Here is a 288,358-nt window from a genome sequence, read left to right as displayed (position 1 = left end):
TCAAATTGGACATAGATAGCGATTTGGGTGGACTTAGCGTGTATGGATTTAGGTTGAACACTAAACAGACCGACGGAGTTTTGAGCGAAGTTGGGTGTAGGCAGGATAATTTGCTGGTACATAGTGCTCCGTGCACTTAGTCTTCAACAGTACGCCGGTTTGAATGTAAAAGGCCTCGACATTACGCCAAAGAATTTAAAGGATGCGCATCATTAGTGCTCAGGCATAAGGATTAGAACTGTGATATGATATTAGCGTTAAGATTTTGCTGTGATATTTTTCTAGTTATATTTTACCAGTTGTTGTAGACGCCGGCTTTACAATGAACACACCAAAAGAATAAGGGGTTACCTTCTAGTTATTGTTTACGTGTCGTTGCAAATACAGGCATTACGAGAGTGTAGCTTCTCGTCCAATATGTCATTACACATCATAGATGCCAGTACCGCTACCCTAGTTCATCCTTGTTTGGATAGAGCAGCGGAGGATGTATTAGGGATTGTGGGCGACCTGTTGTCTGTGGAAAAGTTGGATTTTTGGTCGTAATATCAGTGGCTGCATATAGTCGCCTTACACCTGGTTGGAGATTCGAAAACATGTATAATGTATTATGAGGAGTCAAGAAGTGCTCAGACATTTGAAGTTCTAAAAAAAAAGGCTTGTTACAACGTTATAGGAGAAAGAATAGTTCTAAGAATTACAGGGAACAATTAAGCAGTGTTTGACAAGGACAGGGTTAGTCTATCGAGAGATTTGTGGACAAAGTTACAAGGCTTAAACTGAATACATATGGCTTGCCAGAAAGTGATGAGACTAATGAGATTATTCTCTAGGACGCAGAACAAAGGGCGTTAAATTCATTTTGGTGGAGCTACCCCCTAATGTATTGATAAAGCTGGTTGTTATTGTTGTGGTCTTCAGTCCTGAGACTGGTTTGAAGCAGCTCTCCATGCTACTCTATCCTGTGCAAGCTGCTTCATCTTCCAGTAACTACTCCAACCTAAATCCTTCTGAATCTGCTTAGTGTATTCATCTCTTGGTCTCCCTCTACGATTTTTACCCTCCACGCTGCCCTCCAATACTAAATTGGTGATCCCTTGATGCCTCAGAACATGTCCTACCAACCGATCCCTTCTACTAGTCAAGTTGTGCCACAAATTTCTCTTCTCTCCAATCCTGTTCAATACCTCCTCATTAGTTATGTGATCTACCCATCTAATCTTCAGCATTCTTCTGTAGCACCACATTTCAAAAGCTTCTATTCTCTTCTTGTCCAAACTATTTATCGTCCATGTTTGACTTCCATACATGGCTACACTCTATACAAATACTTTCAGAAACGACTTCTTGACATTTAAATCTATACTCGATGTTAACAAATTTCTCTTCTTCAGAAATGCTTTCCTTGCCATTGCCAGTCTACATTTTATATCCTCTCTACTTCGACCACCACCAGTTATTTTGCTCCCCAAATAGCAAAACTCCATTACTACTTTAAGTGTCTCATTTTCTAATCTAATTCCCTCAGCATCACCCGACTTAATTCGACTACATTCCATTTTCCTCGTTTTACTTTTGTTGATGTTCATCTTATATCCTCCCTTCAAGACACTATCCTTTCCGTTCAACTGCCCTCCCAAGTCCTTTGCTGTCTCTGACAGAATTACAATGTCATCGGCAAACCTCGAAGTTTTTATTTCTTCTCCATGGATTTTAATACCTACTCCGAATTTTTCTTTTGTTTCCTTTACTGCTTGCTCAATATACAGATTGAATAACATTGGGGAGAGGCTACAACCCTGTCTCACTCCCTTCCCAATCACTGCTTCCTTTTCATGTCCCTCGACTCTTGTAACTGCCATCTGGTTTCTGTACAAGTTGTAAATAGCCTTTTGCTCCCTGTATTTTACCCCTGCCACCTTCAGAATTTGAAAGAGAGTATTCCAGTCAACATTGTCAAAAGCTTTCTCTAAGTCCACAAATGCTAGAAACGTAGGTTTGCCTTTCCTTAATCTAGCTTCTAAGAAAAGTCGTAGGGTCATTATTGCCTCACGTGTTCCTATATTTCTACGGAATCCAAACTGATCTTCCCCGAGGTCGGCTTCTACTAGTTTTTCCATTGGTCTGTAAAGAATTCGTGTTAGTATTTTACAGCCGTGACTTATTAAACTGATAGTTCGGTAATTTTCACATCTGTCAACACCTGCTTTCTTTGAGTTTGGAATTATTATATTCTTCTTGAAGTCTGAGGGTATTTCACCTGTCTTATATATCTTGCTCACCAGATGGTAGAGTTTTGTCAGGACTGGCTCTCCCAAGGCTGTCAGTAGTTCTAATGGAATGTTGTCTACTCCCGGGGCCTTGTTTCGACTCAGGTCTCTCAGTGCTCTCTCAAACTCTTCACGCAGTATCGTATCTCCCAGTTCAGCTACTAGCCCTCGTCTTTTTACCTACTTTATCCTCTGCTGCCGTCACTACTTCATCCCTCAAAGCTACCCATTCTTCTTCTACTGTATTTCTTTCCCCCATTCCTGTCAATTGTTCCCTTATGCTCTCCTTGAAACTCTGTACAACTTCTGGTTTAGTCAGTTTATCCAGGTCCCATCTCCTTAAATTCCCACCTTTTTGCAGTTTCTTCAGTTTTAATCTACAGTTCATAACCAATAGATTGTGGTCAGAGTCCACATCTGCCCCTGGAAACGTCATACAATTTAAAACCTGGTTCCTAAATCTCTGTCTTACCATTATATAATCTATCTGAAACCTGTCACTATCTCCAGGCTTCTTCCACGTATACAACCTTCTTTTATGATTCTTGAACAAAGTGTTAGCTATCATTAAGTTATGCTCCGTGCAAAATTCTACCAGACGGCTTCCTCTTTCATTTCTTCCCCCCAATTCATATTCACCTACTACGTTTCCTTCTCTTCCTTTTCCTACTACGGAATTCCAGTCACCCATGACTATTAAATTTTCGTCTCCCTTCACTATCTGAATAATTTCTTTTATTTCATCATACATTTCTTCAATTTCTTCGTCATCTGCAGAGCTAGTTGGCATATAAACTTGTACTACTGTGGTAGGCTTGGGCTTCGTTTCTATCTTGGCCACAATAATGCGTTCACTATGCTGTTTGTAGTAGCTTACCCGCACTCCTATTTTTTTGTTCGTTATTAAACTAACTCCTGCATTCCCCCGTTTTGATTTTGTATTTATAACCCTGTATTCGCCTGACCAAAAGTCTTGTTCCTTCTGCAACCGCACTTCACTAATTCTCACTATATCTAACTTTAACCTATCCATTTCCCTTTTTAAATTTTCTAACCTACCTGCCCGATTAAGGGATCTGACATTCCACGCTCCGATCCGTAGAACGCCAGTTTTCTTTCTCCTGATAACGACGTCCTCCTGAGTAGTCCCCGCCCGGAGATCCGAATGGGGGACTATTTTACCTCCGGAATATTTTACCCAAGAGGACGCCATCATGATTTAACCATACAGTAAAGCTGCATGCCCTTCGGGAAAAATTACGGCTGTAGTTTCCCCTTGCTTTCAGCCGTTCGCAGTACCAGCACAGCAAGGCTGTTTTGGTTAGTGTTACAAGGCCAGATCAGTCAATCATCCAGACTGTTGCCCCTGCAACTACTGAAAAGGCTGCTGCCCCTCTTCAGGAACCACACGTTTGTCTGGCCTCTGAACAGATACCCCTCCGTTGTGGTTGCACCTACGGTACGGCTATCTGTATCGCTGAGGCACGCAAGCCTCCCCACCAACGGCAAGGTCCATGGTTCATGGGGGGGTTGATAAAAGTATGGGCAGAATTTCCAGTGGATTGGGAGCCATATCAACAGCGATAGCATTAGAGGAGATAGACGCAGTGACCCGAATCCACGTTACCATCGTGGGTGATAAGGCCACACAAGGCGAAACTGCTGGCAGCCATAGTGGTCAGTGTATAAGAAAAGGATAATGCGAAAAGAATTGTATGTACAATAAGTGGTATAATGGGAAGCCACGGAACGAGAATGATAACAGCAGTTGGAGCTCTAGAGCCACCGAGTGGCGATCCCAGTATATTTTGACGCAACTGAAACGTGTGCAAGGGCGGAATTTTGCTTAACTGGCTTAGTGGTTGGAAGGAAACATGCATTTTTATTGGACGCAGGTATGCACATGTTTGTGGCAATTTAGGACATCACAGGAAAGAGGCAGTTAGGTCGCCATGATATGAGTTGTGTGAAGTGGGTAGTAGTGACATGCGTTCGCTGTGGTCGGCAATACCGAGTCTTGAGGTGGGAGCAAAACATTTATATGAGATATATGGAAATTTTGCTTCGTACAGGCGGTGGCTATTGCACAATATTAGGGTTACATTTCCTATGTAAGTATCACACCTGGAAGTGTTGGACTTGAAGAGTGTATAGTAGAACTTGATGGGATATTGTTTCATCTGGGGAAAACTGCTCCTAGTCCACTCCGCCGCTAAGTTCATCTTCAGCGAAATGGGAGCCAGTTAGACTGTGTGCAATGTTCTACAGATCAATTCAAATGATGAAGTGCAGGGAAACTGCTATAGGTGAGCATCGCAACTGCTTTACCAGTAAGTGTGTTATGTGTGGTTGAGCTGATATGAAAGAATGATGAACCAGGTAAAGCGCAGCGTTACGTATGCAGGAGTATTCTGTGGATACGGGAGACATATGCCGTACACGTAATGACTGTCGGAATACATAACTTTGAGATCAAAGAGATAGACTTATCTGAAGGTATTTTGGTCGCTAGTTTGGAAGTTCTGGAGGAGGATACTACGGATAGGATAAACACAGATCCTTAGCACAACCAAGCCAACAGTTTAATTGCATTGCGGGAGAAAATTAAACAGAAGGAATGGAAAAACTGGCAATGGTGGACTTGTTAGAATTTGAGGACCTGATTAATACTTGTGTATGTTTACCAGATATCCCAGTATTACAGCACATATAACTCACTGGGAATGAACCACTTGGATATCGTCAACCATGTGTTTCATCATCTACAACTGTACTATGTTCATCATAAGAAAAAACCTGATGTAAACAAAAACAAGCGCTATGATTGGTCAGAAGCCGTAGCACACGTACACTGGGATTGTTAGTCTATTGGAAGTAGCTCCTACGTACGTATTAGATATATTAGTACTAAGTTATGTTAAACGAAACTTTAAGATATTCAAATGTATTAAAAGCCACCAACGTTTTTCTTATTCATGCGTTAGCTATGTAGTTTTTATTTCAAAAATCGTGTACAGTCACTGCGTCTGCACTGTTGTGTTCTGGTTGTCGCGCTGTTAATACGCAGCATGAAAATTTCTTAGGCTGCTTCCTGTTCCGTAGTGAAACGTGATTGTGGAACACGGTTAAAATGTGCCGAGAAATAGGTTGCTCTTAATTTTTTGCGTAAATTTACAGAGATAATCGGCTTAATGTTTTCCGAGGGTCACATTGGATGTATAACGTCGGTAGTGTAGTAGACTGGTAACTTACTGCAGTAAATGGTTCGCTGGTTCAAGTCTTGCCTCACTCATTTTTTTCCCTTTCAATTTGAAATACCTACATCTCGTAATTGCAAAATTCATCATCAGTTTTTATGAATAAGGCATGTATTCTTGTTTACAAATATATATTGCACGCGAAATTGCTGTTTTCATTTCAAATGTAAATTCTTAACTATCGGTATTTTGTGAAAGGCTGTTGAGAAAGGCTGCTTAAATTAAGGAAACAATTCAATTTTTAAGACAAAAATGAAAAACGAACTACTCTCTATTTGGACTATGTCCATTGCTTTATACAACAGATGTGAATAAGTATAATAGAAACACGAAAACAATCGTTTTCACGGCATCGAGCGCACCATACAAATCCTGTATTTTTACATTTGCCACTGTACCATTATAATATGAACCTAACAGAAGTGATGTCGAGCCAACTTAAGGGATTTGGCCCGAGATATAACTAGACTGTTAAGTTTCGAGATGTACTGGAACTAACGCGCGCTGCTTTTTCACAGAACAGCACGTCATTAAAGAAGAGGAGAAAATGCGGCGCCTGGTTAGACTCATTATCAGTGTAGCAGATGTCAGTTCCAGAACTCAAATGTATTTCTTGGATTCGGGTAAGGAAGGAGCTAAGAGATCACCAGACGACTGACCGTAATTAATACCAGTGGCTTCAGTATTCAACAGATGCTTTTGCATCACACATAGCTCGCTCAGAGAACTTATCCGCTGTTTAAGAATTTTCATTACTCTTGTTTGTAATTAGAATACTATGTCAGGTGGTTCGATGAACCCTCTGCGAGGCACCCAAGTGTGCTTTGTTGAGTATCCCTGTAGATGTAGAATAGAGGGGTAACAGCAGCGGAGCCAACCAGAAACATTTGCGCTGTGAATGGCTATGACGTCAGTGGACAGAGCACGGCACGAAAAATGTTTTCTCGTTTTAAGAAGGATCGTTTTGACGTTAGTGACCCTCCGTGTTCAGGAATACCTTCGGGGTTTGATGGAAATGGAAATGCCGTGTGGCTAGGGTCTCCCGTCGTGTAGACCGTTCGCCTGGTCTTTCGAGATGACGCCACTTCGGCGACTTGTGTCAATGGGGATCAAACGATGATGATAAGGACAACACCCATCCCCTGAGCGGAGAAAATCTCCGACTCATCCAGGAATCGAGCCCTGGCCGTTAGGTATGACATTCCGTCGCGCTGACCACTCATCTACCATGGGCGGACTCGGGGTTTGATGAAGGTCGTTGAAACGCATTAATCCACAATGATCCACGTCAGTGGACTAGAGAACTGTGATCATTCCACTGTAGTGCGACATTTACATGCAGTGGGGAAGGTTCAAAAACAGGATGTATGGGTACCAAATGCTCTAAGCCAAAATCACAAAAATCAGTGAGTGGCCATATGTGCATCTGTGTTTGTTCGTGAACAACACCGATCATTCCTGCGCTGTACCGCTGCTGGTGACGAGAAATGGTGTCTATATGCTAATATAAGGAAAAGAAAGAAACGGTTTAGTCCAAACAGAGCAGTAACTCCCCGTACTAGATCCGCGCTCGACCACAAAGATAATGTTATGCATTTGGCGGTACAACGATCGTTTAGTGTACTGTGAATTGCTTCACCGAGGTGTAACCATCACTGCGGGCATTTGTTGTCAACAAGTGAGACGTCTTGCAGACACAAACCAAGAACAGGAATCAGGAAGACTGCTTGAAGCAATGCTACTCCACGATAACGACCGCGAGCATTCTATTAGGATAACAAAAACACTCTACAGGTGTTGGGGAATCATTCCACACCAACCTTATCCACCTGATCTTGCGCCCCCAGTTTTTCACGTTTTCCGCTCTCTGCCGAACAACCATGAAGAAACTTCCTTTCCTGATGAAAATGCGCTCCGAACATGGCTCTACGAGTTCTTCGCCTAAAAACCACGTGATTTCTACAGGCGTGCAATTGAAAAGATACCCCAGCGTTGGCAGATTGTTGTAAATAGTGAAGGACAATATATTATTGATGACTCAAGTCTCTGTTATGCGTATCTCTCGTGTTTATTAAACTTGTGCACCAACCCAATAGTTGCCCAGAAAGTGATTTTTGGGACTGGTACTGCAAGAGTGGCAAAGAATTCGTTGCATCCAAAAAGCAACAGATGCGCTCAATATGGACAGTTGCAGTCCAGGTAGGAAGTTGTGGGTTTATGTTCAGTGGTGAGGTCGTTTCAGTCACTTGATGTGAACCGAGATAGGGAATGATAAATTTTTTTCTCTTTCCTTTGGCGTTTATAGACTGGTTCTCCAGTATAATTGATAACAGCCATTCAACAGATCCACAGTGAAAAAGTATCTGTACTGTCCTAAACCGTAAAAGGCCCCTGTTATAAGTCGGATCAGGTTGCAACACCTGCTACCGATATATAATTTTTTTCTGAATTGTATGTAAATATTTTGTAATTTAAATTCTTTCTTTTAATAAGTAAGGACATTGCTTCACTGTGTGTGTAAATTTACGTAGGAGTCTGTTGACGTTTCATTGTATTTATCTGTGTCTTACTGTGAAACTTATAAGCACTGGGAAAAAGCCAAAGGAATCGTTATTTGCATCGACTAGGAACGATAATAGCAGTGCTTGTGCGTTGTAAAATCTTTGGGTAGGGACTTGTTGCATGGAGAGCGCGCAGATAGAGGGTTCCAGCGCTTGTAGTGTGCGGAAGTGTGGTGTTAACGCTCTCGCAGTAGAGAGTACCATTTTCGGCGGCATAATGTTCGCGCGACGGCCAGATGTCTTGTAGTAGGAGGAAGAACAGCGGACGGGCGGAAGAGGCTGCATTAATTACGACTGTACGTTCCTGTAATTAGCCGTGGCTCCACAAGATGCTACCGTCTTCAACAACAGCAACAATTCCAGCAACACAGGTTCGTCGTGGTCTCCGAGCTTCGTCGTATGCACAGCACTGAAATCATTACTCGACTGCCCTTTTCAAAATTTAGTGCCAAACATGAGTGATGAGCCGTGGCACTCGTTGCGCGCCAGTCTCTGGGATGTCCACTGATATGTATAGCTAGAGAAGGCCGAAATGCACGCTATAAACTCACGCAGGCTGGCGTGAGGTCTGAAACAGGATACGTAATGAATGCTATAAAGAAAAGTACGTAGCTGCTGGAATACTTAACTTTAATCCATCATTGGTGTACATCGCTCTTGACGATACAAGTTATACTTTTTAGATAAATGCACTATACTGTAATGGCGCCTTGCTAGGTCGTAGCCATTGACTTAGCTGAAGGCTATTCTAACTATCTTCTCTGCAAATAAGCGAGGCTTCGTCAGTGTTGCATCGCTAGCTAAGTCGCCCGTACAACTGGGGCGAGTGCTAGTAAGTCTCTCTAGACCTGCCGTATGGTGGCGCTCGGTCTGCAATCACTGATAGTGGCGACACGCGGGTCCGACGTATACTAATGGACCGCGGCCGATTTAAAAGCTACCACCTAGCAAGTGTGGTGTCTGGCGGTGACACCACATCCACTATCGATCCTTCGATGTTTCTTATCTTTGCTCGCCTTGTTGTTTTCCGCATTCGCGGGGCGAGTGGCAGTTGACGCTTGCTCGGGCTACCTGCTGAGACGCCGCGAGGCACGAGGTGGGAAGCAACCACGTATATGTGGAGTTGGTTGTACGCGGTCTGCCGGTTCAGGATGGAGGATATGTGTTGGCTGCCTGCCTGTCTGCTCTCCTGATTTTGCTCGCCGTGCCTTGCGACCGCCTAGCTTGGGTTGCTGCCTGGTGTATCCTACAAGAGCCATACCGGATGTCCAGCCAAAGCCAGCAGAAGTTAAGCAGCCTTGTGTTTCTTTTAAGGAAAAGTATGAGACTTTTTGTAACCAATTTTGGCAGCCTCTTACGTGTGGCCTTAGCGTTTACACTGTCTTTGGGGAGAGCTAATTCTTTTGAATTTAAGTAGTTGGGGTTCCCTGTCCTGTATAAGCTTTTGGGGGCTTTATTTGATTTTTCTCTTTGGGGTTCCTTCCTTCTGCTTGGTTAAATGTTTACCTGCGTAGCGGGAAGTGACTCCTGGATAAAACTCGGAGAAGGTGTTTGATGTTACTGCCGCCTCCGGCATTCGTCTTTTCAATTAAGTGTTGTCATCCCTTCGAGCGACCTGGTGTCACTCCTCGTTAATTAATGCTGGTTTAGGTGTACTTAATTTTGAATTGAACATTTGAATTAATATTTTGGAGAGCAATATAGCACTAAAGCAACCTCATTGTATACCACCTTGTGCCCCGGTCTAGTACCTTATTTTTCAGTGGCATGAGTTAGCCGCACTACCGGTTTTACTGATGTGCTCCCTTCAAAATCTTGTCTTGTGTAAGTTTGCCCCATGTGTGTCTGGGAACACAGATATGAGATTTTGTGTGACTTCAGTGTTAGTCAGTCAATGGAATCTTCATTTTGGCTTGGCTTCCACTGAAGAGTTTGAGTGGAGCGTAGTGTGTTTGATTTGTTATTCACTTAATTACTGTAAATTTGTTTATTTAATGGGGAGCAAGACATTTAAAGACTGTTGGTATTAACTCCCCTAGTTGCTGGGTGTTGCTAATTGGTTCCAAGTGGCCTACTACTTATTCAATGCCAAGGCTGTTGATTAGTTAGTTACTGTGACTACAAATTCACGCTATTTATTTGATGCCGAAGTTGTTAAAGTGTCTGTGTCGTGATTCAATCACTAGCTACGTGTTTGAGCTAAATTGATATAAACCTTACATTGTCTCCTTAAAATTTGTGGCCAGCAGAAACCCTTAAGAGAACTAAGTTTTGTCACTGCTTATGTTAACCTTTACTGGGAGCAATATTTCACGTAGTTAAATTTTGTCTTACAATTTGTATTTCTCTGATGTAATAAACGAGTAATAAATGAAACAATCAAAGTGGCCTGGTCCTTCCTATTGAGTCCGGTTTGTAACACGTCAATGTTTAATAATACATGTTTTTTCCCATCATCTTGTACAGGATTTTGGATGTAAATTGCCCTATTGGGCTGGCGACCGTTAATTATTTCCTTTCCGTTCATTAGTGTAACTTTTGGATTCATGATCAGTGGTACCCCTCTTCTGTCCAGTGTTGTTCGTGAGTGAATGCACAAAATAACTTTTATTTTCCAAATTATAGCCCTGTTTGGTTTAATTACTTTTTATATTTAGTAGACTTTCCATCAGAAGAGTCGGTTGTACACCTTTCTCTTACCTATCGGTATTACTTCTTCAGGAAAGATAGCCTTATCCGATAAGAAAAAATCCATTAGGCATACACATGATCCATCGTCATGTTTTATATCGCAAGCAAGATAGGCCGATTGGTAGGAGGGAGGTTACAAGGTAAGTGTCTGTTTTCATACAATTAAGTCATAGAAGAAACGATAAGCTTTGGTTCCGTCTGCCCTTTCCTTTGGCAGAATCACTACTGGTGTGCTCAGTAACACCATTCTGTAATTGTCCGTTAATGGACTTGTCCATTAGTACACTCTGTTCATCATGAGACTAAACTTAGCCGGCCACGGTGGACGAGCGGTTCTAGGCGCTTCAGTTCGGAACCGCGCGACTGCTATGGTCGCAGGTTCGAATTCTGCCTCGGGCATGGATGTGTTTGATGTCCTTAGGTTAGTTCGGTTTAAGTAGTTCTAAGTTCTAGGGGACTGATGACCTCAGAAGTTAAGTCCCATAGTGCTCAGAGTCATTTGAACCAATAAACTTAAGGTAAACATTACACCATGTTTCTTTCCGCGGTTGCTTGAATCTCATTGGATTTCGTTTCACGTGGAGCATAACTCAAGCTGTGACCAATACAGTCAAGTACGATCATAAGGATACGTTTTATGCTGTTACATGCATATAGACCGAGCAATAATGCGGGTCAGTAGCTTTACCAGCGCATTCATCAGCGGTCCAACCAACCTGCAATGATGTGAGCAGTTGCAATTCAGACGTAAAGAAGAGAGGAGCAAAGAAACAGTACAGCTTCGAACTGTGGTATCTCTGACAGGAAATCACGAATCCTGTCGCATAAGCGAGACGATATTGCAGAACCACGCAATTTGATTAGAAGCCGCCTGTGAGGTACAGTGTCAAAAGCTTTCTGGAAATCTAGAAATACCGAATCACTTTGACAGCTCTTGTCACTAGCGCTCAACAGTTCGTTTGAGTAAAGAGATAGTTGTGATTCACAACAACGATGTTTTCTAAATCCATGTTAACTGTGTGTCAGTAGACCGTTCTCTTCGAGGTAATTCATAATGTTCGAACATAATAAAAGTTCCAAAATCCTGCTACAAATCGACGTTAACGATATGAGCCTGTAATTTACTCCTACTACCTGTCTTGAGTATTGGTGTGATCTGTGCAACTTTCCAGTCTTTGAGTGCGGATCTTTCGTCTAGCGAGCTGTTGTATATGATTGTTGAGTATGGAGCTATTGCATAAGCATACTCTGAAACGAACGTAATTGGTATACAGTCTGGTCCGGACGACTTACTTTTATTAAGTGATTTAAGTTGCTTCACTACTCCGAGGATATTTACTTCTACGTCACTCATGTTGGCAGCTGTTCTCGATTCGAATTCTGCAATATTTACATCGTCTTCTTTTGTGAAGGCATTTCAGAAGGTTGTGTTTAGTATTTCTGCTTTTGCAGCACTGTCTTCCATAGTATCTCCATTGCTATCGCGCAGAGAAGCTATTGATTGTGTCTTGCCGCTAGCATACTTTACATACCATCAGAATCTCTTTGGATTTTCTGCCAGGCTTCGAAACAAAGTTTCCATGTGGAAACTATTATAAGCATCTCGCATTGAAAATCGCGCTAAATTTCGAACTTCTGTAAAAGATTTTTTTGGGGATTTTGCTTTCGTCTAAATTTGGCATGCTTGTTTCGTTGTTTCCGCAACAGTGTTCTGACCCGTTTTGTGTACCAAGGTTATTCAGCTCCTTCGTTTGTTAATTTATTTGGTATAAATCTCTCAGTTACTGTCGATACTGTTTCTTTGAATTCAAGCCACATGTGGTCTACATTTACGCTATTCATTTGGAAGGAGTGGAGATTATCTCTCTGAAAGGCGTCAAGCGAATTTTTATCTGCTTTTTTTCAATAGGTATATTTTTACTTTATTTTTGGAGGACTTGCAGTTACAATATTCAGTTTCGCTGCGACAACACTTTGCTTACTAATCCCTGTATCCGTTTTGATGCTCAGGATTATTTGTTGCTAAAGGTCAAGTGTGTTTTCACAACCGTTTACTACTCGAGTGGGCTAACTGCTCGAAATAATTTTCAGAGAATGCGTTTAGCACAACCTAACACATTTTATACAGTTTTTGATCTGCTGGCATCATATTCAGATCTGGTGCTGCAAAGCGTAATTTCTCCAAAACAACGACAAGCATGAGAGTATAACATTTATAACACGTCTAAGTGTGCTTATAGTGCTGAGCTCATGGCACTTATTATTCTGTAAACCTTATAACCAGCCTCTGGAGAAAGAACGAGTCAGTTTATTTGTTTCACATGTATGAGTCCATTTCTTTACTCATTTACCCCAAAAATGATCACGAATAAACGAATATATAAGTACATTACAGATGTATCTGGGGGTACCAGACTTTTGGATGAGCGAATGCTGAAATGTAATGCCTCTGATTTTTTTATGTGAAAACTACAAAACTTGTTAAATAATACAAACGTTGTTTACATTCTGTATCGTTATTCTTCATGTGAATACATTTATTTCTCAGCATAGTCACCCTGGTGACACACATACTCGTATTTCTCCCAACAGAGGCCAGTTTGATAATACCGTCAATGTAGAATCTTTGACATTTTTCGTGGAGCCAGAACCTTGTCTGAGCTTCCACTGCTTCATCAATATCAAAGTGAAGTCCTCAAAGAAGTTCTTTCAGTTTTGGAAGCAGATGAAAATCGGATGGGAGCTATATGGAGGATGATCGATGACAGTGAAACCAAGGTTTCAGATTGTGGCACATGTTGTAGCACTCGTGTGTGGTCTGGTATTATCATGCTGAAGGTAAGAGAGGTTACTCCATATTTGGACGAACTCATCAAATTCGAAACCCAATTACATCATGCTGTTTGTCATTCACTGACACAGTAGTGTTACACACTGCCACTTGAAACAAAATAAGTTTCAGGTAAACAGACGTGCTGTCATAAAAAAAAAAAAACCTAATACGACCTCCATTATGGTGACTTCTACCAATGCTTACTTGAGCATAAATTATCTTTTGTGCAAAATCATTTATTATCTTGTTTGTTGGGTTGTATCAAAGTGCCTCAAGTCATTCTTTAGCACAAGCATGAAAGGTAATGAATGTAACACATGCAGAAGTGAATAATAACCACCAATTTATGAACAAAGGCATGATGGATGTAATGTGTAAGGACAAAAAAGTTTATTCAACAACTACCTTTTATCTGGAGTTCCAGCTGAGGATATTTTTGTATCATGCTCTGTAGAAACACTAACATCTTTTACCTGGCGACCCAATCAGGACTTTTTTTGCCATAGTAGAGATAAAATTTATCAAACAAAATACTATTTATTTGGCGATCGTGGCAGGACGTTAATTCATAATAAAGCGACATCTTTTAAGAATGTGACTCATTTCGCCAAAGACTTCGACAGTACACAGATCATCCCATCTTCCTCAGCGGCTGAACAACCGATACATGCACAAAATGAAACTACCGACCTCTCAGAGAGATGGGCTTACCGTCGAAGGAAACTTCACTTCTCTTTTGTTACTACATTTTTGGCATTACTGAAGCAGAAAGTTAACGATAGTCTGTGGAAAAGTTTCGTTGGCATGGCATTTTGATGCAGTCTTGTTGCATTTATTCTGTTCAAATTAACAAACTACGAGGGTCAATCCAAAAGAAATGCACACTATTTTTTTTTAAATCCATCTTTTATTCTACATGTTTGAAAGTTTTACAGTGTATAGATACATCCTTTAGGAACAATATTTTCATTTCTCCACATAATTTCCATCCCTCTCAACTGCCTTTCGCCATCTTGGAACCAGCGCCTGTACACCCGCGCGGTAAAACTCTGGACCAACCTGTTGGAGCCACTGTTTGGCAGCGTGCAGAAGGGAGTCATCATCTTCAAACCTAGTTCCACGAAGAGAGTCTTTCAGCTTCGCAAAGAGATGATAGTCACATGGAGTCAGGTCAGGACTGTAAAGTGGGTATTTCAGTGTTGTCCATCCTAGTTCTGTGATCGCTTCCATGGTTTTTTGTCTGACATGTGGCCGTGAATTGTCGAGCAACAGCAAAGCATCCTGCTTTTGCCGATGTGACCGAACACGACTCAACCGAGCTTGAAGTTTCTTCAGTGTCGTCACATATGCATCAGAATTTGTGCTGGTTCCACTTGGCTTGGTGTCCAAAAGTAAGAGTCCTTCAGAATCGAGAAACACTGTAGCGAGGACAATCCTCAATATTGCCATGCCCTTTTTCATCACGTAACTTGCTTGCCCACCGACTAACTGTGGATCGACAGCAGCATCCCCATAAACCTTTTTCAACCTCTTGTGGATGTTTCCCAATGTCTCATTTTCACAGCACACGAATTCTATGACAGCACGTTGCTTCTGACGAACGTCAAGCGTAACAGCCATCTTGAAGGCATGCTGTGACGGCGCCACTCACGGGAACAGGTTGAACTAAGTTTGAAAACAAGCGAGAAAGATGTATCTACACACTGTAAGACCTTTCACACACGCAGAATGAAAATTGTATTTTTACAAAAATAGTGTGCATTTCTTGGAGTGACCCTCGTATAACTGTATTTCATTATTATCTTTTTCTTTGTTATTTGGAGATGGTTTGTTGGAAATGATAATCCTTACAAATTTTGTGAAGATGTTCAAGAGGAATAATCCTTCATTTTTACCACTTCGGAAATGGCCTAGTGAATTCAAGTTTTGCCGGAACTCTCTTGAAGATAATCTGCATGAAGAACTTCCTTTACCAGCATTCATGAATGGTATCACCAAGGCCATTCAGAATTTGATATTGGAATAGATGATGATGCAGAAATTTCAAGAGTAAGGAATTGACTGCTTCTAAATGAATAATTAAGTATTTCAAAGTGTGTGCCAGGTCTTTACCGTATGCATTGATTGTTGATCGCGTGAAAATGTAAAAACGAATTTCTCAGCAATACTATAACCCTTTTGAAAACAAAATTATTTTTTGCTCCGATTTCCTATTGCGGATTGAAAGGTCTACAATTTCACGTCAGAAGGGAAACAATAATAAAAACAGTGAGTTATACTGAGTGCCCAAAACCGTGTAAGTCAGCATCAACAGCCTAGAAGATTATATGACATGCGTTTTGTTATGTAAAAGAAACTCTCAGTGGTTACTTCGCATGCAGAAACAAATAAAGGGAAGTAGACACCGAAAGGTTTCAGACTGACAGATTTCTAAGGCAGATTTTAAACTGCAAATCATTTCCACTGCCACATGTGAGCTAGATTATAATACGTTTGACGGAAACAGGGGAAAAGCAATACGAAAAAAATAATAGAAAACGAACGGATAGGATTCAGAGATTAAACAGTGAAGGCAGCAGAGATTCAGACTGGCGAAAACATGAAACTCAGTAGCTATCCTTGGATAATACACAAGCTATTGAGTTTAGTTGATGAGAAAAAAAATACAAAAGGACAGCAAATCAAGCAAGTAAAAGGGAATTCATTTGTTTAAAAAAAAATGAAGAGGCGCGAAGTGGACAATAGCTGAGCAGGAATGGCTGGATGACAAACGCAAGGCTGTTGCCCGACCAGAGACAGGTAAATGTTGCCTATAGGAAAATTGGAGAGACCTTTGAAGAAAATTAGTTGTATGAATATCGAAGGGTTCAGGTACAGGCCAGTACTAAACAAAGAAGGGATGTATAAAAGGCGGAAGGAATGCAAAAAGAGTGGACAAAATAAAATTCCAGAAAACATTTCTTGCACCTTAAAACAGATTATCTTACGATGTGACCCCGGAAGTAAAAATCAGAAACATCTGCGCTCGCACAGCGACTTGCGAATAACCATTCTCACCCCGGAACATTCTGAAGTGGATCAGGAAAAGATGAAAATAGCAAAGGCACACAAGGTACCCTCCGCCACACACCAGACAATAAATAAAGTTAATACCGCATAGTCATGCAGTTCTGAGATTTGGTGAAAGTTTCAAGTCTCTAGCTCATCGGGAAGATAGTTTAAAGTCAGTTGCAACATGTGCACTGAACAAACACACAGGAAAGCGACCTAATAAAAACTTGTCGATGAAGACGAAATCGGAGATCTGATAAAGCGAGAAGAATTTGAGAGAAATCTAAAAAATAAGGCGACATTTCCTTGAAATTACTGAACTCGTTGGGAGAACCAGCCATAACAAAACTATTCCACATGGCGCGCAAGATACATGAGGCAGGGGAAATACGACCAGAATTCGAGAATAATACAATGACTCCCTTTCGACTGAAAGCTGGTGCTGATGGGTGTGAATATTATTGAATTATAAATTTCACGAATGATAGTTGCAAAATAATGACACGATAGATTTACAGGAAAAAGTCTGTTACAAGCTGACCTCGTAGAAAATCAGTTTGGGATCTGGAGAAATGTAAGAACACGTAAGATCCTGTGACTTACCTTAGAATATAGGTTGAAGTAAGGCAAGTCAGGATTACAGAATTCGTAGATTTGGAGAGAGCTTTCGACAATGTTGACTGGAATACACTCTTTGGTGGAAGGGTAGAGAAACCGACCTCCAGTTACAAAGGTAAATGGAAATACCGTGTGGCTAGGGCCTCTCGTCGGGTAGACCATTCGCCTGGTGCAAGTCTGGCGAGTTGACGCGATTTCGGGGACTTGCGATTCGATAAGGATGAAATAATGATGATTAGGACAACACAACACCCAGCCCCTGAGCCAAGGAAATCTCTTACCCAGCCGAAAATCGAACCCGGGCCGTGAGGTATGACATTCCGCCACACTGATCACTCAGCTACCAGGGGCGGTCAGTTACAAAGGTCGAAGGGCATGAAAGGTAAAGAGGCTGAGAACGGGTTGAGACAGACTTGTAATCTCTCCCTAATTTTGACCAATTTGTACATGGAGCAAGCAGGAAAGGAAACCAAGAAGAAAGTTTAAGGAGAATTAAGGTTCAGGGAAAAGGAACAAAAATTTTGAAGTTTTCGAACGACATTGTCATCCTGTCCAAGAACTTCCAAGAGCAGTTGAAAGGAGTCGTAATGTCTTGAAAATATATTATAAAATTAATGCCGACTAAAGTAAGGCAAAAGTAATGGAACGCAATCGAAATAAACCAGGTGGAGCTGACGGAAATAGGTTGGGAAATGAGGCATTAAAAGTAGTACATGAGTTTTACTAATTGGGCAGCAAAGCAACGAATGATGGCGGAGGTCTATAGAATGTAAACTGCAGACTAGCAACAGAAAAGCATTCTTGAGAAATCTAATGTTGTTTACATCGAATACAAACTTGAGTATGTGGTGTATGACTTCGTACACAAAGGTAAGGAGAGGTGGGCTGCAGAGTCGGGCGGCAACTGTCATCGTAGTAAAGTTGGACAGGAGCAGAAATGATTAGCGAACAAGTTAACACATCAAACAGAACATGCACTTGACCTGTATTTCTCCAAGTGTACGAAGGTTCATTACAAATAATACAACAAGAAATAGAGTGCAGTTGGCACAGTAGCAACAAGGATGAGACTCTCCAAACTAAGCCAGGAAAGATGGTGTCAGAGGTGCGACTATGTGGCGTCTGTTTAGTTTCACGTAGAAAAGTGGTTCCAAGTGTGAGTGGGCAGAGTGGCTGCCGCCGGCCGTGCTCCTGGTACACAGCTGCTGGGGGCGTGGCTCAGCAGGCGCGCACCACTGGCTCCGCCGGTTTCTGCACGACCGCTATCGGCGTCTGACAGAAACTTGCATTTCCATTGCCGACTGTGACACCCGTGGGGTGGTATCAATACGTGATTCTACAAAGTGTTAACCAGAATTTCATGAAGGGACTTGTCTGGAGAGTAGCCTCGTTCGCCAGTGAAACATGGATGACGAACAGTTCAGACAAGAAGAGAACAGAAACTTTTGAAATATGGAGCTGTAGAGGAATGCTAAAGATTATCTGGACAGAGTGGATATCTAATTATGAAGTACTGAAACAGAATGGGGAAAAGAAATGTCTGCCATAAATTGGATATATGGACGAACTGGTTGATGGGACAGATCCTGATGCATTACAGAATTTTCAGTTTGGTAGCTGATGGAATGTATGCGTGTATGTATGTATGGTATTCTGCCTTACGGCAGGTCTTGACATGGGTTAAGCCTCTTCCACTTTTGTCTGTCCATTTCTGAATATTTGCCTCCTTTGATATTGTCCAGTATTTGATATCTTCTTCGCCTTTTTCCCTCCACCATTCCTTCTATTCCTTCGTTCAATAAACAGTCTCTCCTCAAACAATCTCCAATCCAGTTCCGTTTTCTCTTTCTGATGACTTTCAGCATGTTTCTTTCTTCTCCAACTCTTCTTAATACTCCTTCATTCCTTACTAGGTCTTCCCACTTCACTTTTTCCATTCGTTTCCATATCCACCTCTCTAGTGCCTCCAATCTTCTTTCATCTTCCTTCCTCAATGTCCAGGTCTCCGCACCATATACTGCAACGCTCCAGATGTAGCATTTGGCAAGTCTTTTCCCCAGGTCTTTGTTTAGTGGTCCACAAAATAATTTCTGTTTCCTCTTGAATCCTTCTTTTGCCATTGCAATTCTTTTCCTAACTTCTCTTGAGCAATACATATCATCCATTATTACATTTCCCAAGTAATTGAAGTTATTCACTTGCTCTATTTCCTCTCCCCCTATTTTCATGCGGCATTTTCTCCCGGAGGGAGGGAATAGTGTGAGGTAAAAATGATGGATGCAGACTAAGGCTTGACGAAAGTAAGCAGTTTCAATTGGATGCAGTGATTATTCGGAGATGAAGAGGCTTGCACGGCACAGGCTGGCGCGGAGAACTGCATCAGACTAGTTTTGGGCTTGAAAACCACAACAACAGAAATACTATTCAAGTTTTATGGAGCAATCGGACGATAAAAAACGTTAGATGAGATATGATTTGAAAAAGAAAAATCGTAGGTTATAAAGACTTTAGAAGCATGACCTGGTGGAGTATTTACACTACCAATCACAAATAGAATTTACTCCGGGAAAGCAGGTTGGTTTTATTCAGGATTCCACTACGCCATATTATTCGGCTACAAAATGTCCGTTCATTGTGATGGCAATACACCACCTTACTGAGTGGGCCTCTATGCGCGCATGGTACCACTCCTCTTGTTGGAGTAGGTGGCAAGATATCGCTGCATCAATAACCTCCCCGACTGCCACGCATTTTGGTGGCAAGATCTCGCCGCATCAATAATCTCCACAACAGCCACGCACTGCTTCCTTCATTGAGCTAAACAGATGGAAGTCGGAAAGTGCGAGATGGATGAGGGAGAACAGTCCATTGCAGCTTCGTGAGCTCTTCTGGGGTGCGCAGACTTGTGTGTGGCCTTGCGTTGTCATGGAGAACGAAAGTTCGTTTTCACTTATGTGGCGACGAACAGTTCCATCACTGCAGGAGTCTCAGTTGTGTGCAGCAACCCAGCACGCGGTGATTGGACAGGTTTGCGCCACCTTATTGCGATGATGACAGACACGTCGCCAAAGATCTTGCGTGTTTTTGGTCGCTGCCGGGTCTCACAATACATTCTGCGAGTGCCTACGAATATCTGCGATGTCCTAGTGTTACGCCAAATGAAACTCGGTGACAGCTCTCTGGCTGGAGCGCGCCTCCGTTGCGGAAGCCATTTTCAAGGCTACGTATAGCGGCGCCAGCTATCGGAACGACATGAAACTCTAGCGGCTGATGCGGAAATATTCCACAATGTCCCACGACAAACTCTACCTTTTTTCAACCGAAAGTGGGCGAGAAAAATATGTGTTGCAGTACTTACTGAACCACCTAGTATTTACCGTAAAAAGTGTACAACGTGCATTGACATAGGTGATGCTGCAGAGGAAGCACAAGTTGAATAAAGTTGTCAAACCAGCAGTATTGACGGCACCAACAATATTCTCATTATTGTCAGTACATAGTAAGCGTGTGACATCGAATATTGACGGTTTGACAATATTCGTGTTTCAGATATTGATATAGTTTCAAGAACCAGCTACACAGCAATTGTGTATACTGTTTATGTTTGCAGTCCGGCTATGTGCATATCATCCCTCAAAGCATTTTCTCCAGTAGCCTTGTAACACAAGACATTTGTAATAGGTCTACGCAGAGGTGGTCTTTGTATTTACCACATTACGATGGTCACTGTAGTATTCAGTAAGACATTGCTTTTAGCACTCCGTCTTCAGGCCACGAGTGGCCAACTGGGACCATCCGACAGCCGTGTCATCCTCAGTGGAGGATGCGGATAGAAGGGGCGTGAGTCAGCACACCGCTCTCACGGTCGTTATGATGGTATTCTTGACCGAAGCCGCTACTATTCGGTCGAGTAGCTCCTCAGTTGGCATCACGAGACTTGAGTGCACCCCGAAAAATGGCAACAGCGCATGGCGGCCTGGATGGTCACCCATCCAAGTGCCGACCGCGCCCGACATAGCTTAACTTCGATGATCTCACGGAAACAGGTGTATCCACTGCAGCAAGGCCGTAAGACATTGCTTACGGTATTAATTTTGAAACATAATGTTAGCTTATAGAGTTACAAAGAAGTATGGAAAAACTCTTGTACTTCGAACAGTATGTCATATACAAAGGCTAGTTTATCACCAAATATTATCAACAAAGGAAACAAATCATATCAATTACTTTGATTATATTCTTTCAGGGCAGATATAATTGCTTCATAGATTTTCATAACAATTTTGCTAATTGTTCTTGCTATATTACTACACGAAACTTCAAAGACTCGATTGTCATTCCTGTCACGAAAACTCTCAACGCTACTTCCAATCTCTAGTTGACAGCCATCGCCTCTCAGATTAACGTAATATACTTCTTCGTTTTATGCCGTATCGACTTTAATAAATTCTTCTGCAATGCAAGACCGATACGAAAGTAGTTTATGAAACCTTTCGGGTCCGTAGCTTTTATTTCAATCGGTAAGTTAATGTGCGAGAAGTAGCCTATTTCTTCAGCCGTTCTCGAACCGATTCCGTCCTTTCCGTTGTGACCTGCTGTTTCTTGCTACCTACAGCTAATATACACTGAAGCGCGAAAGAAACTGCTACAGCCAAGCGTACTGAAATGCAGAGATATGTAAACAGGTAGAATACGACGCTGCGGTCAGCAAGACCTTTATAAGACAACAAGTGTCTAGCGCTGTTGTTAGATCGGTTACTGCTGCTACAATGACAGGTTATCAAGACTTAGGTGAGTTTGAAAGTGGTGTTATAGTCGGTGCACGAGGTAGCAAGTGTCAGCGTGCGAACCATTCAACGAAACATCACCGATAAGGGCTTTCGGAGCCGAAGGCACACTCGAGTACCCTTGATGACTGCACGACACAGAGCCTTACGCCTTGCCTGGACTCGTCAACACCGACATTCGACTGTTGGTGATTGGAAACACGTTACCTGGTAGGACGAGGGTGGTTCCAAATTTTATCGAGCGGATGGACCCGGGTATGGAGACAACCTCATGAATCCATGGACGCTGCATGTCAGCAGGGAAATGTTCAAGCTGGTGGAGGCTCTGTAATGGTGTGGAGCGTGTGCAGTTGGAGTGATATGGGACCCTGGTACATATAGATACGGCTCTGGCAGGTGACAGCTACGTAAGCATTCTGTCTGATCACCTGCGTCCATTCATGTCCATTATGCATCCCGACAGACTTGGGCAATTCCAGCAGGACAGTGCAACACCCCACACGTCCAGAATTGCTACAGGGTGGCTCCTGTGACACTCTTCTGAGTTTAAGCACTTCCGATGGCCACCAAATTCAGCAGACACGAATATTATTGAGGATATATGGGGCGCCTTGCAACTTGCTGTTCAGAAGAGATCCCCACCCCCTCGTACTCTTATTGACTTATGGATAGCCCTGCAGGAATCACGGTGTGAGTCCCCTCCAGCACTACTTCAGTCGAGTCCATGTCACGTCGTGTTGCGGCACTTCAGCGGGCTACACGATATTAGGCAGGCATACCAGTTTCAATGACTTCTCAGTGTTAATTGCGGCACGCACTTTTTTGTTTGCTGTTCGTAATCTTAGCGTTGTGGAACTCTTGTTGCCGACGGGTACTGTTACTGATGATGTAAGGGTCGATACTGCATGCGCAGTGTTTGACAATCGTGTATCGACAGCAAGTATGGACCGCGCGCCGGTCGGTGAAGACGCCCCGCCGTCGGAGGCCGGGTGTTTTCTCGTGAGGAGCGCGGCTCTGGCTAGACACTGGCTGGAGGCGAGCCGCCGTGACTCAGCAGCGCTGCAGGCGCGGGTGGAAAGCGGCGCAGGGTTTCCCGTGCCGGGCCGTGTGTCGCCGATTTCGCGTGGTTGGCCAACGCTGCCGCCGCCCCCTACTGCCGCCGACACGTGCGCGCGGCCGCTCTGGCCCATCCGTCACCCGAGCCGCCTCTCGCTGTCTCTAGGTGAGCTGCTCTCCGCACCCGATGCGAGCGTACGTCCAGCAAGAGGCGAGGCTTTCGTATCAAACGGGATGTCCCCGCTTGGGAAATAAACACCGTCACCTCGACATAGCAGAGGACAGCATTTGGTCATAATTCATCAGAATTTCATTTGGTACCATTCTTTTATTTTCTGTCTCTGGTCTTCTAACTGGTTTATGAGACCCACCGTAATTTACTTTCCAGTGCTATCTCCATTACAGCAGAGAAGCACTAACTCCCAATGTCTTCTGTTATTTGTTGAATATATCTCAATGGCGGCTGGTCCCAGAGGAGGTTCGAGTCCTCCCTCGGGCATGGGTGTGTGTGTTTGTCCTTAGGATGGTTTAGGTTAAATAGGGTGTAGGCTCTGATGACCTTAGCAGTTAAGTCCCATAAGATTTCACACACATTTGAACAACATCCCAATCTCGGTCGCCCCAAACACTTTTTCTCTGCAACTTCCCCTAGGACAGTAGTTCGCAACCTTAGACCATTGCCCCTGAGTGCAATCAGACATTAGCTAGTACCCTTCCCCTCCCCCCTCACTCTGCCATTTGCCACACTCCCCCCACCCCGCCCCCACATTATCACCAACTTTAGCACCTACCTAAACTGTTGAATGAAGGATTTTTCTTGCAACAGTTTTATTTTTAAAATGATGAAAGATGAAATATATTTTTTGTGGTTGTGTGTGTCAGAATGAATGACGAAGCAGTTCGGGGTGCACCGCGAGTGCTGTTCTCAACTCCTTCGGAGATAAGAAAACTAGTTGTCCACGGTGAGTGTAGACACTAGTTAGAAAACAAACTTTCCGTCCATTACTCCTCTCCAGTGCGGCACTTGCTTGACCTGCGCGCTGCAACCCCATTTAAAATCAAACAAGTTCAGATCTGTGCACTATACTCACTTCATTCCTGCAGTACTTACTTCTGAACTGTCAGAAACTGGAAGACTTCAGGATGTTAATGCTTTGTGTCTAACCACAGCCACTAACAGAAATAGTAATAGTAATATTAATAATAATAATACCAATACTGTGTACAACACTATAGTATCACTTATGTAGTTATTGTTGTGTCGTTGTGTCAATTAATTAATTTATTTGTTTCGAAGCGAGTAATGAAGCGATTTCTGGACTGCTGAAGCTACTATCTACAAATTGGAGAAGATATTTTCTTGAGATATTTAGCGTTTGTTACCTATATATCTCACTTTTATGATCAGCGATGTACGGGACAAAGTGTGTAGTCGGTGGACTATGTGAGGAATCTGTAACCTCCATTAATGCTACTAACTGAGAAAGACTAGCTTTTGGTAACTTACATAATCAGTATTAAAGTCTTACAAATCTGTGATAATATTAATGATCTTTTGAAAATAATTTAATCTCGTGACTGAAACAGAATGAAATCGTTTACTTTTTACCCTTTATAAAATTTCATTTTACCTTGTAAGTAGGCTGTTTAGGTTTTTATGATGGTAACGCCACGTAGCGCTCTATATGAAAATCAGTGACTGTGCTGTGTGCTGTCTGTGGCTGGTGGGCATTGTTGGAATATTCGCTATTGTAGTGTTGGGCAGTTAGATGTTAACAGAGCGTAGCGTTTCGCAGTTGAAGGTGAGCCGCCAGCAGTGGTGGATGTTGGGAGATAAATGGCGGAGTTTTGAGAGCGGATGATCTGGACGTGTGTCCATCAGAGACAGTAAATTTGTAAGACTGGATGTCATGAACTGCTATATATATTATGACTTTTGAACACTATTAATCTAAATACATTATTTGTTCTCTATCAAAATCTTTCTTTTGCTAACTATACCTATCAGTAGTTAGTGCATTCAGTAGTTTGAATCTTTTATTTAGCTGGCAGTAGTGGCGCTCGCTGTATTGCAGTAGTTCGAGTAACAAAGATTTTTGTGAGGTAAGTGATTTGTGAAAAGTATAGGTTAAAGTTAGTCAGGGCCATTCTTTTGTAGGGATTATTGAAAGTCAGATTGCGTTGCGCAAAAAATATTGTGTGCCAGTTTAGTGTTGATCAGAATAGGTAGAGAGTGAAATGTCTGAGTACGTTCAATTCTGCTCAGCTGTTTGAAAATCAAATAATGTAAGAGGTTTATCAGCACAGTAATTCATTAATTTTTCTAAGGGGACGTTTCAACCTCTCAGGGCGTAATTACCCCCAGGTTGGGAAGCAATGCCCTAGGACCATCGAAATATTTGTCGCTGTTCTGTTACCTTGGCCCTTTTTCTCAGAGTTTTCCCCACACGCCTATCCTTGTCGACTGTACGGAGAACACTTCCTCATTTCGTATCAGTCCACCTAATTTTCAACATTCTTCAGTAACACTTCACCTCACACTCGGCAACTACCTTCTTTCCCGCTATTCCGAAACTTCATATTACTATTCTATCGAACGCTGAGCCCCAGACGTAAATTCTCAGAAATTTTGGTAAAATTAACGACAATGTTTGACACGTCTTTTGGCCAGGAATGCCCTCTTTACATGTCCAAGTCTATTTTTGTGTCATACTTTCTTCGTTTATCATATATTAAACTGTTGTTGTTGTTGTGGTCTTCAGTCCTGAGACTGGTTTGACGTAGCTCTCCATGCTACTCTATCTTGTACAAGCTTCTTCATCTCCCAGTACCTACTGCAGCCTAAATCCTTCTGAATCTGCTTAGTGTATTACCTCCGGAATATTTTATCCAAGAGGACGCCATCATCATTTAATCATACAGTAAAGCTGCATGCCCTCGGGAAAAATTACGGCTGTAGTTCCCCCTTGCTTTCAGCCGTTCGCAGTACCAGCACAGCAAGGCCGTTTGGTTAATGTTACAAGGCCAGGTCAGTCAATCATCCACACTGTTTCCCCTGCAACTACTCTTCAGGAACCAAACGTTTGTCTGGCCTCTCAACAGATACCCCTCCGTTGTAGTTGCACCTATGGTACGGCTATCTGTATCGTTGAGGCACGCAAGCCTCCCCACCAACGGCAAGGTCCATGGTTCATGGGGGGAACACAAAAATATAACGCGCCACAAAGGAATTATCTGAACGGGTCCCGTAATAGCGGGAAAGAAGGTAGTTGAAGAGTGTGAGATGGTTACTGAAGAGTGTTGAAAATTAGGTGGACAGATACGAAATGAGGAAGTTCTCCGTAGAGTTCACAAGGATAGGTGTATGGGGAAAAGGGCAAGGGCCAAGATGACAGAACATGTACAGATAAACAAATGATTCCAGTTTCAGAAAAGTTGATTTATTGAAGAGAAGGAGCTTCATAAATTGAACAAGTCAGTAACAAGTTGGTCCACATATGGCCCCTGTGCAAGTAATTATCCACTTTGTCATCGATATACAAAGTTATCGGATGTCGTCCCGAGGGACACCGTGAGAAATTCTCTCCAACTGGAGTATTAAATCGTCAAAATCCCGAGCTCGTTGGAGGGCCCCGCCCGTAATGCTCGAGACGTCCTCAATTGGGGAGAGGTCCGTCGACTTTGCTGGTGAGGTAGAGTTTGGCAAGCAGGAAGACAAGCAACTGAAACTCTTGCCGTTTGCAGGCGGACAATATCTTGCTGAAATGTAAGCCCAGCATGGCTTGCCAAGAAGGGCAACAAAACACGACGTAAAGTATCGACGACGTACCGCTGTGTCGTAAGTGTGCCGCGCGTGACGATCAAACCGGTCCTGCTGTCAAATGAACCGGCACCCCGGAAAATCAGTCCTGGTGGTTCTCTCGCCATATGGCGGGCTACAGTCTGGTTGATATGTCACTGCTGTCCAGAGCGTCTCCAAAAACGTCTTCGGCTTGGACTCTCACTGACTGGAGTAGAATTACCTTCAGTAATGAGTCTTGCTTCGAAGTGAGCCCCAATGGCCAGCAAAGACGCATCTGGGGAGGCCCCAGTCACCAGTTGATACCAACCTGACTGTCGGTCACCATACAGCCAGACAACCAGGAACGATGGTCTGGGGTGCCATTTGTTTTCATTTTGGAGTCCCTCCGGTTGTCGTCTTTGGCACACATAAAGCACTGCCGTACGTCGACGATATTCTTTCTATACTGATGCCCTTCTTAACAAGCCATGCTGGGCTTACATTTCAGCAAGGTTTTACCCGCTCGCTTACGACAAGCGTTTGCACTCCTTGTCTTCGTGCGTGCCAAACCTTGTCCAGCAAGGTCGCCGGATCTCTGCCCAACCGAGGGCGCTCCGAACAGCTCGGTATTTTGGCGATGTAAGGTGTCCAGTGGACCGTATTCGGCATGATATCCCTCAAGAGGATATCCAACAACTTTTTCTATCGATAACAAACCGAACAATTGCTTGCTTAAGGAACGTAGGTGAAACAATATGTTATTGACGTGTTCAGTTTCTGAAGCTCCTTTTCATGAATAAATCATGAAATTTTTCTGAAACTGTTATCATTTATTTGTCTGTACATTTACATCATGTCAGCAGATAACGGTCTCACTCGGATAATTCCTTCGTGGTGCAGTATTTTTTTTTTTCTTTTCTTACCGTAGCAGTGGTTGGGAAGGCAGTGAGACAGGGTTGTAGCCTACCCCCGATGTTATTGAGCAATCAGTAAAGGAAACAAAAGAAAAATTCGGAGTAGGTATTAAAATCCATGGAGAAGAAATAAAAGCTTTGAGGTTCGCCGATGACATTGTAATTCTGTCAGAGACAGAAAAGGACGTGGAAGAGCAGCTGAACGGAATGGACAGTGTATTGAAAGGAGGATATAAGATGAACATCAACAAAAGCAAAACGAGGATAATGGAACGTAGTCGAATTAAATCGGGTGATGCTGAGGGAATTAGATTAGAAAATGAGACACTTAAAGTAGTAAATGGGTTTTGCTATTTGGGGAGCAACATAACTGATGATGGTCGAAGTAGAGGGGATATAAAATGTAGAGTAGAGTGGCAATGGCAAGGAAAGCGTTTCTGAAGAAGAGAAATTTGTTAACATCGAGTATAAGTGTCAGCAAGCCGTTACTGAAAGTATTGGTATGGAGTGTGAAACGTGGACGATAAACACTTTAGTCAAGAAGAGAATAGAAGCTTTCGAAATGTGGTGCTACAGAAGAATGGTGAAGATTAGATGGGTAGATCACATAACTAATGAGGAGGTATTGAATAGAATTGGGGAAAAGAGGAGCTTGTGGCACAACTTCAGGGGCTTAAATATTGAAGCATGTAGCTGATAACGCATTCATAGGGATGCAACGCTCTCTCCTTCAGAGTTGGCACACAGACACACGGAGATTGACTCAAAAGAATGGGAAGTTGCAGTTATCCGCGCACTACATAGGAAAGCGTCACAAGAATGATGTTATTGATTACAGAGGGAACTCTCTCTTGCCAGTAATCTGCAAAATTCACTAAAATGTCCTGCAAACAGATATATAAGACGCAACTCAGAACACAAGAGGTGAATGCCCAGTAGGGTTCCAGTCGGGAGGTTCAACTCCGGAGCAAATTCTGAGCTTGAAACTTCTACTCAAGCGCAGATAAACTACTTTAAACCATGGGGGTACACATTCGTGGTCTTCAGAAAAGCCTTTGATTTAGTCGATCGCACCACACTTTTTAACGTGCTGTATGAATTTCGTTTCGATACTAAGAGCATCAACTCCATCAAGCAAAGACTCACAGACACTCAGTCCCAGGTAAAATACATGTAATAGACTTCAGAAACTTTTTATACCAAGGGAACAGCCTATCTTCTATGTTATTTAAGTTCGTTCCCAACATGTGTTATTACACCCTGGTGGCTAAAATGAATCTTTTTGAGGTATAAAAACAAAAATGGTCCAATGAAAATTATCTATTTAGAAAATAATAGCTGTTACGGTAGACTCTAATATATGACAGATCATCGTTAGCCGTGTGACAGTCACTAGTGGATTAAAGCATCCTCTGCATTTTTCTACACATTTAGATCTCCAGCAATATGAATTCCTGTTGCTCTCGCTTACCTTCTATTGGCATCTGCCTATCTTTCGTCTATCTTCTCAGTCTTTTGTTATTTATTGTAATATAGGAAAGAAATTCCCTTGGCCACCTACTATCCACCTTGCTGGCTACTGTCCAGCCCGTCACCTTAGTTTTTCCATCACTGTCATAGATACATCTTCATTCTAACGTGTCCCATAATCAGTTTATTTGGATTCCTCTCTCTACCAGTAATTTGCAACATGCATCGCACTTTTGGTCGCTGGGCCACCCTCAAAATTTGAATCGTCTTCGTGACTAAAGACTTCCTGAGAAAAAAAATTGTTATTATAATGGGTTGTAAACGTTCAGTTTCATATACAATTAAAACTTTACTTTGAAAACGTCTTTTGTCTACCAGAAACGTTGTATGCCTTTATATTCTTCTTATTATTTCTTTTTCTGTTTATCCAGAGGCACTAGTTTTCACTCATCATCGGTAATAAATTCAAATACAAACTCTTTTATAATGAGAAAAATTGTCAAATAAATACATGGGTTCTAAGACCAGTTTCTGTGATTGAAGAAATGATTTCAGATGGTGAAATTCAAGCGGAAGTACAGTTTTTGGACCACCAGAAGGCAACAAATTATAAACTGACTATCATTAAACGGAATTTGCATTATTTTAGAGAAAGATCTGCTTTTACTATTGAAAAAACTTTAAAGAATACCGTAGCAACGGCCTTGCCGCAGTGGTGATACCGGTTCCCGTCAAATCACCGAAGTTAAGAGCTGTCGGACTTCGCTACCTGACTGAGAAGTAGCGGCTCCAATCACGTAAACTGACATACGGCAGGGAGAGCAGTGTGCTGACCACAAGCCCCTTCATGTCTGCATCCAGTGACGCCAATATGCTGCTGTTGACACGGCAGTCGGTCGGTACCGTTGGGCCTTTCGAGAGCGGTTTGGACGGAGGGAGTAAAGAACACCGATTCCATCCGCCGTAACTTACAGGCGTGAAAGTAGACATTCGACTACAGTAGCAATGGAGACAAAAGTGAAGAACTGAATGAACTTGGAGAGTGACTTGCATTGTGCAATGGAGGACACCAAATCAAATATATAAAAAAAAACTTTAGAAATAAACAGAACCAGGTAACTGGGCTACAGGACTGTAGAACATTTGTCGAATCATTTGGGAGAACATTATAGAAAAAGAGGCAAGTGAGATTCGCATTCTTAAATGGGAAACAGCACACAAGACTATTACTGAACTGCCCTGCAATAAAAGAAATATTAGCAGAAATGCGAAACTCCGTCACTACACTACGTCATTAGGCCACACGTAGTTTGTGAAGCAGACACACTCACTTTAGATCAGAATTGATCCACTCAACACACTAGAGCTCAGAGAAGGCAAATTTAAAAAAATGGTTCAAATGGCTCTGAGCACTATGGGACTCAACTGCTGAGGTCATTAGTCCCCTATAACTTAGAACTAGTTAAACCTAACTAACCTAAGGACATCACAAACAGCCATGCCCGAGGCAGGATTCGAACCTGCGACCGTAGCGGTCTTGCGGTTCCAGACTGCAGCGCCTTTAACCGCACGGCCACTTCGGCCGGCAAGGCAAATTTATCTGGAAGATATTAGGACCTAAGAAGAACCACGATGGAGAGTGGAAGATCATTATCAATACTGAACACCTAAGAGACGTCTTTCTAAGAGACGCTGTACGCTCCTTACGATCTGACAGTGTAAGTGTAGTCTGAATTCAGAGAAATTGTGTCGACGACAACTGAGACGTGTATACCAAATAAACTGATAAAAAGAGATAGCACTGATTCCCAATAGTACACGAAACGGGTGAGACCACTGTTGCTGAAGTAACGAAAAAAGCATTCCAAACTAACAGAACTCAAAATTCCTAAGTTTGGTGAAGATTTAAACAAGCTCGAAATTTAGAGTGAACCTCAACACGAGATGCTTTTAATAGCTTCTACAACGGAACTCTGTCTCGAAATCTGGGAGAAAACTCGAAGAGATTATGGACATATGTAAAGTATACCAGTGGAAAGGCACCATAAACACCATCACTAAGCGATAAAAATGGCGATTTAGTGATGACAGTGCCATTAAACTATAGTTACTAAACACAGTTTTCCGCTACACCTTCACCAAAGAAAACGAAGTAAGTATTCCAGAATTAGAATCTATAAAAACTGCGACTATGGGGCACTTAGGTAGATATCCTCGTTGTGGCCAAGTAGCTTAAATCACTTAATAAATGTGAGGCTTATGGTCCAGATTGTATACCAGGTTCGTTTCAGAGTATGCTGATGCAACAGCTCTATACTTAGCAATCATGTACAACCGCTCGCTCGTCGAAAGAACCTTATCTAGAGACGGGAAATTTGCCGAGTCACAGCAATACCCAAGAAAGCAAACAGGAGTAATCTGCTGAATTATAGGCCCGTATCACTAACGTCGATTGTACTAGATTTTGGAACATATACGTGATCGAACGTTATGAGTTACCTAAGAAAACGAAGAGACTGTATACATCATGCTTGTCCACCCTCTTATGGAGTGTTGCTGTGCACTGTGGGACCCGCATCAGACGGGACATATGGAGGACATCGAAAAAGTTCAGAGAAAGACAGCTCGTTTTGTGTTATTGATGGAGAGAGTGCCATGGGTATGATATGCAAACTGGGGTGGCAATCATTAAAAGGGAGGCGTTGTTGCTGGGATAGGATCTTCTCGTCAAGTGTCAATCACCAACTTTCTCCTGAGTTTGAAAATATTCTGTTGGCGCCCACGTACCTACTGATAAATGATCATCATAATAAAATAAGAGAAATCAGAGCTCGCACGCAAAGATTTAAGTGTTCGCGGAACGGTAGAGAAATAGCTTGAAGGTGGTTAGATGAACTTTCTGCCAGGGCCTTAATTATGAACTTCAGAGTAATGTAGATGTAGATGTGGGTGTAGATGTCATACGAGAATGACGCCTGAAGTTCTACGGCCATATAAAATCCATAACTCAAGCAGACAAGCAAGAAGGACGCTATGTGCTATGAGAAAGTCCGCTCTAAACGTGCATATGACAGATACACCGACAATATCAGAGACCTAACGCAGTTCTGCAATACACAGGACACATCGGAAAATGGGTGATAGAGGGAGTAAGCCAGTGACATAACAGAAGAGGAAATTCTCCGAAGAACAGAGACAGCAGATAAGCCAACGCAGGAAAAATTACTGGCAAAAGTAAAGGGAGGAGAGCGTAAGTCTGGTCCTAAGGAGGCTTTTTCAAAATGGTTCAAATGGCTCTGAGCACTATGGGACTTAACATCTGAGGTCATCAGACCCCTACAACATATAACTACTTTAACCTAACTAACCTAAGGACATCACACACATCCATGCCCGAGGCAGGATTCGAGCCTGCGACAGTAGCGGTCGCACTGTTCCAGACTGAAGCGCCTAGAGCCGCTCGGCCACAGCGGCCGGCAGTAGGCTTTTTACTAAAAATAATAAGAACTAACCAGGTTTGAGTGGGACCCGCGCTATGAGGGTTCAGTACAAACTTAATAATTTATATACATAATTCATCGAGAATCATGACTATTTTTGTCTCTTACCGATGTTGATACTGGCAAAATATCGCTCCCTACAATTCCAAGACGTTTGAGAATGTTTTAATTTTAAGTCTGATGTCGGATTACAAATGACAAAACAAATACTTTTTTGTGTTATGTAATTATAAATTAACTACCTGAGTCTTTCCTTTTACGTGTACATAAAACCTTGATTCTTGCCAAATTTAATAATTCTACGTCAACGGGAAGTACCGCATAGAATGACGGCTTGCACGACTGGATGACATTGCTGTTCATAAACCTTTCGGCGTATGAGGTCGTGGTCCACGAAACTCTTCTGTTTATAAAGTTTCGTCCAGAACTGCGCTGGACATCTTCAGAGGCGTTGCTCCTCCTTGCTCACTGGCGGGTCGGACGTCTGACAGCGACACGTATACTGTCTAACAGTGAGGCTCGCCGGAGTTACACGTAATAAGCAGAGATCATCTTTGTCAAAGATAAACTTTACTATCGACTGTCGTCTTGTCAAAGACAAAAAATATTTAGCGACTCTGTAGAGCTAGGGTCCATATGTCACTATGTTTCATGGTCTCTTCTTTTCCATTATAAGTATTCCTATGTTTATATATTTCAGTGGCTTTTCTGTATAGCCGTACGTAACAGTTCTTCGTCGTGAATAAAATGTTTGTTTCACAAAACTTCACTTCGTGGCTTCCTGACTGAAGAGCATGCTCTGCTACAGCCGACTTGTCTATTTTCCCTAGTCAGCAAAGACGCTTGTGTTCCTTTAGCCATGTATTCGCGCTTTTCTTGTTCCAATATACACTTTACTACAGTACACTGAATTTTATGTACGTCACATACTGACAGAGGAGGGCGCTTCTCCTTTACAGATCGAAGTGCTTGATCTTTGTTGTTCAAAAAGCGGTCTAATGTCATGAGTCTGTAGAATCTTTCCGATTTGATCTGTTACTTTTTTAATTATAGGGACAGAAACCGTACTCTTTCATCGTTTTTTATGCTTGTCCTTCGGCCTTCCGTTATTTGGGTGTAGAATTCCGTTTGCTTCTTTCCAAAAGGAGCCATTTTTCTCGAAAGCCTGTCTTGAATGTTATAATTCGGCGTGCAGGCATTCCAGAGTGCAAATCCTTTTGGCTCTATCGGCAAGAATTTAAAGACACCTCTCTCTTGCAGTCGATTGTGATTATAGTTCTTATGGAAGTATCTGTCCGTGAAGCTAATTTTCGGAAAACCTTACGTACTAAATTTCCAACGCTCTCTCTCATAACTAAAACATCCTAGAAACGTTTCTTTTAGTCATTTTCTACTTCCATGGTGAACTAGGGTTTTGGATTTATATCTAGAAAACCAAATTATTCGTTGTCAGATGTCCGACCGGTCAGTCGGCAAGACTCAGTGGAGGAGCAAAGCCTCTGAAGATGTCCAGCGCAATTCTGGACGAAACATTAGGAACAGAAGAAATTCGTGAAAAATTACATTATACGATTACCCCGAAATTACAAGCAGAAGTGCCCTATAGGTTTTAATGAATGGTTTTGCAAGTATCAAAATATGTGACATAAATGGCTGTATCTTTTGACTGCATTAAGTTATAACCTTACCTACTTTATGCGACAAAGAGACCATAGACCTTAGCATGTGACGTAAATTTCAAATTGGATGGTCGGATAATATATCAAAATTTTTTATCATGTGATGTAATTACAAATTAACAATTTTCATATTTTTCCTTTAGCTATACGGTGAAACCCTGATTCTTGCAAAATTTCATGATCTTAGGTCAACCGAAAGTACCCTATAGTTCTTGATGAGTGTTTTTGCGAGTATCAAAATATGAGACATAAATGACTGTATCTTTCGTTTTCTTTGACTTAGAAGTTTCAATTTTTTGCACCGTCAGTGTGATATAAATTTCAACTTCACATGTCCACCCATTCAAGAGATAGACGGTTCTTAGCAGTCCGACAGACAGACAAAAAGGCAGACAACCGGACGGAGTACCAAGTGATCCTATAAGGGTTCCAGTCCGTTTTTACCGATTGAGGTATGGAACCATAAAAATAATAATTTTAATAACAGAAAAATATTTATTCTACGTATACTAATGAAATACACTACTGGCCATTAAAATTGCTACACCACGAAGATGACGTGCTACAGACGCGAAATTAAACCGACAGGAAGAAGATGCTGTGATATGCAAATGATTAGCTTTTCAGAGCATTCACACACAAGGTTGGCGCCGGTGGCGACACCTACAACGTGCTGACATGAGGAAAGTTTCCAACCGATTTATCATACACAAACAGCAGTTGACCGGCGTCGCCTGGTGAATCGTTGTTGTGATGCCACGTGTAAGGAGGAGAAATGCGTACCATCACGTTTCCGACTTTGACAAAGGTCGGATTGTAGCCTATCGCGATTGCGGTTTATCGTATCACGACATTGCTGCTCGCGTTTGTCGAGATCCAATGACTGTTAGCAGAATACGAAATCGGTGGGTTCAGGAGGGTAATACGGAACGCCGTGTTGTATCCCAACGGCCTCGTATCACTAGCAGTCGAGATAACAGGCCTCTTTCCGCATGGCTGTAACGGATCGTGCAGCCACGTCTCGATCCCTGAGTCAACAGATGGGGACAAGACAACAACCATCTGCACGAACAGTCCGACGACGTTTGCAGCAGCATGGACTATCAGCTCGGAGACCATGGCTGCGATTACTCTTGACGCTGCATCACAGACAGGAGCGCCTGCGATGGTGTACTCAACGGCGAACCTGGGTGCACGAATGGCAAAACGTCATTTTTTTGGATGAATCGAGGTTCTGTTTACAGCATCATGATGGTCGCATCCATGTTTGGTGACATCGCGGCGAACGCACATTGGAAGCGTGTATTCGGCATCGCCATACTGGCGTATCACCCGGCGTGATGGTTTGGGGTGCCATTGGTTACACGTCTCTGTCACCTCTCGTTCGCATTGGCGACACTTTGAACAGTGGATGTTACATTTCAGATGTGTTACGACCCGTGGCTCTACCCTTCATTCGAAACCTGCGAAACCCTTCACTTCAGCAGGATAATGCACAACCGCATGTCGCAGGTCCTGTACGGGCCTTTATGGATACAGAAAATGTTCGACAGCTGCCCTGGCCAGCACATTCTCCAGATCTCTCACCAACTGAAAACGTCTGGTCAATGGTGGCCGAGCAACTGGCTCGTCACAATACGCCAGTCACTACTCTTGATGAACTGTGGTATCGTGTTGAAGCTGCATGGGCAGATGTACCTGTACACGCCATCCGAGCTCTGACTCAATGCCCAGGCGTATCAAGGCCGTTATTCCGGCCAGAGGTGGTTGTTCTGGGTACTGATTTCTCAGGATCTATGCACCCAAATTGCGTGAAAATGTAATCACATGCAGTTCTACTGTAATATATTTGTCAAATGAATACCCGTTTATCATCTGCATGTCTTCTTGGTGTAGCAATTTTAATGGCCAGTAGTGTAACTTTATCTTTTTGTCATGCGATTATTTTACCTTCAAATATAAATTGAGAGGATAAGTAAGAGTTGATTCTAACACAAGAAGATTAGCGTACTTCCTGAAAACATTGTCTCTTGGAGCACAGAAAAGCTTTAAATGCAACAGGAAAATTATGAAATGTTATCTCCTTATGTATAAATTTCTCCGGACGCCCATGAAAAATACATGATGAACATTAATAAAACCGTCATACGGTAGGGACGGATTCCTGACTGGAAATGGAGGAAAAAAAGTCCGACAAACAAATGTCTGAAGCCGCATCGCTGACACTGCAGATGCCATCCACGAGTGACAGTAGCACTGAGCACGTTCCGTGTGTTCTTTGTGTGTTTCAGGCTGTGTGATTGACGCAACGTACTGTAAGCACCAGAATGGTTCGGCATTCATGTCGGGAACAAGCCGAGATGGTATTTATGCACGGCCAAGCAGTTGGAAACGGTCGACAGGGACCACGGATACACCGAAGCAAGTATCCACACCGACACCAACCACGTAACACAACATTTCGAGCCCTTTTTGGACGTTTTTGTGATCGTGGGTCCTTTCAGACAGACGAACGTACGGTGGACTTTGCGTACAGCAGATCTGGAGGACAAGGTTCTACAGGATATTTAGAAGAATCCTTGTACAAGCTAACATGTCGATTTATTGTGAGGAGGATGCGATGCAGCTCCGTACTGTGTTCCTGGACCATTTGTTGTCGTTTCACGGGCACTTGTTCATTCCTGTCAGGAATCCGTCCCGGCAATTTGTCCGTTTTATTGATGTTCACACTGTGCAGTATGAACTGTGAAACGATTTTGAGTAGTATGTGGGAGGGGAGAAATTGCTTTGTATCTAGTGGACGAGAAAAAATGACATTCCTTTTTAAGTTTCAGAACAGACCGTTAGATAACACAGGCTAACGATGGAATTTTTTTTGCTGAAAATAGCTTATTCTTATGTCTTTTGGTATGGTAAATCCAAATATGATACTTAAAAAACTGTATCACGCACCATTTTTCCACATTTTACAGTTAAATTTATTAAATTGAGCGATTTAAAGAATTTACCAGCTTTTATATAGTTAAAATAATTTAAAAAGGCAGATATAATGAATGTAGGTGACGCTGGTAGCACTGCTGAAAAACGTTTGCAGACAAAAAAAGTTCGATTCTATTTTTGCGTTAACAGATGGTGTTTTATTTACTGTCAACCTAACCTTACTTTCTCGTTTCCTGTACATGTGCTCCATACAATGTCTAATCGTGGTTGTAAAAACTCTACTGACAGTTATATGTGTGGTGAATTTATGATTAAAAAATACCAAAGAAACATTACAGACTTTGTGAAAAAGGTTTATCTATCATACTTTGGACCTAAACTTGGTGATCAAGATAAATCTTGGGCGCCGCATAAGGTATGTTATATGTGTGTTGAAGATCTGAGAAAAGGGTCCAAAAAGGAGGAAAAAGCCTTTACATTTGCTGTTACTGTGATTTGGAGGGAACCAAGAAATCATTCTGATGACTGCTACTTTTTGCAGTGTTGATATTACTAGTGATAATTCGAAAAACGAGAAGGTAATAAGCTACCGTAACCTTCCGTCCGCCATCCGACCAGTGGGCATGGTGTAGATATGCCAGTTCCTGAACCACCAGATGATTTAAATTCTACTCCAGCAGAAGTATTTTCTGATGTACAATCTGATTTAGATGAACCAGATAATAATGAATTCCATTGTAATACAGAAAGTCTAGAGCCCAAATTGTTTACTCAGTCCGTGCTTAACGATTTGGTTAGGGATCTGGGATTAACGAAAGAAAAAACTGTATTGCTTGGCTCTAGATTAAAAGAAAAGAACTTATTGGCAGTTGGAAGAGAGAGCAGCAATTTTCCAACTTTTTTCAACAAGAAGGTGATTTAGTGTACTGCTCGGACATTCCCGGTCTGATGAATGAGTTTGATATTGAATACAAAAAGGAAGACTGGAGGCTGTTTATTGATTCATCCAAAACTAAAGGCTATTTTGTTACACAAATATGTATGCATCTATACCTGTTGGGAATTCTGTACATATGAAATCAAGCTATGAAAACCTAGAAATAGTGCTAAATAAAATAGGCCATTCTGCCCATGGTTGCATGATATGAGGCGATCTAAATGTAACATGCATGTTCCTTGGTCAACAAGGTGGCTTTACCAAATTTCCATGTTTCTTGTGCGAATGGGACAGTAGGGCTAGGGATCAACATCAAAAAAACGTATTCTAACACCTCTACATATAAAGTTAGGCCTAATGAAACAGTTTGTAAAGGCTTTGCCTAAAGATGGACCATGTTTTAAGTTTCTCTGCCAAAAGTTTCCACACCTTTCAGAAGCTAAACTAAAAGAAGGCGTCGTTGTGGGACCTCACATTAGAAAATTGATGTTTGATGTTAACTCTGAATCCACAATGACCTTCAATGAGAAAGAAGGATGGGTATCATTCAAGCAAGTCGTTACAAAGTTTCATTAATTTCCCTGTTTAAGGTATAGCACAGGATTTTTATACTGTATAATAAAAAGCGTATTGCTCGAAATCTATGGGTGATACGAAAAAACTGAGGCTAGATTTGGATTCAGCTCATAAAAATATATGAAGATAAGCTATCAAAGTAAAAAAAAATAATTTCAAAAAAATTTTCATTGGCCTGTGTAACTGGTGGTTATAATTAAATCGCAGCTATTCACAAAGGACCAGTGTAGGCTATAGTTACTGTATGGCAATGAAACTTCCTAGATACGCTGTTGTGTTAATGCGGAACTAGATTATAGGGGAAAAAATTAGTTCCAGTTGTAGCGAGCAGGCTGCAAATCTGGTGCTGTGAATGCAAGAAAGGCGTACAGAAGTGTTCCCGTACATCATGGACTAAGAACGGGCTGTGGGCAGAAAATGTTCAACAAGTGAGACAGGTGTGATGTTAATTTTGTTATTAACCGCCTCTTACAGAATTTGTTCAATATGAGAATCGGAGACGTCGACGAAATGCTGCAGCAACCTTAAAACGACGTGATCAACAGCACCGGGTTTGCATCTGGTGGCTAAAAATGAAACTATTTTTCAGCGTCAATCGGTTTCGCATTAATGCATTAGCGTATCTACCAAGTTTCGTTACCAGACGGTTAGTACTGCCAACACTGGACCTGCGTGAGTAGCTGCAGTTTAACTATGATCACCGGTAAAATAGAAGCAAATATTGTTCCGAAAGTGTGTTACTTTGAGAAAAAACTGTTGTACAGAGGCGACAAAGCGTTTCAAAAAGTAACGAAAGTAGAGAAACTTAATTTATCGACACCATCAACATCTCTACAGACGAACCAGTTAGACGGACTGCGAGATATGGAAGAAGTTTCTGTATTTTTAAAGGAACCGCTGCGGCAGTCGTTTAGGGAGAAATGGTCATCATAATAAAATAAGACGGATCTGGGATCGAACGGAAAGATGTAGGTGTTCCTTTTTCCCATGCGCCATAAGAGAGTGGAATGGTGGAGAAGTAGTTCGAAAATGGTTCGATGAACCCTCTGCTAGGCACATAAGTGTGAATTGCAGAATAGATGTAGATTTAGATGTAGAGGTGGTACTAGCAACAGCGGTAGCAGTACACCTAGTAGTATCTGTTTTTTCTCTGATCATTTTGCATCAAAGGATCAGACAAAATGAGAAAAGGACACTGCAAAAGTAATTACAGAACAGCTAATTTACTGTGAAAACACATACAGATGTATTGGTAGCCTTTCATACATGGAATTTCAGTCAAACAGTAATTGTTCACTATCTTACTAAGTGAGGCTGGCTTCAGTGATTTAAGAAGACCAAGGAAAATTAAAAAGTGCGTTAACGTGTTAGGGACCTGGACCCACCAACTTGCGAATGTACATAAATGTCCGATTAAGAGAGAGGTGTGAGATTTAGGTGTAGAATTACTCAAAAAGTCTGAAGCATTACTAACACAGACAAAAAACCTAAGTTATATCGTATGACCGACTGGGAGATCCCCAAACACAGGTTCAGCCGCCTAATTGGAAATATTTCTGCTATCCTCTGTGCACACTGGCACCTTTCCTCGCTAAAGTGTGAGACTTGTGTGTTAAGTGTATCTGATGCGTGTAGATGGCTAATGGCTGCGTGTGTGTAGCGTGCTGTTACTTTTGCGTTGAACGGTGGCAGAAGGGAGAGGGTAGAACCTGTTGCCGTCACATAGCCTATTTCTCTACAACAACACAGCCGCCGAGCTTAGCTTCCCCATCATCAGCCTGCCCTCAGCCCGCAAGACACGGCGGACAGGTTTGGAATTTAATCCAAGTCATTAGCGCAAAGTACGGCTATCAGGAACTTTACGCCACCACGCCTCCTCCCCTTTGCGAGAAATGCAAAGAGAAAATTGCCAACAGCTCGTGGGGTATCCGGGCGGTCATTCATTCAAGTACCGGCCACGCCTGGAGTAATTTAACTGCGTTGTTCTGACTGGAAACAGTGTATTCAAAGAGGCAATGCCGTTTAATACAGATGATGAATTAAAAGTAACACGAGACACCTCTACAACATCAAGATTACTACCTAATTACAATTAAAAATGAAAAAAATTTCTTTAAATACTTCCAGTTTTAAAATGACGAGCTCTTAATAATATTTAATTCTTTGTTGGTGTTTGTTAAACCACCAAGCGAGACTATAGGTACGGCTTATTTCGAATAACCTTTTTGTATAGAACGATAGAGCAATCGTCAGTGGACTGCGGGTGTTACCTACAACTACTCCTCAAAAAATGAAGCTAACTATCGACATTGAAGTAAATACTTGTTAGAAAACACGGTTCCTTTGCACCAGTCCTCCGGCTAGGGACACTTGCTTCATCCACCTCCTGCACCTCCATCTAAAATCTACCGCAATTATTAGGCCTATTGTTTTTAGCTCACTTTACTGCCGGACTCCTTATTTCTGAACTGGCTGTTAATGCTTCATGCATAGACACTGGTACTGAAACGTCCCCTTTGAACAATTATACAAGACTGTGCTTAACCTGACACACAATATTTTTAGCACAACGCAATCTGACTTTCAAAATTCCCTACAAAAGAATGGCCCTGACTAACATTAAACTATACGCTTCACAAATCACTTACCTCACAAAAATCTTCGCTGCTCAAGCTACTGCAATACAGCGAGCGCCACTACTGCCAGCTAAATAAAAGATTCAAACTATGGAAGGCACTAACTACTGATAGGGATAGTTAGCAAATGAAAGATATTAGTAGAGAACGAACAATGTATTTACCTTGATATCATCATGTATAAATATAGCAGTTCATGACAAATTACAAACCTCCGCCATCTCTCTCGCCACATCCACCACTGCTGGCGGCTCACCTCCAACTGCGCAACGCTACGCGCTGTTCACAGCCAGCTGCCTAACACTACAATGGCGAGTATTACAACAATGCAAAGCAGCCACAGACTGCACACAGCACAGCCAGTGATTTTTATATTGAGCGCTACGTAACATTGCCAATAAGAAAACATAAACAGCCTACTTACATAGAGAAAACATAAACAGCCTACTTACATAGCCCCCATGCTCCCCACAAAAATTTTACAAAATTTTTTTGGGCAGTGGCCAATAATGATTTGATAAAATTTTTCATAATTACAATAACAAAGAAATCAAATGCACACACTTATTGATACAATGTTGGTCAAAAGCTAAAATTTTCTCACAGTCCATAAAGACAGTCCAGATTGTTCATCACAATAGTAGTTACAGTTTTTTTTCACAAAGTCTCATTAGTAAAAAAAATTGCACACAGAAGTAGTGGATTTCCATTCAGTCTTGAAGAAGTAGTGTTGTCCTTCCAACGGAAAGACAGTGTTGACTCTTGACATGCTGACAGGTAATGGACCACAACAGAGTAAACCCACAGCAGAGTCAGTCGACGTTTTGAAGAATATTGGTAGTTAGGTCATCACAGAGCAGACCCACTGTAGTCCTGGTAGAGATTACGGTATTGGTGGGCCACCAGAGGTGCAGACCCACTGCAGTCCTTGTAGAAATAATGACATGGTGGGTCATCATAGATGCAGACCCACTGTAGTCCTTGTAGAGATAATGGTACTGGTGGGTCATCAAAGATGCAGACCCACTGTAGTCCTTGGAGAGATAGCCAGCAGCCATCTGTTGTGACTGTGCAGGTGCACAATCACCGTTGAAGAGTCTTGCGGATAATATAGCAAGTCCATAAACCACCACTTGTGCACTCACAAAGTTTTTGAAATTGTCCTTAGAACCAGCAATGCTGTTATCCAGTCCCTTGCTGAATCATTAACACACGTGCAAACACTATCAGTCCCTACTTCTCACATATTGTCCATATACTATGACCAACAGAAACGTGTGCAGTGAAATGTAACTAACAAGTCAGAAGATTCCAGGTTCGAATCCTGGCAGGGTCGCCATATGAAACGTCCCCTTTGAACAATTATACAAGACTGTGCTTAACCTGACACACAATATTTTTAGCACAACGCAATCTGACTTTCAAAATTCCCTACAAAAGAATGGCCCTGACTAACATTAAACTATACGTTTCACAAATCACTTACCTCACAAAAATCTTCGCTGCTCAAGCTACTGCAATACAGCGAGCGCCACTACTGCCAGCTAAATAAAAGATTCAAACTATGGAAGGCACTAACTACTGATAGGGATAGTTAGCAAATGAAAGATATTAGTAGAGAACGAACAATGTATTTACCTTGATATCATCATGTATAAATATAGCAGTTCATGACAAATTACAAACCTCCGCCATCTCTCTCGCCACATCCACCACTGCTGGCGGCTCACCTCCAACTGCGCAACGCTACGCGCTGTTCACAGCCAGCTGCCTAACACTACAATGGCGAGTATTACAACAATGCAAAGCAGCCACAGACTGCACACAGCACAGCCAGTGATTTTCATATTGAGCGCTACGTAACATTGCCAATAAGAAAACATAAACAGCCTACTTACATAGAGAAAACATAAACAGCCTACTTACAGTACTACTACTACTACTAATAATAATAGTTGGCTTATTGTTGGAAAGTGAATAACTAAGCGATCTCTGATCTACTGTACGAACGACCTACAATTCGGACAAGACATTTTCATGAGACATTTAAGCATATATGACGTATATGTCTCAATTTTTCTGTCACAGATGCAGGGTATTAAGTACAATGAATGTGTGTAGTGGCTGATTTGTTTGAGAAAGACGATGTTCATACATACGTTCCACAAGCAGTAACCTCCACAACCATGTGTCATGTGTTACAAATAATTTGGTTTCGTGACCGAAACACAGTTGAATCCTTTTGTTTTTACGCTTCAGGCAATTGCACTTTACCCCTGAGGGGGTAATAACCCCCAGATTGGTCACCACTGCGTTACTGGGACAACGTGTACAGCTGCTGTACGTATGAATGGCTGAAAAGTAATACGCGACTTTAAAGAAATGAGAATAAAACGTAAATAAAAAATTCTGCGGGTATTTAGTGAAAAATCGAAAATTGCAGAAAAGTTTTTTTTCACGTACGGGCAGTGGCGAAGAAACTAACGCTGCTTACGGTGTTGTGGAATGTAAACGTTAATGGCTGTACTGGTAGCAGTCAAATTCGACAAAGCCTTAAGCGATCATATGCTGTGTGGAAAATCGTGCCATCAGGTTTTGGTGCCAAAATCGTTGTGCTCTTGATGTATTTCGATGAGTCTTGAGTTGCGAACCTCAGATATGCCATTTGCAACCGACTTGATTATCATTATTTCTGTAACCGAAATCTGAAAGAAGTAAGAAACAGCTATTAGCTCGGTATCATATCTTCTGGAGCAAAACTCAGGCATGTCCGTTTTGCTCCATAACACCAAAAGGTACTACTGAATTACATAAGAATAATGTTGAGTCTTATCATCTGGCAATGAGAATATTCGAAGAGATACCTCGGAATATTTGTCAAAGCCACTTCTCATTTTGAGTTACATGCAAACCTATGTTGCCGGCCGGTGTGGCAGTGCGGTTCTAGGCGCTTCAGTCTGGAACCGCGTGACCGCTACGGTCGCAGGTTCGAATCCTGCCTCGGACATGGATGTTTGTGATGTCCTTAGGTTAGTTAGGTTTAAGTAGTTCTAAGTTCTAGGGGACTGATGACCACAGATGTTAAGTCCCACAGTGCTCAGAGCCATTTGAACCATTTTGAACCAAACCTATGTTCATGCGTACAGTGGAATCCCACACGTTCCTCGAATAATCAAGATCTGCTTCTTATACGTATTTTTAAATAATACGAACACAGGAGCATCATGTCTAGTAAATTTCGTGCTATTCTATCGCCCCTTAACATTCATTCCATGAACATGAGGTGATTTATATCTACACTCCTGGAAATGGAAAAAAGAACACATTGACACCGGTGTGTCAGACCCACCATACTTGCTCCGGACACTGCGAGAGGGCTGTACAAGCAATGATCACACGCACGGCACAGCGGACACACCAGGAACCGCGGTGTTGGCCGTCGAATGGCGCTAGCTGCGCAGCATTTGTGCACCGCCGCCGTCAGTGTCAGCCAGTTTGCCGTGGCATACGGAGCTCCATCGCAGTCTTTAACACTGGTAGCATGCCGCGACAGCGTGGACGTGAACCGTATGTGCAGTTGACGGACTTTGAGCGAGGGCGTATAGTGGGCATGCGGGAGGCCGGGTGGACGTACCGCCGAATTGCTCAACACGTGGGGCGTGAGGTCTCCACAGTACATCGATGTTGTCGCCAGTGGTCGACGGAAGGTGCACGTGCCCGTCGACCTGGGACCGGACCGCAGCGACGCACGGATGCACGCCAAGACCGTAGGATCCTACGCAGTGCCGTAGGGGACCGCACCGCCACTTCCCAGCAAATTAGGGACGCTGTTGCTCCTGGGGTATCGGCGAGGACCATTCGCAACCGTCTCCATGAAGCTGGGCTACGGTCCCGCACACCGTTAGGCCGTCTTCCGCTCACGCCCCAACATCGTGCAGCCCGCCTCCAGTGGTGTCGCGACAGGCGTGAATGGAGGGACGAATGGAGACGTGTCGTCTTCAGCGATGAGAGTCGCTTCTGCCTTGGTGCCAATGATGGTCGTAGGCGCGTTTGGCGCCGTGCGGGTGAGCGCCACAATCAGGACTGCATACGACCGAGGCACACAGGGCCAACACCCGGCATCATGGTGTGAGGAGCGATCTCCTACACTGGCCGTACACCACTGGTGATCGTCGAGGGGACACTGAATAGTGCACGGTACATCCAAACCGTCATCGAACCCATCGTTCTACCATTCCTAGACCGGCAAGGGAACTTACTGTTCCAACAGGACAATGCACGTCCGCATGTATCCCGTGCCACCCAACGTGCTCTAGAAGGTGTAAGTCAACTACCCTGGCCAGCAAGATCTCCGGATCTGTCCCCCATTGAGCATGTTTGGGACTGGATGAAGCGTCGTCTCACGCGGTCTGCACGTCCAGCACGAACGCTGGTCCAACTGAGGCGCCAGGTGGAAATGGCATGGCAAGCCGTTCCACAGGACTACATCCAGCATCTCTACGATCGTCTCCATGGGAGAATAGCAGCCTGCATTGCTGCGAAAGGTGGATATACACTGTACTAGTGCCGACATTGTACATGCTCTGTTGCCTGTGTCTATGTGCCTGTGGTTCTGTCAGTGTGATCATGTGATGTATCTGACCCCAGGAATGTGTCAATAAAGTTTCCCCTTCCTGGAACAATGAATTCACGGTGTTCTTATTTCAATTTCCAGGAGTGTATTAATTGACGAGAAAAACGGCGTTAATAGTGAATTATCATATTTCTGAGACACTTCAACTCATTGTGGTGACGATGAAGAGAATTTATTCTCAGGCATACGATTGAATCTGGGTCTCCAGCACGAACAATATTTCGCTGAATGACTGCAAAAAAATTAAAAATATGAAAATTAATGTTTCCTGCAATTCATGCTTCAGTTCCCACTAATTTGGTGTCGAGAAAAACGAATATGACAATGAAAAATTTTTCTTAACTCTGGTTTCAGTAATACACACGAGGTGGCAGTATTTCATATTAACGGATTAAGAGAAAAAGATACATTTTAATTACATCTGCTAACAACACTGAAAGTGTATTTTAATTTCTTAAAATTATAATTACATTTTAAGAGCTCTAACTTTCTGGAAGAATACCTCGCAGACGGTTAGGTCTGAAAAGAATCATGTGGTGACTGCATGCCTCTTGTCCTGGCCACCGCTACGGTCACAGGTTCGAATCCTGCCTCGGGCATGGATGTGTGTGATGTCCTTAGGTTAGTTACGTTTAAGTAGTTCTAAGTTCTAGGGGACTGATGACCATAGATGTTAAGTCTCATAGTGCTCAGAGCCATTTGAACCATCTGAACCAAATATATCTCCATGTTTATCATTGACTGCTCCTCAACTGGGAGGGAGAAAATCTAGGTGGGAATAGAGAAAATGGCTTTTATGGGGCATGTTGCACTCAAGGTTACGGTATCTTTGTAGGAGCACTGTCACCAAGACAGTGTAGTTACCATACCTTTTGTTGCTTAAAAATCCACGAACAACTCCCTTGAAGGCCTCCCAAGCTTCCCTTTCTTTCCCCTCCAAAACTTGGTCAAATGCAGGCTCCTTTACAAGGTCCCGAATTCCGATAAAAATACCTTCCTTAATTTTTGCATCACTTAATTTCGGAAATTTTGCTCTTATGTACTTAAAGGCTCTCCCTTCTTCGTTCACGCCTTTGACAAAAAGGTTCAAATGGGTCTGAGCACTACGGGACTGAACAGCTGTGGTCATCAGTCCCCTAGAACTTAGAACTACTTAAACCTAACTAACCTAAGGACATCACACACATCCATGCCCGAGGCAGGATTCGAACCTGCGACCGTAGCAGTCGCACGGTTCCGGACTGCGCGCCTAGGCCTTTGACAAAATTTTTCATCAAACCCAGCTTGATATGCAGGGGTGGAAGATGCTCGGCACCGACATTTTTCTCGCTAGGGTTAAGATTTCTTGCAGGCCAGTCTACCATGATGAATTTCCCATCCCTACTGTCCCACATTCAAAATAAGCAGCAATGTTTTGTGTACCCCAGTTGAATTCCTAAGAGTATGGCAATGAGTTTTAGATAACCACAGATTTTCCATTTGTGTTCATGATATTTGACTGAGTCGAAGACGGCTGTCATATTTACATATGTCTCCTTCATATGAACGGCATGACAAACAGGAATAGAAGGAAGACGGTTGCCGTTGTGAAGTAACTCAGTGCCGGCCGCGGTGGCCGTGCGGTTCTAGGCACTGCAGTCCGGAACCGTGGGAGTGCTACGGTCGTAGGTTCGAATCCTGCCTCGGGCATGGATGTGTGTGTAGGTTAGTTAGGTTTAAGTAGTTCTAAGTTCTAGGGGACTGATGATCTAAGATGTTAAGTCCCATAGTGCTCAGAGTCATTTGAACCATTTTTGAAGTAACACAGCTTTCATACTAAGATTGGAGCAGTCTATGAACAGCCTTCGTTCAGAAGGATCATGGTTCAGATTCAAAGATTTCATCAACTCAATGTCGCAGCAAAAAGCAAGACTGCTTTTCTTATCCCAAAAGGAAAGCAGTTCCATGTGACCTTTCCTGTACTGTGAGACTGTGACATCACTCTGTTGAAGATATCAGTGCTGTAGTCGAGACCCAAGAATTTCTGCTTTCTCCTTTGACAGGCCAAGGTCTCTAATGAGATCACTCAATTCCACAGCTCATCATGTTTTCCCTCAAAATCAGGGACACGGGATGTGGATTGCTTATTTGGTTCTTCTTCTTTCTTGTTCCACGCTGTCTTTACTTTCTACTTCAAACACGCAATTTTCGGTTGGAGTAGGAACTGGTAAACTGTCTGAATGCGGAATGGGTCGATTAGCAGATCAAAGATTCGGGTACTGAACTATTCTTCTTTCCTTCGTAGACATTTCTGCCTTTATAAGTGGAGTCAAGCAGAAATAGCTGTCATCTGTATGGTTTATAAGCTCCCGCCAAAAGACGGCACAGCAAGAGCCATAGATCATTTCCTATTTTCAGCCATTCTCGCAGCGTAACTGAACATCCATTGCAACATATAAGTGGAGCCAAAGAAAATGGTTCAAATCGTTCTGAGCACTGTGGGACTTAATATCTGAGGTCATCAGTCCCCTCGAACATAGAACTATTAAACCTAACTAACCTAAGGACATCAAACACACCCACGCCCGAGGCAGGATTCGAACCTGCGACCGTAGCGGTCTCGCGGTTCCAGATTGAAGCGCCTAGAAGCGCTCGGCCACACCGGCCGGCGAGCCCAAGACTTACCCTGGTTCTCTACTTTCTTAGCGAAATAATAGTGATAGGTAGTTTTCACAACAGGCGTAAGATTGCGTTTCTGTGACGAAAATTTTATTTCATCACAAATTTAACAAAACTTATTCACTTTTTTTACGAATTTCGCTCTACAAAAGCATTCTCAAACCAGAAATTCTGCTGTAATTACAATAGAAATTACATGCAACTCACAGCTACAGCAACGGCATCCATGTTTATGTCTTACAAACAGCTTAAGAGCATTTGTGTTTTGTTATTGGACAGGTGTGCCAACTCCGTAAACAAAATTTCCTCCAAACTGAAAATGTTGACTGTAAAAATGAAATGTCGCTTTATCTCCAAATCAAGAGCTAATCTGTGATTTTTACGGTGATTTTTTAATTCAGCAGATGAAAATACATAAAAATTAACCATTTTTATGCCCGAGACATTTTCATTCTTGGCCAGTGTGATCAGTGCATGACGAAATACTGCAAAGCGGCGGCAATTATTCTGTTGTATTTATAATTTGCTAACTGATGATGTCTTCAGGTCATTGGAAAGATCAAAAAGTGACACAGGGAAGACTTAGATACAACGCGGGAGGAACTGCGTCCTGCGTAAACATGTGAGAGCGTTGCTCGCCACTCGGGCTTTACTGCAGTTCCGCATTGCACACAGAAAGTACGACCTGATAGAGAAATTCAGACGGCTTACAAGATTTACGTGAAGCAACACTAGATGGAGAGATCCGCGTAGGTAATTCTTCCTTGAATTTGCGCTGACAGGAACTGCAAGAGCCGTCGGTTGCTGCAGTGGACAAAATGCGGTACGTTTCCAGTGGACCCGAGTACAGACAGCCGTATTTTCTGCCGCTTTCGACTCTTTCTTCGCCGAATTAGTCGGAGTTAGCACAGCGCCGTCGTGAACTTGTAGGAAAAAGAGCTTTCCAAACCTTTCGGGGAAGTCGACTCTCTGCTGGCAACTCTTCGTCCGTTTGCATTACACAAGGGCTGAAGACATGGACCCTTGTAACATTATATAAAGCACTGATACCGGCGAGACAATAGATAATACATATCCGACCAATAACGCTAAGAGTTTTATGCTCTAAAATAGGCACTGGAGATTTCCACAAAAATAAATAACTATTGCTTGATTTTTGTGCAACTGGTTATCAATTTTCCTTTTTTAGAAAACTGATAATGTCCACATTTTTTCACCCTCCTGTGCGTTCACAAAAAATTATCAAAAATATAGTAATTTTATGCCAATCGTCTGGGCTCTGCTATCAGTAACGTGTTATGTCATTTGGAACTGGATCCCTTCGGCTGAAATAAAAATTTAAAGGTTCGTTTGTTCGTAATATTATATCTCCGAAAGTTTAAAGGTTCGTTTGTTCGTAATATTATATCTCCGAAAGTATTTAACCGATTGCTTTGGAATTTTGATACAACGTTGCATTCGAAAACTCGCGTATTTTTATGTACCTGCATCTAATATACAAATACATATTTAACGTAGAAAGGGGAAAATTTGCTAACAAAAATCTCGAAAATTGCTTTACCGATTTACTTCAAATTTTTGCTGGACGCACGAACAAACATTCATATGGACATAGCCCATATAATTGTTTAAACAATAGTGTACAGTTTTTCTGTCCAAACCATTCGCGACAAAGAAAGTGGTGCGTTTTGTTCTGCTGTGAATATATGGGGTTTTGTTTTCTTTCCCGCAATCAATTTTATCTACGATAGTAGAATATTCAAACCATTTCAAAAACTGATTATCCCATGTATATTGTTTCTCATTATATCTGTTTTTCAATAATAATGGTATACACAACAATGTGCTGTTTTGTTTTCTTCCTCGCAGACAGTTTTTGCAGAAAACAGAAAAGATGTTTTACAGCTTATCGCTTATAATTTTAATAATGCTCCGGAATCTGAATTTGGAAAAGTAGTAAACAAAGCTCAAGATCAGAGAGAAGAGGAAGATTATGTCTGCAGAGAAGGAGGGAAGAAATGGACAGAGAGAGGGAGAAGGAGTTGAGGGACACAGAGAGGGAGAGGAAGAGGAAATGGATGGAGAAAAAAAGAGGAGGAGGAGAGATGCAGAGAGAGGACAGAGAGAGAGAGAGGGAGAAGAATAGGAGATGGAGGAGGAGGAGGAGGAGGGGGAAGAGGACGGAGAGGGGGTGGAGGATGAGGAGATGGACAGAGAAAGGGGGCAGGAGGAGATTAGGAGGAGTTTCCAATTCCTATACACATTTAGTAACTGCGAAGCATTGCCGAGTTTGCTGCTGTGTGTATAAGGAGATATTTTGTTGTTTTGAGACAGACAAGAAATAAACAATATGCTGTGGTTTTCGTCGGAGCAAGACATTTACAAAATTAATTTTATAAACTTGAAATATTCCCAATTTTTTATTGTATCACTTACGACACTTATAAATACATGTCTAGAATAAATTAATCTTTCATATACAGATTCTTGTTTTATAGTTACAATAGTAAATTTCTTTATGATATCCTGAAAATACGCGACAACATTGCAAAATATGCAAATCGAATGTGAACTACAAAACAATAATGAAGTTTATTTCCATTCCACGCTCTCTGAGGCACGAAGAAATTTTTTTTTTCAGAAATCTGAGTGATTTCTTAGCCATGCGCCTTGTACAGAAACACACATGTTGATAGGAACTGACAGTACAGTGAAGTGACGTTAGGCCTATGTAGCTAAAAGCGAACGTCATCTTGGAGACTTGGCATGTCCACCCAACTAAATAAAACGCTGTTTGCTTTGTTTTTTCGCTACTTTTTACTTTCGAAGCGTCCCCAGGGCTGTATAACACAGGGTGGGGCAAATAAAGGTGGATACGATTGGACGTGAATGTATGCACATAATCACACCTACACTTATTTCCAGCGGGCTGGAGAATCTGCCCATACTGTCGGCCGAACGTTGGAGCACATGTACACAATCTTCACTTCTGACTTGCTAGCAAAGGTCAGTCTGGTCGCGGCCCTAGTTGGCCACCCAGGTCACCTGATCTGTCAGTAAGCGATTGCTTTGTGTTGGGAGACTTCAAGTCAAAGGGGTATCGCAACAAGCCTCATAGTATTCAAGAAATGTAGCAGGCCATTTCGGATGAGACTGCAGGAATTCCAGAAGTCAGCCCTCGAGCTGCCTTCAGCAACAGGGCCTAAAAGTGCCAAGAGATGAGTGGTGGTCACTTTCAACATCGCCTATAGTCAGGTTAGTGCTGTATTTCCTGTCCTCTGCTGTGTTTCTTTGAACACTGGAACTCTGTTCTGCAGGCCATTTTTATTTGATCCACCACACACATGTTTGATTCTATGCACGTAATAAATGTATTTCCAGATTGAGTACTATATTACACTTTATTTTTATTCTCCTGTCGTTAGGTAAGGAAAAACTCTTTGGAGCGCAAATTTCGTAAGGCAAATTGCTGTTTCGTTCTACTTACACGGTACTATGGAACTTGTTATCTCAAGTGCATCGCCCTGAAATTGCATATAATTGTCTATGGCGGCACATGTATGATACCAATATATATACACTACTGCCCATTAAAATTGCTACACCAAGAAGAAATGCGGATGGTAAACGGGTATTCATTGGACAAATCTACTATACTGGAACTGACATGTGATTACATTTTCACGCAATTTGGGTGCATAGATTCTGAGGAATCAGTACCCAGAACAACCACCTCTGGCCGTAATAACGGCCTTGATACGCCTGGACATTGAGTCAAACAGAGCTTGGATGGCGTGTACAGGTACAGCTGCCCATGCAGCTTCAACACGATACCACAGTTCATCAAGAGTAGTGACTGGCGTATTGTGACGGGCCAGTTGCTCTGCCACCATCGACCAGACGTTTTCAATTGGTGAGAGACCTGGAGAATGTGCTGGCCAGGGCAGCTGTCGAACATTTTCTGTATCCAAAAAGGCCCGTAAAGGACCTGCGACATGCGGTCGTGCATTATCCTGCTGAAATGTAGGGTTTCGTAGGGATCGAATGAAGGGTAGAGCCACGGGACGTAACACATCTGAAATGTAACAACATCCACTGTTCAAAGTGCCGTCAATGCGAGCAAGAGGTGACCTAGACGTGTAACCAATGGCACCCACCCCATACCATCACGCTGGGTGATGCGCCAGTATGGCGATGACGAATACACGCTTCCAATGTGCGTTCACCGCACTGTCGCCCAACATGGATACGACCATCGTGATGGTATGTAAACAGAACCTCGATTCATCCGAAAAAATGACGTTTTGCCATTCGTTACCCCAGGTTCGTCGTTGAGTACACCATCGCAGGCGCTCCTGTCTGTGATGCAGCGTCAAGGGTAACCGCAGCCACGGTCTCCGAGCTGATAGTCCATGCTGCTGCAAACGTCGTCGAAGTGTTCGTGCAGATGGTTGTTGTCTTGCGAAGGTGTCCATCTGTTGACTCAGGGATCGAGACGTGGCTGCACGAACCGTTACAGCCATGCGGATGCCTGTCATCTCGACTGCTAGTGATACGAGGCCGTTGGGATCCAGCACGGCGTTTCGTATTACCCTCCTGAACCCACCGATTCCATATTCTTCCAACAGTCATTGGATCTCGACCAACGCGAGCAGCAGTATCGCGATACGATAAACCGCAATCGCGATAGGCTACAATCCGACCTTTACCAAAGTTGGAAACGTGATGGTACGCATTTCTCCTTCTTACACGAGACATCACAACAACGTTTCACCAGGCAACGCCGGCCAACTGCTGTTTGTGTATGAGAAATCGGTTGGAAACTTTTCTCATGTCAGCAGGTTGTAGGGGTCGCCACCGGCGCCAATCTTGTGTGAATGCTCTGAAAAGCTAATCATTTACATATCACAGCGTCTTTTACCTTCCGGTTAAATTTCGCGTCTGTAGCACGTCATCTTCGTTGTGTAGCAATTTTAATGGCCAGTAGTGTACTATCGAGATGTTCTGAAGGGCTATACTCAAAGCCTTGCAGCATTTCAACTGTCTCATACAACTAGCGCCCGAGAGGACGGCCGTACTGTTTGCTAGGTTGTGCTGGATATCGGGTAGCCATGTCTCGCACTTTGAGTCAGGAAATGAGCTTGTATGCTGTAAGGTGAGTGTCAACACTGCCAGTGAGATGGCGTCTCGAGCACAGCGAACTGTCACTACGGCCACCGGCCTGGTATCTTCCGTGGATGCGCGAGTGGAGACGGAGGCGCGCTGACCTTGTGGTTCGGCCGCCGACAGCACCGCACAAAGGGCTGTCACCAAGCCTTTTCTAGAGCAGTTTCTGTGTACAGAAACGACGAACTTCTCCGTGTCAGGAGGCCCTGAGGAACAACGAACGAAGACAGACTGAGCACATCACGTTCATAAGGAACCTGCACTTGTCCTGTTGATGTGGTATCCAATTGCCTACACAATACGGCCACCGCTGGTTTAATTTTGACAGAAGCCGCTATGTTTCTGTCGTGTTAAGACTGGTGGCTGTACCTTGTCTTCGAGATCTTTGTAACCTTATCTTTCCGCAAGATGAGATAAGACCAGAAGCTGCCAGTGCTGTCCTCGCCTATCTCGGTACAGAAGGTGTTCGAATGTCGACCTGGCCAGCACGCTCTCGATATCCCCACTGAAAGGAAATGGTCACAGGTTGCGCAGCAGTCACATCCAACACAGGTCACCCACTATGACTAATGACCTCAGGAATCGAGCTTAAGCAGCGTGTCAATCGCGGGTTGCCAATAAACACGAAGAACAACTTTGCGGATGATTAACTGCAACTCTGCTAGACCACAATCTTGCGGCGGTCCAGTTCCTATAAGTGTCGTGTCTCTTACACGAGACACAGCATGATCTCATAGAACACAAGCACTCACGTGAGATTTCCCAATAAGGAACACCCTATTGCCGGCCGGGGTGGCCGTGCGGTTCTAGGCGCCACAGTCTCGAAACGCGCGACCGCTACGGTCGCAGGTTCGAATCCTGCCTCGGGCATGGATGTGTGTGATGTCCTTAGGTTAGTTAGGTTTAAGTAGTTCTAAGTTCTAGGGGACTGATGACCTTAGAAGTTAAGTCCCATAGTGCTCAGAGCCATTTGAACCATTTTGAACACGCTCCTACATTACTGCTATCTACGGTGGACCGCCAATCATTTGCATATCCAAACATTTAATAGACTTAATGCTTATTTGACGTTTGTTGCATGCCACTTTCGTGGAGCGGCGTTTTTAACAGTCAGCCGTGTATTTTGAATGAACTTATGGATTGGAATAAATTCGGCTACAGTACTTTCATACCAAACTTAATGTACAAAAGCAAAATTACGAACTGCCAAGAAAGAAATATCTTTAAAGATAGAACATTCCCGCGTTACTCCATGTCAGCCCTTTTCTTCGCGAGCAGTCTACTTTCGAAATAGCCTCTCGCGCCTGTGGAGAAACTCATTTTGTGCATGTCTCAAGGCCCGCCGGGTTGCGGAAATGGCCCACTGAAATCGAAAGCCCTGATCTGCCTACAGGTGCAACCTTTCTTTTTTTTCCTCGCTGTGCTGTCATACACAACTAGCAGTTACGAAAAAGTATGACTGGCACTATTATTATGGGACACTGAGCTCGAAAGCTTCTGAAACATATGACAGTCTTACGCTTCATAACTGTCGCTCACACATTTTACGTTAGCTTGCTCGTGGAAATAAGTTGTCTCGTTAGCTCATGGATCACTGTGTCTGACTGCCATGGCGAGGTCCCAGCTTCAGTTCTGGGTTCTACCAGAGATTATTCTTTGGTTGGTTGGTTGTTTCGGGGAAGGAGACCAGACAGCGAGGTCATCGGTCGATTATTCTTTGCCGGGAAGACTGGAGCGGGGTTGGTTCAGTTTTGTGGCGTCAGCTGAGGAGGTACTTGAACGAGAAGTTGCGGCTTCAAAGGCCAGACACTTGGAAGCGACAGCTGAGCGGGTTCGGAGTTCCGTATCTCGCAAGCGATACAGCAAGAACTAAAAGTGAACGGAGTGCTGTTCGTTATGAACACCTGCACCACAAAAAAAGAAAGAAAAAAGAAAACAACAACAGAAAACAGTCTGCTCCGCCTCACAATTACCATTCACTGTAAATTTTGACAGTTTTGCAACCAAGTAATTAAAAATTAAAAGAGAGACCTACTCATAAAGCGAATATAATCTATTACGAAACATGCAATTGTAAAAGAAATGATCAGAATAATATCCAGGAGCCTATCAAGTCGTGCGAAAAATGTCATTTATTAATAATGGCTTTATCCTAGTAGTAACGAACTGGAGCAAACACTTCAATGACACCTTGCCTCTGTTGTTATTGACCAAGGGAGAACAGTGATTTGCAAGGTGCTACGGAACTGTCGTAAATACAAATGTGAACGGCTGAGTCAATTAAGACACAAAAGCATTGATGTCCGTCTCTTAGGGAAAATAAAACAAGTTATAGTTACACTATATTACTGCCGAAATTTTACCGTATTTTCCAAGAATATTTTTGTACTAATTCCTTTTTTTTTTTGTAGTTTGATGATTGCGCCAACTTTTACTCTGATCACAAACTGCCGGTACTTTGGTATACTCGTCACGGATTAAATTTTGATTGTGGCAGACTATACCGAGCCTCCGTATACCGAAACACAAGTCTCATTCCAAATATACATTCTTACGAGGGGCGATCAGTAAGTAACGCGACACATTTTTTCCCTTTGCCAATTTCCGTTGAAAATGCGGAATTTGTTGTGAGACATGGTTAATATTTCAAGATTTTGAACATGGCTGAAACAGCAGCTGCTGAAATTCTTCACGGTAAATGATAACAGCCATACAGTTGCAGGCTACAGATTTATTAAAATCCTTGACCACGGTCTCGGTATATCTAAATATACCTTCATCAGAAGTAAAATACACTAAAATCGCATCCTGCAGTGGGCGTACATAAAACAATCGTGCCAAAGGCGTCGTCAGTAGTTAAAACATCATCTCCATTTATACAACATAATTATGAACAGACGGCTTTGGCACAATTGTTTTATGTATCTCCAATGCAGGATATGATTTTAGTGTGTTTTACTTCTGATGAAGGTATATTTAGATATACCGAAACCGTGGTCAAGGATTTTAATAAATCTGTAGCCTGCAACTGTATGGCTGTTATCATTTACCGTGATGGTTAATATTCTTTCTTCAGCCCCTATAACTACAAGAGGTTCCTATAGGTGGCAACGCTATACGTAGCCTTCGAAATAGCGGAGGTGTGTTGCAAGAATGGAGCTGTTATTAAGTTTCCTTTGGCGGAAGAAAAGAGCATCGCATACATACACAGTCGCTTGCGGAATGTCTGCCGAGACCTGACTGTGAACAAAAGCACGGTGAGTCGTTCGGAGAGCCGACTGTTATCGTTGCAAAGAGGTCGCGCAAACCAGTCCGATCTTCCGCGTGCTGTGCGGGAGCACACAGCTGTGACGAGTGCGATGTTGGAACGTGCGGACACTCTCATTCGAGGTGATGGACGGATCACAATCAAACACCTGGACGTCGCTGTTCGTAGTGCTGACACACTCGTCTGTCAGTTACGGTAGTGAAAGGTGTGCGGCCGCTGAGTTCCTCGGTACCTAAGAAAAGAACATAGAGAGCTATGAAGAAGCAAGTGCGTGGAGTTGCTGCGCGTTACGAGGCGATCGTGAAAATTTTTTGTTCAACATCTTCGCAAGCGATGAAAATGGCCTCATCACTTCTAACCGGAAACATAACGGCAACCCACGGAATGGCGCCACACAACCTCTCCCTCGGAGAAAAAGTTCAAAGTCGTACCTTCAGCCGGTAAAATCCTGGCGACTGTCTTCTGGCACTCTGAAAGTGTTATCAATTTTGATGACGATCTCCATGGCTCAGCTATCAACTCGGAAGTGTACTGTGCTACCAGCAGGAAACTCAAGAAACAACTTGATAGTGGTCATCGCCAGAAAAACAAACGAATGTCTCCTTGTCCATGACACCGCAAGGCCTCGCACGGCCTTGCGCACCCGAGAGGAGTTCAACAAAACTTCACTGGACTGTCCCTCCTCATCCAGCCAACAGCCCGGATCTTCCACCTTTCGACTTTTATCTGTTTGGACCAATGAAAGATGCATTACGCGGGAAGCGGTACGTGGATGACGGGGAGGTTACTGTAGCAACAAGACTTTGGGGCCGACGTCGACCAGTGGAGGGGTATACAGGCCGTCCCTGTACAGTGGTGTAGGACCGTCGCATTGGACGAAGATGAAAAAGAGGGTTTGGTAGCCAAAAGATTGGTAATAATATGGCGTATTGAGTTAAATAAGCCACGGCTGCAAAATACTAACACGAATTCTTTACAGACGAATGGAAAAACGGGTAGAGGCCGACCTCGGGCAAGATCAGTTTGGATCCCGTAGAAATGTTGGAACACGTGAGGCGATACAGAGCCTACGACTTATCTTAGAAAATAGATTAAGGAAGGGTAAACCTACGTTTCTAGCATTTGTAGACTTAGAGAAAGCTTTTGACAATGTTGACTGGAATATTCTCTTTCCATTCTGAAGGTGGCAGGGGTAAAATACAGGGAGCGAAAGGCTATTTGCAATTTGTACAGAAACCAGATGGCAGTTATGAGAGTCGAGGAGCATGAAAGGGAAGCAGTGGTCGGGAAGGGAGTGAGACAGTTGTAGCCTATCCCCGGTGTTATTCAATCTGTGTATTGAGCAAGCAATAAAGGAAACAAAAGAAAAGTTCGGAGTAGGTATTAAAATTCATGGAGAAGAAATAAAAACTTCGTAGTTCCCGATGACATTGTAATTCTGTCAGAGACAGCAAAGGACCTGGAAGAGCAGCTGAACGGAATGAACAGTGTCTTGAAAGGAGGATATAAGATGAACATCAACAAAAGCAAAACGAGGATAATGGAATGTAGTCGAATTAAGTCGGTGATGCTGCGGGAATTAGATTAGGAAATGAGACGCTTAAAGTAGTAAATGAGTTTTGCTATTTGGGGAGCAAAATAACTGATCATGGTCGAAGTAGAGAGGATATAAATTGTAGACTGGCAATGGCAAGGAAAGCGTTTCTGAAGAAGACAAATTTGTTAACATTGAGTATAGATTTAAGTGGCAGGAAGTCGTCTCGGAAAGTATTTGTATGGAGTGTAGCCATGTGTGGAAGTGAAACATGGACGATAAATGGTTTGGACAAGAAGATCACATAACTACTGAGGAGGTATTGAATAGAATTGGAGAGAAGAGAAATTTGTGGTACAACTTGAGTAGAAAAAGGGATCGGTTGATAGGGCATATTCTGAGACATCAAGGGATCACCAATTTAGTGTTGGAGGCCAGCGTGGAAGGTAAAAATAGTAGAGGGAGGCCAAGAAATGAATACACTACGCAGATTCAGAAGGATGTAGGTTGCAGTAGGTACTGGGACATGAAGAAGCTTGGACAGGAGACAGTAGCATGGAGAGCTGCATCAAACCAGTCTCTGGACTGAAGACCACAATACCAACACATGGTGTATTGAACTTCTGAATAAAAGCAACCCGTTTTCAGAAAAGAAATGTGTTACATTACTTATGGAACGATCCTCGCAATTCACAAGAAATAATCTCTGGCGCAGGAGATACGTAAGTTTCAATCACTGACAGCGACGCAGTTCTACTTATCTGTTATACTAGGACACCCCAATGAAGAAAGTGAAGAATTGGAGAGATAAAGTAAAAAAATGCTGCTCTGCGTCAGACATATGGGCTTTTAATAATCATAGAGAATATATGTGTTTAGGTCTGTAATTTCAGTGCAATATAATGCAGGCAACAAATATTCGAAGCCGAGAACAGTGCTCTAAAATGATGTTTACAAGGCAAGAGCTTAATCCTCAGACTACCCATGAAGGAGATTGTTGATACCAGTGGGACAAAAGTTAATCCATAAACAACAGGCTGCCGTCCCGCTCGTTCAGAACTCAACTCACGATGTTTAGTTTGAAAACGTATTGTTAGATGGAAGGATTAGCGTTGTTATGAGGCGGGAAAGAGCTTTTTACACTATTGTATCTTTCTTGTCTCACAGATTTTCGTACGTTTTGAACTATTTTGTGTTTATTTGTTTATTCTAGAGCTTCACACATCATCACATAGTACAACTATAATCCGGCAAGAAAGTACATCATATATCGTAGGATTTCTCTGATGCTGATTGTGGTGTCACCGCCAGACACCACACTTGCTAGGTGGTAGCCTTTAAATCGGCCGCGGTCCGTTAGTATACGTCGGACCCGCGTGTCGCCACTGTCAGTGATTGCAGACCGAGCGCCGCCACACGGCAGGTCTAGAGAGACGTCCTAGCACTCGCCCCAGTTGTACAGCCGACTTTGCTAGCGATGGTTCACTGACAAATTACGCTCTCGTTTGCCGAGACGATAGTTAGCATAGCCTTCAGCTACGTCATTTGCTACGACCTATCAAGGCGCCATTATCATTTGCTATTTATCTTGTGATGCATGTACCCTCAGACCGATGTTCACCAATTATGGATTAAAGTTAAGTATTCCAGAAGCTCCGTACTTTTTTTACTAGACTCACTCCTTTAACTGTTCCAGACCTCACGCCAGCCTCCGTGAGCTTAAACGCGTGCCTTTCGGCTATCTCCTAGTGGCTTGGCTGTCTTGCCAAGTCACAACACTGATTATATACAATTATCAACAAAAGTTTTGCATCACCCCATTATTTCCAAATTCATGGCACAGGAAACAAAAATTGGCTGTGATGCCTGCGTGTATATTCATTTGCAGTGTATCCAGATCACCAAATAAAAACCATTTTTAACGACAAAGTCGTCTTTTTTCGGTGCGGCCTTTTTCACAGTTCCCCTGAGAAAAGTCATCACGAGATGGAACGTCCCATTGCTTTTACCTAGCTTCAATCCGTCGTGGCATACCATCGCTTAGGTCATCTCGTGAGCCCTGGTCCAGATTCCAGTAGTGCTAGTTCTGCAAGGTTCGCAGGGGAGCTTCTGTAAAGTTTGGAAGGTAGGAGACGAGGTACTGGCAGAAGTAAAGCTGTGAGGACGGGTCGTGAGTCGTGCTTGGGTAGCTCAGATGGTAGAGCACTTGCCCGCGAAAGGCAAAGGTTCCGAGTTCGAGTCCCGGTCCGGCACACAGTTTTAATCTGCCAGGAAGTTTCTGGTCCAGATTGTCCCACTCTTCAATGGCGATTCTGCGTGAGCTGAGCACAGTACGTGGTCGTTGTCGACGACCATAAACAACTCGTTTCAGTTGCTACGACACAAGTTCTGTTGGGTTCATGTCCAGAGATCAGGCAGGCCACAACATTCTGGGGATTCTATCACGATGACTGAACGTGTTCACGAGAACTGCACGACAGGCAGCAAAATTTTGGCGATCTGGAGCCACTATTAGTTTCAGAATGCTGTCCCTGTGCCGTAAATCACTGACAGGCCCCCTAACGACCACGTGAGGTGTACAGTACCACTATGTGATACTACCACCGCCTTATTGCACATACGGAACACAGCGTTGAAGGAGTTCGCTATTGCAAGGTTGTCACCAGACACGTTTCCTGCGATTGTCATGATTGAAAAAGATCCCCTTTCATTCTCAAACTACACCGACTGCAGTCCTGAGGTGTCCGTCTGCATGATTTCTTGCCCTTCTGTAACGCAGTCATGGTGTTGTAGTGTACGACGTGGTGCCTTCGATTGTCGTCGAGAATGGGGATTCGCATCATGACACTGTGTCCTAACAGTTTTATGTGACAGAAGGCGTTCTGAGCCTTCTACAAACGCCGAATTGAATACTGGAGCACTCAGCCCGCGGTTCCTCTGCTCAACGATCGTACAAATAGATCATCCTATGCACGTGTCGAATGTTGATGCCCTGTGCATTGCAGCTCCTCAGTACTACCTGCCAAATGGAACCGATTCCATGTCCACATCGCATCACTTTGTCTGCAGAGCAAACGTCGATCAACTTGCTTGGTCGACGAGCCTTCAGGACCCGATCGTTAGTCGCGATCGTCTTTTGTATCTTGATGGACGTTCACCCTGCTCTTCCCCAGACGTCTCTAATTCATCCCCACTGATACGTCACTCGTACTTTCAATTAAAATGTTCCAACCCATTCGAATGCGGCGCTCTACCTGCAGGTAACGCTCATAGTTACTGTGTGTACGTTTGCAAACAACGCCAGGGTTACTCTTCCGATCGGCAGAGGAACAGTCACAGCACCAACACATTTGCACGACATATCTGGGTGATGCAACACTGGTGTGTGTATGTCCTAGTGGTACTGGAAACACGACTTTCTTCAGGTTGATTCTTACAGCTGTTCTTCTTTTTAAATTTCAGGTATTTGAAATGAATAATAAAATTAAATTAACGTATGAAGTCATAAGGCATCGAAGGCAGAAGGAATCTGACGATGACTTCTGTGAATTCTCTGACTTTTCTGCAGATAGCTCAGGTGAAGAATACAATCCTGGGCAGTGATGAACAGAATCAAGATGAAAAAAAAAATTGAACAAGTTCAAGTAAAGGACGTGAGGTGAGTTCAGAAGAACGTTCCAGTTCTGCACCACTACCACTCCAAAACTGCGTTGAGTCCACACCAAACCGCGTGCTGGCTGCATCGACACACCACCCCTCAAGCTCAAAAACACAATCATTATGACCAATACATAGATCTTCTGATTAAATCTACTATTTTCTACAGTTCTCGTTGCTCTATAAACATTCATTACTCATTGTACCAACAAACGTTTAGATATATTACGCAGAAATAAAAAGAAGGCGATAGAGGTCACTGATTCAGGTGAAATAATTTTATTGCTTGGTTGCATTCTTTAATGAGTTATAACACACTACCCACTGTTTCTGATTATTGGTCACACAGTAAATCTGTGGGTAATGGGGCAATAAAATCATCAACTGCGCGTAACCGTTATGTTGTCAACGATACCCAACGACCTGGAGGCTCTTCAGAAACATGTGAGGTTATTCCTTGTGTCAAACACACCTTTTCTAAGCGAGGAGAAGAAATCAGTGTTCAGATGAATTTACGGCTAACTTCTAAAGGAGAGCTGTTCTGAAGCAACACCCGCCACCCAAACCCATAAAGCCAGGTTACAAAATTTGGAAACGAGGTGATGCTGTAACTGGGTAGCCATGTGATCCCACTCTTCACGCGCGTAAACATTCAGGACAAAGCCTTATAGAGCAGAACGCACCTGTTGAGAGAGTTGTCCAGACACTGTCAAATACAGTCACAAATCAACATGTCACACTTGTTTTTCACAGATATTTCACAAGTGTCAGTTTGCTAAATACTATCAGTTTACCTGCAATGTTGTACTGTCATCACGTCAAGAAAAAACATCGCGAGGTTCCAATGACAATTGAAAAGAGGGGAGTCTGAATTTCTTGCGAAACCACAACAAACGTCAGCACCAAAATGGCAATTGTCATGCTGCTACTGTAGGCAAAGCTACTCGTTAGCAAAAGGAAGGAAGTAAGGTGGACATAATTTGTCGAAACCGAATGTGTTTCTATAAAAAGGACATGGGGAGAGTTGATACAGATGACCAGAAAGTTTCCGGTCGGAGTGGCCGTGCGGTTCTAGGCGCTACAGTCTGGAACCGCGAGACCGCTGCGGTCGCAGGTTCGAATCCTGCTTCGGGCATGTATGTGTGTGGTGTCCTTAGGTTTAAGTAGTTCTAAGTTCTAGGGGACTAATGACCTCAGAAGTTAAGTCCCATAGTGCTCAGAGCCATTTGACCAGAAAGTTGCTGTGTATGGCTTTGATCGACGCTTCAACAAATGACGGAAGAAAACCTTCCACCAATTGCTGATGGTGTCTCTTATCTGTGCTTGGATTCTGTTTACTGAGATCACCAGGAAGAACGTGAAATCGATGCACTTTTTCGTCCCACTAGCTGGAAAAATGATGGCAACTGGGAAAGAAAATACCCATGTAAAGCGAAAGAAGAGCAGACATAGGGCATTAAAGGTAGCAAAACGTATGCCTAATGTAGGTGACCGCTTGCCCATCGTAGACACTACTAGAAGACGGTGTGCAAGATGTGCAACAAATAAGATCGGAAAAAAGAACCTGAACACCTTGTACACTGTCCCAAATACCAATGTGCAAACATTATTTTACGTCTTATCACATATAAACAGGATGAAGTTTATATCTGCATACGCTGTTTGTGTTCATCTTTGAAAATAATGTATTTTATATGCTACTAGTTGTTTTCTTTCATCCACCAGCTATAATGTCAATGGAGCATATGGTGCCTCTCAACGAGACCAGTGGGTGACATGCAGGTATGTCACATCTCGAAAATGCCATTGTTCGTATGGCTATATCAATGAATGAGCTCTACGAAGACTACCCAACGTGAACGCAATGAAATGAACTCTACATCTACATCTACATACATACTCCGCAATCCACCATACGGTGCGTGGCGGAGGGTACCTCGTACCACAACTAGTATCTTCTCTCCCAGTTCCACTCCCAAACGGAACGAGGGAAAAATTACTGCGTATATATCTCTGTACGGGCCCTAATCTCTCTTATCTTATTTTTGTGGTCTTTCCGCGAAATGTAAGTTGGCGGCAGTAAAACTGTACTGCATTCAGCCTCAAATGATCGTTCTCTAAATTTCCTCAGTAGCGATTCACGAAAAGAACGCCTCCTTTCCTCTAGAGACTCCCACCCGAGTTCCTGAAGCATTTTCGTAACACTCGCGTGATGATCAAACCTACCAGTAACAAATCTAGTAGCCTTCCTCTGAATTGCTTCTATGTCCTCCCTCAATACGACCTGATAGGGATCCCAAACGCTCGAGCAGTACTCAAGGATAGGTCGTATTAGTGTTTAATAAGCGGTCTCCTTTACAGATGAACCACATCTTCCCAAAATTCTACTAATGAACCGAAGACGACTATCCGCCTTCCCCATAACTGCCATTACATGCTTGTCCCACTTCATATCGCTCTGCAATGTTACGCCCAAACATTTAATCGACATGACTGTGCCAAGCGCTACACTACTAATTGAGTATTCAAACATTACAGTATTCTTTTTCCTATTCGTCTGCATTAATTTATATTTATCTATATTTAGAGGTAGCTGTCAGTCTTTACACCAATCACAAATCCTGTCCAAGTCATCTTGTATTCTCCTACAGTCACTCAACGACGACACCTTCCCGTACCCCACAGCATCATCAGCAAACAGCCGCACATTGCTATCCACCCTATCCAAAAGATCATTTATGTAGATAGAAAACAACAGCGGACCTACCACATTTCCCTGGGGCACTCCAGATGATACCCTCACCTCCGATGAACACTCACCATCGAGGACAACGTACTGGGTTCTATTACTTAAGAAGTCTTCGAGCCACTCAAATATTTGGGAACTAATCCCATATGCTCGTACCTTAGTTAGGAGTCTTGCAGTGGGGCACCGAGTCAAACGCTTTCCGGGAGTCAAGGAATATGGCATCCGTCTGATACCCTTTATCCATGGTTGATAAGATATCATGTAAAAAAAGGGGGAGTTGCGTTTCGCAGGAGCGATGCTTTCTAAAGCCGTGCTGATGCATGGAAAGCAACCTCTCTGTCTCAAGAAAATTCAATATATTCGAACTGAGAATATGTTCGAGATCCTGCAACAAACCGATGTTAAGGATATTGGTTTGTAATTTTGAGGATCCGCCCTTCTACACTTTTTATATACGGGTGTCACCTGGGTTTTTCCAGTCGCTCGGGACTTTACGTTGGGCAAGAGATTCGCGATAAATGCAAGCTAAGTAAGGAGCCAATGCAGTAGAGGACTCTCCGTAAAACCGAATTGAAATCCCATCAGGACCTGGCGATATATTTATTTTCAACCCATTCAGCTGCTTCACAACCCCAGGGACATCTATCACTATGTCCCCAATAAGGGAATCACCGCAATACGGAATACGAGACTCTAACGGCGGTATGTTTGTACGATCCTCCTGCGTGAAAGATTTCTCAAATGCTAAATTTAAAATTTCATCATTCGTTTTGCTGTCTTCCGTTGCCAGGCCAGACTGATCAGTGAGTGACTGGATGGAAGCCTTCGACCCGCTTACCGATTTTACGTAAGACCAGAATTTCCTTAATTAAAAGCTTAAAAGATGGTAATCTAAGGGCTAAAGCGGAATCTGCGATTAAAAACGTTTTCCCGAAGAATGTAACGCTACAGGTGCGTCGGGATGGATGTTACCTTTGGTCATACTCTACTGGAAAAAGACGATGACAGATGACGAAGCCTCTTGTGAATGCGAACAACATGACGACGTGCCAGCCTGTAGCTCCCGCCTTTGCGATGCACGCCACGCGCGTGTTACTGTCTTCCGAGCAGACAGCGGTGGCGTGCGGCGGAATTGCAGTGTGACACCGCTGCGCGACACGCATCCTGCAGTGCGGTCCCGTCCCGGGAAGCATGCTGATTCCCCATGTTTGCATTCAATACAAAAACCTTTGAGGCTGCCCAGACAAGTGAGCCAAGTTCACGTACCAGGGTCGCCCACAGCAGATGCCAGTTCGACACCTCTTTAATATGCCACCGACTACTGACGGCTGTTACGTGCGCAGCCCCATCAAATTGCTGTTACGAAGGATTCATGCAGTTCAGTTTTCAAGACCCGATATCGAATCAGGAACCATACTGGAACTATCAGGAGACATATTAGAACTAGGTATAATATTTTTTAAGAAAACATTAGGATAAAATAAACATAACCCATACAAAGATAGGCAAAATGATTACATGAAAAGCAACGAATCAAAATATCTCACTAAAACTCAGTCACAGGGAGTAAAACAGCTAAATTTTGGAATGCATACATAGCGAATGCATTCTGATTCGAAAAAGCTTTAAGTCGACAGCATCACTCTCAATTTGTTGGTTTTTCTGTGGAAAGTTCGGGGAACCATAATTTAAAGAGAAATTTTGAATGATTTTTTATCGTAGTTGGCTTTACCAGTTTATAACTTATGTTTCTTTATTTTAACGAGTAAGAATATTTTTGTCTCTTGTTTGCGTTGCTTAAGACTGCCCACGATCCTAGTATCTTGAAGTTTTATCAATTCAGAATTCATACGCTATGAATCTATTCTAAATTTCGCTGTTTTACTCCCTGTCGCGGAGTTTCAATGACATATTTTGATTAGTTATGTTTCATGTAATCATTTTACCTATTCTTCATGTGGGAGTGCTTTTATTTTATTTTATTTTTGCGTATGCTTATATGAATCTTAATTGCCAGCTTAGGCACATTTGTTTTTCGAGAATGCGCCTTGAAGCGGCCGTGCGCGCCACCTGGGTACTTCTCGCCGCACTATACGCGGCACCTGTGTCTCTGTTTGTCATAGTCAAATTTGTGTGCTGTGTTCGCCAATACAGACATTGTGCCGTGTGCGAGTCTTGCGGCGGTTTTCTAAGCGTGACCCTATCTTGCACTTGCTGTGCTCGAGGTAACGTACAACACGTGCTGGAAAGTATCCGGACACCCCCAAAAAACATAAGTTTTTAATATTAGGTGCATTGTGCTGCCATCTGCTGCCAGGTATTCCATATCAGCGACCTCAGTAGTCATTAGACATCGTGAAAGTGCAGAATGGGGCGCTCCGCGGAATTCACGGACTTCGAATGTGGTCAGGTGATTAGGTGTCACTTGCGTGATTCGTCTGCACGCGAGATTTCCACACTCCTAAATATCTCTAGGTCCACTGTTCCCGATGTGATAGTGAAGTGGAAACGTGAAGGGACACGCAAAGCACGAAAGCGTACAGGCCGACCTCGTCTATTGACTGACAGAGACCGCTGACAGTTGAAGATTGCCGTAATGTGTAATATGCAGACATCTGTCCAGACGATCACACAGGAATTCGAAACTGCATCAGGATCCACTGAAAGTACTATGACAGTTGGGCGGGAGGTGAGAAAACTTGGATTTCATGGTCGAGCAGCTGTTCATGGAGGGGGCTTGCACCAGTTGCTGCGTGGCACTATCATTGCACATGCCTACATTGATGTTTTAAGGACCTTCTTGCCTCCTTCTGTTGAAGAGCAATTCGGGGACGGCGAGTGCATCTTTCAACACGATCGAGAACCCGTTCATAATGCACGGCCTGTGGCGGAGTGGTTACACGACAATAACAGCCCTGTAATGGACTGGACTGCACAGAGTCCTGATCTACAGAACACCTTTGCGATGTTTTGGGACGCCGACTTCGTGCCAGGCCTCACCGACCGACATCGATACCTCTCCTCAGTGCAGCACTCCGTGAAGATTGGGTTGCCATTCCCCAAGAAAACTTCCAGCACCTGATTGAAACTCATGTCTACGAGAGTGGAAGCCTTGATGAAGGCTAAGGGTGGGCCAACACCATATTGATTCCAGAATTACCGATGGAGGGCGCCACGAACTTGTAAGTCATTTTCAGCCAAGTGTCCGGATAATTTTGATCAGGTAGTGTAGGACAGACGTGAAAATTTTTCCCACCACCTATTTGTACTTTCTCGGTGCTATTGTCGCTGTTTCTCTCCTTTCACTTGGGCCACTTCATGTTTAAGATGTTTCATGACGCATGGATTATGTATCCGGTTACCATGGTCGTTATTTTACATTATATGTGGTTTCGTGACTAGTGGGTCACATGTCCAGCTACTTTTACGTAAGTATTATTACTTTTAGTTCACGTTGTCTGCATAGCAGCGCAAGGTAGGACCACGCCCTTTTCCTCCATTTGTATGTAATTGATTGATTTCTTCTTTCTGTAGACAATGTCCCAAAATGGTGAAACGCGTCATTGACGCTAAATAATTTCGCAGCCGAGACTATTTTTTTTTTCTCAAACACTTTTAAACCGGTTGCTGTAACAGCCTGCCACGATAGAGTGGGATAATTTTTATTTCTGCGCCGTTACACTGTGGAATAGCATGTGAGAAAAACAAATACTTAAAGCTTTCCATGCGAACTCTGATTTTTATTACTTTATTACCATGGACATTTATCGCTATGTACAGGGTTTCATAGTGTTGTGGGAAGAGAACCACTGCTCCGGATAACGTCATACTTCAACAGGATATTGCTATCGTTGGTGGAAATACTACGGAACAAATAAATAATGAAATAGAAAACTAAAAATAACATAAATATAAAAACGGAAATTTTATCAATAGATGGCGCTGCAAGTGTGTTTACATAAATGATATCAGCTACAAATCACAGCTGAATCACAGTATGATGTCTATAGTTGGGTTAAACATTACATCATCCGTATTGTTCAATGCGCCTGGCTGGACGAGTTCAGCTATCAACAGTTGTGGCACTGTTCGGTAGGTAGGCCCATCCACCACGGCAAGGTCGTATCACATCGCATGGGGAAAATCTGTTTTTAATCGTCCTGAGGCGAAAAAAACCGAATACAAAGGAAAAATAAAAATAATATCGTTTCTCAATTGTTTGCGGCCAACACCCGCGTAAAAAGCTAACTGATATCGGGTTTTAGCTAACCTGGGGCCAAAAACCGCATAAAAAGCAAAATGACACCGGTTTTTAATTGTCCTGGGGATAAAAAACTTCATAAAAAGCAAAATTACATCGGTTTACAATTGTTGCGAGACTGGCGCAAGACATATTCAATATGCTGTACTTTTCCACAAGCTGAAATCGACAAATAGCTTGTTGCACAACAGATCGGTGCGTCTCGGGCTTCACGTTCAGAAAGCGTTGCGCAATGCGCGCCTTCAATTCAGCACTGAACATGACATCGTTCAGATAAACCCACAGTCCGGAGTCAAACGGACTAAAATCGTGTGATCGGAACGGCCGGACTGTAGGGAAATGACGGCTGATAAATCTAGCATTTCTGAAATGCCTTTGCAGCAGCGGCTTCACTGGATGGCAATGTGGGGAGGAGCGCCTTCTTGCAAAAAAATTATCCTACCCACACATCCACGTTGTACAAGGGCTGGAATGGCGTTGGTGCACAGAGGACATTTACATCGTTTAACAACGACGGTACAGGTAACAGGACTCGCAGGACTCATCTCCTGGAATAAATACGGTCCAACAATAAACGATGCTGTCAGCCCGCACCGTAAGGTCTACCTTTGCAGAATGAAGAGGTACCGGATTTTCCGCTGCCCATATTCTGCAATTCTGCGTATTGACATGTTCTTGGAGATGGAAATGGGCTTCGTTTGTCCACAGAATGTTCCACTACCATTCATTCTCCACTTCCACGAGAGCAACAAATTCCGTAGCGAACCTTTATCTTGTTGGCAGGTCAGCAGGAAACAACTTGTGAACATGGATGATTTTGTATGAACAGTAGTGCAGATTTTACGCACTGTGCTCGCAGGCATGTCTAACAATCAGGCAATTCCCCGTGCAATGCATGTCTGCACACCACTACTCGACTCTTCCGGCAATTCTGGGACCACATCTTCGACAGACTTTGGATCAACTGTTTTCTCTCTCACTGCCATAATGTACTACAAAAGAGACTGTGTTTTTGAATTGTTTACGAACTTCCAGCATGCTAGAGTAACTTCGGTTAGCAACTTCTGTTGACCAATAGATCGAAAAATCAGTCCAGGTTGCAGATATTTTTATTTCTCATTCCATGTCTAGCTTCGGGCCGAGACCCATTTTCAAATCAACATAACAAAGTCGAAAATGGCATTTTCGAAGACGTCAAAAAGTGCGTAATGAACATTTGCAGTGCATACAGGTAATTATGCCCGAAACTGGTCATCGAGTGAAAAGTAAATTATTTGCAATTTGGACTGGTTTTTCGTTGCATTGGTTTTCAAATTGTATCATCATTTTTTCCTGACCCTTGCTACAGTACTGGCCATTGTTGTTGTTGTTGTGGTCTTCAGTCCTGAGACTGATTTGATGCAGCTCTCCATGCTACTGGCCATTAAAATTGCTAAACCAAGAAGAAATGCAGATGATGAACGGGTATTCATTAGACACATATATTATACTAGAACTGACATTTTATTATATTTTCACGCAATGTGGGTGCATAGATCCTGAGAAATCAGTACCCAGAACAACCATATCTGGCCGTAATAACGGCCTTGATACGCCTGGGCATTCAGCTAAACAGAGCTTGGATGGCGTGTACAGGTACATCTGCCCATGCAGCTTCAACACGATACCACAGTTCATCAAGAGTAGTGACTGGCGTATTGTGACGAGCCAGTTTCTCGGCCACCATTGAGCAGACGTTTTCAGTTGGTGAGAGATCTGGAGAATGTGCTGGCCAGGGAAGCAGTCGAACATTTTCCGTATCCAGAAAGGTCCGTACAGGACCTGCAACATCCGGTCGTGCATTATCCTACTGAAATGTAGGGTTTCGCAGGGATCGATTGCAGGGTAGAGCCACGGGTCGTAACACATCTGAAATGTAACGTCCACTGTTCAAAGTGCTGTCAATGCGAACAAAAGTTCAGCGAGACGTGTAACCAATGGCACCCCATACCATCACGCCGGGTGATATGCCAGTATGACGAATACACGCTTCCAATATGCGTTTACCGCGATGTCACCAAACACGGCTGCGACCATCATGATGCTGTAAACAGAAACTGGATTCATCGAAAAAAGTGACGATTTGCCATTCGTGCACCCAGGTTCGTCGTTGAGTACACCATCGCAGGCGCTCCTGTCTGTGATGCAGCGTCAAGGGTAACCGCAGCCATGGTCTCCGAGCTGATAGTCCATGCTGCTGCAGACGTCGTCGAACTGTTCGTGCAGATGGTTGTTGTCTTGCAAACGTCCCCATCTGTTGACTCAGGGATCGAGACGTGGCTGCACGATCCGTTACAGCCATGCGGATAAGATGCCTGTCATCTCGACTGCTAGTGATACGAGGCCGTTGGGATCCAGCACTGCGTTCCGTATTACCGTCCTGAACCCACCGATTCCATATTCTGCTAACAGTCATTGGATCTCGACCAACGCAATCGCGATAGGCTACAATCCCACCTTTATCAAAGTCTGAACCGCGATGGTACGCATTTCTCCTCCTTACACGAGGCATCTCAACAACGTTTCACCAGGCAACGCCGGTCAACTGCTGTTTGTGTCTGAGAAATCGGTTGGAAACGTTCGTCATGTCAGCACGTTGTAGGTGTCGCCACCGGCGCCAACCTTGTGTGAATGCTCTGGAAAGCTAATCATTTGCATATCACAGCATTTTTTCCTGTAGGTTAAATTTCGCGTGTGTAGCACGTCATCTTCGTGGTGAAGCAATTTTAATGGCCGGTAGTGTACATACTTGATCAATGCCTCTCCTCATTCCCTTGAGTACCCTCAACTGCTACAGGGTAACTGGAACACAGTCACCGTTTTTGTGAAAGAGTTTGAGCAGCAGCACTGGATTCTCCATGGACACAGCCATGTTGGGCTTCTCGGAAGCAATCAGAGGAACAGCCGCGCGCCATGAGTCTGGTGGTGTGTACATTCTGACGCCAACACCGCCATCTCTTGGTCAAATTTTCGTTGAAACTTTTTTGTTCCATAACGCTTCACTCTACGTCAATAATATGCAGTGCATTCTGAGCAGTGGTTCTTTTTCTAGAGCGTTTTGAAACTGAAACTTTAATTACGGACAACTTATAAGTGGGAATGGAAAAAATATTTTCGCATACGGAGGAGGGAGCTGGTGATCGAAATTTCGTGAAAGGATCTCACTGCAGCGAGAAACGCCTTTGTCTCAATGGTTGCCACATAAGCTCACGTATGACATCGGTGGAATTCCCTAACAACCTTAGTAAGGCCAACCACTTTGCCTCCTACCTCTCCAATGTCTTCTCCATCCCCGACGATTCCCAGTTCGATTACTCCCTCTTCCTTTCCAGTACTTGGACAACATTGCACACACGGCACTCAATGCACCTATCACTACACAGGATCTCATTGCTACACTCCGCACAAAACGCAACACCGCTCCTGGTCACGATCGAGTCACCTACCGTCACCTTTGTAGAGCTCCTGTCTCTTTCCTCTCCACCCTGGCCAGGCTCTACGATGTAGTCCCGTCCACCGGTTACTACCCCGACCTGTGGAAAACCTCCCGTATCCTAATGTTCCTTAAACCTGGCAAACCGCCGTCCGCCGTCTCCTTCTACTGTCCCATCAACCTTACCTCGGTCTTCAGCAAGGTCCTGGAATCTATCCTCACCCGACGCACCCATCAGCATCTCCGCCAGCACCACCTCCTTCCCGTTACCCAGTGTGGCTTTCGGCCGTCCTTCTCTTCCGATGACCTTCTCCTCCACCTCACTCATTTCCTTTCCGAACAGCTTAATTCCGGTCGCTCCGCAATCTTCCTCTCCCTGGACCTCGAACGTGCCTATGACCACGTATGGCATTCCGGTCTCCTCTTCAAGCTAGAAACCTTTGCCCCTCCCCATTAACTACGTCCGTCTGATCGGCTCCTTTCTCTCCCACCGTCCTTCCTACATCACCATCCATAACATGGATTCCTACACCTTTTTCCCCTCCGCCAGTGTGCCCCAAGGCTCCGTCCTCTCCCCCCTTCTGTACCTTTTGTATACGGCGGACAAGCCGCCGCCGTCACCCCCTGTCCACCTTCTCCAGTTTGCCGATGACACCGCCTTCCTTGCCCTTGCCCTCACCCTGCAGCGTTCCCAACACCTTCTCCAATCCCATCTTGACCAGTTCACTGCTTGGTGCAAACAGTGGTTGCTCAAGGTCAATCCCTCCAAAACCCAGGCGATCATTGTAGGAAAACCACCCCTTCCTTCCGCCTCCTCGATTTCTATCTAACCATCTAAGTCCGTCCTATCGCCCTCACCCCCACCCTTAAGTACCTTGGCATCATCCTCGACCGTCACCTCTCCTGGACCCCCCATCTCTGGACAATCCAAGCCAAGGCACGCTCCCAACTCCGTCTCCTCAAGCTCCTTTCCGGCCATACGTTGGGTCTGGACCCCTCCGCCATACTCCACACCTGTAAATCCCTCATCCACCTTATCCTCTGTTACGCCCATCTGGCCTGGATCTCCACCCCCCCTACCTTTTATAAATCCCTTCAGATCCTTGAATGCCATGCTCCCCACCTCGCATATCGCATCCGTCTCCCCTCCTCCACGCAGATCCTGCACGACCTAATTCCGTTCCCCCACCTCCTCGTTTTCCTCGAACGGATGCGGATCCTCTACACTTCCCGTGAACTCGATCCTCCTCACCCGCTTGTCTCACCCATCCTCTCCCACCCCCACCCGCTGCCGTGCCTGTATTCCCACATCCCACCCGGTCTCCATCTCTCCACCCTCTTTACCCTCTCCCAAGGTGACTTCCGCCAGCTCCCCCTCCCTGATGATGCCCTCCTCCCCTCCATCTACACCTCCTATCAACTTTGATCCTCCCCTCCCACTTCCTGTGTTTTCCCCTTTGGGCACCCTCCCTCCCTTCTCTCTCCTTTTCCCCCATCCCCCCTTCCCCCACCCCTCTTCCCCCGGGCTTCCCCACCCCTTCTTCCCTTCTCCCTCTCTCCCCTGCCTGTGGCATCTCTGCTCTCCCCACTCCCTCTCCCACCCCCCCTCCTCCTCTCTTGGCAAGTCCCCGGACTCGTACACGCACAGTGGACATTCGCGCGCTGGAGATCATCGCCATCAGTGTCTCGTGCGTGTGCCTTCGTGTTTGTGTTTAGTGTTCTTTCGCCGTCACGCCACCACCGTTCACCTGTGCCGTCGCAGTCATCCGTGTTTTGTGCGCCGTGTCAACAGGTTTTAGTGTTTTTTCTTGTCCAGCGTGAACGGCTACATGTATATTGTTTTCTCGTGTCTACAGTTTTTTTACCCGCCATTTGTATTGTATCATCTGTACCTCCATTATGTTTTATATTGTATCACTCGCGGCTGAAGATCAGCGTATTGTGCTGCTGACAGCCCACCTTTGTACAAGGTGTTCAAAATAACAATAAAGAGAAAAAAAAATCCGTGGAACAATCTCCCCTATTTCGCGACAGTGGTGAATGAGCTGCCGTTTCTTTTTTTTAACTTTTTCGATATACTACATCAATCCAATCTGGAAAGCATTCCATACAGTACTGTAGCACTCCAGAAGAGGACAGAGAAGCGCAGTGTAGGCAGCCTCTTTCGCAGATTTGTTGTATCTTCTAAAAGTGTTCTGCCAATAAAAAGCGGTCTTTGGTTAGCCTTCTCCGCAATATTTTCTGTGGCATGATACCAGTTTAAGTCGTTCGTAATTGTAATCGCTAAGTACTTAGCTGAATCGACAATCTTCTAGTTTTTATGATTTATCGTGTAACCGAAATTTATCGGAGTGCTTTTAGTACTCATGTAGAGAACCTCACACTTTCCGTTCTTTAGTGTCGTCACCGATCAACCTTTACACGATAATTTCACTCTTTGCTTCTTCATTAATTGAATACACAGATACACGATGTATTTGTATTAGCAAGTACAGATATATAAAAGCACTAGATATATTTATTTCTGATTCTTATTTCGAAATATGTAAATGAAGCTTTATGTAAATAGCAAATCAAATCTTCATCGGGAGTTACACTTGAGGAGAGCCGGAACAAAAACGGATAAATCCACATTTGCTGTTAATACAGAAAGTAACAAATAGTGGTCTCTGACTGGTTGCACAAGTTATGAAAAGAAGAAACACACCATGTTGCAGTAATAGGAAACACAATTCAGATTGTCCAATCGATTACCAGATTTCTCTTTCTATTACCCAGACATTAAACGCAACAAAAGATAGATATCTGGTTGCGAAGATATACGATTCGGTTCCTCCGCATTTGCAAATCAAGAAGTCTATATTCCACGTGGTCACCTTCCTCTGATGCTTGCAGCACATGCATTGTACTACCACAAAAAATAAAGGATGCAACTTATCCTCATAGGATGAGAGTCTTAATGACGGAGAAAGGAGTACATACCTTACGTGCAAAGGCATTTTATAACTTGTGTAAAACCAATGATCCTGATTCAGTGACATTCTGTTTTGACTTACAAGTTCAACTCCCGCCACGAACACCTATCCAAGAATCATTTTATGCACGACAAATCAATTTATATATTCTTTGTTTCGTCGGAATGGACTCAAGGAACCCAACGTCTTATCAATGGACCGAGGACGTAGGCGGTAGAGGGACTACGGATGTTGGTTCAGCACTCCTGCATTACTTGCATTCCTTGGCATTGGACGGAACAAAAATGTTGAGATTATTCTGTGATGGTTGTGGGGTCAAAACAAAAATTCTCACATCATACACACCATCATGTTTTGGAGTGTCAACAAATCACCTGCACAATTAGAGGAAATAAATTCGACATTTCCAGTAAGAGGCCATAGCTCTCTCTTGGCAGACTGTGTATTAGTTCGAGTTGAGAAGCACTTTAGGACAACACCGGTTATTACACAAATTGACGAATATCAAACAATACACAAGGAGCATGGCACCGTACTAACCTTAGGACAGGACTATGTCTTGTTGTTGTTGTTGTGGTCTTCAGTCCTGAGACTGGTTTGATGCAGCTCTCCATGCTACTCTATCCTGTGCAAGCTTTTTCATCTCCCAGTACCTACTGCAACCTACATCCTTCTGAATCTGCTTAGTGTATTCATTTCTTGGTCTCCCTCTACGATTTTTACCCTCCACGCGGCCCTCCAATACTAAATTGGTGATCCCTTGATGCCTCAGAACATGTCCTACCAACCGATCCCTTCTTCTGGTCAAGTTGTGCCACAAACTTCTCTCCTCCCCAATCCTATTCAATACCTCCTCATTAGTTATGTGATCTACCCATCTAATCTTCAGCATTCTTCTGTAGCACCACATTTCGAAAGCTTCTATTCTCTTCTTGTCCAAACTATTTATCGTCCACGTTTCACTTCCATACATGGCTACACTCCATACGAATACTTTCAGAAATGACTTCCTGACACTTAAATCAATACTGGATGTTAACAAATTTCTCTTCTTCAGAAACGCTTTCCTTGCCATTGCCAGCCTACATTTTATATCCTCTCTACTTCGACCATCATCAGTTATTTTGCTCCCCAAATAGCAAAACTCCTTTACTACTTTAAGTGCCTCATTTCCTAATCTAATTCCCTCAGCATCACCGGACTTAATTAGACTACATTCCATTATCCTTGTTTTGCTTTTGTTGATGTTCATCTTATATCCTCCTTTCAAGACACTGTCCATTCCATTCAACTGCTCTTCCAAGTCCTTTGCTGTCTCTGACAGAATTACAATGTCATCGGCGAACCTCAAAGTTTTTATTTCTTCTCCATGAATTTTAATACCTACCCCGAATTTTTCTTTTGTTTCCTTTACTGCTTGCTCAATATACAGATTGAACAACATCGGGGAGAGGCTACAACCCTGTCTTACTCCCTTCCCAACCACTGCTTCCCTTTCATGTCTCTCGACTCTTATAACTGCCATCTGGTTTCTGTACAAATTGTAAATAGCCTTTCGCTCCCTGTATTTTACCCCTGCCACCTTTAGAATTTGAAAGAGAGTATTCCAGTCAACATTGTCAAAAGCTTTCTCTAAGTCGACAAATGCTAGAAACGTAGGTTTGCCTTTCCTTAATCTTTCTTCTAAGATAAGTCGTAAGGTCAGTATTGCCTCACGTGTTCCAGTGTTTCTACGGAATCCAAACTGATCTTCCCCGAGGTTGGCTTCTACTAGTTTTTCCATTCGTCTGTAAAGAATTCGTGTTAGTATTTTGCAGCTGTGACTTATTAAGCTGATAGTTCGGTAATTTTCACATCTGTCAACACCTGATTTCTTTGGGATTGGAATTATTATATTCTTCTTGAAGTCTGAGGGTATTTCGCCTGTTTCATACATCTTGCTCACCAGATGGTAGAGTTTTGTCAGGACTGGCTCTCCCACGGCCGTCAGTAGTTCCAATGGAATATTGTCTACTCCGGGGGCCTTGTTTCGACTCAGGTCTTTCAGTGCTCTGTCAAACTCTTCACGCAGTATCGTATCTCCCATTTCATCTTCATCTAAATCTTCCTCCATTTCCATAATATTGTCCTCAAGTACATCGCCCTTGTATAGACCCTCTATATACTCCTTCCACCTTTCTGCTTTCCCTTCTTTGCTTAGAACTGGGTTGCCATCTGAGCTCTTGATATTCATACAAGTCGTTCTCTTATCTCCAAAGGTCTCTTTAATTTTCCTGTAGGCGGTATCTATCTTACCCCTAGTGAGATAGGCCTCTACATCCTTACATTTGTCCTCTAGCCATCCCTGCTTAGCCATTTTGCACTTCCTGTCGATCTCATTTTTGAGACGTTTGTATTCCTTTTTGCCTGTTTCACTTACTGCATTTTTATATTTTCTCCTTTCATCAATTAAATTCAATATTTCTTCTGTTACCCAAGGATTTCTACTAGCCCTCGTCTTTTTACCTACTTGATCCTCTGCTGCCTATGTCTTACAAAATATTAAATCCCTTGGAGAATCGTACAAAAAGGTCCCTGGGTTAAGGGACATAAAACGATACAACTTCAAGAAATACATCATCATTCAGGAAAAAGCGCAGAACAGACAGGCATAAACATCATTCCAGTTCAAATGGATCAGGAATTACAAGCATGAAACTGTTGCGGAAAGGAAGCGGTTCTGTATTTTGAAGGGCCGCAAAAACCATCCACAGACATTGGAGACTGTACATGTACGGCGTAGTCTGACAGCGGTCAAGGAACATGATCAGCGAGGTTTGCTGGTCAAGCAATCTGGAAGGTACTGGGCAATGGATGCTCGTTTCCTGTGGTACAAGAACCTGCTTAACGACAGCGAAATCGACGAACAAGATGCAGATGAAGAAACAGTATCCGCAAATGAGCAGTGTGATTATTTGGAAGAGGAACTGAAATGGATGATATAATAGGTATATTGAATTATGTAATTTTAAAATGTGTTTGTTGCCAATAAAACCTGCATTGTGGTCTCAATAGTGTATTCCTCGCTGGGCTAATCCAGGGCGGGCGAATCAAAGTCCGATGATTCCGAGCGGTTGGACCAAAACCAGACGTCTCCATATGTTTTCACTGAATGCCCTGCGTGTTGCATAAACATCTGTTGAAGGGACTATATTTAGGTATTATACCACATTAAGCACTTGTGCAACCGCAGAGTTAAGCGTTGTTTTCTGAGCGTCAAGTGCTTCCCGGGAGTTATCGGATTTTGATTCAGTTGAGTTTTTCATCGTTGACGATATAAACACTTGATGTCGCGTTGTGCTGAAAATTATTTTGTGGCAACATGTATTACCCCCGTATCTCCATCCCAGCAGCTCAAACACGCGAATACAGCAATAGTGGATTTATTGGGTTTCGTTCTGGCGCTCCTCACTTGAATTGGACTGAAAACAGGTCATTGGCGACTTGAAACGTTGGATGATATAAAGTAACAGAAAAAGTGAAAAAGAAATAGTTTCAAACAGATTAATAGTTACGCGAACAAACTTCACAAACGTTACCTAACTCCAAAATACTTTTGCAGTGATTACATACTTTTAAAACTTCAAATAGTTTCAGAAAGCATGGACCAGACAAGATTCATCACATTAATTACTTACATTTTGTTATTATGGCAGCGTTGCTCGTTCTCATTCTCGTTTCACTCTGCAGCAGGAATATCTGTATCAAAGGCAGGTTTACTTAACCACACACCCAGTGACGTACGCGCTGCCTTCTGTTAGTAGTGTGTTATCAGAGGCAGTAATAACTGGTGAAAGAGCAAACCTATTGACAAACAGAAATTGGGTGTGATGTTACGATAGCAGTCTTTCAGAAATTATCGACGTCAATCAGGGGTGCTGCATAGCTATTATTATCTGTACATCATAGAAGCACTTCATCTTCGAGTGGAGGACGGCAGGTTTCCCCGTAAAAATGAGAGCAGTCAGCTGGAGCAGTTGACTCGTACGAATACTTTAGAGACAGTTCAGACTCAAGCATAAATTATCAGATGACCAAATGCGTATTATTGAGTTGTTCATTCACTGCGGAAACAATCTCTAAGCAAAGTGTCTGCGACGGAAAGCCGGCCGGTGTGGCCGTGGGGTTCTAGGCGCTACAGTCTGGAACCGCGAGACCGCTAAGGTCGCCGGTTCGAATCCTGCCTCGGGCACGGACGTGTGTGATGTCCTTAGGTTAGTCCAGCGGCTAAGTCCCGTTCAAGGTCACCCGCCTAGCGTGCAACCAAGAGCGGCACGGCCACCAAAACAAAAAGTGAATTTTTCGATGTCTCTAGACTCCATAAATTACCTAGAAGAAATCTGTGACGTGAATTTCATATCTACGATTCAGAATGTGAGTGGTAAAATATACTATCATGGTACAGCCACACGACAATACACATCTTTCAGGTACATGTATATTTGATGCAGCGGTTCACCGACCAGGATACCTTGAAAGTCGAACCACCAGTTTTGCTAGTGGTATGATTATTGTGAGTAACGAAACAACTTTCTCAAACAACAGCCGACGGCAGAGCTACACCCTGGAAAGGCGAACTGTCAATTTTGTTAAAGAACACGAATGAAGAAACACAATTACAAAAAGCGTAACAAAGAAATCTCTGGTCGGCTACATCCGTCTTTTTCTACCGTTGTTATTGTTCGGTATTTCTGCATTACTACAGGAACGGCGTCTCACTACTCCTCAGTATAGAACGGAAGGAAATTTAGAGTTTAGCACCTAGGTGATATGGAGACAATACAGAAGGGTACCCCTCACTAGGATTGTAAATACAATTCCCGTACTGTTTCTCATCAATTGTAAGTCAATAATTTTATGGTGTCTATTACTAAAAGCATTCATACGACATAGCGTCTGTGGTTCGAAAAATAATAAGTTTTGGTCTGGAATGAAATATTAACACGAAGTACCCGCTGATGGATGTTACGACTCCTCGCGTCTCGTAACTGGGTAATCAACGCCAGGAAAAGGAAAACGCGAAATGTGGTTTGCGGATAGAGATACCGCGAAGGATGAGAAACTGTGACGGGAAGCTCCGCTGTTAAGCATCTTACGCGGCAGGAGACACGGCATGTCCTAGGTACCAAGATGTTTATACTCAGCGCAAGTGCCGGTAAAGTCTGGAACCTTAACCTTCGTCGCGTAACAGTCTCAAAACAGCAGAAAATGCGTTATTCCTCACAGGAACAGAAAAACAGTCTCCTGTTATGGATACATTCTTGTGTACGCATTGGCAGCTAACATATCTCCATTGTGATCCAAAACTATTTACTTTTTCATTTAATCAAATTAGATTCCGTTTGCTTTTGTGATACGTGTGACCAACCATCAGCTTCATTAATTACCTGGCGGAAACACTGTGGTTGATATTTGGACAGACGCGTAAAGCATAGGTCTTGAATGAGCATAAAAGAACAGGCTAAGTAATGCAGTACATGGATGGGAGACCTGACTCCAGTGTCAAGAAGGAAGAGGTTTCACTGTGACTGGAGGAATGATAAGTACAGGGTGCCACATTGTTGTGTTCTGGGCTCGTTGCTCTTCTTGGTGTCTATTAATGATTTGGAGTCAAACGTCATAGACGAGTCACATTTTTTTTTCTTTTTCAAGTGACACAAGTAGTACTGTGAAAGGCGTGTAACGCATATACAAGGTGATTCTTACTAACGTATAAAAACCCCCGATGCGACGTAGATGACGCTGAGACAAGTAATTTAATATAAGACACGTGGGACCACAGATGTCGGGAAATACCCCAAAAGTGGATGGCAAATTAATGGTGAACGTATGACATCATCAGGTGAAGTACGTCGCCGCACGTGCAGGGGTGGAGCCTATCGGTCCGTCACACCTGGTCATCCCAACCCGAGTCAAATACACACGTGGCTTTTTCTTTTCATTGCGGTATACAGTTACGTACTTACATTGAGGTAATTGATATTCATTATTTTGTTTGCAGGTGTTGTGGTCTCCGCTGGTTAACTGCTAATTACAGTACTATAAAGACCTAACAAACTGCGTCACAAGTGTAGGCCTTTGTTCAGGTGTCTGAAAATTCTCTCTCTGTTATCCCTGTAGGTATATTTTATCATGGGGTTTGATACTGATTCATGCAGAAGAAACTGAAACATGCATTCAGTCAACGCTGGAGGGCAAAACGATATACACTAGGAGGCATTGTATAGAAACGAGTGCACTTTTTAGCAGATATTATTTTACAAGAGGATTTCAGCAGACGCAGAAACAAGAGTGATGAACTCGAAGTGTTCAGATCCAGAATGAAGTGTTTCCTGTAGTGTGTTATTTATTCGTATACTCTGTCTACTTTTTTAAAGTCATTAATTCTATTATTTACGTATTTTCTAATCAGCGTACTGTTATACTGCCTGACCCTTCTGGATACATCAGCGCGTTAAGGCGTCTGCTTCTGGGACACGGGGAAGCACACCGGCCTGGGACCGAATCCTCCCGACGGATTAGCGACGAGGGCCAGTGTTCCGGCCAGCCTGCATATGGTTTTTAGGCGGTTTGCCACATCCCGCTAGGTGAATGCTGGGCTGCTACCTACGACCCAGCTAGGTTTTACACAATCTGCAAACATTCAGAAAAGGCTGTCACATTTGTACTTGCCATAACATCACACGAAGACACGTGATGTACGCAAATTGCGTCCGGATGGTCGGGGATGGAGGGGGGAGGGGGGGAGGAGTGGTGGGCTCTGGAAGGGCATCCGGCCACCCTCTACCTCTAACAATGTCAAATCTGAAACAATATGGCGACCACTTGGAAGAAGAAGTATCTTGTGTGAACTGTGACTGGTTAACACCATGATCAAGTAGTTTTCGCACGCAAAGCCCCACGGAATCTCGTAAATAAATAAACAAATAGTTAATTAGACGTCTGAGTAGGAAAAACAGTGCTGGAAAAAAAAGTTTATACTAAGAACAAACAAAGAGGACGTGCAACTAAAAAATAATTCAAAATCCGCAGTGGAAAAATGAGATGGCAGGCAGGTGATTTTCAGGGAACGTAGAAACACATTAAATCTGAGTACTATTGCAGTTAGTTAGCACATTGAAACAGTAGAAGGTAGCCGACATGACGCTGTGCGTGGTCTTGTAGTAATGATCCAAGCATTAAGGAAGCAGAATAAATCTGTTTAGTGAATTACAAATTAAAAAATTATTTCGATATCACTTTCAACAGAGGCGGATCCTGAGTCAAAATTTGGACACACAGCTGAGGATATTACCGTTCCTATGAGTGTAAATATTTAATGAGGATTACAGACGCTGTATATCCATGTTGACATTAAATCTATTGCTTCAGAAATTAAAAGAAACTGCTGCTGAAATGTGGAGCATAAGATGCATACGTGTAATATATTGATGATGAAGCGAATAAAGAAAAAAAAATATGGTTTGGGGGGAGGGGGGGAAGCATGATGCATGATTTGGATCAGTATGCAGATCAAATAAGATCAGATTTAGATAAGAAATACATCCTAAACGAATGATTACGACGTAAATATTAACAATTATGTGCTTCATACAGGAAGGCAAATGTTAATCCTACAAAAAGAAAGTAAGATGTGCAGAGAAAATAAATGCAGCGAATATAAAGACAGTAGCATTGCCCAGGTATGTTTTTATTCCAGTCTTCTGTTAGTCCAAATCTTCCTTCCACTTCTCTGTGTCCACCTCCTGCCCCCCCCGCCCTTCTCCCTGCCCATCTTCTCTCCCCATGTGTCCCCTACTTCTACCCCCTCAACTCCCTGCCCATCTGCCCATCATCTCTTGGCCCTCTGTCATTCCATCTGCTCCATCCCCTCTCTGTCCATCTGCTCCTCCCCCTCTGTCCACCTCCTGCTCCAACTCATTTAGTCCATCACATCCCCTCCCTCATTCTCCATCTTCTCCTCCCCTCTCCCTGTACTTCTCTTCCTTCCCCCTATCTATGTCTATTTCCTCCTTGCCCTCCTCCTGTCTGTCAATCTCCTCCCCAGCAGTATTTCTGTCCGGGTAGAAATTAATACGTACCGTTTTATCAGCGGCTTCGCCCGCGAACGCACAGTTACCGTATACACTGCCGCAAAAAAATCGGAATGCCCAAAGGAGTTGTGCGACATAAACGACCGCAAACCACCACCATTTGCGTCTTCAGCTGCGTCATGCGTGTGCTCCTTGGAGGGCGGGGTGGAGGTCTGTTGTTTTCTACGAGGGCAGTTCAATAAGTAATGCAACACATTTTTTTTCTCGGCCAATTTTGGTTGAAAAAACCGGAAATTTCTTGTGGAATATTTTCAAACATTCCCGCTTCGTCTCGTATAGTTTCACTGACTTCCGACAGGTGGCAGCGCTGTACGGAGCTGTTAAAATGGCGTCTGTAACGGATGTGCGTTGCAAACAACGGGCAGTGATCGAGTTTCTTTTGGCGGAAAACCAGGGCATCTCAGATATTCATAGGCGCTTGCAGAATGTCTACGGTGATCTGGCAGTGGACAAAAGCACGGTGAGTCGTTGGGCAAAGCGTGTGTCATCATCGCCGCAAGGTCAAGCAAGACTGTCTGATCTCCCGCGTGCGGGCCGGCCGTGCACAGCTGTGACTCCTGCAATGGCGGAGCGTGCGAACACACTCGTTCGAGATGATCGACGGATCACCATCAAACAACTCAGTGCTCAACTTGACATCTCTGTTGGTAGTGCTGTCACAATTGTTCACCAGTTGGGATATTCAAAGGTTTGTTCCCGCTGTGTCCCTCGTTGCCTAACCGAACACCATAAAGAGCAAAGGAGAACCATCTGTGCGGAATTGCTTGCTCGTCATGTGGCTGAGGGTGACAATTTCTTGTCAAAGATTGTTACAGGCGATGAAACATGGGTTCATCACTTCGAACCTGAAACAAAACGGCAATCAATGGAGTGGCGCCACACCCACTCCCCTACCAAGAAAAAGTTTAAAGACATATCCTCAGCCGATAAAGTCATGGTTACAGTCTTCTGGGACGCTGAAGGGGTTATTCTGTTCGATGTCCTTCCCCATGGTCAAACGATCAACTCTGAAGTGTATTGTGCTACTCTTCAGAAATTGAAGAAACGACTTCAGCGTGTTCGTAGGCACAAAAATCTGAACGAACTTCTCCTTCTTCATGACAACGCAAGACCTCACACAAGTCTTTGCACCCGAGAGGAGCTCACAAAACTTCAGTGGACTGTTCTTCCTCATGCACCCTACAGCCCCGATCTCACACCGTCGGATTTCCGTATGTTTGGCCCAATGAAGGACGCAATCCGTGGGAGGCACTACTCGGATGATGAAGAAGTTATTGATGCAGTACGACGTTGGCTCCGACATCGACCTGTGGAATGGTACCGTGCAGGCATACAGGCCCTCATTTCAAGGTGGCGTAAGGCCTTAGCATTGAATGGAGATTACGTTGAAAAATAGTGTTGTGTAGCTAAAAGATTGGGGAATAACCTGGTGTATTTCAATGCTGAATAAAACAGCCCCTGTTTCAGAAAAAAATGTGTTGCATTAGTTATTGATCTGCCCTCGTAATTAAAGCCGGTTCTGCCTCGGTGTCATGGCCGTGTGTTGGATAGGAGGAGGCCAGTTGAGGGCCTGCAACCGACCTACCTGTGTGCTGTACACACCTGGAGTTATGGTCTGTGGTGCGATTTAGTATGACAGCAGGAGCACTCTCGTGGTTATCCCACGCACCCTGACTGCAAAGTTGTACGTCATTTTGGTGATTCTACCTGTTTTGCTGCCATTCATGGACAGCATATAGGGTTTGTTTTCCAACAGGATACCTTACGTCCACATACCGCTGTTGTATTCCCACAAGCTGTACAGAGTGCTGACGTGTTCCCTTGGCCTTCTGAACCACCAGATCTGTCTCCAATCGAGCACATATGAGACATAATCGGATGAAATCTCCAGCCTCATTCACAAACAGCATTAACTGTCCTTGTAACCAAGTGCAGCAGGCGTGCAACTGCATCTCACAAACTGACATCCAACACCTGTACAACACAATGTATGCACGTTTGCATGGTTGCATTCAACGTTCTGGGGGCTACACCGGTTATTATTGTACCAGCGTCACACATTTGCAATGGCCTGTCTCGCACTTACATTAACCCGTGTTCTTGGAATGTTAATCACTGAAATCTCTTACCTAGACAAATGTACTCCCAAAATTTACACACATAATTCATGCGTTGTTGTTGTGGTCTTCAGTCCTGAGACTGGTTTGATCCAGCTCCCCATGCTGCTCTGTCCTGTGCAAGCTTCTTCATCTCCCAGTACCTACTTCAACCTACATCCTTCTGAAACTGCTTAGTGTATTCATTTCTTGGTGTCCCTCTACGATTTTTACCCTCCACGTTGCCCTCCAATACTAAATTGGTGATCCCTTGATGCCTCAGAACATGTCCTACCAACCGATCCCATCTTCTAGTCGAGTTGTGCCACAAACTCCTCTTCTCCCCAATCCTATTCAATACTTCCTCATTAGTTATGTGATCTACCCATCTAATCTTCAGCATTCTTATGTAGCACCACATTTCGAAAGCTTCTATTCTCTTCTTGTCCAAACTATTTATCGTCCGTGTTTCACTTCTATACATGGCTACACTCCATACAAATACTTTCAGAAACGACTTCCTGACACATAAATCTATACTCAACGTTAACAAGCTTCTCTTCTTCAGAAACGTTTTCCTTGCCATTGCCAGTCTACATTTTATATCCTCTCTACTTCGACCATCAACAGTTATTTTTCTCCCCAAATAGCAAAACTCCTTTACTACTTTAAGTGTCTCATTTGCTAATGTAATTCCCGCAGCATCACCCAATTTAATTCGACTACATTCCATTATCCTCGTTTCGCTTTTGTTGATGTTCATCTTATATCCTCCTTTCAAGACACTGTCCATTCCGTTCAACTGCTCTTCCAAGTCCTTTGCTGTCTCTGACAGAACTAGAATGTCATCGGCGAACCTCAAAGTTTTTATTTCTTCTCCATGGATTTTAATACCTACTCCGAATTTTTCTTTTGTTTCCTTTTCTGCTTGCTCAACATACAGCGCATCTTCGCGAATTTCGTCGTGCAGTTCCTTTTTAACGCAACTCAATGTTTATGACGTCATATATCCTGATCTATGTGCCGTACAATGATATATTTTGTAGGTGAGTGAGTGGTAAATGTGTGTACTGTCTACAAAATATTTTGCAAATCAAAGTACTAAAGGTGTACTAAGTTAAAACGTCATGCTTTATGCGGCAGTTTTACTACAAAAAAATATTAATAAGCGATGAACCTTTCATTATTTTGTGGGCGTGTCAGCAAGATAGTCTCTGAATGCTTTGAAATTATATGTAAGGTGCTCTCATTCTCAAATACTGGACTAATATATAATGGCTACTTCTTCGGAGTGGGATACGCTCCTTTTCCACTTACACGCCCACCCATTTCAGAGGTAGGTGGTTTTTACAGTGGTTCTTTCCAGGCAGTAAGCGATGTGTGCACCATGTTTGGTTAAAATCAGACCAGTGGTTTGGGAGGAGCGTGGAATTTACATGCATACAGTTTAAAAATACGTATAGATTTTAAAGAGATTAGTAATTAGGTTTATGGTGTTTATGGAAAAGTTGATTTCTTAGATAATGGACGATTTTGAGCAGGTAAGGAGTTTGGATTTGCGGGCTGAGCGCACCCTACAGTGTTTACTGATAAATGGTAAAAGATTTCGCCGATAGAGTTGCTAAAATAGATAAAATTTGAGTTGTAAAACACTTATTGCTGCCGAAAATTGAAGAGGGATGCTTAATGCATCGCTTCAAAACTAAAAATCCTTTTTCACACCTATGGAAGGCGAGAACATTTTGTCTGAAGGCCTGGAAAACCTATTTAGGGCAGTAGCTAAAGGACTTTCATGGATTGGTAAAAAAGATGTCTTGCACAAGAGGGCGAGAAAAGAAAATTATTGACTTCGCGATAGATGGCGACAGGTCCACAGATGAAAGTGATACATCGTACAGGCAGAGGGCACTTCTCGAAGCTGAGGTGCGGGCCTTACAAGAGAGATAAATCAGTGAAAATGTCATACTGATCGAGGCTCTGTGAAAGAAGAGAACACATTGTTTGTTGTACCTAACCCATGCTTGGGAATATGTTGGAATTTAATTGGATGGATAAAGTGAAGGGATTAACGACTGGTGAAGTTTCATAACATTGATAGTGCAGACTGTTTTGCGTGTAACTAACGTTTTATGAAGTGAGGAAGAACAGCAAAACTGAATTATGCAGTATAGATGACGGAACTGAAGTTATTACAGATGAACAATACGAAAATGGGTTCCAGATTCTGATGAGTAATTGAGAGTTGCCTCCAAATGAGTTGGAAAATGATAGCTTTCGAGACTTAATGGATTACTGAGTCCTTCTAAACTCGCTAGCAGAAAAAGAATTCAGTGGTCGCAGAGATACGTAGGACGGGAGAACGCGGACATATTGACGGCCACAATAGCTGCAAAGATATACATGACGAACCCTAATTCCACCGACAAAATTTCTGTGGTTGCTCAGGGATGTTTTCTGAGTATTTCACTACAAGGGCCCTTCGCTCTTTGGCAGGTCGTTGCAGAACAGTAATATAATTACTGTCAACTCGGTTTGCTGCCCCGGTTAGCTATGTCTCTGCAAAAATACTAACAGTGTCAAAGCTTGGATATGCAATCAACACAATGTACAGCACAGAAGACAAAGTAATGCAACAACGGTCAGATGCGAGAGTGCTGTGATGTGGTTGCCGTCGCTGCGGAAACAGCTCAGTGTAATTCCACTGTGCCAGTCTTCCATTACAGTCAGTGAACCTATGAACCCACACATGAGGTGCATATCGGCCAACTCTTCATTCGTAAATCTAGCCATACAGCTGTTTATCACCGTGAATGTACATTGAACACTATTGGAGAAACAAAGCCGAGTCAGAACTGAGCAGTACTGAATGCAAGCTTCAGGACGAAGAGTAGAGTTAGCAATACTGTTGTCAACAGTAAGCAGCGATTTGTATCTAAAGAAGGCACACAGTGCCTGCCATGGACATTTGCACTGTTGTGCAAATATTTTCAGTGCGATACAAGAACAAATATACATGAGGGTTAATAGTTCAAACAAAATGCAATTACTCTGTTCGGAGCCATCGTTTACCTTAGACCAATGCACTCGGTAAACAAGCTCTGAAATCTGTAAACGGACTCCAGATTCAACGGACTTCAGAACCACCCTTTGAAATGAAGGTGTTAGAGTGGTATTTTACATCATAATCTTGAATTCTATTGTATAGTGAGTGACTGATTGCAGAGATAAATTATAAAACATTATTAAAAAACGGTTTGCAGTCAACTTTACGTCCAGTCTAGACTTTACTGCAGAACACTGTCAAGTGCTGCCACAACAGTGCACTCTTTGAATGTGTCACAGATAATCTCGTCTGTTACAGACTATGCCAGTAGATTTATTGATCGGATCAGAATGTACATGCAGTGTAATAAAGATTGTTCACAGCAGGTAAGATATAATATGATGTATCATTTTAACATATTACATTTGTAACCACGTTAGTTAACCGCTAAGAGTCATTTGGTCTTAAAGTAAGCTTCTGTTAATAAGAACAGTGGCTATTGGCAGATTCTTGCACATTAAAACGCCACATCCGTGATCGGAAGGTGCGTCTTCCCTGAATTGAAACCGCCTACCGGATTACGACTAGAGTCAGTGTGCCAACCAGGCTGGATGTGGTTTTTAGGTGGTTTCCCAACCCTTCCCTCTCCCCCCCCCCCCCCCAGATGAATACCAGACTCGTACCCAAGTCCCATGTTCTTTACACGATTTACATATACATGGAAAACTTTGACTCACTTTTACGTGAGTACACATATTCTGACCTGCGGGTAAAAGGGTTGTGAAAATGGCCTCCAGTCGCCCTTATATTATCCATGCCGAATCTGTTGATAACTATGTTGATCCATTACTGAAGTGGGACAAATGCAGAAAAGAAAGATGACAGAAAAAGACCCCCTATTTATAAAGAGACATTTTCAACTTCATGGGCTCTGAAGATGTATGTGGTATGTTCAGTTTTGGGCTGTACGTGTCCCATCGAGTTTAGACTTCTTTAAAATTTGAAGACTTCAGAGGAATAAGGTGTATATATAGACATTTATGCTTTACTCATGCAATTTCGCCAATTTATATTACAGTGAACAAATATTTGAAGGATGAAACTAGTTATTAACAGAAAAATTTACTCTCTTAATACATATGTACAGGGGTAAAATAGGGCTAGCGCTGCCTGCTAGGGGAAGAAACTGGCGCGTTCGTAAATGTCAGACTGTGTCACGCCAACAATGGAAACGTTTGATTTGAACGTGGCTAATTTGCACCTGGTAAAACAGAGAGCTGTTTTCATCTGTGTTCCTGTAATAATCTCTAAATGAGCCGGCCGATGTGGCTGAGCGGCTCTAGGCGCTTGAGTGTGGAACCGCGCGACCGCTACGTCGCAGGTTCGAATCCTGCCTCGGGCATGGATGTGTGTGATGTTCTTAGGTTAGTTAGGTTTAAGTAGTTCTAAGTTCTAGGGGACTGATGACCTCAGATGTTAAGCCCGATAGTGCTCAGAGCCATTTGAGCCATTTGAACCATTTGAACTAAATGTTGTGATTCATTATGTGTACAATTTTGCCATTTAATGTGACTCATACAATGTAATATGCACTGTTTCCCTAAAGACGACAATAAAATATGGTATCGGGAAGAAATGGCAGCAATGCGGAAATATTTTGTTGACTCCGACCTACATAGGGAGGAACCATCATCTTATTATGGAAGAGCAGAGCTCGCACGAGAAGACAGAGGTTTTCGGTTCTTTCCGCAAGCTGTTCGAGACTGGAATAATTGAGAATGATTGTGAAGGTGGTTCGATGAACCCTGTGACAGGCACTTAAGGGACATTTGCAGAGTATCCATGTAGGTGTAGATGTAGGACACATTAGGAGTAAGAATTTCTGCCTCATCAAAGTGCAGCAAAAGGTACGGCTGTAATGTTTTACAACCGTCGCTGCCATTTTTAACCCCTATAAAGAGTGATACGATTTCAGATTTCCTACCAGTATCTCGGAAGAATTTCACAGAGTAACTGTAATTTATTTTGCTCTCCCGAAGTCAAATGCCACTGTTTTGCACTACGCCATGAGGTATTCCCTTCACTACCAAAAAAATGTTCAAATGTGTGTGAATTCCTAAGGGACCAAACTGCTTAGGCCGTCGGTCCCCAGACTTGCACACAACTTAAACTATCTTGTGCTACGAACAACACACACACCCATGCTCGAGCAGGACTCGAACCTCCGGCGGGAGGGACAGCGTCACTTCACAACCACATGAGAAATTTATTATTACTTTTGAAACATTAAATAGTGTAAAGCCGTTTACAATATGGAAGAAAATGAATTCTCTTAATGTTTTTGTAAATATGTCAAACTCTGGAATGATAAAAATCTTTATGTGAATGTCGTTTGGTATTACTCATTTTGCATTTGAGCACGATCATGTTACACCCGCTGGTAATTTGTTTTACATTTATTAAAAATATTTAATAACAAATAAAAAGATGTACAATTACCCCCATAAGTGAGCTCGTATAAAAAAGGACAAAAATTCAGGAATTGGCTATTGGTGTTTGAATTATTGTGTTTTACTTTCTTTAAAATTGATCTCCCCCCTTTTTACTCTGTGGTGATCACCTGAATTGTGGTTATGATGGATAAGAGTGCTGTTACTGGACGTTACAATATGATATGGGCCAACGAGTTTACTGTTGTTATTGTGGTTGTGGTCTTCAGTCCAAAGACAGGTTTGATGCAGCTCTCCATGCTACTCTATCCTGTGCAAGCATCTCCATCTCCAAGTAACTACTGCAGCCTACATTTTTCTGAATCTGCTTACTGTATTCATCTCCTGGCCTCCCTCCACGAGTTTTACCCCAGACGCTTCTCTCCAGTACTAAATGGTTCATCCCTTGATGCCTCGGAATGTGTCCTGCCAACCGATCGCTTCTTCTAGTCAAGTTGTACCACAAGTTCGTTTTTACTCTTCTATTCTATTCAGTACCTTTTATTAGTAATGTGCTCTACCCATCTAACCTTCAGCATTCTTCTGTAGCACCACATTTCAGAAGCTTCTATTCTCTTCGTTTACTAAAGTGTCTGTCGCCCATGTTTCACTTCCATACATGGCTACACTCCATACAAATACTTTCAGAAAAGACTTCCTGACACTTAAATCTATACTCGATGTTAGTAAATTTCTCTTCTTCAGAAACACTACCATCTGGTGAGCAAGATGTATGAAACAGGCGAAATACCCTCAGACTTCAAGAAGAATACAATAATTCCAATCCCAAAGAAAGCAGGTGTTGACAGATGTGAAAATTACCGAACAATCAGTTTAATAAGCCACAGCTGCAAAATACTAACGCGAATTCTTTACAGACGAATGGAAAAACTGGTAGAAGCCGACCTCGGGGCAGATCAGTTTGGATTCCGTAGAAATGTTCGAACACGTGAGGCAATACTGACCCTACGACTTATCTTAGAAGAAAGATTAAGGAAAGGCAAACCTACGTTTCTAGCATTTGTAGACTTAGAGAAAGCTTTTGACAATGTTGACTGGAATACTCTCTTTCAAATTCTGAAGGTGGCAGCAGTAAAATAGAGGGAGCGAAAGGCTATTTACAATTTGTACAGAAACCAGATGGCCGTTATAAGAGTCGGGGGGCATGAAATGGAAGTTGGGAGTAGGTATTAAAATCCATGGAGAAGAAATACAAAGTTGGAGGTTCGCCGATGACATTGTAATTCTGTCAGAGACAGCAAAGGACTTGGAAGAGCACTTGAACGGAATGGACAGTGTCTTGAAAGGAGGATATAAGATGAACATCAACAAAAGCAAAACGAGGATAATGGAATGTAGTCGAATTAAATCGGGTGATGCTGCGGGAATTACATTAGCAAACGAGACACTTAAAGTAGTGAAGGAGTTTTGCTATTTGGGAAGAAAAATAACTGATGATGGTCGAAGTAGAGAAGATATAAAATGTAGACTGGCAATGGCAAGGAAAACGTTTCTGAAGAAGATAAATTTGTTAACGTGGAGTATAGATTTAAGTGTCAGGAAGTCGTTTCTGAAAGTATTTGTATGAAGTGTAGCCATGTATGGAAGTGAAACATGAACGATAAATAGTTTAGACAAGAAGAGAATAGAAGCTTCCGAAAAGTGGTGCTAGGGAAGAATGCTGAAGATTAGATGGGTAGATCACATAACTAATGAGGAGGTACTGAATATAATTGGGGAGAAGAGGAGCTTGTGGCACAACTTGACTAGAAGAAGAGATCGGTTGGTAGGATACATTCTGAGGCATTAAGGGATCACCAATTTAGTACTGAGGGCAGCGTGGAGGGTAAAAATCGTAGAGGGAGACCAAGAGATGAATACACTAAGCAGTTTCAGAAGGATGTAGGTTGCAGTAGGTACTGGGAGATGAAGAAGCTTGCACGGGATAGAGTAGCGTGGAGAACTGCATCAAACCAGTCTCTGGACTGAAGACCACAACAACAGCAAGAGAAACGCTTTTATTGTCATTACCATTGCCAGTGTCCCTACTTCGACGATCACCAGTTATTTTGCTTCCCAAATAGCGGAACTCATCTACTACTTCGGGCGTCTCATTTCCTAGCCTAAGTCCTTCAGGATCACCTCATTTACTTCCACTACATTCCCTCACTTTGCTTTTATTGATGTTCGTCTTATATTCTCCCTTCAAGATGCTGTCCACAATTATACTACAATTCAGACTTGCGACCAGTGTCGGAGAGTGTTGTCAAGGTACTGTAGGTGCAGCGTGGGTTTGCGTGAGGGCAGGATCGCGCAGGGCCCGGCCGTGGCTCGGCCAGTCGGTTGGTGCAGTGCGCAGGCGCGCCGCCGCCTCCACTGATGCGGAACGCGGCGAGAAAACAGCGGTCCGCCCGGAACGGGCCATCAGCCTACGGCGCGCTTCCGGCCAGTCACAGCTACCCAGAGGACGGTCCGGGCCACGGGACCGAGCAGCTCCGACGCGGCAGTCCCTACCATAAGGTGAGTGAGAGTGCCTACAAGCAGGTGAGTGAGTGGGGTTCGTACCCAACATGTGAGCACGTAAATCTGTTCACTGGGAGAGGTCGTTTAGAAGCCGGCAGAAGGGCCGGTGACAAACTGAAGCTGCGCTTCGGATCATGACTGCAGGCGAGACAACATTTGTAGCGCACAGCCAACGTAGGGCATGGTAGTGGATTGGATCTTCGGTCACCTTCAGCATCATAACTCGTCACAAATGTTCTGTGAGAAATGTTGGTAGCACCACAAACATGATCAGGAGGGGGCCGCTTTCTAATCGAAGCTTATGATTCTCTCCATATTTTAAAGATTTGGGAGAGAATTTCTGTGCCACTACCTTATTTTTCCTGTGGTGGCAATGAGGACGAGATAAGAGAATTTATGGCGCATACAGATGAAATCAATAGCCATTTTCCCTCTCTCAGTACTCGGACAAAACAGGGCAGACTCTCGCTAATATAGATATGAAGTTCCCTCCAATAGCTGTGGAGTGTATATGTGGATGTGAACGTAGAAATCTGAATTGGAAACATAGCCAGCAACCAGTTACCCGGATTAACGCGGACTCGAAACAGCAAGATTCAAATGGTTCAAATGGCTCTAAGCACTACGGGACTTAACATCTGAGGTCATTAGTCCCCTACACTTAGAACTACTTAAACCTAACTAACCTAAGGACATCACACACATCCATGCCCGAGGCAGGATTCGAACCTGCGACCGTAGCAGCAGCGCGGTTCCGGACTGAAGCGCCTAGAACCGCTCGACCACAAACAGCAAGACGATCAAGGGATACGGATTATCCGGAACATACATATTTTTATCGGAAAATTCTCATTATTGTGTTTGCGAGACACGCTACTTGTCACATCGGAAAACCCCCTGCATTGCTGATGTGTTACCGCCCGGAAACTGACAGACTTCGTACAAAACTGCGTTTAATACACACTGTATTTCTGGGATCCGTCAGTGGCTCTAGTATAGTCGATGTTTAACAATATGGTTTCATTTAGTATCAATACGGAGCAAGATATTTGAAGGAACCCGTCCCAGAAGAAAATCGATTTTTTTTTTCTATCGGATTTAAACGAGTTGGAAATTATCGCCATTTACTTCCTAGGAATAGGGCGGCACAAACGAATAGACGGGTAGTGTGTTGCGAGCATGTTACTAGGAAAAGGTCACCTCATTTACCAGAAGATGGAATGGGAAACAACGGTAAAATGTTCCGGGAGGTTTGTAGGTGGAGTGGAACCCGCATCGTCTTCCAGAGGTTCCGGTCGAGTCACTTGCGTAATAGTGTATTCTTAATGAAAACGTTCGTTCTAAGTATTACACAATATTTCAGACTACGTTTTTTACTTTTCCAAAGATCGCTGAACAATATACGGATAATCCACTAACCGCACGCTCATCGGCAGCTTTCTGAGTTTTCGTAGCCTGTATTTCTTTAGAGGCAGATAAAGACAACCTATACATTCGTAACCCTGAAGGTCTTTAATTGCTCTCAACATCAGTAATTCGTTAATAAATGACAAAGCTTTATACTTTTATCAGTTATCAGTGCACGGGCAACCTAATGAAGTAGTTTCCGAACGCGCGAAATAGCTCCATGACTGAAGATTTGATGCCGTACGGGGATTTTGTGGAAGGTTCTTTGACTGCTTATGAGTTACTGTGTTTTCAGAGAAGAAGTGCAATTTCTTTTCGATGTAGTCTCCGTTTAGGTAAGCACACACTGTCCAACTTTTCACACCGAGTAAAATCTTCTCCTGAAAAGTGGTTCCGGAGAGAATCCAAATTCTCGTCTTATGTCGCCGTTACTTCTTCCGTCGTTTTAGAAAGTTTTCCGGCCACTGCAGACGTGGAAATTTTAGGAACTAATAGGGTGCAAAACCGGAGAAATAGTTTTTGGCTCATTAATTCCTGCATAAAATCAATGTTTTCCCATTCCAGAAATTCTTTTACGAATAGCTGTCTTAGACCGTTAAAAATGTTGTTTCTCCTCTGCAGTCGAGGCCATTCTTCAAGTAATTTTTGAAGACCATCAGATCCAGCACATTTGTATACTGTTTGCCCGTTATTGTTTTATCGTCAGAAAGATGATAAGAAGAAAAGCTTTTGCATCCCAGAAACGTGGACAAAACGGACTACGCGTGTTTTGTGAGAGGCGAGCGGTCTCCAGCAACTCCTTCGGTTGCTGTTTCGTTGCTGGTTAGAAATGGTAGACTTCAGCCTAATAAGCAGCAAGAGTCAGTGCAAAACAGTCGTTTTCTTTCTAAAATGATTCAGATTTTGAGAAATTAGCTGGATTTTGCCCATGGTCATTACTGCATAAATACTGCACCTAGGTTGTACAAAGCTTTATTATAAGTGAACTCGTGGACAACGTCAGAAGTTCCATGACAGTTTCCGCGGACGATGCTGTTGTACACAGAGAATTCGGAAAGCTAGAAAACTGTAGCGATATGCAGGCAGACTCGCAGAGCCTCGTCGCTTGCTGCAGGGAGCGGCACGTAGCTATCGACGTAAACAAGTGTAACATATTGCCTACACATAGACAGAAAGATCCATTATCGTATGATTATGCAATATCAGAAAAATTACTGGAAACAGTTATTTCCATAAAATGTCTAGAAGTGTGCATACAGAACGATTTAAAGTGGAACGACCACATGAAACTAATCGCAGGTAAAGCAGATGCTAGACTGAGACACATTGGAAGAATCACGTCAACAAAGCAGGTACCTGACAAAATACTCAAATATTGCCGTCAGTCTGAGATCCGTACAAGATAGGATTGACAGAGCAAATGGAGAAGGACCAAAACTAGTGGCGTGTTTCGTTTCAAGTTTATTTGAGCAGCCCAGATGCATCAGGGTGCCAAACTCGCTATAAACCGTTGGAACTGGCTGTAGAAAATCGTGTTCGGTTGCAAAAGCCGTTGACTGCACATAATCTTTGGGTGCAAACCCCGCTAAATGTCCAACCTGGCAAGTCCAGTAGGCAAGGCGGTCGCCGTGAAATGTCCGGATGCAAGGAACACCAACTGACATCAGCTTACCAATGTAGACATTCAAAACTCCCTTTCAACTTGTTACGATTCAAAAGGATACTTTTCTTATTCACAGCTGGCTGCGCTGTAATGGACATGTACGCAACAATAAAGCTCTCGCTTCCGATGCGTTGTCTAAATATTCGGCGGTAAGCACAGCTCTGATCAGTAGGATGTGTGTTGACCTATTTGCGTCAGTGTTTTGAAGAAAATAATTGATTCTGTGGACGGTTTAAATGCAGAAGATGGTAGAAACGAAGTGGGACTAATTGAAACAAAAATTCGAGTCCATCGTAGTTTTTGCAAATGACCAGAGCGAGATAGAGAGGTGACGGTCCCTTCCGGAAAAGGAAGAGGTGTCCTGATCAGTGGAAAAGAAATGTTTCCAAAACGGAAAGATGAGAAGATGAAAAGTATTATTAAATCAATGTTATGGAATGAATACTGTGTTGACACTTATTGCTATGACATACGTGGAACGATTGGTTCAAATGGTTCAAATGGCACTGAGCCCTATGGGACTTAACATCGGAGGTCATCAGTCCCCTAGAACTTAGAACTACTTAAACCTAACTAACCTAAGGACATCACACACATCCATGCCCCAGGCAGGATCCGAACCTGCGACCGCAGCGGTCGCGCGGTTCCAGGCTGAAGGGCCTAGAACCACTCGGCCACACCGGCTGGCTGTGGAAGGTTTAGTGAAAGTTACTGGTAACTGGCATTTCCAAATTCAGAAAGCCAAGAAAAGTAAAACCAAGAAGATTTGTCTAGTTCGAGGAGAGCGCTTCTATTGCTTTGAAGCTGGAGACGCGAAGAGCATCCTGAAAAGAGGAACAACTTTGAGCAAAAGAAACGGCCCAACACCAGTTACAACAGGTGTAGAACTTACAGAAGCCAAACTCGGAGACGTCGAAAAGCTTTTGGAGCTCCACTTTGGTGAGGACTGGGCGAGCAAAGACAAACTCAAACACTATATCGAGGTGTTAAACGAGCAGGAAGGCGCTCCAAGAGTCGCTCCAGCCGCTGCCAACCATCTGAAGACGCCGGAAGCGATTTTGAGTTGATGGGCAGTAATGAGGCCGATGCCACTTAAAAGCAATGTTCAGCTTATTTAATTTTCTACAGTTTTTTTGTTTTAACTAAGATGCAACTTTCCACAATTTTAATATTTTCTAAAAATTTATCGATGTTTTACTGAGATGCAATTTGGAGCTTATTTTATTTTCTACAGTATCTTGTGATGTCAAAAAACGCAATGGTGTATTTTTTTAAGAAAAATCTCTTGTTGAGCACTCATATCTGTTCCCTTTTTGACGTTAAGTAAGTCAGTTTTTTCTGGTAAAATGATGACACTTTGGTTTTTTATAAACCAATTTTGTAGAATTTTCAGAGTTTTTTTAGAAATAAAACGTATTTTGTTTATATTCGCAATAATTAAACTCCACCTCACTGTCATTCCTAACATTTCACCAAATAGCGGATATTGCCACCGAATGTTTGTTTTGTAATTGGATCGATACTTTTTCAAAACTCGCAAACTCTATAAATCAGGTGCAAAAACGGCTTATTCAATATTTCTTTTAAGATCTTAACGTGTAAAACGTAATCGCAGATTTCAACCATTAATACCGAGTAATTAATTTAATTTACTTATCTTTAGAAAAGATATGAAGTCTTTTTAACTTTAATAGTTTGTATGAGTCGAATTTTTCGCGATTATCTCATTTCGCTTATCATGCACTTAGCGGCTTTTGCATTTGGACTACTCATTTAGCGAGCGCGAGGGCGTCACGGAAATGACCAGCCAACTATAATGGCAGGCGCTGCAAGACCCTTGCACTGTAACTGTTGAAGTTCCGAGAGCACACATTTCTAGAAGAATCAGCCAATATATCACTTTCTTCTACTTATATCTTGCGTAAAGACCGTGAAGGTAAAAGTGGAAAGGTTCGAGGTCGCACACAGACTTGCAACAGAACATTCGTTAATGGAACAGCAAAGGGGAAAATGGCAATGGTACAAAAAATATCCTCTGCCACAAACCATACAGCGATATAAAATTTACAGCGCCATTTCTTCTGATATACGCATGATGTCAGGTATTTGGTCGTTCCAATAACGTATCAGCTGAATTAGCCACATTCCCGGTGCTTTCCTTTGTGGTTGCACTTTAAGGGATGTCCTTCGCGACGAAACTTTCGAGAAAAGTTTTGAAATGAGTTTCCAATTTATAAATCGTTTCAAATGATGGAGCAGACTCTTTCTTCAGCTTTCGATAAATTTCTACTAACGCCGAATTTCAAGTCAAAGATTTTAGAACGACATGGTATTTCAGTTTTCAACGCAACAACTTTAAAAATCCGTGTTCGAATTCACATCCATCTTATGTGATTGCTATGCTTGTGTCAACGTAATGAAAACAAAATTTCATTGCTAACCCCGTTTCCGTATTAGCCTGAGAACTTTTTATTTGCTTCCGTAGTGATTGTTAAGTCCACAGTAAGTGCCGACATTCAGATATTTTGAAGAACTTTCGTGATATTTCTTAAACGTTTGGAGCCTGACATTTAAGCAAAAAACTGCAAAAAATAAACAGCTCACTATTTAATCTAAGCCATTCGTATTCTGAAACATATCCTGTGTATATTAAATGAAGCCGATCTCTTGCTCTTGTTTCCAGTTTCAGTAGGGGAGAGCATTGAACCTTGGGACACTATTCAGACCAGCAGGGTAACAGAACTTATTGTACTTTTAAATGATAGCATTCATTCTGTCTCGATGTCTGCAGTCTTTTTATAAAATTACAAAAATTACTCAGGTAAATTGCGGTTATTCTCAAACGTAAAAACATGTTCCAACTTACACATGATCATATGTCTAAGAGTATGTATTCTACTGAAATTTCAAAGCGTTGACATCTACAAAAACGTATCTGTAACTTAGTCGCCTATCTGTTAGATTAGTACGCGACTAGATATCAAATTAAGCAGAAGTATTATGAGAAACCAGTGACAAGTTGAAAACTAAAATGAGTTTCCATTCTCAACAAAAAGGTAAAATTGTTAAGACCTTAACGGAACGCTGTTAATTTGCAAATATCCCGTGTTCCATGGAAAAACTTTCTTCTGTTTCAATGTGCACCATCTTGTACGGCTGTAGAAGTAGCGCTTTGCCCTCCACGTATTATTAAAAAAAAAAAAAAAAAAAAAAAAAAAAAAAAAAAAAAAAACCACTTCGTCTACAGGCAGACAGTTGTAATAGGTCTATGCGGAGGTGGTCTTTGTATTTACCACATTAGGGTGGTCACTGTAGTATTCAGTAAGACATTGCTTTTAGCACTCCGTCTTCAGGCCACGAGTGGCCCATCGGGACCATCCGACCGCCGTGTCACCCTCAAAGAGGATGCGGATAGGAGGGCGTGGGGTCAGCACACCGCTCTCCCGGTCGTTATGATGGTATTCGTGACCGAAGCCGCTACTATTCGGTCGAGTAGCTCCTCAATTGGCATCACGAGGCTGAGTGTACCCCGAAAAATGGCAACAGCGCATGGCGGCCTGGATGGTCACCCATCCAAGTGCCGACCACGCCCGACAGCGCTTAACTTCGGTGATGCGGGAAACGGTGTATCCACTGCGGCAAGGCCGTTGCCCTCCCGTATTATACAGCTAATTTTGAAAATTTATAGATTTTTACTTGCCATAAAATTCTGCAACAAGAATTAACAATACCTTCCGAAAAGCCTTAATTTATTATACAACACATAAATGTGCAGAACATGAAATATTTACAAATACTACAGAAAACACAACCTCATATCTAGCAATAACCTATAGCAAATGGGGAAAACTGCCTATTTATGGCGACCTCTGGTACGCATTCCATCTACATCTACATCTACATGATTACTCTGCTGTTCACAGTAAATTGCCTGGCAGAGGGTTCAATGAGCCACCTTCAAGCAGTCTCTCTACCGTTCCACCCTCGAACGGCTCGCGGGAAAAACGAGCACATAGTTTTTTTCTGTGCAAGCTCAGATTTCTCTTATTTTATCATGATGACCATTTTTCTCTATGTAGGTAAGTGTCAACAGAATGTTTTCGCAATCGGAGGAGAAAACTGGTGATTGAAATTTCATGAGAAGATCCCGTCGCAACCAAAAACGCCTTTGTTTTAATGATTCCCACTCCAATTCACGTATCATATTTGTGGCACTATCTCCCCTATTTCACGGTAATACAAAAGCAGCCGCCCTTCTTTGTACTTTTCGATCTCATCCGTCAGTCCCACCTGATGCGGTTCCCACACCGCATAGCAATACTCCAGAACAGGGCGGACAAGCGTGGTGTAAGCAGTCTCTTTAGTAGACCTGTTGCAGCGTCTAAATGTTCTGCCAATGAATCGCAGTCTCTGGTTTGCTCTACCCACAACATTGTCTATGCGATCGTTCCAGTTTAGGTTATTTGTACTTGTAATCGCTAAGTATTTAGTTCAATTTACAGCCTTCAGATTTATGTGACTTACAGCGTAATGGAAATTGAGTGGATTTCTTTTAGTACTCATGTGCATAACCTCACACTTTTCTTTATTCATGGTCAACTGCCACTTTTCGCACCACACAGATATCTTATCTAAATCATTTTTCAATTCATTTTGGTCATCGGATGACTTTACAACAGCATAAATGACAGCATCATCTGCAGACAATCTAAGACGGCTACTAAGATTGTCTCCTGTATCGTTAATATAGATCAGGAATAATAGAGGGCCTACAACACTTCCTTGGGGAACGCCGGATATTACCTGTGTTTTAAACGATGTATTTCCGTCTGTTACTACGAACTGTGACCTTTCTGACAGGAAATCACGAATCCAGTCGCACAACTGAGGCGATACTCCGTAGGCACGCAGTTTGGGTAGAAGACGCTTGTGAGGAACGGTGTCGAAAGCCTTCAGGAAATCTAAAAATATGGAATTAATTTAACATCCCCTGTCGATAGCACTAATTACTTAATGAGTATTAAGTCACTAGACTGAAATACCGGCCAAAAAATATCGTGTGCTCCTGGGTACACCAATCTCTAGCTAGAGCACTCTCCTCTACTATACATGAAGCCGCACATAAAAAATTGTACGAGCTTTAATAATTTTGATTATCTTTAACAGTACAATACAGAAGTCAGTTTATTCTTTTTGTCCCCTTCCTTTGATATTTTTTTATTTCATTGTCAGTTTCTTAAAGGCAGCGGAAACTTTCTAACTTTGGAATAAAAGATGTCTTGTACGAAACCAAACCACAATATTCAAGTAACAGATAAAAAATTTCAAAAATGAATGTTGTTCAACTAGACGAGAAACTTTTACTGTGTATTTTAACATACTAAATGAAAGACAATACTGGATACTTCTTGATAATCTACGTTTCTCTGAAATTATGTATCATTGTCTGTTTTTGTCTTTATTATTCCAACCAATATTTTCAATTAACTGTATTAAGCATTTTCGACATAATCTCTGCAAACTAAGATTAACTGTATTACGTTTCTCATCCGAGTTCAGTTAAATGGTATACTGAAAAAGAAGGAAAAAGAATCTACTCCAAAAATCGTCTTTGAAGACTAAACAGCTGTGCCAGTTCTGGAACTTTCGGTGCTCATAGCTGAATTACTCACACAAGGCCTTTTGCAATGCCTTACATTCGTCAATCGTTACGAGAGAAATCTTATTATGTTAATGAAGACAGGTGAGTACAGCCATTGTAATAAACGCTTAAGTATACGAAGGATATTAACCACTCACACCATTTTGTATTTTGTACGATGCAAAACACCGATCGCCGCTACATAACTGACACATCATATATAATTTTCAGTTAGTGGAAAGCTGTCGTCTTGGCTATGTGTTATATATGTCTCTAATCATTGTCTAATAAATGGACAATTAATGGTCAATTCCTTTTTTTCCTAGCTATTCGACTTTTATCAAAATAAGTTCTCAAATTTCTGTCAGTCTGTGTTTACTAACTACTGATTGTTCTCAAACTATTCTGTACAATAAATGTACCCTATCGTGATGGTTTTTAGCGTGTATTGGCGTTCGCTTTCCTTTATTACTTATCAGCATACTTCTCATCTCTGCTACAACGGAGATCATTAGCTCTCATGCTTCATATAGCAAATTCATCCAGAGGTAGTTAGGGTCTTCTGCAATTGAAGCAAATACTCCGCATGCGTAATACCATTGAAGTGACAATTTGGATCACTGCTTTTAGAGAAAAATAACCACCGCTGAATTATTTGTGATAATTACCTAAGAAGAATTTCCATAGACCAGAGCATGAGACATGTGCGAAACTATCATTAATGTAATAATACTCTGATCGAGAAGATAACTGCAATTTTCTCTATTTCGCTGAATAAAAACTCTCTTTCCACGTAGGTTTAGTTGCTTGAAGTCTCGCTGCGAACTCTGCAGTTCACGCCATAGAATTCCAATAGTAAATCAGGACAAGGGAAAAAACGGTATTTAGAAGCAAAACTGTACCGTGCCTCAACCAAATATGGACTTTGAAGCAATGAAACGCACTTCTGCTATGAGAAATTCACGAAAATATCTGCAAAACGCATGAAAGATTGCTAAACACTACTTGCAGCAAGTGACATGTCAATGGAAATAAAGCACCAGAACTTCCAAGGAACTTTAGACTTATAAGTGACAAAAACAGCAATCACCAACATCTTCAGAGGGCTTGAATACTGATTAAATAAAGCCAGTGAACTTTGCGTTGAATCGAATCAAACACAGAACTTTATTTTTCGAGTTTCATGTATTGGGGAGGCATGACTTCTACCCTAATGAAGTTAAAATGATAATCAGATTCGTAGACGTCAGAATTTGAAGCTATCACATTACGCATACCTCTTACACTAATTTCATAGTGGCGCAAGAGTGCCATAAGTTTCTCTAAAGTTTCTGGATGATGGCAGAAGATTACAGTCAATATGAAACATCAAGCTGCTAAAATCGACCAAAATCGATGTACAAACAGTATTTGAAATAACATGATACCGTTTAGTGCCGTTTACAGCTTGTACTTTCACAGATATACAGGGTGTTACAAAAAGGTACGGCCAAACTTTCAGGAGACATTCCTCACACACAAATAAAGAAAAGATGTTATGTGGACATGTGTCCGGAAACGCTTAATTTCCATGTTAGAACTCATTTTAGTTTCGTCAGTATGTACTGTACTTTCTCGATTCACCGCCAGTTGGCTCAATTGAAGGAAGGTAATGTTGACTTCGGTGCTTGTGTTGGCATGCGACTCATTGCTCTACAGTACCAGCATCAAGCACATCAGTACGTAGCATCAACAGGTTAGTGTTCATCACGAACGTGGTTTTGCAGTCAGTGCAATGTTAACAAATGCGAAGTTGGTAGATGCCCATTTGGTGTATGAATTAGCACGGGCAATAGCTGTGGCGCGGTACGTTTGTATCGAGACAGATTTCCAGAACGAAGGTGTCCCGACAGGAAAACGTTCGAAGCAATTGATCGGCGTCTTAGGGAGCACGGAACATTCCAGCCTATGACTCGCGACTGGGGAAGACCTAGAACGACGAGGACACCTGCAATGGACGAGGCAATTCTTCGTGCAATTGACGATAACCCTAATGTCAGCGTCAGAGAAGTTGCTGCTGTACAAGGTAACGTTGACCACGTCACTGCATGGAGAGTGCTACGGGAGAACCAGTTGTTTCCGTACCATGTACAGCGTGTGCAGGCACTATCAGCAGCTGATTGGCCTCCACGGGTACACTTCTGCGAATGGTTCATCCAACAATGTGTCAATCCTCATTTCAGTTCAAATGTTCTCTTTACGGATGAGGCTTCATTCCAACGTGATCAAATTGCAAATTTTCACAAAACATGTGTGGGCTGACGAGAATCCGCACGCAATTGTGCAATCACGTCATCAACACGGATTTTCTGTGAACGTTTGGGCAGGCATTGTTGCTGATGTCTCGATTGGGCCCCATGTTCTTCAACCTACGCTCAATGGAGCACGTTACCATGATTTCATACGGGATACTCTACCTGTGCTGCTAGAACATGTGCCTTTACAAGTACGATACAACATGTGGTTCACGCACGATGGGGCTCCTGCACATTTCAGTCGAAGTGTTCGTACACTTCCCAACAACAGATTCGGTTACCGATGGATTGGTAGAGGCGGACCAATTCCATGGCCTCCACGCTCTCCTGACCTCAACCGTCTCAGACTTTCATTCATGGGGGCATTTGAAAGCTCTTGTCTACGCAACCCCGGTACCAAATGTAGAGACTCTTCGTGCTCGTATTGTGGACGGCTGTGATACAACACGCCATTCTCCAGGGCTGCATCAGCGCATCAGGGATTCCATGCGACGGAGGGTGGATGCATGTATCCTCGCTAACGGAGGACATTTTGAACATTTCCTGTAACAAAGTGTTTGAAGTCACGCTGGTACGTTCTGTTGCTGTGTGTTTCCATTCCATGATTAATGTGATTTGAAGAGAAGTAATAAAATGAACTCTAACATGGAAAGTAAGCGATTTCGGACACATGTCCACATAACATATTTTCTTTCTTTGTGTATGAGGAATGTTTCCTGAAAGTTTGGCCGTACCTTTTTGTAACACCCTGTATGTATGTAGGAATATAGTGTGGAAACTCACAAGTCATAATACAAAGTTGACAAAATTGAAAATCTAGTTTGCACACTTATTTTGAAATACGTAGATACTATCTGTTTCGGCAATAAACACTATGGGATCAGAAGTATCCTGACACCCCTGACTTTTTTCATATTAGTTGCATCGTGCTGCCACCTACTGCCAGGTACTCCATATCAGCGACCTTAGTGGTCATTAGACATCTTGAGAGAGCAGAATGGGGCGCTCCACGGACTTCGAACGTGGTCAGGTGATTGTGTCATACGTCTGTACGTGAGATTTCCACACTCCTAAATATCTCTAGGTCCACTGTTCCCGATGTGATAGTGAAGTGGAAACGTGAAGGGACACGTACAGCACAAGAGCGTATAGGCCGACCTCGTCTATTGACTGACAGAGACCGCTGACAGTTGAAGATTGCCGTAATGTGTAATATGCAGGCATCTGTCCAGACGATCACACAGGAATTCTAAACTGCATCAGGATCCACTGAAAGTACTATGACAGTTGGGTGGGAGGTGAGAAAACTTGGATTTCATGGTCGAGGGGCTGCTCATAAGCCACATATCACGACAGTAAATGCCAAATGACGCCTCGCCTGGTGTAAGGAGCGTCGACATTCGAGGATTGAACAGTGGAAAAACTTTGTGTGGAGTGATGAATCACGGCGCACAATGTGGCTATCCGATGGCACTGTGTGGGTATGGCGTATGCCCGGTGAACTTCACCTACCGCCGCGTGTAGTCCCAACAGTAAAATTCGGAGGCAGTGGTGTTATGGTATGGTCGTGTTTTTCATGGAGGGGACTGGTGCCCCTTGTTATTTTGCGTGACACTATCACAGCGCAGACCTACATTGATGTTTTAAGCAACTTCTTGGTTCCCAATGTTGAAGAGCAATTCGGTGATGGCGATTGCATCTTTCAACACGACCGAGCACCTGTTCATAATGCACGGCCTGTGGCGAAGTGGTTACACGACAATAATATCCCTGTAATGGACGGGCCTGCACAGAATCCTGACCTGAATCCTATAGAACACTTTGGGATGTTTTGGAACTCCGACTTCGTGCCAGGCCTCACCGACCGACATCGCTACCTCTCCTCTGTGCAGCACTCCATGAAGAATGGGATGCCCTTCCCCAAGAAACTTTCCAGCACCTGGTTGAACGTACGGCTGCGAGAGCGGAAGCTGTCATCAAGGCTGAGGGTGGGCCAACACCACACTGAATTCCAGCATTACCGATGGAGGACGCTAAGAACTTGTAAGTCATTTTCAGCCAGGTGTCCGGGTACTTTTGATCCCATAGTGTGTATTATGCATGAACTAACGTGAACACTCTTTGTAATAAACGATGTAGCGTAGTCCGCAGCTCGTGGTCGTCCGGTAGCGTTCTTGCTTCCCGCGCCCGGGTTCCCGGGTTCGATTCTCGGCGGGGTCAGGGATTTTTTCTGCCTCGTGATGACTGGGTGTTGTGTGATGTCCATAGGTTAGGTTTACGTTCTAGGGGACTGATGACCATAGCTGTTAAGTCCCATAGTGCACAGAGCCATTTGAGCCATTTTTTTGATGTATTCGGGAATTCAGTGTTCCAAGAAAATTTCAGCCCTTACGTCTTACCATGAACGGCGCAGTGGCCGACGGTCGTCACTTAATGACCAAGAGCCGCGGCGCTTCTGTAGAGTGTCAGTGCTAACAGACAAGCAACACTGCATGAAATATCCGCAGAAATGAATGAGGGACGACCGACGTGAGTGCCTTTGCTAACAGCACGACATCGCCTGCGGCGCCTCTCTTGGGCTTGTGAACACGCAGTTTGTATGCTAGATGACTGGAAAAGCGTGGCCTGAAGACATGATCCCCGATTTCGGTTGGTAAGAGCTGATGGTATGGTTGCTGTGCGGCGCACACCCTCGAAGCCACGTACCAAGGCACTGTGTAAGCTAGTGGTTGCTCCATAAATGTGTGGGTTGCGTTTACGTGAAATGGACTGGGTCCTCCGATCTAACTGAATCGATTATTCTAGCCTCTCCCCGATGTTATTCAATCTGTATATTCAGCAAGCAGTGAAGGAAACAAAAGAAAAATTCGGAGTAGGTATTAGAATTCATGGAGAAGAAATAAAAACTTTGAGGTTCGCCGATGACATTGTAATTCTGTCAGAGACAGCAAAGGACTTGGAAGAGCAGTTGAACAGAATGGACAGTGTCTTGAAAGGAGGATATAAGACGAACATCAACAAAAGCAAAACGAAGATAATGGAATGTAGTCGAATTAAGTTGGGTGATGTTGAGGGAATTAGACTGGCAAATGAGACACTTAAAGTAGGAAAGGAGTTTTGCTGTTTGGGGAGCAAAACAACTGATGATGGTCGAAGTAGAGAGGGTAAAAATGTAGACTGGCAATGGCAAGGAAAGCGCTTCTGAAGAAGAGAAATTTGGTAACATTGACTGTAGAGTTAAGTGCCAGGAAGTCGTTTCTGAAAGTATTTGTATGGAGTGTAGCCACGTATGGAAGTGAAACATGGACGATAAATAGTTTGGACAAGAGTAGAACAGAATGTTTCGAAATGTGGTGCTACAGAAGAATGCTGAAAACTAGATGGGTAGGTCACATAACTAATGAGGAGGTATTCAATGGGATTGGGGAGAAGAGAAGTTTGTGGCACAAGTTAACTAGAGGACGGGATCGGCTGGTAGGACATGTTTTCAGGCATCAAGGGATCACCGATTTAGTATTGGATGGCAGCGTGGAGGGTAAAAATCCTAGAGGGAGACCAAGAGATGAATACACTACGCAGATTCAAAAGGATGTAGGCTGCAGTAAGTACTGGGAGATGAAGAAGCTTTCACAGGATAGAGTAGCATGGAGAGCTGCATCAAATCAGTCTCAGGACTGAAGACCACAACAACAACAACATTGACTGCAAATGGTTATATTCGGTTACTTGGAGACCTTTTGCAGCCATTCATGGATTTCATATTCCCAAACGACGATGGGATTTTTGTGGATGACTTCAATATGTCAACAAGCTACAACTGTTTGCAACTGGTTTCAAGAAGATTCTGTACTATTCGAGCCAATAATTGGGCCACCCAGATTACACGAAATGAACCCAATCAAACATTTATGGGACATAATCGAGACTTTGACAATTGTGGACGGATGTAGGGGCAGCATGGCTGAAAATTTCTGCGAGTGACTTCCAAAGACTTGTGGAGTCGACGCCACGTCGTGCTGCTGCATTACGCCGGGCAAAAAGAGGTCCGACGTGATATTTGTGGGTATCCTACGTCTTTTAGCACATCACTGTATTGCCGTTTACCTTAGGGTGTTAAGCCTGCTTACCTGGGTGGTAGCGAACTTGCCTCCCACGCAAGTGGGCCTGGGTTCGATTCCCAGCCGGGATGGTGATCTTCTCCGCTCGTGAACTGGCCACTGTGTTGTCCTCATCATCATTTCATTTTCATCACTGGGATGGAAGTCGCCCAATGTGACATCGACTGAAATAAGACTTGCGGCCGAAGTTCCCAGGACGGGGCCTCCCGGCAAGCACTGCCATACGTTCATTGCATTTTTTTTTTTTTTTTGCCTTAGGGTACTCTCCAGAGATTCCATTGGAACATCCATCTCAACCTTAGTCTCCTTGTGCAACTAGACTCGATGAGACAAAACCTACCAGAATCTCGAGGAATAGCTACACTTCTAACCACGCATACCATCAGCACCTCTGGCTTTTGCCCAACTGCTTATAACTATTATATTCAACCACCCATCACAATAAAATAGCGTGGACTGACACTTGGCCATAAACATGGAAATCACAGCTATTGGAAAGCCACGATAAACTTAATATTTAGTGCCTTCCAATAAACAAAAGTACCCAAAAGGGAAAACCGAGGGAGGTGGCGCAGTGGTTAGCACACTGGACTCGCATTCTGGAGGACGACGGTTCAATCCCGCGTCCGATCATGCTGATTTAGGTTTTCCGTAATATCCCTAAATCGCTCCAGACCAATGCCGGGATGGTTCCTTTGAAAGGGCACGGCCGACTTCCTTCCACATCCTTCCGTAATCCGATGAGACCGATGACCTCGCAGTTTGGTGTCTTCCGTCAAAAAACCTAACCCAACCCGAAAGGGAAAGTGGAAACAAAGTGAATTTTAACAAGTAGAATGGTATGTGATGTTGTTTCGTGGGTTAACAAAATGACTTTAGTTTAAAAAGAATTTGGCAGTATGAAACGATTTATCAGTATGACGTTGCACCTCCTCTGCCCTGGATGGCTACACTCATTCGGTTGGAAAGTGTGTAATGATGTTGTTGGATTCTCCCCGGGTCTTTTATAACCTGGATAATGGCAGTGAAATCCAAGGTGCCCTCACATATGTTTTATTGTGAGTAGATCTGGAGATTTTGCCGGCCACAGGAATACCTCAACAATAGGCAGATAGTTCACAGAGCCCCGTGCCATGTGTGCAGGAGAGCCATCCTGGTGAAAAATGCTACAACAATACTGTCGTGTGAGAGACAAAACATGAGGACGCTGCATGAACGTGACGCACCGCTGTGCCCTCAATCTCTACCAGCCTCGACCAGAAGTCATACCCGACGTCTCCCCACATCACGACCCCAGGTGTGACCCAGATGCGGCTCTCCAAAATACTGGAAGAATTTGACCTCCCTGCAGGTCGTCCCCATACTCGCCGACAAAATCCATCCGGGGCAGTGCAGAACCACAATCAACCGGTGAACACAGTGTGGGGCTGTGCGAAACAACAGACTATGCTTTTCAGCCGCAGCACCACTCCAAATGCATCCATTGGCGCCGAGAAGTTACGGCACGCTAGCATTTTTGCTGCTAGTTTCCGACCAGCGGTGCCGAGAAGTTATTGGTTGGCCATTACTCGATCTCTAACGGCAAGCGCAAACGTGAAGGGGTAGCGATGTTCCTGGTGCACAGTACGGCGTCCATCCCGTGTACCAATGAGACGTCGTCGACCAGAACCTTGATGTAGAGGATGCCTGCCCCCACGTTCTCATGGAATCCAATATCGGGCTACTGTCACGTCTCAGTGCCCCGCAAATGAGGACATTCGCCGATTCGACCAGCTGTCCACATGGAGACCTACAATGAGACACATTTAAACGATGTCAGGTGCTGATAACATTATCTCAAATGTGTTCTCGACATCTACGTGTATTTCACAGTGATAACACAACGTCTGACACTGTTCAAGCGCCGTATGTTCTCTAGATGGCCCAATAACACTAAACACGAACAACATTAATGTCTACGGAGGCCGTTCTACCTGTCACAGATAATAACGATCATTTACATTCTCGCCATTGCTGAATACTTGCACGAAGCTACATTGACAAACCACCAAGTCTTCTGCGTGCTTTACTCTTTTTGTCAGGCGTTGTGTGGCTGAACGCGGACATAGAACACCTCCATCCTCTTCCATATCGACAAATAATTGGTCCGAACCCTGCTGTCCTATGAAAATATCTCCTCGATTTGCGCTCTCCCAAAATCTTATCACGAATTCTTTTTACTTCTATGTGTTTACTTTCTGAAGATGGTCGGTGACGACCTAAAGTGGTAATTTCCATTTGAAACTTCATGCGATTGCACTACAGAATAAATCATTTTAAGGAGTGATTTAAAAAGATGCCTTTCGCTTCGCCAGACTTTCCCTATCTGCTTAAGGGGGGTAGGACGTGAAACGGGCGGCCTTGGAGCAGGAGAGGCAGTACAGGACATTTTAACTTGCACTGTCTATACTTTTACAAATAAATTCATAAAACTTTGTTAGCATGACCAGGAAGGATTCAGGATTCACACTCATAATAGTGGAAGTTCAAAAACACGAAAAAATAATATTTTTTAAATGTGAAATTTCATGATTTTTTTCACTTACTGTTGGCTGCATTTGTTGCTATAGGTACACTTTTCTTCATAAGTAAGAGAGATTCTTCGATGAATTTTGCACAGCTTACAAACCATACTTACAGGTGTAAGTATCTCTCTTACTTATGAAGAAAAGTGTACCTACAGCAACAATTGCAGCTAGTACAAAGTGAAAAAAATGATCAAATTTCACAAGTAAAAAAATTTGTTTTTTTATGTTTTTGATCTTCCTCTGCTATGAGTGTGAATCCTGAATCCTTCCTGGTCATGCTAACAGTTTCATGAATTTCTTTTTAAAAGTATAGACAGTGGAAATTAAAATGTCCTGTGGTGCCTCTCCTGCTCCAAGTCGGCCCGTTTCACGTCCTACCCCCCATTAACTTTATCACCATCACCTAAGGTCGACGTCAATGTGCAAAATCCACTGACAGTCGGCAGGTGGAGCTGTACAAAACTGGCGCTGAAGCAACTGTGCGGCATCGAGGGCCGTAGAGACAAGAGTTGGCGGCGCAACGGCTGCGGAGATGTAGGCCAGTGAACATAAGTGCAGCTGTTGGGCAACTGACGGCCTAGATGAACCGTAGGGCCACCGACAGTGTCTGCTCTACCACAGTTCAGCGAACTGGACTACGCAGCAGGGGCCTGGTTCACGCAAACACGCTGACTGCTGTACATCGGTGACAAAGGCTGGAATGTGCGAGCAAATCACCCAACTGGACGTCCACAAAGTGGTGACAGGTGACCTTTCCAGATGCATCCCGTTTCATACTCCATCGGACAGATGGTCGATGGCGTGTAAGGCGGCATGAAACGTCTTACAGCAAACGCCCTACAACCAGCAGGCAACGTTACTATGTGGTCAATGTTTTCATAGTATCCTCTGGGTGAGCTCGTCATTCGGGAAGGAACAATGTATCATCACAAGTACACATCTATCCTTGGGATCCACCCCTACATGGAGTTTTTTTTTCGGCATGCATCTACAAGCAGGACAACGTAACGTGTCACACAGTTGGCAGTCTACGTGCGTGGCCACGAAACTCCCAGGATTTAAACTCAATAGAGAATCTGTTGGACGACCTTGATCAGAAAGATCGTGCTATGGACCATCAACCGAGAAACCCAGGGCAGCTGACCACTGCACTGGAGTCAGCATGACTCCACAAACCTATCATTACTTTCCAGAACCTGCCTGACTCTCTTCTTGCATGTCTCCCAGCCGTCCGCGCTGCATAAGGTGGTTATTAACACTTTTGGCAGATGGTGAAACCAGTGTGACTGGAGAGTGCATTTCCCTCTGTCTTCCATATTTAACATTTTCGGATTTTATTAATTTATATCAATCATTCTATCGTTTATCTCCTGATTTCTAGTACCAGGACTCAACTGCACTTATACTAGAACATTCCCCAAGAAAACAAGCGGACTCTATCTATATCTTATGCCAACGAAACTTGGGTGACCGACACCTACCTACTATGAAAAGCTCCTAGAGATCTCCACATTTCTTCCTACTTAACAAAATACCCCTTCTCCCCATATAATGGCCCATTTCTTCGCGACTCCTCCCCTTCCTCATACAAAGAATACGTATAGGGTCCTCTGCACAGCCATCCCATTCCTTCACTCACGCAATGCCCCACACATAATTTACGCCACTTCTCCTCTTTCATCAAACCGACTCCTGCACCACATCTCGTGCTCAGGCAATTGTCATCGATCGTTGATAGTCACCACTATTTTCACCAACAAAGCCAAAACCAGCATTAGACATATTTTTTAAAAATCTACAAAACCGACTATTCACTTTTCTTCTAACTTCAATAAGAGCAATATGTGTACAAAACAACAACTGAATGTCAACAGTTTTATCATATTTCCAAACCGTAAAACGCTTTGATACCTGAGTTGCCGTAACCCTCACTGCTGGCACATCACCAGACCATCCCCTGCCAGGGTGCTTTAACAAGCGTTGCACCACGGCAGTCATCTGCCCAGGAGTTGGGTGTTCAGATGTCATTAGCGTAAGTGAGTTGTTTAATGGAAGACTAAAAACAAAAAAAACAGTGTTGTTTGTACACTGAAGAGCCAAAGAAACTGGTACACCTGCCTAATATCTTGCAAGGCCTCGAGCACGCAGAAGTGTCGCAGCACTACGTGGTATGGACTCGACTAAAGTCTGAGGTAGTGCTGGACGGAATTGACACCATGAATCCTGCAGGGCTGTCCGTAAATCCGCAAGAGTGCGAGGCGGTGGAGTTCTCTTCTGAACAGCGGGTTGCAAGGCATCCCAGATGTGCTCCATGAATGTTCATTGCTGGGGAGTTTGGTGGCAGCGGAAGTGTTTAAGCTCAGAAGAGTGTTTCTGGATCCACTCTGTAGCAATTCTGGATGTGTGGAGTGTCGAATTGTCCTGCTGGATTTGCGCAAGTCCGTCGGCATGCACAATGGACATGAATGGATGCAGATGATCAGACAGGATGCTGTCAGAGTCATATCTAGACGTATCAGGGGTCCGACAACACTCCAATTGCACACTTCCCACACCATTACAGAGGCCCCACCAGCTTGAACAGTCCGCTATTGACATGCAGGATCCCTGGATTCATGAAGTTTTCCCATACCCGTACACGTCCATCCGCTTGATTCAATTTGAAACGAGATTCGTCCGACCACGCAACATGTTTCCAATCATCAACAGTCCAACGTCGGTGTTACCGGGCCCAGGCGAAGCGAAAGGCTTCATGCCGTGCAGCCATCAAGGGTACACGAGAAATCCATCGGTTCCGAAACCCCATATCGATGATATTTCGTTGAATAGTTCGCACACTGACACTTGTTGATAGTCCACCACTGAAATCTGAAGCAATATGCGGAAGTGAAGCACTCCTGTCACGTTGAACGATTGTCTCCACTCGTCGTTGGTCCCGCCCCATTCCTGCAGGATCTTTTTCCGGCCGCTGCGATGTCGGAGATTTGATGTTTTACCGGATTCCTTATATTCACGGTACACTCGTGAAATGGTCGTACTGGAAAATCTCCACTTCATCGCTACGTCGGAGATGCTGTGTCCCATCGCTCGTGCGCCGACTATAGCACTACGTTGAAACTCGCTTAAATCTTGATAACCTGCCATTGTAGCAGCAGTAACCGATCTAACAACAGCACCAGACACTTGTTGTCTTGTATAAGCGTTGCCGACCGTAGCGCTGTATTCTGCCTTTTTACATGCTCTGTATTTGAATACGCGTGCCTATACCTGTTTCTTTGTCGCTACAGTGTATAACAAACAGCCTTTGCCGTCGTTATTACAGTGTATTTAACTACTGACACAATACTGAACATGCACATTTTACGTAGCACACTCTAAATAGCTGCTAGTAAAGCATTTTACAGTGTCTGCAGATTTTTCGTAGTAGTTACGTGTATGGAGGTCCTCTGCTACTGCTGCTGTAATGTGACTGTAAGACAAGGACCCCGTTGCGCAGGAAGGATGAATATGAAAGAGCGGAAACGTTTACGTTGCCGCAGATGCACGCCGCGTATCGCCACAGCCTATGCACACCGACAGCCGACAATAATGTCAGAATGAAGTATTACGTAAGACCACACGTCCTCGTTTTGTGCGGTTGGTACGCGGAAGAAAATATTCTGTACGTACCTAAAGACAAAGGTCATTGCATTGTGTTCTTCCAGTTGGTAAAAATACATCTACTAGCGGAAAGACTGTTTTCGTGGTACGTCGCGCTTAGCGACATAGCGCCCTGCTTTCGTAGTGAAACCAGACTTACTTTATAAATATTCAAATTATTACTTACAGAGATGTGAAATGAGCTTTATTCCTCGAACTTTATTTAGTTTTTTCGTTTCTTGTAGAACTGTTCGGAGATACCCTGGAGACAAAGCTTTTCGGAATTATCACTCTGAATGGCCTTGATCAATAGTTTCAATTATTTTTTGTTACTTTTTGTTATGGAAAAAAATCTGTGCCAGTCAAATCTGATCAAAGGGGAAGAAATTAGCTTCGTAACTATAAAGTGTTTCTCCCGTTACGTTGTATAAATAACTGAAACCGTCTCAGTGGGTGAAGAAATCACTTGTGACATGTTTTAGAATCAGCTGTGCAAGAAGAAGTACAGTCGGTTCACTGTTCTGCTCACAGCGACCAATTAACGGTAGGTCCCTAGCTACAGTTACGATTTTGGTCGGAATCATTTACGGAACCCTGCTTGGTACTCTCGTGCGCATGAGTTCATCTTAAATCGGGAGCATGTATTTCTCTTATTCGTGCAGCCTTCCTAAAAGTGGCGTAAACATTTTTGTGCATAGCTGAATACTGTGGATCACATGTGCTGCACTGATAACCATTCACTTTGTTGCATTCTGTCCTTCAGTCTCAGTTTCCCGTTATCTTCCACAGTCAATTACTATCCTTCTTTACCCCACAAAGTTTTTGGCCGACTCTCTTGAAATATTTGGTGAGTGAAATGCACATTGCCACTCCAGGTAACTACACACATCAACAAAAGTTTTGCATCAGCCCGGGTCCCAGAACTCCTGAGGATAGACGTTGACTGTGGATATTGTATCACAGACACGGTCCCTTTGACTTCAGAAATGTCACCAAACACGCCCAAAGATGTAAACAACCATGCACGAGCAGCGCCTATTAGACGGAGGCGGTCTGACTGCCAATCAGTTCCAGTCATTCCACCAGGAAGGAGGTACACGGCTCGTGTTGCCTGTAGTCCAACCATGCCTAGACAGTCAATACCGCGGTTCGATCGCGTCCGCATTGTTCCTTTGTGCCAGGAAGGATTCTCAACAAGGGAAGTGTCTAGGTGTCTCGGAGTGAACCAAAGCAACGTTCTTCGCACATGGAGCAGATATAGAGTGACAGGAACTGTCGATGACATGTCTCGCTCAGGCCGCCCAAGGGCTACTACTGCAGTGGATGACCGCTACCTACGGATTATGGCTTGGAGGAACCTTGACAGCAACGCCACCATGTTGAATAATGTTTTCGTGTAGCCACAGGACGTCGTGTTATGACTCAAACTGTGCGCAATAGGCTGCATGATGCGCAACTTCACTCCCGACGTCCATGGCGATGTCCATCTTTGCAACCATGATACCATGCAGTGCGGTACAAATGGGCCCAACAATATGTCGAATGGACCGCTATGGTTTGGAACCAAGTTCTCTTCACCGATGAGCGTCGCATATGCTTTCAACCAGACAATCGTTGGAGACGTGTCTGGAGGCAACCCGGTCAGGCTGAACACCTTAGGCACACTGTCCAGCGGTTGCAGCAAGGTGGAGGTTCCCTGTTGTTTTGCGGTGGCATTATGTGGGGCTGACATACGCCGCTGGAGGTCACGGAAGGCGCCATAACGGCTGTACGGCACATGAATGCCTTCAAAAATGGTTCAAATGGCTCTGAGCACTATGGGACTTAACAGCTATGGTCATCAGTCCCCTAGAACTTAGAACTACTTAAACCTAACTAACCTAAGGACAGCACACAACACCCAGCCATCACGAGGCAGAGAAAATCCCTGACCCCGCCGGGAATCGAACCCGGGAACCCGGGCGTGGGAAGCGAGAACGCTACCGCACGACCACGAGATGCGGGCCATGAATGCCTTCCTCCGACCGACAGTGCAACCATATTGACAGCATATTGACGAGGCATTCGTGTTCATGGACGACAATTTGCGCCCCCATCGTGCTCATCTTGTGAATGACTTCCTTCAGGATAACGACGTCCCTCGTCTAGCGTGGCCAGCATGTTCTCCAGACATGAAACCTATCGGACATGCCTGGGATAGATTGAAAAGGGTCTCTATGGACGATTTGACCCACCAACCACTCTGATCTAGGCCGAATCGCCGTTGAGGAGTGGTTTTTATGAGCAATAAAAATGGCGGAAATGTTGCTTGATATCTATTCCAGTTTTCTGTACAGGTTCCGAAACTCTAGGAATGAGGTGATGCAAAACTTTTTTTGATGTATGTAACATCTAACAAATGAAACAGGAACCTCTTTGAATATTTGAATTGAAACACTAGGAAGGGTATAAGAAAAGCGAAACTTTTATTATTGTGCGTGGTAGGAAGAATTCATAATTAAATCTGTAGGTGGTTTTGGGGTATACAGTACAAGAAATTTATTACTGCTGCCACCAGTCATAGTTACGTGCCGATTTCTCGGCCACCCATGACGACACGTTCTCAGTTGGTGCCACTTCTGGAGAATGTGCTTGGCAGGGCAACAGCGTCACTCCCTTTGCATCAGTGTCGGGACAGGACAGCTCCGGCAACATGATGTCATACGTTATCGTGTTGAGAGAACTTCACAGAGATCTCTAAGATAGGGCACAGCCCGCGGCCTTAACGCGTCATGAATTTAATTCCAGCTCTCCAAATTACCAGTTATCCGAACCAGAGGTGATCGTGTTGCGTTGCTAATGGTGTAGCATCTTGACAGGTGTTGAACCCGTATATGACGAAGGCGAACGGACTCTGACAACATTCATTCTCCTCGGAGCCTATATACGAGGTGCGGCTAGAAAAAAACCGGACTGATGCTGGAAAAAACATTTTACAATTATTTACAATTTCATGTTATCTCCTTCAATGTACTCTCCTCCTCGGTCTCTACACCGCTCCATACGAATTTTCCACTGTTCATAGCAATGCTGCAGATCATTTTCGGTAAGTCCATACATTACTTCCGTCGCTTTTTCTTTTACTGCTTCAACAGTCTGAAATCTAGTTCCTTTCAAAGCTGACTTGACTTTAGGGAAAAGAAAAAAGTCACAGGGGGCCTAATCAGGTGAGTAGGGTGGATGATCTAAGATGGGAATGTTGTGTTTTGCCAAAAACGTCTTCACTGACAACGCACTGTGAGCTGGGGCATAGTCTTGGTGAAGGATCCATGACTTTTTTCTCCACAAATCGTTCCGTTTTCTCCGTACTCGCTCACGTAGGGTAGCCAGGACGCTAATGTAGTAATGCTGATTCACTGTTTGTCCCTCTGGTACCCAATCAATGTGCACAATCCCTTTGATGTCAAAAAAAACAATCATCATTGCCTTGAATTTCGATTTTGACATTCGTGCTTTTTTTTGTCGTGGAGAACCAAGAGTTTTCCAATGCATCGATTGGCGTTTAATTTCGGGATCGTAAGTAAAAAACCACGATTCACCGCAAGTAATAACATTTTCTAAGAAGGTGAGATCACTTTCAATGTTTTCCAGGATGTCAGAACAAATCATTCTTCGGCGTTCCTTCTGTTCAATTGTGAGACACTTTGGAACCATTTTTGAACACACTTGGTTCATGATGAAACTTCCATGAAGAATCTGCCTAACACTTTCCTTGTCAACCCCTGTTAACTAAGACACTGCTCTGATTGTTAAACGGCGATCTTGTCGAACAAGTTTACCGATTTTTCCAATGTTTGCATCAGTTTTTGCTGACAATGGTCTGCCAGTGCGAGTGTCACCACTGGTGTCTTCGCGGCCATCTTTAAATCGTTTAAACCACTCAAACACTTGTGTTCGCGATAAACAATCATCGCCGTACACTTGTTGCAACATTACAAACGTTTCACTTGCATATTTTCCTAGTTTGAAACAAAATTTGATGTTAACACGCTGTTCTTTCTGTACACTCAACATTTTCCGACGCACAGACAAAACGTCAACTACTTAAAACAGACGCCACGGGCAGACTGAGTGCAGGAGGCAGATGAAACTCGAGCAGTAGGCGGAGCGAGAGTCACGTGACAGGCCACGCGACTTTCAGCCTTATTGCATTCGTTTTATTGTTTCACCAGTACTAGTCCGGTTTTTTTCTAACCACACCTCGTATACGACTACGTCCACAGTGGCGCTGTATACGTAACTGGGACACGTCTGAAAAGACGCCGTGGTAGTACTCGTGTTGAGTTTTCCCTTTGGGAACACCTCTCCCACCGCGTGTCCCTCTGTTGGCGCGTTCAGGGAATCCGCAAAAATGGTCACCCTGATGGCGAACAATGGTGCTCCGCACTTCACTGTCCGCGTGCCTACTCCTACTGCTGTGAACAAGTGAACTTCATGGCATGGCTGTATAGTCCTGCGAGGCAGAGATAACGGTACTCGTATGTCTGTCCTCACGTGCCACAGCTGGGTGGAGATCCTCCTCCACATTGAGTGTGGTCCTCTTGAATCTATCGATTCCATATTACTATGACAATCGCGGGGTGCCGACAACGTGGGTAAGGAAACGGCAGAACTTTAGACCGCAGTCTCGATGGGCCACGATCGTGTCGCTGTCGAACTCAAGTATTGGTAGAAGATTCTCCATTTTAAGGGAAGCATAATACGATCTTCTCAGTGATCAACATTCAAATGCGATTTCTGCATGCGATCCGCCGCGTGTATCTTTGCTTATGTACAGGGCTAGTCCGTGATGATGTTTCAAACTATTGTATCGGTTATTGTGGGAGACAGCACCGAATCAAATAAGGCTGGAGAGAAGTTGTAATGGCCGGTGGAAGGAATCCAAAATCATCTGTTCAAAACACCATAATTAATAGAAAACTTTATTTCTATTAAGGGATGAAATAGAACTAAACTTGATTGCTGTGCCTCTTAAATACAAGTACTTTTCACTGTTACTGCTCGCGGAACGCAGGCTAAATGTCGGCTTTCTATTACCCGTACTGGAGCTCTCGGAGAAGTCGGCGATCGAACTGGGCCGACCAGCGATGGCGGCTGGTTAAATCAGTGTTGACAGGGGGTGCTGAACTCTGTCTTCCTGGAGGCGTGGCGCTGTCCGCTCTTTCCATTGGTGCGCTGGTCAGCACCTTCTTGATGCCGTTTCGCGGCGCTGCGCTGATCGACTTGATGCTTTAGGACTGCACACAGGAATGATGAAGAAGAGTAAATGTATGAATTTGAGGAAGAGACCGAGGACCGGAAACGACCGAGACGAAAGTTTTAAGCGAAAACCGTTCTGATACTTCTGACAGTGGAATACATACACCGGTACTGTTGTTGCTATGATTGTGGGGTATGTAACTATCAGAGGCAGTAGTATGGATTAAAATAAGAAAAGACTGTCCAGTACAAAAGCGCTCTAAAGCGCTTACCTTAGGAGCTAGGACCACTTGTTCACCTCCGCTACTCTGAAACTTCCAGTAAACAAGTGCTCAAAGCTCTTAAGGAGCACATGTTTACCAGACTTCTCTTTCTGTTTTCTTGCTTGCCCTACGATCGTAGCAGTGACATTATCGGTACATACGCTGAAGCGTCAATGAAACTGGTATAGGCATGCGTATTCAAATACAGAGATACGTAAACAGGCAGAAGAAGGCGATGCCGGGTTCGATTCCCGACAGGGTCAGGGATTTTCTCTGCCTCGTGATGACTGGGTGTTGTGTGATGTCCTCAGGTTAATTAGGTTTAAGTAGTTCTAAGTTCTAGGGGACTGATGACCATAGCTGTTGAGTCCCATAGTGCTCAGAGCCATTTGAACCATTTTTTGAAGGCGGTGCGGTGCGAAACACCTAAATAAGACAACAAGTGTGTGGCGCAGTTGTTAGATGAGTTACTGCTGCTACAATGGCAGGTTATCAAGATTTAAGTGGGTTTCAACGTCGTGTTATAGTCGGCGCACGAGCGTTCGGACACAGCATCTCCAAGGTAGCGATGAAGTGGGGATTTTCCTGTACGACCATTTCACGAGTGTACCATGAATATCAGGAACCCGGTAAAACACCGAATATTCGACATCGCTGCAAAAAAGGGTCCAACGACGACTGCAGAGGATCTTTCAACGTCACAGAAGTGCAACCCTTCCGCAAATTGCTGCAGATTTCAATGCCGGGCCATAAACAAGCGTCAGCGTGCGAACCATTCAACTAAATACCACCGATAAGGGCTTTCTGATCCGAAGGCCTACTCGTGTATCCTAGATGGCTGCACGACACAAAGCCTTACGCCTCGGTTAGACCTGTCAAAACTGACATTGGACTATTGGTGACTGGAAACATGTTCCCTGGTCAGACGAGTCTCGTTTCAAATTCTATCGAGCGGATGGACGTGTACGGGTATGGAGACAACCTCGTGAATGCGTGGACCTTTCATGGCAACAGGGGAGTCTTCAACCTGGTGGGCCCTCTGTAATGGTGTGGGGCGTGTACAGCTGGAGTGATATGGGGCCCCTGATACGTCTAGATATGGCTCTGACACCATCCTATCAGCTGCATCGATTCATGTCCATTGCGCATGCCGACGGACTTGGGCAAATCCAGCAGGACAATGTGACACCCACACGTCCAGAAACGCTACAGAGTGGCTCCAGGAACACTGTGTTGTTCTTGTCGTTGTTGTGATCTCCAGTCCTGAGACTGGTTTGTTGCAGCTCTCCATGCTACTCTATCCTGTGCAAGCTTCTTCATCTCCCAGTACCTACTGCAGCCTACATCCTCCCGAATCTGCTTAGTGTATTCATCTCTTGGTCTCCCTCTACGATTTTTACCCTCCACGCTGCCCTCCAGTACCAAATTAGGAACACTCTACTGAGTTTAAACACTTCCGCTGCCCACCAAACTCTCCAGCCGTGAACATTATTCAGCATATCTGGGATTCCTTGCAACGCGCTGTTCAGAAGAGATCTCCACCACCTCGAGCTCATACGGATTTATGGACAGCCTTGCACGATTCATGATGTCAGTTCCCTCGAGCACTACTTCAGACAGTAATCGAGTACATGCCACGTCATGTTGCGGCACTTTTGCGTCCTGGCGGGGGTCCTACGCGATATTAGGCAGGTGTAGCAGTTTCTTTGCCTCTTTAGTGTATATGCCTCTGTCAGAACGATTTTCGCTTGCAACGTCCGACCCAGTCGCTTCCGGAGCAGAGCCCCTTATGTCGGATTGATTCATTTACTATTCTGCATCATCCATGAAAGTTTGTAACATCATCACGGAATCACTACCTATAATATGTAGATGGCATTACAACAGCCTTAATTAACAGCAATTACATATCTAATAATAAATTAATATCTTTTCAGAATTATATGAAAATCCATATGTTATGCGTCAACAGACCTAAACGACAGAGATAGCGTACGTGGTTCACAGTTTAGTACCCACCAAGAAATATTTCTGAATCTTCTCTCGTAAAACAAACGTTAGGCGTTTTTCCCGATATGGTATACTAACTTACGTATTGTTGTTGTTGTTGAGGTCTTCAGTCCTGAGACTTGTCTGATGCAGCTCTCCATGCTACTCTATCCTGTGCAAGCTTCTTCATCTCCCAGTACCTACTGCAGCCTACATCCTTTTGAATCTGCTTAGTGTATTCATCTCTTGGTCTTCCTCTACGATTTATACCCTCCACGCTGCCCTCCAGTACTAAATTGGTGATTCCTCGATGCCTCAGAACATGTCCTACCAACCGATCCCTTCTTCTAGTCAAGTTGTGCCACAAACTCCTCTTCTCCCCAATTCTATTCAATACCTCCTCATTAGTTATGTGATCTACCCATCTAATCTTCAGCATTCTTCTGTAGCACCACATTTCGAAAGCTTCTATTCTCTTCTTGTCCAAACTATTTATCGTCCATGTTTCACTTCCGTACATGGCTACACTCCATACAAATACTTTCAGAAACGACTTCCTGACACTTAAATCAATACTCGATGTTATCAAATTTCTCTTCTTCAGAAACGCTTTCCTTGCCATTGCCAGTCTACATTTTATATCCTCTCTACTTCGACCATCATCAGTTATTTTGCTCCCCAAACAGCAAAACTCCTTTACTACTTTAAGTGTCTCATTTCCTAATCTAATTCCCTCAGCATCACCCGAGTTAACTCGATTATATTCCATTATCCTCCTTTTGCTTTTTGTTGATGTTCATCTTATATCCTCCTTTCAAGACACTATCCATTCCGTTCAATTGCTCTTCCAAGTCCTTGGCTGTCTCTGACAGAATTACAATGTCATCGGCGAACCTTAAAGTTTTTATTTCTTCTCCATGGATTTTAATACCTACTCCGAATTTCTCTTTTGTTTCCTTGACTGCTTGCTCAATATACGGATTGAATAACATCGGGGATAGGCTACAACCCTGTCTCACTCCCTTCCCAACCACTGCTTCCCTTTCATGCCCCTCGAGTCTTATAACTGCCATCTGGTTTTTGTGCAAGTTATAAATAGCCTTTCGCTCTGTATTTTACCCCTGCCACCTTCAGAATTACGAAAGAGGGTATTCCAGTCAACATTGTCAAAAACTTTCTCTAAGCCTACAAATGCTTGAAACGAAGGTTTGCCTTTCCTTAATCTAGCTTCTAAGATAAGTCGTAGAGTCAGTATTGCCTCACGTTTTCCAATATTACGTATTACGTATTATGAGTATTAAATAAGAAACTCTGGTCTAGAGAGTTACGAAGCTGTGTATTTATCCTACCAGTACAATGTGACACCGTATTAATCGTTATATGTACGATTTAACAAATTGATTTGTTACGTAAATAGTTGCTAACACTGCAGCATTCTAAATTCAATGGTCACATTGCTTCGTACGTTCTTCTCTCAGATGAAGCTTACTTTACCCAAGACGACACGCTCACTAGGTTTATGTACTGACTAGTTGGTTGGCTGATTTGGGACAGCGGACCAAACAGCGAGGTCATCGATCCCTTCAGATGAGGGAAGGACGGGAAAGGAAATCGGCGGTGCCCTTTCAAAGGAAGTATCGCGGTATTTTTCTGAAGCGATTTAGGGAAATCACGGAAAACCTAAATCAGGATGGCCGGATGCGGGTTTGAACCGTGGTCCTCCGGAATGCGAACCCAGTGTGCTAACTACTGCGCCACCACGATGGATATGTACTGGCCTGTAGCTGTGAAAATCCAATAATGCACATTTGCTGCGAACTCTTGGGTGGGCATAATCAGTGACTGGTCAGTAAGCACTTACCAGCGTTGTCTTCGCTTTTTTGCACCAGTGCACATTGTGTTTCTGGAGTCTACTTTTCACCAAATTGGAGCGCATCGTACTGTATCTTCGTTCACTTGTGTGCTCACAACGTGATGAAAGCTAAGCTCACCTTGACTGTCTTATTCCGAAGACTTGTACAGGCGTTCAATTAATATGATGTCATGTTTCGAGGCAAGCTCGTTCATCTTTTGTTACGTACTAGTACGTTTAGAGATTGGCCACCTGCTGACAAACTGCCGCTTGACTTCTGTCTCGGGGTCTTCGGCCGACTCTTACGTCAGCACGAGTGGCTTGCATTGTCGAAGCCATCAAGCCACTAGTGCTGGTGAAACTTCACGAAAATCATGAAACAGATGTCGGCCGAAGAACCCGAGACAGAAGTCAACAGGCAGTTTGTCAACATCGGGTTTCATGCAACAGATACAATAGAACCTGGTGCAACATTTCTATGCTTTTACAGAAGCTGGATGATGTCATACTAAATAATGCTTGCGAATGTGGCACCATATGCTAGTTGTGCTGGTAAATACAATTATTACAAAAATGTGTGTAACTGCATTGTTATCAACGGCAAATTTGAAAATAATCATTTGTTTCTGGACTAGAGTTTCCTGTCTCAGATTGACATCTTTCCACACGTACAACCTGTACCCCATTTCATTGCCTGGGTCTGCATTTAACACATATTGTAAATTTTGTACAGAGCACAGACAGTGAAAACAAAGTTAGTAATATTGATTCATATGAAGGTTAGTTTTTTAAACGGACTAGTTAGTACAATGAAGCGCCAAAAAAACTGGTATAGGCATGCGTATTCAAACACAGAGATACGTAAACAGGCAGAATACGGCGCTGCCGTCGGCAACGCCTATGTAAGACAACAAGTGTCTGGCGCAGTTGTTACATCGGCTACTACTGCTACAATGGCAGGTTATCAAGATTTAATTGAGTTTGAACGTGGTGTTACAGTCGGCGCACGAACGATGGGACACAGCATCTCCGACGTAGCAATGAGGTGGGGATATTCCAGTGCGACCCTTTCACGAGTGTACCGTGAATATCAGGAAACCGGTAGAACATCAAATCTCCGACATCGGTGCGGCCGGAAAAAGATCCTGCAAGAACGGGACCAACGACGACTGAAGAGAATCGTTCGACGTGACAGAACTGCAATCCTTCCGCAAATTGCTGCACATTTCAATGCTGGTCCATCAACAACTGTCAGCGTGCGATCCATTCAACGAAACATCATTGATAAGGGCTTCCGTGGCCGAAGGCCCAGTCGTGTACCGTTGAAGATTGCCCGACACAAAGCTTTACGACTCACCTGGGCCCGTCATCGCTGACAGTGGACTGTTGATCACTAGAAACATGTTGCCTGTTCCGACGAGTTCCAAATTGTATCGAGCGGATGGACGTGTACGGGTATGGAGACAACCTCATGAATCCATGAGCCCTGCGTGTCAGCAGGGGACTGTTCAAGCTGGTGGAGGCCCTGTAATGGTGCGGGGTGTGTGCAGTTGGAGTAATATGGGACCGCTGATACGTCTAGATACGACTCTGACAGGTGACATGTACGTAAGCATCCTGTCTGATCACCTGCATCCATTCATGTCCATTGTGAATTCCGACGGACTTGGGCAATTCCAGAAGGACAACGCGACACCCCACACGTCCAGAACTGTTACAGAGTAGCTCGAGGAACACTCTTTTGAGTTTAAACACTTCCGCTGGCCACCAAACTCTCCAGACATGAACATTATTGAGCGTATCTGGGATGGCTTGCAACGTGCTGTTCAGAAGAGATCTCCACCACCTCGTACTCTCACGGATTTATGGACAGCCCTGCAGGAATGATGGTGTCAGTTCTCTCTAACACTACTTCAGCCATTAGTGGAGTACAAATCACCTCGTGCTGCGACACTTCTGCGTGCTCGCGAGGTCTTACAAGATATTAGGCAGGTGTACCAGTTTCTTTGGCTCTTCAGTGTAGAACCAACATAAGAGGTGCATAACGCCCATCTCTTCACCAGTGAGGCTATCCATAACGCTAAATATCGCTGTTAACATAAAGCTAGCGGAAAAGCAAATCAGGGACAGAACAAAGCAAATTTGAGGGCGAAGAGTACAGTGGACTTACTGTTGTCAACAGCAAGTACCGTCAGTCAATGGAACAAGCTTGTTCTCAAACTAGACTTAGTGTATACTGCCGACACATTTTCAGCGTAATAATGACACAACTATAAAAAAACGGCAAGACTGCAAACTATATATGATCACTCAGCAACAAATCCACCGGAGACCACTGGTGCCTTGAACCAAACTGCTGAGAAATTAGCCCCGGACAACAACAGAAATTTTGTTGCTGGAGTTTCGGGTTCACCATGTATAGCTACTGCATACTTTTGGAAAGAAGGAATGCCTGCAGTTGGTAGGCTACTCTTGTTTCTGTCAGTGTGACTGGCAGGAATTTACCCAGTTTCACGAGTTACTGCAGTACGGACTAAGCGCGAGTCGGCTTTGTTACCTGCCGCCGCCGCCTCCGACACCGCCGGCTAGCGGAGCTAACGCGGCATTTCGCGGCCGGCTTTCACCAGTTAAGCGATCTGCCGCGGAGTGGCCGGCGAAACCCGATTTAGCGCACAGTGCACTCGGTACGTGCATCGCCTGCGGGTATTTGTAACGCCCCGCCGTTTAGATGCTTCCCGAAGACTGAAAATTAACATGCGACGTTACATCATGAAACAGACGTCGCTAGATCAATATCCAACAATAAAATTTACTTCAGTTAACATTTTAGATAAACGAATTAGGAGATCTGTGTGAGCCGTGCGTGGCTCGTGTTCCGTGCCATCTCTCTCTTTTGCAATTTGTTTCACTGTACTACCACCTCGTCTTGTTAGTTCAGTTACTGGTTGCTGCCTTGTCTGCCCGTGAGCGGCTCAGCAGCGTTTATCGATATGCCCCGCCGTATTATCTGTGCTGGACTGCTATGACTTCCCGGTTGTCGTGTGTTGGGTGGCAATTCGTATCAGGCAGTGAGCCGCAACGCGCCAGCAGTGGAGTTCGGACCTGCCTGTCGGACAGTTGGGACGCGGCAGAAGTTCGGTCGGGTTGGAGTGGCAGTGAGGTTCGGATAGCCATGACTCGCCCGACCGTTGCCGGCACACATGGCTTGAGTGGGGACGGTCTTGGTTGATCGTCGGTTGGTCGTCTTACCGGACGACGTGACTGCTCGCCGATCGTTTATGAGTTGACGATAAGTGTGTCTCAACTCGTGGTTCGTCGTCGTCACTGTACAGTCACTGCTTTTACCATTGGTCACTTTCTTCGTCCAAGTGTTTGTGATATTGTGTGTAGCTTGTGATGTCGACTTCCCAGCTATTTTAGTGCTGTTTCCGTGCACAGTCACGACGTAACACCAGTGGGGCATGCAGCGTCAGGAAGAGGCGGATAGCAATCGCTTGCCCGACGATTGTCGACACACATGTTTTGAGTGGGGACGACTGTGGTTGATCGTCGGTCGGTCGACTTGTTAGACAACGTGTATTTGGCTGGCGATTGCTGATGGGTTGGCTGTGTGCGCCGACTCGTGGTTGGTCCTCGTTATTGCAGTCACTGCCGTGAACATCGTCTAGTCTTCGTGCAGATGTTCGTGGGGCTGTGTGTGTAGTTTATGTGATTTTCACTGACAAGTTTATTTAAGTGTTGCCGGCGTACTACCTCTGAGTTAGTCTGTCGTTTGATAAAACGACGTGGGTTTTCGGGGCGTCCACCCCTTATGGGTTGTCTGGGATCCGTTCTTGTTTGGTTCCACAGTCTCTGCTGTCAGCATCGTTGGAAGTTTGGTACAAGTGTGGAGCGGAACTCGCCTTGAGCATTGGCATGTTGACGGTTGTCGGTTGGGTTGCCGTCGGATTGAAGATGCTTGGGCTGGCTGCCTGTCCCACCTAAGTGAATGTTAGAATTTCAAGTGCTGGCCGACCCTCGAACATCTGGGAGCTCTTGTGTGTACTGCCATATTTTTTTTTAAATTTGTTCTTGTTGTTGGTACTTGTATGGCTACTAGCCGGTTTTGTGTTTTAAGTTAGAGTTTTTTTACTCTTAAGGCCTTCAGCCTAGTTTAAAGTACTGTTTCACGTAAGCCCTTTGGCATTTTAAATTTTTTTTGAATATTTGAGTCTTCCACCCTCATCCGATTTGAATTTAACTTGTTTACTTCAACCTAACAAAAGAACTTATGTAAGATAAATCTTGCCTTTTAAATTTCTAATTATGTTTGACTTTTAAGTCATTGGCCTTTAGCCGTTTTTAAATTAAAGTAGCTTTCAGTCGGAAGTCATAAAGATTAAAGCTGTGTGTTTAAAAAAATTTTTGTGCTCTTGTAATGTTTGATTAATAAAGTTGTATGTTCGAGTGTAACTGACAGCCCCTTATTTTGGCCCCTTTCACAATTTATTTGCAGACCGGAGTGGCCGAGCGGTCGCAGGTTCGAATCCTGCCTCGGGCACGGATGCGTGTGATGTCCTTGGGTTAGTTAAGTTTAAGTAGTTCTAAGTTCTAGGGGACTGATGACCTCAGCAGTTAAGTCCCATAGTGCTCAGAGCCATGTGAACCATTTTTGAACAATTTATTTTATCTGTCCTGTCCTGCGGGTTAAGCAGGGCATTTCACTGTGCTTATCTATCATTTTTATATCCATTTAATGCCACGACAATTTCGGGGGAGCGATGTGCGTAAGAAAATCTGCTATTTACGAGTTACTAAACATGTTGTTAGTATTTCTTTATTTACGTTTCATTTCCTGACCTAAACCAGTAACTGCGCTCTTTTCATCTACATCTACATCAACATCGATACTCTGCAAATCACAGTTAACAGCTTGGCAGAGGTCTCACCGTACCACACTCCAAATAATTCTATATTATTCCAATCTCCAACAGCGCACCGGGAAAACAACATCTATATCTTTCCTTACGAGCTCTGATTTCTCTTATTTTACTATGATGATCGTTTCTCCTTATGTAGATCGGCGTCAGCAAAATATTTTCGCATTCGGAGGAGAGAGTTGGTGAATGAAATTTCCTGGGAAGATTCTGCCGCAACGAAATACGCCTTTGTTTTAATGATATCCATCCCAAACCCTGTATCATGTCAGTGACACTCTCTCCCACATTTCGCGATAATAACAAACTTGCTGCTCTTCTTTGAACGTTCTCGATATACTTCGTTAATCCTATCTGGTAAGGACCCCACAACGCGCAGAAATACTCCAACAGAGGACGGACAAGTGTACGAGTAGACAGTCTCTTTAGCAGATCTGTTGGGTCTTCTAAGAGTTCTGCCAATAAAACGGAGTCTTAGGTTCGCCTTCCCCACGACATTGTCTATGTGTTCTGTCCAATTGAAGTTGTTCGTAATAGCAATTCGTAGGTACTTATTTTACGGCCTATAGATTTGTAGCCGAAGTTTAACGGATACCTTTTAGCACTCATGTCAATCATCTCACACTTCTCATTCAGTGTTGGCTGCCACTTTTCGCACCATACACATATCTTTTCAGCCAAATCTCAGCATATTGGGAGTGAGGCAGAGTGCTTTCTAATAAGGATTCCCACTTCCAGCATTTACTTTACAATCAACATAAATCTCCCGGAAACCTTAATCGGACTGGAGAATTGGAAAACTTTTCGTCATTTCTGTCACTGCTCGACTAGTGCAGTGTACCAGCCTGTTATTTCCAGATAACAAACAATTCACAATCTCTTAATGTTATTAGCTTTCCATGTAATATTGATACCATAAACATGAGTGATTTCGTTACTTTCTTTTCAAGGAATACGTTGTGCCAATACGTATCTGTTTAGCAGTTTGCTGCAGTCATGGACTGTGCGGCTGGTCCCGGCGAAGGTTCGAGTCCTCCCTCGGGCATGGGTGTGTGTGTGTTTGTCCTTAGGATAATTTAGGTTAAGTAGTGTGTAAGTTTAGGGACTGATTACCTTAGCAGTTAAGTCCCATAAGACTTCACACACATTTGAACATTTTTTTGCAGTTCGCACTGATGGGAATGATTCTCTGAGTCAATCTGGACTCAACGATACATTAAAAATTAACATATTGGCTCGCATATTTCCTCAGAATGTAATTGTCTTGGATTTTTGTCTGACATGACTTTTACATAAAGTAGGAAATTTACTGGTTCCTGTATTCTTGGTTCAAATGGCTCTGTATACTATGGAACTTAACATCTGAGGTCATTAGTCCCCTAGGACTTAGAACTACTTAAACCTAACTAACCTAAGGGCATCACACACATCCATGCCCGAGGCAGGATTCCAACCTGCGACCGTAGCGGTCGCGCAGTTCCAGACTGAAGCGCCTAGAAGTGCTCGGCCACACCTCTGTATTCTAATCAGTCTTTCGACAAATGACGCCACCACCTGCATGAATGGACAATAGCAGTTGAAAGCTGTGAGCAAAATTCTGTATTCCCATATGCCTAGAAAGCCTGTGGTCAATTCTCTCTATTCAGGCACCGATTCGGAACTTTATTAAAGCAATTACTTTTGACTGAGGTATCAAACACAGTGTTTATAGTTTAAGAGATTTGTATTTTATCTTTCGTGTACTTAGTACTAAATATGGTCTGCATCCTCTGCTTCGGTGTAATAAATAGACAGCCCAAAAGAGACATTAATATTATTCTGATGTTGGAAGATTTAGAAGTTGAAAGTCTGTGCCGAATCTTAGTTGCACAAATGACACCGGACGTCAAAATATTGGTCCGAAATTCTGAGATTCGTAGCAGCAAGGTTTGACGTAGGAATTCACGCGGCACTACTATTTAGAAGACTCCCATGACGGCAGCTTTCGGCAGATTGAGTAGCTTCGACGTTCCTTTTGACAAGGACGGGTGGTCAGTATAGGTGACAGTGCGGGCGGGTGCAGAGTGGTGGCGCATGAGAGGCTGGCGCTGGAAGGGACGGTAAAGAGTGAGGCTTGTTGCCGTCGCAGAAATTACTCATTACGATTAATACCTCGGGGTGGTATTATTCTGTGTACAACATTTAAATGAGAACCTGAAACAGTAACGTACTCTGCTGGCCATTAAAACGGCAACAGATATGAAGGCAGAAAAAACCAAGTTTCAGTTATTGTCTGAGTAGAGTACAGCGGGAAGAACACGTGTTTAAATTTGTAGCTGATTTGGCAATACGCAAGGTCGTAAATCTGATATGCACTGCTACCACTGCTGGCAGCAATAAGGGATCCAACCGCTGAAACAAAGCAGGTGCATGCTTTCCTCGTGTTATCTTACTATTCTCCCCCCCCCCCCCTTTTTTTTGGCAAGTAATCTTCAATAATGTTATTTTTATGAGATGTACACCGTACCAACACCTTGAATATTTACTCCGCAATTATCCAACTTCACTTTACAGTCTATTACATTTATTGGTTACTCAGAATTCGTTGCCGTTATCAGATTGTCTAGAGAATGCACGAATTACAAAATACCAGAAATGAAAAACTTCGTTATCATTTGTCATTGTTCTGATGTAAACATATACCCGCTTGCTTACTTACAAGTAAAGTACATCAAAAGTATATATAAACAAATGAAGTATCTACACAGCTAATGCTCCAAATATGTTAGCAATTTTACTAATAATTTAGTTTCCGAGTAATTAGCATTCTTATCTGAAACATTCTTATTGAAGTAGAATCCCATATTTTGACAAACAAGACAGATTAATCCAGCAGCAATTACTGATTTACCTGAAAGTCCTCAGTCGAATCTTATTCCGCTATGAAGTTATTAGAAGCAGAAATCTTTAATTAAGCAATGGGGAATCCAGGATGGAATGACAGTATTATGAAAAGAATCGTTGATACTCACCATATAGCGGAGATGCTGAGTCGCAGATAGGCACAACAAAAAGACTCAGCAAGAAAGCTTTCGGCCAAAAAGGCCTTCATCAGGAGTAGATAATACACATGTTGTTGTTGTTGTGGTCTTCAGTCCTGAGACTGGTTTGATGCAGCTCTCCATGCTACTCTATCCTGTGCAAGCTTTTTCATCTCCCAGTACCTACTGCAACCTACATCCTTCTGAATCTGCTTAGTGTATTCATCTCTCGGTCTCCCTCTACGATTTTTACCCTCCACGCTGCCCTCCAATACTAAATTGGTGATCCCTTGATGCCTCAGAACATGTCCTACCAACCGATCCCTTCTTCTGGTCAAGTTGTGCCACAAACTTCTCTTCTCCCCTATCCTATTCAATACTTCCTCATTAGTTATGTGATCTACCCATCTAATCTTCAGCATTCTTCTGTAGCACCACATTTCGAAAGCTTCTATTCTCTTCTTGTCCAAACTATTTATCGTCCATGTTTCACTTCCATACATGGCTACACTCCATACGAATACTTTCAGAAATGACTTCCTGACACTTAAATCAATACTGGATGTTAACAAATTTCTCTTCTTCAGAAACGCTTTCCTTGCCATTGCCAGCCTACATTTTATATCCTCTCTACTTCGACCATCATCAGTTATTTTGCTCCCCAAATAGCAAAACTCCTTTACTACTTTAAGTGCCTCATTTCCCAATCTAATTCCCTCAGCATCACCCGACTTAATAAGACTACATTCCATTATCCTTGTTTTGCTTTTGTTGATGTTCATCTTATATCCTCCTTTCAAGACACTGTCCATTTCATTCAACTGCTCTTGCAAGTCCTTTGCTGTCTCTGACAGAATTACAATGTCATCAGCGAACCTCAAAGTTTTTATTTCTTCTCCATGAATTTTAATACCTACTCCGAATTTTTCTTTTGTTTCCTTTACTGCTTGCTCAATATACAGATTGAACAACATCGGGGAGAGGCTACAACCCTGTCTTACTCCCTTCCCAACCACTGCTTCCCTTTCATGTCCCTCGACTCTTATAACTGCCATCTGGTTTCTGTACAAATTGTAAATAGCCTTTCGCTCCCTGTATTTTATCCCTGCCACCTTTAGAATTTGAAAGAGAGTATTCCAGTCAACATTGTCAAAAGCTTTCTCTAAGTCTACAAACGCTAGAAACGTAGGTTTGCCTTTCCTTAATCTTTCTTCTAAGATAAGTCGTAAGGTCAGTATTGCCTCACGTGTTCCAGTGTTTCTACGGAATCCAAACTGATCTTCCCCGAGGTTGGCATCTACTAGTTTTTCCATTCGTCTGTAAAGAATTCGTGTTAGTATTTTGCAGCTGTGACTTATTAAGCTGATAGTTCGGTAATTTTCACATCTGTCAACACCTGCTTTCTTTGGGATTGGAATTATTATATTCTTCTTGAAGTCTGAGGGTATTTCGCCTGTTTCATACATCTTGCTCACCAGATGGTAGAGTTTTGTCAGAACTGGCTCTCCCACGGCCGTCAGTAGTTCCAATGGAATATTGTCTACTCCGGGGGCCTTGTTTCGACTCAGGTCTTTCAGTGCTCTGTCAAACTCTTCACGCAGTATCATATCTCCCATTTCATCTTCATCTACATCCTCTTCCATTTCCGTAATATTGTCCTCAAGTACATCGCCCTTGTATAGACCCTCTATATACTCCTTCCACCTTTCTGCTTTCCCTTCTTTGCTTAGAACTGGGTTTCCATCTGAGCTCTTGATATTCATACAAGTTGTTCTCTTATCTCCAAAGGTCTCTTTAATTTTCCTGTAGGCGGTATCTATCTTACCCCTAGTGAGATAGGCCTCTACATCCTTACATTTGTGCTCTAGCCATCCCTGCTTAGCCATTTTGCACTTCCTGTCGATCTCATTTTTGAGACATTTGTATTCCTTTTTGCCTGTTTCACTTACTGCATTTTTATATTTTCTCCTTTCATCAATTAAATTCAATATTTCTTCTGTTACCCAAGGATTTCTACTAGCCCTCGTCTTTTTACCTACTTGATCCTCTGCTGCCTTCACTACTTCATCCCTCAAAGCTACCCATTCTTCTTCTACTGTATTTATTTCCCCCATTCCTGTCAATTGCTCCCTTATGCTCTCCCTGAATCTCTGTACAACCTCTGGTTCTTTTAGTTTATCCAGGTCCCATCTCCTTAAATTCCCACCTTTTTGCAGTTTCTTCAGTTTTAATCTACAGGTCATAACCAATAGATTGTGATCAGAGTCCACATCTGCCCCTGGAAATGTCTTACAATTTAAAACCTGGTTCCTAAATCTCTGTCTTACCATTATATAATCTATCTGAAACCTTTTAGTATCTCCAGGGTTCTTCCATGTATACAACCTTCTTTCATGATTCTTAAACCAAGTGTTAGTTATGATTATGTTGTGCTCTGTGCAAAATTCGACCAGGCGGCTTCCTCTTTCATTTCTGTCCCCCAATCCATATTCACCTACTATGTTTCCTTCTCTCCCTTTTCCTACACTCGAATTCCAGTCACCCATGACTATTAAATTTTCGTCTCCCTTCACAATCTGAATAATTTCTTTTATTTCATCATACATTTCTTCAATTTCTTCGTCATCTGCAGAGCTAGTTGGCATATAAACTTGTACTACTGTAGTAGGCGTGGGCTTCGTATCTATCTTGGCCACAATAATGCGTTCACTATGCTGTTTGTAGCAGCTTACCCGCATTCCTATTTTCCTATTCATTATTAAACCTACTCCTGCATTACCCCTATTTGATTTTGTGTTTATAACCCTGTAGTCACCTGACCAGAAGTCTTGTTCCTCCTGCCACCGAACTTCACTAATTCCCACTATATCTAACTTCAACCTATCCATTTCCCTTTTTAAATTTTCTAACCTACCTGCCCGATTAAGGGATCTGACATTCCACGCTCCGATCCGTAGAACGCCAGTTTTCTTTCTCCTGATAACGACATCCTCTTGAGTAGTCCCCGCCCGGAGATCCGAATGGGGGACTATTTTACCTCCGGAATATTTTACCCAAGAGGACGCCATCATCATGTAATCATACAGTAAAGCTGCATGCCCTCGGGAAAAATTACGGCTGTAGTTTCCCCTTGCTTTCAGCCGTTCGCAGTACCAGCACAGCAAGGCCGTTTTGGTTATTGTTACAAGGCCAGATCAGTCAATCATCCAGACTGTTGCCCTTGCAACTACTGAAAAGGCTGCTGCCCCTCTTCAGGAACCACACGTTTGTCTGGCCTCTCAACAGATACCCCTCCGTTGTGGTTGCACCTACGGTACACATAGACACACTAAAAAATGTTCAAATGTGTGCGAAATCTTATGGGACTTAACTGCTAAGGTCATCAGTACCTAAGCTTACACAGTACTTAACCTAAATTATCCTAAGGACAAACAACACACCCATGACCGAGGGAGGACTCGAACCTCCGCCGGGATCAGCCGCACAGCCCATGACTGCAGCGCCCTAGACCTCTCGGCTAATCCCGCGCGGCTCACACACACACACACACACACACACACACACACACACACACACACACACATTCACACACACACACACACACACACACGCACACACACTCACCCACCCTCACTCACTCAAACACACGTGACCACAGTCTCTGGCTGCTGAGGCCAGACCAAAAATGTTTAATTGTAACCGGTAAAAAGACAGCGGCCAACAATAACTGAAAGTAGTTTCAGTTTCGCAGTCTTATAAGAGACGCTGCTGAAAGCCATTTGAGTCAGTCTGCAGCAGCTTATGAGACGAACAAAATGGGTGTATGAAAATGTACCGCAGACGTTCACCGTAAATTAAAACTCATACAATGTGCCCGACTTCCATCTAAATTTCGGTTTCATCTAAATTCCGCATTCGGGAAAAAATTCTGTGATACTGTGACTGTTTTCAGTCGTCGTGTGACTAGGACCTTCCGTCGGATAAACCGTTCGCCGGGTGCAAGTCTTTCGATTTGACGCCACTTCGGCGACTTGTGCATCGTTGGGGATGAAATGATGATGAGTAGGAAAACACAACACCCAGTCCCTGAGCGGAGAAAATCTGCTACCCAACCGGCAATCGAACCCGGGCCCTTAGGATTGATATTCTGTCGCGCTTACCACTCAGCTACCGGGGGCGGACACTGTTTTCAGTGATTCACTCTGAAGTGGCAATTGATATCGAGACGTGCGTCCATCTTGCTGTTACAATAGGATCAGACTGTGAACTGTGTTATTTCCAAAAGATATGTACTGTGCACGTCGTTTCTATTTTTATATGACAATCTAACTCAGAGGACGTATAATTAGGGAACGTGTTAATGATTTACTTGCCATGCTTCTGGGTCACTTCTGTGTTAAGTTACTGCCATCGAACAATCATAATACAGGACTTGAACAGAGTGTTTTAAGTGACTCGCCGTTTATCTGTGCATAAATTGATGAGAGTCCATCTGCCCATAAACAGTAGTTTACTTAATGTCAAAGTGCCAGTAAGTTATTTTGGACTGTAAACTTGATGTGGACAACATCATTTGAAATAGCCGACTTACGCCAGTTACGTTTCAACCAGATTCGACGGAGGCGCTGCGACCGGAGGCACATTAGCACAGGTAAATAGGTTGATGCTACTCTGCTTCAGAATCTAATGTTACTGAGCTCAGTGAATTATTTCACTGGAAACAAAGCAATAAGCTTACATGGAATCTGATTTTATATGATTCAAAGTACTGTTATTGGCTGGCACTGCACTTATCACAACATTAAATCCATGGCTGGGAGCATTTCTGGAAGGCTTCCTTTGGAAGGGCGTTCAAGTGCTATGTCATGGCCCTGTCTGTGTTAGGAATGGTGTCAAAGCGTTTTCCTTTGCGCGCTTTTTTAAGTTTTGGGAAGAGCTATAAGTCGCATGTTGCTAAATCTGGTGAGAAAGGCGGATGGGTGCAGACAGAAACACTTTCTCCGTCCAAAAACACGCGAATACGAAGCGAGTTGCAGCGCGGCGTGTTCTCGTGATAAAGAAGGAAGCCCACTTTTGTCGTCTCTTTCTTCGTACATAGTTTAGTAAACGTTGCAGTACGCATTTGTAAAATTCGGGTTTACAGTTGTTCCTACTGGAACAAATTCTGATCGTACTATGCCCTCAATATCGAAAAAAAGCAAGGAGCATGACTTTGATATTCGATTTTGATTGACGTGCCGTTTTAAGGCGAGTAGATCCATTGATTTTCCTTGGAGCATTTCGTCTCAGGGTCGTACACGGAGTCGCAATTTTGGACACGAGGTCCTAATCTGAATGAAGACGATCCTTCAACTCTTGCAAACTCATACAGATATTCCTTCTGTTCATCACTCAAAAACCTGGGAACAAATTTTGCCTTTACTCGTCTCATTTGCAATTGATGGGTTAAATTGCCCCGCACGAACCCGTGCGAGTAGCTAAATTTGTTCGATAAGCTCTCGAATAGTTAATCGGCTGTTCAAACCAACAATTCTTGCCAGTTTTAGCACGTTTTCTTCTATATTTGAGATTGATGAACGTCCCAAACGTTGCTCGTCTCCTACCGAATCATTTACTATTTGTCAATAGTCTTCAGAGTTGCAAATTCAACATTTCATGCGCATCTCTGGGACTTTTTGGCGACGTGAAACAGAACTTAACGTTCACGCGTTGTCTGAAATCGATAGACATGGTAAACACAAGTTGACTGTAGCGTCTCTGGACACTGGCTGAAAAGGCAAGACGCCTTCAAACTTGGCGCTGCCTGACAAATTTGGCTATCGGACAAATTACATCAAATGATTACAGCGTCAAAAGTTGCTGCTAGAAAATTCATTCACCGCATTTTTGCATCACCCCTCGAATTACGTCACGGAAACCTCGTATGGGCATAGCTACGAGCCTAAACACTCAGAAATGTAGATGCTGCTGGTCAAATTGCCAGTCATTCGAATCAGAGATGACAGTGTTGTGTATCCAGTGACACTCCATAAAATCCCCTGACAATCTCGTCGTTGTGCCCATATAAACCGTAACTCTGCGACGATGAATAGTGAAATCACGCAACATTCGTTCTCCTCAGTGCCTCCACAGAGACCTTCATTACACACGGATACTGGGCTCGTCTGGAAAACGTCCTGCGCCATCCTCTCTCCAGTTCAAATGGCTCTGAGCACTATGGGACTTAACTTCTGAGGTCATCAGTCGCCTAGAACTTAGAACTACTTAAACCTAACTAACCTAAGGACATCACACACATTCATGCCCGAGGCAGGATTCGAACCTGTGACCGTAGCGGTCGCTCGGCTCCAGACTGTAGTGCCTAGAACCGCACGGCCACTCCGGCCGGCCTTCTCTCCAGTGCTGTAGTTTGGGCGCTCCACTTATTTATTTCTTCTCGTGTCAGAAAACATACATAGGCACAGTGTTAATATGTCATATAGTCTTTGACCAAAATCTGGCCACTTCCAGTCCATTTTCTGACGCTTGATGGAGGTCTTCTGCACGCAGTCGACACTGGAGCATGTGCTGGACAGTCACACTTAATATTGTTTTCTGTACTGTAGCCCTATCTTGCTAGATTAAGCTCTGATCCAACCATTCCTCGTCATGTCCTGGAGGCACAAACTCTTTTCCAACCAAGAGAGAAAGGAAATCTTATGCTTCCGAAGTTTCGCCCTGGCATCTTCAGCAGTGGTAGTAAGGACCTTGGATGTTCTAAGGAAATTCTTCCTTGACTTCTGTCATTGCGAATGCGCTTTATGCCGGTACAGGGGATGGGTTTGTTCTTATTCCTCTTTCTTTCGTTCCTTGTACGCCGCAGTTTCTCTTGGATTATCAAGCGGTGCTATTCCTGTAAAGTGGTAAACCCATTCTACAGGAGTAGATTCCAAACAACCTGTTATGATTCTGCAGGTGTCGTCGAGAACTGTGTCTACCTGTTTCGCATGTGGTGAATAATACCAAACAGGACAAGCGTACTGCGCTACAGAATAGGCTAACGCAAGCACAGGGGCTCGAATGGTTTCAGATTGACTGCCCCACTGTGATCTGGCCAATTTTCTTAACAGATCGCTCCTGGTGTACACTTTCAACTTGCAATTCATGCAGTGTCTCTTGAAAATAAGAGATCTGTCCAATGTCACTCCTATGTATTTAGTAGTGTAGAAATGTTGTAACTCAACTCCTGACCATACTATCATCAACTTACGAATAGCTTCCCTCTTTCTCTAATGAGAAGCACGCACTTGAGTGGACAAGCCTTACTTTGCTGCTGCGTCAAAGAAAGCCGCAACAGTGATCTGTGCTACATGGCGCTAGTCGCAAAGAGCCGTTGAAGTCCTGTGTGCCGCTGAGTGTGGTTTCCCGCTATATACTCCTTCCATGTGTACTGAATACAGATGGCGTTACTGCTACGTCCTTTGTGTCGTTGCGCTGAAATGTTAATTATTTTCAAATCCAAATATACAGTGTCCTTCATAATAAATTAATGTTTGCTAAATGCCGCCGTCGTGGTGTAAAGGAAGTACAGATCCAAATACCTGATAATACAGCAAACATAATGTAGTAGTAACAGCTGTAACTTACACACAAAGGCACAAATGACAGAGACTTCCATACTTGATTAGGCGAGTGCATTCGTAGCACGTACGCAGGCGCACACACACACACACACACACACACACACACACACACACACATATGTATGCCTGCACCAGCCCGTGTAATCGTACAGTATACAGGGTGTTCCGAAACTATTCGCTCAAATCAGTAAAGGAGATCTTTTTTTTTTTTTTTGTGGTTATCAGTCTTCTGACTGGTTGGTTTGATGTGGCCCGCACAGTAGCGCTTGCAACCTATTATTTGCTTGACGTATTCCAATCTCTGTCTTCCTCTACAGTTTTTGACCTCTACAGCTCCCTCTAGCACAATGGAAGTCATTCCCTGATGTCTTAATAGATGTCCTACCATCCTGTCCCTTTTTCTTGTCAGTGTTCCCCATACATTCCTTTCCTGTCCGATTCTGCGCAGAACCTCCTCATTCCTTAACTCATGAGTCCACCTAATATTCGACTTTGTCTGCAGCACCACATCTCAAATTCTTAGATTCTGTTCTACTCCGTATTTCCCGTAGTCCATGTTTCACTACCATACAATGCAGTGCTTCAAACGTACATTCTCAGAAATTTCTTCCTCGAATTAAGGCCTACGTTTGATACAAGTAGGCTTTTCTTGTTCAGGAACGCCATTTTTTCCAGTGCTAGTCTGCTTTTGATATTCTCTTTGCTCCGTCCGTTATTGGTTATTTTGCTGCCTAGGTAGCAGAATTCCTTAAATTCATCTACTTCGTGACCACCAATCCTGATCTTCAATTTCTCGCTGTCTTCATTTCTGCTGCAATACTTCTCATTACTTCCGTCTTCATTCGATTTACTCTCAATCCATATTCTTTACTCATTACACTGTTCATTCCATTCAGCAGATCATGTAATTCTCCTTCATTTTCATTTAGGATTGCAACACCATCAGCGAATCTTATTATTGATATCGTTTCACCACGAATTTTAATCTCAGTTCCGAATATTTCTTTTATTTGCATCATTGCTTCTTTGATGTATAGATTGAACAGTAGGGGCGAAAGGCTACATCCCTGTCACATCCTTTTTAATCCGAGCACTTCGTTCTTGGTCGTCCACTCTTATTATCCCCTCTTGGCCCTTATACATATTGTATATTACCCTTTCTGCCTACTGGTTACCCCTATTTTTCTCAGAATTTCGAACATCTTGCACTTTTTACGATATTGAACGCTTTTTCCAGGTCGACAGATTCTATGAAAGTGTCTCTTGATTTTTCTTTGTGTTGCTTCCATTGCCAACCACAAAGTCAGAATTGCCTCTCTGGTGCCTTTACTTTCGTAAAGCCAAACTGATCGTCATCTAACACATCCTCATTCTTTTCCATTCTTCTGTATATTATTTTTGTCACCAAGCTGGATGCATGAGCTGTTAAGCCGATTGCGCGATAATTCTCGCACTTGTCGGCTCTTGCAGTATTCGGTAATGTGTGGATGATATTTTTCCGTAAGTCAGATGGCATGTCGAGAGACTCATACATTCTACACACCTACGTGAATAGTCGTTTTATTGCCACTTCCCCCAATGATTTTATAAATTCTGATGGAATGTTATCTGTCCCCTAAAGAAGGTATAGAACAAAAAAATAAATATATTTCTGTAGGGAACATATCTATGAAGTCAGTTTGAAATGTTACCGTACGTTTTCTTTGTGGTTCTGAAGTAAACGGTTGTGCCGGCATTCTAAACTGCTCTGTGTACGGATGGTTGGCTCCGAGGTCTGCTCGCAAACACACCGATCCGCGGAATGTCCTCCCAGCGCGATGAGGCGGCAGCCCATTTCAGCACTGCTGTAAGGAATCATCTTAGAGGCACCTTCGGGATTCCCTTTGGGAATCGATGGTTCGGCCAAGGTGGCCCTGTGACCTGACCTCAACTGACTGGATTCCTACCTGTGGGGGCAAATGAAGCAGCTGGTGTATGAAACCGTGGTACAAACAGAAGACGATCTCGTCACCAGAATTGCTGTCGCTGGTGACACCATTGCACGCATGCGAGGAATCTTCTAACGGACACGACAGTCAGTGGTCCAACGACGTACTGCGTGTATACAGGCCAGTGGTCGAGTATTCTAGCAGCTCCTGTGAATGCCACTAAACTACCTACTGTGTAAACCGTGCCTGGCGTCACAAACTGCCGATAGGGACAACACGTACCTGTATTAATCTGAAAGAATAGTTTCTAAAAACACGGTATGCGCAAGCACTCACACCTATGAACACGGTGAAAATCCATACATATCAAAGGCGTCTTTTAATTTGACTCTAAAAAGTAAAACAGTCTACCTTATACTACAAATCATGGTCTAAGAACTTCAATGGTATCTGATTACCTCACAATGCCCCCTCCGCTCCTCGTCCGTATAACTGTTCACGAATTGGGATCCGGGTGTTTTGTTCGCTAATAGTGCAGCTCCTGTTTGTCGAGGTGTTCGGTGCGTGTAAATGCTATTTCCTTAAAAGTTTTTGAAATTGCGAAGCCTCCTGCTTTAAACTTCGCATATCTGCGACATATTTTGTGCTTTCAGATTGCTGAAAATGACAATACGTCGAAATAAGAACGAGGTAATAAACAGATTGGTAGCCCTAAAGCAGTATTCATTACGCTTAAAATTTTTGTGAAGACATTGGATCTTTGTTTCATCAAATTATTAATGTTGTAGTTATTGTCCTCCATATAGTTCAAAGAAAGAAACAGAAGGAAGGAGACTACTGATATGCACTTTCTTACGTCAACAGGATGCTACAGGCAGGATACTTCATGAATCTTTTCAGTACATTCGTGTGATGTTTTCACGTTACGTCGGCAATAACTCAAGATTTAGGAGAGCTGAATCACTCCTTTAACATACAGCTCAAATTAATTACAAAATGATTTATTATGGAAGGGCCCCTGTTTCTACATCCTAATATAGAAATTTCGAAGTGTTACACGGGTTGAAGACAGGAACTCACGAATGTTCTCAGATCGTAAATTTGACTGATCACTTACGATTTTGACGCAACAAAATATTAATATTACTGACTTACTGCAACACTTATCTTAATAATCGAAGTTTCCCAATATATTCTTCTTCTTGTCTTACTATTGCTTCAGTATCTGTTCTGAATTTGATAAAAGTCATTCAACGTCAACGCATATTTTGTAAAAACCGCAAGTTATTTTATCCATCACGATTAGAGATACACCGCAGCTGTTTTCGCAAATTACGCAGTACGAAATACTGCAACGCGCCACAGGTTTCTTAGAAATTATTTTACTGTATCATTACTAGATTCGGTAGCGTTGCTTCCTTGGCAGCTTTTACAGTTACGTCTTCATGAAAAGCTCTCATTTAAGCATTGTATTTCGCATAGCTCAGGGATCAGTATGGATACAAGAAGAGAATCAAACCTCTCTCTTATGCGAAGGACAGCTTTTCATGAAGACACGAACGTAAAACTTGCCAAGAAGTCAACGCTGCGATCTGACAGTATTCTCAAGCCCGAATCTAGTAACGGTACAATAAAATCATTTCTAAGAACCTTGTGGCTCGTTGCAGTATTTCCTACAGGCTGATGAAACCGGAATTGATAAATTACAGCAAATATCATTTCTCATAGTGGCATAAGTTTTTCGATAGTTGTCGAAAACCAAAAACATTGTTTAGTAAAGTAATGTACTGTCTTCCAGCACTGCGCCGGTCGGAGTGGCCGTTCGGTTCTAGGCGCTACAGTCTGGAACCGAGCGACCGCTACGGTCGCAGGTTCGAATCCTGCCTCGGGCATGGATGTGTGTGCTGTCCTTAGGTTAGTTAGGTTTAATTAGTTCTAAGTTCTAGGCGACTGATGACCTCAGAAGTTAAGTCGCATAGTGCTCAGAGCCATTTTACCCCTTTTTTCTTCCAGCACTGTGGCCCAGACGACGCTCAGCGTAGCAGGAAAATCGGACTTTACTTACGATGAAGTGATTTTGGCACTTTTAAAAGCACTTTTGCAAGGAACTATAGATACAATGTCCAGACTTTGTTTGTTTGCTTTTGTCTAAGTGAACTATAGAACGATAACTATCACATTAAGGTTGGGAATTCCACAGAAATAGTGCTAGTATTAATGCTATATATTTACTACTAATAGAGTATGTCGCTAAACTCCTGAATTAAATTCGTGAGAAAGACAGTGACTCTCACTTGCTCTTCGCACGGAGCGTAATGACAGGCTCTCGGTCGGCCGGGGTGGCCGAGCAGTTCTAGGCGCTACAGTCTGGAACCGCACGACCGCTACGGTCGCCGGTTCGAATCCTGCCTCGCGCATGGGTGTGTGTGATGTCCTTAGGTTAGCTAGGTTTAAGTAGTTCTAAGTTCTAGGGAACTGATGACCTCAGATTTTAAGTCCCATAGTGCTCAGAGCCATTTGAACCATTTTGAACAGGGGTCATGTCACTCGGATGTTAGTTCCAAAGTTCACCGAAGCAGAGAGCAGCTTGCGACCTCTAAGTGTGTCGCTGATCTAAAACTGATACGAGTTACTTTATTTACACGATTTTGCCAAAAGAATCTGACACATCTTGAACAAGCACTCAAAAATTGTTTCGTCGGCAAGATTTGTATCGTTTAGAGGCTACATTAGTGCAAAAGTAAGTTCGCTTAATGTGTGAATCCCCGCCGGAGTCAGAAGTTTTCATTTCGTTGTAATTATAGGGAGTTTTCAGTTGCTTGTGGAGCACTTTGCATGTCGCATGTCGAGCACCTGGGGTGGTTGACAAACTACACGACAGCAGTAATGGCAGGCACAAGTGCTACACCGTGAACTTAATAACCTTTTTTAATTCCGTTTGTGAGCCACCTTCCTACGAGACACAAGACAAGCACACTTGGTTCACTGTTCCTCAGCGCCCGAGGCGACAAAAAGGACCGATAAACCGTTTGCGGAGGTAGGGCAAGTGCAAGAGCCAGGCTAATGCTTGCAAGTTACAAGTCGTAGATGTACGTCGTACATTATCACACTTATGCGCTATAGCTGTGTGTGATGAAACTGCGTAGATTACACACGTGATCCTGCAGTAGAAGCTCCAAGCAGACGCTATCACTGACTATTCGAGCTGTGGTAAGCATTACGAAACAGATTCGCATTCTGCGGCCATGCATTGACGAATACTGTTTGCAACAGATGACAAATTATGCTGGACCAGGACTTGAACCGGGAATTCATGCGTGTCACGAATGGTTCTCTTAACCACTTTAACTATCTGAGTGCGTCTCCGGGACCGAACCCAACTTCCATATGTCACGTAGTCAGAATCCTTATGCTCGCACAATTCCCGATTCCGATGCAGGGAGAAAATTATTGTATTTGTTTTGAATCCAGTAACTACGTAATTAATTTCCATCAACTATAACCATCCTCAGACATAAAAAAAACATGCAATGGTAGATTGATGCACAATGTCTCCAAATCACGTAAAAAACAAAAAAATTCAAATGGTTCAAATGGCTCTGAGCACTATGGGACTTAACATCTGAGGTCCTCAGTCCCCTAGAACTTAGAACTACTTAAACCTAACTAACGTGAAGACATCACACACATCCATGCCCGAGGCAGGATTCGAACCTGCGACTGAAGCAGTCGCGCGGTTCCGAACTGGAGTGCCTAGAACCGCTCGGCCACCGTGGCCGGCACGTAAACAACAGAATCAGAAAATTGTGTTAGCACACATGACAGTGCTTGTATATCTGAGAGAACCCAGTGCATTAAATAATTTGTAATTGCATATATAGGTGTTTGTCACATTAATCTGCCAAATAAGCTTCGTTACAGCTACTGAAAAAAAAATCTGTGTACTCTGCTCACTATTCGCCAGAAAATTGACATTTTAAAGACATGAGTTACACCGCAAGGCTGCAACGGGTGACGTGCTTCAACTTCGGCACGCTGGATGTCGCTGCTGCACGTCAGTTAACGTAACTTAAAAAAAAATACTCTTTTAATTAACTGTACAAAATATTTCCTACTGAATTTACCCGCCAGGGTAGCTGAGAGCGCTAACGCGCTGCTTCCTGGACTCGGGTAGGCGCGCCGGCCACGGATCGAATCCGCCCAGCGGATTAACGACGAGGGCCGCTGTGCCAGCGAGCCTGAATGTGGTTTTTAGGCGGTTTTCCACATCCCGTTAGGTAAATACCGGGCTGGTCCCCATGTTCCGTCTCAGTTACACGGCTCGCAGACATCTGAACACATTTGCACTATTCCATGGATTACACTCGATGCAGACCGTTCCACGCCTTAAACATTAACATGCCAAATCCGATTAGCGAAGGCTGACCCTGCGTAACTGCGGGACAAGGCTCAAGCGATAGAATTTCCTACTGAATTTAGCGCAAATAAAACTCTAGAAGCAGATTACTATGCTTACACACTATGAAATATAGTTTAATAAGGAAAGGTGCTTTATTAAAAATATTAGAAGCATTACAAAATTACGTATCATCATTATAGAATGCAGACGTCCTTTGAAACAAAATCTGCAGCTTGCTAATGAAACAGGCCATAAAGCCCTTCCTCCAAACCTTCACATCGCGTACACGACACGCGAGTGACACGATTTATGTTTCGTAATGGATTCACTCAGGTACGAAGATGCTGTAATGTTCAGCAATAATGTTTCTGTTTCTGTATTTATGTAATTTGGTGACATTACATATCACCCTTCCTTTGTATGTTATTTCTTACGTCTGAAGAGCAAAAGTAGTTACCTCGTTACTAATTTTTTTGTGATCCATGACTGCATTTATAAGAAAACAAATATTTCTCTGCAACTCGCGAAATATTATATCGTCGAGGCGTGGGTACATCATTGATGGTTACAGTATCTGTGTTGATGCAGTGTCTGTATTTTCACAATACAATGTCCTTCAGACACGCATGCAGGTCTGAAGGAACGGGCATTGTCTCTGACGATTACAGCTGTGGTAAGCATTAGGAAACACATGAAAATTTGTGCCCAACCGGGACTCGAACATCCGAACTTCCCGATTATAACGAGAGATCGCCTTAACCACTTATAGAAAATCAGCGAATCAACATACAGTATATTCATTCAAGATCCGGGACAACAATAATTAACATAGGAACGCCCTCCCTGCGAAGCAACCGAAAATATTGGCATAATATTGACGATGTCTCAAATGACGCATTGGAAAGGTATGACTAACTTGAAGAAACGCCCAAAAGTTAAGGACGCTGTTGCCGCCATCTTGAAACGAATAATGACCTGACAGTCCTTTGATGCAGTTCACTGTGCTTGTCCTCGTGCGTGGGGAAAAGATCTCCCCCAGGAGCAGAAACGACTGTGGCGCAAAAACGTCCGGAGCAGCATGAAGACGCAAGCGTTGACAGTCAGACAGGCAAAAGTGAAGACTCTGGCGTATTAATGTCATGATACCAGAGTCGCGTCATGTGTTTCTCATTGACTACCAAATACCAGGCCACATGTGCCTCTGTAGCGAAGAGGACATGGTGGGTAGAACGTCAGACCACAGGCCATGTGGTCCCAGAGTACCGGCTCTTCATCACGTCCTGGGTTTCACCTCTCATTATTAAGCGATATACGTCACATGCCGTAGGACTCCTGGTGCGAGGCAAGTCTGCATGGACATACCTGTAATCGCTGAAAAAGCTGAGATGCTAGAAGGAAGTAGAAATGTATACTATTCCAACGGGCGGCAATTTGGAAAGAGGAGCAAGCTCTTCAATCAGGGCTCCTGAAAAGCAGGTCTAATGGCAGGTGCACAACCATCGTTCATACAGAGGGCAGCGGCTTTACGACGAACATTGACAAGCCCAAAGCCTCTTTCCCAAGCAGGAAGAGTAAGTATGTCATAAAGAACTTTAGAAACTAGACCCGCTCCCGCCAAATAACCAAACGGTGCCAGAAAACTGTTCGCCATTGCCTCCGGCGTTGGTAAGACGTGGGCCAAATGCGGTATTCTAGATGCCAGATAAGAATTGACAAAACCAATCCACTGACCGTGTCCAAAGGTCGGAGCAGATTATTACGGACACTCGTGCGGATCGCTTGAAGGAAGCGTTTACAGTTACGTGTAGCCATTCCTAGAAAGTTGCGCGTGAAGGTAATTCCCAAACATTTGAGCATGTCCATCGACCACAACGAGCCACACTCTTCCAGAAGGTCCCTGACAATGTTCAAAACAGCAGACTTTGTCAAACGACAACCCACAGAAGTTCCATATAGAGTGATCCATTCCAACGCCGTAACCACCACATTAATTGACCGAGCCAAGAAGACCAGATTAATCGCTTACCCCCGATAAATAAATGTATGTCTCCTGACAGTGAGCCCACTTAACAGGCTCTGCTATCCGTATAATAGGGGCTGAAGAGCAATAACAAGAAGGATCGTCGACAGTGGGCATCCCTGCCGGATCGATCAAGATACAGTACTGGGGCATGCTGCACGTCTATTCATCAGCACCCGCGACGAGACACCTAGGACAAGTCGTATGGCGTCACGGGATAAAGCCATCCGTCGCGTCACTTCCACAAGAGAGCTATGGGTCACCCTATCGAAGGCGTGGTGGAAGTCCACCGACAGAAAGGCGCCTCGAACGTGGGAGGTCGTGGCTGGGGTGATAATCACGATAGTGTCTGGGCACTGTCTCTGTGTTACCGTCGCCACCAAGGCACGTGTGACCCAAAGACATAACTTGAGGAAGGACGGACTTCGGACGGGCTGCAAGGAGCCAGGTGGAAATCTCGAAATCACAATTAAGCATCGTTGACCTCAGGTAATATTTAATCCCCGCGTCCCCCACATATCTTGGGGTCCGGAATAATCAGTCCTCCCACAAAGGTAGGAGGGAGTGGAACATCAGCGTCCAACACTTTTCTCCAACAGTACTATTGCTCCAGTCAGGGGAAAAGCCGAGTACAACACTACCAGCTACTACTAAATTAGCAATAGACCGTTAATGTTAGTCCTGTGAAAGGATTTTAATTTGACCGTGATCGTGCGTAATCGAAAGGTATCGGACTTTTCTTTTCTCGAAAGATCACAATTGAAAGGAAGCAATAACCGAACAAACGGGATTCGAAACAAGATTCTATCGGTTATATGAAAACTGCAGTTACCTAAAAGAGAACGGTTGCCAGCCTGATTGGGCAAAGTTATGCCATATATTGGCACTATTCATAAAGAAATTTAACTATTGGAATTCACTTTACTTGAAACTGAAATTCTGTTTTGCAATTAGGACAGAAAGCAGTAGTACACATCAGCAAGTAATGTAACAGTAATTTGACATGAACAACTCGGCAGGAATACTGACCGTGTTTGCAACAACTGGTTCTCAATGACATCATCTGTATAATAAAGCAGCAAAATGGTTGTCATTTGAAAGGTATGGTTATGGTGGAGCGCTACTGATGTGGACATGAGGCTCTTCCATCAGTTGTATTATTGGTAAATACTGTCGCTGAAATAGTTTTCAGATAATTATATTATTTTTACTAATGATTATTTGTATTTTCAACGATCATTAATTTGATTATAGTATTCAGCTCAAATGGGACATGCGGAGACTGGATCTAGTGAAGTCTGAAGAGCTATAACCAGTTGCTTACTACAACACACAAATGTTTGAGACCGGCAAGTGCACTTCATTAATACTGTAGCTGTTATATGAAATGTAAATCTCCCTCACCAACTGGCATGGGGAGTCAGAAACTAATCTATCAGTAGGCTCAGAACAAGACTGGACATTTTAGTCGCAATACAATATGAGAAACACTTAGCTATATGCACATGAAAGTATAAACACTATTACTTCCAAATCTACACATAATCCATATGCTGGTCCTTGGAATCTATAAGCTACTAATTATTATAAATCCTCACAGTTTTCATAGATAGCTGTAATAGTGAACTAAGATTGCAATACGAAGAATCTGTAAGCCGAATACTTCAAATCTTCTCGTTGTAATTGTACTTTCCTGAAACTTTAACTATTCTTTTTTGGAAAATACTTGGAGTACTTACAATATGAGGTCCACTGAATAATTATGAAATTCTCTACTCCACAAAAGTTATTACATTATGTAAAGGAAATTAATTACCTTTCACTTCGATAAATTAGGATACTCGGAAATATTACAACACACGGAATAGCAAGGTAAATGAAGAAGGATAAAATGTGGGAGCTCAGCAACAAGTTTAAACAATATTAACTTGTTATTGAGAAAGAAACCACGTAACTGGTCCCCGCCTTTACACCATCACTCAAATGGTTCTGTGAGATGGAGCTGGTGGCAGTGTTGATCTGCTGTGGCTATTTAAAAAAAGGCGGCAAAAGTATCCAAGGTTCTTGGTGTGTAACAAACTCTGAAAATTCTCTTCTTAGCGCTGGATTTTCCAAGTACAGTGCTAACAAATGTATGTCATGAATAATAAGGCAAATTACTGAAGTGTAGTACTGTTCCTATTGCCTCGTTCAGTTCACAAGGTGCGAACACGTTGCCTGCGTGCCACACACTGACTCTCACTGTCTGCCACTGCCTGACTGTTACCACAAGGGGAGTTTTGCAGTTCGACAGCCAAACCCACCCCTTCGATGCGGAGAGACTTCCCCTCCTTGTTTTACGTGTTTACAAACCTACTTGCCCTATGCATGAACAAGTATTACAAGCAAAGTTGGAGCACTTCCATTCTTTTAGAGTTTATTTCTTTTGATATTACGTCCATAAATTAGTTACAATTGCATAAATGGTCATAAATAATGAATAAAACATTTACGTAGATGTAACGTCGAAGAGCATGGTTATACAGATGTCACATTAAGTAATGGAGACACAGAAGCTATGTGAGATAAGTATAGAGAATACCGATATTGGTGTTACAAGGAGACATCAGTTCTTGGTACTTAGTGATCCAGCGAGGTGCCATAATGTCGCGAAGGCGTGATAAAACTCCAGCAGGAAAATATCTGGGCCCGGAGACTTGTTTATTAGTCCCCTAGGGACACCGTCGTCAGAGTCAACAGTTGTAACCGCAGCCGTAGGAGGACTTCATCCATAGCTGTAGCATCCTGGTCCACTTCCGTACAGAACTGTTGATAGTGGTACACACTGGCGCTCGTAGTGTCTTCCTGGGACTTCAGGCGGTCATCATCCGGCACCTCAGGCGCATGCACCAACCTCTCAGGCAGCGCTGCTTCTTTCTGACAATATCGTGCGTTGAAAGGGATTCCCCATGGACCCGTTTCTACATCTGGCATATATCTATGCGGCGACGCGCAAGCGAAATAATCTGCGCCTTTCAAGTGGTTCAAGTGGCTCTGATTACTATGGGACTTAGCGTCGGAGGTCATCAGTCCCCTAGAACTTAGAACTACTTAAACCTAACCAACCTAAGGACATCACACACATTCATGCCCGAGGCAGGATTCGAACCTGCGACCGTAGCGGTCGCGCGGTTCCAGACTGAAATGCCTAGAGCCGCTTGGCCACACTGGCCGGCTCTGCGCCTTTACCCTTTAAATTTCAGCCTGTCTGAAAGTGACGGTATTTAGCCAGAGAGGTTCCAGAGCAGCATGAAGTAAAATTCCGACGTATTTCGATGCCAATACATCTTGTTTCAACCATATTGTATCACTGTGCAATGAAAAGCAGGCTTAGCACATTCGAGCCACCGCCGAAGTGTTGAAGGGCATATCGGAAGGAGTCTTTCATATGTGGTCTATGCCTTCACCATTAACTAGAGATCTGCGACGTTCCACTTCCACATACCTCGACCGAGCCACGCGCTCTCCCGTTGGACAGAGAAAGTTTATACGTACGTCACATGGTCAGAGAAGGCCGTGGTCGCACCCGGGAGCCCGTGGGAAACACACACGTCCAAGGCTACTCGCCGAGTGGCTTGCAACATTCGTACATCCACTTCGATCATTATGCGCACGTTTGCATGTGTGAGCAAGATTCAAATGCTGCACCAGCGCTATAGTTCCGGGCATGGGGTATATCGGGAAACTGATCCATCTGGGATGTCATAAGATTGTACATCAAGAATAAAGTGGTCGGAGCGGCCCGCAAACAAAGGCACGTCGTTTTTCCGCGCCAGAGGGAGCATAAAATTTGATGGTGCGGACACCATAGAAGGTCTCCGCGAGACGCCTGGATGATGGCGGATAAAACACGATCCCCTCCCGTAGGCGTATCGCCGTCCCACTACCGCCGTCAGCGTACAGCGTAACACAGACATAGTATCTACAAAAAGCCGGTAACTCTCCGGTGTGAACTTGTACGAGGGCAGTATGAATAACCGACGCCCGTAACATTTCGCCATGCAAGAGAATTTCGACCTGCGTCCTAATCGTTTTGACATTTACGGAGTCAGTTATATATGCTTGTCATGGTATCGTGTAAACAGAAACGCAAGAAGACCAGCGGTACCCACTGAGCCGTGGTAAAAACTGCCGTTTTGAAGAGCGCGCCGCAGCGCGTAGTGTGAAGCAGTCGCCCTCCGTTTCTGGCGGTGGCGACGCTGTGGCAGTCGCAGCTTTGGTGTCTCCCTCTGGTGCGAAAGGGAAAAGGTTGCCTGCTCACGTGCATTTAAGGGGCGCTATGAGCTCGCTAGGCGGCGAGTCTAGTCAGTTGGTCAGCCGGGTCAGTGTGGGGCAGTCAGTGTCTGTTCGTCGTTCGGAGTGCTAGTATGTCTGTCGTTTGGGTCAAACTTTAAGTCCGGCAAAATGAGAGTCTTGGCACTCCGCCAGTAACAGAACTCAGCTAGTGGTCGCCCGGTCGGGGCTTAGTTCCTGCATCTGAGTCTGCGCGTTAGGCCGCCAGTCTGCTCGAGTTGCTCGGGCAACGGTTAATGGCGATTGGATCGATCGGTTGGTCGGTCGCGCACTGAGACACAAGATTAGTTGTCCGTCTTGAGCGTCGGCACATGTGAGATCGCCACGTGAGTCCAGTGGGCCGCGCCGTATAGCGAGGGGTAGTGACTTCGCGGCCGACACGAGAGCAACAGGAGTCAACCCACGACATCGGTCTGGCCGGCGCGAGCTGCGACGCCGTGAGACGGGAGATCGGCGCGCCTTCGCGCCTTCCTGCGTCCGTTGAAGCGGCTGGCAGCGGACGGTTCGGGAGAGCGTTTTGGGGGTGCTGCACCAGGTCTTCGCCAGACATCGCAGTTTATTTGAAGTTAAGTGATTCGTGATGTGTTGTTTCATTTACTTGTTAAATTCTACGTGTTTTCTTGGTAAGTCTCTCGTCCGCAGCTTGCTCATCTGTCTCCCGTCCTCATTTGTTAGGCAGTTAGTGTCTGTCTGTCGGTCTGCCATACGTTAATAGCTGCTTTGTCGGATTCGGTGTTAACGAATTTATTGCTTGAAGTGTAACGGCTGAATTCCTGGAATATGTTTTTATCTTGCCTATCATCTTGAGAGGCGCTATATGTGTAATGCAGAGCATTTTTGGCGAACCTTGTATATTTTATGTAAGTTTGCATTTCGTGGGTTTTTATTTAAATGGTTATTTTACTATATAAAGTTGCCACCCTTCCACCCTAAGAGATTGTTTTTTTTTTAAATCAAGTTGCACCTTCGGTAGCAAGTTAATCTCTTAATGTTAGTGGTTTGGTTGTACCATTTCCATCCTTCCTACGGGGTGCATAGTTTATCTGCTTGTGTGAGTTGTTAAAATGTTTAGTTTAAAAGAATCTGGTATGTTGCAGATTTGCACCAGTGTAGTCTTTCAGAGGTTGTTGTGAGCGGTCGTGACTACGACCGTGTCAAAAGGGAGCGGCAATATTCTCAACCCGAAAGCTCATACTGTCAAAAATTTGTTCTTTCTGCCTCTGAATAATTGTAACTTGTTATTTAGAGAGTGCTTTCTGATTATAATTTTAAATCTGTTTCTTAAAAAAAAAATTTTTTAGGAATAAAATTTCCATTTGTTAAAAGAAATTTGATTTGTTTTCATCAGTTACCCACTGGAAACTACTTCCATTCTCACATAGTGTGATTAAATGTGTGCATGTTCTTGATGAATCGGTAGTAAATAAATTCTTAAGAAAAGTTTTGAAAGTAAATTCACGGTTCACTCTCCAATATATAGCGCAACTCCATCCAAATCCCCAGTCGATTAACAGTCATTCGTTACTGCTGCAGCAACCAAAACTATTTCAGCGTTCACCCATGACGGTTGATTGGCCGCGAGATTTTTCACCGGGAGAATGCCTTGGCAGAGAGGGTCAGTACCTTCCACAGATAGCAGCAGGCAGTCATCTGACGGACTAAAACGATGTTTCTTATGTTTCTTCGTCGACTGTTGTTTACGTATGTTTACTTCAATGTCCAAGGACGCCAGGGTCTACTGACGGGCAGGTACGAAGGGGGTAGTAGGCACGTGGAGGATACGACGCTCGCATAGTTCGTGACTACCTCACAGGTAGACGAATATTACATTCTCGTTTAGCACGTAGAGGAGTGGATACATAACTGATGGTTGCAATATCTTGTGTTTCTACAGCATCTGTATCTTCACTATACAATGTCATTCAGACATGCAAGCATGTTTGAAGGAACACGTGCTGATACTGACGATTGCAGCTGTGGTAAACGTTACGAAACAGATTCGCATTCTGCGACCATGCATTCACATCACCTGTTTGCGGCAAATGAAAATTTGTGGCGGACCACGAAACGAACCTGGTATCTTTAGTTCTTCCATAATTTTAGGAAGTCTCTGCCCGCTCATCCTCTTAACATGCCCATATCATCTTAATCTCTTTTTTTCGATTTCTTCTCTCATAATTTCTTGTTTAAGGTCATTTCTAATATCTACATTCCTTACTCTGTCCATTCTCGTTTTTCCCTTAACTGCTCTGAAAAATTTCATTTTCCCCGCTTGCAGTATGCTCCAGTCCTTTACTGTCATTGTCCATGTTTCTCCTCCGTAGGTGATAATAGGGAAGTAATAACTCCTATATATAAGGAATTTTGCTTTTATGAAACTTCCTTATTCCAAATCAGGTGTTTTATTGTTTGGTAGAAATAGCCTCCCTTCTGTAACCTCCCATTGATTTCGTTGCCTATTCTTCTATTACTAGATACTTCACTCCCTGAATAAGTGAAACTGTATACCACTTTGAGGGGTTCTCCATTCGAAGTAATATTCCCGTTTATCCCTTTGTCTCTTCCAGATATCATTACTTCACTCTTATCTTTATTTATTTTCAGTCCATACTATTTCATTATTTCCTTCCACGTATCAAGTTGTAACTGTATATCTGTCTACCTCTTTAACACAGACGAACCTCGGAACGAACCACTCAGGATCATTTGACAGTAACAACTTGAATTTTGCACTACCGTTACATCATCTTCCCTCAAAAAATATGTATCCCGAAACGCCAAATTCTATTACGGTGCTCCAAACTGTCACAAGATGGCTTGGTGAAGTTTCTGAGGGTTTTCTCCTGACCAGTAAAGGTTTTTTTTTTTTTTTTTTAAATTCTTGGGTAACCATTATTTTCTGTGCATGCATGTGAAGGTTTGTGTGCAGATGATCCTATCGGACAGTCCCAGAGGAGCTGCATGTTCACGTGCTGATCGCTTTTGTGATTCTGGACGGACGCTCTCACACGCGCCACGTTTTCAGTCGCTGTTACAGTCACAGGTCGGCCATTAGATTTTCTTTTCATTGCATGCTATGAAGTTGGGTACCCAAACTCGAATAATTCTTCTGTCAGGAACAAAATCATGTCGGCGAAGTTCGAATAGAATGTGGTATGCCCGCTGAGTGGTAACCACTGAACCACCATTACGAGTATGCTCCTCTCCAAGAAACACACGATGCTCACCTAGCCAAGTCACTGTGCCTGATGAAAATGGCACGTACACTGCTGTCGACGGATACCGCCTCCACACCGCAACCCCACCACAACTGAAACAATGACCTCTCCAACTCTGTTTCCTTTTTTTTTTCTCTTCTGATGCGTTTGATGCGGCCCGCCACAAATTCCTCTCCTGTGCCAACCTCTTCATCTCAGAGTAGCACTTGTAACCTACACTATGTGATCAAAAGTATCCGGACATCTGGCTGGAGATAATTTACAATTTCGTGGCGCCCTCCATCAGTAATGCTGGAATTCAATGTGGTGTTGGCCCACCATAGCCTTGATGACAGCTTCCACTCTCGCAGGCATACGTTTAATCAGGTGCTGGAAGGTTTCTTCCGGAATGGCACCCCATTCTTCACGGAGTCCTGCACTGAGGAGAGGTATCAATGTCGGTCGCTGAGGTCTGGCACGAAGTCATCGTTCCAAAACATCCCAAAGGTGTTCTATAGGATTTAGGTCAGGACTCTGTGCAGGCCAGCCCATTACAGGGCTGTTACTGTCGTGTAAGCACTGCGCCAGAGTCCGTGCATCATGGTTCTTGATCGTGTTGAAAAGAAATGTCTCTGAGCACTATGGGACTTAACTTCTGAGGTCATCAGTCCCATAGAACTTAGACTTACTTAAACCTAACTAACCTGAGGACATCACACACATCCATGCTCAAGGCAGGATTCGAACCTGCGACCGTGGCGGTCGAACGGTTCCAGACTGTAGCGCCTAGAACCGCTCGGCCACACCGGCCGGCTATCATGTTGAAAGATGCAATCACCATCACCGAATTGCTCTTCATCGATGGGGAGCAAAAAGGTGCTTAAAACATCTACGTAGGCCTGTGCTGTGATAGTGCCACGCAAAACAACAAGGGGCGCAACCCCATTCCTTTAAAAACACGACCATACCATAACACCACCGCCTACGAATTTTACTGTTGGCACTACACACACTGACAGATGACGTTCACCGAGCATTCGCCAATCCCACACAATGGCATCGGAACGCCACTTTGTGTACCGTGATTCGTCACTCCACACAACGTTTCTCCACTGTTCACTCGTCCAATGTTCAGGCTCCTTACACCAAGCGAGGCATCGTTTGGCATTTATTGGCGTGATGTGTGGCTTATTAGCACCCGCTCGATCATGACCCGCCTAACTGTCATAGTAGTTGCAGTGGATACTGTCTGGAATTCCTGTGTGATGGTGTGAGTAGATGTCTGCCTATTACACATTACGACCCTCTTCAACTGTCAGTCAACAGACGAGGACGGCCTGTGCGCATTTGTGCTGTACGTGTCCCTTCACGTTTCCACTTCACTATCGCATCGGAAATAGTGGACCTAGGGATGTTTAGGAGTGTGGAAATCTCGCGTACAGACGTATGACACAAGTGACATTGAATCACCTGACCACATTCGAAGTCCGTGAGTTCCGCGGAGCGCCCCATTCTGCTTCCTCACAATGTCTAATGACTATTGAGTTCGCTGATATTGAGTACCTGCAGTAGGTGGCAGTACAATTTGCCTAATATGAAAACGCATGTTTTTGGAGGTGTCCGAATACTTTTGATCACGCAGTGTTCGTCCTCAATTATTTGCTGGATGTATTCCAACCTCTGTCTTCTTCTACTGTTTTAGCCCTCTACAGCTCCCTCTAGTACCGTGGAAGTCATTCCCTGATCTCTTAACAAATGTCCTATCATCCTGTCCTTTCTTGTTGTCAGTGTTTTCCACATATTCTTTTCCTTATAGATTCTGCGCAGAAGCTCCTCTCTCCTTACCTTATCAGTCCATTTAATTTTCAGCATACGTCTATAGCACCACTTCTCAAATGCTTCGGTGCTCTTCTGTTACGGTTTTCCCACAGTCCATGTTTCACTGTCTTACAATTCTGTGCTCCAAACGCACATTCTCAAAAAATTTCTTTCCCAAATTAAGGCCTATGTTTGATACTAGAAGACTTCTTTTGGCCAGGAACGCCCTTTTTCCCAGTGCTTTTCATGTCCTCCTTGCTCCGTCCGTCATTGGTTATCTTGCTACCTAGGCAGTAGAATCGCTTAATTTCTTCTTCTACTTCGTGACCATCTATCCTGATGTTACGTTTCTCTCTGTTCTCATTTCGCTACATCTCATTATTTTCGTCTTTCTTCGAATTACTCTCAATCCATATTCTGTACTCATTGCACTGTTCATTCCATTCAGCAGAGCATGTAATTCTTCATTTTGACTGACGGTAGCAATGTCTTCACGCAATCGTATCATCGATATCTTTTGACTTTTAATTTTAATTCCGCTCCTGAGTCTTACATTTATTTCTATTATTATTACTTTGATGTACAGATTGAACAGTAGGGACGAAAGACTATATCCCTGTCTTATCCCCTTTGTAAACCGAGCAATTCGTTCTTGGTCGTCCACTCTTATTATTCCCTGTTGTCTCTTGTACATGTTGTATATTAACCGTCTCTCGCTATAGCGTTCCCCTATTTTTCTCAGAATTTCGAACATCTTGCACCATTTTACACTGTCGAACGCCTTTCCAAGTCGACAAATTCTGTGAAAGTCTCCTGATGTTTCTTTAATCTTGCTTCCATTATCAACTGCAACGTCAGAATTGCCTCTCTCGTGCCTTTACCTTTCCTAAAGCCAAACTGATCGTCATCTAACACGTCCTCAATTTTATTTTCCATTCTTCTTTGTATTATTCTTGTCAGAAACTTGGAAGACGAGCTGTTAAGCTGATTGTGGGCTAATTCTCGTACTTGTCAGCTCTTGCAGTCTTCGGAATTATGTAGATGATATTTTTTCTAAAGTCAGATTTTATGTCGCCAGACTCATACATTCTACATACCATCTTGAATAGTCGATCTGTTGCCACTGTCCCCAATGATGTCAGAAATTCTCCAAGTACCGGACGTCCCTACCACGGACTTTACGTTGAAAGAAAGGGGTAAGAGAATTTGTGTACCTGTTTAATCATGTAGGTCAGCAAGAAGAAGCAAATCGTACAGAATAATCTCCAACATTATTATGCACGCGGCCCTGAGTTCTCACTCTTTTATCAATTAAGAGGAATTTGTATTCTCTTTAAGGCATCATGTACTAAATGAACACCTTATATTTTACTTTATGGAGCAATTGGGATAACTGACATGATAGTACATAGAAAACTATTAAACTGTTTCTTTTATACAAGAATATATTTCCAGTTGTCGTGAAAAATACAGAAAAATTAAAACAAATGGGGATCAGTTTTACCTTTTTCTCAGAAGAATAAAAACTGCTTCTCATGCAGCCGAGAAGTAAATCACCATTGTTCACTCACCCGTTCAGAACTCATTTATGCATCTCAAACTGGAAGTAAATAAGAGAAACATACTGAGGGTGGTTTGGAGGGTCTCAGTACTGGAAGAGATGAACAGCAGGCAACACAATCAGGTGCTGTACACAGACAAGGGAAAAAGTTACAGTTTTCCTAAGGGAGCAATTCATCTCCATTCATGGGAAATTGTTTAGAATTAATCCTGCAGTGCTTACCGAAAGTCCGCAGCTCGTGGTCGTGCGGTAGCGTTCTCACTTCCCGCGCCCGGGTTCCCGGGTTCGGTTCCCGGCGGGGTCAGCAATTTTCTCTGCCTCGTGATGACTGGGTGTTGTGTGCTGTCCTCAGGTTACTTAGGTTTAAGTAGTTCTAAGTTACAGGGGACTGATGACCATAGCTGTTAAGTCCCATAGTGCTCAGAGCCATTTGAACCACTTTTTTGAACGAAAAACTTGTCATCCATCAGTGGGTAGATTACCGTTCAAACGGGAATTACGAAGTATTTACAAGGATTAAAAAAAACGGGGATGCTTATTTTTCAGAAGGATCCTGTGGGTACAGACAGAATTGCAGGGGAAACAGGTCTGTATAACAGGAGGAACAACCTCTCCGAAAGAAAGGAAACACCAGCGTTGATAATTAAATGTCGAATATGAAATTCCACTCTAAGTAAACAGCATCTTCATTGCCATGGACCTTAAATAGCGTAGTCGAAACAGAACTATAGGTACAACACTAGATTACGTCGACAAGACCATGGATTCTTTGAACATTATTGCTCCGTATGGACTGTACTGTTAAAATTGCTTCGTTTGCAGCTAAATTCATGTGTGCCCTGGTCTTCGATAAGATAATATGTACGTCATTCCTTTACGGTTGCGAACCTACTGTTACGACGTCATGCCCATATTGAACACAGACACTCGCAGCTGTGAACAGTTCAGGAACTGAAGAGTATGAAACAGTTGACAGTGGAGCATGATAAACGTTTGTACCTGATTCTTTCTGACTCGTCAGACGTATGCAACAGCTTTTCCGCACTGGGACCTACGGAGTGCAGCGCGACAGAGGAGAGATAGGGTGGGGGGCACCTGGTTGCAGCAGCGGCCGTAACGGCTGTGAAGAAGAAATCTGGGAAACCGGCGAGCGGGCCGCGGCTTTCCCCGGCCAGCGTCGCGGGGCGTCGAACGCGCGGTACCCGCCGACAAGCGAGAGCCGCAGCGATCCGCTGTACTTGTAGCTCTGGTGTATCTCAACTGAAGCGTACCTCGCACAGTAGCTGCCAACAAGCGCCCGCGTATTATCCACGCGTTCGGCCCTCGTAGGATACACAGACTTCCGGATGAAGTATCACTGACAAGTAACATAGATCGAAGAAACTTGCGCCGTGCATAGAAAGAACTTGTACAGTATAGAACTGAAGAGAACTGAAAAAAATATCCATTGAGTCAAACAGACCTACCTTTATTCGAAGACAATAATTACTCTGAAGTCACAGCGGCGATTTACGATGGTTCTCTAGAAATTACGAAAGAGATCCATGGTTGTTAATAAGGCACTGACGGCACAGACAGCAATATCCGCCCATGACGGCCACGAGGTCTGTAAGTAGTTCCTGTAGTAGAGCGTTCAGTTACTGCGCCAGAGCGGTTGACAACTGCTGGACGTTTGTTCTACTGTACGTCTCCTCGACGCATCACATACGCGCTCGAAGGAATTTAGGTTGGAGAGAGGGAAAAGGGGAAACGGACAGGCAAGTTCGTTCATTGAATTTCCTCTCGTTCCTAGAGGTTTTCCACCTGTGTAATTCGATGTGCATAAATATGAAGCAAGGGCCGAATGCACCTCTGAAAAGACGCATGTGAGGAAGCAATACAGTGTCCCAACAACGCTGACCGTGTTCAAAGATGTGGAGTGTTGTGGCGTAGCAAGACAGCCACGCCACGGAAGTAGCCGGAAGGCACGCGCTAAGCTCACGCAGGATGGCGTGAGGTATGAAACAGGATACGTAATGAATGCTATAAAGAAAAGTACGTAGCTTCTGGAATACTTAACTTTAATCCATCCTTGTGGTACATCGTTCTTGATGATACAAGTGAGACTCTGTAGTTACAAGCAATGTTACTAATGGCGCCTTGCTAGGTCGTAGCCATTGACTTAGCTGAAGGCTATTCTAACTATCTGCTCTGCAAATGAGCGAGGCTTCGTCAGTGTGCATCGCTAGCTACGTCGTCCGTACAACTGGGGCGAGTGCTAGTACGTCTCTCAAGACCTGCCGTGTGGTGGCGCGCGGTCTGCTATCACTGAAAGTGGCGACACGCGGGTCCGACATGTACTAATGGACCGCGACCGATTTAAAGCTACCATCTAGCAAGTGTGGTGTCTGGCGGTGACACCACATGGAGGTCAGTACGTCCAAGTAACGTTATGCCTCATCATACCACGTAAACGATCATGTTCGCGACCATGTTTCTGGATGCATTATTTGTTCCCACATCTCGCCATGTGAGGGTACGTCCCGTATTGACGAACATGATCCTTTTGGTGGACCAGGTGTTAAGGGTGTGGTGTGGCATATCGCTGCATGGCCGGACGGATCACCAAAACTCTGAACACGGTACAGTCACCAGTAAGCGTTATTGTAACACTGTACTGCTTCCCCACATGCGTCTTTTCCTGGGTCTATTTGACTCTGACTTCACTTTCGTGGATGACAATCTGTGACCGCACAGAACGGCCTCTTGCCACGAGGGGAAATTCGGCGAATGGACTTAGTCCTATCGAGGACACGTGGGGTGCGTCGTCGAGAGGTATCACAGCACGTCCTGATGGACCAACAACCGTTCAGCAGTGGAGGAATGGAACTTAGCACTGTAAGAACTCCTCACCAGCCTTGAGCATGACAGCACACTGTATTGCCATCCGTGGTGATCTGAAATCCTGTCAAGACGCAGGTCCCGATTTCCGTGTAATGTCCAGCGCACCATCGTAAATTGCGGTGACTTTAGTGTATTTTTTGTCTTTGAATAAACGTGTCACTTCTGTTCGTGTCAGCCGCGCGGGATTAACCGAGCGGTCTTAGGCGCTGCAGTCATGGACTGTGCGGCTAGTCCCAGCGGAGGTTCGAGACCTCCCTCGGGCGTAGGTGTGTGTGTCCACACATTTAAATATTGTTTGTTCATGTCATTGCGTATTTCTTTCAGTTACCTTCTGTAATATACTGCAGCAGATCCATCTACACTCCTGGAAATTGAAATAAGAACACCGTGAATTCATTGTCCCAGGAAGGGGAAACTTTATTGACACATTCCTGGGGTCAGATACATCACATGATCACACTGACAGAACCACAGGCACATAGACACAGGCAACAGAGCATGCACAATGTCGGCACTAGTACAGTGTATATCCACCTTTCGCAGCAATGCAGGCTGCTATTCTCCCATGGAGACGATCGTAGAGATGCTGGATGTAGTCCTGTGGAACGGCTTGCCATGCCATTTCCACGTGGCGCCTCAGTTGGACCAGCGTTCGTGCTGGACGTGCAGACCGCGTGAGACGACGCTTCATCCAGTCCCAAACATGCTCAATGGGGGACAGATCCGGAGATCTTGCTGGCCAGGGTAGTTGACTTACACCTTCTAGAGCACGTTGGCTGGCACGGGATACATGCGGACGTGCATTGTCCTGTTGGAACAGCAAGTTCCCTTGCCGGTCTAGGAATGGTAGAACGATGGGTTCGATGACGGTTTGGATGTACCGTGCACTATTCAGTGTCCCCTCGACGATCACCAGTTGTGTACGGCCAGTGTAGGAGATCGCTCCCCACACCATGATGCCGGGTGTTGGCCCTGTGTGCCTCGGTCGTATGCAGTCCTGATTGTGGCGCTCACCTGCACGGCGCCAAACACGCATACGACCATCATTCGCATCAAGGCAGAAGCGACTCTCATCGCTGAAGACGACACGTCTCCATTCGTCCCTCCATTCACTCCTGTCGCGACACCACTGGAGGCGGGCTGTACGATGTTGGGGCGTGAGCGGATGACGGCCTAACGGTGTGCGGGACCGTAGCCCAGCTTCATGGAGACGGTTGCGAATGGTCCTCGCCGATACCCCAGGAGCAACAGTGTCCCTAATTTGCTGGGAAGTGGCGGTGCGGTCCCCTACGGCACTGCGTAGGATCCTACGGTCTTGGCGTGCATCCGTGCGTCGCTGCGGTCCGGTCCCAGGTCGACGGGCACGTGCACCTTCCGCCGACCACTGGCGACAACATCGATGTACTGTGGAGACCTCACGCCCCACGTGTTGAGCAATTCGGCGGTACGTCCACCCGGCCTCCCGCATGCCCACTATACGCCCTCGCTCAAAGTCCGTCAACTGCACATACGGTTCACGTCCACGCTGTCGCGGCATGATACCAGTGTTAAAGACTGCGATGGAGCTCCGTATGCCACGGCAAACTGGCTGACACTGACGGCGGCGGTGCACAAATGCTGCGCAGCTAGCGCCATTCGACGGCCAACACCACGGTTCCTGGTGTGTCCGCTGTGCCGTGCGTGTGATCATTGCTTGTACAGCCCTCTCGCAGTGTCCGGAGCAAGTATGGTGCGTCTGACACACCGGTGTCAATGTGTTCTTTTTTCCATTTCCAGGAGTGTATATATGGTTCCATCGACGTATGTTACTTCATAGTGACACATCAAGCGAAAGTTACTTTCATCCTCAAGTTCTGCACACAAGTGCATATTGGGTAATAATTCTATAAAGTTCAGCGTAATTAATTTCTGTGACGCTGCAGGAAATGTATGTAAGTGGAGCAGAGTCGAGTGGTGAGACGTTCTAGTGACGATACGGGCTGCAAATGGTCATACAGTCATTGAAATTGATTTGCAACAGAAATAAAAATTTCTGATTCCACGACCAATGCTGAACCTTTTATAGAAAGTATGTATCGTCAGCAAAAATTCTGACTTGTCTGCAAAACACACACAAGAAAAACAGGCACGCACAAAATCACACATTTAGTTCTCGCAATGATAGCCTGTTATTTCACCAGTCATTAAAATGAAACAAACATAAAATGTGTGTCATTTAATAATCGATGTAAGCTCACATACAAACACACAGTGGTTACATCAACGTTATTTCCACCTCAAAATATATAAATGGGTAACTTTACGGCATCTACATGTCAAAATGTAAGTCATAAAAAGCATCAGCAAAAAAAAGCTTTATTTTGAGTATCACAATATTATTTTCACGTCTAGAAAGTGTAAAGGCTGTAACTTGAAAGGTTTGCACTTCTTGTTCTATAACTGTACAACATACACGAGGTCTTCTAAAATGAAGTACTAAGCAGGCACGGCACCATTCTAAGCCTAAACGAAACAAACCTGAACGAGCATCATTTTAGCACAGAAGAGTTGCTTACAATATTTTAGTCTAAAATATCTAAAAGCTGTAGCTTACAGTAACTCCGCATCTAACATGTATGACAAAAATGTGTAAGATTCATCAGTAAAATAATGTTTATATCAACTGTCACAATGTAGTTTGCAAGTCTAAAACGTCTGTATGATTACACGAAGGGTTCAACTTACGTGTGTGTGTGTGTGTGTGTGTGTGTGTGTGTGTGAGTGTGTGTGTGTGTGTGTGTGTGTGTGTGTGTGTGTGTGTGTGTGTGTATTGGACTAGAAATTATTAGATATTTTGATAAATTATTTCATATAGGTGCAGAAATGCAAGTTTCTTCGACTACTGGAGATCTCCCTGTGTTTATCAAATAATTTTATTTTGGTGCAAAGATCGTATTTTCGAACTTCCCTTTATGTGCCGAAGTTTTCTATGCATATATACTACTTCAGAAGACTAACAATGTTTATGTTAAACGTGAAAATGTTATTACTTTATCACACCTGACTCTTAAACCACTACTGTGAACTCTAAAATGAGGCCCCACTACGTTGTCTGTATTTTGGCAAATACGCAAAAAAAATTTACTACTTGAGGCTACCTTCATAATAGTATATAAAATGAACTATCATCATCTAAAATTTTTAGAGGTTTTTTCAGTAATGTTTCAATTTTCAAAGCGCCATTTTAGAGGGGAATAGTATATGCATCATGCATAAAATCGACAAGGAAAGCCCTCAGGAGGCGCCATCAAACAACTCCTTTCTTTGGGGCATTGAGTCCCACACGTTTCGTGGTCGAAAACGGCGAATCACAGTGCGAGGAACAACATGAAGGCGGCCTCGCAGCGTTCACATAGCTGACATCACCTGGGCCATTCAACCCTAACCTAAGTCCAGCGTGAAGTTGCAATCCCTTTGAAGGTGTTCTGATACCTTAGAAATGTTGTGCGACTACAGTTTTTTGCTCTGCTACACAGGATGGAACCACTAGAGACGATTCAAAACCAAGCGACGAAATTCGAGCATGATCTGTGGCAGCAACCGGCGTTTACGTTTTTCCAGTCTTCCTGTTTCATGATGAAGATGATGTTCAGTTTGTGGGGCGCTCAACTGCGCGGCCATTAGCACCCCTACAGTCCCAATTTTTACACAGTCCTCTGTCCAGTGTCACGAATGATGATGAAGAAATGATGAGGACAACACAAACACCCAGCTCCCGGGCAGAGAAAATCCCCAAACCGGCCGGGAATCGAACCCGCGACTCCGTGGTCCAGAGGCAGCAACACTAGCCACTAGCCACTAGACTGCGGACTTCCTGTTTCGTGACCTCCTGTGGCACAATCACAGAGGAATGCAAGATTGGGTGCCTCCATGACTTTGCAGTTTCGCAAGATCCTCAGTGCCACTCAAGTACCTTTGTGGAGCACGTTAGAAATGTGTCTGACAGTGACTTCGACACCCAATCAGCTGAGTGGTGCCTCACGACCGCTGTGCCTCCTGAAGGTGGGCAACCTCTTTGACACCTCCTAGGTTGGATTGCCGTTCAACTTTTGAGCCAAATTCCAAACGTATGCATTGCAATCAGAGACAGTTACAGCATTTCGAAGAAGTGATACATTTTTGTGTATTTTTGTTATTGCTAACATATTGACACTACTGACAAAATTTACAGGGTGAACACCACTTGTCGACGAATAAAGTCTGATGTCTGTACTACATTTTGTAAGGCACAATATAAACTCAAATTAAATAATTCCATACCTGAATTGTTTGTGTTAGTTGTTAAGATACACTACTGGCCATTAAAATTGCTACACCACGAAGGTGACGAGCTACAGACGGGAAATTTAACCGACAGGAAGAAGATGCTGTGATATGCAAATGATTAGCTTTTCAGAGCATTCACACAAGGTTGGCGCCGGTGGCGACACCTACAACGTGCTGACATGAGGAAAGTTTCCAACCGATTTCTCATACACAAACAGCAGTTGATCAGCGTTGCCTGGTGAAACGTTGTTGTGATGCCTCGTGTAAGGAGGAGAAATGCGTACCATCACGTTTCCGACTTTGATAAAGGTCGGATTGTAGCCTATCGCGATTGCGGTTCATCGTATCGCGACATTGCTGTTCGCGTTGGTCGAGATCCAATAACTGTTAGCAGAATATGGAATCGGTGGCTTTAGGAGGGTAATACGGAACGCCGTGGTGGATCCCAACTGCCTCGTATCAGTCGAGATGACAGGCATCTTATCCGCATGGCTGTAACGGATCGTGCAGCCACGTCTCGATCCCTGAGTCAACAGATGGGGACGTTTGCAACACAACAACCATCTGCACGAACAGTTCGATGACGTTTGCAGCAGCATGGACTGTCAGCTCGGATACCGTGGCTGCGGTTACTCTTGACGCTGCATCACGAACAGGAGCGCCCGCGATGGTGTACTCAACGACGAACCTGGGTACACGAATGGCAAAACGTCATTTTTTCGGATGAATTCAGTTTCTATTAACAGCATGATGATGGTCGTATACGTGTTTGGCGACATCGCGGTGAGCGCACATAGGAAGCGTGTATTCGTCATCGCCATACTGGCGTATCACCCGGCGTGATGGTATGGGGTGCAATTGGTTACATGTCTCGGTCACCTCTTGTTCGCATTGACGGCACTTTGAACAGTGGACGTTACATTGCAGATGTGTTACGACCCGTGGCTCTACCCTTCATTCGATCCCTGCGAAACCCTACATTTCAGCAGGATAATGCACGACCACATGTTGCAGGTCCTGTACGGGCCTTTCTGGATACAGAAAATGTTCGATCGTTGCCCTGGCCAGGACATTCTCCAGGTCTCTCACCAATTGAAAACGTCTGGTCAATGTTGGCCGAGCAACTGGATCGTCACAATACGCCAGTCACTACTCGTGATGAACTGTGGTATCGTGTTGAAGCTGCATGGGCAGCTGTACCTGTACGCGCCATCCAAGCTCTGTTTGACTCAATGGCCAGGTGTATCAAGGCCCTTATTACGGCCAGAGGTGGTTGTTCTGGTTACTGATTTCTCAGGATCTATGCACCCAAATTGCGTGAAAATGTAATCACATGTCAGTTCTAGTATAATATATTTGTCCAATGAATACCCGTTTATCATCTGCATTTCTTCTTGGTGTAGCAATTTTAATGGCCAGTAGTGTACATGTGGCACGCATAATAACAATACTGATAAAACTTACAGTTTAACCAGCACTTATCAAGGATTAGAATTTAGCACATGTACCACATTTCACTACCCTCAATGGACTCAGAAGTTATATATTTCCACATCTAAATTGTCTGTATTACATATCAAAATCCACTATGCTCTCTTCGTGATACTACTGATATAACTCACAACATAAAGCGCACTTGTCAATCAGATCTTTTTACGAAAGAAAACAATGTTATTACCACATCTAAATTATCTGTGCTATTTCTCAAAAACTCTTCTTAGTTTGGCTAAAACCGAAATCACAGTTATCCAAATAATATAGTGACCCCTTATCCTAGAGTTTTAACTGAGTCATGAAGTATGAAACGTTTGTCAAATTCTGTTGATAACACTAACTTATGATAGTATCTAGGTTAATGGTACACAGCATGTCAACTGCTCACCTTTGTTCCACAGTGTAAAGTGACTATCTTGGCCCCATCCTGTAAACTGACATAGTTGTCTCATCCAATAAACTGATCATCTTTGCCCCTAACCGAGTAGGTGCTAGCTACTGGATCCTAAAACAGTAGTCTAACACCAGTGTCTGACAGTGTGTATCCAGGGTGATTGTGGTCCCCTGTAACGGAACGGAACTGAATGGATCGCGGAAAAAAAGTCCTCAACGCATTTCAAATAGTGGCATTCACAAATCGACTGTTAAAATGCAGTAGAAAGAGAGACCGTCAAATAATTCCAAGATTCATTTCAAATGGCGGCATTGACACAGATCGTCAATGGAATAGGACATCAACGCATTGACACAGATCGTCAATGGAATAGGACATCAAAGTCAAGATTTCTTGGGAAGACTGAGATCAAGCTAGAGCAGCCACGAGGCAGAATGGGTACCGAGGTCCGGGACACGTATATTTTTAACGTGCTCGACAAAGGTGCGTGGGTGGCACCCAGGGTGTTGCCGAACAAGGGAGATCTTAGAGGTACTTTACGTTTACATCTACGTCTATACTCTGTGACCCACTATGAAGTGTATGGCAGACGATATATGCCATTGTAACGATTATTAGAGCTTTTCCCGATTCCATTCACTTATGGAGCTCCAGAGGAATGATTGTTTCAGTGCCTTTGTGCATGCTGTAATTAATCAAATCTTATCCTCATGATCTCTGTGGGAGTGACGCCTAGGGAATTATACTATATTCCTAAAGCCATCATTTAAAGCCGGTTCTTGAAACTTTTCTAGCAGACTTTCTCGGGACAGCTTCCGTCCATCTTCAAGGATCTGCCACGTCAGTTCTTTCACCATCTCAATGACACTCTCCTGTGGGTTAAACATACCTGCAACTATTCGTGTTTCTGTTTTTTGTGTATCCCATGTCATTCCTACTTGCTTCGGTCCCCCACACGTGGGGAGTTTTCTGGTATGGGTTGCACGAGTGATCTGTAACCAATCTACTTTGTAGACTGACTGCATTTTCCTGGTATTCTACCAACAAACCGAAGACTGCTATCTGCTTTATCTACGACTGAGCGTATATGATAGGTCCACTTCGTCTCCCTAGCAAGTAAGACACACAAATATTAGTATGAATTTACAGACGTCCACTGTTATTCACTAGTATTACATTCACAGGATACTATGATGTTTCGTTTTGAGAAGTAAGCTCACAATTTTACATTTTTGAACATTTTAGGAAGCTGCCAATCATTGCACCACTTGAAATCTTATCATGGCTGACTGAATGTTTGTACAGCTTCTTTCAGACTGTATTTCGTTTTAGATAACTGCATCGTCTGCGAAAAGTGTGAATTAACTGTTAATATTGTCCGCAAGAAAGTTAATATACAACATGAACATCAAGGGACACTACACGTTTCCCTAGAGTACGCTCAGAGTTACATCTTCGATGACTCTTCATCCAAGACAGCATACTGTGTCCTCCCTACCAAGAAATCCTCTATCCACTGACACATTTTGTCTAATACCCCATATGACAAAAAGCATAGGTGTGGCGCTGAGTCAAATGCTTTTTTAAAATCGAGAAATACAGAATCCATATGACTGCCTTGATCCATGGTTCGGTATTTCATGCGAGAAAAGTGCTAGTTGTATCTCACATGATCTGTGTTTTCGAAATCCATGCTGCTTGGCATAAAGGAGGCCGTCCTGTTCCAAATACCTCATTATGTTTGAGATCAAAATATGTTCTAAGATTCTATGACAAATGGATGACAAGGATAAAGGACGGTAATTTTGTAGGCCACTTCTGTTACTCTTCTTGCACAAAGGTTTGACTTGTGCTTTCTTCCAACTACTGAGCACAGTTTTTTGTTCGAGGTATCTACAACAGATTATAGTTAAGAGAGGGTCTCACTTAGCTGCCACATGGGTATAGAATCTTACAGGGATTCCATCGAGCCCTGGGGCTTTGTTCAATTTTAACTATTTCAGCTGTTTCTCAACGCCACTGGCATTAATATCTGTTCCACTCATCTTTTCAGTGTTACGAGAATTAAGTTATGACAATACTCCTGGGTATTCCTTTGTAAAAGGAACATTTGAAAACAGAGTAAAGCATCTCTGCTTTTGCTTTCCTACTCTCACTTTCGGTTCTAGTCTCGTCCATGAGTGACTGGACACTAGATTTGGTACCACTAACAGCTTTCACGTATGACCAGAATTTCTTTGGGGTTTGTGAAAGATCATTTGGCAGTATTCTGCTATGGTAGTTATTGAAGGCTTCACGCTTTCCTCACCTGGTAGCGAAACGCGTTTCATCCAGCATGTCTCTCTCTATGACCCTAAGCTTTGTTTTACACATACTGTCCAGTAGTCGCTTTACCGTGACTGTATACAATGGAGGATCACTCCCATTACGATGTGACTGGCTAGTGCACAGTCAACTACTCTTTTGAACTTGAGCCGTAGTTCTCCTGCATTCTCCTGTCTTGAGCTAAAAGTTTCAAGTTCTTTAGTCAGGTATGACACTATCGTTTCTCTGCCTAGTTTGCTGAAGATACAAATTTTTCTGCTTGTTTCAGTTGCTCTTTCTGTTTTGGTAGCCATTGTTGTTGCAACTGCCTCATGGTCTGATACCAGTTTCGGTGTGGACTTCCTCAGAGATATCAAACCTGTTTGTTGCCATTAGATTAACATATTTGCATCATGACTGGCATTCTGAACTACGTGTATGTTCTAGGTAGTTTTCAGAATAGTATTAAAAATGTTTCACAAGATGTCTTGTCACGCCCGCTACTAACAAAACTAGAATTAGCCTAGTTCCTTGATGGATGATTGAAATCTTCTCCATTGATTACGGTATCATTACACAACTTATGTACAAGCGACCTGAGGTTTTCTCTAAAGTTTTCGGTTACATCAGGAGGAGAATCTGGTGGTCGATAAAAGTACTGTTGGTACTGTGTCTTGCCCAAATAACCTCACATGTAACTTCAATTTCTATATTCTCTGTCTGCTGTAACTAATACACCACTTCTATTTTCCATTTCCCTGTCCTTTCAGTGTACGCTTAAGTTTACCAGTACACCACCTACATTCCCTGTTTTCCAACCGTTTCGGTACATACTTAAATTTACCCAAAAGTTCTCACGACTGTAAACTTCAGTTTTTAACCAGCTTTCTGTGCCTACTGTTATGTGAGCTCCAGTGTTCTTTTACGAGCACTTCAAACTCTGGTACTTGGTTGTGAATGCTTCGGGAGTAACCATTAGGGTTTTTATACTCTCATCTTTTGGGGGCACTTCTCTGGCTCTCACAGTGATGCTTCTGGGTTTTTCCACAGCTATCGTTGCAAGGATTAGATGGACAGTCACCTAATACAAAAAGCTCTTGTGTGCATCCCATACACAATCAGCATTTGGGTAGCAGCCTCTGCTGTGTAGTCCACACCTGACCTATTTAGGGGGACCTTGCAGCTCTCATTCCTATGGCGCAAGTCTGTGAAGTCAGAGGCTAGATTGTCACAGAACGCTCCCGGTCTCTGGTTCGAACCGTCCACTTAACTAGGAACCATTGGGGGACGATCTGTTCTGGGAACAACGCTGCAGATTTTGAGTTTCGTTCAAACTACGTGTGCGAGGCTAGTATTCTTAACCCTCTGCTAGTCTCCGGATTGATGCAAGTAAGACAACGGAACCCAGACAAAATGCGCACAGAATCCTGAATGAGCCGTCATGGCATACACACTGGGGCTACTTCGCATGCTTTGCTGCCATTTCTCTAAGGGGTACTACACACATCAATAAAAGTTTTGCATCAGCTCGGTTCCGAGAGTTCCGGAACCTGTACAGAAAATTGGAGTAGAGACCAACATAAACACCATTTCTGCCCTTTTTATTGCTGATGAAAACCACATATTGCGTGTTTTACAACCATACAGTGAGACCTTCAGAGGTGGTGTTCCGGATTGCTGTACACACCGGTACCTCTATTACTCAGTAGTACGTCCTCTTGCATTGAGGAATGCCTGTATTCGTCTTGGCATACTATCCACAAGTTCACCAAGGCACTGCTGGTCCAGATTGTTCCACTCCTCAACGACGATTCGGCGAAGCTCCCTCAGAGTGGTTGGTGGGTCACGTTGTCCGTAAACAGCACGTTTCAATATATCCCAGGCATGTTCGATAGGGTTCATGTCTGGAGAACATGCTGGCCACTCTAGTCGCGCGATATCGTTATGCTGAAGGAAGTCATTCACTAGATGTGCACGACGGGGCCGTGAGCTGTCGTCCATGAAGCCGAATGCCTCGGCAATATGCTGCCGACGTGGTAGCACTATCGGTCGGAGGATGGCATTCACGTATGGTACAGTTGTTACGGCTCCTTCCATGACCACCAGCGGCGTACGTCGGCCCACATAATGCCACCCCAAAACAGCAGGGAACCTCCACCTTGCTGCACTCGCTGTACAGTGTGTTAAGGTGTTCAGCCTAAACGGGTTGCCTCCAAACACGTCTCTACGATTGTCTGGTTGAAGACATATGCGATACTCAACGGTGAAGAGAACGTGATGCATGGTGTCGTGGTTGCAATGATTGATCTCGCCATGGACGTCGGGAGTGAAGTTGCGCATCATGCAGCCTATTGCACACAGTTTGAGTCGTAATACGACGTTCTGTGGCTGCACGGAAAGCGTTATTCAATATGGCGGCGTCGCTGGGAGGTTCCCGCCGAGCCATAATCCGTAGGTAGCGGCCATCCACTGCAGTAGTAGCCCTTGGGTGGCGTGAGCGACGCATTTCGTCGACAGTTCCTGTCTCTCTGTGTCTCCTCCATGTCCGAACAACATCGCTGTGGTTCACTTCGAGACGCCTGGACACTTACGTTGTTGAGAGCCCTTCCTGGTACAAAGCTGTCGAACCGAAGTACTGACCGTCTAGGCATGGTTGAACTACAGACATCACGAGCCGTGTACCTCCTTCCTGGTGGAATAACTGGAACTGCTTGTGCATGGTTGCTTACGTCGGTGGGCGGGTTTAGTGACATCTCTGAACAGTCAAAGTGACTGTGTCTGTGATAGAACATGCACAGTCAACGTCAACCCGCAGTAGTTTTGGGAACCGGGGTGATCCAAACTTCTACATCTACATCTACATCTACATTTATACTCCGCAAGCCACCCAACGGTGTGTGGCGGAGGGCACTTTACGTGCCACTGTCATTACCTCCCTTTCCTGTTCCAGTCGCTTATGGTTCGCGGGAAGAACGACTGTCTGAAAGCCTCCGTGCGCGCTCTAATCTCTCTAATTTTACATTCGTGATCTCCTCGGGAGGTATAAGTAGGGGGAAGCAATATATTCGATACCTCATCCAGAAACGCACCCTCTTGAAACCTGGCGAGCAATCTACACCGCGATGCAGAGCGCCTCTCTTGCAGAGTCTGCCACTTAAGTTTATTAAACATCTCCGTAACGCTATCATGGTTACCAAATAACCCTGTGACGAAACGCGCCGCTCTTCTTTGGATCTTCTCTATCTCCTCCGTCAGACCGATCTGGTACGGATCCCACACTGATGAGCAATACTCAAGTATAGGTCGAACGAGTGTTTTGTAAGCCACCTCCTTTGTTGATCGACTACATTTTCTAAGCACTCTCCCAATGAATCTCAACCTGGTACCCGCCTTACCAACAATTGATTTTATATGATCATTCCACTTCAAATCGTTCCGCACGCATACTCCCAGATATTTTACAGAAGTAACTGCTACCAGTGTTTGTTCCGCTATCATATAATCATACAATAAAGGATCCTTCTTTCTATGTATTCGCAATACATTACATTTGTCTACGTTAAGGGACAGTTGCCACTCCCTGCACCAAGTGCCTATCCGCTGCAGATATTCCTGCATTTCGCTACAATTTTCTAATGCTGCAACTTCTCTCTATATACTACAGCATCATCCGCGAAAAGCCGCATGGAACTTCCGACACTATCTACTAGGTCATTTATATATATTGTGAAAAGCAATGGTCCCATAACACTCCCCTGTGGCACGCCAGAGGTTACTTTAACGTCTGTAGACGTCTCTCCATTGATAACAACATGCTGTGTTCTGTTTGCTAAAAACTCTTCAATCCAGCCACACAGCTGGTCTGATATTCCGTAGGCTCTTACTTTGTTTATCAGGCGACAGTGCGGAACTGTATCGAACGCCTTCCGGAAGTCAAGAAAAATAGCATCTACCTGGGAGCCTGTATCTAATATTTTCTGGGTCTCATGAACAAATAAAGCGAGTTGGGTCTCACACGATCGCTGTTTCCGGAATCCATGTTGATTCCTACATAGTAGATTCTGGGTTTCCAAAACGACATGATACTCGAGCAAAAAACATGTTCTAAAATTCTACAACAGATCGACGTCAGAGATATAGGTCTATAGTTTTGCGCATCTGCTCGACGACCCTTCTTGAAGACTGGGACTATCTGTGCTCTTTTCCAATCATTTGGAACCCTCCGTTCCTCTAGAGACTTGCGGTACACGGCTGTTAGAAGGGGGGCAAGTTCTTTCGCGTACTCTGTGTAGAATCGAATTGGTATTCCGTCAGGTCCAGTGGACTTTCCTCTATTGAGTGATTCCAGTTGCTTTTCTATTCCTTGGACACTTATTTCGATGTCAGCCATTTTTTCGTTTGTGCGAGGACTTAGAGAAGGAACTCCCTCTGTGAAACAGCTTTGGAAATAGGTGTTTAGTATTTCAGCTTTACGCGTGTCATCCTCTGTTTCAATGCCATCATCATGCCGTAGTGTCTGGATATGCTGTTTCGAGCCACTTACCTATTTAATGTAAGACCAGAACTTCCTAGGATTTTCTGTCAAGTCGGTACATGGAATTTTACTTTCGAATTCACTGAACGCTTCACGCATAGCCCTCCTTACGCTAACTTTGACATCGTTTAGCTTCTGTTTGTCTGAGAGGTTTTGGCTGCGTTTAAACTTGGAGTGGAGCTCTCTTTGCTTTCGCAGTAGTTTCCTAACTTTGTTGTTGTACCACGGTGGGTTTTTCCCGTCCCTCACAGTTTTACTCGGCACGTACCTGTCTAAAACGCATTTTACGATTGCCTTGAACTTTTTCCATAAACACTCAACATTGTCAGTGTCGGAAGAGAAATTTTCGTTTTGATCTGTTAGGTAGTCTGAAATCTGCCTTCTATTACTCTTGCTAAACAGATAAACCTTCCTCCCTTTTTTTATATTCCTATTAACTTCCATATTCAGGGATGCTGCAACGGCCTTATGATCACTGATTCCCTGTTCTGTACATACAGAGTCGAAAAAAGTTCGGGTCTGTTTGTTATCAGTAGGTCCAAGATGTTATCTCCACGAGTCGGTTCTCTGTTTAATTGCTCGAGGTAATTTTCGGATAGTGCACCCAGTATAATGTCAGTCGATGCTCTGTCCCTACCACCCGTCCTAAACATCTGAGTGTCCCAGTCTATATCTGGTAAATTGAAATCTCCACCTAAGACTATAACATGCTGAGAAAATTTATGTGAAATGTATTCCAAATTTTCTCTCAGTTGTTCTGCCACTAATGCTGCTGAGTCGGGAGGTCGGTAAAAGGAGCCAATTATTAACCTATTTCGGTTGTTGAGTGTAACCTCCACCCATAATAATTCACAGGAACTATCCACTTCTACTTCTGTACAGGGTAAACTACTACTAACAGCGACGAACACTCCACCACCGGTTGCATGCAATCTATCCTTTCTAAACACCGTCTGTACCTTTGTAAAAATTTCGGCAGAATTTATCTCTGGCTTAAGCCAGCTTTCTGTGCCTATAACGATTTCAGCTTCGGTGCTTTCTATCAGCGCTTGAAGTTCTGGTACTTTACCAACGCAGCTTCGACAGTTGACAATTAAAATACCGATTGCTGCTTGGTCCCCGCATGTCCTGACTTTGCTCCATCTAACCTAAAAAACCGCCCAGCCCACGCCACACAACCCCTGCTACCCGTGTAGCCGCTTGTTGCGTGTAGTGGACTCCTGACCAATCCAGCGGAACCCGAAACCCCACCTCCCTATGGAAGTCGAGGAATCTGCAGCCCACACGGTCGCAGAACCGTCTCAGCCTCTGATTCAGACCCTCCACTCGGCTCTGTACCAAAGGTCCGCAGTCAGTCCTGTCGACGATGCTGCAGATGGTGAGCTGTGCTTTCATCCCGCTAGCGAGACTGGCAGTCTTCACCAAATCAGATAGCCGCCGGAAGCCAGAGAGGATTTCCTCCGATCCATAGCGACACACATCATTGGTGCCGACATGAGCGACCACCTGCAGATGGGTGCACCCTGTACCCTTCATTGCATCCGGAAGGACCCTTTCCACATCTGGAATGACTCCCCCCGGTATGCACACGGAGTGCACATTGGTTTTCTTCCCCTCTCTTGCTGCCATTTCCCTAAGGGGCCCCATTACGCGCCTGACGTTGGAGCTCCCAACTACCAGTAAGCCCACCCTCTGCGACTGCCCGGATCTTGCAGACTGAGGGGCAACCTCTGGAACAGGACAAGCAGCCATGTCAGGCTGAAGATCAGTATCAGCCTGAGACAGAGCCTGAAACCGGTTCGTCAGACAAACTGGAGAGGCTTTCCGTTCAGCCCTCCGGAATGTCTTTCGCCCCCTGCCACACCTTGAGACGGTGGGACGAGCTGGCCGTCCCCGACAAACCCCCATCCGGACCCCCACAGTGATGCCCATTGGCAACAGCCTCAAGCTGTGTGACCGAAGCCAACACTGCCTGAAGCTGGGAGCGAAGGGATGCCAACTCAGCCTGCATTCGAACACAGCAGTTGCAGTCCCTATCCATGCTAAAAACTGTTTTGCAAAGAACGTCTGAACTAATCTACAGAGAGCGCAAACAAATCAACAAAATTTAAACGGTTATTAAAATACAAGATTGCCTAGCAAATGCAGTAATGCTGCTACTTGCGCACTGCTGACACTGCTCGGCGGCGGAAGGAGACTACGCGAATTTACACTATTCAGGTACTAAAACGCGATGCTACAACTCTCAAATACTATAGTACGCCCGAAATTTATGAATTAAACAATGCAAGTACCAAAAACACGCAAAGAAATTAAGAATTAAACTATGTAACAAATGAGTGAGCTAGGAGTATACGACTTGCTGCTCAGCTGCTTATCCAACGGCGGCAGGGAGCACACTTGTTTTGATGTGTGTGTTACTCGCCGTACGTTTGAACTGCCGATGTTAATATACCCTGCCCTTTTTTGTTTGCCTCCTTTTGACATAAGACAAAGCAATTTCCCCAAAACAGGTGAAGTCAGTCTTACTGTTTCAGTTTCTGTTTCAGTGGAAGGCAGAACCTCGAACTTGTATAGCACCCTGAACCCCTCTTGGTCCCTGTCTACCCTACGCAGGACGCGTAAACTCAGCACTGACAACCCACTCACAGTCAAGTGGTCGAGTAACGGTGCGGCTTGTACTTCGTACAGGAGAGGTAGTGTCGACGGGATGATGATGGCATTGAAACAGAGGATGACACGCGTAAAGCTGAAATACTAAACATCTTTTTCCAAAGCTGTTTCACAGAGGAAGACCGCACTGCAGTTCCTTCTCTAAATCCTCGCACAAACGAAAAAATGGCTGACATCGAAATAAGTGTCCAAGGAATAGAAAAGCAACTGGAATCACTCAATAGAGGAAAGTCCACTGGACCTGACGGGATACCAATTCGATTCTACATAGAGTACGCGAAAGAACTTGCCCCCCTTCTAACAGCCGTGTACCGCAAGTCTCTAGAGGAACGGAGGGTTCCAAATGATTGGAAAAGAGCACAGGTAGTCCCAGTCTTCAAGAAGGGTCGTCGAGCAGATGCGCAAAACTATAGACCTATATCTCTGACGTCGATCTGTTGTAGAATTTTAGAACATGTTTTTTGCTCGAGTATCATGTCGTTTTTGGAAACCCAGAATCTACTATGTAGGAATCAACATGGATTCCGGAAACAGCGATCGTGTGAGACCCAACTCGCTTTATTTGTTCATGAGACCCAGAAAATATTAGATACAGGCTCCCAGGTAGATGCTATTTTTCTTGACTTCCGGAAGGCGTTCGATACAGTTCCGCACTGTCGCCTGATAAACAAAGTAAGAGCCTACGGAATATCAGACCAGCTGTGTGGCTGGATTGAAGAGTTTTTAGCAAACAGAACACAGCATGTTGTTATCAATGGAGAGACGTCTACAGACGTTAAAGTAACCTCTGGCGTGCCACAGGGGAGTGTTATGGGACCATTGCTTTTCACAGTATATATAAATGACCTAGTAGATAGTGTCGGAAGTTCCATGCGGCTTTTCGCGGATGATGCTGTAGTATACAGAGAAGTTGCAGCATTAGAAAATTGTAGCGAAATGCAGGAAGATCTGCAGCGGATAGGCACTTGGTGCAGGGAGTGGCAACTGACCCTTAACATAGACAAATGTAATGTATTGCGAATACATAGAAAGAAGGATCCTTTATTGTATGATTATATGATAGCGGAACAAACACTGGTAGCAGTTACTTCTGTAAAATATCTGGGAGTATGCGTGCGGAACGATTTGAAGTGGAATGATCATATAAAATCAATTGTTGGTAAGGCGGGTACCAGGTTGAGATTCATTGGGAGAGTGCTTAGAAAATGTAGTCGATCAACAAAGGAGGTGGCTTACAAAACACTCGTTCGACCTATACTTGAGTATTGCTCATCAGTGTGGGATCCGTACCAGATCGGTTTGACGGAGGAGATAGAGAAGATCCAAAGAAGAGCGGCGCGTTTCGTCACAGGGTTATTTGGTAACCGTGATAGCGTTACGGACATGTTTAATAAACTCAAGTGGCAGACTCTGCAAGAGAGGCGCTCTGCATCGCGGTGTAGATTGCTCGCCAGGTTTCGAGAGGGTGCGTTTCTGGATGAGGTATCGAATATATTGCTTCCCCTTACTTATACCTCCCGAGGAGATCAAGAATGTAAAATTAGAGAGATTAGAGCGCGCACAGAGGCTTTCAGACAGTCGTTCTTCCCGCGAACCATACGCGACTGGAACAGGAAAGGGAGGTAATGACAGTGGCACGTAAAGTGCCCTCCGCCACACACCGTTGGGTGGCTTGCGGAGTATAAATGTAGATGTGGATGTAGATGTAGAGGAGAGTGCTTGAGGTATCTTTGGTTCCTCAGTCACACAACAGCTGGTAGCGCTCCCAACACACCCACTCGCGGCATCTTGCAATCGCTTGGCACTAGTAAGGGCGATCAACAGCTGCTTACGAATTGTAACTTATTCATCCCCTGTCGGAGAATACCAAACACAGTGGGGCTAAATTATACCTGGTGCATTTTATTACAGAGCAGGCTTGACGGTAGTTTGAGGTTCTCTGATGAACACTCGCCAGTCGGTATGCAGCAAAGGCAGTCAAACGGCGTGCAGAATAAAGACACTTCGACTGTCATGATTTTATCAGTAAACTGACGAAGTATTCGTAATGAAGTTCCCGAATTTACTGTCATCCAGCAATGTTCTCATGCTCAAATTGTTCTGGCTCAAACCTGAAGTGGAAAGCTCTGTGAACCGTAAAATGACTACTGATTCACCAAAGGTTATTAATCTCAATCAATACACAAAATGTAAAGTGGAAGTAGGTGTCAAGGAATAACTGGTGAAATTACACATAATCTTCAGTAACTTTTTTTTATTCAAATTTGGTGCAAGACTATGATATTTTTTTAAAAAGAAAACAACAATCATTTAACAAGTAAGTCACAATTTACGATGGGAAAGGATCTTTAAATTATTAAATTATTATAAAAAAATTCACGGCAGTAAAAGGCAAGTACAGGCAAGCAATTTAACATATACAACGCGACGCTGTATAATATTTCAAGCTCAGCTAAATTACAGCTGAATTTCACTCCATTCATTAAATGGCGCCGAATCTAACTTGTCTGCAACATATAAAGACAATCCTGTTTACAAAAGTTCTGAAAATAGAAAAACCAAAACGCATGAGTCATGCACACGGGTCGACACTCACAGTCAATAACATTAACATTTCCAAAATATATAAGAAAACAAATTTTACAAATTTCTTCCAGTTAACTTACGGCATACACACACGCTCGCCAGGTAGGACTTGTGAACATTTATAACACTCTCCTTTCAAGGCAACAGTTTCTACCCGTAATGAAATGGGGAACTTTTGCATGGCCAGTAAAGACACTAATAACCAACTACCTGTATAAAACACATAAGCACGTTGAGTAAAAGCCTTAAAAGGTATTGAATTGGAAAAACACACAACAGTTTTTGCTGACTGGAAACAATAAAAAAAATCCACTACGGCGTACGTTAACAACCTTGATTAATTATAGCCAAATATACATAAACACAAATTTACGTAAGTTACAGCTTCCAGATGAACAGGAATTCGTTATGCAATTGACTAGTTCTTACCACGAGGCAAAAGGAATTTTTCTTCTTTCTTAGAGTATTTTTTACACGTGAGTCTTGTAATACTAGTTATGGCAGGAGAGAAAATGGATCACATCTTAGTTCCTTGCATTTTAAACAGTGCAGTCATTGGTGCCTTAGACCTTCACAGACATGGAAGAGGCTAACTGTCGAGCCCACTTTTCCCCTTTCCCGCTAGAAGGAGACACCGAAGCCTTCAATTGCGACAAAGGCGCCACCGCCAGAAACCTGAGGGTGACTGCTTCACGCGACGCGCTGCGGCGCGCTCTCCAAAGCTAACTTTACTACGGCTCACTCTGAGATATTTAGCGAATCGTGGAACATATATCGAAAAGATAGATTAGAGGCTCCAAGAGAGCGAGTGTTCATTGCAGTTGGAAAAAATGTTGTCTCTGTTGAGGTCGAAGCTGAATGTGACAGTGAAGTTTTGTGGTCGCGTATAATAGGTGTAGCTGACACCAAGTTAATTGTTGGATGTTTTTACCGATTGCCTGATTCCGCTGTGACCGTTCAAGAGTCATTCGAAGAAAGTCTACAGTCAGTATTGCGTGAATACCCAGACCATGCTATACTAGTTGGACGCGGCGACTTCAGCCTCCCGGATATAGACTGGAATGTATACGGGTTCATTGCGAGGGCGGGGGGGGGGGGGGGGGCGGTACAGACAGATGCGAAATACTTTTCAACACGTTTCCTGAAAGCTGTTTTGAGCAGATAGCTCGCCGGCAACCCATACGCAATGCAAATATCTTAGACGTTGTAGCGACAATGAGGGTGGACCTTACCGACAATGACAGTATAGAACCGGGGTTATTATAGCAACTATGATTACGGAAGTTAGTAATCAGTCAAGAAGGCTAGGATAGTGTTTCTGCTAGACAGAGTAGATAAGCAGTTGTCAGCATCTCACTTAGACAGTGAACTGGCATCACTTAGTTCCAGTAAGACGGACGTAGAGGAATTATGGGCAAAGTTTAAGAAGACTCTAAGTCGCGGTCTGGAGAGGTATGTGCCTTGTAAGTGGGTAAAGGATGGAAGAGAATGCCATGGTTTAATAACGAAATTCCGAAGATGCTGAGGAAGCAGAGTCTGTGGCAATCTGAAAAATGGCTCTGAGCACTATGCGACTCAACTGCTGAGGTCATCAGTCGCCTAGAACTTAGAACTAATTAAACCTAACTAACCTAAGGACAGCACACAACACCCAGCCATCACGAGGCAGAGAAAATCCCTGACCCCGCCGGGAATCGAACCCGGGAACCCGGACGTGGGAAGCGAGAACGCTACCGCACGACCGGCAATCTGAGTTCAAAAGAGAACGCACAAATGACGACAAGCAAAGATTAGTGGAGATTCGTACATCTGTGAAAAGATCTATGCGCGAACCATACGACAGCTACCACCGTCGCACCTTAGCAAAACCACTGGCACAGAACCCGAGAATGTTCTGGCCGTATGTAAAATGATAAGCTAAGGCCTTCTTTCAGTCCCCTGTTGACCAGCCCGGTGTGGCCGTTGAAGACAGCAAAACGAAAGCTGAAGTTATAAATTTCACGTTCAAGAAACCGTTCATACTGGAGAGTCATACGCACACATCGTCATTTGACCATCGAACATACTTTCGTATGGACAACATAATAATAAGCATCCCTGGCGTAGAGGAACAACTGAAAGATTTGAAAGTAAATACATCAACACGTTCAATTGGAATCTCAATTCGGTTTTTAAAAGAATACTCTACAGCGTTGGCCCCTTACCTGGTTTGCATTTATCGCGGATCTCTCGCCCAGTGCAAAGTCGCAACTGACTGGAAAAAAGCGCAGTTGTCTTCCGTGCATAAGAAGAACGGATCCGCAAAATTACAGACCAATATCTCTGACTTCAGTTTGCCGCAGAATCCTTGTACATATTCTGAGGTGGAAAGTAATAAACTTTGTGGAGACTGAGAGGCATATGACTACAAATGGGCATGGTTTTAGAAAGCATCGCTCTTGCGAAACTCAGCTTGCTCTTTTCCCGCATGATATACTGAGAACTATGGATGAAGGGCAACTGGCAGATTCCATATTTTTAGTTTTTTGGAAAGTATTTGACACTGTGCCCCACTGCAGGCTGTTAACGAAGTTATGAACATATGGAATAAGTTCGCAGATATATGAGTGGCTCGAAGACTTCTTAAGTGATAGAACCCAGTGTTTTGTTCCCGACGGCGAGTGTTCATGAGAGACAAGGGCATCGTCTGGAGTGCCCCAATACATACATAATTGATTTGGTGGACAGGGCGGGCAGGAATCTGCGGTTGCTTGCAAATGATGCTTGTAAGGTATCCAAGTTGAGTGATTGTAGGAAGATACAAGACGAGTCAGACAAAATTTCTAATTGGTGTGATGAATGGCAGCTATGAGTGTGGAAAATTGTAAGCTAATGCGGATGAGTGGGAAAAACAAACCTCTAATGTTCGAATACAGAGTTAGTAGTGTCCTGATTGACAGTGTCAACTTGTTTAAATATCTAGGCGTCACATTGTAAACCGATATGAGGTGAAACGAGCATGCGACAACTGTGGCAGGGAAAGCAAATGGTCGACTTCGGTTTATTAGGAGAATTTTAGGAAAGAGTGGTTGAACTGTAAAGGAGACAGCATATAGGATTCTGGTGCAACACGTTCTCGAGTACTGCACGAGTGTATGGGATTCGTACGAGGTCGGACTGAAGAAAGACATGAAAGCAATTTAGAGGCGGGCTGCTAGATTTGTTACCGGTAAAATTCTACAATAAGTAAGAATCACGGAGATGCTTCGGGAACACAAATAGAAATCCCTGGAAGGAAGGCGACGTTCTTTTCGAGAAACGCTGTTGAGAAAATTTGTAGAATTGGCACTTGAAGCTGGCTGCAGAACGATTCTGCTGGCGCCAACATATATTGCACGTAAGGACCACGAAGATTACGAGAAATAAGGGCTCATACGGAGGAGTGTAGACAGTTGTCTTTCCTTTCCCTCGCTATATTTGCGAGTAGAGCAGGAGAGGAAATGACCAGTAGCGGTACAGGGTACCCTCTGGTACGGTGGCCTGTGGAGCGTCTATGTAGATGAAGAATAGTCACAGATCGCATCAGCAGAGCATTAAGGAGACGCGGTATTAATGTAGTGTTTAACTCAGCAGTGAAGGTGCGTGAATATTTGAACAACGCAAAGACCTACGCCCGCGGCTCGTTCTAGAATGTGCTTATAAAATGCCTTGCGCATGTTCAGCTGTATTTTAAAAAAATGATCAGGTGAACATCAACAACTGAGAAACATTAATAGAATAAAAATCCGGAAGCATGGGAGCTTAGGACCAACGACTGGGGCGTCCTGCTGGACATTCGACAAGCAACTGTATGTATTTTTTTGGACATTTTAGAATACCACCAATAACAGAACGGACCAATGATGAGACTAGAAAATTTCGTATTACACATTTGCGGGCCAAGTTCGTTGTTTACCTACTACTCTCAGCCAGTGCGGATTTTCAATTAATCAACAGTACTTGTTGCGAAGTTCGATTTGCTCGTGGTTTGTTAATTATGCTTTATCTGTGTACAAAATCGTTCATAGAAACGTCAAATTACTTTGCAGTTTTCGTAGACACCATTCGGAAAACTGTAACCGAATTTCAGAGACATTCCCAAGAAGATGTTGATAAAGCGAAACACAGAAAACATGAAATACGTCGGAGTTCAGTATTGGCAAAAAATTACTTTGGATGATCCCACTCAAAGGTTGGACTTGTCTCATAGTGACAAGTGGATGGCGTCGTACCGCTGCTGAAATGTTAATTTCTCTCCTCAGTTGCTGTTTATTTTCATGTGTGTCTTTTATTCTGCACATTTCCACTTTCTTGAGCTATTTTATGTTTGTGAGCATATATTATGAGGGTTTGAAACGATAACCATCCCTTTCAGCAAACTGCTCTAACAACGGGGACATTTACCGCAAACGAAAACCATATACACGTGTTCTACAGTCTTATTCGATGTGAAAGTCTGAGATGTTTCAGGACCGTACTGTCGGATCGGTAGGACAGCAGAGCACAGACTGATGGGCTGCAATCGCACAGATGAAAGCTAGCACCACGCCAGAGAAAATGAGAGCACATATTCTCTAACGGCTCTTCTTTATTTCCACTTAACGAATATATAACATATTCAAAACAGTGTGACTAGTATTGTCACTGAGAGACAAGTACAACGATCTCTCTTCCTCTAATGTCGTCCTGTTACAGTATCGACAAGTTGACGACCTCACTTATGATTATTCTTTAAATACTTGCACTTGCGATGACAATAGCTACGTAACACTACCCATGCAGTTACTACTGCGCAACTGATTGAACTGTTTAATTAATTTCATTTAATTAAATAAGCAGTCACGCTATAAATTTGTTTTAATGAAATCGCTTTACTTAGAAAGAAATGCCAGCAGTTACTTCAGGTTTAACACAGCGCCTATCGTTCTTCTGGCTGAAACGTTCCAATGTGTCTAAGTGATGTGTATGAAGAGACAATGGCACATTGAACCATTGCCGCTGCTAATCAGGTTCACTTCCTATCTGCTTATTCTTCTCATACATCAATACAGTTTGAGACACAAACTAGTATTTACCATTAGATCAAATACCTGGAAGATTATAAATTAGGAAATGCTGTGAAAGCTTTAGAGTAAAAATATAAGCTTTTTCGTACTCTTGAGTGATGATTGTATCCACTGACTTTAAAGTTGCAGAGGTATTCCATTCACTGAAAAAGTTTAAGATTGTGTGAACCATATTAAACTTCTTACTCACGTATTTGCGCTCAAAACTTAAAAGCTGCATGTATCACCGATGCTCAAAGTCTGTGATCTTTGTGATGTAAGCCACAACAAATGTGTCGCTAACAAAAGTAAGCGTATATGCACTTTAAAGAAAGCTATCTGAAGTTAACTGAGAAGTAAATTTATAAACATTTAATTTGCTTCTAACTATAAATCTGTGTTCACTTTAGCACTGTACAGTTATATCGACTTTATGAGAGGACATCGTTAACAATTCCCTTACTACTAAAGCTAATAATGAGTAGCATTATTAATTGTTTCATTAAAAAATTTTAACGAAAGCAAACTACTGTTTTTACTGTTGTAAACATGAGGACACTTTAAAGTTTACATCGACTTCGAAAGAAGCTGGAATTACCACATTTGATATAAACAGTTAATCAGTATAAGGAAAATTGTTTTGTGTGTGTGTGTGTGTGTGTGTGTGTGTGTGTGTGTGTGTGTGTGTGTGTATGTTTACGTGTTTGGACTGATCAAGGTAGCGCAATGGTTGGCATACTAGACTCGAATTCGGGAGGACGACGGTTCAAACCCGAGTCCGGCCATCCTGATATGGGTTTTCCGTGACTTCCTTAAATCGCTTAAGGCGAATTCCGGGATGGTTCCTTTGAAACGGCACGGCCGCTTAGCTTCACAATCCTTACACAATCCGAGCTTGTGTGCTTCGCCTCCAATGACCTCGTTGTCGACGGGAGGTTTAACACCAATCTCGTCCTCTGTTTATGGGTTGGTGTTGTCTCGTAGTTCTTCGAGGGCACACAACAGAGGTCCACTGCAGGGAACCGCGTATTCATTTATTATTTGTTTTCCATCGACTGTGACTTTTTGGATTTGGTAATTTTCTTCGTTTATTAGTTATTCTGCGGGGCTGTTGCTCCACTTGAGAACTTTCGAGTCGGTGTTGATGTCTGTTGAGGCGCACTCCATATCCATAAGATGTCCAGCACATGTATAGCGACACCTGTTATTTTTATTACTCTTCTGTTTACTGTATATTTGGTATTAAAGTTTCCGCTTGTCTGCAGTGCTGACAAGGTAGTTGGTTAATTCCAGGTATGTTGTGTTTGTCTGGGTTGGTGTTGCTTGCATTTAGTTTTCCCTATATATACTTACAGGTATCTGTTCTGTGGACTATATTTAGTCCTTGTTTTTGAGTAAGTTTGCTGTCCTGTAGGTTGCTGTATTTTCATAAATAAGAGTTTATTGTTTGCTTTTTGTTATGGATGTTTGTTGTTGGTGCCTGGTTGTGCGGGTTTGTGTTCTGTAGCTCTCCGCATCTAGTATTAAAGTTTCTGCTTCTATTTCCTATGCAAATTAATTTAAAGTCCCGGCATGCACTTCGTGATGAGCTGTTTGTTTTTGTGTGCTTGGTGCCCTTTTAATTTTGTGATTCAGTTTGTCTATAATGTCCTTGTCATATCTATTCTGTTCAGGTATTTGTTTGGGTACGTATTTTGTAACTCCAAGTCCCCGAACGGAGATAATCTCTGACACATCCGGGTATCGAACCCAGGCCTGCTGCATGGCAGACAGACGCATTGACCACCCAGCTAAGGGGCGGAATTTTCTACGATGAATTTTATTTTTTGGTGTAATATATTTATGTCATTGTGAAGTTGCTGAATGTGACAGGGTGTTTCAGCCGCGAGGCATATGTTGTCATCAACTACATAGCGGTGCCAGCAGATTTCCCTGTTTTGTTCAACCCTTAATGTTGTTTCGAATATTTCGTTCTATGCCTAGATAAAGGAAGGTGATGGCTAGGAGTCCAGTGAGTCGTAATCCCATGGAAAGCCCACCTTGTTGTGAGTAGAACTGATTGAAAAATTAGAAATAGTTTATCTCTATCATTTGTTTTAGCATGCAACAACAAAGCAGCCCACAGGATAGGCAACAACTTCAGAAAACAAGGACTGTGATAGCCTACAGATTAGTGAACTCAGTGCAGAGAAATCGCAGAGCAACCAGTCCAAAACGGACAAACGAGGCGTCTGGAATTTACCAGCTGACGTTCCAGGACTGCAAACCAATCTATATAGGACAGACAAGCAGAAACGTGACACCAGATACACAGAAGAGCATCAAAAACTACTATCATTTTATAGTTGCATCTTACGTTTATGGAACACAGCCCAACAGACTGAAGAACACTACCAAATACAAAACGACATAGTCGAAGGAAGACAAATAATAAATGGATATACGGCTCCCTGCAGTGGAGCTATGTTCTCTGCCCTCAAAAAACTATCAGACAATGCCGACCCATAAACACACACACACACACACACACACACACACACACACACACACACAAACACCCGCACAAACACCTTATCTAACGCATAGAATTAATTATTGTTAGGCTTAACCACAACCCTCCCAGCCGCAAAATTACAAAGTGTAACCTCCCCGTGAAAATATGTAAAATGACTATTTTTAAATGTTAATCGAAATAGAGCCAAAGTGTGACTTCCCAGCAAAAACAAAAGAAAACTCAATGATAATGAAAACGTGCCAAAAATTAGTTCCCCAGAAGATTGCTGAATAATAATGACCCAAATGTTGTTGAGCTCCCACAAAACATCGTTAAATTAAAGTAAAAGCGACTGTACCTTCGCTACAAAAATATTGAAAAATAATGGCCGAATGTAAACTCGACACAAAAACTGAGAAATGACCATTAATCATTAAACCCACAATAATAGGGCAGCAGCGCTGACCTTAGGCCCTGTGCAATAATTAATCTGATAAATTGATTCTGGGAGGAAAAGCAAAGGAAATATTGTTTCAATTAGAATGATTCTTTTCTTAAAAACGATTGCTTTGAAAACAAAATTATTATTGGAGCATTTCTTCAACAAATTAATTACAATTAACATACATTACATTATCAAATGTGCGCAATGCTGCTTCATTATCTTATTTAACAATATACCTCGTCCCGAACCTTGACTAGAGATGTAAAGGGCGCAAGCCGCCGACCCATGCCGACACCCGCTCAGTACTACCGTCGGCTGACTACTTCCTCTCGCGACTCGCTACACACAACATCCTACTCGCAACTGCCGACTCCACAAACAACTTCCGACTGAGTCCAACTCACAACTCGCAACTGAACACTCGCGCGGTCCAGCGCAGACTAGCAACGATAAATAACTCTCTGGTCAGAGAATCTGTCAAGCCTCGCCATCGCTGTTAATGAATACACTGAGTACATACGTGTTTCATAACCCTCCACTGGGGTGGGGCAAAAATTTGGCAGCGATGGTGAGTCATGAAAGAGGGTTGTGTACCTGGAAGAATCCTGGAGATACTAAAAGGTATCAGATAGATTACATAATGGTAAGACAGAGATTTAGGAACCAGGATTTAAATTGTAAGACATTTCCAGGGGCAGATGTGGATTCTGACCACAATCTGTTGGTTATGAACTGCAGATTGAAATTGAAGAAACTGCAAAAAGGCGGGAATTTAAGGAGATGGAACCTGGATAAACTGAAAGAACCAGAGGTTGTAGAGAGTTTCAGGGAGAGCATAAGGGAACAACTGACAGGAATGGGGGAAAGAAATACAGTAGAAGAAGAATGGGTAGCTCTGAGGGATGAAGTAGTGAAGGCAGCAGAGGATCAAGTAGGTACAAAGACGAGGGCTAATAGAAATCCTTGGGTAACAGAAGAAATATTAAATTTCATTGATGAAGGGAGAAAATATAAAAATGCAGTAAATGAAGCAGGCAAAAAGGAATACAAACGTCTCAAAAATGAGATCGACAGGAAGTGCAAAATGGCTAAGCAGGGGTAAGATAGATACTGCCTACAGGAAAATTAAAGAGACCTTTGGAGAAAAAACTCTTTAGCATTTTCACAACAAATAAACGTAATGGCAAAAAAAAATCATGTGGACAAGTGACATAAGTGCACATGTACTATAGTTCAGAACATATCAGCAAATCACAAAATGAATATACGATAAGTAGAAATCATGTTAGAAAAATGACAAATGTGCACACGCACTGAAATTCAGAATATATCAGCAAATCACAAAATGAATATACAATAAGTAGAAATCATGTTAGAAAAATGACAAAAGTGCACACGAACTGTAGTTCAGAATATATCAGCAAATCGAAAAAAATGTATAGGCCATGAATACAAATGATGTTAGCAAAAAAAATTATTTTCACTATGTTACAAGAATTAGGATAGGAAAGAGAAGGATTGCATCATGGTTGTAGCACTTTATGTTGCACGCAGCTGCACTGAAAGTCCATATCTTTCCACAGAAGTACAACACCAAGTGAGACAATCTGAAGTTCTTTTCCCAGAAGTGTTTATCAGCGTAGCCAAGACACTGAAATGTCGTAGTAATATTCCATGTTATCATTTTGGCAGTACATCAGGTACGCCAAACAGTGGGACCATAATAACGTCTCCATCGCTCACGGTGGTGGACAGCATGTCGTGTCAACACCACGCTCTTACAAGGCACACCAACGTAGAATTAGTGCAAAAACCAAATATAGTGCTCCATGATTAAGAGGATATACAGGACAAATGGATATTGCAGTAATTCAAGGTAGTTACGTCAGAAGGTGAAGGACATTAAGTCACATACTAGTCTTCATTGGGAATTACATTAGTAGTTTGCGGCAGTCATAGCCCAGTTATTGAACATTTCTGTACCATGTATGTAGTATTACAGAAAAATGTTCATTAATTGTTTTACAGAGAACATTGACACTCATTCTCTAATTACAAATCATAGAAGTCATTCGTTTTACAGAGAACATTTTACAGAGAACAATGTCATTCATTCCCTAATTACAAATCATCAGACGTCATTAGTTAAAACAGGAGGTAGTCAATAACATAGTATTACAGAATAATGTTGATAATTAATCATTGGTCATCCCAATACAGTAATCAGTAGCATTCATTTCCCAGTTAAAAAGCATTATTAATTAATCATTGGTCATCTCAATACAGTAATCAGTAGCATTCATTTCCCAGTTACAAAGCATTATTAATTAATCATTGGTCATCTCAATACAGTAATCAGTAGCATTCATTTCCCAGTTACAAAGCATTATTAATTAATCATTGGTCATCTCAATAGAGTAATGAAATTATGCGCATAGTATTTATGCATTCATTATTCAAGTGACATACTATTCAGAGCTAATCAGAATTACTCAGAACTCTCTTAAACTGGTATCATTTTTTTGGGACTGGTAATACATTTTTTTGTTAGCAATGCATTGCTTTGGGTATTTATAGGGGAAAGCAAGAAGAAAAAAAGAAAAAATTTGCTTCTGGGTTGTTCCTGTAAATGAAAATGTGTAACGTCATTCGTCATGAGTCAGCTGTAGCAAGGTTATGAAACAAGTAGAGTATATGTAATCACATTCATAAATGACATAGATTTAATGAACAACTGCTTATAGCACATTAATTTCATAAATAATTTCTCCTGAAAAAATATATAAAAAATGGATTATTAAGCTGAAAGAAGAAACGCATTTTATGCTGAAAAGTAGTAAACTTCGAATTAACAGATAGTGAAATGTGTATAAAGATGTGTTCCATAGCTGTCCTTTCCAAAACCTTCAGTCATTATACTATGCAATATAACACCTGCTGTCAAAGCGAACTGCAACCAATACTTAAATAACTACATAGCATGAATACATAACTTCCACGTTATCCTCATCTGTAAAGAAAAACTTCATTATCCATCACTTCATTATCTATATTATCATAACTCCATTATTATCATCACCTGTAAAGAAAAACTTCATTATCCATAGTAGTATATTCTTCATCATTATTCATCAGCATTCATTATCATCTGCAAAAAATCACTTCATTACTCATTATACAACTATTCCTTATTTCTATCATATTTCATCACTAAAACTAAGATGTGTAGTTCTGTCTGACAGCCTGCATCAATCGCCTCGTATTCTGAAAGAAAAAATTAGTTAAGACTGCTATTCTACGACGTGTATAGTATATTCTTGTTAATGCTTGTTAATTCTGATCCATTTACTCTTCATCACGAAGTATTGCATTCTCTTTCGTTCATTCCGAAGGTGAAATTCCCATTTTGTTTAATTTATTTCTTTCACGCATCACTTCTTTCTGAAATTGATGAACAAAGATTAATATCTTGCATTTACATCATATACTCATTAATTAATGGCTAGTTTATGGTAACATAATTAAGCATACAGCATAACATGACAAAAAACGTAATATGTGAAAAAACATAGATAGTGTTCAGAGGCAAAAATGTACCCAGTGTATCACAATGTAGCAGTAAAGTAGTCACGATGTTGAGATATCATAAGACAAAAAGTCAAAGTCAACTGCTGTTTGCTATATCTTAACTATTTCATAGTTCATACAAAAAGAACATGAAACAATCGTATATACCTAAGAAAGACAAAATGTGACGTTCGTTGTGTTCAGCTTGTATGTTGTGTAGTTAATACAGGCGAGAATTAGAGACTTTAATGGAGAGAAAATTTAATAAAATTAATATGTCACTAGATAACATTGCATAATTATTCATAAGATACGTATGTTTCTCTGGAAAAAATGTGCACAGTCTGATATGTAACGACAAGAAGAGCGACCTGCTAACCTTACCTTGCCGGGCACTTGCCAAGAAAAAATACGATAATCGTCAATAAGTAGTCACATAAATATAATTGCATACGTGGTCATAAAATGTGTAAATTCATCTGGAAAAATATGCACGGTCTGATGTGTAACGACAAGAAGAGCGACCTGCTAACCTTACCTTGCCGGGCACTTGCCAAGAAAAAATACGATAATCATTGGTAATTAGTCATGTGAATATAATTGCATAAGTGATCATAAAATTAGCAAAATGGCATTATAGCATATTAAATCATAAAGTGTCTTCATTCAACAAAAGGTTTGATGTTTGACCAATGGTGGTTGCCTTTCGATTTTCTGGTTCTCAAAGTTTCGACGTGTACAACATTAGGGTGAGGAATGCTGCGAATCCGATATGGACCTGCGTATAGAAGTTCAAATTTACTGCACCTACCTTTTCCTTTGTTGGATAAATAGTGTGTACGTACTAATATTTTCTGTCCAATGTGAAAGTCACGGGGAGTACAAACCTGTTTTTGCTGTCGTCTCCGGCGCTCTGCGGCACATTTGATGTTGTTCAGTGCAATGTCAATTATTTCATGGTGTCGTAGTCGACGAGATGTAGGAAAGGTTACTGATTCTGTAATTTTGTTAGATGGTTCAACATTTTTCAGTATAACAGACGCAGATAGCATAGTGGATTCATTTGGAATGGAATTAATTACATCTTGGAAGGAGAATATGTGTGTGTCCCAATCAATATGTCTTTTGTGGCAGTATATTCTACACAGTTTACCAATTTCTTTCATTAATCTTTCACAAGGGTTCGAAGAAGCATGGTACTTGGATATATAGATCGGAGAAACGTTTCTAGCCCGTAACATGCGTGTCCATATAGCAAAACGAAATTGATGAAATGGTTCAAATGGCTCTGAGCACTATGGGACTCAACTGCAGAGGTCATTAGTCCCCTAGAACTTAGAACTAGTTAAACCTAACTAACCTAAGGACATCACAAACATCCATGCCCGAGGCAGGATTCGAACCTGCGACCGTAGCACTCCTGCGGTTCCAGACTGCAGCGCCTTTAACCGCACGGCCACTTCGGCCGGCTAACGAAATTGTGATCCATTGTCGGAAATTACTTTCAACACATGCCCTACATGAAATAGAAAATGTTTTACAAATGCTTTCGAAACAGTTTTGGCAGTAGCTTTGCGTAATGGAGTGAAGGTAACAAATTTTGAAGTGAGTTCAACAGCGACAAAGATGTAGCAAAAACCTCTATTAGTTCTGGGACTCGGACCAAAAATGTCTACAGCGGTCATATGTCTTAATTTAACAGGTACAATGGGATATAATGGAGAAGTATGTGAAGTTGCGTCTGACTTAGCTTTCTGGCAGATTTTACATGACGCTAAAACTCGTCGTATACGTTTCTCCATGTTGACAAAATAACAGTTCTGTCGCAGTATAAGAAAACATTTTCTAGCTCCGTAATGTGCGTAACTTAAATGAGTATACCAGATTAATTTGTTAACAAGCTCGTCAGGAATGCATAATAACCAACTGTTGCTGTCAGGATGAGAGCGGCGAAACAGAATGTCATTGCGTACAGTGTAATGGTTCCTAATCGTAACATTATTTCTATATTGCCAGAGGTGTTTAATTTCTTTCCACGCGTTGTCTTTATTTTGCTCTTTTGCTATGTCCTGTAATGACGACGAAATAAAATTTTCAAATGCAACTTGTTGAATGTACATGACGCTGAAATTTGCTTTGCAGAAGTTGGTTGCGATGTCTTGCTGATTGTTGCTGAGAGAAGGAGATAGTGCGTCTGCTACATTTTGTGTGCCGGGAATGTGAACTACTGTAAAATTAAATTCCTGCAAGTAAAGTTTCCATCTGCTTAATCTGTTGTGAGTGAATTTAGCTGGAAGTAAAAATTGTATTGCTCTGTGGTCTGTGTAGACGGTGGTATGTCTTCCATAAAGAAAATGCCTAAATCTGGTAAAAGCCCAAACAACACATAATGTTTCAAGCTCTGTAACAGAATAATTTCGTTCAACAGGTGACAGAATGCGGCTTGCAAATGCGATGTTTTTAATTATTGTAGAGCCATCTTCTTCAATTTCCTGAAAAATATGTACGCCTAAAGCGGCGTTGGAACTGTCGGTGGCAATGGAAAAATTTCTGGTAAGATCTGGGTGCGATAAAAGTGGAGCATTCAACAAAGCATGTTTCAGGTTCATAAATTCAGAATGTGCTTGCTTATCCCAGGACCAAATAGTGTTTTTACCTGTCAGTTGGCATAATCTAGGTGTGTCTAAAGCAGAGTGATGAATAAATTTACGAAAGAAATTAGTTAAGCCCAAGAAACTGCGTAGTTGTTTTTTCGTCGTAGGAACAGTAATGTCAAGTAAAGCTTGAAGTTTTTCCGGATCAGGCGCAATGCCTTCTGCTGAAATTACGTGCCCAAGAAATTTTATAGAAGTTTTACCAAAATGCGATTTACTGAGATTAACTGTGAGTCCTTGTGCACGAAAAGTTTGCAACAGTTGTTCAAGAATCAAATTGTGTTCAGTCCAGTTAGCTTCTGCAATAAGAATGTCATCTACGTACGTCGTGATTCTGTCTTTAAGTTCTGTCGGAAGTATTGTATTCAAACCGCGAATAAAAGCTGCAGAGGAAATAGTTAAACCGAATGGTAATTTGCAAAAGTGATAACAGTCGCCAAAACAGAGAAATGCTGTGTACTTTCTGCAGTTCGGATGGAGCTGAATTTGCCAAAATCCCGATTTCAGATCTAATGTAGAATAAATAGCAGTACCGTGAAATTTCTGTAGTAGTTCCTGTAGTGTCTGTGGTCGATCTGTTTCATTAATAATAATGTCATTAATGTGACGCGAATCAAGTACGAGGTGAAGTAAGCCATCTTTTTTCTTAACAATATGTAGCGGGTTTATGTACGGACTAACTGCTGGTTCAATAATTCCTTGGTCAAGCATATCCTGCAATTCTTTCTTGACCTGTTCTCTATGGATATATGGAATGGGATAATGCTTGGCTTTAAATGTGTCGTGCTGTTTGACTTGAAATTCATACATAAAACCGGACATAGTACCAGGAATGTTGTAAAAAACTGGAGATTGCTGTAAAAGAATTTTGTGTAGTTGCGTCCGTTCGTCGTCTGTATTTGCACTGCTTTGTTTAACTTTATCAGAAATCATCTGCATTACGTCGTAGTCAGCTTCGTCTGGAGTATTATAGGTATGTACGTACGTATCTGTGAACAATGTGGGATTACAGTCTATGCTACGTGATACGGAAATGACCTCTGTGCGATTAATTGTCTGTTCTTCTGCAGATAATGAGTGCTGAAACTCTAAAGCCAATTGCACATTTTCATCCTTCAACATTAAATAGGAATTCTGAAAATCGATAACTGCGTCGTGTTGTACCAGAAAATTCGTACCTAAAATAACGTCTGTTGTCAATAAAGGAACAATCCAAAAATTTGAGTGAAATGTATGGCCTGCAATACAAAATGATAAATGTGTCTGTAATTTAACATCTACTCCTTTACTCGATACTGCTCCTTTTACTTTCGTTTTGCCTAATGGTAATGTAGGATAGGTATTCTCTTTGTTACACTCGTTGAAAGTTTCTTCATTTATAACTGACATAGGTGATCCGGAGTCGATTACTGCTGAAAATTTCGATGATCCAATTTTAATTTCGATGACAGGGTGTGAAATGGATTTCTGAACAACTGGTCTTTCCTGCAAAAGAGTGTCTCGTATGTCGTCAAAAGTAATAACATTTTCGTGAATAACATTCTGTGCGTCTAAAGTTGTGCTTGTGTTACTGGATGATGCGACCTGTACAGTATCTAGTCAGATTCTATCTGACGTGTTATTATTTTCTGGAGGATGTTGTGGCATTTCTACTATTTGAACTGTTCTATTATTTCTTCCAGGCGTATTACGCTCTGGATGATACCTACTGTCTGGTTCATTCATGAGAATATGTTGTTGCTGATCATTTTGCTGCTGGTAAGACCGACTGTTAGTAAACGTACGCTGAAAATTGTCCTCATTATTTTTACGTCTGTCGTAATAGTCATTCCTATACGGTGCATTGCGATAGGAATTGAAATACTCTGTTTTCTGTACGTAGTTGTTCCTTTGCTGCCGTGCGTTACAATTTGTTGTACCAGGGACTATACGTCCACGCGGCGAAACATTAATGTCAGGTTGACCTTGTGCATTACATTGTTGGTTAGGTATGCTAACCGGGACCGAGCGAGGTGGCGCAGTGGTTAGACACTGGACTCGCATTCGGGAGGACGACGGTTCAATCCCGCGTCCGGCCATCCTGATTTAGGTTTTCCGTGATTTCCCTAAATCGCTCCAGGCAAATGCCGGGATGGTTCCTTTCAAAGGGCACGGCCGACTTCCTTCCCCGTCCTTCCCTAATCCGATGAGACCGATGACCTCGCTGTCTGGTCTCCTTCCCCAAAAACCAACCAACCTATGCTAACCGGCTGGTTTTGTTGCTGTTGTTGTGAAAAACTTCTATTGTTACCAAAATGTGGTTCCTGTTGCTGATAATTTTGACGATATGGATAATTAGAATTTTGTCTGTTATTAAAGTTTTGGTGGTTGTCATTCCTGAAGCGTTTAATACCTTTACTATTGAAATTACGTGACTCATCGTAATTACTGTAAGTTTGTTGACCTTGGTTATTATATCTAAAATTTTTGTTTACAAAGGAATAATCCGATTGCTGTACTTGCAAAAGCTGTAACAGATCTCTGAATGCCGAAATGTTTTCTTTTTGCTGACCCGTTAGAAGTGACACTCTTAATGACTGTGGTAATTTAGAAATGCATAATTGTATGAGTGCAGATTCACTATATGGTTCACTTAAGTACTGGTTTTGTTGGACCATGTGCTCAAAAAATTGCGTCACACTGGGAAAATTTGAGTTCTCATAATTTGGCAAACTAATTAGTTGATCTTTAATTCTGTGCTGTGTCGTCTTCGACCAATACGCTGACAGAAAAGCATTCTGAAACTCTTGTACCGAGTAACATTGTCTCGCGATCGGTCTCATACGAGTTGCCGGTTCGCCTTCCAAAAAACTGCAAATAAATTCAAGTTTGTGTGTTACGGGCCAAGTCGGTGGAAAAGCAAAGCTAAATTGTTGTATCCAATCCAGTAGGTGAATCTGTGTTCTGTCATTTTTAAATACTTTAAATTTTCTCACTGATAGAAAATGTTTATAATCAAAATTATCATCTCTGTATGACGGAACAGGTTCAGGATTGTATGGGAATCTGACTGTGACTGTTCTGAATCTAACTCACGTACTCTCTGTAGATTACCCAAATTATACGCGCTGCGTGAGTCTGGCAAATGTTCACAAAGTGGCGTCTGCTGTAATGTGTTGAACGCTGAAACATTTTTTATCTCTGTTACCTCTTGCCGTAAACATGACAATTTTCTACATAGGGTGTTATTAGATGAATCGATCTCATTGATTGTCTGTTGTAGATTTTGAAATTCAAGTGTTTGATTAAATAAAACTGGTGAGGTATCGTCTGATTTGCTGTCATTATTACTTTCAATAACGTCAATAGGACTGGCCAATTCATCATATTTTTCAGTCAGTATTTTTACCTGATAATCGGTTTTAGTGTCAGAGGCATTAATCTGTTTTTGCATTTTACGTGTGGTTTCGTTCAGTTTTTTAACGTCAGCTTTGATGTCATCGGAATCCTGTGTTAGTTCTAATTGTTCGAGTCTGTCGGTCACTGTTTGAATATCTACTGTGTGTGTATCTGTTTTTGATCTAAGATCAGAAATTTCATCACATAATTCTGTGTTCAACTGTTCGATGGTATTAATTTTGTCCGATACTGTAGGAATATTGTTGTCTACGTATGTTTTTGCCTTCGCAAACATTTTACGTTTATCTTCTTGTCTCTGTGCAGTGATTGTTTCCATGACGTGACGCTTTACTTTATTTTGATCCTGTATAAATTTGCGGAAACGCGTATTACTGTTTTGTAGGTGAAGATTAAAACGTTCGTCAATTTGAGTGTTCTGTTGGTCGAATTTCGCGTCAATCTTTGCATCCAATGTGCGCGAAAGTTCTGCTGTAATTACTTTAAACTCGTCACGTAATTGTGTTGCTTTTTCATAGCATTGTTTACCGACTGCACTAATTTCCTCTCTAAGTGTTTCTGTTGTAGCTGTTTGCATATTCCTTAATTCTTGAGCAACAGATCTAATTTCTTCGCTACTTTTCCTAGCGCACGTCTCAATTTCTTCACATAATCGTTCCTTAGTATCATGACACTGCGCGGCAACGGCTGTAATCTGCTCGCTAAGCTGTCTGGAATTGTTGTCTAATTTTTCATTAAGGCTGTCATGTTTTTCATTAAGCTGTTTGATCTGTTCACTAAGCTGTCTGGAATTGTTGTCTAATTTTTCATTAAGTTGTTTGTGATTGTCGTCTTGTCTTCCATTCTGTTGTTTGGAATTTTCATTAAGTTGTTGCTTGAAATCTTCTTTAAGGTTGTCTTGTTTTTCAAGAACTTGTAGCAATAATGCCATCAATTGATCCGAGGTAACATTACCTACTCTATTCTCTGTATTGTTTGATGGTGTATCTACAATTGTCACGTTTTGTGTGACCATTTGGTCATTCTGTAATTTACAAAAAGGTTTGCCAGTCGGATGTACACTGTCAGTCACTATCTCGGACTTAAATAAATCTGTCGTACTCTGATTATACTGTTCATTTTCATTAGAAAAATTTGTCTGTTCGTGACGTGAATTTTGCAAACCGGTTGTGTTAAGCTGGGCAGCGCTCATTGCAACAGAACGCCCCGCGTCATCTATTGTCGTCAAATTAACAGAGGACACAATTGAATTCGTGTGTTCATCACTAAGATCAAAATCATTATTAGTGGTCGGTACGTACTGATTGTCACTAAATGGAGGATTGTCATCATTACATTGCGTGTCACAATTACTATCGGTCAAGTTGTTTAATTCGGTTATTTCACTCATTATACTACGCGATGCACTATTCACAGCCTTTGCGGCATTTTTACAATAGTCACAATTATTCACAAATGAAACAAAGACAATACAAAATGCAACAAACACAAATACAACAAAGAGCAACAAATTGCCGATTCCCTGTGGGAGAAAATCACAAAATTAGTAAAAGCGTTGCGCCAAATGCTAATTATATTAAGTAAATAAGAACAGATATCTGACTACTTTTCAGAAGATTCTCAAAGAAATACGATCCTGGACCGGATGTCACCAAGTGTAACCTCCCCGTGAAAATATGTAAAATGACTATATTTAAATGTTAATCGAAATAGAGCCAAAGTGTGACTTCCCAGCAAAAACAAAAGAAAACTCAATGATAATGAAAACGTGCCAAAAATTAGTTCCCCAGAAGATTGCTGAATAATAATGACCCAAATGTTGTTGAGCTCCCACAAAACATCGTTAAATTAAAGTAAAAGCGACTGTACCTTCGCTACAAAAATATTGAAAAATAATGGCCGAATGTAAACTCGACACAAAAACTGAGAAATGACCATTAATCATTAAACCCACAATAATAGGGCAGCAGCGCTGACCTTAGGCCCTGTGCAATAATTAATCTGATAAATTGATTCTGGGAGGAAAAGCAAAGGAAATATTGTTTCAATTAGAATGATTCTTTTCTTAAAAACGATTGCTTTGAAAACAAAATTATTATTGGAGCATTTCTTCAACAAATTAATTACAATTAACATACATTACATTATCAAATGTGCGCAATGCTGCTTCATTATCTTATTTAACAATATACCTCGTCCCGAACCTTGACTAGAGATGTAAAGGGCGCAAGCCGCCGACCCATGCCGACACCCGCTCAGTACTACCGTCGGCTGACTACTTCCTCTCGCGACTCGCTACACACAACATCCTACTCGCAACTGCCGACTCCACACACAACTTCCGACTGAGTCCACCTCACAACTCGCAACTGAACACTCGCGCGGTCAAGTGCAGACTAGCAACGATAAATAACTCTCTGGTCAGAGATTCTGTCATGCCTCGCCATCGCTGTTAATGAATACACTGAATACATACGTGTTTCAAAAGTAAATACTTTTCTTCATTAAATTCTGTATGGATGCAGATGACAGACTGTGGAAAAATAGAAACTTTAACGCAAAACCCAAAGAAACCAGGAAAACCACACGATACGGTAGCAAAGTATATATACAAAATTTTTTTTTCAAATTTGTATATACTTCCTTAAAAATCAAATTCATGTGTCTACAAGCAGTAAATAGCATTTGTCCTGTTTAATAGAAAGAAAATAAAGGCCCAGTAACGATGCTGAAACGTTATTAAAACTTGTCTGTATAAAAAGAAAAAAATGCGTTTTGCTCAAGGCGGACCCCGTCCAAAAACATATTTATAAACAGTTTATTTATATATACTTAACGTCATTTCAGTTTAACTGATCTTTAAGTAACTAAAAGTTGCTATAAAAATAGGTCATAATCTTGTTGACACAGAAACATCGTACTTCAGCAATTAAAAAAAAAAATGTTCAAATGTGTGTGAAATCTTATGGGACTTAACTGCTAAGGTCATCAGTCCCTAAGCTTACACACTGCTTAACCTAAATTATCATCCTAAGGACAAACACACCCACCCATGCCGGAGGGAGGACTCGAACCTCCGCCGGGACCAGCCGCAGAGTCCATGACTGCAGCGCCTGAGACCGTTCGGCTAATCCCGCGCGGCAGCAATTTTAAGTAAGCTTATTAATACACTACACAGCTTAAGTTGTTTAACATCCAAACAGCACCTTATCATACAGCCCCTTCAAAAGAGCACACCTCCATTCTTGCTGTCAAGCAAAATATTAACAAAACAAATTGGTACGCATGCGACAGCCAGCGCTATCTGACACTCGTATGTTCCAAAATGGGGCGCATATAGACCTTTTTCCGTGGCTCATACCTCGGGTTCCATTGGTAAGGTCAAGTGTTCTGGATAGCCCTTGGGATAGGGAACATTTGTGTACCCAACAGAAGGATCTGCTTGGTGCCATATGCTACAGTACAGGCACAAAGCATGAGCATTACACACTTCCTACTGATTAGGCAAATGGAGAAAATCGATTGGTTCTTTTTGCATTTAATGTGGTCTACAGTGGGAATAAAGGGGTTCATGGAGGCACCGTTAGTCCAGTTCCTTAGAAAACTAGAAAAAAATTGTTTTCTCACCGTACCCGGACTGGGCTGCGAATTCCAAGACAGCAATGCACATCAAATGACTCAAACTTTTGCGACGTATTTCTAAGATCCCGATCTCGAATATCCTTGCAAATTTTGTTGGTATATTTAACCGTTTCCGAGATACAGAAGTTCAAAGTTACCTTTTATGTATAGGTAAATACACATGTAAACACCGGTTTAGGATCGCAGCGAAGGGCTACAATTTTAACATTTCATCCTCAAGGTATTTAACTAGAAGTACCACCTTCTATTTTTCAAAAATATTTATCAGTCATAGAGAAACAACCCAAAAGCTTGGTTTATGGGTACCAAAACCGATGCGCAGATTCCAACATGGCTACGCACAGTAAATGAGTGTAATTTTTACCACGTATTCCCAAAATCCCCGTCTCTAACAACCTTGAAAACTTTCTTGATACTGTAATCCGTTTTCGAGATACAGAGATTCTGCATTACCCTGCCTGTTCACGTAAAATACGGTGTGAGTCGAAACCGTTGTTTATAAAGTGGCGTAGGAAGGAGAAATACGCTCTAAAATGCCTGAATTATCAACAGATGGCTTCTGGGAACGCCATGTTATGATGCTGAAGCACATTCCCAATTTTTGTGTACGTAAAATCCGGTGTGACATTTAAATTAGTTTTACGTTAATTCAGTTTCACATAAGTACACTATCAAAATTTTATTGACCCATGAAGTTCTTTTCCTGCGAGTGAAGGGAACTAGCGGGAAAATACGCCTGTTGGTGCACAAAAACGGTGAATACGCTCCTGTGTAAAACACTATATGAGAACTGGGATACCAGCTGTCTCACTCTACGTCCCTCAGCACCTTAAAAACGTTCCCAGAAACTTTGGCATACAAACATACTCGCGCTTTTTTATGCTGAGAGTGGAGGAGACAGTGGCAGCGGGAATGAGATGGAAAAGTAACAGATACTGGAAGACAGCAGGCAGAGAAAGAGCGGAGGGTACAATAGAAGTCAGAGAGACAGTGAGGGACAAAGTGGCATTGGAACATATTTGGCAGTGGCAGAACAGTACTAGGAATAGAGAGAATGAGACAGTGCCAGTGGGAGAGGACGGAGAAAGTGGGAGTGGGCGAGAGCCAGTGATAATGAGAGGCAGTAAGTGTAAACTGTGTCATCAAATATGCAAAAGCTACCATACAGAACTCTGTACCAAAATGCCATGGTTAATACGTGACTATAAAAGTCACGAAATGTAAAATTTCTTTTATTATCATTGTACTTTGATCTTGTATGGCTATTTGGCTGCAACGAACTTATTACTATTATCATAATACACAATTTCTTGAGATGACAACAACAGTTCTGTGTGAGATATAATTGGGGTAGGTGTATGTTTTCTGACTGTCAGCCAAAATTAAGTTCGTAACTCTGAAACAACATAGCCGACCTTTTGTTATTGTAGATCTTGTAAACTGCGAATTCTGTGAACGGTGTTTACTGATGAGAAACGTACTGTGAATTACTGTTTCTACTAGCTTCTTAATAAAAGAGAGGTCTTTTTTATTAACACCCGAACAGGCCATGAAGGCCCAATGGTACCGAGCGGCCGCCGTGCCATCCTCAGCCCACAGGCGTCACTAGATGCGAATATGGAGGGACATTTGGCCAGCACACCATTCTCCCGACCGTATGTCAGTTTAGGAGACCGGAGCCGCTACTACTCAATCAAGTAGCTCCTCAATTTGCCTCACAAGGGCCGTGTGCACCCCGCTCGCCGACAGCCCTCGGCAGACTGCATGGTCATCCAACTAAGTGCTAGCCCAGCCCGACAGCGCTTAACTTCAGTGATCTGACGGGAACCGGTGTTACCACTGTGGTAATTCACTTGTTAATGCGTAGAACGTATCACCTTTAACACAAGCGAGCCCAGGGCCCAGTCTCTTGGATTGGTCTCCAACCATTGTTATTCATCGTTGTACTCGATGAGAAGGGCTCAGAGTTTACTTGATTCTACATATTGAGATTTCTTGAGATTTTATTCTGTCGTTGCAACTACAAAAATGCGTGATTTTTTCCAAGAGACGCGTTTCGCTTTATTGAGGTAAAGCATCATCACTGGTCTGTAATTAAGTTATTTACATTTTGATTTTCTTTTAGATCGAAAAACAATTTGGGCAATTTGTTAAGAATATGTTGATTTGTACTTACGATGATTTTTGCTTGATTTCTCGCTTACATCGGGAAACGCCGTTTGCTAGCATATCGTTGCTTTTCTGCATTAGACATTGAACATTTTGGTCTAATTTTTAGTTGTTCTGCAGCGCTACGCATTTATTATGTTTTTCACAGCACGCTTATATGCACACCACTGTATTCTGTTTGTTCTTGTACTTCTAAGTATGTGTTGTGGTTTGTGTTTTGTAGCGTCGCCAACATAACCTATCCACTACTTTGTCTTTGACCTAAAATCCTTTTTTCCTTTTCTTTTCCTTGTTTGTTACGTTATTGTATCTGTGTAACTCTATTTAATCATGTAGCTGTGTAAGAGTAGAGAAGAAATAGTGATTGGGGGGACTTTTTTCGGTGTAGGGGAAGGAGAAACCATGATGAGTGGACATAAGTGTGTAGCACTGTGATAGAGTGAGAGGTGAAGGTGAGGAGCAAGAATTGAAATGAAATTGTGAGTGCGGGGGTAGAGTTGTGGAAGAGTGGAGGGGGGTGGAGGATGAAAAAGACTCTTTAATTTTTCATGTAATTTCACCAATTATTTTATATAGAGTTTGGTTTCCAGTATTTATCTGGTCAATGAGCAACTGTTTATTTTGTGTTAATGCTTTCTGTATGTGGAAATTTTCTTGGAAAGGGAGGAGGTGTCTGTCTTTACTGATTTTTATGATTATTCATATCTTTTTCATTGATTGGTATATGATGTTCTACTGGAAAATATACAAACATCATAAAAATCAGTAAAGACAGGCACCTCCCTTTCCAAGAAAATTTCCGCATACAAAATGCATTAACACAAAATAAGCAGTTTCTCAATGACCAAATAAATATTGGAAACCAGACTCTGTATAAAATAACTGATGAAACTCTCCCACACCCCTCCACTCACAATTTCATTTAACTTCTTGATCCTCACCTTCACCCCTAACTCACACTCTATCACAGTGCTGCACACTTATGTCCACTCTTCATGGTTTCTCCTTTCCCTACACCAAAAAAAGTCTCCCATCACTATTTCTTCTCTACTCTTACACACTATATAAATACACAGCAACCATAATTAAATAGAATTACACACATACAATAATGTAATAAAGAAAGAAAAGAAAGGAAAAAAAAGGTTGTAGGTCAAAGACAAAGGATTAGAAAGGTTATGTTGGCAACACTACAAAACACAAACAACAACACATACTTAGAAGCAGTGTTGCCAACAGTTAAAGTGAGCTCACCACCAGTTTCAAGTACAAAAAGCAGCAGAAAACCACTAACAAAAATGCACCTGCTCTCATAATTGCTAAATTTATTTTAAAATTATTATGAAAGAAAACAATAAGTATGCTAGTAATAAGTTCCCTTTATTATTGAGAAATAAAATATACACAATCATTAAATGAAGATACAATAAATGAATCAGCTAGTCAACGTCAGGAACATACAAAATTTCTATAACAACTGCTAATTATTTAAATAATTTGTCTTCTTCAGGTGAATCATTTTTGTCCACAGCATCATCGTCATCGTCGATTTCAGATTGATATTATTCTTTGGTACCGATGTGCTTCACAACGTTTATTGGAATTTTATATTCGTTGCAGCATTTTCCTTCCAACATCAAACCACAGCGTACTCTTAATATAGCAGTTGAAGGATTTAACTTCATTCCTCTGCTTGTTTTTTATTACATTCATACCGCTAGTCTCTCAACATCGGCATTGGAATGAGGCAGGGTAATAGGTGATTAATAGCAAAAGTTGCTAATTCCTGAAATCTGTATTTCCCTTGAGCATCTTTGAAATGCAATACTTCATTCCAATTTTTTTTTTTTTTTGTATTTTGGTCTCGTTCTAGTTCAATAAATGAATTTGACGCTACTGATCATCCACTCTTGCTACAAATTCAACACTTTTATTGAACTGAGCATTATGTCAATTATAAATGTTATGCACCGACTACGCACCTTATTTTCGTCTTCTCGTGGTAATCCTTTTCCTCTCATTCCAAGCAACTGTTTTTCATAGCGGAATCCTAGATAACTTGAATAAAAATATTAACTTTATTTACCGGTAACGTAACTTTGCTGACAAACGTATCTGTCAGGTTACTCAATTCATCAAAGTGTTCGTTGTGATCTGTATCTTTCGACTCGAACATTTTATTGACTCTGTTTATTTCAATTAATATTTGATATAAAAATGAAATATATATGCGTAATTAATCTCGTTCGCATACATAGCGTGCAATAACTGTGCAATGTGACACCTTTTGCGCACTTTAGCTACGGAAGATGTATTTTTAGCTCTGATCATTGCGTGTATATTCTTGATGCAGCGGATTCTATTGGTAACCACCTTGTGTGGCACGCTTGAGCTATCGTGAACGGTTTCTTCCATCGTTGATTGTTTTGAACTGCTCCTTGTATGGTAAAGAGAGTGTCTCGAAATTTCTCGGTAAAAATTCTTTTGCGGCAGCTGAAACAGCCAGTTGCAAGGAATGGCACAAGCAACGTGCTAAAATCAGGTGTGGTACATCTTCTTTCAATTTCGCAAATACTCTGTTATTTACTTCAGCGGTGACGGAGGCATTATCTGTATCAATGCCCATTAAATTTTGAAGTCGCAAATCGAATCGTTGAAGTGTCTTCTTTATAGCAGAGACGATAGCTTCAGCATTACACTCAGAAAGGTCACGTATGTAGAAACCACATTTTGGTGTCATTTACTGTAATAAACCATAATCAATCCAAAGTATTCATGTACAGCGAAATGAGTAGGTTCATCAATTAATTAACTAAACGGTTGATCTTCGTAATCTTGTTTTAGAGCGTCAGTGAAATGCGGTGCTAACTCGTCTTTTATAACTGAGGTGCACTTAGTTCGGAGCAGCTGAACTTTTTCAATATCTTTTTGATGACTGTGATTAATTACCTCTCCCAAATGGTAGACAACACTTATACTAGTATGCATGGCTGTGAGCAATGCAAGTCTTGCTTCTTCCTTTTTTTTTATTCCCAATGAGATCTGACTTTAAAGCCATTTTAGGCTGCATAGTTGCAACATGCAACAATTTACTTAGTCAAAGAGTGGTTAAGGATGTGAAACCGATGAATGAATGACTATTCAAATAAAAAAGTTGCTTACCATTTTATTTTATAGATGCTTCTTTGACATCCCATGAGGCCTCAAATCTCCGTAGTGACTCCTTAAAACTGTACCACAAAACTTGCACTTCGCTACCTCACCCGTAGTACTTCCAATAACGTGAAGCCAATCTTTTAAATGTGAGTCTTCAAGCCAAGGATCCCGAAACTTTTGCGTATACAGGGCTATTACAAATGATTGAAGCGATTTCATAAATTCACTGTAGCTCCATTCATTGACATATGGTCACGGCACACTACAGATACGTAGAAAAACTCATAAAGTTTTGTTCGGCTGAAGCTGCACTTCAGGTTTCTGCCGCCAGAGCGCTCGAGAGCGCAGTCAGACAAAATGGCGACAGGAGCCGAGAAAGCGTATGTCGTGCTTGAAATGCACTCGCATCGGTCAGTCATAACAGTGCAACGACACTTCAGGACGAAGTTCAACAAAGATCCACCAACTGCTAACTCCATTCGGCGATGGTATGCGCAGTTTAAAGCTTCTGGATGCCTCTGTAAGGGGAAATCAACGGGTCGGCCTGCAGTGAGCGAAGAAACGGTTGAACGCGTGTGGGCAAGTTTCACGCGTAGCCCGCGGAAGACGACGAATAAAGCAAGCAGGGAGCTAAACGTACCACAGCCGACGGTTTGGAAAATCTCACGGAAAAGGCTAAAGCCCTGACACCCGATAACAAAGTCAAACGCTTTGAATTTTCGGCGCGGTTGCAACAGCTCATGGAAGAGGATGCGTTCAGTGCGAAACTTGTTTTCAGTGATGAAGCAACATTTTTTCTTAATGGTGAACAGACACAATGTGCGAATCTGGGCGGTAGAGAATCCTCATGCATTCGTGCAGCAAATTCGCAATTCACCAAAAGTTAATGTGTTTTGTGCAATCTCACGGTTTAAAGTTTATGGCCCCTTTTTCTTCTGCGAAAAAAACTTTACAGGACACTTGTACCTGGACATGCTGGAAAATTGGCTCATGCCACAACTGGAGACCGACAGCGCCGACTTCATCTTTCAACAGGATGGTGCTCCACCGCACTTCCATCATGATGTTCGGCATTTCTTAAATAGGAGATTGGAAAGCCGATGGATCGGTCGTGGTGGAGATCATGATCAGCATTTCATGTCATGGCCTCCACGATCTCGCGACTTAACCCCATGCGATTTCTTTCTGTGGGGTTATGTGAAAGATTCAGTGTTTAAACCTCCTCTACCAAGAAACGTGCCAGAACTGCGAGCTCGCATCAACGATGCTTTCGAACTCATTGATGGGGACATGGGAGGAACTTGATTATCGGCTTGATGTCTGCCGAATCACTAAAGGGGCACATATCGAACATTTGTGAATGCCTAGAAAAACTTTTTGAGTTTTTGTACGTGTGTGCAAAGCATTGTGAAAATATCTCAAATAATAAAGTTATTGTAGAGCTGTAAATCGCTTAAATCATTTGTAATAACCCTGTATTATGGTTTCGGCTTTGTTATAGACGTAGGATGTCGATAAACAATACTATACAATGAAAATCACAATTGTTTAGGGCACACCTCGAGTTACTTTTTCTGCACATCTGACGTGACGCACCCCGAGAGAGGCAACAAGCGATGAGTGGTTATCCGAAGCGACAGTGAAGTAAGTGAGCACCCATTGTTTGAAACCGGTTGCACCTGTGCAAGCCGCCTTTGCTCGTGAAATGAACTACATGCTAATGAAGACTGTGTGTTGAAAATGGCTCAAAGAACACATATTGATGACGTTATGAGGGGTAGAATACTAGGGCGACTGGTCAAACACAGCAGGTCGTAGCACGGGCCCTCCGTGTTCCACAAAGTGTGATCTCAAGATTATGGCAATGATCCCAGCAGACAGGAAACGTGCCCAGGCGCTACAGTATGAGACGTCTACAGTGTACAACACCACAAGAAGACCGATATCTCACCATCAGTTCCCGCAGACGGCCACGGAGTACTGCAGGTAGCCTTGCTCGATACCTTATCGCAGCCACTGGAACAATTGTCTCCAGACACACAGTCTACAGACGACTAAACAGACATGGTTTATTCGCCCGGAGACCTGCAAGGTCACTGACCCCTGGTTACAGGACAGGCAGTAAAGCCTTGTGTCAAGAACACAGTACGTGGTCGTTGGAACAGTGGTCCCAGGTTATGTTCACGGACAAGTCCTAGTATAGTCTGAACAGTGATTAAAGCCGGGTTTTCATCTGGCATGAACCAGGAACGAGATACCAACCCCTTAATATCCTTGAAAGGGACGTGTATGGAGCTCGTGGTTTGATGGCATGGGGTGGGTTATGATTGGTGCACGTACACCCCTGGATGTCTTTGACAGAGGAACTGTAACAGGTCAGGTGTATCGGGACGTCATTTTGCACCAGTATGTCCGCCTTTTCAGGGGTGCAGGGGGTCTCACGTTCCTCCTGATGGATGATAACGCACGGCGCCACTGAGCTGCCATCGTGGAGGAGTACCTTGAAACAGAAGATATCAGGCGAACGGAGTGGCCTGCCTGTTCTCGAGACCTAAACCCCATGGAGCACGTCTGGGATGCTCTCGGTCGACGTATCGCTGCACATCTTCAAACCCCTACGACACTTCAGGAGCTGCGACAGGCACTGGTGCAAGAATGGGAGGCTACACCGCAGCAGCTGCTGGACCATCTGACCCAGAGTATGCCAACCCGTTGTGCGGCCTGTGTACGTGTGCATGGTGATCATATCCCATACTCATGTCGGGGTACATGCGCAGGAAACAGTGGCGTTTTGTTGCACGTGTGTTTTGAGACGGTTTTCTCAACTTATCACCAATACCGTGGATTTTCAGATATGTGTCGTGTGTGTTCCCTATGCTATTAGCGCCTGTTTTGTGTAGTGCCACGTTGTGTGGCACCACATTCTGCAATTATCGTTAATTTATGAGCATGAGTGCATAAATACTGCGCTACTAAATTCTGTTCATTCCGCAGGGAGTCTCCACATGTAGTTTATCGAGTGTGATGTTTCGTTTGATGTCACATTGTAATAAATCAGTGTTGTCTTCGCAATAAATGTTAAATACTACTGAAATCAAATAAAGTAGAAATAACATATTTGGAAATATACAAATAGGTTAGTGGTTGAAAGATCGCATTTTCAGTAACTGAAACTGAATTCCACTAAACCACTATAAAATCCATCAGCCACTAGAAGCAATATTTCGCCACTAAAAGGAGGGTCAAAAAGTACCAGTTTTTGTAGAAAATCCACTAAGCTGGCAACACTACTTACAAGGGAACCTCCCCATCGCACCCCCCTCAGATTTAGTTATAAGTTGGCACAGTGGATAGGCCTTGAAAAACTGGACACAGATCAATCGAGAAAACAGGAAGAAGTTGTGTGGAACTACGAAAAAAACAAGCAAAATATACGAACTGAGTATTCCATGCGCAACATAAGCAACATTAAGGATATGGAGGACGCAGGAGCGCCGTGGTCCCGTGGTTAGCGGGAACAGCTCTGGAGGGAGAGGTCCTTGGTTCAAGTCTTCCATCGGGTGAAAATTTTACTTTCTTTATTCTCGTAAAGTCATGATCCGTCCGTTCGTTCATTGACGTCTTTGTTCACTGTAATAAATTTAGTGTCTGTGTTTTGCCACCGCACCGCAAAACCGTGCGATTAGTAGACGAAATGACGTGCCTCTCCAGTGGGCTCCGAAAACATTTGCTCGCAAGGTCATACGTCAACCGATTCCTCCACAGGACAACACGTCTGATATATACTATACGACACTGATGACGGCATGTGCGTCACCTGACAGGAATATGTTGTCGACCCACCTAACTTGTACACTTGGCGAATGGGTAAAAAGATTCTTCTACCTTGCCCGATTTAGGTTTTCTTGTGTATGTGATAATCACTCCAAAAAAGTGATGAAAACATAAGAGTTTGTCACATGAACTGCAACAAATGACTGCAACAGTTTCACAGTCGCACAGTTTTCCCTGTGCTCTGTCAAAACATATGTTTCTAACGTTTTCAAATTTTTCCGTGTGTAGACCGTCAAATCCTGCATGTGTCCAAGCAAATTGGAACATGTCCTGGAATTTTGGAGAGCGAAGTTGATTATGTTTGAGTGCCTTAACTTTGATAATAGTCTGAAAATAAAAAATTTTTCACACGAGGGAGGCTTGAACCTAAGACCTTCCGCCTCGCAGCTGCTCACGCTAACCACGGGACCACGGCGCTTGAGATGTTACTGTGCCCTTGATGCTGCTTATCTTGCCCATGGACTACTCAGTTTGTATATTTTGCTTATTTTTTTCATAGTTCCACACAACTTCTTCCTGTTTTCTCGATTAATCTGTGTCCAGTTTTTCAAGGCCCATCCACTGTGCCAACTTGTAATTAAATCTGAGGGGGGTGCGATGGGGAGGTTCCCTTGTTAGAAGAACAGAAACAAACAGAATGAAGTGGTGTGCATAAAAGTGTGCTGTGAAAAACGTACTAAATGCTTAGCGCTGCAGAACAATTAAAAATTAGACCTAAATTATCAATGTCTAATGCAGAAAAGGAACGATGTGCTAGCAAACGGCATTTCCCCATGTAAGACAGAAATCAAGCCAAAAGCAACGTAAGTACAAATCAACGTCTTCCTAACGAACTGTTTTTCGATCTAAAAGCAAATCAAAATGTAAATAACCTAATTACAGACCACTGATGAAGCTTTACCTCAATAAAGCGAAACGCGTGGTGAAAAAAATCACACATTTTTGTAGCTGCAACGACGGAATAAAGATACCCTCAAGAATTGTAAATTTCGCTCCCGAAAAAAGTTGAGACTGTCAGGTGCGTTTGGGAGTCGCTGGTAGAGGGAGCTCCGCAACTGCTCCTCGAGCTGAGTGCGCCCATCAGACACAGGGGCGACGGGAGGCGGCGGCGGCGGCGGCGGCGGCGGCGGCGGCGGCGGAGGCGGGGGCGGCCCCCGGTCGCGTGCGGTCGCTGAAGCGCACTCGAGATGCGCAGCCGAGATGTGCAGCCGGCCCTCCTTGACCCGGCAGACGGTCCACAATGGGCGGACGCCGCCGCCGCCTCCACCTCCGCCCCCGCTTGTGACACACCGGGTCCCACTGCCCGCCGCGCGCTGGCCCCTTAACGGTGCGCGCCATCAGACCCGGAATTAGGCGAGGCCCCTCTCCTACCGTGTCTGCATCCCGCCAGACTCACACTGCAGAACTCGAAACGGCAGGTAAACTTAAAAAAAAAAAAAAAAGAAAGCTCTGACTGCAACTATCTCATTGTCCGTCCCCAGCTTCGAGCGAAGTGGGACGGCCACGGCGACTGAGTCCCAGCGATGTACGGCGCGCATGATAAACTGCTCCGCGTATGTACTCGGATGGACTCATTGGCGGGAGCGGATGCTGTGCGTTGCTTCACTTGTAAAATAGCTACAAATTGGGGGCGGCAGCTTCGCTTTGACTCGTGAGACGTGGTTAAATTTCTGTCTACTGCAAACTCAGTAAGTAGAGCCCCGTAGCTTTGTAAACATCACTCAGGTAGATTTCGAGATCCCACCATTAGAATGGAGTACGTGCACTGCTGACAGTTCATACAGTACCTCGAACTGGCTCGTACTAAATTCCACAAACATTATTCACAACAGCGGAGTCAACAGGTGAATATACTGGCAAAACCACAACTCTCTTTTTGCTCATCAGTCGTCTGACTGGTTTCATGCGGCCCACCATAGCTTGCCCTCCTCTGCCAGCCACTTCATCTCGTAGTAGCATTTTCACTGAACGGCCTCGGCTATTTGTTGCGTATGCCCCAATCTCGGCAGTCACCTGCAGGTTTCACTCTGTACATCTCCCTGCAAGGCCACGGAAGCTGTCTTAAATGTGCCCTGTCATTCTGTCACTCCTTCTTGTCGATGTTTTCCACATTTCATATCACACATCACGCCACATCTCGATTCTCTTCGTCTCAGCTTCCCCCAAATTCCACCATCAACTTTTATACTACGCCTGCTCCAGGCATACGTTCTCAAAAATTCCTTCTCTAATTAATACCGGTGTTTGATACTACTTCCAACTAACAAATTACTTCATGCTATCATATAAGATGACTTTACCTACTGTAAAACTAAAAAGAAACAGTCTCCAAAGAAACTAGAATATAACTAAACACAGTTCCACGCCCAATCCCAGGAATCCGCTTCCAGTTCTTAGTAACGGTACGGAAAAGTATGTTGATTTGAGGAATGCTAAGTAGACCTGTTAAGTAGAGATAATTAATTTTTCCCCTTGCATAGCAACGCAATGAAGAAGGAAGTCGTGGAGGGAGAAGGCCATAGGCATAAATACTGGACCAGGTCCACTCGAGAAGCAGTGTCAGGTCGCACCTGATGAAGGTTACGAGCTACGTGACCGAAATATCGTGCAAGTACGACGCTGATATCCGGCAGAACACCCGACAAACCAAGATGTCAAGAAGGAAGTCGTTATGTAGGAAATCAAACATGAATCACAATTAACTCAGTTTATGAAACTTCCTGGCAGATTAAAACTGTGTGCCGGACCGAGACTCGAAGTCGGGACCCTTGCCTTTCGCGGGCAAGTGCTCTGCCAACTGAGCTACCCGGTAGTGGTAGTCCTGCATGTTTCGCAAGAGAGCTTCTGTGAAGTTTGGAAGATAGGAGACGAGGTACTGGTGGAAGTAAATTTGTGAGGACGGGTTGTGAGGCGTGCATGGGTAGCTCAGTTGGTAGAGCACTTGCCCGCAAAAGGCAAGGGTCCCGAGTTCGAGTCTCGGTCCAGCACACAGTTTTAATCAGCCAGGAAGTTTCAAAATCAGCGCACACTCCGCTGCAGACTGAAAATTTCATTGTGAACCAAGTTTATTACTTTATGAATGCATGATAAAGCGTCTGATAATACATTGACAAAACTAGACAAACTCCCTCGCACATATGGTAAAAGATGTGGGGTCTGATGCTAATAACTGCATATCAGTACAAGACAGTTGTGACTTTGAAGTCGTTCCGTGATTGCCAAAATGACAGTATCAAAAGCGCTAAACAACATACAAACTGACGGAAGAAAATCGCAGCACCAAGAACGGATTTTTAGACATAAACAAAAGTTGGTAGCCGTATTTCTACTTCTGGAAGATGATGCCTATTCAAGTTTAGCGCCAGTTGCATAACAGTGCCGCTGCTAGAGCCACTATGAGCTCAAATTCAAGCTCTGAGAATAGTGAGCGTTAGTTACCTTTGAGACTGCGTATGGTGAGTTGATGTTAGTCAAGAACGCCTTTAAGGCGACAAGCATGCTATTATGAACATGCCACAGAGTTTGAACGATGTCGCGTTGTAGTGCTGCGAGAAGTTGGATGTTCGTTCAGCGATACTGCAGAAAGACTTGACAGGAATTGTACCCACTGTGCATGATCGCTCTTAGCCTTCGTTACGATAATGTACGGTTGCAAGAAGACGGATCTCCAGATGGGCACGTGGTATTACCGAGAGGGAACAGCATTGTCTTCGGCGTGTGGCTCAGGCCCATCGTACTGCATCTATAGCAGCAATATGAGCAGCAGCTGGCACCACAGTGACACAACGAAGTGTTACGAATCTGTTACTTCAAGGACATCTCCGAGCCAGATACCCTGTTGTCTGCATCCTGTGACCCCAAACCACCGCCATTCGCGGCTTCAGTGGTATCAAGCGACAGCTGAGTCGAGGCCAGGGTGGAGGTCTGTCGTGTTTTCTGATGACAGTTGGTTCTGCCGTGGTGCCAGTGATGGTCGTGTGTTGGTTAGAAGGAAGCCAGTTGAGGGCTTGCAACCAATACGTCTGCGTGCTACACACGATAGATTACGGCTTACCTGGAGTTGTGGCGGGGGCCAATTTTGTATGACAGCAGGGGCGTTCTCGTGAGTATCACAGCCAGACTGCAAATGTGTGCGTCAGTATGATGATTCCACCTGTTGTGCTACCATTCCAGGGCCGAGCGGTCAGGGGCGCTGCAGTCATGGACTGTGCGGCTGGTCCCGGTGGAGGTTCGAGTCCTCCCTCGGGCATGGGTGTGTGTGTTTGTCATTAGGATAATTTTGGTTAAGTAGTGTGTAAGCTTGATGACTGATGAACTTAGCAGTTAAGTCCCGTAAGATTTCACACACCTTTTAACATTTGAGCTATCATTCCAGGGGTGTTTTCCAGCTGCGTAACGCTCGCTTACATACCGCTATTTTAACCTAAAAGGCTCTGCGGAGTGCCTACATGTTATCTTAACCCGGTATCATTAATTTCTAGCTTGTTCAAAATGGTTCAAATGGCTCTGAGCACTATGGGACTTAACATCTGTGGTCATCAGTCCCCTAGAACTTAGAACTACTTAAACCTAACGAACCTAAGGACACCACACACATCCATGCCCGAGGCAGGATTCGAACCTGCGACCGTTGCGGTCACGCGGTTCCAGACTGAAGCGCCTAGAACCGCACGGCCACACCGGCCGGCTTCTAGCTTGTAACCTGTAGTTAACTGTCTCAGTTTGACTAAATATTTTCGCTGGGTTTAAAGTGAATCTTAGCGGCGCTGTAATTTGTTTAACAGCTTATTAGGTGTTTGCGTTGAATAATCATTCATAATTCGTCACAGACCCTATGATTTAAAACTGTCAGTAGAACCCACTACTCATTCCTTAAGTTTCTTCTGAGATAATAAATCTTGATTAGTATCCCCTCAGCCAGGTTTCTCACTTGCGACTGGTTTATATTCCGCAGGTAATGGAACATTAGCTACTGGCTACACATCATGGCGCCTAATGTATACTACTTGTTCTGGTACAAACTGAATTTTCATCGCCTCTGCACTCTTTGCGCCCAGATCTGTCTCCAGTCGAGCACATATGAGATATCATCGGACGACAACTCCCGCATCACACACAAACAGCATTAACCGTCCCTGTACTGCTCGAGAAAGAGCAACAAGCATGGAACTCCATTCCACCAACTAACATCCGGCAGCTGTATAACATAATGCTTGTAAATTTTCATGCTTCAATCCAACATTACGGCGGTTGCATCGGTTATCAATGTATCACCATATGATTTTTGCAGTGACTTCTCTCGCGCTTACATTAATCTGTTCTCTTGCAATGTTACTTAAATATCTCACCTAGAAAAATGTATTCGCGAAATTTCATTGCTCTTCATTTCGTATTACGACCTTTTCCGTCATTGTACATATGTAACTGTGGCGTGGGTTGAAATCATATTTGTTAAAAAATGACGAAATTCCTCCAGCTGTATTAAGGTGTTGGTTTTATTGGCAACTAGTTTCAATGTTGTTACAACATCATCTTCAGGCCCATACTTGTTGACAGCAACCGACTGTGTCTGACACACCAGTAGTCAGTGGTGAGATAGGCGTGTTGCTAATAAAACCAACATCTTAACACAGCTGAAGGAATTTCGTCATTTTATAACACATATTATACTAGCTGACGTCCCAAGTCGTACGTTTCAGTTATGGATATGGGAAGAAATCATATTTCGTCGTAAAATCTGCAAGAAAACCTTTGGTATGAACCTTGACATCACTGAAACCACGGTAACCAGTAGTTTTCTCCATAACACTTGACACTGAAAAACTGTGTCCCGCTCTCTTTCTGCCTCTAGCTAGGGCCAGCATAGTTGAGTTTATTATTTATGCTAACCAGACCTGGCTGTTCTTACACCGTGACAATTATTGAACTATATGAAAAAAATGTAAATCAGCTACTAAGCAGGGTGTGTACACACTTTATTCAACATATAAGTGTCACTACAAATATTCGGATTTAGGTTATGACATGTTCCAAATGCCTGCATCATTGGTAGTGATGTGGTGCAGACGAACAGAGAAATTCTGCGTGACCCGCTAAGTGTTGGAACATCGACGCTGTCGATGACCTCCTGAATGGCTGTTTTTTGCTCAGCAACGGTTTTGAGGTTACTACTGTACACCTTGTCTTTAACGTAGCCGCACGGATCCGCAGAATGTGGCGACAAATCGAGGCTCTTGCCAGTGGCCTCTGGGTAGCCCAGAGCCAGAACGCGGTCCCCAAAGTGCTCCTTCAGGACAACAAACACTCTCTTGCTTCGATGGTGTCGAGCTCCGTCTTGCATAAACCACGTTTGTCGAAATCAGAGTCACTTTGAGTAACGGGCATGAAATCATCTTCCAGAACCTTCACGTACCGTACAGTAGTCACCGTGCCATCAAGGAATATCGCGCCGATTATTCCGTGACTGGACATTGCGCACCACACAGACACCTGTTGAGGGTGAAGAGGTGTCTCGGTAGCGAAATGCGGATTCTCAGTCCTCCAAAGGCACAAATTTTGTTTATTGACGAACCCATCCAAATGAAATTGGACTTCGTCGCTAAACCAAATCATACTAATTCTGAAACGTCTCCTTTTGAACAATTATACAGGACTGTGCTTAAACTGACACACAATATTTTGTTAGCGCACCGCAATCTGACTTTCAAAATTCCCTACAAAAGAATGGCCCTGACTAACATTAAACTATACCTTTCACAAATCACTTACCTCACAAAAATCTTCGCTGCTCAAGCTACTGCAATACAGCGAGCGCCACTACTGCCAGCTAAATAAAAGATTCAAACTATGGAAGGCACTAACTACTGATAGGGATAGTTAGCAAATGAAAGATATTAATAGAGAACAAACAATGCATTTACCTTGATATCATCATATATAAATATAGCAGTTTATGAGAAATTTCAAAACTCCGCCATCTCTCTCCCCACATCCACCACTGCTGGCGGCTCACCTCCAACTGCGCAACGCTACGCGCTGTTCACAGCCGGCTGCCGCTGCCCAACACTACAATGGCGAGTATTACAACAATGCAAAGCAGACACAGACTGCCCACAGCACAGCCAGTGATTTTCATACAGAGGTGGCGTTACCAATAAAAAAACCTAAACAGCCTACTTACATAGCCCCCATGCTCCCCACAAAAAATTTTACAAAATGGTGTTGGGCACTGGCCAATACAGATTTGACAAAAATTTTTCACAATTACAGTAACAAAGATATCAAATGCACACACTTATTGATACAATGTTGATCAAAAGCTCAAATTTTCTCACAGAATGCACACACTTATTGATACAATGTTGGTCAAAAGCTCAAATTTTCTCACAGTCCATAAAGACAGTCCTGATCGTTCATTACGGTAAAATAGTAGTGTTTTTCTCAAAGTCTGAGCAGTAGAAGAAAATGCACACGGAAGTAGTGGATTTCCATGCAGTCTTGAAGAAGTAGTGTTGTCCTTCCAACGGAAAGACAGTGCTGACTCTCGACATGCAGACAAGTAATGGGTCACAACAGAGCAAACCCACAGCAGAGTCATTAGAAGTTTTGAAGAATATTGGTAGGTAGGTCATCACAGAGCAGACCCACTGGAGTCCTGGTAGAGATTGTGGTATTGGTGGGCCACCAGAGGTGCAGACCCACTGCAGTCCTTGTAGAAATGATGGTATTGATGGTTGATGTAGACCCACTGTAGCCCTTGTAGAGATAATGGTACTGGTGAGTCATCAAAGATGCAGACCCACTGTAGTCCTTGTAGAGATAGCCAGCAGCCATCTGTTGTGACTGTGCAGGTGCACAATCACCATTGAAGCGTCTTGCGGATAATATAGCAAGTCCATAACCACCACTTGTGCACTCACAAAGTTTTTGAAATTGTTCTTAGAACCAGCAATGCTGTTATCCAGTCCCTTGCAGAATTATTAACACATGTGCAAACACTAACAGTCCCTACTTCTCACATATTGTCCATATACTATGACCAACAGAAACGTGTGCAGTGAAATGTAACTTACAAATTACTTAATTTGATGAACTGGTGTCAATTACAATTTTATAACATAAGAATACAATTACAAAGGTACAAAATACATCATTAAAGAACATAACAATACAGATAACATTTGTAGTACAGGCTTTACAAAAGAATCGAAATAACATATACATCAGTGTTACAGGAATTATGAGATAAGTAGATACATAAAAGATCACAATAACTTTTGAAACGTCAACTTCACACATGAGCATTAAACAGAACGGAATTAATAATGTCTAACATCTTTACAAAGTAAATAACATATTATTAATGCCAATTATATTCGAGGATAACAGTATTCCTCATCATAGTGAATGTAGCTTAATATTAAAAGAAAAAAAATTCTATGAAACTACACAGAGACAGGAAGAAAACAAATACACAAGGGTACACAAACATATAGTGGGATAACACAAAAGGGAAAGGACAGGGTTTGTTTTACTGCAGTATTTTGCATGGAGATCTCCCTTTGTTCATCATTATTCCCAAAAAGTCCTATCTAAGCCTGCTTTCTGTATTCTGTTCATATTTCTTTCAAAATAATTATTTCTGATTGTACAATACTCATTTGGGCCCAAATCTTTTTCATATAACTTTGTAATGCATTCTTTACCTATTCTCCATAGTCAGTTTCTTATATAGTCTACCCCCTCTTAAGCTAACTTAAATCTACTGAGCTCAGATGCTAAACTAAGGGACGAGGCAATGCAGCAGCACATAAAACAATTAATATAAACAGCAATAAAAAAAATGGAAAATCGCAAAGCAAGCTACAGTAAATCTAAATTACCAAGCAATTCAACATTACAACTAATATGAGGCAATGCACAGCAAATAAAAAAATAAATCTGGCTTAGCAGAGTAACACAAATTAAAGTTCAGTAGCACTATGCCTGGCAAACAGCAGCTTATATCTAAACATGACATAGCTCAAGCAGAAAAAATATTACAGTAAAGACAACAATGCAGATAAGGGAAATGTATATTCACATCTTAATGTCTATGTAATTAAAGTGGTGCACCACAACAACTTATTGTAAAAGAAATATTACCATGTACTTGAAAAGAAAATTACATGTTACTGTTACTAGTCCCTTCTTATTGTTCTTTCCTTTCCAAGCGCTCCTTTTTTGAAGAATGTGGATCACAAAATTATTATTTAATAGATCTGTTGACAGAAAGTGTTCACAGTAGCAAATGCATTTAATTTTATTTTATGAAACCAATGCTGCAACACAGCTGGAAAACATATGTCAAATGAAATAAGCAATTACGCAAACCAAAGCATAAAAACATCATTCAATAGTCATGTGGCATTTCGTAAGTCAGTAGCTCTCAACTCTCATAGAAAGACACTTGTCATAATCAGGTGTGCAGATGTACGAATATTTCCCATCAATTCATAAGCATTGCAGTAATTAGCACAAAGTACGAGTAATCATATGCTTTCAGGTAATGAGCGTGTAATATTTGCGATGCTTTCTACAAAGGAATGTCAATAGCAAGGTTAATGGAAGTAATGAGGGTGTCGCATTTGCAATATTTTCTCTAAAGGAATGTCAATGGCGAGGATAAAGGCCTGCCTTTTTTCTTTTTTTTCTACCTGTGCTTCCGGAAAGGCACACCCTAATGGCTTGTTCTCCAGGTGTCTGACACAGCTGCGTGCCCACGACGCATTACGTGCAGGTGGTCACTTAACTTTCTTACGGAAATATTTACGACAGCAGTTTCCATTACAGTGACAGTCTCACATAAAAATATTTCACAGGTCAAGAATTAGCGTTGCAAATCTGTAGAAAGAAAATCCTATAAATATAAGTGTCCAAAAAAATTTTCGCCGGCATTGTGATACATTCACGCATTTACACACATTTCATAACTCTTAAAGTACGATTCTTGGTTTCCAACATCCTTTTTCACAAGTCAAGAGTCCCTACCCACTATTCATTACTCCTTACCTTATTACACATATACGTATCCATCGACACTCGTCAATATTTCGTCATTATAAATATGAAGCATAATCAAATAACTCATATAGCCTCAGCCTATTAATCGTAAACATACCTCAGCAGCATAATACACATCGTCGTCGTAAAAATAACATCATAACACCTCAGTCAAATCTCAAAATCGTCGTACCTTCCTCCAATAATTAAAAAAATTCTCTGCTCATGTCAAAAGTGTCATCTGCCTCGAACGTACTTTAAAAATCATGAATCCATACCAAATACATCATTCAAAGCTCTCATAGTATCACAATGGTTCCGAAAAAATATGAACAGTTCACAAAGTACAGACAAAATACAATTTCGTAAATGTGAAGTTATCCAACGGTGTAATCACGTAAACATCTGTCACTGACGTAGTAAAAAACATGTTTATCTCTCAGTTAAATGATCAGATAGCTGTGTAATTTGTGTGTTAGAGAAATATGGTACCGATGTGTAAAGTTGTATAAGCAAATACCATATTAGCTAGGGTTCCTTGTGCTTGCCAAACACATGGTACACAAAGTAGGCGTGTACCCCCCTGAGGATTAATGTAATTATACCCTCAGGTGTTACAGATTACAGCAATGGAATGAAATGTATCACAGAAAACTTTCTTTGTAATTCAAAAATCTTTAAAAATAAATGTTTTAAGTACAAAATTAATCACTCAAATACGTGTACTGTAGCGCTAATTGTGCGTCTTGTTGCAACATAATCTGTGTGGAAGTGTCGTAGTTATCGTCCTCCGAAAGCTAAGTTCTGCAGAAGTCAATGTACTTACCTCATAATACACAAAAGTGAAATGCTTTGCGTATAAATGTCTTAGTTATTACGCTTATTGCCGTGATGAGGAAAGTACTGTGCTGTAAGGTATTGTTGTGCTACGGAAAAGGCAGTCTCATTGTAGCTATACCACAAAAGTTACTACTAAAACCTGTTTTACTTTCCAGAAGAATTCAGAAAAACTGTGCAGATATAAAACAGATACACTGCAAAAGCAACATTGTAAATTGTCACTCATTAGTAGCGTCGTGATAAAATCGTGTAGCTGTCACATAAACTAACCACTGTGCCATCTGGTATCTCACTGAAAGTACTTTAAATCCAGAATATATTTTCAAGTAAACCAAAATGTTGCATTAAAATCTCATTAGCAGTACTGGTAAATGTTCTGAGTATGTAAGCCTTATAGTCGTTCCATAATCCTGCAACTAACAAGCAAGAAAGTACAAATACAACACTGTGTCGTCTGTTCACTATAACAATGCATTCGTCATTTCTGTTTAAAAATGTTCCCTAGGTTCTAGGCTGGATATTTAACTTCAAACATAGTTGTACGTTACCAGTTTCTTAAGTCTGACACAGCATACTAGTAATGTAAAGTGAAAAGTTATATGGCAAAGACAAAGTCAAAAAGCAGATTATCTCTCAGTAAGCGGTTTTACATGTGAAGTGTGGTGCAATCCTTTACTCTTCCTAGTACGCAGACTTTCAACTTCAACGCAATTATCATGTGGTATACGTCGGTAAGGAATGCTAAAATTTTTGTCAAGGTTAGCGTGTATGCTATTTTTTCCTGAGCCAGCCGGCGCACGTGGGTGCCTGCGGCGCGAGTCATTGTCTGTCTCTTTGTTGGCGCGCGTTGTTATTGGGATTAGGAGACCTAACTTCTACAAATTCGCCTTGCCGAGAGGGCCCAGCTCTGTTAGAATCCCGCCAGTTCTGATGAAATTCACGTCTGTCGTTTTGTCGGTAGTTTCCGTAGTTTCTTCCTTGTCCATCACGTGGTGGAGAATTTCTCCCTGAATCGTAACTGTGCGTCGAACTGTTGCGTCTGAAGTTATTCTGCCTCCCTTGATAATAACTGTTTTGGTTCCCATATTGTCTGTTTCTCTGGTTATCTCTGTCATATTCATTACTACGGAAATGCGATCTTTCTCTGTAACTATTATTACTCTTCCAGTGGTTGTCATATGGGTGGTGTCTGTTTTGGTCACGATTTGCGTTGTAAGAATAGGCTTGTCGTGTCCAGTTATTGCTTCTGTCGTCACGGAATTGTGACGGATGTGACCTGTAGTGATTGTTTTCCTGTTTTCGCATCCCGCGACTGTTTGTGTCAATTTCTAATTCCTGTAAGAGTCCCTGAAATGCTTCAATGTCGTCTTTGCAACGTCCTGCCAAAATAATATGTCGTAAATGTTCAGGCAATTTGAGTAAGCAAATGCGGATGAGTTCTGAGGGGCTGTATGGGTTTGAAAGATACTGATTCTTATGCAACATGTCTTCAAAATATTTCACAAGACTGGAGAATTCAGATTGTTCGAAATGTTTCATCATTATTATGCCATGTTTTACTCGGTCTTGTGTGGCTTGAGACCAATATGCTGAGAGGAAGGCATGGTAAAATTCTCCTTCACTGTGGCAATCGTGAATGACCGATCGCATTCTTACAGCTGGTTCATTCTCTAAGTAGCCACACATAAATTCTAATCTGTGTTCTAACGACCAGTTGGGAGGAAAACAATGAGAGAATTGATGGAGCCATGCTTGTGGATGAATGTCGTTGCCAGAATTCTTAAATGTTTTGAATTTACGTTTAGTAATGAACAGCTTATAGTCAAAATCGTCATGTCGGCGAGTCGCATGTCGGTCATTGTTACGTCGTTTCGGCGGTTCCATCTCAAAATTCGGTGCACATTGCCAATTTGCATTGCCAATTTCTTTCATAACTTCCGAAATGCCCTGTGTTATTATTTTGTGGCTGTTCCGTATTTCTGTGTCCCTCTTCCCGTATTGGGGCGCGAGTGTCCTCTGAAATACGTAATTCTTGTACTACTTGTGCCAACTGATCTTGCACTTCCCGGATTTCTCTTTTGTACTGTGTATTGATTTGATTTTGATTTTGTTTGAATTTTCTAATTTCTACATACTCTTCAGTGTCAGTGAAGGCTACAGGTGTTGTGTTATTCAGATCATCATCTACCTTTGTAGATAAGTTAGTGAACTGATCTGAAAGTTCGGCTACTTTATCCGATAGTGAAATTATTTCCTCTGTATTTTTTTCTGAACCAAGTTTCAGAGTATCTACTGTGTCCTTTAAGTTTTCCTGAGTTTTTGCAAGTTGCGTAACCGAATCGGTAGATGCAACTGAGTCAAATTTAGCTTGCAAGGTCTCATGATTTTCACGAACAATGGTTTGCAGTTCTTTTATGGCTGCTTCGTGATTCTGTAATACATTTTCATGCCGCGAAAAAATAGGTTGAAAATGCTCACAAATTTGTGTTTTTACGTCATTACAGACTTTTTGACATTTCGATTCAATGTTATGTAACTCAGTAGTTAAATCTTCACGTGTTTTTTCAAGTATGGTATCTAACTTTTGAAGCTTTTGCTGTGTTTGTCTCTGATTTTGTTCCATTGTGTCTAACTTTTGAAGATTTTGTCCCATTTGTTGCATTAACTGTAGTAACAATGCACTGCTGTCTGAAACATGTTCCTCAGTGCTTTTCGGCAGTGAATTTGCACCGGCAACATTCACATTTTGACAAGCGGAAAACGTGTCTTGACTCATTTGGGAAAACGGTGAGGACGCAAAACCTGAATCTACAGTATTTGCAAAATTGTGTCCTGTCATTTCGGATTCCTGAGGCGAGCTGTTGCCGACCAATCGATCGATAATGATTCCCTCTTCACTAATTGTTTCACTGTCCACGCCATTGTTTGCCGCCCGCTCCATTTCCCTATGCACAATTACCAAACTACTACTTTGAACATCAGTTAATTCATTACTCGGTGGCGCTAACACACTGCTTTCATTTTCACTGTCATTTCTCAATTTACTTTGGAGCCTAGTATTACGTTTTTCACACGCCATTATTGTCACAGTATTTCACACGATAACACAGAAAAGCACAATTTGAAGAGCAAAAATAAGAGAACACATTAACATAGCACTGAAAATAATATTTAGTTAATTGCAAGCGCAGCTGCGAAAAACTTGCTGCAAATCTACATGCATGCCACAACTGTTTTACTGTACAACAATGAAAAACTACAACTACAAAGGAAATTCTCTGTATAATTACGCGCTAGCAATAAACAAAATCTACACTAATTACACAAACTACAAGAAAAAAAATCAGAAGATTCCAGTGAGGTATCCTCGGCTAAGGGTCGACATATGAAACGTCTCCTTTTGAACAATTATACAGGACTGTGCTTAAACTGACACACAATATTTTGTTAGCGCACCGCAATCTGACTTTCAAAATTCCCTATAAAAGAATGGCCCTGACTAACATTAAACTATACCTTTCACAAATCACTTACCTCACAAAAATCTTCGCTGCTCAAGCTACTGCAATACAGCGAGCGCCACTACTGCCAGCTAAATAAAAGATTCAAACTATGGAAGGCACTAACTACTGATAGGGATAGTTAGCAAATGAATGATATTAATAGAGAACAAACAATGCATTTACCTTGATATCATCATATATAAATATAGCAGTTCATGAGAAATTTCAAAACTCCGCCATCTCTCTCCCCACATCCACCACTGCTGGCGGCTCACCTCCAACTGCGCAACGCTACGCGCTGTTCACAGCCAGCTGCCGCTGCCCAACACTACAATGGCGAGTATTACAACAATGCAAAGCAGACACAGACTGCCCACAGCACAGCCAGTGATTTTCATACAGAGGTGGCGTTACCAATAAAAAAACCTAAACAGCCTACTTACAATTCGCATCATGCCCCGCGGGCAAGCGTGCAGTTTGAATGACCTAACTCAGACGGTTCAGAAGTTATGACGATTTTGTTTCATATAGTACAATAACTGTCAGCCTATACATTGTGTTAAACATTTCCCTTTTGTTGTGTCTCAACGGTGCCCGAACGTGGCCAAATTCCTGGGTTCTCGCTCCGTGCGATATGGGAGACTTTATCCGCATTGAGACTTTCTGGCGAAAGGCGCCCACGGGGCAGCTCCTCAAAGCAAGGGCCTGCTGATCAAGTAGTATTGACCTCTGCTGTTGCCAGCGAGTCCTTAATGAAATCTCATGGGGCCAGCCTCCCCTGTCTGCCTATGTGACCTGCTCTTGACACAAATTCATGGAAATACAACTGCTTTCAGAACTTCTTAATGTGTAAATGCATCAAAGAAATTTAACGTACACGACATTGGGATTATGTGCTCATTTCAGATACATACATACCATATTTAAGAAATTTTGGCATCACTTTGGGCATCATATGTGATACTGCCTTCTCTGGGGCGCAAAGAGAGTAGAGACGACGAAAAATACAGGTTGTACCAGAACAAGCAGTATACACTAGCGAGCGGGTTATCGCATAATTTTATCTGCTCTGTGAACAAAATAAGTTTAGCTTCAAAATAAACAAATAAATCAGCAGGCGCCTTGACGTGTAGCCAGTAGCTAATTTTTCGCTACCTGGAGAATATAAACCAGTCGCAAGTGAGAAACCTGGCTAACGGGATAATAATTAAGCCTAATATTTCAGAATAAATTTATGGAACGAGTAGTAGGTTCTACTGACAGTTTTAAATCAGAGGGTCTGTGACGAATTATCAATGATCATTCAACGCAAACACCTAATAAGCTGTTAAACATATTACAGCGCCGCTAAGATTCGCTTTAAACCCAGCGAAAATATTTAGTCAAACTGAGACAGTTAGCTACAGGTTACAAGCTAGAAATTAATGACACCCCTGAAATTAAAATGTTAATTATTATTCCAGAACAAACAGAAATTTTCTGTAATATCTGCTCTTCTCAATTCATTGAGGACGAGGTTCAATAGAATAGTAGTAATAATTCATATGTTTTTAAGAACAAATGTCAGGAGCCTAAGCCACCTCAGAGATGCACTTTTTGTGAAAGCAACTTGGAAAAGTTCCCTGTAGAATAAAATACTGTTTTGTGAAGCATTACTACAATTGTCAGTCTGCATTTTATGTCCTCTCTACTACGGCCATCTTCAATTATTTTGCTTCATAAATAGCAAATCTCTCCTAGTACTTTTAGTGCCTCATTTCCTAATCTGATTCCCTCAGCATCGATTTAATTCCAGTACATTTCATTACCCTTGTTTTATTCATAACACTGTTTATTCAGTTCAACTACTCTTTCAAGTTCCTTGCCTTTTTTGACAGAACTGCAACTTCATTGGCAAACTTCAAAAGTTTTTATTTCTTCTTCCCGAATTCTCCTTTCCACATCTTTCCTTCGTTTCTTGCACAGCTTGCTAAACGTACAGACTGCATAAAATCGTGGTTACGTTACAACCCTGTCTCTGTCACTTCTCAACTTCTCAACTGCTGCTTTTCTCTCATGTCCTTAGGATCTTACAAATTGATTCTGGTTTCTGTGCAAGCAGAAAATAATATGTCGCTTTCTCTATTTTATCCCTGCTACCTTCAGAGTTTCAAAAAGATCACTCCACTCATCACTGTCAAAAGTTTTCTCTAAATCTAGGAACGCTATAAACACATGCCGGTCTTTGTTCAGCCTGTCTTCTAGGACAAAAGGGCGTGTTCCTACATTTCTCTGGAATCCAAACTAATGTCACTCGAGGTGTGCTTCTACCAGTTTCTCCATTCTTATGTAAATAATTCGTGACAGTAATTTTAAGCCGGCCGATGTGGCCGAGTGGTTGTAAGCGCTTCAGTCTGGGACCGCGCGACCGCTATGGTCGCAGGTTCGAATCCTGTCTCGGGCATGGATGTGTGTGATGTCCTTAGGTTAGTTAGGTTTAAGTAGTTCTATGTTCTAGGGAAATGATGACCTCAGAAGTTCCATAGTGCTCAGAGCTATTTGAACCATTTGAACAGTAATTCGAAATCGTAAGTTATTAAACTTATGGCTCGGTAGTGTTCATACCTGTCAGCATCTGCCATCTTTGAAACAGAAATGAATACATTTTTCTTGAAGTCTGACCATATTTCCCCTGTCTCACGTATCTTACTCGTCCTGTGGGACACTTCCGTCATGGCTAGGTCTCCAAAGGATCTCAGTAATTCTGAGGGAATTTCGTCTATTGCAGGGATAAGTTATTTAAGCAGAATGTTTTCATATCTGTAGCATATCCAGTCTGTGTGAGGAAGGAGCGAGGGTGGGAGAGAGAGAGGGAGAGGGAGAGAGAGGGAGAGGGAGAGAGAGGGAGAGGGAGAGGGAGAGACAGAGACAAAGAGACAGAGAGAGCGAGAAAGAGGGAGAGAGAGAGAGAGAGAGAGAGAGAGAGAATCAACTTCAGCAGAAAAAATTAACAAGTGTTCCGAATTTCAAAGGATATCGACGAGCGGTAAGGCCCGCCAAGAGGAACTGTTCACTCATTGTGAATGTCGTAGACAAGATTTGCGGTTGCACGGGTAAGACAGTTCCCGCTGCTGGATGAGCCGGCCATCACCAGCCCTAATACTGCACGCCTGCCGCTGCTTCGCCATGCGGACCAGTCGTGGGAACGCAAGCCCGCTCTCGCGAAGCGCCAGCTACGGCCAGTTAGAAGGATCCACTGCCCAGCCGCTTTCTCGGCTGCGCACGAAAAACGTCGCACGAACACTGTCTGGGCTGCGCATGGCTGCATCGGCGGCTTCCGGCGATAGTACCCGCACTTACATCGCGACGAAAATGCCGGTAAGGTGCTCAGGAACACGCTTTGAAGAATGGGCACGGCCGGTAGAAATAAATCACAAATCCAAACTCCACTCACCTTCTGAAAATGGTAATACCAAGCTGTTCCTACACTGAAGTGCCAGGGAAACTGGCACTTAAATACAGAGGTCCGTAAACAGGGAGAATACGGCGCTGCGGTCAGCAAGGCTATATAAGACAACAAGTGTCTGGCGTAGTTGTTAGACCGGTTACTGCTGCTACAATGGCACGTTATCAAGATTTCAATCAGTTTCAATGTTGTGTTATAGTCGGTGCACGAGCGATGGGACACAGTATCTGCGAGGTAGCTATGAAGTGTACCGTGAATATCAGGAATCCGGTAAAACATCAAAACTTTGACATCACTACGGTCGGAAAAAGATCCTGTAAGGACGGGACCAACGACGACTGAAGAGAATCGTTCAGCGTGACAGAAGTGCAACCCTTCCGCAAATTGCTGCCGGTTTCAATGCTGAGCCATCAACAAGTGTCAGCGTGCGAACCATTCAACGAAACATCATCGATATGGGCTTTCGGAGCCGAAGCCCCACTCGTGTACCTTTGATGACTGCACGAGACGAAACTTCAAGCCTCGCCTGGGCCCGTCAACACCGACATTGGACTGTTGATGACTGGAGTGATATGTGACCCTTGATAAGTCTGGATACGACTCCAACAGGTGAAACGTACGTATACGTTCTTTCTGATCACCTCCATCCATTCATGTCCATTCCAACAGACTTGGGCGATTCCAGCCGGATGCATTGAATCTAATCTTTCCAGCCACTCATTATCTTTGCTTTTAACTTAGCAACTACTCTTGCGAGTCTGCTTTAGTGTTCGAAATAGCGTTAATATAATAAGAAGCTCTATGTTGATTCAGTAATCTTTCCATTTGATGATGGGTTTTTAATGCTAACGTTTTCTCGTATTAATAAATTCTTCCGTCAGGGTGGAAAGCAAAGAAAATGCATTTCCTTTCATTATAAAAAAAGCACTCCGTCCTCCGGCCATAAGTGGGCCATCGGGACCATCCGACCACCGTGTCATCCTCAGGTGAGGATGCGGATAGGAGGGGCGTGTGTTCAGCGCACCGCTCTCCCGGCCGTTATGATGGTTGTCTTTCACCGGAGCCGCTACTATTCGGTCGAGTACCACCTCAGTTAGCATCACGAGGCTGCGTCCACCCCGAAAAATGGCAACAGCTCATGGCAGCACGGATGGTCACCCATAAAAGTGCCGGGCACGCCCGACTGCGCTTAACTTCGGTGATCAGACGGGAATCGGTGTATCCACTGCGGCAAGGTCGTTGCCCGTTTCCCTGTACTGAAGTGACAAAAGTTGTGGGATTCCTCCTAATATCGTGTCGGACCTCCTTTTGCCCAGCACAGTGCAGCAACCAGTAGTGGCGTGGACTCAACAGGTCGCTGGGAGTCCCCTGCAGGAATACTGACCCATGCTGCCTCTATAGCCGTCCATGATATTACCGGCGCAGGATTTTGTGCACGAACTGACCTCTCTATTACGCTCGATGGGACTCATGTTGGGCGGTCTGAGTGGCCGAACCATTTGCTCGAAATGTCCAGAATTTTCTTCGAACCAATCGCAAACGATTTTGCCCCGGTGACATGTTTGGGAAAATGAAGCCCATGGCTGGCTGCAGAATGGCCTCCATGCAGCTGAAAGTAACCATTTCCAGTCAAAGATCTGTTCAGATGTACCAGAGGGCCCAGTCCATTACATGTAAACACAGCCCAGACCATTAAGGGGCTCCGGAAAGGCTCAAAATCATGAAAAGTTCAATTTTTACTTTTTTGCGTTTTCTGAATCTGCAGACTATTACCTTTTAATAGATATATAAGTTATTCAATTCCGAAGACTACAACTATTTTTAATTTTTTTTTGAAATGTGTTCTACATGGGCGTGACCCACTGTGGCGCTGTTAAACTGCTGTCAAATGGTGTTATTATTAACGTCCGTGTTCATCAGGTACATTTTAGTGATGTGAGATAAAGTATGTGTTGTGGCTAACCTGTGATGGTTCAATATATATCGCTGGTGTGATTGCCGATTGTTTCATGTTTATTTACTCTGTCGTTATCTCGAAAATATTCGTAATTAATTCTGTTTCTTGAGTCTCTGTTTTGTTGAAGTATAATAATGAGTAAAAGTAAAGTTATTAGAAATCCTCTGAAGGCTTTTAAGAAAAGGAGAAATGTTGGAAAGCGAAAGGTATGTGTGATTACTGTAAACAATAAAGACGATAACCAAGTGAGTGAACCTAACCTCTCAAGTACACCTGCCCATAGCAGTCAAAGTGGGAAAGAAAATACTTCACAGAAGAAGCTTGGTTCAATGAGTGAAAACTATGAATGTTTTATGGGCGAATCGGATGTGAATGAAATATTTGATATGTCGGTTCTCAAAGGAATTTTTTCAAACTGTGTAAGATGTATTCATTGTAGTGAAGTTGGTCTGGAACTCTCCATAATAAAGCACGTAGGACTTGCTAGTGAAATTCAACTGAAATGTGATAAGTGTTCATACATGACCACCTTTTGGAACAGTGTTGCAGTAACTGCAACTGAAGAAAATGGTAGCAAAATCTACGAACACAACAACGAGCGATGCTTGCTTTAGACAAGGAACGCCTTTGGACCGCAGACAGGGCTGTAAAGAGTCTAGAAATACAAGCAAGAGTAAACAGGAGGAGGAACAAGAGGAAGCTGGAGGAGGAGTTTGCAGAGGATGAAGATAATCCATCCTATGGACGTGGAATGAACTAAAAAGTTAATCCAATCTTTGTCGCTCGATTCCCAAAACTTTTATTTTCTCATACTAATTACATGTTTTCTTCCAAACATATTTGTTTCAAACTTTCAGTAAATGTTACACAGTACCTTCTGCATAATTTAACACAGCCTTTTTCCAAAAAACTGTATATTTTTGAATATATAAATAAAAAATTGCAAAAAAATTTTCATTACAATTGAAAAAAAATCATCTTTAATAACTGAACAAAAATTTTGTAAAATCCCTGTATTTAGTTGTAGCCCATATTCCAATAAATAATCTGTAAAAGTTCAACTTCCTACCTCAAATACTTTGTGAGGAAAGATGTAATTTATAAGCGTTATTTTAACATTGCAAGTATAGGGCGTTCCGGAGCCCCTTAAAGGAGCCACCGCCAGCTTGCACAGTGTCTTCCTTGTTAGCAACTTGTGCCCGTGGCTTCGTGGAATCTGCAGCACACTCGAATCCTATCGTCTGCTCTTACCAACTGAAATCGGGACTCATCTGGCCAGGCCATCGTTTTCCAGTCTAGGGTCCGAGCGATATCGTCGCGACCCCAGGAGAGCCGCTGCATGCCATGTCCTGCTGTTAGCAGAGGCACTCGCGTCGGTCGTTTGTTGCCACATCCCGTTAACGCCACAATTCGCCGCACAGTCCTGACGTACGTCGTACGTCCGCATTGACTTCTACGATTATTACGCGCGTGGTTGTTTAACTGTTAGCAATGACAACTCCACGTAAACGCCGCTGGTTTCGGTCGTTGACGAACGCCTCCGGCCACTGTGTTGTTTGTTGTGAATTGGCAGGAGCCAATTCACGGAGTTTGGTGGAAGCCGAAAGGCACGCGTTTAAGCTCACGCAGGCTGGCGTGAGGTCTGAAAAATGACAAGGAATTATAGTAGCCAAAAACAGTACATAGCTTCTGTAATAATTAACTTTAATCCATAATTGGTGTACATCGCTCTTGTTGATACATTAATAACAATCTCAATATAAACTGGTAATGGCGCCTTGCTAGGTCGTAGCAAATGACGTAGCTGAAGGCTATGCTAACTATCGTCTCGGCAAATGAGAGCGTATTTGTCAGTGATCCATTCGTAGCAACGTCGGCTGTACAACTGGGGCGAGTGCTAGGAAGTCTCTCTAGATCTGCCGTATGGCGGCGCTCGGTCTGCAATCACTGACAGTGCCGACACGCGGGTCCGACGTATACTACCGGACCGCGGCCGATTTAAAGGCTACCACCTAGCAAGTGTGGTGTCTGGCGGTGACACCACATCGCTCGTGATGAGAGGTGACATTCTAGGTACATTCTTAACACTGTGGATCTCAGAAAACTGAATTCCCTGAGGATTTGCGAAATCGAATGTCCCATGCTTCTAGGTCCAACGGCATTCCGCGATCAAAGTCTGTTAATTCCCGTCGAGCGGCGATAGTAACATTGAAAACTTTTTCGCATAAATCACGCGAGTACAAATGAAGGCCCCGCCAATGCACCGCTCTCTTAAACCTTGTGTACACGACATTACCGCCATCTGTGTATGAGCGTTTCTCTATCCTATCACTTTCATCGCCTCAGCGTATTTGTTTATTATGAACCAGTACTCGGCTTTTTAAGCTCTCATCATGTAACAGTTGTACAGTGTCTATAAAAGGCAGTAGTGTACAAGAAACAATACCTTGAAAGCTAAAGGTATGTGTGATGAGGACGTTACGGGAAAAAAGTCAAAATGAATGATCATCACTACTCGTGTTACATACCGACAGTTAGTAACTTTCATTTACTATTGTGTAGTAGAGGTATATACTGCGAGAAATTACAAAAATAGACACCTTCAATACGGACATCACATCGCCTCTAATGGGGAATATTTTATAAAAATTGACACATTATTGTTGATTGTTTATTAGGAACGTTGGTTGCTGTATAGTTCGGAGGATCATGGTACACGTGAATGTATAGATATAAAAGAGGAGTAAAGTACAGAGTGCAAAATTAGTAGTGCCACAATATTGAAGAAAGACACATACAGTTGCCGTCTGTTGTCAATGTACGATACAGCCTGTTACTGATTTGTAGGATCGTGCTTCGTCGTTGTAATGTTTTCTGCATTTTTAGAATGTGAACCGATGCTTTTTCTACCCAGAGATATTCATATTATCTCTTTTTGTGTTTTTGCATTTGAGTTTTTCTGTACGTATTGGCATGACTTGCAAGCCAGTTGGTAGAGTCCCTGTTTGTTAGGTTCTTTGGCTGTTGTTTAGTTGTCCATTTTCTCGATGTATTCTTTAACTTCCAGGTTAAGAGATCTACGTAATGAAATGCTGATTTGCAGATCCATATGCGAGTAGCCGACACTCTTCTCAACTGCACTATCCGATACCTACCACTACTATACTGCTACTACTTGAGTACTGGGTACATAATTTTACTATATTTACTTGCATCTTGTGGTCCTGTTTCTTACTTTCATACGTATTAAGTGTAATTTAAGATAGCTTAAAGTAGTTTAATGACGTTTAGACAGTAAAGTTCATAATCCTATTTCCTATTCTAAATTACGAAAATGTTCAAAACATCGAATATTTCCATTCACTCTATCTACACATTTTAATGTCAGATCATTTATATAATGCTACGAGTTTGTTGCTCATCCATTATCTAAACTTTTGAAATACTAACAACTTTAAAAATGAATTTTAAAATTTTGGGAATACAGGGGGACGGAGTAGGTTATCTACAGTCAGAAAGATTCTCTACGATTAGTAATTAAATGATATTTATTACCCATGAACGAATACCCAACTTAAATGATGCTTCTTCTTGCGCAGTGTCCAATACAATTAGACATTTGAAATTATTACTAGCCCTCTAAAATATTAAAGTGCTGTCACTGTGCCTCTGAGAGACGCCTACGTAGAGTCCAGAGCTGGCCTACGATGCCTAAGGAGCTTAAATCTCGAAGACACTTGGGACGACCACTGCAGCTTGTAGACTGGGCGGTAACTGGAGACTGTACACGACACGACACACACTGAAGAGAGCTGCCCGCCGTAGCTCAGTGCCCCGGTGTACAGCGAGGCAGCGGCCAATCACCTTCCACACACGTGATACCCATGGGTTGGCAGCCGCGGCCCCTGGCGGATCTCGCTACAGTTCGTACTGCCAACCCGTACAGCTTCTACGCTACGAGTGTTTCGAGCGCCTGTTATCGATGGTGGTGTGGTACTCTTTACTCGTGAATACCGTCACCTCAAAAATGTATCTACTTGTGAATTAATAGTGATTTAGTCTGCGATTATCTGCAAAGGGTGGCAATTGGACTCTGTAAACATTTTATTTATTTTTATTTATTTATTTATGCATTTATTTTACCTGGCAAGATTAGGGCCTTCAGGCCCTCTCTTACACCTAACCAGGCATACTCAGATTGAACGAATTTCAGTTTGTACAGAACATTATGGACATACCACGTGTTATACAGTATTAATGTTAAAGAAAAAAATAGAGATTACAACTGTCGTACAAGGATAATTATAACAATCAGAAAAGAATTATAACAATCACGAATAATAATAATAATAATAGGAATGACTATGTATATTTAAGTAAACATATTTTTCTTTTATGAATGTCAGTCCTATTGCTAGTTGGGAATGTTCTCGTTAGGCTCTTGCAGCTTGTTATTCACATCGAGCAGAGACATAAGACGATAGAATGGGGTGAAAGAGATATAGAAGAGGTATCTAGGTTAGAGGAAGAGAAATAGAATGGTAAAATTCGAAGGTATGATAGAGAGGAGAAAGAAAGCGATGAGAGAGGCACAACAATGGTGGCTATACCGTCCCTAATATATAAGTTTTGAGTTCCCTCTTGAATGTTGAGTGGTTCTGGATAAGACGCAGATCACAGGGGAGCGCGTTCCATAGTCGTACGGCTGAGATGGAGAATGACACGGAGAAATATTTTGTGTTATGTAAAGGTACAGCCAGGATGCTAGACGTATCCGATCTGGTATCGCGGTTGTGGAATGATGATAGGTGTTTAATGTGAGAAGATAAGTATTGGGGGCACCAGTGACTAAGAAATCGATAAAGCAAGCACATCGTGTGGAGATCGCGTACCTTATGTAGGCGTATCCATCCTAGCTGGGAGTATGAAGGATTGATATGATCATACAACAGTATATTGCATACGTATCTAACGCAAGCATTCATCAGAAGCTTGAGGCATCTCGAATTTTCACTATTTGTGCCATGTTGAACTACATCACAGTAGTAAAGATTAGGTAGGACTAGTGTTTGGACTAATTTTTGGTTAACATGGGTTGGAAATATTTTTTTAAATTTTTGGATTGCATGTAGGGAGGAGAGCGATTTCCGGCAAGCTGTGACTGTTTTTTCTTCCCAGTTTAGGTTTTCATCTAATAAGATTAAAAACAGCCGACCAGTTGCAATGGATAAAGTAATCTTTACCTAGGTTTCGACAGATTTAAATCTATCTTCTTCAGAAGGCGGCAGTATTACATTAATATGGAATGACATATCATTCCATATTAATGTAATACTGCCGCCTTCTGAAGAAGATAGATTTAAATCTGTCGAAACCTAGGTAAAGATTACTTTATCCATTGCAACTGGTCGGCTGTTTTTAATCTTATTACGTGGAACCGTTGCTGTTGCGCAGCTATGTTTAAAATACTGTTTTCATCTAAGATTATTCCAAGGTCTTTTACTGTTTTTTGGTACGGTAGTTGGGTACCGTTGAGGAGTATTTGAGGGACTGTTTCGCGAAAGTACCAGCTGATTAACTTTGGATGAGATATAAGAATGACCTGTAATTTCTTGGGGTTTAGTTTCAGACCTAGGTTCTGTGCCCATCGAGAAACAGAGCAAAGATCTGCGTTCATACTCGCTACTGCGTCAGCAATGTTCTTGGGGCTTGCACTTATGTGCAGTTGGATGTTGTCGGCATATAGATGGTAGTTTCAGGAGTGATTCACAGAAGAAATATCATTAATGTACAGTGAGAAGAGTAATGGACCAAGGACGGAGCCTTGGGCAACTCCAGAGCCCACGTTTCTCCATTTTGTCTATCAACTTAATATTTCGTACGTAGTTTGCCAGGGACAACATTTTACAAATTTTTGAATGGAATAAGAGGTTGTTTAACAAATATTACTTTCTCATACTTTTTCTTTCTTTATGGAGAACATGTAAAAGTATCTAGAACCATTTAAATATTTCATGTTCTATTGTAACTTTGTAAATCTGGATCTCCTGGGCAGCCGTGCGCGATAAAACGCCCCTTCCAGGGTGGGGAGGTACGCCAGTACCGGATCGATTCCCCCTGGCAGATTAACGTCCAGGGAAATACCGATCTGGTACCTACGTCCCGCCTCATTTACACGATTCACAAACATTTAAAAAATGTTCACACACTTCCATATGAATATCTTTACAAGCAGACAGTGGGGTGGATACATTCCGTTCCTGGGGTAGTGAGGTGGCGACACGAAGATCATCCGGTGACCCCTTGAATTAACCATGACAAATCCTCTCATAGCTATTGCCGACCCTGCTCAGCCGCAAGAAGAGAAGAAGGAATTTGTAAATTTATTGATTGCAGTGATCTATGTACCACCTTTAAATGGTATTCTAGTAGGTAAGGGATAACAATGTGCACACGAAGGTTCTGGTTTGTCTACGTTGTTTTTCGCGCACAGAGTATGAGACAAACGTTGCTGTTTCATTCACTGGATGTGAATCATACAGGCACTACTCTCTCAGGAAAATTGTTGGTTGCCCTCACGAGTCTGGCATTTATAAGGAAAAAGGATTCAGATGGTTTCGGGTACCAAATCCTGGTCTCCCAAGTTGGAGGTATACATGCTTTCCGCTTACACCCTAACCTCCACATGTCAGACGCTCAAGTCGGTACCAAACATTGTGTGTCGATAGAGGATCGCTCAAAACGCGGACTTAGTTCGTGCTGAGTGCTGTCATTCAGTAGAAGATGTGTAAACGGTAATTAAAAGTAACACCAGAACTACCGAGTATAGGCAAATGGTATCTGTGAGCACTGCATCGGAAGATCTATGGTAAGTCAGCTGGTACAGCATCAGCTCGTTATACGAAGATCATGAGTTCGAAACCCACTTCTGGCGATTTTTCTGCCATGTAAAAGGACATTTAAGAGTTTGTAGCAACGTTCTTTTCACAGTCTGCTTTCGCGTCGTTAGCTGAAAGTAGCTAACCCGTAGAGTACATATGTATAGATAGGTGTGGTGTTATCTATACAAATGTACGCTATTGGTATGCTACTTTTAACTAACGACGCGAAAGCAGACTTGCAAAAGAACATTGAACTCTGAAACCTCCTTTTACGTGGGAGGAAAATGTTCTCCCACATAACAATTTCAGGCGTAATCATTAAAAGGAAACCGTCGATTGGTTACGAACTCGTGACTTCTCGTTCACCGACCTGACGCTCTACTAACCTTTTTTTCAATATCATTTTCTTCGTAATTTTTCGTTATATTTGTTCGGGGTGACGTCCCATGACACCTGTTGAAATTCCCCAGAGGGCAACTAACCCTCTGACCACACATGCTGAGTTACCGTACAGGCAACCAACTCACCTACCACAGACTTCCACAGTGTGTGCTCTCAGGTATGGTTTACCTATACTCGGTAGCTCTGGTGTTACTTTTAATTACCGTTTACGCATCTTGTACTGGACGACAGCACACAGAACGAACTAATTCGGTGTTTTGGTTAATACTCTATCGACACAACAACATTTGGTATCGATCTGAGCGCCTGACATCTGGAGGTTTGAGTGTTGATCATGCTGACAAATGGTAACAGTAGTAATGACGGGATTATTAATGATAATTTTTTGTAGGAGTAAAGTTGTTCTCGGCGAAATGAAGCATTAGTCTAACGTCAGATTCCTTCTGAAACATCACTTCGACTCTTTATCTCCTGGTACAGGATAATGGATTCTCGTAAGTCTGTTTCTTTGCCAGCCGTTTAGGTTCTGGAACAAATAATGCAAGAACATCACCTGGGAACCTGGGGGAAGAGACGAACGTCCTTGGGGAAAGGCGCATGCTCCGGGGCATCATAAACCCGAGAGAAGCCGTGGGACTGGTGTGTGCGATTCAGCCCTGCTACGGTCACGAAACACAGTTGCTGCGCTGCCGTTCACAGCTGTACAAGTTAAGTGTTCGGAGCACTGGGAAGAGGAAAATACAGCGGCACTCTGTGAGAGAAGTCCAGAGTCGGTACGGAAATATTCTTCACCTTCAAGTTTGGCCTCGTATGGCGCCTAAGAAATACACTCCCCAACAATAGTTTGAAAACTATCGTAAAATGTAGTCTATGATACTAGAGGTCCCATTAACATGTGCACTTCATGCATTATCCAGTTAGAGCCGATACACTGGATCATGTTTACTAATGGCATGCTTTGTGATCGTTTCCCAGTCATGTAAACATACCGCGAGCAGTACAGTATCAACAATAGATTCATTCAGTTTGTGTTCAGCACTGCAGTAACATGCAACGTAAAATCATACAACTCTTTCATAGAGTCAGGGCAGTGGCTTTACTTTCAGCAGGACATACACAGCGAGATGTTGCCGATCGATTACACGTCATTTACAGTGGTGTATCTAAGATGTGGAAAAACAACAAAGTGACAGGAAATGTGAACGATAAGCCCGGAGTGCTCGTCCACGTATGACAGCACCAATGACGGATGGTTTCCTCCAACTGTCGGCTCGCAGGCGCCCAATATCAACTGCCAGAAAAATTGGAAATGAGTTCTCTCGGGCGACAGGGATTCGTATCTCAAACCAGACGGTGCATACAGTATTGCACCAGGGTGGTCTTTGTTCCAGAAGACCAATGAGAAGTTTTGCACTGAACTAACGGAACCGACGTAATCGAAGGACCTGGGCTCTTGGACGTACACATTCGACCAGTGCAGAATGGAGTTATGTTTGCTGAAGAGACCAGGATTGGTTTGTGACACACTAGACGTCTGAGGGTTTGGAGAAGTGCTAGACAACATCAGGAATACCGATATCTTCAGGAAGTCCATTCGTTCGCAGGTGGAAGTGTAATGTTCTGGGCAGCAATAATCATGGGATGACAGACCCCTCTGATTCCCATCTACGGCAATTTGGCTGGTTCCCAATACCTCCAAGTGGCCCAACAGGCGTGAAGTCGTGAGAACTTCATCCTAGTAGATGAAAATGCTAGATGGCACAGCACTCTAGCAGTGTCTCGGTATCTTCAAAGATGTGACAGCAACCGAATGCATTGGCAGCACAGTCCCCAGACAAAGATGCAGTTGAGCGTGCATGGGTCCTGTTGAAAGTGGCCACTGCACAGTGTCCGAATCGACTTGTCAATCTTCAGGACCTCAAGGAAGCTGCCATTGAGGAGTGGGACCTCATACCTCAAGACTATCAAAGTCTCATCCAGAGCATGGCTCGCGGGGGGCAATAACTCAACCGTGTGTGAGGAAGACGTAGTCACTTCTTAAGACTGATAACCGTCGTCAGGATATAAACATTTTCGCTGTTTATGTTTTCAATATACACACCTAGGCGAGAACCTGCTTTGTTTTGCAACGATTTCTTGTAACTGACCAAAATCGTTGTTGTTTTCAGGAAGAATTATGTTTATTTTGTTAATAAGGTACTGTGCAAACTAATATGGGTGTATTATTAGAAACTCTATGATATTCCAAACATTTGTTGAAGTGCGTACTTGCAAAGAGTGACCACCTTCAAAAATCTGCTTATGAAAAATAAAGCTGAAAAATACATTGCCTGACGAAAAAATGTAGCACATAAAATATGGTCGGATGTCGACGTAATTCCTTTCATATATACATTGTCGGCAGGTATGTAAGTGATCATTTCTGTGTGACAAGTAGAATGGCCACCAGACTGCGATATCGTTGTTAGTGTTTTGTGCTGTGTAGGGTACATTATCGACGTCAACAGCGACAGATGTTCAGTGATTCTTGCGAAGAACGTGAAGATGCCGGGTACAAGTATGAGACAGCGTTATCAGCACCTGACACAGTTTGAAAGGGACCTCACTGTGGGTCGCCATTTGGCTGGCTGGTCGAAACTTGTGATATACAGACCCGAGATGTATTTGTATGTCACAATGTACAGGCCGCCCCATGTGTAGGCTGTCGTTAACCTCACAACACAGACGTGACCGGGAAGCGTGCAATGCTGACGAATGGCGTCGCACTTTGTGCAGCAAAGAAACGCGGGTGCGGACTACCACGAAACCCACTGTCGTTGAGTACGGCAGAAATGTGGAAAGAGGTCCAGTTCTTCCAGTGTTTTGGAGCGGTACAGTGGTGTTACTGCTGACGTCACGGTGGGGGGAGCCACCGGATATGACTTCAGGTGACGGCTAGTAGGGATTGAGGGAACTCTGACGCTACAGCGGTACGTCATGGACATACCGCGTCATCATCTGTATCGTGATGCTATTTATCAATAGGACGACGCCCGTCAACAGAAATGGCGTGTCTGTATGAACTGTCTGAGTGATTTTGAGGTGCTCCCGCGCCCAGCAAAATCCCCAGGTGGTGCCCGCTGGAACATGTGTGGAACCGACTTGGACGGCAACTACGTCGCAGTACCAGTATCCGGGATATGAAGCACCAGTTACAACAGTTGTGGGCCGGCATATCTGAGGATTGGATACGATACCGTTTTTCAGTCACTGCATTCCTTCACGCCAGACCAGGCACAAAGTCACACTGACTAGTGCAAAGTAGTCACTGTGAATAACATGACATACTATCTCAACCCGTTAAGTTTCATTTAACTTCCTCCTCGACTTCTCGGTGCTTCAGTCTTTTTGTCAGGCAGTGTAATTCCCCTGAGACCACGGTAGACTGTGGTATGCGACTGTGAAACTGTACGGTGAAACTATACTGCCATTAAGAAAGATACTAGTGAAAATGGTGGGAAATACGCGTGAACTCTTCACCTCGATAGCGATCAAATCTTCAGCACGAGACATGTGTGGAATATCCATCTCCACAGTCGTGCAGCCTTGACGTTTATAGGTCACACTGGTTTGTTTCAAATGGCTCTGAGCACTATGGGACTTAACATCTGAGGTCATCAATCCCCTAGAACGAAACTAAGGACATCACACACATCCATTCCCGAGGCAGGATTCGACCCTGCGACCGTAGCGGTCGCGCGGTTCCAGATGGAAGCGCCTAGAACCGTTCGAGATGCATATCTATCTGAGAAGAACCCGTTAACCGCGGAATTATTTGCTGTTCGCAGCAGCATGTGAATCACTGGCGTTTCTGCCAGTTGCTTCAAGTTGTAAGGTTTCAATATACATCTTCTGCGGAAGCCTCCATACAAGATGTGTGAGGCCGTCCGTTGTGGCCGAGCGGCTCTAGGCGGTTGAGTCGGGAACCGCACGACCGCTACGGTCGCATGTTCCAATCCTGCCTCGGGCATGGATGTGTGTGATGTCCTTAGGTTGGTTAGGTTTAAGTAGTTCTAAGTTCTAGGGGACTGATGACCTCAGATGTTAAGTCCCATAGTGCTCAGAGCCATTGGAACCATTTGAACCGTGATGTGTGAGAATCATTTTCCACTTTGAGTTGCGTTCACCAGTAGTTACGCGTGAAAGTGGATCGGTGGTAGGATATTCCCCATGTCTCGAATTTCTCTGATTTAGCGTTGAGGTCATTACCCGAGACGTGTGTTGTAGAAATACGAGTAATATTTTCCTGGTACTCGCATTGGAGTGTGTAACGCTGCGCTAGAGCACACGATACTCTTTCAAGCCTGTACTATGGTAAGTTGACGGGCTTCACCTTATGAGAAAGGATTTTTGTATAGATTTCGACCGCGTGTATCTGAATGGAGGCAAATCAGACTTTCACCCACTCAGTAATAACAATGATACGTCAAGCAATTCCGGAGTGCAACCACACGTCAGGACGGACAAGAAACAACACAGCAGATGCTACCAAATTATTAATAATACGGTCGCCAGCCTAATTAGGCATTAACTGAGTTTCTTCCCTGTACAAGTTGAAGTACGTGTATGCAAAACAACACGTAATAACACTGCATAATATGGTAAATTTTAGAACCAGAAAATCTACTGAACTAATAATTTCACTTTCTCTACTAATATGAACAAGCCATAAATATACAACAATACACTATAATATTTACTACAAACTTCGTACTGTCTATTGATCTGATTAAAATCGGGCATAGGTTACCCTAGAAATAGCACTTTCGAAACACACATACAATGTCAATTTTGAAAAAGGTAAAACACTAATAAATTTTGATTTTATATTGACTTCAACTTTGCTGGTCAAATCAGTTCATTACACTTCAGAATTTAAATGAATAGAAAAGAAAAGGGTGGAGGGGGCCCTGAAACTGTTATGATCACTGTACTGAAATTTTGGTTATTTAAATCATTAAGCACTCAAGATTTCCAATATATGATTTACTACTCTTTTTGTCTTATTTCTTGCTCATTTAACTACCATTACTTTTGTCTCAAATTAATTAAACTTCATTACTAAACCACTTTCAAAATTATCTTCCAACTTTGTCAGACCTATATTGTTCGTTTATTCTTTCATTAACAACAAAGTTCTTTAAACATCATTCTAACATAGATAGGTCTGCCGGTAATTACTATTAACATAAACTCTAAATCTTCATCTCGGGACACTCGGATTGCACAGCATGTGGAAAAGGACCCTGTTTAGGTTAGTGATGAGGATAATTAAATGATAGGACAGTTCTGGTAAAAGTTAAATTGTTATTGAACAGTCAGGAACAAAAGTAACACTGGTCCACACGAATACAGTACTAAAAGTTTCAACCTGTTCGTATCGATGCGGCGGTTGGCGGGCGGCGAGATGGCGAGGCGCAGAGCACACATACAATCACAGCTATGGCTCTTGACGTATCGGCACTTTACTTCTTCATAGCGTAACAATATTTTTCCATTTAGTGCCTATAGAATTTTGCCATGCTGTATAGTCGTCGGAAACGGCACATCCGAGGCTCAATGAAATCACGATTTCCAGGAGAGCCTCCTCGATCCAGAACGTGTTGCTCAGATCAAAGCCCAACTCCGACTGGAAATATTTAAAGTGGTATTTTTTGTGATGTTTGCGTGTGTGTTTTCTTCCTTTCTTGCCCTGCAGCCATCTTTTTGTGGTACTACTGCAAGCGGACAATCGGAAAATATGTATCTTGTGTTTTTACATGGTAATGTTAGAAAATAATATTTCTTCGTCTGTCTGCTTACAGGTACTACGTCTCCTTCATTGTGCAGGAATCTACATACATGCTAAAGATTAATCCCACTCTTTCTTTATGTGAAATGAAAGTATGGTAGAAAGGTATTACGACAATACGTCTTCTCACAGAGTGCACATACCGTCAGAGGTGTTCGCTTTTCTGTGGATTTTATTATTAATTCGAGTTATCCCTTATAAATTGCATCATAACACTACTGTCTAAATTGTCGATTTTCCTTCTATTGTGTTTTATATGCATAAAACGTGACCGTTGCTAGGTCGTATTTTTTAAATTGTGAATGATACAGCTGCAAGCTCTGCAAAAACATATATGGTAAGTATGTCATCGTAACAGCATCTTAAATGAACAATGATTTTGTAAGGGTTTAACATGCTGTTTAGACGCGGAGGTCATGCAAACATAGGCTTGCGGCATAACTTGATGTGCCAAGTTCATTGCAGTGTAATGGAAATAATGTCCTCAATTTTGTACGTTGTGGATTTGCTTGACTACATTTTACACTTTATTTTCATTTCCTTTTTTATGAACGTACGTATTCTGAAGACAATATCTCTGGTCAAATATTTCAAGTTTTATACCCCTTTCGCGCACGCAAATGATGGTTACATTGTCGTTTAGGTCCAGCTTGGAGAGGGGAACATGAGGTTTTTTTTTAACGACGCCAATATAAACTCATAACCTTTCTTCCTGCAGGAATATCGAATTATCCTTTGAGTGTTTACTCGCTCGTGAACAGACGAGTACAGTGAAATTATGTATATCTGAGATCAAAGTATAACGTTTCGAATAAAAAACCAAAAATTGTGGATGTATGAGGTCCAAATTTGCCGGCGTAGCGCAGTTACAGCTATGTTGAGCTACTTTTACTGGCGAAATTAATGTTAATTTACTTAGTGCTAAGAGACTTCGATCTTACCTGTAGTATACATACTGACCATTTTCACATCTAGTTTCGGTGTACTGTTGGAGATGGTTTTGGAACTGTATCCTTTTATCGCTACCTATTGAATGCTGTTTCAAAATGTGTGTCGCTTCATTAAAAAGTAACCCTACTCACGAAAGCCTGAGTTTACAAAAATATTACGACTATCGAGGATTTAGAAAACTACCCCGTTTTGAGTATTGTCATTCGTTTAAGACATAGCTACTATATCTGGAATTGGTACGAAATATTATAGTTGTTAGGTATTAAGTAATTCATCACGTGTATTCCAACGATAAGATTTGCTTGGTGTAAACTGTTTACCAAATTGTGTGTATGTAATTATTGTGGTTCAAAACAGAATAAAGTACTTGAAACTTAGTTTGACGATGGTGATGTCCTCGTCGAACATGTATTTCTGAAAAACAGTTTGGTGAGGCAATGTAATTATACCGTAGTTGACACAGTCGGCGACGGTGTTTCCAAATTCTCTCGCCTGTGTTGCAGGGTTACTCGTACCGACATTCTCGGCAGCCAGGTCGCAGGAGGGCCGGAGCGCCATGGCCTCTCTACTGGTGGTCACCGTGCTGCTGCTGGTGGCCGCGACGCCGGCGCGTGTCAACGGTAAGCGCAGTCGCAGATTAGGCATAGTCGAGCTACGTCACACTCCAGCCACTGTGCGGCCCTGCTTCTGTGAGATTCTTTGCGCGCTACCTGTTGCCCTGCTGATTACTTAGCTCTTTTGCCTTACAACTCGCTGCTTCGCCATGCCTAAATAACTATATTTTTTTTACATTATTTTTTCTACCTGAATGATAAAAGGTTCCCGTGAGATCACCGAAGTGATGGTGGGCGTGGCCGGCACTTGGATGGTTGACCATACAGGCCGCCATGCACTGTTGCCATTTTTCGGGGTGCAGTCAGCCTCGTGATGCCAATTGAGGAGCTACTCGACCGAATAGTAGCGGCTTCGGTCAAGAATACCATCATAACGACCAGGAGAGTGGTATGCTGACCCCACGGCCTTCCTATCCGCATCCTCGTCTGAGGATGACACGGCGGTCGGATGGTCCAGGTAGGCCACTTGTGGCCTGAAGACGGAGTGAATGATAAAAGGTATAAATTGCCCAGTCATATTAATGTGATCACCTGTCACAAGTCTGAATAGCCACCTTTTGTAGTGTCAATCGCTGCCCGATCGCGGTCGTCCCACAGATCTTCAAGTGGGTTTAAATCCGGGCAGTCTGGTAGGCAGGGTAGTAAAGCCATCCTGGTACTCTTCGAACCTTGCACGTACATTGCAAGCTGCATGACAAGTTGCGTAGTCCTGCTGGTAGATGCCATCATGCTGAGGAAAACCAAATGTGTGTAAGGGTGGATTTGACCCCCAGGGAAATATGTGTACTTGTGTTGATGCACTGCGCGTTCCAGAATTTCGCGATCATCAGCGGAATGCCACGAAAACGTTCCCAGAACGTAACTGTGGCAGGGTGTTCGCTTTCAGACTTTTCACGGTGCGCCAGCTAACAGGCATGTGCTCGATGGAGGATAAAACATCTGTGAAGACTACCTGACGCCAATCAGTGGACGTACAGTTGCAGTACTGGCGAGCAAATTCCAGCCTTCGTCGCTAATGAACAGTCGTCAGCATGGAAGCATGAACCAGGCGCCAGGTGCGGACGCCCACACACAGAACCGTCCGCTGAATGTTCGTTGAGGAGACACTGTTCGTAGCCTCTTGGTTCATCTAGGCGGTCTGTTGCTCAACAGTTGCACGACTATCCCGTCGTACACAGCACCGCAACTGTCGTCCACTCCTGTGATCTATGTCCCATAGTACACCACAGTTGCATCAGAGCCCGTTTTGGATAGCCTCATTTTGCCATGCACAATATGCTTTAAGCAGGGCGGCAAGCAAACTTTTTACAAACTGAAACTTCCTGGCGGATTAAAACTGTGTGTCGGACCGAGACACGAACTCGGGACCTTTGCCTTTCGCGGGCAAGTGCTCTACCAATGGAACTACCCAAGTTTCATATCAGCGCACACTCCGCTGCAGAGTGAAAATCTCATTCTGGAAACATCCCCCAGGCTGTGGCTAAGCCATGTCTCCGTAATATCCCTTCTTTCAGGAGTGCTAGATCTGCAAGGTCCGTAGGAGAGCTTCTGTAAAGCTTGGAAGGTAGGAGACGAGGTACTGGCAGAAATAATGCTGTGAGGATGGGGGCGTGGGTCGTGCTTGGCTAGCTCAGATGGTAGAGCACTTGCCCGCGAAAGGCAAAGGTCCCGAGTTCGAGTCGCGGTCCGATACACAGTTTTAATCTGCCAGGAAGTTTCATATCAGCGCACACTCCGCTGCAGAGTGAAAAGCTCATTCTGTTTACAACCTTACCCATCTCGAACATGTTTCCACCTTTGCCCAAAAGCCTATGATCATGCGCTTTTGGACATCAGATAAATAATTCAGTTACAACACTACAGCTACACTGTTTCCTGTGTCGCCCCGACACGCTTTATATAGCCTTCACCACTAGCCCTGCCACCTTCCGTGAGTGGTTATTGTACCTTGATGTCGAACATATTCGGTGGTCACCTTTATGTAACTGGACTATATGTACAGGGTGGGGCAAATAAAAGTGGCCTGGACGAGTAGATACTATTGGACATCGATTTGTGGCAGCATTAACGAAGAAGAAAAAGACGGGCAGTTACTTCCAACAGGATGGAGCGACTGCTCGTACAGCCAGTCGAACGTTACGCAGTCTTCACGCCTGGCAGAGTTACTGGGAAAGGTCAGTCTGGTCACGGCCCCAGCTGGACACCCGTGTCACCTGATCTGCCAGTGTGCCATTACTCTGTGAGGTGAGCCCTCTGGTGTAAGGTGTATCCCAACAACGATCATAGTTTTCAAGAACTGCAGCAGAAAAATTCGAATGAGACTGCAGCAGTTCCAGCAGTCCGGCTCCGATCTGCCTACAGCAACTTGCTGACCAGGCCTCAAATGTAACAAAAGATGAGTTGCGGTCACTTTCAACAGCTGCTCTACTCAGGTTAGTACTGTATTTCCAGTCATCTGCTGTGTAGCTTGGAACTTTGTTCTCCAGGCGACTTTTATTTGTCCCACCCTGAACAACATTACAATACTACTCGTATTTACGACATTTGCAGACTAATAATTATAGCTATTACAAGCTGTTCATGTTTATTTCCCCTGGACAAGAGGTCAGGTGCTGAAGTGTGGATGCGTGGACGAAAAACGGTCAGTCTGTACTGACAGGTGTAGTTAAGACCTGCAGAAATCATCAGGTTTCAACGGTGTGTTTGTGGGAAGACTGCTCGATGCAGAGAAAAGATTAACACACTGATGTTTGTACGTATTAAACAGCCAAATGTAAAAATATGTGCCCCTACAGCCGCTACGCCTTGTATACAGGCTGTTCACAAAAAAGTGTCGAATACTTTGAGATGTGGTAGTATTCATAGGAACAAGAAAAGTAAGTCCATTAACATGAGTCCGGAAATGCATACTTACTGAGATAAGGCCAACAAACATGGGTCCAGAAGTGAATGCTTTCTGCGGTCATCACGAGTTTACATCACGAGTTTACATCGCTGTTGTATCTGCTGGCACGCACTGAAGACGGGACCCTGTGGCGTCCGCACGTCGCTGGTTGGTGTGGCGTAGACCAATTCCATCAAGTGTCGCCACAACCATACCTCTAGGGGATTGAGGTTTAGCACACGAGCAGGACAAGTTGTGGAACCCGACCAATCCAGCAGTCCAGAAACGTCTGTTGTTGTTGCTGTTGTTTTTCACTTCGGTCCAGAGACTGGTTTGATGCAGCTCTCCATGCTACTCTATCCTATGGGAGCTTCTTCATCTCCCATAACCTACTGCAACCAACATCCTTCTGAATCTGCTTAGTTTATTCGTCGCTTGGTCTCCCTCTACGATTTTTACCCTCCACGATGCCCTCCAATACTAAATTGGTGATTCCTTGATGCCCCAGAACATGTCCTACCAACCGATCCCTTCTTCTAGTCACGTTTTGCCACAAATTTCTCTTCTCCCCAATTCTGTTTGATGCTTTCACATTAGTTATGTGATATAACCATATAATCTGCATCATTCTTCTGTAGCACCACATTTCAAAAGCTTCTATTCTCTTCTTGTCCAAACTATTTATCGTCCACTTTTCACTTCCATACATGACCACATTCCACACAAATACTTTCAGAAACGCCTTCCTGACAATTAAACGTATACTCGATGTTAACAAATTTCTTTTCGTCAGGAACGCTTTCCTTGCCATTGCCAGTCTACATTTTATATCCTCTCTACTTCGACCATCATCAGTTATTTTGCCTCCCAAATAGCAAAACTCATTTGCTGCTTTAAGTGTCTCATTTCCTAATCTAATTCCCTCAGCATCACCCGATTTAATTCGACTACATTCCGTCACCCTCGTTTTACTTTTGTTGATTTTCATCTTATATCCTCCTTTCAAGACAGTGTCCATTCCGTTCGGCCGCTCTTCTAAGCCCTTTGCTGTCTCTGACAGAATTACAATGTCATCGGTAACCTCAAAGTTTTTATATCAGGTGCCAATATCTGCAACCAATCATTGCGCAGCCCTTCCTGTAAACACGTGTTTATCTCGAAAATTATGCCTTTCCGGACCCATGTATATTTGCCTTTTTTTTGTTTCTATGAGTCATACCACCTCTAAAAGTATTCGAGACTTTGATTCTTATTCGCGTTTAAAAACGCCCGAAAGTGACTTAGATGACGCCGAGTAGTTTGATATAAGACAGATGGGGTCATTAATGCCGAAAAATACTCCAAAAGTGTGTGACAAACGTTGAACAGGAGACGTCACCAGATGACGTACCTCGCCAGGCGTGCAGTGGCCGGGGTTGTCGATCATACTCCGGCTGATAGGGGGCAGTGTTCTACATCGCTCCACTGGCCTACTCTGTTATCATACACTGAGGCGACAAAAGCCATGCAATACCCCTCGATATCCCGGCGGACCTCCTTTTGCGCGGCGTAGTCCAGCAACTCCACGTGACAGGGACTCAACAAGTCGTGGGAAGTCCCCTGCAGAAATACTGACCCATGCTGCCTATATAGACGTCCACAATTGCTAACGTGTTGCTGGTGCCAAATTGACCTCTAGACTATGTCCCATAAATATCTGACGGGATTCATATCAGCTGATCTATGTGGCCCAATCATTCACTCAAAATGTCCACAACGTCCTTCAAACCAATAGTGAACAACGGTCGCTCGGTGACATAGCGCATTCATAGCTGAATGGTTGCAAATAGTCTCCAAGTACCTGAAAATAACCATTTCCAGTAAATGATCGGCACAGTTTGACCAGAGGACCCAGTAGATTCCACGCAAACCCAGCCAACACCATTATGGAGACACCTCCAGCTTGCACAGTGCATTGTTGATGACTTGGGGCCGGCCGCGGTGGTCTAGCGGTTCTAGGCGCTCAGTCCGGAGCCGCGCGACTGCTACGGGAGCAGGTTCGAATCCTGCCTCGGGCATGGATGTGTGTGATGTCCTTAGGTTAGTTAGGTTTAAGTAGTTCTAAGTTCTAGGGGACTGATGACCATAGATGTTAAGTCCCATACTGCTCAGAGCCATTTGAACCATTTGATGACTTGGGTCTTTGGCTTCGTGGGCTCTGCGCCACCCTCGAACCGTAGCATCAGCTCTTATCAACTGAAATCGGGACTGGCCACTATTTCCCACTCGTCTAGGTTCGAAATGAATTTTCGGGAGTCAAGAGTACTGGGATAGGATCCAAAACAAGGCAATTAATTAGCCAAATTGATCGCTCACCTACAGAGGTGGATCGAGACATCAGAACACTACTATAATATTTGTATTAGTGAAATTCATCCGCAACAAAGTAGGCGTCAGCGCTGTCCATTATGATCACCACTACGAATGAATGCTACATCACACCTGTTTGCCATTAGTTAAATGACATGGCTAATCGGACCTTGGCATCGATTCTAGAGCTTGTCTAGCTCTGGAACAACCGTTAGAGGTGCCTCTCGACGTGTTTCGACAACACAACTCCGTGCAGTCACAACAGCATGTTGTTTACGCCCGCTGAGTTTACGGTATTAATGGTTTGATAGTCCGCAGTCTGGGAGCCTGCTCATGACGAAGAGTTAAGAATCTGCCTGCAGTTGCTCATGGAAGATCTTTCCCAGATTTTCTTCAAACACTTGCCACAGTTGTGAAATTAAGTTTTCTACAACTCACCTTGTTGTCACAGTTCCCCTAAATCATTTTTCTAAAATATAACGTAACTTTTACATGTACCCAGAAAACTAAGTCATTCCTACAGGACCGAGCGAGGTGGCGAAGTGGTTAGCACACTGGACTCGCATTCGGGAGGACGACGGCTCAATCCCGTCTCCAGCCATCCTGATTTAGGTTTTCCGTGATTTCCCTAAATCGTTTCAGGCAAATGCCGGGATGGTTCCTTTGAAAGGGCACGGCCGATATCCTTCCCCATCCTTCCCTAACCCGAGCTTGCGCTCCGTCTCTAATGACCTCGTTGTCGACGGGACGTTAATCAACACTAACCTAACCTAACCTAACCATTCCTACAGTTTCACTTACTTGGTGTACTTCACCCGTCCTAGACGGGTTCCAGATGATACAAGCATGAAGATATCCTTTCTGATGAGACAGTTTTGACCACTACATACAGCACGCAGTGGAGCTTTGAGGCCGCCCTACTGTTTGATGTTTATAAATCTGTTACTGTGATCTTCGTTTGATCTTATATTTCACGTGGTCTTTGTGAAACATTTGACGGATCGTCACCTCATTACTGGTACTTCTACATACCAGTAATACTTAAAAATTGGGCTGTGAAAACACAAGTAGCAACACAAAAGCTGATGGGCGTCATTGCACACAGCCCACAAAGTACGATGCAGTCAAGTTCTTAATTTGCACAGCTCATAGTGATGTATGTCGTGACGTATTTGTCATGTTGCAGTGAAATTCCCACAAGGATTGGTTGTAGCAGAAGCACAATAAATAAATTTATCGTATGTTGCACACGACGGGAAACGTACATAATGAGATGCCACTGATCATAAAGTCGCGTTTTTTCCGTCACGTAGCCTAAGTGTGGAAGCCTGTCGTTAGTTTGCTAATTTCTCGCCAGGAAGTCCGAGCTCAAAGCCGATTCACTTCTTTGTAAATATTGACTTGATATCTCTAGAAGTTTATCTAATCAAAAAATGTTTGGAACTCTCTGAAGCACGAAATTCACAACGTACATCTTCCTGATCAGTTCAACGAATTAGAGGAAAAAATCTTGAAAAGGAGCTTCAACACTAAAACGAATGCAGTGTTTGGTATGGAGGCTATTTAGATATGATGGCTTCTTTTCGATGTAGTCCACGTTTCTACAGTAGTTCATGGCCCACTTTGATAAAAGCTCCTCAAGTAAGCTGAAACTACGATAAGTATTCCAAAAAGTTTTTATTTATTCTCCATGAACTTAGCGTCCCTCACCAAATTTCTCATACGCTTCTATTACTACTACAGACTGTATAATATCAGGGATAAGCTACAGTTGTGTCTCACTCCCTTCTCAGACACGGCTTCTTTCTCCTATACTTCGACTCTTGTAACTGTGTTCTGGTTCCCGTACAAGTTGTGAATATCAACTCGCTCCCTGCATTTTATTCCTGCTACCTCTAGAATTCGAAAGACTGCATTCCGATCAACATTTTCGATACCTTTCTTTAATTCTACAAATGTCAACAGCGTAAGTTTACCTTTGTTTAGTCTACCTACTAAGCTGAGTCGTAAGGTCTGTAATGACTCGAGAAATGCAACATTGTTGCGGAATCCAAAATGACCTCCTCTGAAGCCCGCTTCTACTAGTCTTTTCATTCTTGTTAGTGACTTACTGAACTGAGCTGAATAGCCTCATATTGATACCTCCCAGCATTTCCTTCGCTGGAATTCCAATTACTACATTCCTCTCGCTGCCTGTGGGTATTTCGCCTGTCTCACATACGAGTTTATTACATCCCAGGAGAGAGCTAGTTTTTTCGTGCTATGTTCTTCCAAGGATCTTAGTAATTCCAGGTGAGTGTAGTCTGCTGCAGGTGAATGATTTCAATTTAGTTTCTCTGTCGAATTCTCCTCGCATTGTCGTATCTCCCAAATCTTTCATATACTTCCTCTTCCCTTTCCACAAAATTACCTTCAAGCTATTTACCTTTCTGCAGCCATTCTCTCTTTTCTCCAAAAGTTTTTTCGAATTACTTAAATGCATCGTCTGTCTTTCCCACAGTCACACAGGCTACCACAGATTCGTATATCTCCGATATTCATTCCTCTTTTGCTATTTTTACTTCCTATCAACCTCAGATGAGGAAGAATAGGGTTTTAAATCTCATTGTCAGTTATTTTGTTGAGATTTTCTGTAAGACCTATTGTTTTGCTTGAAGCTTACTGGCGAGCTGCTGTTGAGAGAAAACTTCCTGCTGTGCCAGTTGGTTTCGCTGGTGTTCAATAAGCAGCTGCTGCTAACAGGCAACTTTCTGCTGTACCTGTTGTTTTGTGTGGTGTTTACTGGCAAGCTGCCGCTGAGATACAACATACCTGTTGTTTTGTGCGGTGTTTACTGGCAAGCTGCTGCTGAGAGGCAACTTTCTGCTGCACTTGCTGTTTTGTGTGGTGTTTATTGGCGAGCTGCCGCTGAAAGACAACTTTCTGCTGTACCTGTTGTTCTGTGTGGTGTTTACTGGCAAGCTGCTGCTGAGAGGCAACTTTCTGCTGCACTTGCTGTTTTGTGTGGTGTTTACTGGCAAGCTGCCGCTGAGATACAACATACCTGTTGTTTTGTGTGGTGTTTACTGGCAAGCTGCCGCTGAGAGACAACATACTTGTTGTTTTGTGTGGTGTTAACTGGCGAGCTGCTGCTGAGAGACAACTTTCTTCTGTAACTTGTTTTTCCTGGTGTTTACTGGCAAGCTGCCGCTGAGATACAACATACCTGTTGTTTTGTGTGGTGTTTACTGGCAAGCTGCCACAGAGAGACAACTTTCTGCTGTACCTGTTGTTTTGTGTGGTGTTTAATGGCAAGCTGCCGCTGAGATACAACATACCTGTTGTTTTGTGTGGTGTTTACTGGCAAGCTGCCGCAGAGAGACAACCTTCTGCTGTACCTGTTGTTTTATGTGGTGTTTACTGGCGAGCTGCCGCTGAGAGACATCATACCTGTTGTTTTGTATGGTGTTTACTGGCAAGCTGCCGCTGAGAGACAACTTTCTGCTGTACCTGTTGTTTTGTGTGGTGTTTACTGGCGAGCTGCCGCTGAGAGACAACATACTTGTTGTTTTGTGTGGTGTTTAATGGCAAGTTGCTGCTGAGAGACAACTTTCAGCTGTACCTGTTGTTATGTGTGGTGTTGTTTACTGGCGAGATGCTGCCGCTGAGAGGCGACTCTGTGCTGTACCTGTTGTTTTGCCTGGTGTTTACCGGCGAGCTGCCGCTGGCGGCGGAGACGGACTCGCTGCTGCAGGCGGCGGGCCACGGCGTGGCACCCACGGCTGAGCCGCTCACCAAGAGCAAGACGGTGCGCTGCTTCAAGCAGAACGTGCTGCGCGACGACGGCCGCAACTACGAGGTGGAGCACATACGCAAGGACGTGAGTACCGCCTCAGTCTCTCTCTCTCTCTCTCTGCCCCTGCTCACTCACTGGGTGAGGTCTCTTTGTAAGTAAAATAATCCCAACAGGAGAAATAATAGGTGTACTTTCCAGATCGGCAACCCAGCCTACATCATCTGCCCTGGTGGGAGGTGGGAGCTGGGTTGCTTATTGTTGGATGTGAGGTCCGCTAGTTATGAAAAACACCGTTTCTCTCAGTACCCAAACATGTTTCGGCACCACTGTACCATCATCAGTGGGTTTCCGTTTTTATTTATTCTGGAATGTGAACATTCTTGTTAAATGATTATAAAATTTTGTACATTCTAAGTTCTAACAAGAGATCGTTTCCTTTTGTAAATACCTGATGATGGTACAGTGGTGCCGAAACATGTTTGGGTACTGACAAAAACGGTGTTTTGCATAACTGGTGGACCTCACATCCAACAATTTTTAACTGTAAACACGGTCAATACAAGGAGCTGCAAATCAAAAGACTGGTTGCTTATGTTCAGGTGAATGAAATACGGGGTGTTCAGAAAGTCTCTCAGCAGTGCCGGAGTATGGATCGCAATGTCTAGACGTCGGATTGTGGGTCCCATATTTTTCAACGAAACAATAAGCCCACAGGCCGGCCACTGTGACCGAGCAGTTCTAGGCGCTTCAGTCCGGAACCGCGCTGCTGCTACGGTCGCAGTTTCGAATCCTGCCTCAGGCATGGATGTGTGTGATGTCCTCAGGTTAGATAGGTTTAAGTAGTTCTAAGTCTTGGGGACTGATGACCTCAGATGTTAAGTCCCAAAGTGCTTAGAGCCATTTGAACCATTTGAATAAGCGCGCAACGATACTGCAGTGATATTCTCTACCCATTCATAGGAGAACTTGTGTTAAGTGAAATACTGATCGGTTATTTTCAACAAGATGGTGCAACCGCGCATACAGCTCGCGTTTCAATGTCACTGCTTCCTGATGTTTTTGGTGATCGCATAATTTCACAGGGACTTTGGCCTCCACGATCGCCTGACCTAACACCACCTGACTTTCTCTTCTGGGGTGCAGCGAAAGCAACTGTCTATAAAAACCGTCCAAAATCCATCGATGAATTGAAAACTGCAACATCCACTTTCACTGCTTCTGTTACAGAAGAAATGTTACAGCTTGTGTTTGGAAACATGATTATACGAATTGAATTGTGTATTCACCAACAGGGGGACACTTTCAACATTTAATGCGAAGATTTGTAAGTAAAAATGAATATTCTATAAATTAATAACTTGTATTTCACTGAGTTTAATTTCGTTATATTGACTGCGGCATACGACATGCGCGGCTAACAATCATACGGCACTGTGGACAGACTTTTTGAACACCCCGTATTTTCCAAATCAGTATTATTTTGGCCCTCCATTATAAATCCACTGAAAAAATAATTTTTCGGTGTTTGAATGACTTTTTCTTTGCTGTGTAGCTTACGTGCTGGCGCTGTCAGTGTCGCAGACAGAAAAGTAGTAGTTCATCATAGGCGACGTAAATTTAGTTGTAGCCTTTATCTATGTGTTTTATGGCTTTTACCTAGTTACCTACACGATTACTCAGTTAACCGTAGACAGGGGACGGTGCATTGTTGTGCTCAAATCGAAGGTAAATAAGGAATTCGTTTAATGAAGCTGAAGGATTCATTCTTTGTAACAGCTGGTGTCCTCCGGTCTGCTCTGAAGATAAGATAGAAGAACGTTCAACCTCTCCTCTATAATCAGTGTTCCAGCCATTGGAAATTTATTTTATGGACACATTCCGGCTTCATGATTTTACAGATATTACGTGTTTGTTTGTATGCACAGGGGGCAGTTAAACAGTCTATAATGGCTTGTCGTGCACCACAAAACAGTTCCAAATCCATTCTGAGATAGTGTGCAGTGCACCGTAAAATAGTTCGTAAGCTATGTCTTGGATTGACGTAACAGATTTTCAGTAATTTCGTCACACAAAGAAGTGCATCGTTTTATTTCCACAATCTTTCCTGAAGCATAGTGAGCAAAATTTTTTTTCTTCCGCTGTGGCGGAATTACATTTGAATACTAGTAATTCCACAAGAGCACAACTATTAAGCTCATGCTTACTTTACGAAAGCGTTTGTTTCACTTACAGGATTTTTTCTACAGCCACTTAAGGATGTTAACTCTAATAAAAGTCATCTGATCGATAGATTTCCTCAGTTTATGTTATAACGTGAATCATTTGACATGCCCCCCAAGAAGTGAAACATATTTGGGGTGTATTACAATAAATGATCGTGCTCGTATTGATCTTTCCGAGGCAGTTTGCCGTCCACAGAGCATTTTTTGGAGACGAATGGCACTCATCCTGTGTGGGCTGGCGGGCACGTTACGTGTAACTCGAAGATACCACCATCAACAACACAACATGCCAACGCATGTGCTGTAATACTTCGTTGGGTATCATCCAACACTCAAAAGTCACTGATGCTGTACAAAATAACACGACCATTTCGTACGTTTCAATATGATTTCTGTTCGACCTCAACTTTATCACGTTGAATTTTCGTACATATTTTATATCTTGTCTTATGTTCTACACTTCGAATAAGCTACATCGAATTCCGCACTTAACTTTTGCAGTAGTAGCCCGGTTTGAATCTGTTCGTGCATAAGATAGGGAGAATCAATGTCGGTCAGCACTTTCTTTAGTCTCGCTTCTCACGAGGGTCACTAAACGAAATGTGTAACATGATCAGTCGTATGGTGTGATGTGACGTAGTTTATGAGACACTGGACTCACATTCAAACGAACGGAAGTTCAAATCTCCGTCTGGCCATCAAAATCTAGGTTTTACTAAGTCAAATAATGTGAATGCTGTGATGGTTTTCTTTAAACCTTCCTTCACCATAGCTGCCAAAAATGAGTTTGTAAGCTGTCCCACATGACGCTATCGTCAGTGACACTTCAAACCCTAATCTTAATTCCTTTTTCGATAACGTCCATAGTATTGTTTTGCAGTGCAACAGAAATATTAATTCCCTAAGTGTACTTCTAACAGTGCAGAGTGTGCATAAAGTCCGAGAACACTTTAAATTATTTATTATGCAAAAACCAAACATTGTACAAATATTATACATATGTCATTTTAGAGAGAAACCCTGAAAGTTTTTTTTCTCATGTGTACTGCCACAGTGTAGTTTGGTAATTTGCAGATAGTCAGCGATAGTCGAAAACATGGCGAGTTCATGTGCGGAGCGAGCTGTTCCATGAAATGCCCTCCCCGATCACCAGATCTCACTCCGTGTGACTTTCTCCTGTTGGGACACATTAATGATCTGGTGTGTGTACCGCCTCTACCAAGTGATGTAGCAGAGCTCCTGGAGAGAATACGGGAAGCGACTGCCACAGTCGGCGATGCCATGCTGGGACGTGTACGGCAAGATTTGGATGACCGTATTGACGTCTGCCGGGTCACTCATGGTTCGCATATCGAATACTTGTAAAAAAAACTTTCAGTGTTTCTCCTCAAAATCCAATATGTACGACATCTGTGCAATGTTTAGTTCTTGTGCAATAAATTAATTGAAAGTGTTCTAGGACCTTATGTACGCCCTTAATTTGCATTTAAATGACATGAAAAGCGTATCTGGGTCACTTTCATATTTACGAAATAAACTCAAAAATTCAAAGTCATGGTCACATTGCGGTATATTTAAAAAGACAATGAGTTTTATCTTTGGAATTATCAACAGATCTGCAAAAAGAGCAGCAAATGTGAGGACATGTAGTCGTCCTGTGTCGTAGCTCTTTATAGAGTTCAGAAGTCGAACTGGTTATCCGTTTAAATACACCAAAATGTGAACAAGATTGTGGATTCTTCAGTTTATTTAGATTATCAGTTCAATTGGCCTGTTACAGAGGTCCAAGTGAGATCATTTCATGAAAGAACTCAGCTCGTGTCGGTTTAGCGATAATCGCAAAACTGTAGTAGTACTCAAAAAGGCAGCACGCCAAAATACAGCAGAGTTTAGAATACTAACGGTAAGGGTCCCGGACGATACCCAGAGATGGATTCCATTCAAGTATGGAGACAGGTTGTAAGTTTTCCCTGGTGTGAAGAAACAAGGGCTGCATCAGCGCCCCAAAAACAGACCATAATGTGACAATTACAATGGACGAACAGAAATAATACAACAAATTCTTGAGTTTCGTGAGTAGTAGATACTTAAATTTCGATTTGCATTCACTTGTCAGTCGAACTTCACTTGTGATGCCTTAAAGTGCAATTATATTTCAAAAATAAGGCAAGAATTGATCTATCTAACTTAGGTCAAAATTATGACGATTTCAATGTTAAGATTGTTGTTTGTCGAAATATTTCAATGATTTATTTAAAACATTCCAGTACAACATTAAATGCCACTAAGATACACTCCCTGACAAAAAAAAAAAAAAGAGAAACGCCGATAAGTGGAGGAGGAAACGAAACTTCACGGCTTGGGAAGATACGTGATGTTATTTCTGTCATTAGAAAATCGGGTTAAATTTACAAGGAAGATGACAATACGAGCCCACATATCAGAACGACATTGGACCTTCTCTGCCCTGGATACGTGCACTGATTCAGTTGGCGTGGTTGTCACAAACCCGTTATATTCTCTCGTGAGGCAAGAAGCCCCGCACCGGCCGTTCTAACTGGTTTTTGATATCCTCGATACTGGCTCTGAGATGCAGCTTACGTCCGAAGAGGTGGACACATGGTCCGTGGGGACCGTATCTAGGGATCAACATCATGCAGACAGTTCATAGAGACACGTATCATGTGTGGATGAGCATTGAAAAATGGCGCCATGATAGTGTCTCATGAGGAATAACACGTGGAGACAAAGGATAACTGTGACATACCACACCATACCATACTCAGTCACTACCAGCTGTGGGCTGAAGTCATACCTGATGATTGCGCAGAGGTTGCTATCACCTTGGACCATTGCATCCTGCGAATCGCAGTGCAGGAAAAATAGTGCAACATACGTACAAAACCTTCCACCATCCTTGTGTCATTGTAGCAGAAAGATTTGGCTCGGGTTCTGCTGTCCGATACTCGTATATTCCTCACACATCTCTTCGCATGCACATTACAATGACACTCTTTCATCACACAATGTCGTTACAATTGCAGCTGTCAGTTTCTTCTCTGCCTGTACCATCCACAGTAAAAAATGCATGCCGTGTCATATAGATGTCTAGACTTCACAATCTTCTGAGTTTCCTGTTCCATAGTTAATAGAAACTATAAAATAACACTCGATTGTAATGAAGCAGTTGTCCGTCACTATAAACTGTACGTCCATCAAAATTTTTGAGCGAGGCCGCGTTGTTTCTCGTACCGGCAGAAGGAGAAGGGGCTGATAGATTCCTGGATTGAAATACAGTATGACTGTTTACAGTACTCAACTGTTCAAAATATTCACACCCCTCCGAATCATAATGATGCAATCGCTACATCCTTGCTGTAGCTTTTCTAATCCATTTAAACACAGCCTGTCAGTTCAGAAAGTTTCGAGATTCGATTAATAAAAGATATAGAAAATTTAACACGATAGTTTTAATGCTTTAGCTGTTCTACACAGTCTCTTCGACCCTAACTCCACCCCCTGAAATAGCAGGTTCGCACAACTGCCTGCAACCGTCAGTAATTTTTCTGTGTGGGACGTTGTTCAACTCACGCGTCACATTCGCTTGAATGTTGTCAGTGTCGCCGCCAAAGCGTTGACGCTTCGTGTCAGTTCCTGGATGTTTCGTTTTGTGGTGGGTTCGTATTGTGACACGAAGTGTCATCACCCGAGTTAATTTTTTCCGGAAAATAATTGTCCGCGTTTTCCGTTTCAATCAAGTCGCGGCAGGCGTGTATGCTGTTTTAGTTTTTGAGTCAAGTTGTATGGAAAGCTTTGCACACACTTTTCCCTTCTTCAAAATGCTGTGAAGAACATCTCCAACACTTGATGTTAATACACTGAAGTCTGTGGCACAGGATCATTGAGTCCCAACGCCCGCACGTCCACTACTTAACACAGCCTGCTCACAGCTGACTGGTCCAATGGACAAATTGTTATTTCAAGCTGCCACCGTAGTTACTGCTCTGACGTCGACATTATGCCAAAAAATCGTCATCGGTACTTTTTGCACAGACGGTGTAAACCGAAGATCTAAGGGCCTAGGTCAGGCGAATGGGTGATGGTCGACTAACTGGAAACGCAGGACAGGCACGACTTGAGATACATGTAAAGGTGTATTGTCCTACACCAAAAAATATGTGGTTCAAATGGCTCTGAGCCCTATGGGACTTTGAGGTCATCAGTCCCCTAGAACTTAGAACTACTTAAACCTAACTAACCTAAGGACATCACACACATCCATACCCGAGGCAGGATTCGAACCTGCGACTGTAGCAGTCATGCGGTTCCGGACTGAAGTGCCTAGAACCGCTAGGCCACAGCGGCCGGCCCAGAAAAGATACCTTTGGTCAGTTTTCCAATTTCTTGTTAATTGCATCCAGCTTACCGATAAGGCTCGAGTTCTACTACAGGCCTTAGGTAGGTAGTCCACAATCTGAATGACGTTTTTGTCCTTGAAAGTAGACGCCACCAATGCTTTTGCCGGTTTCTGGGTGCAGAATTTCTTCGTCCGCGGGGACAGACTATGGCGCCAATGGAGCCATATTTCATTCTGAGCCACTAATCTAGGCAAAAGAATGTTATAAAGCTTAGAGACAGGCCAAATAAACTCTGGATGTCTCAAGTTACGGCTTCTTGTGCTAGCTGTTCAGTCATCTCGGGACTCACTTCGCTGAAAAGTTCCTCACGTGTAGAACACTATTAATAATGAAATCAGCACGCTCTCAGGAGATGTCCTGTACCTTGGATACCTTTCTGATGGATACTTGCCGGGCCTCCAGAGCCAGCGTGTGGACAGTGTAGTTGACGTCCTGGGCCACCCACTGCAGGGTTCAACTATGAAATGCCTAGTCTCAAAACGAGATACTTAGGAAGAACTCTACTCCTCCAGTGTTTGCGAGATCTCAGTATGATTGTTCTCGAAAGACTTTACCTGGAGGAACAAACACCCCTGATATCTCAGACTCTGTCTGAAACCAAGAGTAGTTCTAAGAACAGGAAACATGTGTTATCTGTGCATTTACCAAATTGCTTTCTCATAATTTTGCAACTGGAAGTGGCGAAAGCTAGTAACTTCTCAGCCTTCGTTGTCCCTCGTGTGGTGGTTAATCCACCCCAATCAGCCAATTGCTGTTGAGCGGGAGGGCCGGGCCACATAAGCAACATTCGCAGTTAACAACTACAATTTTATTAACTTTTCTTTGGCCAAATAAAATTTTATCTTTAAAATTCAAAATCCTTACAAGCACGGGCAAGCGCCCTATTCAAACAACAACATTAATCTTTAACCAAGCATTTAGTGACTTGCAAGTTAATTTAATTCTATACAAAGTAAACCTCCCAAAAGGAGACTACAATGATGAGATAAAGCTTAACCAATAATGGATATCACAAAAAATTTTAACACAAAATAAAATACAAACATTTTCAAAACAGGTGACGTCACATAGGCACGGGCTAATTCAAGTAGCAGAAGGGGGGCCCACTGGATTCAGACCAGAGGCGGCTGGACCCAGAACCCACAGCAAGCGGGCGAGCTGGACAGGGTGCCGCACACACTACACTATAACACTGAAAAAAAGGTCTTAGAGCCCGTGCTACTACACAATTTTAGAGAAAGGGGGAAGAAAACGGCAAACATTAATTCCTCAAATGTAAAATAACTACTATGTATACAATGATAGCCTATTTCACAAACACTGAAATAAAATAGTCAAGGGTGAATCAATAACTAATGCCCTTGACGTAACCTTAAAGGACGAGGGCGAAGAGCATAATACCAAGTCAGCTTAGAAATTTAAACTACACTAGTAGGTTAACATATGCTCACTGAAACTGAAGAGCTCATTTAAATTACCCCTCAACAGGATACTGATAAACTTAAACTGTCAAGTAAGGCTACCATTTCACAATTTACAAGTGAACAAGTAATGCAATTAGGTAATACAGAACGTACAGATTCAATGGTAAGCCTGTGCTTTGAACCAACTATACCGACGTCCACACAGCTCACTGTACCAGGAAAAATATTACAGTTTTACCACACTGGCTTATGGCGTCCGTCACTCCGAACAGCAATAGTACCAGAATGAGATCTCTGCAGCGGAGTGTGCGCTGATATGAAACTTCCTGGTAGATTAAAACTGTGTGCCGGACCGAGACTCGAACTCGGGACCTTTGCCTTTCGCGGGCAAGTGCTCTACCAACTGAGCTACCCAAGCACGACTCACGACCCGTCCTTACAGCTTTAATTCCACCAGTACCTCGTCTCCTACCTTCCAAACTTCACAAATGGTTGAAATGGCTCTGAGCACTATGGGACTTAACTTCTGAGGTCATCAGTCCCCTAGAACTTAAACCTACTTAAACCTAACTAACCTAAGGACATCACACACGTCCATGCCCGAGGCAGGATTCGAACCTGCGACCGTAGCGGTGGCGCGGTTCCACACTGTAGCGCCTAGAACCGCTCGGTCACTCCGGCCGGCCAAACTTCACAGAAGTTCTTCTGCGAACCTAGCAGAACTCAGCTGCAGAGTGAAAATCTCATTCTGGAAACATCCCCCCAGGCTGTGGCTAAGGCATGTCTCCACAATATCCTTTCTTCCAGGAGTGTTAGTTCTGCTAGGTTTGCAGAAGAGCTTCTTTGAAGTTTGGGAGGTAGGAGACGAGGTACTGGCAGAAGTAAAGCTGTGAGGACGGGTCGTAAGTCGAGCTTGGGTAGCTCAGTTGGTACAGCACTTGTCTGCGAGAGGCAAAGGTCCCCAGTTCGATTCTCGGTCCGGCACACAGTTTTAATCTGCCAGGAAGTTTCATATCAGCGCACACTCCGCTGCAGAGTGAAAATCTCATTCTGGAAACATCCCCCCAGGCTGTGGCTAAGGCATGTCTCCGCAATATCCTTTCTTCCAGGAGTGTTAGTTCTGCAAGGTTCGCAGGAGAGCTTCTGCAAAGTTTGGAAAGTAGGAGACGAGGTACTGGCAGAAGTAAAACTGTGAGGACGGTGCGTGAGTCGTGCTTGGGTAGCTCAGTTGGTATAGCACTTGCCCGCGGAAGGCAAAGGTCCCAAGTTCGAGTCTCGGTCCGGCACACAGTTTTAACCTGCCACGAAGTTTCAGCAATAGTACCAATTAATACACCTCGCTTGCTCGGACTGTATCACATCACCAAAATCCAGATAGACCAAATGGTTTATGAAATCCTTTACAGATCCAAATCAGGGCTGCACAACTCGATTCGGGTAATGTGGCCGAGTCCAGTTCCCACACTACAAGCCAGGATCGGTCTTGCAAACGGGTCAAACACACCACAACCTCTGCGTCGTGCCCCGGCCTGCTCAACCACGCTCCCCTGATTCTCCCACGCCGCGCGGTCTCCGGCTGTCCCTCTCCAGCGCCACATCAAACGGCCGAGCCGAAAGATCACACCATGCCGACCCGATCGATCAATCGATACGAGCCGGCACGGCTCACCTCGTAGGTTCAGATAAAAGCTGAAGGAAAGTACGTGCTGTACCGCCTGCAGTAGACTGGTAGACTTGTACGAGATGCTGGTAGTGTGCGACTGGTTTCCGTGCTGCTGCCTGTGCAGGAGGACGTGGTGGAGTCGGTGCAGCGGTCGGGGCGCGACCTGCGTCTCTCTGCTGACGCGGCGGTGCCGCCGGGCTGCGTGGTGGTGACCAGCGTGCGCCAGGACGAGGGTGACGGCGGCGGCGGGGGCGGGGGCGGTGGCGGCGCGCACCACGACATGACGCTCGCCCACTTCCCGGAGTACCCGCAGTACGGCGTGGGCGGCGGGGGCGGCGGGGGCGGCGGGCTTCACGTCGGCGACGTGGTGCTGCCGCAGCTGCCCTACCCCGTCCAAGGAGTCTCCCTCAGCGGCGGCGGCGGCTTCGAATACGGGGGCGGCGGCGGCGGCGCAGGTGGCGGCGGAGGGCAGATCTCTGACGTGCTGCTGCCGCGGCCTGGAGGCGGATACGGGTCAGTACCTGCTACGCTGTCTGTCCGTAGGAATACTGGCCTAAACTAACGTAGACACGTTCAGAGTACGAGGTAAAAGGACTGGTGGCGCCCGTAAACACGTTCAGAGCACCCAAGGACAGGTACAAAGGCGCGCGCGTTAACATGTCCAGAGCAGTTAAAGGGTTAATACCAGATAGGATTGATCGAGGAAATAGAGAAGGTTCGATGAAGAACACTGTGTTTCGTTATGGGTTAGTAAGCGCGAAAGCAGCAGAGAGACACTCAGCCAGATCCAGTAGCAGACGCTGCAAGATAGGCGTTCTACATCACGGTCTGGGTGACTGTTACAATTCCGAGAGCTTAAGTTGCTGGAAGAGTAAACCAATATATTGCTTCCTGCTACGTATAGCTTAGAAAAAGAGTAGAGTGTACGCCATTCGAGCTCACACAGAGCCTTTCCAGCAATCGTTCTTTCCGGGAAGCATTCGGGACTGGAACAGGTAGGAGTGTGCTGAGAGTGGTACACAAACTGCAAGGTGCCTTGCGGAGTACAGACGCAGTGGTGATCAAAAGGACACCCTGCAGTACCTGGCAGAAGAAGTCGAAATTATCGAAAATGTAAAGGACAAATCGGAAAACAGGAGGAGGAGGAGATTACTGTTTAACGTCCCGTCGACAACGAGGTCATTGGAGCACAAGCTCGGATTAGGAAAGGATGGGGAAGGAAAATCGGCCGTGCCCTTTCTAAGGAACCATCCCGGCATTTGCCTGAAGCGATTTAGGGAAATCACGGAAAACCTAAATCAGGATGGCCGGACGCGGGATTGAACCGTCGTCCTCCCGAATGCGAGTCCAGCCCATTTTTCATCATTCAAGTGACATACGACGTATTTGAAATAATTATTGGCACTCATTGGCCAGTTACAAATCATCAGAAGATTCCAGGTTCGAATACTGGCAGGGTCGCCAAGTGTAACCTCCCCACAAAATTTATTAAATTGAAATTAAAATAATTATTATGGATAGCGATTCTAATCTTTGTGTGACCTCAGAATAAAATTGGTTCCCATTTATAATCTCCATGCACAAATGCATTCACATTTAATGTACCCACAAAATCCTTTTCTCATTTAATGTAAGCTCGAAACAGAAAAATTCTTGAACCTCATAATAAAAAATAAATTCAGTAACCTGGTAAATTTTGGACGACAGCAGTGCTGCGTCATGACCCTGTAAGATCATTCTGAATAAAAAAGCAAAAATTCTTACCTCAATAAAAACGGCGAATATATCTGCTCTTACCTAAAAAAATTTTTCGGCACAGCTCCGTGCAATGCTGGCCTATACATTTGTGGTTTGTGAAAGGAAGGAACTGATTTTTTGAAATGAATGTTTTTTTAAAAAAATTACTTTATATTACCAAAATTATTATTAGGACATTTTTAAAACATTTGGATGACAGTTCAGATACATTACTAGATATGCGTGACGCTGCTTCTTTACCTTATACAATAATACTCCATCTCCAGATTCCCGACCAGAGCAGACGGCAGACAAGCGCAGACAACCTCAGATAAGCGACTAGCAACAACTTACTGCTACAGTTACACAGTTCCTACTGCAGTCAACACTGCTCTCTGGTCAGCGATTCTATATCGCAGGCAGCGCATACCTCTTACAACGATAACAAAGCACAACTACGTATCTATCTGTTTCGCACATTATTATAAATAGTTAATATGAACGGTCGTGCCGAAGTGGATATATCGCTCCCCACCGTATCACAGGTGTAGAAGCGCCGCCGGGCATGGCCCCTACACCGATTCATGACCTTGCCAGTGGCAATTTTCCCCTTGCCTCTACAGCAGAGTGGACCTGAGAGTGGTAGCATAAAGCCCCTGGTCACGTACTCTTAGCGCCAATGTCCTCGATTAAATTCCAGGCGTCTCCATGAAATGAGGGTGTGTGACACTGCTTATAGTGAGCCATTCGTCGGCTGGCGACGCAAAGTTCAGCGGCCCCATTGGTGCTAAACGCGAAGAGTAGGCTGTCTGCTGGGGCCGGGTTCCACCCTCTCTCTTCTGTCACCATGTCCAGCACGAACAAGACACTACATTACACACACGCCTTTACAGTAGCCTACACTTCACAGATACACTTACGCACACATCTCTCATAGTCTGCAAAGGGAAGGTGCCTGCTGGTACGATGGATGAGGATTACCTTTCCAGTCAGGCGACTGAACCTGCTCTTCGTGGTCTCGTAGCCATTCATGCACATACAACTTTAATTGCTAATTATTATGTTATATTATTCTTATGATAAATAACTAATTATTATAAATAGCTAATGATTTTATTTCTCTCCGCGCTACTGTTTAATGTGATGACACCATATTTCGACTGTAATCCTTCATGAAAGTAAAGCAAGACCACGATCTAGAATGTCTTCTTCATAAATTAGTAAAACAAGAGCTCTGACCCTTCGTGTGACAAAACGTCACCTCCGTGTAATCAGTATTTTTATAGCATTTGCCACAGCTGTAGGTCCGTGATGAATGGTTACCAAATAGACTTTCGGATTTACTGAACACCTCTTCTTAGGGCTTGCATGGATGTGTGATCAAACCTAGAAAGAGAGCGTACACACTATTTCCATTAAGTCATTTCCAGAGTTTTACTTTTCATTGCGTGTTTGATCTTGGACATATGGTAAATATTTATTTTTCCGATTCTGATAAGCACGCTGGACCAAAATCTTTAGTGTCCCCAGGAGGCATCACGCTGATATCGAGTAACATCGCTTCTAACCACTATAATTGCCTCAATTTGGTGAGCAAGAGAGTCCACGAATTTCCTTGGATACACTATATTCAGCTGAAGCCACTCATTTGTGGCCAGATTCCGTAGAGCAGAAAGGGCAACATCTGGTCGCTGAAAATGCTGAAATAAGCGTCCATCTTCATGTTCACAGTAACGTGAATGGTTGTGGCCAAGTCATGGTACAAAATTCACTCCCGAAACATCACAGAACCAGCTACAGCATGAACCACGCCGTCCACACAATGCGGGTTGAGCTCTCATTTGAGCCGTCGCTGCACTTATTCCTTTATAAGCGGCAAATTCGTGGTCTTCGAACGACACTACACAACTCATCTGAACTATTGTCGAGATTCAGTGTTGTACAGCTTTGCGTGCTGTTGTAAGCAAAGACCTTTTCTGAGGTACCCAAGCAGGCGTTTGTGGCCGAGCGGTTCTAGGCACTTCAGTCCCGAACCGCGCTGCTGCTACGGTCGCAGGTTAGAATCCTACCTCGGGCATGGACGTGTCTGATGTCCTAAGGTTAGTCAGGTTTAAGTAGTTCTAAGTCTAGGGGACTGATGACCTCAGCTGTTAAGTCCCGTAGTGCTCAGAGCCCTTTGAGGTCTAAAAATTCATTCAAACTTTCGCACCGAGCGAGGTGGCGCAGTGGTTAGACACTGGACTCGCATTCGGGAGGTCGACGGTTCAATCCCGCGTCCGGCCATCCTGATTTAGGTTTTCTGTGATTTCCCTAAATCGCTCCAGGCAAATGCCGGGATGGTTCCTTTCAAAGGGCACGGCCGACTTCCTTCCCCGTCCTTCCCTAATCCGATGAGACCGATGACCTTGCTGTCTGGTCTCCTTCCCCGAAACAACCAACCAACCAAACTTTCGCTGGGAAACAGCTTGAGACGGACCTGTATTCAATGTCAGCAGCAACTCCCTCTTGGTTTGAAAAGGCGTGATCCTCGTCTGCGGCCCCTGCCGGTTAGAAATTTCTTATGCCTACCGTTCTTACCTGTGCTGACACCGCAGTCGTTGGTGAGACATTGGGCAGTCTGCGTTGATACAACAACAATTCTGCCGACATTCGTTGTGTGGGCATGGGCACCATAGCTCCATTCTGCCCTTCCGTCACACGCCGATCCTTCTTCTTACCTGACTGTCATACGTTGAGAGTGACGGCAGGTGGTTCGATTCCTGGCCACGTCCGAGATTTCATCCACTCGGGGTGTGTTTCGTTGTCCTCATCATCATTTCATTAGCATCCAAACGCAAAGTCGTCAAAATTGCGTCAAATAACACGACTTGACTAGGTGGCAGAAGAACCCTTGATTGGGTCTCCCGACCAATAAGCCCTTACCACCAGTTCATCTCACTACTATACTATTTGCTTAGAACCGTGCGGCACACACCCACCATTTCAATGTAGAGACTTACGTCAGGTGTGGCGGGTTACATGACCACTCGGTACCAGTTCTACGCCATCTTCAGTGTTCCGAAGCGTTGAAAGGGTCCTGTACCCACCTTTCATTACTCCGGTAGCCTATTTTCACTAGTATTTCTCTTTCTTTTCCTTGTTTATCTTTTCTCATAACTCTCATAGTGGTGTGATTGAATGAATGTGGTTGTGTGTCACATTGCTAGACGGTGACGTAGTCTGCTGCACGTAGTGGTCAAGTACGCAAAGAGGTTTTCGCTACTTGTGGGAAATCCACCTGCGTTAGGTTGGTGGCGGAAATGGCATCTTTGGGTTTTCCGGGCCACGCGGAGCGTGGAAGAGGCTGGAGATGAAAAAGGGAGGCAGTCTGCCGCCGGTACGGGAAGTGTCCACAGCTGTGCTCCAGTCGAAGAAGGGTGAGTTAGACTGACCGCGTCGCGCGTTGTTACTTGGCGAGAGGAGAGCTTTGGCAGATTTTCCTTTTAGTAAATTTCTATAGCAGACTTTGATCCACCGGAAGAGCGCCACACAAAGGTGTCGATAAGAAGTGAGCACTCGCTTCTGTATGAATGTCTGTTTGCCTTCAGCTGTGCCTGTATAAGCTTTCATTTTTTCTAAAAATTAATAGCTTTGCCTTCTCGTAAATTCTCCTTGCTTTATGTATCTTTCGTGCGGGGGAAGCCAACCACGTGGTTGAACATTGGGGTTTGTTGGGCTACCGTCGTGGTTTGTGGAGACGCGATTTCTAGGTATCGTGGCCAAGTTGCAACAATATCACATCACGCAATCATGGACAGTTAACATTCTTTAAAAAGAAACATGAGATCGGACAGTTAGTGATGACGGTAGCCCAACAAACTTTAATGTTCAACCACGTGGTCGGCTCCCCATGGGACTAATGACCACAGCAGTTGAGTCCCATAGTGCTCAGAGCCATTTTTTGGCTCCCCATGGACGAAAGATACGTAAGGCAAGGAAAATTTACGATAAGGGTTAGCTATTAATATTTAGAAAAATAAAAGCTTGTACAGGCACAGCTGAAGGCAAACAGACATTCATACAGAAGTGAGTGCTCATTTCTTATCGACACCTTTGTGTGGCGCTCTTCCGGTGGATCCAAGTCTGCTATAGAAATTTACTAAAAGGAAAATCTGCCAAAGTTTTGCATTCCTTGCTGCGACAAGGCAAACCAATTTTTCAGAGTTGAAAAGCGAGATCAAATGCTAGCAGCTCTCCTCTCGCCAAGTAACAACGCGCCACGCAGTCAGCCTAACTCACCCTTCTTCGACTGGAGCACAGCTGTGGACGCTTCCCGTACCGGCGGCAGACTGCCTCCCTTTTACATCTCCAGCCTCTTCCACGCTGTGCGTGGCCCGGAAAACCCAAAGATGCCATTTCGGCCACCAACCTAACGCAGGTGGATTTCCCACAAGTAGCTCAAACCTCTTTGCCTACTTGACCACTGCGAGAGTTGGCTATTCTGTACAACTGCTGCTGAATCTGTATGACTATCGCAGACTTTCTACAGTAGACTACGCCACCGTCTAGCAACGTGACACACAACTACATTCATTCAATCACACCACTATGAGAGTTATGAGCAAACTTCACAGCAAACATAAACATAGCCAAAGCCTTGCAGACAAACAAAAATTACGCGAAGCGAAATGTAGTGTGAGGAGGTCTATGCGAGAGGCGTTCAATAAATTCGAAAGTAAAGTTCTATGCACTGACTTGGCAGAAATTCCTAAGATATTTTGGTGTTATGTCAAAGCGGTAGACACTCTGTGACCAAAATGGTACTGAAACAGACAGACTAAAGGCCGAAATACTAAATGTCTTTTTCCAAAGCTGTTTCACAGGGGAAGAATGCACTGTAGTTCCTTCTCTAGATTGTCACACGGATGACAAAATGGTAGATATCGAAATAGACGACAGAGGGATAGAGAAACAATTAAAATCGCTCAAAAGGGGAAAGGCCGCTGGACCTGATGGGATACCAGTTCGATTTTAGACAGAGTACGCGAAGGAACTTGCCCCCCTTCTTGCAGCTGTGTACCGTAGGCCTCTAGAAGAGCGTAGCGCTCCAAAGGATTGGAAAAGGGCACAGGTCATCCCCGTTTTCAAGAAGGGACGTCGAACAGATGTGCAGAACTATAGACCTATATCTCCAACGTCGATCAGTTGTTGAGTTTTGGAGCACGTATTGTGTTCGAGTACAATGACTTTTCTGGAGACTAGAAATCTACTCTGTAGGAATCAGCATGGGTTTCGAAAAAGACGATCTTGTGAAACCCAGCTCGCGCTATTCGTCCACGAGACTCAGAGGGCCATTGACACGGTTCACAGGTAGATGCCGTGTTCCTTGACTTCCGCAAGGTGTTCGATACAGTTCCCCACAGTCGTTTAATGAACAAAGTAAGAGCATATGGACTATCAGACCAATTGTGTGATTGGATTGAAGAGTTCCTAGATAACAGAACGCAGCATGTCATTCTCAATGGAGAGAAGTCTTCCGAAATAAGAGTGATTTCAGGTGTGCCGCAGGGGAGTGTCGTAGGACCGTTGCTATTCACAATATACATAAATGACCTTGTGGATGACATCGGAAGTTCACTGAGGCTTTTTGCGGATGATGCTGTGGTATATCGAGAGGTTGTAACAATGGAAAATTGTACTGAAATGCAGGAGGATCTGCAGCGAATTGACGTATGGGGGCAGCGAATCTCAATGTAGACAAGTGTAATGTGCTGCGAATACACAGAAAGATAGATCCCTTATCATTTAGCTACAAAACAGCAGATCAGCAACTGGAAGCAGTTAATTCCATAAATTATCTTGGAGTACGCATTAGGAGTGATTTAAAATGGAATGATCATATAAAGTTGATCTTCGGTAAAGCAGATGCCAGACTGAGATTCATTGGAAGAATCCTAAGGAAATGCAATCCGAAAACAAAGGAAGTAGGGTACAGTACGCTTGTTCCCTCACTGCTCGAATACTGCTCAGCAGTGTGGGATCCGTACCAGATAGGGTTGATAGAGAAGATCCAACGGAGATCAGCGCGTTTCGTTACAGGATCATTTAGTAATCGCGAAAGCGTTACGGAGATGATAGATGAACTCCAGTGGAAGACTCTGCAGGAGAGACCCTTAGTAGCTCGGTACGGGCTTTTGTTGAAGTTTCGAGAACATACCTTCACCAAAGAGTCAAGCAGTATATTGCTCCGTCCTACGTATATCTCGCGAAGAGACCATGAGGATAAAATCAGAGAGATTAGAGCCCACACAGAAGCATAACGACAATCCTTCTTTCCACGAACAATAAGAGACTGGAATAGAAGGGAGGACCGATAGAGGTACTCAAGGTATCCTCCGCCACACACCGTCAGGTGGCTTGCGGAGTATGGATGCAGATGTAGATGTAGATATGAGAAAAGAGAAACAAGGAAAAGAAAGAGAAGTGGTAGTGAAAATGGGCTACCGGACTAATGAAAGGTGGCTACAGGACCCTTTCAGCGTCCACTGAGCTCTTACGAGAGGACGATTAATACTTTGTCCACAGCTGTCAAAACACAGCAAATGTACTTGTGCCACGTCTCATGGAGACGGTTATTTTCATTGCAGGTACGGAAGCGGTGGCGGAGTCGACAATTTCATTAACTTCAAGGATGTGAGTGGAGGCAGCTCGGGCTCACCACCGCACCAACATGGAGGTGCTGGAAGTGCTGATGGTGGAGGTGGTGGTGGTGGAAACGGCGGCGAGGCCGAGGTGCTTCGCACCTACCAGGTGTCGACCAACCTCCGCCGCCAGGAATCGTTCGACCACCACGCCTTCGGAGTGGAGAAGGGCGTCAAGCCGACCGGCGGCTTCCACTTTGCCTTCGGCAACGGCAACGGCAACAGCAACGGCCTGGGCGCCGGCACCAAGTACGAGACGAGCGCCAACGACTTGGACCAGGTGGTCAGCAGCGGAGCGGCCGTCGCCACCGCGGCGGCCAGCCTGATCGCCTGCGCCGTGGCCCAGCTACTCGCCCTCTGACGACTTCCCTCTCTCTCCCTCTTCCATCTCCAAAATACTGAACGAACAAAAGAATGTTTGAAAAAAATTAGTTTGACATAGTGTTGAAAACAGTTAGGCCACAAAGACACACCAGGCTTCCCACATCCCAGTTATCTGTTACAGAATTGGTGACAATCTCACTTGTTAGACCGATTACGCAGGCAAATTGCTCGTGGACTCTAGTCGTACAGTCAGCTTAAATTTTTTTTCCTCTAATACGCCTCCAGGCAAAGAAATTGCACAGTAAACTTATTCAGAGAAAGAAGGCAGTTTTTTGGAACATAATCTCGAGATACTATCCAAGGTACAACGCAGAGAACGCTCACGAGCAATTCGCCTGATAGAGGAGTGGCTAAATTGGAACTCTAAGCAAATATCTCAATTTCTTTTTAGACACAGCTTGTTGGACAGTTGAGAATGTATTGCAAGGAAGCTGTCATTCACGCAAAAGAAATTACTTACAAATGTGAACAACTCTGCTGCCAAAATCCTGTACTTCACTTTCTGTCCTTACACTTCTTTACTCGTGAAAATTTACTCTGGGTATCTGAACGTAATCACAATGCGTAAGAGAGTTTCTAACCATCAGATCAACATTTATTTCGGTAATTTCTTAATTAAAGTGGTTTTTAATATCAGAAAGATACTGTAACTAGACTTTACGTCTTCTGACTCAAATTCATCAATTGCGCCGACTGTCACTTAGCATTTAAAGAACTGTAAGGACATGAAATGCACCCTGATCTTAAACAGCCCTCATCAACAACAAATCTAAGTTCCTTCTCGAGGTAGTGAACTAAACAATGTCTAGGATAAAACGAGCTTCAGTTCGTTTCAGTGTCACGTTGAACTACCAAAAGTATAAAATTTCGAGAGCTTGATTTAAGCTTAATATCCAGCAGAGCTAATTTCGATTCACAACGCCGAACGACAGTAGCACAAGTGTACTCGTACAAGTACCCATTTCAGCGGCAACTTTGCCACTCTCACGAGTTATGTATCAGATACCGAAATGTAAAAAGGCCGTATGTGAAGTTGTAATTGTAGTGATTGATACTATATGAAACTTGGTTATCAATGAGCAGAAAATCAGGCGATTGTAACCACCACTGGTTACATACGACTGTGTATAAAATCTCTATATTTACAAACCATAAAATACGTTTACATCAAATGCAACTTTCCTTGCAGTCGCTATCGAAGCTTAAGCGAAGTCAGTTGTTAATACATGTAGCTCATTGTATACCATTGCTCTCCCGAAAAGGGAGAATTTATTTGTGATATCGTACCCTTCTGTTTTTCTTTACTGGCAAATTTTTGTTGCACTCGACAAATCAGCACGTTTTTCAGTTGTAGGCGTGTTTTTCCAAACTAGCTACTACAAAGAGCGTTAACAAAACACAGTAACTGTACTCCAAAAAACTTTTCTTATTCTTAAGATTACTCAGTAGGCCTACAGTTTTCCTATAGCCACTCCTCATTGTTATTTGTTTGTTTTTGATTTTTATTTATTTGTATAGTTGTTGCTTTTGTATTGTGTCAGCACGGCGTGGACAGGTGAGGGGTCAGCGGCCTTCGTCATTGATCCGGGAACTGTCCGCCCGTAATCTGTGTTATTGCTTTTATCATAGATAATACACTGCTACCAGTTCTGAAAGTGATGTTCTGTGTTTGAAATTCCTTTTGCTCTTCTTGCAAACAATATACTCACTGTGGTGTGGTATGCAATTGCCATCTTGAGCTGACTGCAAATCATTGTTTGGCTATATGTTAAATCTTCCACCAGCAGCTGTTTGTCTGGACATCCGTGTGTTTGATATAGTGTATATTTACTCACGGTTTTTTAATGTGTTACTTGACATTGATTTCAATAGTACCCTGCAATTTTCAATAGTTAATATACTAAAAAATAACACTATACTTTGTAATAAGCATTTACACAATACTAAAAACTGTGCGATAAATTATACATATCATACTCTAGTAGTGATAAAATCAGTTACACTCTTGAAGTTTTCATTAACAAGTAGATGTATGATGGCATCTCCTAAGACATATCTGGGCTAAACAATATAAAGCCATAGCCTCTTTTCCGCTGAAGAAAATAGTGAATACAGGCGAAACAATGAAGAGGTTATATGTGACGTTCATCTAGGATGTTTTCTTAAATTTTATATACTTAGTTATACTTTGGTCCTAAGCAGAAATTACTATGTCTGGAAGCAGGATGCCAAAAAATACCAGGTGTAGAAGTATGAAACCGGAATTTGGTTGCAAGAATTATACGTCTGTTGTTTGGAACTGATAAAAAATATTTTATTTAAAATAATCTCCATTGCTGTTTATACATTTCTCCCACCTATCCGGCAGGCTATGAATGCCACACCAAAAAAAAAAGACCAGTTCTTCTTTTGAAGCGAACCAGTCAGCGAGCCGTTTTCGTACATCTTCATACGAACTGAAGCATTGCTCAGCAAGAGCGCGTCCCAGTGATGCAAATGGATGATAATCAGAATAAGCCACATGCCCTGGTATTTCCCATCTGAGCGCTTCGAACGATTCCTTGACCCGTTTTGCTGCGTGTGATGGAGCATTATCATGGAGCAATATGATTTTCTGTTGCCTTTCTTCATATTCCAGTCGTTTCACACGTAATGCTCGATTTAAATCGATCATTTGCTGTTGGTAGCGACCAGTGTTAACGCTTTCACCAGGTTTTAAAAGCTCATAATAAATGACACCCTTCTGATCCCACCAAAGCATTGTCTTCTTCCCAAAGCGACTTGGTCTTGCAGTGGATGTTTATGGTTTGCTTGGATTCACCCATGATTTTTGACGCTTAGGCTTCTCAAAATATACCGATTTTTTTCATCACATGTCACTATTCGATGGAGAAACGACTTTCTTTTGTATCTGGCGAGTAGCATTTCACAAGTGGTCTTTCGATTTGCTTGCTGTCTTTCATTCAGGTCATGCGGAACCTATTTTCCCACTTTCTGCACCGTTCCCATAGCTTTCAACCGAAGAGAAACGGCTTTCTGCCTCACTTTCAATTGTTCCGCGAGTTCCTGTTGAGTTTGAGTATCTTCTTCATCCAATAAGGCCTGCAATTCGTTGTCTTCGAACTTTTTCGGTGATTTCCCGCGCTTGTCGTTTCTCACGTCAAAATCACCACCTTTGAATTTTCTGAACCATTAGAAACACCGTGTTTTACCAAGAGCATGTTTGCCGAAAGCTTCGACAAATATTTGATGAGATTCTGCAGCACTTTTCTTCAAATGATAACGGGGAACCAATGCTGTCCGCAAATCGTAGTTCGTAGGCACAAAATTCGACATGTTTTCGGGTTTGAAACAGATACCGACGTATGGAACATGGGTTACTGTGTGCTGACATTCGTCATCAGCCGTTACAGGAAGCAGATGGTCTGCCAGTATCCTAAAGAGATTTTTCTTTCCCCTGAACTACCAATGCACGTACGTATAACTGTATGTGCAGTTCTGGTACAATCAGTTATAAGATACTGCAAAACCGTCAAAAGTTTTTGCTCACAAGCGAGCGTATATATGTGTAATTACCGTTTGTAAGTACCGCTCACTGCTGCCTTACCCAGAAGGCCAGCACACGCGAAAGGCACATATGTGTTCCACAAGCTCTTGTTCTGTTCGCCGCAGTGGCTTCATATTACGAAGCTTGTAGAAGATCATTGGGAACCTGCAGGAAAGAACCACATCAAAATGCATGTACTAACGAATGCTACAATGCTTTTGAAATGACTAAATTCCTCCAAGGGACGAACGCGGATACAAATTACTACCGTTAAGTGATGGATTACAGAAATTCTACAGCTCCTTGCGTTGACAACCTCGTCTGGGCGGATAGACTGTATCATTAAGAATAACGACTGACGGTCAAGACACTCTTTTGCAAAGTTTATTTATTTATTTACCCTGGCAAGATTAGAACTATACGACCCTCTTTTGCATCTTCACATTTTGCATTAAATTCTATACGATATGTACGTTATAAGACACCATCCATCTAATACGTAAACCAACACGTTTAAACAGTTATCGCAAATATTATGGATACAGTAGAAGCTAAGGAAGAAAAAAACCTAATTTATATTTGTCAACAAAATTCTTCTGCGCTATTGATCCCGCTGTCAATATATAAAATTGTTCGACGTTTCAGTTACTATTGCAACTGGCATTCCTCAGGGCTCTGTGCTGAGCTGACTGCTGGATGAAAGAGAATTTTTTTAAATATTGTCGATGCGGTCAACAGCCCAGGAGAACTTTTTTTGACGGTGACAACATCCGATGCCTACACTTAAAATTTATACGTGTTTGTGAAAAGTAGAATAATAAATATAAATTATTTCAGGCAGGAAAATATAAACTGTGGGCACTGGCAGTTATGGACGTGAGAGAAATGGTGTGGTGGGAGAGGGGGAGGGGGTGGTTCATGGGGCGGAAGAGAAAAAGAATGCGGAAAGTGATAGGACACGTGGAAAAAGATGACAAGAAAGTGGCGTTACTCAATGAAAAAAGAAAAGAGAAAGAAATGTTACTGGAAGAAAATGTGAGCATCTGCTTTACTGCTTGGCAGAGAGAAACAGTCATACGTTTAAATTAATTTTGTATGGAAAAGTTATAATGTTGACAAAAGACACCGCTTCATTTTTTTAAAAATGTAACAGAGCACTGAACTGTGTGCGGATTGCAGTTTTGCACCGTATACTTCGACTGAGATGTATCCATAATGTACACAACATGCCATGTGGAGGTAAATATTTGTGTATATGTAAATTTTTACTATATATCGTGAATTGTAACAACTAACAATCCTCAGTGGAGTATTACGTGTGTGAACATGCCCATTAGCTCAAGACGCGTTTTATATGCATGCCGTTTTACTGTTAACAAACCTATGTATAATGTGCAGTATATCCTCCACCATAATAACAAAATGGCATGAATGATAAACTCATAGTAGAACACGATTCCCAATCGAAAATTTTTTTAAGGTTAGAAGATGACAGCATCAATTGTAGAAACCAGTCGTCAGTAATAAATATTGACTTACATGATATTGGCTCTGAAACGTTTTTTCAAATCACCATGGAGATGTGTTACTTCCTGCAAGCACTGAAAATTCGGTTATTACGCAAGCGCCAATTCAGATCATCCTCAGTCAAATTAAAACGTTGCTTTGTGTCCATCGTGTTCGCTAAAGTGATCGTAAAACTGATTATCACTTTTGTTATCATGCATTCGTTCCTTGAACGCTATCTGCCTCTTAAAAGTGGATGAAATTTGAGAAGTGATGTCATACACACAACTCAGATTCCAGTCATCCTTTGTTCATGAGCGTTTGACAAAGCACCTGGATGAAATTGAGACAAAATATTACCAAAGCTATTGAAATCAAAGCTAGAAAATATTACACATAAACGTTCTATCAAAATAAAGTAAGAAAAGTGAATAAATATTTTATCAGACGGAATTTTGGATTGTGAACGGTAAATGATTATGGATTATGCAAGAATTCCGGCACTTCAATTAATTAATTGAGTTTACTCTGTGCAGTTACACTTTCAATTAGTAATTACATCTTCTTTAGTTATTTGGATTCGCTTTCTTCTAAATACACAGACGACAATAGAATGTGTTAGCCCATAAATCACCATTTCGATATCTAGGAAACTCTTTGGAGGTGTCCATCTCATAATGATCATTAATGATTAAGTTTTCGTCAGTATGCAACAAACGTCCAACATCAACCTGAGTATGTAGCATGAACCTCGTTTTGAGGACTTTCCTGCCATATCTACACTGAGCTGACAAAAGTCATGCGACACGTCCTGATACCGTGCCGGACCTCTTTTCGCCCTGCGTAGTGTACCATCTCGACGTGACACGGACTCAATAAGTTGTTGGAAGTCTCCTGCACAGCCACGCTGCCTCTAAAGCCACCCATCACTGCGAAAGCGTTTCCAGTGCAGGATTTTGTGCACGACGTGACCTCACGATCACGTCCGAAAAATGTTCCGTGGGATTCTTATCGTGCGATCTGGGTGGCCAAATCATTCGCTTGAATTGTCCAGAATGTTGTTCAGACCAATCGCGAGCAATTGTGGTCCGGTGTCATGGTGCACTGATACACATAAAAAACGCATCGTTGTTTAGGAACATGATGTCCATGAATGGCTGTAAATGGTTTCCAAATTACGCAACATCCAGAGGACCCTGTCCATTCCATCTCAACACATTTCACACTATGATGGAGTCACCACCAGCTTGCACAGTACCTTGTTGACAAATTGGATTCATGGCTTCGTGGGGTTTGCGCCACACTCGAACCCAACCATCATCTCTTACCAACTGAAATCAGAACTCATCTGACCAGGTCACGATTTTACAGTCTTTCAGAGTCCAACCGATTTGGTTAAGAGTAAACGAGAGGCGTTGCAGGCGATGTCGTGGTGATAGCAAAGGCACTTGCGTCGATCGTCTGCTGCCACAGCTCGTAAACGTCAGATTTCGTCGCAATATGCTGACGGGCACGTTCATCGTACGTCCCGTCTTGATTCCTGCAGATATATCACGCAGTGTTGCTTGTCTCTTAGCACTGACAACGCTACACAAACGCCGTTACTCTCGGCCGTTAATCGAAGGCCGTCGGCCACTGCGTGTCCGTGGTAGAGGTAAAGCCTGAAAATTTGGTGTTCTCGGCACACTCTTGACACCGTGGATCGCGGAATAGTGAATTCTCTGACGATTTCCGAAACTGGAATGTCCCACGCGGCTATTTCCAACTACCATCTTGCATTCAAAGTGTGTTAGTTTCCATCGTGAGGGTAGAACCACGTCGAAAAGCATTCCAAATTAATACCTGAGTACAAATGACAACTCCGCCAATGCACTGCCCTTTACATCGTGTGTACGCAATACTAGAGCCATCTGTATATGTGCATATCCCTATCCTAGAACTTATATCACGTTTGTGTGAAACACATGCTGTGTCAGTTTATCAAGAGTGCTGGCTGGTTCTCGGTATGAAAGTATATCTCTTCCCATCGCATCCCCGACCCGTCAAGGAATCGTACTCTCCTCAAGGCACGGCGTTTGTGCAGTGAAGTGCACGGATTTCTTGTTGGTACTCTAGAGATGGAAGGAAGGGACAACACTCTTGCGACATACCGCCAAACATCCAACCTCCTTTAGTAATTACCAAATTATACCTGTTACCATCTTCTGTAATTTCCTGCACCATATTTCCGGAGCTGAAGAGGTGTGGGTCTCGAGCATCGCTGCTTCTTGTGACCTTTCAGCAGCTACATTTTCTTAAACATAGAAACTAAAGGAGGGCCACCTTAAACACCGCTAATGACTTTTCACGAAACCTGTTGGCAATAAAACGCTAAAACCAAACACTTTTAGTAGAGAAGAGTGTGATAATTTATCCATTTGAATGAATCACGCACAGAAAGACTACCTCCTAGAGTTACGTAAACAAAACTATTCCGCAGACCATAACGACACTTCACCAACAGTAGTGATCAACACGTACCAGCGTAAAAGAAATAAAACTTCATTGACACCAACGCCACTTGGAGAATTATTCGTCTCGCTCTCGTACGATCTCCACAGAGGTAAGTATAGGTATTCTGTATACCAGCACTGCGGAGTGGGAGCAGTGTGCTCCCTGCCACCGTTGGATAAGCAGCTGCAGCAGCAAGTCGTATACTCCTAGCTCACTCATTTGTTACATAGTTTAATTCTTAATTTCTTTGCATGTTTTTGGGTACTTGCATTGTTTAATTCATAAATTTCGGGCGTATTATAGTATTTGAGAGTTGTGGCATCGCACTTTAGTGTTTACTTCGTAGATTCTCACTTAAATTGCGTGTGAGTTTCGTATAGGAGGTGTAATTCCGAGTTTTAGTTGCTGTAATCGTAAATTCAGGCAGATTGTAGCGCAGTCGTTAGGCATTTGTACAGGTTAGTTAATACATTCTTTGCGTGTTTCCCTTGCGTTACCTAGGCACTGACTCGTGTTTCAGTAACTGTTGTTCAACATCGATTAGAATGGACAGGGACTGTGATTACTGTGTTCGGATGAGGGTTGAGTTGGCATCCCTTCGCTCACAGCTGCAAGCGGCGTTGACTTTGGTCGCGCAGCTTGAGGCTGTTGCCAATGGGCACCACTGTGGGGAGCCGGACTTGGGTATCACGGGGATGTCAACCTCGTCCCGTCTGTCCCCAGATCGGTCTGCCGCTGTGGATGCCCCGGTTGCTGCCCGCAGTGGGGCTGAGCCCTCGCCTGTGGTTGACTGGGAGGTCGTTCCAAGGCGTGGCAGGCAGCGAAAGACGTCCCCGGAGGCTGATCAGAAAGCCTCCCCGGTGCGTCTGACAGACAGGTTACAGGCACTGTCTCTGGCTGAGCCAGATGCAGCTGCCTGCCCTGTTTCAGAGGATGATTCTCAGCCTTCAAGGTCCGGGCAATCACAGAGGGTGGGCTTATTGGTAGTTGGGAGCTCCAATGTTAGGCGCGTAATGGGGCCCCTTGGGGATATGGCGGCTAAGGAGGGGAAGAAATCCAGTGTGCACTCCGTGTGCATTCCGGGTGGAGTCAGTCCTGATGTGGAAAGGGTCCTTCCGGATGCCATGAAGAGCACAGGGTGCAGCCAGCTGCAGGTGGTGGCACATGTCGGCACTAATGACGTGTGTCGCTTTGGATCTGAGGATATTCTCTCTGGATTCCAGCGACTATCTGATTTGTTGATGGCTGCCGGTCTTGCTTACGAGATGAAGGCAGAGCTCACCATCTGCAGCATCGTTGACAGAACCGACTGCGGACCTTTGGTGCAGAGCCGGGTGGAGGGTCTGAATCAGAGGCTCAGACGGTTTTGCGACCGTGTTGGCTGCAGATTCCTTGACTTGCGCCATAGGGTGGTGGGGTTTCGGGTTCTGCTGAATAGGTCAGGAGTTCACTACACTCAGCTGGCGGCTGCACGGGTAGCGGGGGCTGTGTGGCGTGGACTGGGCGGTTTTTTTAGGTTAGAAGGCCTTGGGAAAGTACGCGGTGGGCTGCAATCTCAAAGGGTGCATGGCAAATACAGGACGTGCTTGGATCAAGGAACAGTCGGAATTGTAGTTGTAAATTGTTGTAGTTGTGCTGGGAAAGTCCCTGAGCTTCAAGCGCTAATAGAAAGCACAGAAGCTGAAATCGTTATAGGTACAGAAAGCTGGCTAAAGCCTGAAATAAGTTCTGCAGAAATTTTTACGAAGTCTCAGACGGTGTTCAGGAAAGATAGAGTAGGCAGAATTTGTGGTGGAGTGTTTGTGTCTGTCAGTAGTGGTTTATCTTGTAGTGAAGTCGAAGTAGATACTCCGTGCGAATTGGTATGGGTGAAGGTTATACTTAACAGCCGAACTAAGTTAATAATTGGCTCCTTCTACCGACCCCCAGACTCCGATGATATAGTTGCGGAACAGTTCAGAGAAAATTTGAGTCTCGTAACAAATAAATACCCCACTCATACGGTTATAGTTGGTGGAGACTTCAACCTTCCCTCGATATGTTGGCAAAAATACTTGTTCAAAACAGATGGTAGGCAGAAAACATCTTCCGAGATTGTCCTAAATGCTTTCTCCAAAAATTATTTCGAGCAGTTAGTCCACGAACCCACGCGAATTGTAAATGGTTGCGAAAACACACTTGACTTCTTAGCCACAAACAATCCAGAGCTGATCGAGAGCATCATGACTGATACAGGGATTAGTGATCACAAGGTCGTTGTAGCTAGGCTCAATACCGTTTCTTCCAAATCCACCAGAAACAAACGCAAAATAATTAATTTAAAAAAGCGGATAAAGTGTCACTAGAAGCCTTCCTAAGAGATAATCTCCATTCCTTCCGAACTGACTATGCAAATGTAAACGAGATGTGGCTCAAATTCAAAGATATAGTAGCAACAGCAATTGAGACATTCATACCTCATAAATTGGTAAGAGATGGAACTGATCCCCCGTGGTACACAAAACTGGTCCGAACTCTGTTGCAGAGGCAACGGAAAAAGCATGCGAAGTTCAGAAGAACGCGAAATCCCGAAGATTAGCTAAAATTTACAGACGCGCGAAATTTGGCACGGACTTCAATGCGAGATGCCTTTAATAGGTTCCACAACGAAACATTCTCTCGAAATTTGGCAGAAAATCCGAAGCAATTCTGCTCGTATGTAAAGTACACAAGCGGCAAGACGCAGTCAATACCTTCGCTGCGCAGTGCCGATGGTACTGTTACCGACGACTGTGTCGCTAAAGGGGAGTTACTGAACGCAGTTTTCCGAAATTCCTTCACCAGGGAAGATGAATGGAATATTCCAGAATTGGAAACACGAGCAGCTGCTAGCATGAGTTTCTTAGAAGTAGATACCTCAGGAGTTGCGAAGCAACTCAAATCGCTTGATACGGGCAAGTCTTCAGGTCCAGATTGTATACCGATTAGGTTCCTTTCAGATTACGCTGATACAATAGCTCCCTACTTAGCACTCGTATACAACCGCTCGCTCACCGATAGATCTGTACCTACAGATTGGAAAATTGCGCAGGTCGCACCAGTGTTTAAGAAGGGTAGTAGGAGTATTCCATCTAACTACAGACCTATATCATTGACGTCGGTTTGCAGTAGGGTTTTGGAGCATATACTGTATTCAAACATTATGAATCACCTCGAAGGGATACGTAATCAGCATGGTTTCAGAAAACATCGTTCTTGTGCAACGCAGCTAGCTCTTTATTCGCACGAAGTAATGGCCGCTATCGACAGGGGATATCAAGTTGATTCCGTATTTCTAGGTTTCCGGAAAGCTTTTGACACCGTTCTTCACAAGCGACTTCTAATCAAGCTGCGGGCCTATGGGGTATCGTCTCAGTTGTGCGACTGGATTCGTGATTTCCTGTCAGGAAGGTCGCAGTTCGTAGTAATAGACGGCAAATCATCGATTAAAACTCAAGTGACATCAGGTGTTCCCCAGGGAAGCGTCCTGGGACCTCTGCGGTTCATTATTTATATAAATTACCTGGGTGACAATCTGAGCAGTTCTCTTAGGTTGTTCGCAGATGGTGCTGTAATTTACCGTCTAGTAAGGTCATCCGAAGACCAGTATCAGTTGCAAAGCGATTTAGAAAAGATTGCTGTATGGTGTGGCAGGTGGCAGTTGACGCTAAATAACGAAAAGTGTGAGGTAATCCACATGAGTTCCAAAAGAAATCCGTTGGAATTCGATTACTCGATAAATAGTACAATTCTCAAGGCTGTCAATTCAACTAAGTACCTGGGTGTTAAAATTACGAACAACTTCAGTTGGAAAGACCACATAGATAATATTGTGGGGAAGGCGAGCCAAAGGTTGCGTTTCATTGGCAGGACACTTCGAAGATGCAACAAGTCCACTAAAGAGACAGCTTACACTGCACTCGTTCGTCCTCTGTTAGAATATTGCTGCGCGGTGTGGGATCCTTACCAGGTGGGATTGACGGAGGACATCGAAAGGGCGCAACGAAGGGCAGCTCGTTTTGTATTATCACGTAGTAGTGGAGAGAGTGTGGCAGATATGATACGCGAATTGGGATAGAAGTCATTACAGCAAAGACGTTTTTCGTCGCGGCGAGATCTATTTACGAAATTTCAGTCACCAACTTTCTCTTCCGAATGCGAAAATATTTTGTTGAGCCCAACCTACATAGGTAGGAATGATCATCAAAATAAAATAAGAGAAATCAGAGCTCGAACAGAAAGGTTTAGGTGTTCGTTTTTCCCGAGCGCTGTTCGGGAGTGGAATGGTAGGGAGATAGTATGATTGTTGTTCGACAAACCCTCTGCCAAGCACTTAAATGTGAATTGCAGAGTAGTCATGTAGATGTAGATGACGTTCGCCAGCAATTTTACACGCAGTATTCTTTTACTGAATATTGTCTCGTAACTTATTTTGTAAATATTATCGACTGATAACCACTGACACGAATCTCATGTAGAGAGTGGACTGTGAATTGGCGTCAGTGACGTTTCCAGTTCTACTGCTGCTCAGCTAGGCTGCATCATGGTGATAACTGTCCCATTTAGTTACTTCATGGTGATATTGAAGTCACACAATGTCATCGTCGAACGTAAAATTTGGCAACACCGTTGAATAGCATCAGCTATCGACACTGTAAAGAAACTGAAGGACTCATTTATTCAGTGACTATCACTCTCATCTTTCCAGAAATTTTTACACAGTAATTTCAGGCTTCGTGGCGACCAGTTTTACATCTTTTGAGATGCACACATGCAGTTAATTCTTTTCTGTTTATGTATATTATAAAGCGACTAGACGCTCATAAAGTCACCTGGTCCCAGACTGGCCACATAACGACCTCCAGTGAGAATTAAAACTTGATTTTCAGTTTTTCATTTAGTTATTGACCGAATTTAGTAATTTAATGTATGGCATTGTTTACTCATTAAGAGATACAGTCTCAGCGGGGAGGGGTGGAGGGGGGGGGGAGGCGTGCAGGGGTAAAAATCTTATCGTTGCTGTTACGCGCCTGATGAAGAAACAAAGATTGATAATTTAGAATAAGCTTACGAGTAGCGTTCGGATTTTTACGTAAAAATACATTTTTTTGTTTTTGTTGTCGTCTGGTTTGATGGTTCAAATGGCTCTGAGCACTATGGGACTCAACGGCTGTGGTCATTAGTCCCCTAGAACTTAGAACTACTTAAACCTAACTAACCTAAGGACATCACACACATCCATGCCCGAGGCAGGATTCGAACCTGCGACCGTAGCAGTCACACGGTTCCGGACTGCGCGCCTAGAACCGCGAGACCACCGCGGCCGGCGTCTGGTTTGATGCAGCTCTCCATGCTACTCTATACTGTGCAAGCCTCTTCATCTCCGAATAACTTTCTCTGCTGATGACGACGTTCTCCTGCAGATTCAAGTGAGAAACTAGTTTACCCAAGAGGATGCCATCATCATTAAACCATATAGCAGAGATACATGCCCATGCGAAAAATTCCAACTGTAGTTTACCCTTGCTTTCAGTCATTCGCAGTACCAGCACAGCAAGGCCATGTTCGCTGATGTTACAAGCGAGATCAGCCAGTTATTCAGACTGTTGCCCCTGCATCTACTGAAAAGGCTGCTGCCCCTCTTCAGGATCCACACTCTTGTCTGGTCTTTCAACAGATGTGGTTGCACCTGCGGTACGGCTGTCTGTATCGCTCAGGCACGCAAGCCACCCGTCCTCAGCAAGGTCCGTGGTTCAAGGAGGGAAATACTTTCCTACTCAAATACATATTTTAAATACTTTTCAATAGCTACACATATTCCCTTTTTTCAGTTACTAACAAACAATATTTACATTTTTTTATCAATGTGGTAGGTCTTTCAGTTTATTTCATTTCTGTTTTGAGTTACTTAAACAAAGAAGAATCTGTGAGCTACTTAATCTTATTATAAATATTGTCTGCCTTAATTGTGGAGTGTACGTTATTTCGTTTCTGCATATCTGCTTACAGTTTTGTGTTTATCATCTTATCTGTCGCACTCATCATAGAAGCCTGAAATTTTGTTGTCCGTGGCTACACTGCACCACGGTCTCACCTGTCCAAATCACTCACATGTACTTCATTTTTGGTGCTGTGGAATGCAAGGCAGTACTACCATTCTCAAAGTAAAAGCAAGGTCATCTGAGGCATTATACTGCAGAATTCAAGGATAATTTTGGTTCAGATGGACTCATCCTGTTCTGCCAACCAAGTGGGAAGGCAAAAAAGCTGAAGAGCTATCTCAAGTTACACAACAGCTGGTTGTGGGGAGTGGGGATGAGGCGGAGGGGTAAAAACGTACGGATGCAGTTTCGCGCCTGCTGAAGGAACAGTCGCTAGTTATTGATGCAGTTTCAGGTTCTCCAGGACCAAATACATTTTCTGTTTATTGTGAAGACTTACGTAAGGCATTTATGTCAGGCGACAATCCTCTGTCTAACATAAACAATCCAGTGTTGAGAAATTTTCTCTACAAATATTAAAATCTTCGTCCTGAAGGATCAACGTTGAGAGGAAAGTATCTTCCACAGTGGTACCAACAAACTCTACGACAGCTCCGTTCGGTGTATGAAAATGAGAAAATCTGATTTCCGTTATAGGAAACTTCAGGCTCACCTCTCAGGAATGTTGTAAATGTCAATGTTGAGGTATTAAAAAAGGAAGAAGTGATATCCAAGAGATATTTTGTGCTGACAAGCCAATAAATGACTACTGGGAACCAAGTGACGGTTGTAAGATTACTTGATGATGCAACGCAAATTTTGTGACCGGTCGGTGTGAAGTGTGACACTGTTACAGTGTTTTGCTGTCAGTAATAGTTGCTGCAGCAAATATGAAATAGGCACCGGAAGGTCGTGTTGTTAGCTATCATAAAATGATACGTGAAAAATTTATAGTAGTATATCCTTAGTTGGATAAGTTGATTTATAATGGAAGCAGAGTGTTCATTAAGTCGCCGAGATAAATTCACACAATCATGACTAAAACTCCCAACTACTACCGTGACCTACTCCTGTAATAACGCGATGGTTGAGTTGGTTCTCTGCAGTCCAAAAGAATTGTATGCTTTTGCCCCAGTAGTTAGTGTACTGGCCAAAGATGACGAATTTTCAGTTGTGATGCTTCAGAAATGTTAAGTGACACGGTGTTAAAAATGACTTAGCATTTGTATCTGTTAACTTATATTCCTTAGCACGAAAATTGGCAAACTTCATAAGGGAGGGATTCTTCTCTCAGATACAGTTCACCATGTTCACGACGTCGAAAGAGAGCTTTACAGTGTTCGTGAATCTGCAGCACAAGTGTTACAAAATGCATCCAGACTGATGTTTGAAAACAATAGTGGGTTCCAAACTACACTGCTGGCCACCGTAAATGCAACACCCTGAAGGAAGCATCCGAATCAAGTGAAATTTACACCATGGGTTTGCAGCGATGAGATATGCAACTGATTAGAATCTCAGCG

At 43.3% G+C, this 288,358-nt stretch overlaps 1 protein-coding gene across 1 annotated transcript; it reads left to right on the top strand.

Annotated features, from left to right (window-relative positions):
- The first annotated feature begins 94,124 nt into the window (after window positions 1–94,124).
- LOC124795562 (protein argonaute 18-like) lies at window positions 94,125–273,267 on the top strand. Its single transcript, XM_047259635.1, has 6 exons — window positions 94,125–94,210; window positions 245,644–245,758; window positions 254,678–254,846; window positions 264,614–264,731; window positions 264,888–265,002; window positions 272,853–273,267. Exons 2-6 carry the CDS (start codon window positions 245,697–245,699, stop codon window positions 273,265–273,267), a joined length of 879 nt encoding a protein of 292 aa, XP_047115591.1. The 5' UTR covers window positions 94,125–94,210; window positions 245,644–245,696.
- Window positions 273,268–288,358: the final 15,091 nt, after the last annotated feature.

Source organism: Schistocerca piceifrons, chromosome 4, assembly GCF_021461385.2.
Source record: "Schistocerca piceifrons isolate TAMUIC-IGC-003096 chromosome 4, iqSchPice1.1, whole genome shotgun sequence".
In the NCBI taxonomy this organism is placed as follows: Eukaryota; Metazoa; Arthropoda; class Insecta; order Orthoptera; family Acrididae; genus Schistocerca; species Schistocerca piceifrons.
This window is presented reverse-complemented; position numbering and strand designations above follow the sequence as displayed.

What these genes read in the sequence shown, in the direction of transcription:
- LOC124795562 (XM_047259635.1), top strand. Translation starts at nt 245,697, where the DNA reads ATGGCCTCTCTACTGGTGGTCACCGTGCTGCTGCTGGTGGCCGCGACG. An exon ending in CCAGGACGAGGGTGACGGCG is followed by an intron (nt 264,732 to 264,887) that starts GCGGCGGGGGCG and finishes ACCCCGTCCAAG; the next exon opens with GAGTCTCCCTCAGCGGCGGC. An exon ending in CGGCCTGGAGGCGGATACGG is followed by an intron (nt 265,003 to 272,852) that starts GTCAGTACCTGC and finishes TTTTCATTGCAG; the next exon opens with GTACGGAAGCGGTGGCGGAG.